At 38.2% G+C, this 257,651-nt stretch overlaps 3 protein-coding genes across 3 annotated transcripts; 2 read left to right on the top strand and 1 right to left on the bottom strand.

Annotated features, from left to right (window-relative positions):
* Positions 1–14,196: 14,196 nt before the first annotated feature.
* NR2E1 (nuclear receptor subfamily 2 group E member 1) lies at positions 14,197–117,925 on the bottom strand. The gene is made up of 12 exons (XM_072965932.1): positions 117,846–117,925; positions 117,655–117,763; positions 86,048–86,104; positions 55,549–55,666; positions 28,984–29,129; positions 25,662–25,749; positions 23,850–24,085; positions 22,212–22,358; positions 20,000–20,096; positions 19,462–19,611; positions 19,100–19,205; positions 14,197–15,697 (listed from the first exon to the last, which is right to left on the bottom strand). Exons 1-12 carry the CDS (start codon positions 117,923–117,925, stop codon positions 15,535–15,537), a joined length of 1,497 nt encoding a protein of 498 aa, XP_072822033.1. The 3' UTR covers positions 14,197–15,534.
* A 110-nt stretch (positions 117,926–118,035) lies between these two features.
* OSTM1 (osteoclastogenesis associated transmembrane protein 1) lies at positions 118,036–150,122 on the top strand. Its single transcript, XM_006205629.4, has 6 exons — positions 118,036–118,538; positions 123,181–123,295; positions 134,520–134,617; positions 142,037–142,204; positions 144,271–144,436; positions 147,910–150,122. The coding sequence occupies exons 1-6, from the start codon at positions 118,119–118,121 to the stop codon at positions 147,963–147,965; spliced, it is 1,023 nt and encodes a 340-aa protein (XP_006205691.1). The 5' UTR covers positions 118,036–118,118; the 3' UTR covers positions 147,966–150,122.
* A 42,792-nt stretch (positions 150,123–192,914) lies between these two features.
* Positions 192,915–251,673, top strand: SEC63 (SEC63 homolog, protein translocation regulator). The gene is made up of 21 exons (XM_015240419.3): positions 192,915–193,053; positions 214,854–214,953; positions 219,202–219,316; positions 220,729–220,841; positions 223,126–223,187; positions 223,759–223,817; positions 224,286–224,336; positions 225,474–225,582; positions 227,618–227,712; positions 227,814–227,946; positions 229,129–229,221; positions 229,957–230,111; positions 231,401–231,548; positions 232,806–232,888; positions 234,699–234,758; positions 234,959–235,132; positions 238,419–238,577; positions 240,304–240,405; positions 245,225–245,323; positions 249,501–249,605; positions 250,582–251,673. The coding sequence occupies exons 1-21, from the start codon at positions 192,930–192,932 to the stop codon at positions 250,723–250,725; spliced, it is 2,283 nt and encodes a 760-aa protein (XP_015095905.2). The 5' UTR covers positions 192,915–192,929; the 3' UTR covers positions 250,726–251,673.
* Positions 251,674–257,651: the final 5,978 nt, after the last annotated feature.

The following is a 257,651-nucleotide window of genomic DNA, read 5'->3' as shown; positions in this document are numbered from 1 at the left end:
ATGCCACCCACTTTACCACCACACCACCAGGGCTCCAGTATAATAGTGGATTACAGCTGAAAGCTGCAAGACAGACTCTGAGGAGGACAAACTAGGGAAACCCAGAGTTAAGAGACAAAAGCAGAGACACTAGAGAATTTGAAGCCTCTGGCACCTAAAATCATAGCAAACATTAAACAAGTCCACTCTCTAGCCAGATTACCATCAATCTTACACAGGTAAGGCCTGTTTACCTCAGTTTCTATTATCTAGCACAACATGTCTGGTTTTTGACAAAAAATTAACAAGGCAAGAAAAAACAGAAGAAAGCAAGCAGTCATCAGAACCAGAGTCAAATATGACAGGCATTGGAATTTTCAAACAGGGAATTTAAAATAACTGATTAATATGTTAGAAGTTTTAATGGAAAAAAACATGCAAGAACAGAAGGGTAATGTAAATAGAGAAATGAAAACTTTAAAAATAAAAAAAATGCTAGAAATCAAAATTACTGTCATAGAAATGAAGAATTCCTTCCATGGGCTTATCAGTAGACTGGACATAATTTAGGAAAGAATCAGTGCATCTGAAGATAGGTCAGTAGAAACTTCCCAAACTGAAATGCAAAGAGAAAACAACAGAAAAAAAGCAGCGCTTCTAAAAACTGAGATCATTGCATCAGAAAGAGAACAGAGCAAAAGAAGTATTTCAAGTGCTAATGGCTGAGAATTTTCCAAACTAAAGACAACAAACCACGGATCCAGGAAGCTGAGAGAACACCAGGATAAATTCAAAACAAAACAAAACAACACAGGTATATCATATTCTAACTGCAGAAAACCAAAGATCAACAGAAAATCCTGAAAGAAGCCACAGGGTAAGAGTAAAAATAAAGGAGTACTGGTCTGACAGTTTTTAAATACCTTTTATCAGTCATCTTGACGTCAGAGGTGGTGATATTTTGTAATACCTAAGTTCTTAACATGGTGTCTGTATTTGGATGGGGAAAATTGCATCTTTATACTTAGTATTCTTAAACTGAAATTTAGCATTTTTTCCATTATGAAAGCAGGAACAAACCACTGTAATAGTATAAGGAGAACTTGTGACTACCACTAATTTAAAAATACAAATGGGTTATATCAATTTATTGTTGCAGATCTTGAAGTATTTTGACTACCTGAAAATTACTGCAGTCCTTAGAACTGCCCCAAGATCTTGTTTAATGTGTTAAAGAAATGCACATATTTTTTACAAGTTAAAAAAATGTGTACTTGAAAAAATGTATTTCAACAAATTGGTTTCCTTTGTATTCCTATATGTTTTATGTTTTTATAAACATCTGAGTAGGGATCTTTCACACAAAAAGTGTTAGGAACCCCTGGTGTAAGACATTCAGAACCCTCCTGTCACAGAACATGATGTGGACGTGCCTGAGTCTACACGGCGTGGGGCAGGTTCACTCGGTGTTTGGTGTTGCCATATATGTGCACGAGAGGGAGACTGGGAAACAACTAACCCACCGTCAATTGAGGGCTTAGGTTTCAGCCTGAGCTTTTCACATCTATTAGCTCCTTTAATTCTCAGAACAGCTCTATTGGTTGGGTATTAACCTCATTTTACCAAGAGAAGAGCTGAGACAGAGTGTAAATAATTTTCTCAAAGGTCACAGAGCCAGTAAAAACAAACTGGGATACAAACCCAGGTCTTCCTGATTCTAAAGCCTGTGCCTGTGTGATGCTGCCTTCTGTATGGATTGAACAGGCTGTAAGCAGTCAGGTTCAAGGCCCAGGCTAGACCATCAACCCTGACAGCCAGGGACTCTGGCCTCCTGGCCATCATTGCCCCTCGTGCTCACACAGTTGCTTGATGCCAATGTTGTTATCAAAGAGGCCAATGTGAGTGGAGACTCATTATCTTGATCTAAAGGAAAGCTAAATATTTTTAAAAATTTGGTTATAAAACTGGAATGGCCATCCCTGCTTGGCATATGTTAACACTGCTGCATTGTCATGACTTAGCTTTCTTAGTACATTTCTTTTCCTTTCTAGCTAGATTATACCTTAATCCAGTTGTTTTCATGTTCAGTAAATCCAAACCATGTTTAACTGGTTTATTCATTGGAGAGCCTCTGAGGTGAAGAAAGTTTTGTCCTTTCAACTGCACTGGGGATTTGCTGTCTTCTTTCTGCAAAGGGATTTTCCTGGACCTGTAATCTGAACACTTTGGCCTGTGGGGGTTTTTCCCCCAACTATGAGCAAATTTGTGAGGCTTGACCCTTTGTCTGCTGTGGAGCAGAGACAATGGCCTTCTGTGAATGTCTTCTGAGGACAGTAGTGATTGAAGTTAGGAATGTTAATAATCTGCTATCACTTCCTCACAGCCTTGCTGCACCTGACTACCGCAGCTGCCCTGCTTGCCTCGGCTATGTGCTTCAGAACAGACCCACGTTCTGTGGCGGTATTCTAGACAAGTTTGTTCATGAGCATTTGGGGAGTTGACAGTCTGACTTAAATTGAAGTGAACTGGTCTCTTAGACAAATCTGTGTTGGTGAAATGACAAGTCCTCATACACAGTGTCTGGCGGGAGGATAAATTGGCACACCCTCCATGGAACACAATTTGGCTATAACTATCAGAACTATATGCCCAGGAATTCTACTTCTAGGAATTTATCTCACAGACTTTCTGTTTTGAGAAGTGATATTTGTACAATATAGATATTTCCTCTGATTATGAACTGAATATCTCTGAAAGATTATATAAAAAACAAATCACACTGGTTGCCTGGTTGGGGGTATGGGGTGGCCCAAGGATAGAGGTGGAGAGGAAAACATTTCACTGTATATGTACTCAAAAAAATCTTTTTATTTTGGTAGATTTACAGAAAAATTGTAAAGATAATACAAAGAGTTCCTAAATACCCCCCTCACCTAGTTTCCCCTCATGGTATTTTTATCAAAACTAAGAAACCAGCATTGGTACATTAGCCAACCTCTAAACTGACTTTCACCAGCTTTTCTATAATATCCTTTCTCTGCCCTAGGATCCCATCCAGGATTTCACATTGGATTTAGTCATCAAGTCTTTTCTGCTCTGTGACATTTATACATACTCTTTGGAATTTTCTGAATTTTATGTCTTGTGACTATTAACTATTCAAAAATAAGTAAATTCTGAAAATTAACTAGACTTATGGAATCAAAGGATGTTAGAACTGTAAGGAATCTTAGAAGCAATTCAATCCAGGCCAGTCATTTTTTAGCCATAGGAAGAGAATTGTCTGAAGGCCTTACCTAACAGCAGATCTAGAGCCCAGGCTAGAAACCAAGAGGCTGGGCCAGGGACTAGTAGAAGAGGCTAAGTTTTAAAGTAATCCGTCAATGGAACAAAATAGAGAGCCCAGAAATAAACCCATACACCTATAGTTAATTAACAACAAAGGAGGCAAGAATATACAATGGAGAAAAAACAGCCTCTTTGGCAAGTGGTGTTGGGAAAGCTGGACAGTCACTAGTAAACCAATGAAGGTAGAACACTCCCTCACACCATACACAAAAATGAACTCGAAATGGTTTAAAGACTTAAATATAAGACAAGACACTATAAACCTCCTAGGAGAAAACATGGGCAAAACATTCTCTGACATAAATCTTAGCAATGTTCCTCTAGGGCAGTCTACAAAGGCAACAGAAATGAAAGCAAAAATAAACAAATGGGACTTAATTAACCTTATAAACTTTTGCACAGGAAATGGAATGGAATGTAAGTATTTGCAAACAATGTAACTGACAATGGCTTAATTTCTAGAATATACAAACAGTTCATACAACTCAATAACAACAACAACAAGCCCAATCAAATAATGGGCAGGAGACTTAAACAAACATTCCTCCAATGAAGACATACAAATGGCCAATAGGCACATGAAAAAATGTTCAATATTGCTAATTATCAGAGATATGCAAATCAAAGCTATAATGAGGTATTGCCTCACACCATTCAGAATGGCCATAATTTAAAAGCCCACAAATGATAAATGCTGGAGAGAATGTGGAGAAAAGAGAACCCTCCTACACTGTTGGAGAATGTAGTTTGGTGCAGCCATTATGGAAAACAGTATGGCAATTCCTTAAAAAACTAAAAGCAGACTTACCCTGTGATCCAGCAATCCCACTCTTGGGCATATATCTGGAGGAATCTCTAATTCAAAAAGATACATGCACTCCAATGTTCATAGAAATATTATTTACAATAGCCAAAACATGGAAGCAACCTAAATGTCCATTGACAGATGATTGGATAAAGAGGTTATGGTATATGTATATGTCTATACACACAATGGAATACTATTCAGCCATAAAAAGAGAATAAAATAATGCCATTTGCAGCAACATGAATGGAACTGGAGATTGTCATACTAAGTGAAGTAAAACAGAAAGAGAAAGAAAAATACCATATGATATCATTTACATGTGAAATCTTAAAAAGTGAAACAAATGAACTTATTTTCAAAACAGAAAGAGACTCACAGACATAGGAAACAAACTTATGGTTACCGGGGGGAAAGCGGGAGATGGAGGGATAAATTGGGAGGACGAGATTTGCAGATACTAACTACTATATATAAAATAGATAAACAAAAAGTCCTATTGTAATAGCTTATAATGAAAAAGAATATGAAAAGGAATGTATATGTATATATACACATATATAGCAGTTATATATGTATGTATACATATATATAACTGAAACATTATGCTGTACACCAGAAATTAACACAACATTGTAAGTGGACTATACTTCAGTTAAAAAAAGTCACCCAGACTTGGGTTCAAATCCCCACTGCCATAGGTGCTCTTTTTTTGTCTGATTCTTTTGCTCAACATAACATTTTAAGATTCAACCATATTGTACGTAGGACAGTAATTTGCTTAAAAGGCCAAAGAAAAAAACAGTTCTTTAAGGGAGCAGTCATGATTTCTAACAATCTGTTGAAAAAAGAAAGTGCGTTTTCCAATCTTGATCTCTACTCCTTGTGCAGAAATGTGACTTCACTGGCCAGACTCTCTTCCCTTCTTTGAAATACTCAGGTGCATTAAGTCTTGGGGACCCAGTACTGCTGAGGGGGCAGCACTGGAGAGGAGCACTGGGAGATGAGAGCCCACAGAGATATCTTCCTTCCTCAGTGAGATGGAGTGAGGAGAAAAGTAAGCTCCTAATAAAGGCACTAACTCAGTAGACACATTCCATATTGAGAAGCAGGGGATTGGTTTTTTATGTAGACTGCAAACTTCAGTTGTGGAAGCTGGGCAAAGAGCCTGAGTTCTGGGTTCAAAGCAACTGTGTGACCTTGGAGATGTCACTTACCTGCCTGGGCCTCCAATGTAAAGTGATGGGAGGGGACAGCCCACCTCTATATTCTCTCCTGTTTCTCACTGTTGTTTCTCTCACTGTTCACACTCACACGGTTCACAGATGCCCTCTCTTCAGCTTCCATGCCCTTGTTCTTCCTGTAGGCATTAACAAGACACCAGGGGTAGGTAGAATTTACCTAAATTTACCTGTGAATTCTCAAGAAGGCAGCACCTCATTACCTTCCAGTCTGCATGTATCTTCACAGCCTCTCCAGCACCTGTAAATCCCCTATAGTCAAGACTAAATCAGCTGTTGCTCCAGCTTTGGAAATTTTAAATAAATTTTTAAACTATAAAAATAAATGTAAGTAATAAAACACTAACATAAATATAAATACATCAAGCTATTAAAAGTAATAAAACCACATGATAGTTTGGAAAATAGATGAAAACATAACTTTCCCATAGTCCCACTATTTTTTCTATATACATTTTCATGTACTAATATGTCTACATAATCTTGCAGATATAACAATGAATGTGGAGGGTAAATAAATGTATTTGTGCTACATTCTATTTTTGGACATTTTTGTTTTTTCTAATTTTTAAATATGGTAAGTAGCAGTATAGTGAGCATCTCCATGTAGAAAGCTCTTGCTACGTTTTAGGTTTTTCTTTGAGCCAGAGCTCCAGAATATCTTTGGCTTGGGCTACAAGATGCTAAATTGTTTTTTGCAAGAGTTGTGTACCAACTTACTGTCACAAGCATTTTGTGAAAAATGCCTAATTCACTGTGGAACCTTTTGCTTCAGGGAAGATGCCTCATTGTAGGTGTATTCTTTCAGGTGGGAGGTGAAGTTGGCATGCTAACTCCTCTGCTGCCTTGCTCTCTGGAAGAGAGATACTATTTCCAGCTATTTGGGCAAGGCAGCTGCTGACCTTATCCTCTTTAGTGTTGACTGCTTATGTTTCTAAACATGGAGGCAGTGTTATACAATGGACTGCTATAATTTTCTTTCTTCAGCAGTGTCTTGAGTTTCACTTGCAGGTGAGATAATTTTTTTTAGTAAGGTATGGTGCTTTGGGATAGTGCAGTGTAAAAGGAGATCCATGAACAAATGTCAGATATTGGGTTATGCTGAAGGGCTTTGTGTAAAACACAAGAGTCGGTAATTCCAAAAAGGATTCGAGGTGACCACAGAATTTACTGAGTATACTTGAGAAAGTCCCTAAGCTCCTCATTGCTTTGGTCTTGATCCTGTCAAAGGGATTAATAGAGCCTATCTGCTCAGCAAAACTGACCCCACATACTCTGCAGTAACACATCTTACTCCTTATTCAACAAATCCTCATTGACTGCCTTCTAAGTGCAGTGCACAGCCCTGGGTTCTGCAGTGTAGCAGGGAACTGAAGGTGTGTGTGCAAATAACATTCAAGTAGAAAGCAATGCATGAATAAAGATGTGATTTCCAGAATCCACCAAATGGTCTGGGGATAGAAAGGGCCTCCTTCCCTTGAAGTTATCCTCACTTCTCCAGGCCTCTCCCCCACCCCAGGTCAAAGATCTGGAAATGGGGACACACACATGAGCCTGGTTCACTCTGCTTCACTCTCACCCTGGTTTTCCTCCTTCCATTGTCCTCAGAAAGTAGAGCAGGAAGGAACTTGTCTTTTACTTCAACCATCAAGCAGCAGCATGCCTCATGGCCTCATTGTCTAGGCCAAAGCAGAGTGTTCTCAACACTACCCAACTCTGTGAACTTGCTTCTCCAGCTTCCACCTTTGAAAAAGGAGAGAATAAAGGATTTAGAAAATCCAGAATAACTGTAATGTTATTATATTGTTGTTTAAACCTATTTTTCAGACCAGAAGCAGAATCCTCCTCTTCCTCCTCCACCTCCCCCTCTTCCTTCTCCTCTTCTTCTTTCATTCCTTTTTAAATAAATCCCAATATTTCTCTTAGCCAAATGGTATCTCAGCCAGACAAGGGCAAGGGCGAAATGCTCAGAAAAGCATGCAAACACAAAAACTTACTCATATCAATCAGGGTTCCACTAGAAAACACTCATATTGTAGAATCTGAGAAAAGTTTAACAAAAGGACTATCTACAAAGATAAGGGAAAGTTGTGGAGAAACCACAAAAGCTAGTGCAGCTCCCTGAGGCTGGTACTAGGGGAACCATGGCCACCCCAAGGCTAGAAGAGGGTGTTCTGAGAGAGAGACCTGTGTGATGAGGACCACTTGACAGGTGTTGTGGCCTTTAAGTCAGTAAATGCAGCCAACCTGCAAAAACACTGTAAGAGCCAACACCACCCTCCCTTTCCCCTCCAGTCCCCTTCTGGTTTTCCTCATTCATCAAACTCCACCAAAAACTTTAAGGAACTTATTGACACTGTCCACAGAGCTCAGGCTCCAACAGACATAGCTAAACCCTACTAGTGGGTATTTACATTTTAAAAGAGAAATTTACTAATTCAAAGAAACCTCTCATTCACAAAATGTTGGAGTAGGGCAAATATGTGCAACCCTTCCTATTTAGCTTTTAGGTGGAGAGGAGAGGAGAGAGCTAGGTTGATTCTAGAGAGAATTTGAAGTGGCCAAACCTTGTGTTTCACTTTTGCTGACCTCCTGGATGCCACCAGGAGAGCCAGTGCCCAGAGAATACAATGAACAGCTAGGTGGGAAAGAAGCTCCAGTGTGACCCACACTCCGAAGAGCCATTAAATCCAGTCTTGGGCCTGACCTTGGTGGTAACTGGAAGAGCTCAAAATGAAAGCAAGTTCTCTTAGTGTTTCTGTGATAGAGCTGTGACCAAATCACCATCGTTGATGGCCCCTAAAGACATCAGAGCATCCCTCAAGGCTGCGTTCCGCATCCTTGATCTCTACTCCTTGTGCAGAAATGTGACTCCACTGGCCAGACTCTCCTCCCTTCTTTGAAACACTCAGGTACATTAAGTCTTGGGGACCCAGTACTGCTGAGGGGGCAGCACTGGAGAGGAGCACTGGGAGATGAGAGCCCACAGAGATATCTTCCTTCCTCAGTGAGATGGAGTGAGGAGAAAAGTAAGCTCCTAATAAAGGCACTAACTCAGTAGACACATTCCATATTGAGAAGCAGGGGATTGGTCTTTTATGTAGACTGCAAACTTCAGTTGTGGAAGCTGGGCAAAGAGCCTGAGCTCTGGGTTCAAAGCAACTGTGTGACTTTGGAGATGTCACTCACCAGCCTAAACCTATGGAGCCGGGACCACCTGCATCTGGATTGTAGAATGTAGATGAATGTAGATGCCCAGGCCACAATTCACACTTGCTGAATCCCAACCTCAGGAGGTGGGAACCTGCAAACTACATTTTAACATTCTCCATCAGTAGGTGTTATGCATGCCATTCCATATAACATGAATTTAGTCAAAATTTTTGTTAATGATTATCTAAAACAGTAAATGAGAGGGAAATTATGGCACACATCAAGTATCAGAATTATTATGCAAACACCAAATAGAATTCTGAGGCTTCATAGATGCTAATAAAAAATGCTAGTGATAGTAAGAGTAGCATAAGAATGGAAAATACATCCATTATGATTACAACTATGTTAAAATATATAGGTATATGTGTAAGAAGTAGAAAAAATAGGCAAACATAAAAATAGCTGTGTTAGGGAGGTGGAATTATAGATAATTTTTCACCTCCAGATTTTTCTATATTATTATCTAATAAAAGAAAGTCATTTTTAATGTTGTTATAATGTTTTATTTGAAATAAAAATAACTACCTCTTCACCTCTGGACCATAATCCACCTACCATGTATGTGTGATATTCCACTAGGCACTATATGTGTTAGAAACTGAATCAGCCAGCCCAACCCCCTCAGGAGGGAAAACAGCTGTAGTCCCAGGACCACTCAGCTTCCTGCATGCCAGAGAGGGCACAGACTGTGCATTACTGTAGGCTCAACTGCTGTTTATGGGGTTCCAAGGTCTCCTGAAACAAGCAGTTTAGGGAAGAATGTGTCACTCCCTTGGGCCTGACAGCCTTAACCTTACTTCTGATCTACAGATAATCTGGACCCCCTGCCCCCCCCCCACAAGACTCAAGTTGCCCAGTGTATAAAGAATCCACTGATCTTTCCTATTCCTCTCTTCAGCACCTAAAGAGACCTTCTTTCCACTGCAGAGCTTAGAGTGGGTAAGGGGTAGCCTGAAGCACTGCTGGCAAGAACTGGCTTCCTCCCCTTGGCATTCAGGGCCGATGACGCTGGATGTTGGCTGGCCCCTGTGGGAGCCAACCACAAAGAGCTGGAGGAGTCAGTTCAAGAGGGCACAGCCCTTCCCTGCACACCAGCTCTCCCCTCCTCCAGCCTCCCCACAGCCTCTGGATGCTTTGCTCCGAATCACAGGCTGCTGCCAATTACAAAAGCACTCTTAACTCTGTATCGCAGTCCCTTGATTGATAGCACTGGTGAGTGAAATTATAAGCCTTAATGATCACGTTAATTTCTGGGGAAAGGGAAGCGGTCAGAAGAGGTTCTCAATCATAAGCGCCACAATCAGTTGGGTGAGTTCAATGACAGGCCAGAGGAGGGAGAGAGGGGAAAGAATTAACTTTTTTAAAGGTCACCAGTGAGTAGGGGGAGAGCAACCAGGCACGAGGGATGAGAGGCCCAGATGACCCTGAAGCCTGAACATGACCCCTGTCCCAGGGCTCCCGACCAAAGGCCATGTCATTGTCTCTCATCCTCAGCTACACAGCCACACTGGAATAATCAGGGAGCTATCAAATACAGATGCCTGGGACCTGCCTCAGAGATTCTGATGTAATTGCTCTGGTGTGGATGCAGCTTGGGCACCGAGCATTTTGAAATCTCCCCAAGTAATTCTGTGTGCAGCCAAGATTGAGAACGACTTGTCTAATTGAAAGTATTTGGAGGGGCAAGTATTCCAAGTTGAGCATGTGTGGAAATTCGATCAATCTAATTAGCTCTTGCCACCAAGAAGAATTTCTTCTGGTGGTCTCCTGGCTCCACCTAAAGATAATGATGAGAATGATGGGAATGGTGAAAACAGAAAGGAAATTAGACACCACTAAGGCTCCTGCTCCTTTGCACAGATGAAAACATTGAGGTGCAGAAAGGTTAACTGACATTAATCATAACTAGAACCCCAGCCTCTTCACCTTGGCCAGCACTCCTTCCACTAGGTTGGTGGCTAGGCCAGCACAAAGAAGATGCCCTAGATGCCACTTGGTGGGACAGGAGCTGGGTGCTGTTCTCCAGCAGAGCCCAGGCCTCCACTGCCACTTGCTCAGTGTCCTGTCCACTGATGGACATTAGAGATACTAGGAACACAGACAGAATAAAGCCACCTGGCTTCCCTGAGGATCAAACCTATGATCTTGGCCTCCTCAGAACTTGACCCTACTCACAGTTTTCCAGCAGAGCACTGCAACATTTTGGTACTTCAGAAAGCTGCCCAGGCTATGTGGCAATGTCCTGGTTTCTTCATCAGAGAGACTGCTCTCTGCACATTGCTGATGAGCCCAGCTCAGCAGTGATTGAAAGCTCTGACAACCCTCTCTAATGGTCTGTATGCAGATCAGCAATATTTGGAGGGATAAAAAGCCACTTCATGTTCCAAAATGAGCTTCAAAAATCTAAAAACATAATTTAAAATATAGATTACATTAAAAATAAGCCATATGTCATTTGTGATAAAGGTACTGGGGCTCTCCTTCAGTTAGAGTGATTATTCTTCAGTTTCCATAAGCGACTATACAAAATGTGATTGTAAAATAAATGGCTTGAGATTCCTAGAGCAGCTTCTTAGCAGAGTGTCTGCTAAGCACCTTCTATATTTTCACTTATCCACCCATGTCATGATGGAGGTCTCTCAAAAGTTCACAGAAGTGGCCTGGATTGAAAAATTTGGGGAACCAAGTTCTAATCATGGGTGCAAAGTGCGACCTACTATACCAGTCCAGTAAGCACTGCAAGCAAAAGCATATTCATAATTGAAACATATGTATTCTCTGTATTTTTCTAACAGCTTCTGAAGTGTTCATCAAGCATGTGTCTGATTAAGCCCTTTTAAATTCTGAGCAATGAAATGGGCTCTCTCATACCCTCTTGGCAGGAGTGCAAATTGATACAACCCTTTTGGAGAGCCATTTGGTTGTATGTATCAAAATTAAAAATGCATATAATTTTTGACCCAGAAATGCCACTTCTAAGAATTTATCCTACAGAAACACCCCCACAAGTCCACAGAAGTGTAAATAGAAGGATGGTTCTTTGTTGTTTAATTTATTATAGTGAAAAACTGCAAGTAGCCCAAGTCCACCAATAAGGAATTTATTGGGTAAACTGTAGTCCACCCATAAAATGGAGTACTAGGTAGATGGTAAAGCAAATAAGGTAGAGTCACATGTACCACCAGGAGAGCCACGCATATACAAACAACTTGCCGAAAACTTGAGGGCTTCCTTTTCTTTCCTGTTCTCTATCTTATTTGTTTCCCTGCTAGTTTTATTGAGAAATAATTGACATACATCACTATATAAGTTGCACAACACAATACAATGGTTTGATTTACATATATTGTGAAATAATTACCACAATAGGTTTAGTTAACATCTATCAACTCATATAAATACAATAAAAAGAAAAAAAGCAATTCTAAAATTCATAAATATTATGAGGTGAAGATTTAGTACCTCCACCTCTCCTTCCTCATTCTCTCCCCCAAATTTTATCATGCTTTTAATTATACCAATAATTAGTGTTTGCATCACTATAGCAATGTAAATATTGTTCACTGAAGAATGTATTAGAGTACTGTGATTATATGTCCTGCTTTTGAAAACTGACCCATCCAGATTTAGAAAAAAACATTTGTCATAGGAGAATCACTGAAGACTGGTTTTCAACTGCAGTAATCACTTGGCTGGGTTCATCTTCTCTTGTTTGCATATTCAAATTGCATATATTGAAATTTTATATCTGGAATTTGTATATTCAAAGACTACTGTGGCACCTCCCCCACAACACCAGCCATAGAGGGTGTCTGCCTTAAAATCCACGCAAGCAAGGAGATTCTTAAAGTATCCAGGCTGTACAGAGCAGAGATCTCAAAATTCCAGAAGAGACTGCTATTGGGTTTTTAATTCTGGTTTTTTTCAAGTGTTAAAAGCCAGGTTTGATTCTTCTTTGTAATGGTAGATGCCCCCGACAATGGCAATTCAAGTAGGAGTCAGTATTTTGTGGCATGTTACAGGAAATTTACTCCCTTTTAACTTTACTGAGAATATTTTAAATAGATTAAAGTAGATTATGACTGTGATAGATTTTATTATAGGTCAGTGATTTCCCCCTCCTCCATGCAAAGAGTATGACTCTCCTTCTCCCTTGAGGTTGAGTTTGGCCATGTGTAGAAAGTGAATACATGTGAAGAGAGCTGCAGCTTTAAGTGTGTTTGCATGGTTTGGCTCAGCCCCTTGTACTTCTGTACTCTGCATGCAAAGTTGCTTTAGGGAAGCTGCTAGTCTGGAATTGGAGTCCGCTTAAACCCAAACTGCAATGAGGAGCCCAGACCAGGTGAGCCTCCTGGGACCGGCAGTGCAGTGAGCAAGAAATATAGTTTGTTGCTGGAACCTTGGGAGTTGTTATTCAGCATTATTGAAGCAAAGCTTGACTAATACATGGTTGCACAGCCTTGGATCCATTGCTCATCTTTACCAAATCTTGTCATAGATCTCATATTTGTTTCCAATTCTCTTTTGTCTTACAAACTAAATTATTTCAGAAATGTTTGAGGGTCTTCTTGGTACTCTTCACCAATCCCAGCCATTCCCAAAGGTAATCACTATCATACAGCTAGTGTTTACCATACTTTTATTTGTTTTAAACATTTGCTATACATTTATGTATCTATCAACATGATCAAGTATTGTTCTGCAGGTTACAAAACTTTATATAAATACCAAGCTGTATCTACGCTCTGGGATTCACTTCCTACCCTTGCCTAACACTGTATTTCAGATTCACCTATGTTGATACATCAGCCCTAGTCCATTCACTTTAACTATTGTAAGACTGTCTATACTTACCACAATGTATCTATTCTCCACTGGTGGACATTTTGGTTGTTAAATATGAACAGTGTTGCAAGGAACATTCTTGTACACATCTTCGAGTACCTTTTCCTTTAAGATGAACTTCTTGGTAGAATCAGCAGACAAGCAGTGGATGACATTGATTTTGCACACATGCTCTGTGCAAGGTCATTTTAGCCAAGAGCTGCTAGTGCCTCTGCCCTAGACTCCTGCTGGAGATGCTGCCCAGAAGGAGCCCATGGAGCCCATGGCCTTGGGCACCTCTGATTTCCATCACTAGCCTCTGGCTGTGGAACCAGTGCCCTGAGATTCTCTGAGAACATTTGAATGCACTTTCTACTGCTCCTTCCACATCTTACTCACCAAAATGGTTCTCCACACTTTATTTTTTTGATCATTAAATAATTTCAAGTTCCTGGTCAGGACTGAAATGTTGGCAAGAGAATTAGAAACAGAGGAGTGAGTGAATGAAGACTCTGTTAATCGGCCTCTTTCTTCCTCACACAGCAATTTTTCTAACAGATGCAATTACATTTGAGAGCTGCAGAGAATGGAATCTTATGTTTTATTTCTTTATTCATCACTTTACAAATGGGATTCACTGTAAAAAGGAAATTGCCTTTGTGGTTCAGTTCTTCAGGCTGCAGTGCTCCAAACTTCAGTTTTTACACCAGCTGCGGCCGCCACCTTGTATCTGGTGGATGAGAACCAGCCAGGGAGGGAGGCTAAGAAATTAGGCAGAGTTCATTTAAATTCAATATACTTTTTATTCTTTGTAAATACAATGAGTACAACATTTTAACTTCACAAATCAAGTTAATTCACTTTGTACAAGAAAAGTTTTACTCATCCTATGATAGTCCAAGTGTTGAATATTTTCCCTCAGTGCTAGTATCTAATAAATCAAAATGTGAAAAGTACAGCAGCTATTTTTAAATGTTTGTTTCTACATTTCCGTAAGTAGAAATTCATACCAAAGGAGCAGCTTATAGTGTAGGACGAAGTGTATGTGTGCACACATGCAGGCGTACAAAGCTTTACTAGAAACCAGTTTTCTGAAAGGTATTGAAGAGTCTCAGGCTGTTAGCAATGAATGAAGAAGCCTTTTGGCGTTCATCTCCTTGAAGTTCCTTCTGGCCTCACGTCTCTGTTCATTTACTGTCTGGTGTGACTTGCTGAAACACGAGTTTGCATCCCCATTGCCTTTGGTTTCAGCACTATGTTAATGGGACAGCAGTCTCCCTCACTCCATCATTCATCTCCACTTTATTTGGTTTTGCTGTTTTTATTCTTCCTCCCTCAACTTGTGTTCTTTTAGTAAAGCTTTTTTGTTTTTGAGATGTTATCCAACCTGAAGTCCTGGTGAGAATCTCATTTTCGTCCACCAATTCCTTTGACAAGGTTGCTTGGCCTATGGTATAAAGAAGAAGAAGGACAAGGGGAGGAGGAGGAAGAGAAGGAGGAGGAGGAGGAAAGAAAGAGAAAGGAAGAAGACAGAGAAAAAGAAAATCTCACAGCATAAACTACCTTTCATTTATTAACTCAGTTCTGAAGGCCACTTCATGATGTAGTACAATAGAAGGGGAAATTTTGATAAAACTTTTGATTTAAAACCTAACCATTATTTTTAAAATAAATTCTCCAACATAAGATAGTTGTTCTGAAGGCTGCTGTATGATGTTATACACTGAGCTATATTCAGTACCCAACTTTATATGCTAAAAGGGAAAAGAAAGTTCTACCTGCAATTCAACTTTTGATATTTCAGCCCAATCTTCCAGGTAAGAGGCAGAATGGCATGGCCTCTGGCAACCCCCAGTTCGGCCCTCTTCCCAGGGCATGGCAGCAGTGAGTTCCTGCTCAGGCCATCCTGTCACACTCCCTTCCCTCCTGGGCCACCCTATCCTGGGTGAGGCAGCAGGTCAAAGCTACTGGAACTGTTTTGTGTCCATTGACATTTTTTTCTTGAAGGCTACACATTTCCAGGTTTATGCTTCCTGAAGGGTTTGTTAGTTGAGACTTGTTCTCCAAGGGTAGAAGTTCATCAGATACTGTCCCATCTTGGAAAGTGGGGACTTGAAGAGCTTAGATATCACTGGATTTGTACATATCTGAAAGCAGTCTTGTAATTGGTACGTTGCCAATGGTTTTTTTGAAAAACACTTCTTCTATGGTTGATGGACTAATGGAACGTAAAGCTGGCAAAAGTAACAGGAGTTTTCCAAAGCGACAGGGTTGAGTGGGATATCTGGAACAGGAGAGGCCATGAAAGCAAGGTAAGATCCATTACTAACAGGCTTAATATCTCACTCTTGAACACACACCATCTTCAGCATGATTTCCTGATCAGGCCTGTTTAACAACATACTATCCCTGCAACAGAGTCCTAACCAGGCACTACTGTCCCTGTTTCACAGATGGAATAATCGAGGCATGGAGGCCATAACAATGCTGCCAAAAGCACGGTGACTCTCTCTACATAGCAAAGGGGTTGCATATTGTTTGGAGAAAAAATAATTTTAAGAAGCATGGTACTAAGTTTAAGCCAAATAATAAACTTAAGGTTGCCAGTGTAGAAACCAGCCAATGGTATCGATGATAAAACTAGTAACAATATCCACATTTTCTGATTCTCACCAGACTATTTCTCTCAAATAAAATGGATTCTTTTTCTAAGCAATTCTCCAAATTATTATTCAACCACTATACTTAGTCACTCTCAGGAATAATTCCACCCTTATTACGCTGCAAATTAAAGATTAAGTTCTGTTGGGTGGCAGTGCCACCCAACTTTCATGTCAATGAAATTGGCATATAATTAAAGATGTGAGAAATTGCTGAACAATTTCCCCTCTTAATGTCCAACATACATCTGTGCTCAGATGTGCAAGCTCAATTTTCTGCTGCCTTTCAATGCATATAAGTGACGTCCTCACTGCAGCCCTGATGCTTCTTCAATCAACAGCTTGGAACAGGTATCAATACAGTCCACCAGGAGGGCTCTTTCCAGTGACACAAACCACCCGAAACACTGAGCTTCGGGGACACTTGTCTGTAACTCAGCCAGGTTCAACCCATGGCCATAGGTTCTAGAAACTGACAGATATACAAATTCCTACACAGGAATTAAGAACACTGAGTTAGCCGAACATTGAGTTTAACTGCCCAATAGAGTCGAGGGGAGCAACTTTCATACTTGTCTCTTAGCTCTGGGCACAAGAGAGTCCATCTCTTCAACCTGATACTAAGTTGATAATTCATTCTGGGCCTCTGAAGACCTCATTTGGCTCTTTCACTACCCAGCTTCACGACCACCCATGGACAGGGACCACCAGGCCAAATTTAATAATGTGGTATGGACATGGTGGAGATCCTCTACACTTTAAAAAATACTTAAATCCCACCACTTGCTCTCCCTGCTGAAAGCATCTCCTATGTTTCTTGGAAAGCAATCCCATGGCTCATGTCTCCCTTTTGCCTTGGCTACCTACACTCTTCAATAGCTCTGTTTCCCTCCCAAGGCAGGCAGAGAAGCTCCCTGCAGTGGGTGGGAAGCAGTGGCACACAAGCCCCCACCATGTCTGCAGCACCCACCCAGCATGCTGAAATTTCTCACCGTGGGAAATAGTTACTTTCAGAAAGGGTGGATTTTGGAGACTTCATAGATAATTAACTCTTTATTTTCTGTGAGTAGATTATCTACTCCCCTACTCACCCAATTCTTTCATTCTCTAGTTAGGAAGGGGCTGGTTAGTCAGTCAATGCAAATTGTTTATTATATGTGGAGTATTGTACTACTCAGAAACATAACAGTGTGTGTGTGTGTGAGAGAGAGAGACAGAGACAGAGACAGAGAGACTCTCTGACTACTCAAAATTATTTTGTAGAATATCTATGCCCCTGACTCATCCATCAGCATATATAAGAAAATTTTCTCTTCAGGTGTAAGTGTTTTGTCACAGATTCGTGTATGTGCTCTTTGGTTATAAGATGTAGTTTGTGTGAAATGCCAATTTCTAGCCTTCTCCTGATGTCCTAGATAGAGAAATCACTTATAGCGCTGTAACAATTAGCTCGGTTTGCAGTTTTGAGAATTAATGCACAATTAGCTCAGTTTACAATGTTAACTTTTCATTTCAATTTCAGATATTATTTTTCTTGACAGTAAAGTGCTACAGAATAATGTTCATTAATTTGAAGGAGCTAAGAAGTAAGGCATAGTCAGTTTTGTCACATGTATGACTCTAGATATTAATACTAAATTACAGCTGTAACTGACATCATGAAATAAAAAGTTCATGTCAAAGCAAATGTATTCCTTCCATGAATAACCTCATGTTTTGAGGGTGAGGGAGAAGTAGTACATTTGTAGTTTCTTTAAAATAGACTTCTGTTAATTTGTGGTTTAACTCTCTCAGGTAGCCCTAGAAGTAGCTCCTGGGATGTTAAGCTCTCGCAGACTCTCCTTACTTTCCTCTCTGGCACCTCCCAAGGCACCTCTACCAGCCCCTCTTCTGGCTCCTTTTGGCCACCCCACCCTGCTGGAGCCCTACCATTCAAGGACCAGCTTACATATCTTCTTCTGTATCCACCAGACTTTCCAGATTTTTTTTCTCAGCCCTTCCAACTAGAATTTATCTCTCTCACTCCCCACTTTGCTTTTTCTTTCCCCTGGTCTGAGTTGGAGTAACACTTCTGCCTACTTTCTCAATGATAAGAGGCAGTGTCTTGTCCTTTCTCATGTCCCACAGTGCTCACCAGGAGCCCTGCACAAAGTGAGTACTCAGCAAAGTCTTGACTAAATCAACACCTGGTAGGTTCCACTGCTCTTTAAAAGCCTTGCTTTTTTCATCTGAAAATGGAAGCAGAAGGTCTACACCTCTTGGTGGATTTGTCCATTTGGTGGGTTACGAGGAGCACTGCTGGAACCCCAGTAACTGAGAGTTTCTATAAATAACCAAGAACAGTCTCTGTCAGTGAGCCATGCTTGACCAGAAGTAACCTGGTGGATGCTATGACCCAGAACAGCTCAAAAGATACCAGTCACCAAAGCCAGACAGCAGTTATGATGGGGTTAAAGGTAACGTCTTTAGGAAGTTCTCTGGTCCTTCTCTGTGGGATCGGCATCCAAAAAAAGGCACCTGTCTTTTTTAGAGGATCATGTGACCTCTCTCTAATATATCAGCCTATATAACACTTTAACCTTCATTTTTTACCTTGTCCATATCTGGGTCCATTCACCTAAATGTGTTCAATTATTTTGTGGGGCTTGTTCTGGTGGGGGAGGTAATTAGGTTTGTTTGTTTATTTAATGGAGGTACTGGGGATTAGAACTCAGGATCTTGTGCATGCTAAACGTGCACTCTACCACTGAGCTACACCCTCCCCCTGTTCAACTATTTTGATTGATCAACTTGTTTATCCAGGACAGCTGCTGGGTGGCTAGTAGCCCTTTCACTTTGATAATCTAATTTGATTTGCTCCTCTCACCCATCCTTCAAAATAGGTGAGGACATAGATTCTAACTAAATTAACTGGCTGTAGACAATATAATTAATCACAACGTTTCAACTTGCTCTTTACTGCCTGCTCACATATTCACAATGGAAGCAATTTTCTTAAGTACACTCTCAAGGCAAACAAGGGTCACCTGGTATGGATATAGCTGTTGAGAGTTAGCTGAGCCTCATCCTGAAGAGCTGCGATGGCGGCAGCATTCCGGAAACTTCTCAGTTCAGAACCACTGTGTGTAGGAACTAGAAATGAAGACCAGGAAACTATGATAGGCATCACAGGAAATGTAGATGGGGAAAGCACTCTCTGGAAGTGGATGGGCAGAAGGAGAACATGCAGGTGCCCATGGCTATCAAAAATGGAGCCAGACTAAGAGCATCAATTCCCTTGAAAACCATCATCTCTTTTTGCAAGAGTCATTCTGAACTTGGAGGTGGCTGAATTAGTGAGGTGGCAAAACGAGGGAAGGAGAAGCGACAGCGGTTTGTGTCTGCTTACCAGCTTTGAAAGTGACGATGCATTTTAGACAGGCAAATTCAGTAGCATCTAACCGTAGTTGTCTAAACCGAGCCACCACCTCTTGTAAAGCCTGTATTTCAGATATGATCTTGTTCAGCTTCTGGGAATCTGTGTTGTCACCATTCATGCCTAGAATAAAAATATGGAATAAATCCTCTAGTATGAAGGTATTTTTCATGATTTAATATTGATTTTTGACAAAATCTTGCATATCAATATCTGTTCAATTGTCACTCTAAGATATCTGATTCCATGTAAACTGGCTATATTGTATGAAAGTTAATATAAAATCTTCTCTTGGATGATAACAAACACAGTAATTTGCATTTAAATAACAATGCAAGCAGTCATGAATACAACAAAACAACATTATTTGCATTTAAATATAGATTTATAAATGACAGGTATACTCTATTGTTCAGCAGGAATTTGTTATTCTTTACATGTTGTTCTTTTTTCAGTAATGTATTTTTATGGTAATTTCTACAACAAAGTCATTAAATTGTGCAATTCTTACCAGATACAGCCAGTAGAGTGTTAGCATCAACCGGAATGGCCCATTGTGCTATTCCTAGAACAAACAGTTCTCTCCAAGCATCTTCCAAAAGCATCAGCTGTCATACAATAGATGTATAATATAATATAGCGTGTAATTTATAAATTTATAAACAATTTCAATATGTAAATTTTCATTATTTAAAAAAGTGCTTTAAATGTCTGTCTTGGTAGTTTTTCCTTTGAATATTCTAGTTTTTCTTAATTTTCCCATATTTTCCTTTTTGAAAAGGTGCCTATACTTAAGCACATGCATTTGAGAGTCAGCCATTCCAATTCCCCAAATTTTGCTTCCCTTGGAAAAGGATTTGCCCCTCTTATCTTTGCATTCATTTGTTCCTGACCACCTAGAAACATCTCCATAGACCCAGGCTCTATTAAATGCCACTGGCATCTCAGCAGGCAGATTCTCCTCATAGAAAATGTTGATATTATCAGGACTGGGGACTCCAGACTAAGCATGCAGGTCTGGGTCCCCACCTTTCTGGAGGGTGGAGGTGGCTGGGCTGGGAGAGAGAGCGATCACTAATTCCCAAGAGGCATATAGGGAAATCAGAGTGTAATTATGTTAATCAGGTTTTGCTGAGTTTATTTACCTCATCTCACTGTCTGATTTTTCTGAGACTCAAAACTGGACAGCATCAAGGTGCTTGTCATTTTCATTCTACTAAAATGTGCTACTGAATATTTAAAATGAAAATCTGGCTCCTTTTCCAAATTAATATACTGGATTCCACTTCAATGCAGTTTGCTTGTTGTTGAAGGCTTTCCACTGAAGGGCTAAGTGGCAGACAGTAAGTAAATTTTGTTTGGATTTTAGAGTCTACAAACAATTGTTTTGAGAAAAAATAGCCAACCTATACACACATACATGTGTGCACATACACGGAGCAATTGGTCAGAGTCAACTAGTAAACCTCATCAAAGATTAAAAAACTAACCATCTTGAAAAATCTGTTTTTGAAAAAATCTCAAAAAACCAGTTAGTCTGGGATGATTTATGTGAAAGGATTTCCTTTTGAGAGCTAAGGGTTGAATTGTGAAGGCTTGTAACCAAAATCACAATTAGACCAAAAGATTTCATTTTCAAAATGTTTATTTTTATTTTATTGCATTAAGTACAGAAAATAATACTTTTAAAATGCAAGGTAAACAGTATCTAATTCTGACCACGTCTGAAAGTCCAGGCCATGAAAAAAAGAACATCCCATGCTCGAAGATTAAATGTTTTGAGCACATTGAGACATTGAGTCTCTTTGTAGGAAATGTACTTCATATTAAGGGGCACTATTATGCTTTAATTAGGTATCAAATGAATTAAAGAAACAAATCCTTTGCTTTTGGAACTACTTATTGGCCTTTTGGGAAATTTGTCATTAATTTCCATGAATGCACTGTAACAGCCAATAGTTGTGAATACTTTATTTTCTTTCTTTCCCTTAAGGGTAGAAAAATTCTGACAGAGGCCATTTCTGATATTTCTAACAACAAAATTTCTGAGTTTTGGTATGAGCAATTTTAATGGCACATAATTTTTCTCTCTCCAAATGTCACTTACAACCACAGAATTATGTACCAGACTATTAGTTTACAAAATCTCTAAAAGCACTTAAAGAATCAAGGGAGGTGTGCAATGCACTCTTTAATTCTGCATGCTAATAAATTAGTGGCCAAAACTGTGAGCATCACAATGGAAAACACAAAGCTGAGAATATAAAATAATGAGACTAGTTCTAAAAATCTCACAAGGAATATTCTCATCACCTTCTATTCTGTTCTTCTAAACACTGGAACTTCTCACTTCCAGTGTTCTTAAGAAAACATTATTTTGTTAACATTTAAAAAAATCATTCAGATTTTTTAAATTTGTGATTAAATTTGATGTTTCAATTAAACTAAAAAAGAGATAATGAACTTGTATATTTATTTTTTGTAGACCACATCCTGAAATCCAACTCTCCTGAAATAACATTGTATTTCCTTTAGTAAGGATTCCACAGCTAGATATTTTGACCCCATAGCAAGCAGCTAAGAAAAGTGATTTCCTCATTTTTGTTAAGAACAGATGCCTGGCCTTAGTGATTTATCCTAGTTACCTCTAATTGCATAAGGCTGACTACTGTTGCTTCTTTCCCAACCCCATTCCCCCAAGAGGTGTGCCCGCTTGGTCATACCTGGTCTTGCAAAGATAGCGTGGAGAAAGCTGGCACACTCTTAGCCCACTTGATGCTCATAAACAGCAGTCTGGCAGCTGATTCACACACTGACTCTGTGGCCACCTCATAGAGATACATTGGGGTCCCATTCACTTCATGAGGGTACTGGGTGGGGAAGAAAGAGAAACACCAGGGAGTAAGGAAACCACAGCTTTGCAAGAAGAGCCGACTTAATATTTTTCTTATTAGACCAGGGAAGGAGATAGGAATATGGATGTTCTGCTTAGGCAGTTGCCATAGGGAGATAAAAACCAAATATCAATATCTATAAAGTTTGGGAAATAATAATTGTTGGGAGAGGCCCATTTCCATTTTTCAGATGCCTGTTCCTTCCAGAGGGGCATCTGGCTTTTCTATCTCCTTCAGCAAATTTTCCTCAGGCTATGCCAAGGGCCAGGACTGTCTCCCAATTTAGACAAGAGCTGCTTGCATTTGTGTAAATAAAAATAGATGTGAAAAAGTATAAATTAATAGGCATCCCAAACACAAATATGTATGTGAGTATTTTTAGAAGGGATTAGTATATTATGGAAATATTTCAATTAGACATCTTAATCATTCACTGAGCACTCCCATTCATAACTGACAACATATTCATAACACTACTTTCCCAAGCTTATTATACACATCAAGGGTAAGAAAGCAATATTAAGTACTGTGTGTGAGCATGTGCCCAGGTGTTTGGCTTCCCTGCAGTGTGGGGCTGCAGGTGGCCCTCCTCTGAGGGAGATCTGGAGCCCTTTCTGGCCTGGAGTGGGGCTTTGGGTAGGTACCAGCAGGAAGCCTGGAGGGTAGTCCCTAGGAGGTAGCCTTTGAGGTGGTTCTGGCTGTGGCCTTGCTAGTAGAGACTCAATCCTGGTGCATATCCACGTGATTCAGAAGAGAGTATGGGAAGAATGGGAAATGAAGCCAGGTTCTTCAACTGTCCTAACAGGGTGAGCACCACATTTCTCTCTTGCATAACTTTGTCCAAGAGATTAGATCCTTGCAATTTGCAACTGAAGGGCTATTCCACCAGCTGTAGGCAACTTCTTTCTTCTAAAAACGGATGTCTGCTCTTGTGACCCCCAGGAACACCTCAGCTGCCCTCTCAGTTCAGACAGGGCTTCATACCACAGGTGTTTTTAAAAATATTTTATTTTTTTATTGGTTCTGTTTGTTTGAGGGAGGAGGTAACTAGGTTTATCTATTTACTTATTTATGTATTTTAACGGAGGTACTGGGGATTAAACCCAGGACCTTATGCATGCTAGGCATGCACTCTACCGCTGAGCTATACCCTCCCCTCCAGAGGCATTTTTTAAAAATTCAGGTTCCTGGGCCCCACCTCAAACTTGCTGAAAGGGACTCTCCGGGAGATAGACCAGGGAGTCCACAATTGTAGTCAGATCAAAGAGTGACTTTACTGCGCACTAAAGTTTGAACACCCTTTGTTCAAAAGGGGGAGTGGCAGGCCTAGAGCTCCCTGCGGAGCTTGGCTTCGCACCCTGTGAGGTCTTCTCCATCTTTTGCCTGAGCCATCCCAGTTCAGAAGGAATGAGTGCGCTCCCTCCGCCCTCCACTTGCCGCGCTCTCGTACCCAGCAAGGCCACTGACCTTGGGCGTGGGCTGAGCCAGGCTCACTAGGGTCTGCCGTTCCGGGGTGGCGGACACCGCGGCCAGCTCCAGGCCGTGGGGCTCCAGCTGAGTGACCGCGGTGAAGAAGGCCGGCGTGGGCAGTGCGGCGGAGGGGAAGTGCGCGGCCGCTCCGTTCTCTTCCTTGTGTCCACGGAAGTAGAGGGCCACCTGCTTGCGGATGGTGGACGTCCGAGGCCCCCGCTCATGCTGCACGGCTGCGGAGACAGACCGGCGCAAGCCCGAGATCAGAGACTCCGCAGCCTTTAGACACTGCCGCGCTCCCAGGCTAAGGGCCACGTCTGGGTAGGTAAGGACACCCGGGAGATGAAGGGAGAGGGAGAGGGAGAGGGAATGTGATGGCGCAGGGCGCTCAGAGACCGTTTAACCATTACACTGTATGCAAAGGAAGCTGAAGAGCAGCCCGGCCCAAACTGTCACGATAATGCTCGAGCCTCAGTCAAAACTAGGCATGTTCCCTGTGGGTTCAGGGCTCCTCCCCACCCAGGGAAGGTCTCAGAGAAACCACAGACCCTCTGGGCATCAGTAGCTAGATCTCTTCGCAACGAAGGGGAAGGAGAGCATTGTGCACAGCCAGGCACAACATCTTTGCACAGGCTTTTCCCACTCAGCTAGACGACCACTCCCCCCACCTCCACCACCGCTCCCACCACGGAAATGCCGTTTGGCCTCCGAGGGCCCCAGGAGAAAAGGACCCGAGCCCAGGGCCTCTGGGGGATGGCACGAGGGAAAGCTGGTCTCGGAGTGTGCTGTAGGAAGGCAGGGAGATGTGACAATTACCACCAACAGTTTAAACAAACAAATTAATTCAGGGCAATCTTCCGCTCGCCGAGCTTGACAACTTGTCAATACACAAGTTCAACAGGTTGGATGCTCCCTCCTGCTTCCTGCGCCGCGGAGGAAGGAGCTCTCTCCAAGGGGCGCTGTGCCTCACGAAGCTGCCACCCAACCCTGGCCTCCCACCCTCCAAAGCCCACTCTGCATCCCGTCCTGAGGCCTCATTCCTTCCTCCCGGCCATGACCCCCGCCTCATCCGGGCCTGGGGCGCCCTCGCCAGGCCACCTGCGGGCACGCACTTGGACTGCACTCTTAAGTCCCAAAAGCAGCCTGACCACCTAGTTCTTGCTGTGCGCCTTTAAGAACCTTCTGGAAGTTGGGTGTCCGAGGCACCCACTGGCGTATCCCTGCCTCCCCAGCCCCTTTGTTTAGAACCGAGAGAAGGCCATGAAAAAGCCCAGATCTCCACCAGTGGCTGTCCTGATTTTGGAATCTTGGTGAATCTGCAAAAAAAAAAAAAAAAGACTCCACGTTCTGCGTGTTAGTGTCTCAGCCCTCCCTCCTTCAACTGGTCTCCTAGTGCCCAAGGTATCCTCTCCGGGAGACTATCGAGAATGCAAGATCCTGCTGGATCCTGCTTAGTTATGGCCACAAAAGGGCTGCAATGAGAAGTGAGAAGAGGAATTAAGATGTGAGGCAGCAAATGTCACACATGTGTCCCTAGCAGAGTGGGGCCCCCAGGAACGCTGTTTCCGTGGGGATGATTGTGGGGAAAATGTCCTTTTTGTGTGGGCATGGGCCTTGCCCTAGGGAGTTCAATGGTGGGGGGGGGGGGCTCGTGCAGGGAGATGATTAAAGCTGGAGGCCAATTCTGAGCATCTGGAAAGAAGTACTCGAAAGATGATTTGCATGCATAGGAGTGCCATTATTTTCTGTACATATAAAATTTACCTACTACTCAACCAACATTAGAAGGATAAAAAATGTACTAATTACCATCTTTGTTCATGTTGACTTCCAAACACTTCTTCAGCCGACACGCCCTGCACTGGTTTCTGTGAGTCTTGTCCACCGGACAGCCTCCCTAGAACAGAGCGCAGGTGATCAGCAGCACCAAGGGCCTTTAGACTAGGGACGCGAAACCAGGGCCTGGTGGGGGAAACGGTGTGGAGGCAGTAAGGACCCCTCCACAGACCTCGGAGCAGCAAGCCTGGGTCCGCGAAATGCGATGGCCCTGGGCACCAGCAGGGCCAGGAAGAGAAAGCGCTGGGATTCTCGGGGCTACTTCAAAAGGACCGTTCCTGACCCTTTGAAAGCGGAAGAGAAGGAAAGTCCTTCTCCAGGCAGATGAAAGGCTAGGCCGCCTGGTTTGCCAGACTCAGCTGTGACCGGAGAAGCTCAGGAGGACAACTTCCGCCCGGCGCAGAGGTGGTGGAGCAGGGGCGAGAGTTTTCAGGACCGAAGACAGCGACCGGCCCCAGAGGAGGAGGCCTCAGAGCTCAGAAGGAGCTGGTTTGCCTGCCGGGATTCCCCGACACGTCCCCCTCCCGCCAATTCTTCTCTCCGCTTTCAGGTTTTAAGTCCACCTCTTCCTGTCACATTCTGGCTGAGCTCATTTATCTGTCAGATAAACATCTCCCATTTATTCTCCACTCTCCTGTTTCCTCGCTCTTGCTTTTGTACGTGAAGCTATCCTTAAGACCAGCATGTTGAGAGTTGTCTTGAAGACTAGTCTCAGCCCAGATTCATGGAAACAGCCATTCCTGGAAGGTGAGGCTGAAGCCAGAGTGGTTAGGAGGGCAAAGACTACGGAGGTGAGGATGGCAAGGGAACTGCCCAAGGTCTGGGCAAACTCTAGAAATGCCCACCATTAAATATGACCAGGAAGATAATGTGATGCACTGTCTGACAAAATGATAAAATGGACTGAGAATATTAGCAAGATAACTGAAAAAAAAAGAGGTAACTGTAGCCTTAGAAATATTTATCTGAGATGCATGAGAAAATAAATGTTTTACTTAATGCAATTTTCTGGATAAATACTGGCCATTAAAAGAGGAAAATTATAGAGACGAATTCTAGTAGAACTCATTCAGTGTTAGGTATTATGACTGAGGAAACATATACATAAATACATAAAGAGTCATACCTATATATGTATTTTATACATAGGAAATACATAAGAAGTTTGGTGCTCTCCTGTGTTTTTATTATTTGTTACTGTTACATTTGCAGTGGGAAGTAAGAGAATAAAATAAATGCATTTTATCTTGCTTCATAATCTCAAAATTTCACATACTCTGGATTTGGAGTAAGCATATTTTCTGAAATATCCCTTAAGAAAAATTACACACTTCAACATACAGTTTTTTGAGATCTTGCTCCTCTGATTTAAAATATGTTGATTTGTTTAAAGGTAGGGCAGAGGTTCATAACAATTTCTAAACGTCCTCATTACTGTTAATAATACATTGGAATATTATTTACCCAATCTTAGAATAAAAGAGAGAAAGGAAATTATTTTTCTTTCCTAACTGAACTCTTCAGGGAATCTTTGCTGACCAATGTAATAGCTCAATGTAAAGAAGTTTAAATAATAACTTAATGTTAAATGCAATCATATGTCTATCCTCAAATGTTATCCTCCTTGTATTCTGATAAACATACTAAAGCAAAATGGAGGCCTTCATTAGTTCTTAAGAGTGTCTTCAAATCAGATCAAATGTATACAAGTATCTGGAGCCTGAGAGAAAGATGAGCACCTCAGCTCAGTTCATTTACTCTCTCTGTAAGAATAGGACCACCATGCCTGATGAATCTATTATTACTCCTTTACAAGTGCTGGGACTGACATCAATATATTTGAGTTGATAGCCAATCCCTTTGAAAATATCAAGCATAATATCTGAGATTTTGATCCCCTAATTCTGTGCCTTGCATAAAAGTAAAAGATACTTTAAGTAGAAGCCTGCTCAAATCTGATGACCCACAGTAATCCCGTCTTCCTGAGGAGCTCCTGGGATACACCCCTGTGTGTATATAATATGATGTATCTATATGGTGAAGCTAGAAACTGATACAGAGCTATGTACCCAATTAAACAGGTAACAGGACTTGAAAGTTCAAAATAATGTATGCAAATGCAACATCTTCTTTTTCTTGTTGATAACCCAAATCTATCAGAAACTGTTATGAGCAGATATAGCTTCAGAAAAAGATAAACAACTCACTAGCACCAGACAATATATATGTATCATATATATACATTTATTTAAAAGTTAATGAAAATATTTTACCATTTTGGATACCAAAGGATGGCTTCTGACTACTATACTCCTCAGGATCTTCTTGGGAGTGGAGATGGTCACTCTATGCTTAGGGTTTGTTTGTCTGGCTAAGGAGAAGTTCAAGTGTGGGACCAAAAGGCTGCTCTTCTAGGTTGAAATAAACCTATTACTGAGCTGGAAACTGAGTCTGAGGGAGGGGTATGTTCACTCTTTCTGGAAGCTCTGGCTCACAGTCAGTACATGCCACAACTCCTCTATCTCTTTGAGACAGTTCTATCTGCTCAAGACCAAAGCACAATCAACCAGGCACCTCTTCTAAGCAGATAAAGAGGAGATATGGGAACCTTGGAGAGGCTCCCCGTTACTCCTTCCTTGTGTGCCTTCTATTCTTGCACACTCTGAGCTTTTCTGACAAGGCCCAGCTAAAGTCACATGGATGCTGAAGCCCCACTGCTTACTTCCAAGAAGCTCTGCTTCTTTGAAGCTGAAAGGGCACAGCCACTCATACAGCATGTCCTCTCTGTTTCAACTGGCCAGCACTTAGTTTGGATCTCAGCTTTGACTGGGATGCCCTGTGCCCTTCACTCTTGCCCTGAAAGGCCCAGGTCAGGGCACCCAGCTTGGGTGCTGCTAGGAACAGGGGTGGGGTGACAGGCAACATAACATAGCCCTTTCACCTTTCTGTACTTAGGTCCCCTGGGCTATCTTTATAGCCATTGGGTGCAGGCCTTACTCAATGTCAAAATCCATCAGAGGATTTAAAAAAAAAAAAAGTAGGGGGAAGGGGAATGTGAGGAGGTGCTGGGATTTCAGCTTTCCTCCTTCAAACTCGGCTCTCTTCTTTCACCTCTTCCTGCCTTTCCCAAGCGAAAGGGCCATTGAGCGTTTAGGTAAGAAGGAGGGGAGAGGAAAGGAGAGGTCAGGGCCTGGTCTCTCCTCAGCAGCTTGGAAACTCAGAGGAGACTTTGGCACAAACAAAAGCAGGGGGAGGTGGCAGAGGGGAGCTGGGCAGTGCGGCCCTGCTAAGGTACCTGGTTTCCAGATTTGCAGACATACGTCCTATTCCTTCGGATACTTCGTTTGAAAAACCCCGAGCAGCCGTCGCAGGCGTAGACCCCGTAGTGTTTCCCCGAGCTGCGGTCGCCACACACTTTACAGGGGATATCTAAAATACGGCCTGAAATTGCAGGAAAGACAGGGAAGGGGGGAAGGGGTGAGAGGGAGAGGAGGGCGGAGAAGAAGGAGGAAAGGGGAGAGGGAGAGAGATGCTAAGCAATCTGACCTCTGAAGGGATTAGCACCGAAGCTGCGGTAAAAGCAAATAATGAAGTGATTTTATAGCCAAACTTTTTTTCCTTGAGCAAGTGTCAGTTTCCTACAATGAGCATTATTCATGCACCGCTACATGTATTTGGGTCTCCTCTAATCGCCGAGACCCATTTTGAAATAAAAGATTACAGCAGGCCGGGGCGGCAGCACAGCCCGCCGCTGCCTTTCTGCTCCGCGGAAAGTTTGGCCGCCTCCCTCTCCGGCCCTTGCATTTAACAGAGAAAGTTGTTAGTGAGTGCGCAAGGAGACAAACTTGAAATGTAAAAGGGAAAAGAAGAAAAACAAACACGGCTGGAACCAGGGATGGCAGCTGGAAGGCAATCGAGTTTTCTCTGAGCTGCTGGGTGGTTGTTATTATTAGGATTATTATTGTAATGCTAATACTAGGATTATTAATGATAATAAGGGTAGTGGTAATTGTCCAACTTTCACTTTACCTATTTTAAAAAATGCTTGGTGAATCGCTTTTGAGAAATGATTAAAGGAAAAAAAATTTTTTTCTCCCAAGGTAGCTAGAACCAGGCTAAGCAAGCAGGATGAGAGTGAAGTTAAGTGTGTTGATTCCCTGGCAGGTTAGAGTGGGACAGCACCCCTCCTCCCTCCACTCCTCAAAGTCTTCTTCTCTAAAGCCCTACCTCCTTACACTAGATCCTGAGTGGGTCCCTTCCTTTCCGTTTTTCTGCCGCTGTCCGAGGCTAATTTTTAAAAGGAACTGACTGGTTTCCCCTAGACTGCCCCTCACACCCACAGGCTTCCACAGTTGCCTGACTTAAGAGAAGTTTCCTTGGAATCCCCTCAAGCCCAAGGTAGCTGTGGATCTTGGAGGAATGTTAAGGAAAGGGTAATATTGGAAAATTCAGAAGGGAGGAAACAATTTTTCTCTAAGATTCAAGGGTCCAACAAGCCTGAAGTGGTTTATAGGGACTTAGAAACCCATCCTCGTGCAAACAAAGGGAGTATTAATATCAAATAAGGTGTTAATTAATACTTTGGTAATAATGATGATGATAGTTAACAATACTAGTTAATAATTAACTTCTTTACATTTAATTTCGCCTTTGCTACCGGTCCGAAGGCCCCTAGTCTGGGCCCCGGGCGGCCGCCTGCTTGGACTCGGTGAAGCTCGGCAGCTGCTCCCCCCAGCTCTCACGTTGGGGACCGCTTATTAGGCTGGGGTTAGGAGAGGCAAGGGTGAGGACGACTGGACTAGAGGAGTAGAGAAGACGAGGGCGCCGCGTTGGGGGGGAGGGCTGAGCCTCAGGAAGTGGAAACCTACTGGTTGATTCCGAGGCGTCTGGCGGGCGTGCACCCCGGACCACGGCCTTGGAAGAGCTGCAGGGGATGAAGGAGGGGAGAACGCGGGAGGCCGGGTTGGGGAGGGGGGTTCAGTAACCACCGGGCTTGGCCCGGGCAATTACAACTCCGCCGTAGCACCTGCCTATAGAGCCACCAGTGACCCGTCAAAAAGAGTAGCATGGGAATTCGGATGGCGACAAAGGCCCGCGGGGGAGGCGCGCGGCGCGGGGACCACCGCCTCGGCGCCCCCTCTCCCGCAGGGTGGGAGGAGAGGTTGTGCTGGGAGGAGGAGGAAGGGCCTGGAGAGAGGCAGGCGAGGCCACTTCGGGTCTTGTCCCTTCGGGCCTGTCAGTGAGCCCAAGGGAACTCAACGACCACCCAGCAACCGCCCTCACTCTGGAAAGCAGTAAACTTGTTTTCCAGATTTTGCAACCATCCTCCTCTGCATAACACACGTCCTCTGGCTGAGCTAGGGTCCGTGTTTGGGAGCCAGCCATCCTGTCGCCCATCTGTACTTCTCTTCCCGGTGGCACTTTTGGCATCAGATGATCGCGCGGGAGAAGCAGTAGTGGGGTTTCCCCTTCCCGCTTCCCATCCAAACCAGAGCACAGAGACACGCATCTCTGGAGAACGCCAATGGAATCGAGAGAGGACCTGTGCGGGGTGGGCGACCCTCATTGGGCTCCAGCGGTGGGGCTTCTCGACCGTCGCCCCCGGGGCCTCCAGGGCGGCGGGTAGGCCCTGCCCCTGCGCAGACCTCCGAGCACATTAGAGACAGACATACCCGCCTGGGGCGGGGCACAGGAGGGAGGACGCGAAAATTCGGGGGCAGAACGGGTCTGCGCCTCAAACTCCACCACCCAGCCACGTTAAGGTGACTTGGGGTCACGAGACAAGCTGGTTGACCCCGTTGCAAAGCTCTTCTCATTTAGTAACTCGAGCGAGTTCCGACGTGAGGCAGGCGGGAGTTTCCAGAGGCTGGAAAACCGTTCTTAACTTCCCTCACCAGGGGGTCCCCTCGGGGCTTTTTGTGTGTCATAATTGCCTAAAGATATATGGCAGCTTCGATTACTGTAATTACCATCAGAGGCTGTTGAAAGAAGTTAGTCTGGGCTTCAGGGGTGACTGGCCGGGGTCTTGTTACCACCCAGGCGGGGCACCCGGGTGACATCGCTCTGGTCTCCAGCTGTGCGAAACCGAGTGAGGCCCGGGTCGTAGACCTTGTGGCCAGGCTCCGGCCTGACCTCGCCTGCTGCGCGCGACCTCCTGGCTGCCCAGGCCGGAGGGCCGCAGGCTTGGGCCCGGCTGCCGCCACCAGTCTGGAAAAGCCATGGGAGCTGCAGTCTTGCGGGCCTGAGAAACCTCTGCGGCGGCCTCCGGATTTGCGTAGGGGCTCGAGGCTTACGAGGCCCAACTCAGGATCCTGGGGAACTAGAAAGCTCCAAAGTTTCCCCAGTGTCACTCTGCCTTTCCCCTCTAAAAGTCCGGAGGGTTTGCCTAACTCCTAGTCCATCCACAGTACCGGGAGCGGCTCCCAACAAACCCAGTTTGCGGGCGCACCTTCCCTCACCTCCGAGGCCTCACTTTTCAAGGCCTCTCAACCCCGGCGACTCCGCACCCCAAGTGGGGCAAAAAGGTCTGAGGCTCCTTACTTCCAGGGAAGAAGGTGAGGGCCTGTCACACGGTAAGAAAGCACCGAGGCCTGCTGAGGCCGGTTGGCTTCGGTTTTTGCAATGGAGGCTCGGAATGCACCAGGAAAGCTTTCCTTTTGTGCCTCCCGGGAAAGACCCTTACAGGCCAGAACATGGGCCACAAAATATATGCGAACTTGCCCCCTTGCCCAGAGATTCGAACAGTGAGGGCCAGGTAGGCCCGAGGCTAAATAGAAACGCCAGTCCTACTCCAGTGTCGGCTCTGATTTGGGCAGCGGCTAAGATTTCTTCTCTCTCTGCCCTAGCTCTAAACACTTTTCTCTTTTTGTTCACGTTCACTTTACTCCAATTTTTAAAACGGCAGCGCACAAAACCAAACCAAACGGACAAAGTGAGGACACAACTCTCTTCTTGGGAGGGCGGGGAGGAATTGTATCTCACTCAAGTGGGACTTCATTATCAGTCCTCAGAAGTATCTTGGACTCTCCTAACTTTCAAAGACTCGGGATAATGAGAGAGAGTGTGGGGAGGGGCTATTTGAGGAAAGCACAAGCGCCAAAACTGCTATAGGCGAAAACAACAAGGGCGGCGGGGGCACCCCGGGGTGTGGAGACTACCGGCAACGGCCACCCCCAGCCTTGGACCCTGGAAACCGCAGCCACGGGCCACCAGAAGGCGGGAACTGAAATGCCCCGCGGAGATCCAAGGTTTGTGACCGCGCCAGCCCAACGCCGGCTCTGGCCTGCACATTCTCGGTTCCCCAGGCACGGTGCACGCAAAAGCCCTCGCACATACACTCAGCCCTACACTCCGGCGTCTAGGGGCGGTTGGAGATGAGCCGCGGCTTGGCGTTCCAAGCAAGAGCCTCCAGCTAAACAAGTTTAGGGAACTGGAGAAGCGCGCGAAGGGAACAGGCCGCATTCTCCTGCCTCTGCCGAGCGCCCGCTCGAAAAGTCCTTGGGATTAGGGATTTGGTCTTCTCTTTGCTAGAGCGGTTCGCCATACTTTAAATTCCCCAGTTATGACCTACGCGGATTTAGGATTAAGGAAAATGTGACTTTTAAATTGTTTCTGCTTCCCAGTTTGCAGGATTATTTGAAATAACTAGAAACGGGGTGCAAAGCATTCCATTCAAAATCCGCTTTGCGCAGAGTTAGAGTTGCTTTTGCGCTCTGGGGATCGGAGTTTTGGGCGAGCGTGTTATTGTGCTGCCGCCTGGGTCTGCGGCCTAGTTCCCGCCCCTGTCGCCCCCAACCCCCACCCGCACCTGGCGGCTAAGTGGAGGCAACTAGCGGGACTGGTGGTCTGCCTGGGTCACAACCTTCCCACCACACCAGAGAGCAGGGGAGGGGTGGGGGGAATCAAGCAATCCAGAGGTAACGAAATTGTTCTTCCTTCACCACGGAATGCACTGACTCACGGTTTACAAGGAGCTGGGCGAAAGTGCACACACCGCTGGAGTCCCTCTCTCGGGCTCAGAGCTTCGGAGCTCGGGGAGGACTTCCACCGCAACCCAGCCCGCCCGCCCCAGGCTGCGCGCCTGAGCCCCGCGGCGGCCCGATAGGTACCCACTTGTTGATCCGGCTGGCTTGCTCATGCTGGCGGTCCCGGGGCGGAGCGGTTGGTGGGCGCTGCCCGAGTCCCGGCCGGCAGCGCCCGCCTCGCCGCCGGGCGCCGCCGCTCTCCAGCCGCCCTCCAGCCTGCGAGACTATGGGGCGGGACAGGTGGGTGTCGGTTGCGCGCTGCGCTGCTCCCCGGGCGCTCAGAATTCGTTCCACAGTGGAAATTTAAGCATCCTTAAGTTTCTTCCCGGCTCTTGCAAAACCGCAGCTGCTGGGAATGTCGCTTGGTATAGACACACGCATGGACAGACAAATGGACAGACAGATCGAGGAAGAAGGGAGGACAGGCAAGAGAAGGGTATTGAAGCACACAGATGGAGACACGAAAACGGTCTCCTACGGAGCAATAAGGGCAAAATCCCTCTCTCTCCCCATTCCTGTCTCTCAGTCTTCAATTTCTCCCTCTACATTAGGTATGCAGAGTGTGGGCAGATCTCTACAGACCGCTGCTCTTTTAAGGAAAGAAGGAAAAGACAACCGCAATCTCAGGCAAGATGGGCTCGGTGCTGCCCAAACCCGAGAGCGGAGTGGGAAAACTAGATTGCTGGGAAGTCTTCCGAGGGAACAGGCGGCGAGCTCCCGGTTTCCGGGGAGAGCCGAGCACGCAGCGGCAAAGGGTCTCCGAAGTTCATTACCCCGTGACTTTGTGCATGTCGCTGCAGGCTGGGTCCCCTGTAATATCTCCAGAAGCGCTCTGACAGGCAGCCGCGGGGAGGGGAATAGGGCGTCCCTGGCCCACTTAGCTTTTCCCCCAACTCCTGGCGGGGTCTGACGTCAGCCATGTGCGGGGAGGGGATGGAAAGAGGGAGGGGGTTAAATGCTAATGATATTAATGAACCTCCAAGCGGCTCCCAAAGAAAATGCAGGCGCTCTCGGAGCTGAGGAGTTGAGTGTAACTATGGGAGTGTGGCTCTGTGCGTGCGTAATGGTGAGGATGGTGCTGCTCTTGTAATAAAAATGAATTATTATATTTCATGGCAAGGGGGAAGGAGGGGGGAGCTAGAGCTTTCTCAAAACGCTTTCCCACTTCCCTCCAGAGCGCCAGACAGATTCATGGAAGAACTGGGTGGCTGAGTGTTTGTATGTGATTTTGCGCGCCGGATATGGCCATGTGAGTTGGTTCACTCTTGGTCTCGCGCCCCTTCTGTTGGGTAAAACTTGGATCCGCCCCGAGGTGAGTAATTATTCATTTTGCAACTATCTACGGAAAGTTATAGGCGAAGATGCTGTGTGAGGACTTGGGGCCTGGGATGGGGTTTGCTGGAGGCTCCTCGTTCTTCCGGCCTTCGCGTGGTCCGCTTAGGCACCAGCCGCCAGGAGCGTGCCACCAGCTTGCTGAAGTAAAGCCCATCTGGAGCAGGGCAAACTTGTTTCGCCACCATTATTTCTGCACTGGAGCGGCTGGAGGGCAGGGCTTTCCCTCCCGCTGCTCATGTCCTGCAGGTTTCGCTTGCCCCCTGTCTCAGGGTCCAGGGATTCTGGAGAGCTCCCTCGCCTCAGCCCCACCCCTCCCGCCCTCCTTCCCGCGATTCCTGTGATCTCTCGCTCCCTGGTCCCTGCACCGCGCTGGGAGAGCGCACGCCGAGGGAGTAGTGATCCCCGATCGTTAAGAGATTAATTCTTATTTAAGCTCTCCCAGCAGCTTGAACTTGTCGAACAAGAGCTTGCCAGCCTCTCCTCCAGGCTTGGGCCCTGCCAAAGGTCAGGGGTCACACCTCCTGCTCTCCCGCCCTCCGCGCACGCTCTGGAGGAGGTGAACCGATACTAGCGCTCTGCAATTCTGTCCGCCGCCCCCATCCCACTTTCTCCAGACTCGGTGTCAACCCGGGCTTTCGATCAGAGTCTGTGTTTGCAAGTAAGTGCTTGCGTCCCCGAGCCCTCGGAGGGCGCAGCAGCTCCTCGGCCCCGGAGGTTCAGGGGCGCCGGCTCTGCGCTCTTGTTGGCCGCCGCAGCACGTGACCGCAACTTTCCGCAGCAGCCTTGGCTGGGCCGGGAGCCCCCGCCCGCGCAAGCCACGCACCAGAGCCCAGGTCCTCCCTAGTGCTACGCAGCTACCAGGGCTCGGGGGTTGGGGGCACTCCGAAAGAGCAAGAAGGGAGACGACTACTTCTCAAGTTATCCCTCCCTGGTTTTTCGAAGTGGGACGAGATTAGAGTAATGTGGGACAAAGCTTAAACCTTCGGGTTTTTTAGGAGACAAGACAAAAAATCAAACATTTTGGACAACCAGGTTGGGAAGACGCGTGCGCAGCTAGCCCTGCGGGTGACGTAGTGCAAACTTGAACTCCGCGCCTAGAAAAGGAAATTATTACCCCACGGCATTTGAGAAACACAGTTACCGTGCCAGGCTCCATGCTGGAGCCTGGGATTCTGGCTCCCGCCAGAAATACACTTGTCACCACCACCACCACCACCACCACCGTCATGTAGACGCAAAGAGGGGCGCTTGGTTAAGGCCAAAGAACTTGAAGAGTCCAAGTAATTTACCTCGTGCAAAGATGAAGTCCGGCGTGGAAGACTAGACCCGGGCCTGTCTCCAAGGGAAAAGTTTAGGTATCTGTGGCAAGGAGACCTGGAAGCTGCTTTGCAGATTCCGGGGCTTGGAGGTAGGAGGACTATGGTTCTGGAGAGTGCAATCTATCACTTTCCCTACTCCAGAAATTTAAGCCCTATCAGCTCAGTTTGCAGGCACCAAAACTTTTGGGAAATATTCCCGTCTCAACAAATTGTCTCAAAATCAAAATGGGAATATACACTCTTTCTCCTGCCACTAGTCTCGAATCAAGCAGGGTGTCAAGAAGAATTCCACTGAATAGAAACACACACACACATACACACATCTAGCCCTGGCAAAAGGAACAGTATGCGCACACACACCCACAGCATGTTCGTCCTGCGTTCTGCACGCCCAGCTGTAATTATCTGCATGCTTTGCATAAATCACAATGCAGTTCTGAAATCATCATGATGACTTTCTGGCGTGATTGGTAGGGTGGCAGTGGCAGTGACAAGATACAGGGTGGATGGGAGGGGCTAGGGCCCAGCTGCCCACCATGTCCATGAGGATCCTGGTGCGTGAGTGCCCACTCAAAGCTGCTACAGGACACAGGGATGTTGGATCTAAGGCATAGAAACTTGGGACTCTGCGTGCAGATCAAAGAAGAAAGACTATGCAAAGCAGGGAACTGCTACTTTTCATCTTCCTATTCATGGGCTTGAGCACACTGCCTGATTCATAGTTGGTGGTGCATAAAATTTCAGCCAAAGTATGAAGGCAGAAAGTCGCCTGCAGATTTCCCAAGAAGCAGCTGGAAGCACAGCAAGGCTAATCACTAGAAGCCTAGGTGGGGTGGAGGTGGGGGTTCAGGCTGTGTCCCAACTAGCTGTGTAAATTTAGGCAAGTGACTAGACCTCTCTAGGCTCCAGATCATTATCTGGGAAATGATTTAAATCGTATTCAACCTTAACTTCCAAACATTTTTCCTGTGAGTCCACAGAGAGAAGTAGTTGATAAGGAGCAAGTGCCATGTGTCTCAGAAATACCTTTTTACAGAGAAGATATTAAGTTCAAGGATGAGTTTATAAATTTAGCCTAGAGAGGGAGTGGTTACACCCCAGATGTTCTGAAGCCCTTCTGACCAGGTCCAAACAGCCCCTAAGTTCCTATTTATCCTCTTGTGAATATGGAGCTCTCAACCAAAACCAAAACAAAAAACACAGGGAAGACATCTTTTATCACAGGATGTTTACATTTTGGTCCAGGAGATAAGAAATAAGACTTTGAGAAGGATGATGGGACCTAGGAATCTCTCTGTCTATCCAACAATTCACCCCATTCGTCAAATACTGAGCATCCACTGTGTGCCAGAGATTAATAACATGAGTCCCTTTTCAAGGAGGCTACAGGGAAGGCAAATACACAAAAGGTAGTAAGTGCTTTGGACTGCACTAAAACACAGGACATTCTGGAAAAGTATACACAGGCCCCTAAACTAGTGTGGAGTCAGGTATACTGGCAGGAAATGCCCTGGAAAGCTGGCCATGTGTTAGGGGAATCTACTGCCTCTGGAAGCTGTCTTGTATTATAGTTCACTTTTCTGCTATCTTCCTTCCTATCTATCCACTTAAAAAGGAAAGTATAGTCCTGTTAACTAGACTATATGAGAGAAGCAGGGGTGTAGAGCACCCTCCAGCATCAGATTATCTGTGTCAAACCCTAGCTCTCCACTTGCTAGCTTCCCTAAAAATAGTGCCATTTCCCCCATTAACTGCCCCCCTCCATTCTTCTAAATTAAAACAGCAAAGGAGAAAGGAAAAGCTTTTCCATTAGCTAGCAGAGCTAAAGTTGGTGTAGAGTAGAGACCCTCCTCCCCAACAGTGACCAACCCCCTCTCAGAGGCTATTCTTCCTCTAGAGATTCATTCCTTTAAAATTCCCCTCATCTCACATACAGAGCTGAGAAATACACAGACCAAGAAAATGTATGGTAAAAGCTATCAGTTAAGCTTGGCTGAGGTTTGACAGTCAGTTTCCAAAAGACATTCTGACACAACTTGTTTGTTTACATGAAGGAGAAAATTGATTTTCATTTGCTTTCAAGTCATAATTCAACCTATAGTTGGTTGTGGCTTCCCCAATGGATGGCAAGTGAGAGAGAAGATGGGTCGTGGAGCAGTGTCCAGCACAAAGTAGGTGCTCAGTGAGGGCTTGATAAATGATGTAAATGCAAGAAGTGGTCTCACCAGGCTTGCTCCCGAGTCTGCTGTGGATCTCTCTACAAGTTGTTTGGCTCCTATCTAACTCTACTCATAAAGAAATACTGAGAACAATACAGAAAAGAGACTCAGGTGCTTTAGAATCCAACTCGTGCAGAGTTGCAGAGTTTTTCCTTGAATTTTCTAGAACTCTGTTAGCTAAGAGTTGTCTTTTACTCCCTACTAACAACACCTCTGCACCCCTGCCTCTCTCATACAATCTAGTATTAGTGCCAACAGCAACAGCAATAGGACAATGCTCTATGTGATGGGCTCCTCCCGCCCTTTTTCCTTAACAAGTAACAAATCTTGTATCTCTGCATTTATTCACACACTCTCAGGGCCACATCAGTAGAAAATTTCAGGTCTGGGCAGGCTGAGGATTATAAGTTTCTAGAGTCTCACTAAACTTTTATATTCATCTTGCCCCAAGAACAATCAAATAGACACATCTTTCTCCCATCTCTTACTTTATTTCCTACATACAATATTTTAGTTATTTATATCCTGCCTCATTGCAGGAAGAATTTATCATGACTCTCATGTCAAATGGCTTTAATTTAAGACCTGGGCTCTCTCTTTATAAGATGACTAACCTGAGATGTATTCAAAACAAAAACAACCAGAGATGTTACAAGGAACAAAGGAATAAGAAATCCCCCAGGAAGATAGGTCAACAGAGATAAAGCTGCTTGGTTCTTATTTCCTAATGGCAAGACTAAAAGGTTTAGAGGAGACATAAGGGATATTTAGCTGTCCAGCTAGACAGGGAGCTCCATGAGGCAGACAGATTCATCTTTAGTCTTCAGCCCCTAGCACTCTGGCACATAGCAGTGCTTGAAAAATGTGGAACTTATGAGCGACCCTGCTTGATGGTACTCACAAGTGAAGTTGAGGCTTGAGGAGAGGGGTGAGGTGAGGGTTGAGGTAAGCCTTTGCTCTGCCCCAGCAATGAAGAGGATAGCGAGTAGGGACAGGTCCTCTAGATCCTCAAACCTTGGGAAGCAATGAAGTAATTTTTGGCTTTCTAAAACAAAAGAATAACTAGAGAAATAAGAAAGTAGACTATATCCAGGGAAAGATTGGCCCCTAAGCCTGATTGAACCCCTTAATTTCCTGTGAATTGCACAATCTGACTTGGCTTCTATTTAGCCCAGAATTATAGTACACACAAATCACAAGGGACCTTAAAAATAAGTACTCATCTAATTCCATCATTTTACAGATGAGGAAACTGAGACCATTAGAGACAAAGCTTGTCCTAGGTCACTCATCTAGAGACAGAGGCCAACCCCAGAACCCAGATCTCTTGATGCTGAGTCTAATGCTCTTTGAAATATTAATTTCACTGCATTGAGCCACCTCCCATTTCCCAGAAGGGTTTCTAGAAGCTCCTATTAAGGCAATTTCACTCACAAGTGAAATTGGAATAAGAATTCTTAATCAGAATTAAGAAGAGTGTTTTGTGCAACTTGAAGCAATAGTTCGGTATTTCTGGAACTTCAGACTTCCACTTGACAGATTTTTCTTCAAATTCCCTCTCTGCCAGCACTTAAAATTTGCTGTGTCCAAATCGATAGAAAATGTGTGAAGGTTTCTTCCTGTTTTGTTGAGGGGATGATGTAGACACTAATTGTGGTTGCTGAAAAAAAGCTCAATGATTAAATTGAACAATTAATCACTGAATTTGATCAGTGTGGATTGCCAATCTGGGCCTTTCAGATTTTAAAACCATCCCTCTATTCCCTCCACAGCAGGTTTAGAACCTGCCTTATCCAGATTACTGTTTCAACACTAATGAAACAATTGTTATGTAAAAAGGGATAGCCCGGTTTAAATGTGGCTAACATATTTGAGAATAAACTATGATTCTACATTCCGTCAATAAGTATATCAGGACCACAAATTTGATCTCTGCCAATGCAGTAAAAAGCATCATATATTCTAGTATGCTTTGTTTCTAAATGATCTAGTGCACACAGCTCTGTCGTCCTCCTATTCTAGTAAGTAATTTCAGAATTCACATCACTTACAAAGATGCCGAGTGGCTATTTAGGGAAGTCTGATTCAAAAAAAAAAAAGCCTCCAAAACAAAACAAACCTCCCCTTCTCTTCTCCCTCCCCCAAACCCCACATGTTTTGTGCAAGACGGAGTCAACCAGTGGGATTCACAGGAGGTCCCCAAGTCAAATGCTGCAGCTGCGTTTTTTAAAAGGGTTGGATAAACTACAGCCGTTAATAACATCTGTATCTATGCAAGCTAAGATGATGATAGGGGTAATCAGATCTCATGCTTCAGGGCATAAGATGATTGCCTGCTGGGAGGAGGTGAATTTGGCCTTTCAGGTATAGCAGTGTACAACTCAGGAAGTAGGTTGCTCCCAGTCTCTAAAATTTCAGGTGTAATTGACATGATTTTGGAATAGATGAAACTGATTTTAAATTTAGTGTTTCTTTCAGATGAGGACATTAAATAATGAGAGATTTGAAATGCCCACATACACCACATACAACATGTTTCTCTCTATAGATGATACAAATATTTAGATGCCTTTTTTTGAAGGCTGAGGTTCTTTGATATGTTTTGACTGTCTTTTAGTGCAAAGCAGATACTTAATAAATGCTAAACCACAATGAAAACAGTGGAGGTAACTCAACTTTAGTCTATGCATTTATGATTAATAAAATAATGTAATTACCCAAATATTCATAATAGCGCATATTTGGATCCCTGAATATATGTATTTCCAGTTACATTAGCTAAATAAGGATTGGAGTTGTGTGTCTGGAGTATAAAAAGAATGTATTCATTTTAATGTCCCGATCAATAAAATAATTTTTAAAAGTTAATATTTGCCTGGAAGTGAGAAAGGAATTATGCCAAATAATCTTAGCTTCTCTTTTGATTTCTTTTAATATTTTCAAACTCTAGGAGGGGTGCACTTTAGGACAGCCATACAACTTAATCACTTTTGAAAATACTGTGTAAGTGTGAGTAGGGTTAAAGAGCTTCATTTATTTAGACATGTAAAACCATGATGCAAGACATAGAGCATCAGACAGTGGTCCACATTTCAGAGAGATGTAGAATCTTTTGAAGGAGTTGATTTCTAACAGAGTAGAGTCCTTTTGGCATAAAAGACATTCCTGCTACTGGGTTTGTCGCTATTACTAAACTGCTCACTTCTGTTCCACACAGAGTGACTATTCTGAAGGATATGATTGTTAAATGTAATTTTTAAAATGATGCACATAAACAGTACTAAAGGAGGAAAAAATACTGCAGCTGTTTGGCTGCAGACAGGCATGGGGAATTAGTCAGAAGTCCAAAGCATCATAGTTAATAACCATTATTCTGTTGTCTGGGATGTTTGTTTAAATACTATTGACACTGTGTATGTATTGTCATCTTTTCTAAATTGTAGCTCTTAACCACTGAAATCTTGTTAAAGACCACCTAGGGTTTCCTCTGTATGATGCTGAAGTGTGTATTCACCTGACGGATAAACAAAAACTAGATTTTTTTTTGTTTCAATTTTTCTCTCATGTGCAACTGGCAGGACATTTTCTGGACTAAAGAAAGAGATTGCTTGAGTACAGTAGAAACAGAAGCTGTGGAGTCCCAACCTTTGTATTTCTCCTCTAGTGATAAAAAACGAACAAACCCATCAACTGATTAATACAATTCAGTTCTACTTAAAATTCATAGATCTGTTTGGTATGAGACTGTATTTTAAAAGACTCATACTTGCCATTAAGTGTGAAGAAATCAGTAACTATTCTTTTCATCAACAGCATGTTGGTTTTTTTTTTTTCTTCCCCATTTAGATTTTGCTTATTAAGTGAGGTCATTTGGGAGAAGAGCGGCTCTGGTGGGTGGGGAAAAAATCTAACAGCCCGACTCCCAAGTTGAGAGCTCCAGATCACGGGCCATTCAGTACAAAGCGTTTTATATCTTGACTTATGAGAGGACAATAGCCAGTCTTTCAAAGGCACCACCTGTGATTTAGCACGGTTGACATCTTTGTTAAAGAGGAGCCAGAGGGCAGAAGAGAAGCAACACGTGCACAGTCCGGAACTTGTTACCGTGACCCACCTTCAAGGCTGTTTCACGTCTTCCCTGAGGTCTCGCCAGGTTTTTTTGCTTACAGGCTTTTTAAAAGGTGGTGAGAGGAGAGAAAGGAAATGAACGTTGTACACATTAATTGACCCAAAGCTCTGGACTTACGGCTTGAAAGCGCCAAGCTGTCCCATTTTACAGATGGGTAAACGGAGATCAGGTCCGCGAAGTGTCTGGCTCAGCAGGTGCGGGGGATCGGGGACCCCTAAGGAGTTTCGGGGCTGCCGGACTGGGGGCACGGAGGGCGGCGCGGCCGCGGGTGGGATGTCGAGTCTCCCGCCCAACCTTCAGGCCGGTGGCTTTTTGCTTCCTTCCCGAAGGTCGCTTCTGACAAATCTATCTATTTGGGGCAAATTGTCAGTGAGAAACTTCCGCTCGAACTGCCGTGGACAAAACCGGCTGTTTGAAAAGGGTAAATCCCGCGGCCCCGAGAGGCCGAACAATGGGCCGCTGGTGCTGCTGCGGCGGGGGCGGCCCGGCGGGCCGCACAAAGGGCGGATTAATTGGGGCCGCGGCTGAGCGATTCGCGCTAGCTCCACTCAGCCCGCACCGCAGGGCGCCCCATTGACTGGGCCCCGAGCCCCACTTTTCACAAACTCCAAACAAAAGTCAATTTCTTTTTTATAAGGCGGGGGAGGGGGGCCGCGGCCAAGATTCTCCTCTTTCTCCCCCGCCTTGCAAGAATGGGGGGATAGTGGGTGAGGCTGGAGGGAGAGGGGCGTGCGGTAGCCCGGGAGTGGGAAGGGACGCGCGTGTGGCGTCCCTGTCCCTGTCTCCGCTGCCACCTCCGGCCACACCCACCTTCCAGGCAAGACCCTAGATCCCTGCAGGAGGCCTAGCAACTTCACAGAAAAGCAGATGGGGTGATGACAAGGACCCGGGTGAGGGTGGGAGGCACCGGGGATGTATAGGCAGGTGATTTAGAAGGAAGGGAAAGAGACATTCTTTAGTATTCTAGACCTGGCGGGGTGGGGGGTGACTATTCAACAGATATTTATTGAACAACTACTATGGTCCTGATAGGAGGGAGAAAAAAGTGAGTCTGCCTTCAATTTACACACAAGTTGTGAAGACAGATTTCTAAATCAATCAGCAGGTGAGGGAGACCAGGTGCCAGAATGAGGGTTCCAAAGAAAGGCATCACCATCCCTCTGTAAAGTTATGAGGTAGACTTGCCCATTTAATATATAGAAAAAGATATCTAATTACTTTGTAGATACACTGTGGTGGGAGAGGTGGCAGTAATTTAAAAAACCAACTCATAGGATTAATATTGTCACTGGTCTGAAAAGCACATCTGGAGGGACCAGATCATCACCTCTTTTTCTCTCCTTTCAAAATAGGAGAATGAGTGCAGAAGGCTCTTTAACTGACATTGTGGAAAGCTTGGTTGGCAGTGGTTGCATACAAGACATCCCAGTCCTTGTTAGTGCAAAGGCCATATTCTTCTTTGATGACCTGTTTCCCAAGTGAATCATCAGGGAGAAGGGACTAGGTGTTAGTGTAAGGGAAGTCACTTGTTGGGTAGAGGGCTTGAGCATGTGCTAACAAATGATATCCCAAGCTTTTTATTTTATGGGGTATGCTTCTGCTCTTGGATCTGCAGGCACTTGTGTGCTCTGCGGCTTGCTAACTGAAGTCTTCAATAGCTAGGCTTTAGTATAGACACACTCCAAAGGCATCAGCTCAGGGTGTAAGTACAGTGAGAGGGGAGCTCTGATGGTAGATACTGAATCTGTGGCAGGCTCAGTAAGAGGGATGAAGAAAGCCTTCAAGGACAGGCTGAAACATGGTTGGAGACAGAAAGACCTAGACACTGACATCAAAAAGCAACAGCAGCAGACAGACCTGCTGGCAGAATCCAACCTGGGCTCCTTTTCAACACCAGTTTAAAACTGTAGATTTAAAACTATCTTCTCTGGGCCAGACTGTAAACCCTTCCAGATTTCTGTTGAATCAGAGGCTGTGAAAATCAAGGGCAAATATTTACCTAAAGATGTCACAACTTTGAATTTCAATAATAACTTATCTGCTAATCTCTGATGGAAATCTAGAACAGCTGTCATTTCATTGTGTATTTTAAATTCCCAAAAGATAAATTTGGGAATCAACATTGTTCCCCACCAATTCTCAGTATGCTTTCTTTTAGTTTATTCATGCCTTTGCAAATTCAAATAATTTTTCTTTTGCTTATTAATATTATGAAAGTTATTAAAGCCTACCAAAAAATATTTGACCCTTATTGGCAAGTGTGACCATGCTGAGTGTGTCCAAGCCAGCAAACACTGAGTGAGGGTGTAAAGACTGTGATATCGCATTATTAAGAAGAAAAAAGAAAATACGAGTCAGAGTGATAAAACTTCCACATTGAAGGAATCATAAAACAGCAATGTGTAGGTTTAGACAGAATTGATAATAGACTCTGTTAATAGAAAGCTTATGACCACAGCTTTTAAGAACACCCAGCACAATTGTTTGTCATTTCTATTTTACAGATGAAGGTCTTCTGAAAGGAAGACAGACATTAGGTGATTTTGATAAGGTCTGCCTATGAAAGAGGTGACATACTGGCATCAGGCCTTTCCATCACTCACTCTGGTTAGTTTTCAAGACCTTGAATTACTCTCTTGAATTATTTTGGAGTCATTTGATATGAACATCACTAGAGGAAAGAAGCTCAAGGAAATCTGATTATAATTAAACTCCATTTTTTTCTTTTACACTTGCTGGCTGAGCAAACACTGCTGGAAAGGGAGGATTATGATCTTGGTATCCTCAGGCTTAGGTTACCAGAAAAGTATAGAAATTTGACTTCTGATAATGGTAGAGCAGGGACAAGGACAGCTCCAGATCTAGAATACAGTAGTCATAAGCCAAAAAGAAGGAGCACTCAATCCAGAGATGGACTAAATTTAAATCAATAAGTGAATGGCGTTAGCCAAGGTCCTAGAAATAACATCTAACATTTGATTGTGAATTGTATCATATATATAAGATACTGTACAAATATATCTATACTATTTAAAGAATGAAATAAAATGACTGCTCATATCCTAGCAGCTACATTTTGAAAAAAATAAAAAAGAATCTCAGTAGTATCTGTAAGGGGACTACTTTGTGCCCTCTTGGATTGCATTTCTCCAACACACACCAGAAATAATGATCATCCTGAATTGTATTTTATTCATTTGCTTGCTTTCTTCATACTTTTACTACTTACATATCACTAAATAATATAGGGCATATTATATTGTATAATATATATAACAATGTAGTCTCCAGTGATTTTTTTTTCTCCCAACACCATGTTTAATGTTGGTATTAAATTAATTGTGGTACATTCATACAATGTGGTTCCTTCATTCTTATTGTCATATAGTAATCCACTGTGTAATTAATTTTATGGTAGAATTTATCAATATCTCCCTTCAGTAGCTGATATTTTTGTTTCCTATTTTAGAAACCTTTCCCTATTGTGAGGTTGTAACGGTGTTCTCCTAAATTGTTTTCCAAAACTTTTATAATTTTGCCTTTCCACATCTAAGTCTTTAATATCCAACTGAAATTCATTTTTGTGTATGGTGTGAGGTAGGGATCTGATTAAGGTTTTTGTTTAATAAATTTTCTTAGTACCATTGATTGAATCTTCTCTCTGTTTATCTCTAGTGCCAACTATATTATAAAAGCAAGTCTCTATATGTGCCTTGATTTATTTCCAGGTTCGCTATCATATTCCTTTGGTCCGTTTGTCTAGCCCTCTGCCAGTATCCCATTGTCTTACTTACTGCAGCTTATTGCTAAGTCTTGATAACTCAGAGGGCAATTCTCCTTACCTTGTACTTTTTCTTACGGAGACTTGGCTATATGTGATCTTAAAATGTTGTTGGAATTTTCATCAGAACTGGAGTTAATCAATATAATGAGAACTGACATCATCATACTGTTAAAGCTTCCTACTAACAACTTGATATTTCTTCATTTATTTAAATCTTATCTTTTTTTAATGGAGGTACTGGGGATTTAACCCAGGATCTTGTGCATGCTAAGCATGTGCTCTGCCACTGAGCTATACCCACCCCTCTAAGTCTTCTTTAATGTTTTTTTGATAAGGTATAATTTTTCTCTCTAAATGAGGTGCACAACTTTGTTAGATTTATACCTAGATTTATTATATTTTTGCTATTATATAATGGTATTCCTTTACAATTATATTATCTTATTGATAATTTTGCTGTATGGAAATGTATATTGATTGAAAACCTCTCTTATTAATTCTAATAATTTACCTACAGGTTTTTTTTTTGAGTTCTCTATGTGGCCAATAATATTATGTAAAATATGACAGTTTTTAATCTTTCTTTTTTAACCCTTAAAATTTTCATTTATTTTCTGTTATTATCATACAGGTTAGGACTTTGAATAAAATACTGAACAGCAATGGTAATGGCAGTAACTTTGATTTTCTCTGATATAAAAAGGAAGTATATGATTTGTGGGTACATATAGATATAGACTTGGCATATATTCTTGGTGAATTAGTTAGCAATTCTTTTCATTTCTAGTAATGCTTTGGCCCTAGTCTATTTTTTCTGATAATAATTTAGCCACATTAGCTTTCTTCTGTTAATATTTGGTTTTCCATCCTTTGACTTTCAACCTTTCTATGACTTTATGTTTTAAGAATGTCTTGTAAACCAGTATGTAACTTTTAAAATTCATTCTGACAATCATCATTTAACTGGCTTCTTTAGTACATTTATATTATAAAAAATACTGGTAAGTGTACTTGGATTTATTACTACCATCTTTTTGTCCTTTATATTTCTACTTTTTTCTCCTTTCTTTTTTTTTGATCCTTTTGTATTGATTGAAAATTTTCTGTTTGGAAGTTATATTCTTTGTATCTCTTTTCTTTTTTTTTAACTTTTTTTTTATTGAGTTATAGTCAGTTTACAATGTTGTGTCAGTTTCCAGTGTAGAGCACAATTTTTCAGTTATACATGAACATACATATATTCATTGTCACATTCTTTTTCACTGTGAGCTACCACAAGATCTTGTATATATTTCCCTTTGCTATACAGTATAATCTTTATCTAGTCTACATATGCCTGTCAGTATCTACAAATTTTGAACTCCCAGTCTATCCCTTCCCACCCCTCTCCACCTTGGCAACCACCAGTTTGTATTCTATGTTTATGAGTCTGTTTCTGTCTTGTATTTATGTTCTTTTTTTAGATTCCACATATGAGCAATCTCATATGGTATTTTTTTTTCTCTTTCTGGCTTACTTCACTTAGAATGACATTCTCCAGGGACATCCATGTTGCTGTGAATGGCGTTATGTTGTCAGTTTTTATGGCTGAATAGTATTCCATTGTATAAATATACCACTTCTTCTTTATCCAGTCATCTGTTGATGGACATTTAGGCTGTTTCCATGACTTGGCTATTGTAAATAGTGCTGCTATGAACATTGGGGTGCAGGTGTCTTTTTGAAGTAGGGTTCCTTCTGGATATATGCCCAGGAGCAGGATTCCTGGGTCATATGGTAAGTCTATTCCTAGTCTTTTGTGGAATCTCCATACTGTTTTCCACAGTGGCTGCACCAAACTGCATTCCCACCAGCAGTGTAGGAGGGTTCCCTTTTCTCCACAGCCTCTCCAACATTTGTGATTTGTGGACTTTTGAATGATGGCCATTCTGGCTGGTGTGAGGTGATACTTCATCATAGTTTTGATTTGCATTTCTCTGATAATTAGTGATATTGAACATTTTTTCATGTGCCTATTGATCATTTGTATGTCTTCCTTGGAGAATTGCTTGTTTAGGTCTTCTGCCCATTTTTGGATTGGGTTGTTTGTTTTTTTCTTATTAAGTTGTAAGGTGCTTATATATTCTGGAGATCAAGCCTTCGTCAGTTTCATCTTTTGCAAAAATTTTCTCCCATTCCGTAGGTTGTCATTTTGTTTTGTTTATGGTCATATCTCTTTTCTTTTAGTGTTTGCCTGGCTATTTTAATGTTTTCACTTAAACAAAGTTAATCAATATCTTTCTTTCTCCTAAACAACATGAGGACCTTAGAATTCTTTTAATATTATCCTTTTCTAGTTCTGGAATCCAATTCTAGCTTAATCCCTTTCCCCCCACAGTTTATATATTATTGTTAATATAATTACATTTATTTAGATTTATCTGTATATCTGCTTATTAGTTCCTTCTTTCTGAAGTACATCAGTTATATTTTTCTTTGGTGAGGATCTGCCAAATGTTAAAGTCTCTTAATTTTGGTTGATTGAAAATATATTTTACACTCTTTTTTTTTTTTTACTTTTCTTTTTACTGTTTTTAAACTTTTCTTTTTTCTTTTTCTTTCCTTTTTTCTTTTTTGGCTGGGAGGTAATTCGATTTATTTATTTTTAGAAAAGGTACTGGGGATTGAACTCAGGACCTAATGCATGCTAAGCATCCACTCTACCACTTGAGCTATACCCTCCTCCTATTTTACACTCTTTCATGTAAGACATTCCACTGGGGATATAATGCTTGATTCATAGTCATTTTCTCTCAGCTCATTGATGATATGATTCTGCTGTGTGTGTGTGTGTGTGTGTGCTGCTGTGTTGAAAGGTCAATATTCAGTCTAAGGCTGCTCATATACAGGTGATCTGTCTTTCCTCTCTGTTTACTTTTAAAGTTTTCCCTCCCTTTTTGAGTTCTGCATTCTTACAACCATAGTTCTAATGTGAATTTCTTTTATTTATCATGCTTGGGATGAACTTGGCTTCCTGGATCTGAGCACTGTTGTCTTTAACAATATTAGAAAATTCTCATCTATTATCTCTTTATCTCATTGGAAACTGCCTTCTCCACACTCTATTAACTCCTTCATGTACTCTGATTAGGAGTTATAAAACTCTTAACATCTCTTTTATATTTTTTTGTCTCTTTGTTTTCTGGACTGTATTCTGGAAATGTCTTGAAACCTATTTTCCACTTCACTGATTCTCTTTTTTGTTGGGTCTAAACAGCTGTTTAAACCCCTTCTTCCATTTAAAAAATTGTTTTACTTTTCACTTCACAGAGTACTGTTTGGTTCCATATCAGATCTGCTTGGATGTTCCTGTTTCTTGTTCCTTGCTAATATTTTCAAGCTCCCCTTTTATTTCATTAAGCATATAAAATTTGTATTTGGTCACTAATAATGTCAGTATGATGTCTTTGCAGGACTTCTTTTGAGGTCTGTTGCTTGCTTCTTTTGCTCTTCACTTCATAGTACCATGTTTCTTCCTAGGCTTTAAGATATTTTTCTTCTGGGAGCTTCTCATTTGTCTTGGCACTTTATCTCTGGGGATTCTTAGAAGCCAAAGTTGAAGATGAATTTATGCAGGAAAGATCTGCATTTGCTCCTTCTGGTCAAGTTACTCTAGGGTTCTTTTATATTGAAATATTCTATTTTAGCATTTAAAATTTGGGGGAGCCACATAGGTGGTATGAATTCAGATAGAAAGGTCTCCTGTGAGAGACCTAGTTGTGCTTCCAAATTCTTAGGGAAGTTTCTTTCCTTCCTTCCTTCCTTCCTTCCTTCCTTCCTTCCTTCCTTCCTTCCTTCCTTTCTTTCTTCCCTTCTTTCCTTCTTCCTTCCTTCTTTCTTTCCTTCTATTCTTTCTTTTCCTTCCTTCCTTCTTCCTTCCTTCTTTCCTTCTATTCTTTCTTTTCCTTCCTTCCTTCTTTCTTTCTTCCCTTTTTCCTTCTTTCCTTTCATTTTTTCTCTTCATTTCTTCCTTCCTTCCTTTCTTCCTTTTTTCCTTCCTTCCTTCCTTCTTTCCTTCCTTCCTTCCTTCCTTCCTTTCTTTCTTTCTTTCTTTCTTTCTTTCTTTCTTTCTTTCTCTTTCTCTCGTTCGTTCTTTCTTCTTTCTTTCTTTCTTTCTTTCTTTCTTTCTTTCTTTCTTTCTTTCTTTCTTTCTTTTTCTTCCTTTCTTCCTTTCTTTCCTTCCTTCCTTCCTTCTTTCTTTCTTTTTCCTTCCTTTCTTTCTTTCTCTTTCCTTCCTTCCCTCTCTCACTCTCTCTCTCTCTCTTTCTTTCTTTCCTTCCAGCATCAACATTAGGATAGGCAAATATCCTTGCTATGGCATCCCTCTTTCGGACAGGGTGCATTTTTAAAAATTTATCTTTACTCTAATGATGTAGCCCTTTGTGTTTTCATCTTTATACAGAGATTCTCCTAGCAGGTTCCCCACCATGGGCAATCCCTGACTATCATCCCAGAGTTGAGATTCAGGGTCTCCAGAGTCTGATGGAAACTGTTAGAGTGAAAGCTAGCTTTGGAACATGCTTACTTATCAGTGTTCCTGTTTTCACTTACTTTTTGGGATCTGAAAATCCCTCTCTTTTGTGTGAGCTCAGTGACGCATTTAAAAAATATTTTACCAAGCATTTTAGTTATCTTAGTTGAGACTGTCATTCAGGGTATCTTTATTAGTCAGAGTTCTCCAGAGAAAGAGATTATATTATGTTACATTATAAATTATGTGTATGTCTATGTTTATAGAGATATTTTAGGGAATTGGCCCAAGAGACTGTGGAGGCAGGCAAGACCAAAATCCACAGGACAGGCTAGCAGCCTGGAAATTCCAGCAAGAGTTGATGTTACAGTTTTGAGTTCCCAAAGCAGGTCTGGATGCAGAATTCCTTCCTCTTCAGGGGACCTCTGTCTTTTCTCTTAAGGCCTTCAAGTGAGTGGATGAGGCTCACTCACATCATGATGGTAATCTGGTTTACTCAAAATCTACTTTAACCACATCTAAGAAATACCTTCATAGCAACATCTAGACTAATGTTTGACCAAATGCTGGGCACCACAGCCTAGCCTGCTGCCACATAAAATTAACCATAGCAGCATCTAATCCACCAAAGTGCTGGAAATGGGAAAATGTAGATACATATAGTCAGCGCTATAATTTATGGTGATGAAGTGATAGCACAATCACAGGGCACAATGATGTCATTTTTGGAGACTTCAATGAAAGTAGGTCTAAGGAGACACTGAGCATCCTCTTAAGAGGCTGACAGACTGTGCTGTTTTCACAGTCTAGTGCTTACTATAGGCCTGTAGTGCTACTATAGGTACTATAGGTTGTAGCAAATGTGTTCTCCCATATGAAATTACAGGAAAGGAAAAATACACTTAATTGCCTTAAGAATGATGCAATTTATCCTGGAAAACTGTATTATTTACTCAAACTTACCAAAATTCAGTAAGTGTCTTAAACTGAAAATATAAAGTGAGCCAAACTGAGGAAAATAACTATTACATTGCGAGGGGATCTGAATACTGGTCATATGCATTTTAGACTTTAAAGGGTGTTTTCAGGTGATTTAAAAGATTTTTTTTCTTCTTTTTAAAAAAGCTATTCATGATTTCTTAGATGATGATGATAGAAATGCAAAAATCCACAAATTGCCTAGGTATCCACATATATAGAATGTTGACTTTTCTTCATAGTGAATAGCAGTAGGCTCACTTATAATGCTTTTCAGATTTGGGAGTTTTTTTTGTTCTATTTGAGGATTTTAGGGAATGCCTCTAAGGGAGGAAGGCATAGGGGAGTAGTATCAGCAGTCAGTAGGAAAGGAAGCAAGAGATTTCTGCAACCTCCATGTTCCTCTTTCTTGGTTTTTCTGTTTTTCCTCCCTATAGCTAAAAATCAAGTCATGCCTCAGCATGCAGCATTATTGCTTAAAACAGAACAGTGAAAGTCTAAACAAGGAATTTCAAAATATATGCATGGTCAAGAGACTGGATGAAAATATCAACAGTGGTGGTATGGATAGTAGAATTATCAATTACTTTCTTCTTTATATTCTTTTGTATTTTTTCAAAGTTTCTATAATAAATACAAACAACTTTATACTTAGAACATAAATTATCTTTAAATTCATTGTACAGAGCAAGAACCTAAAATATCTTGAGAAATTTTTATTTTAAACACAAATGGGTTTTCCTTATGCACAGTATGTAAGACTGAGCTTTTATACTCTATAAAACTATGTTTAAATAAGATATTCCAGTGTCAAAAAACTTGTTTTCATGTTAGCAAAATTAAAACTCACCAAATAGTAACAAATTAAGATTATCTGATGCATTTGGGTGGAAAATATCAATATTTTAGATTAATTCCTCCAGAATTTATGAATTTTTTATTAGCAGACTTAAAAAATCTGCTTTGCTAAAACTAAAATATTTTTCCAGCTTCTAATTTAAGCTGGCATTTTGTTTGTGAAATACATAGCTTGAAAAGCTACAGTCTCTAACATTTGTTATCCTTCCAAATCCCTATAGTTTATATACAGGTTAATTATAGTTAGAGCTCTTAGAATTCTAAATCAGGAGGGAAGTTCATTTGTAAAAGCTGTGATTCTTTAAACTGCAAAATCATGAGAAGGCCAAAAAGATCAGTTTAGGCAGAGGCTCAAGGTAGTTTCCTCTGGGGAATAATCATATAAAACAGGAAATGTGTAAATCTGTGAACACAGATACATTGATAAGTTTCTCCGTAGCGGGTAAATACTAACTGAGCTAGAGAGAAATTAGTATTCATGGTAAGACCTCCTAGGACTTGACTGGATTTTCTTGAAAAGAAAAAAAGAATACTAAAGGGTTAGGTAATAATAATTAAAAAAACGTTCTGCTCTGGCATTCCATTGTTCTTCTCTGGAGGGTTATAAGGATGGTGCTCAGTGACCTCTCTGTAATGTCACGAAGAGCAGTGGCATCTGGATTAGTAGAGAAATTAACATTTAGAAGAGACTTCAAAGACCCTTACACAGATCCAGAAGATTCTTTAATGTGTATGTATACATAAATTGCATGTATACTAAATTAAGACCTACAAAATATCTCTAGATAGATATATAGCCTTCTTTTTTGGTGAATGGGTATGAGAAGGGATGCTAGACCATTTGAAGTTCTTAACTGTAAACCTATCTTTTGTTTAGCAAAGTAAATTTAGTATCAAGGCTTTAGAATTTCAGAATCAAAGCTTCGTCAATTTGGTGAGAAACATTAAATATACTACTAAAGACTGATGTGATAAAAGAGAAGGGAAAGAGTTGACAGGAATAAAATGGAAGTGTAAAATAGAAAGAGAGAACAGAGAAGGAAGACAGGAGTCAGAAATGGTAAAGGGGGTACTGAATGAGGGGATTAAATTGAGGAGAATGAGGAATAATTCATCTTCACAGGGCCCCTCTCCTCATGAAGTTTTAAAACAGAGAATTCTATCTATACATGAGATCTAACCTTTCAGAAAAGAAAACATCCAACTTAGTTGTTGGGAAGTTTCTTCACAATGGGAGAAAATCTTCTCACTTGTAGGTGGGTATTACTCGTAATGAGAATAAAGGAAAAGGAACTGATACTAGGGATGGTGTGCAACGGTGAGGCTACCATCCATTATTTCTGGCCCAGCTGGGTGATAACTAACTCTACATTTGCCTGGTATTAGAAGACTGTCTTATTTCTTTGCTACTGTCTGTTCTCTCTGTTTTTGTTGGGTAAAGTGATGGATAGTTAGGGGTTGGTGTGAATACAAAGAGTTGATTCTAACAGGGATTTTCTAATCTTTCCGGCAAATCATTTACTTGCTCATCTCTTTCCCACTTTTCCCTGACCATTAGATTTTTCTCACAAGAGCAAGCAGGAAGATTAATGAAGCATATTGACCTAATGGAAACTTGTAAACATATAAATGATCAAAATCTGGATTGAAACCTGGAAGAATGCACTTAAAAATCATGCACTTTCCATTTTCCTTATGTTTATTCTTTCTTATAATAGATGATGTCATGGCTAGGGGAAATGTTTTGCTGCTTGTCCATTGTTTGTTCATGTGTTATATGATGGAGGGACCTCATGTAGCAGCAGTCAAAAAAAGCACCTTGTCCTGGATTTTCCTTTCAAAGTGCCATTAACAGGTTATGTGATGCTGGATAAATCACTTACCTAAACTTTTCCCTGTGTAAGATGGGAGGACTAGAGTTTGGCCTCCAGCACACTCCTACCTACCCCAAAACAATTGTTGACTCAATCTGTATCCTATCAACGTATGTTAAACTTCACACTAAGTGAAAAACATTGCACTCAAATAAGGTGCATGTTTTAAATGGATAAGTGGGGAGGGTGGGAGATGAAGGAGAAAATTTAAAAACTCATAACAGAAGCTGAAAGCTGACCTAAAGTTAATTTAAGACCTCTGGTATTTTAAGCTTAATAGATTAACTTAAAAAAATTGTAGAAGTTTAATAAAATGATGTTTCAGACTAGATCATTTATAGAAATTTAAATCTATTATGCTTTTGTGGATTTTTTTCATGTACCCATAGACTGTTATAAAATCTTATGATTGCTAAATCTGAATTTCCAATCATTTTTGTTGCAGAATCTGAAAATTGCTAGTCCCTTCTTTGATTTTATAATAAGAACAAATACATAGTTTAAAAATAATCACTAAGAATTGCTCATGCCAGCTGGTGAGAAATTTCTGTGTCTTGTGATGAGTGGACTTAAGGTCCCAAAATACAATAATAGTAATAATACTAATAACAATAACAAAACAAAACAGCAATGACTGCTTCTTGTTGACTCATAATATGTCCCAGAACTTTGCAAAGTTTTAATGAGCTCCTTTATCTCATTTAATCCTCACATCCATTCTATAAGGTAGTTACTACTCTAGCCCCATTTTACAGACAATTAAACAGAAACCTATTTTAGGAAGCAAGCCCAGAGTCCCAGAATTGTTCATAAGAAAATGCACCACTCACATATTCTGTAATGTGTGTAGTCCAGCTGGATATGCTGGTACCAAGACACAGGTGGGGATACTGCTCTTATGAAGTCCTCCTGGGAGTTAGACTCTTCACTTACGTTTTGCTTAAATGACTGCCAAAAAAAAAAATGGAGCTCTAATTAGATTAAGAATAGTCTTTCTTTCAACAAATTGGTCATATATATTTTTGAAGGTAGGCTCTTAGTTATATAGTAACTCTGGGATCTTTTAAAACAATTATAATTATGGGAGGCATTTGTTTTTTGAATTTTTCATAACTGCTTTATTGAGATATAATTGACATACCATAAAGTTCACCCTTAAAAAATGTACAATTCAGTATTTTTAGTATGTTCACAGAGTTGTGCATTCATCAACACTCTCAAATTGTAGAATATTTTTATCACTCCCAAAAAGAAACTCCATTTCCATTAGCAGTAACTTCCCATTTCCCCCTCCCAACCCTTAGAAATCACTAATTCACTTTCTGTCTCTATGGATTTGCCTATTCTGGATGTTTTATATAAGTGCCCTTTTATGCCTGTCTTCTTTCACTTAGCATAATTTTTTCAAGGTTGCAGCATGCATCAGTACTTCAGTACTACTGTAGCATGCATCAGTACTTCATTTCTTTTTATTGCCAAATAATATTACATTGTATGAATATACCACATTTTAATTATCCATTCATCAGTTGATAGACATTTGTGTTGCTTCTACTTTTTGTCTTATGAATAATGCTGCTATGAACATTCCTATATAAGTTTTTACGTGGATGTTACGTTTTCAACTCTCTTGAATCTATATTTAAGAGTAGAATTGTTGGGTTATATGGTAACTGTATGTTTAACTTTTAGGGGGAATTGCCAAGCTGTTTTCCAAAGTGACTGCACCATTTTATATTTTTACAGCAATGTACATCATTGCCAACACTCGTTTTCATCCATCTTTTTGATTATAGCCATTCTAGTGGGTGTGAAGTGGTATCTCATTGTTGTCTGCATTTCCCTAATGACTAAAGATATTGAGGAGGCATTTATTTTTATGATTTAAAGTGATTTTGATTAGAGGAGTGCAACAGAACTACTTGAGGAACCTTTACAAGATACTACCTGGGCTTCACACCATTTAAAGTGCAGAAAATATTTGCCAGGATGGTCTACTTATATTTGGAATGTAACAGAAAATCAATTCAAAATGGCTTAAGCAATAAAGAAAATTATCATTTCATATAACAAGAGGTACAAGGTCAGCGGATTACACAGTTGTTTAATACAACCACTCAGTACTACCATGGAGATTCAATTTCTTTCCTTTTTTCTATTGTGTCACCCTAGCATGACCATTTATCTGCACGCTTTGTAGTAGCAAAATGGATGCTGGAATTCTGGACAATCCATCTGGGCCTGAGAATGTTCAGTGGAAGAGAAATCTTTCTCAGAAACTTCTAATTGTCTTTACTTAATCTCATTGGCCTAGAACTGTATCATATGCTCAAATCTTAACCAATTACAGGCAAAAGAAACAGGAATTTCATGTATATAGTTAGTTGAATAGAGATTTACTACTTTCCTAAATGGGAATTAAATGGGAGTTCTGCTAACAAGGAAGAAGGGAGAAATGGATGTTGAACAGACAACTATGACAATGTTTCTGTTATGTAGCTACAGGCTACAACATTATGGTGATGAACAATATTAAATTGAATATTTAAATTGCTGCTATAGGACCACTGATACACTAATTTCATATGGTTCAGCCTAATAATTTCCAATGCCATTTTGACAGATTGGTCTGAGGAGTGGGGAGAGGATAACATTGGCTCCAGGTTTTAGTTCAATCACTTAAAATAGCTCATAAAGTATGAGTCACTTAAATTGATTGATACAAGTAAATCAGACTCTTGTGAGCAAGAAGAATTCGTGTAGTATATGGTTTTATTTGATTTCTTTATCTCTTTCTTGGCACATCTCAAGCATTAGGAAATATTTCCACAATTCTGAGGCCCAAAGCATTTGTCCCAATGCACATGCTGATGAAGCCTGTGAATGTTTTATTTATACAGACTTAATGGTTGAATTTTAATTTTGAACAATTAAATCACAGAATGCATTATTATATTTTCATTAAAAAACATTTAAAGATTTTAAAGACTGTGTACCTTCCATTTTAGGGGTCTTTTGATGTAGGAAGACTTTGAGAAGTCTAAAATAAGATATTTAGTATCCAGAAATGACTAGGACGCTTTTACAACTGGGCTAGCCTTGAATTGTACAGAGCTGTGCATAGAGCAGACTGGAAAATGGCAACCTTTCTATTTTTTAATCTTAAATTTATGTACTTTTGAATAAGTAGTATATTCACACAGTACAAATTCAAAAGGTACAAAAGTTATAGTGAAGTCTCCCCTCACATAGCTGTTCTCAACTACTCAGGTCTCTTTTCCCAAGACAATTGCTACTAGAAGAAAATGTTTATGGCTATTCAAACCACACCTTTCCCTACAAATGGTAGCATACTTTACACCACTGTTCTGCTCCATTTTGTTATTGTTATTTGTTTGTTTTTTACCTAACAGGCTATTTTAGAGACCATTCCAAATTGGCATATAATGAGCATCCTCATCTATTTTTACGGCTACATAATATTCCATTGGATGGATGTACCATATTTCTTTAACTAGTTCGCTGTTGATGGACATTTAGATAGCTTTCACTCTATTATGAACAGTGCTGCAAAGAATAATTTTATACGTATGTCATTTTGCACTTGTGCAAGTATATCTTTAGAGAAGTTTCCTAAAGAGGAATTGCTGCATCAAAGTATGTATGTTTTTGTAATTTTCATAAATAATGCCAAATTGCTCTCTATTCCAGAGAGGTTGTGGCAATTTAAACTCCCACCGCAATGCATGAGAGCACTTGTTTTCCTACAGGTGGCAGACTTCTAGAAGAGAGATGTCATAGAGTTGCCCCCTGTACCTTCAATCTGGGTATGCAGGCAGAACCCCCAAAGGATCTTGTTCCCATTTTTAATAACACAGAGAAAAATCTAATGCTATGGTACTAAAGGAACAAAAATAAGAGTACAAATATCAACTGTGTAAAAATTTGGGGATGTACAGAAGAAAAAATGGAACTACATAATTGAAATATTGAGAGTATTTTAAGTCTATACTTTTCTACAATTAGCTCTGGTTCTGTTTATAATCAGAAAACAATACTAAAGTCACACTACTGTAATCCCTGGGTTAGGAATCTCATTCCCTTTCAGCAAAGCCCTCCTTTAAAGGAGCCTTGGTCTTGGTGCCATTTTAGGCTGAGCACCTGCTCTTCCCTCAGTGTCACTTCTGCTTGGTCAGAGGTGCTGTGGAGCTGGGACAGAAACCACAACACATCTGCATAGCCTATCAAATCTACCAAAATGAAAATTCCAACAGGAACATGTCTTACATTTTAAAAAATTGTTCTGTTTTATCAATTTCACTGCTCACGGTGGGTTTCACCTTGCTTTCTGGCTTTTCCACCATGGTGGTTTCTGTTTTCACTAAGACCATTAAAATATTTCTGAACCCTCAAAACCACTCTGGCCAGAAAAAGACCTGCTTACTTGTTAATAGTCTTTGGGTCCTCCTGGCAGTTCATCCCTGGCCTGGGCAAGGGCAGTAAATGTGAAGCATTTCCTCCAGGAGGTGACTCAGATATCTAAGCCCAGCACAGTCCTGCACTCAGCCTGCATAAAGGCTGATAGCTGTTGCAACTGCAATGTTCTCTCTAAACCCCCGCTCCTTTTGTTGACTTGTAGAGGCTTACATTCCAAAAAAGGTAATTTGAAAGTGCCGCTGAATTTAGATGCATTTTGCTAATTTGTTTTTATTATGCATAGAAATATTAGTATAAAAGGTGTTTCAATTATTTTCTAAGGGAAGGACCTATGCATTATCTGTGGCCACAAAGCTTTTAAATGGAGTTATTTTTCTCGGCCTATAATCGTTCTCCCTTTTAAGTACCCTAGCAGAAAAAGTAAGTTTACTGCTCCTCGCACAATGGGCCTCTTCACTTTTTAGGTTTGGGAGACCTGGGTGACCTACGAAAGTTAATTAGAAGGTTAACAAAGACGAAGACAGAGTCGAATCCATCGCCTCTCCTTCAGCCAAAGATGTCATCCATTAATTAGGGAAATCGTTAAGGTGGCCTTTATAGAATCCATAGAAAATCTGCCGTTGGCGGCCGACAGTTTTGATCAGATTTTCCTCTCCCCAATAATGCTATCCTTAATAGTACGAAAAGCAGAGGGCTGGGGTGGGGAGAGGGGCGAGAGGAGGGGGTGGGAAGGATGTGTTTCAGCAACAGTACAGTTAACCAGCCGCTGATTGTGACGGCTTTGATTCTCAGGCTGCCCCGCATACTTGCTCCATGATGTAATCCTTATTGAACCTGGAAGCGGAGAGACCGCGAGGCTGGCGGGAGAAGCTGCTGCTCCCGCCTCGCAGCCACAGGAGGCCCTGGGAGTTAGGAGCTCGCCCCCCGGGTGGGCCGCGCGGCCAGACGCTCTGTCCGCAGCGCTGGCTTTGCAGCGGCACCGTGGCTCCAGCCGCTCCCAAGGGCTAGGGCAGCTCCGGTTGGCGGCGGCTGTCGGCCCGGCAGAGCCCAGCCCTTTTTGGTTGTTTTGAGGAGGAAGATTTCTCCCTCTCTCTCTCCCTTCCTGTTGATTCTCTGCAACCCAAACAGCAGCTCAACTAAGGAAAAACTTGAGACTGACTAGCTCTTTGCCACCTTGAGAACCACAGGGCGAATGTAAAGTCTAGGTATTTGTTGGTGGTTGCAGAGAGGCGACCTCTCTGCCATCCCCTTTCTTGTCTCCTCTCATGCGTATCTGAACCTAGAATTACTGATTTAGAGCTTTCAGGGTTTCCATTTTGGTATTGTGTATTTAAAGATGGTGTTAATTCTGTGTATGAAATGCCTTTATATTTTTAATCGGAGCTTTTTTTTTTTAACACCATTTCAACCATTTTAAAGTGTATAGTTCAGTGGCATTAAGTACATTCACATTGTTGTGCAACCATCACCACTATTCATCTTCCCAAACTGAAACTGCATTGTGGGGCTTATTTTTGAAACTACATTGCAGGGTTGGTTCTATGGTTTTTCAAGTTATCAGTAAATTCCTCTCAAGGAATTAGCATCTTTTAAGATGTTGGGGTGGGTTTGCTTAGTCCTCCTTCATGGCAAAAGCTCGAACCATATGTGGCTCTTGTTTACCATGCAAAACACTTCTATGTATCTTTGTCCTCGATGGATTGATATTGAGTAAATACTTTACAAAACCTCACGCAGACAGTACGTTGCCATTTTGGTTTGCCTTTCTTATCCCACGGTAGAGTGGGTAGAAGTTGCTCAGAGAAGAGGGAAGTGTCATTCTCAGCTCTTAGCATCACTGTGAAAAGGACCAGTACTGTTCTAAACATACAAAGTCACCCACACCCAGGCCCTTGTCTCTTCCTCAGCCAGGGTGAAGAGGAATTTCTCTCCTCTCATTCTGCCAGCTCTTCACTCCTCCCCACCCACAGGGGCCAAACCAGGAGGAGGTAGCAGTTCTGGGCTGAGTCACACACGTAAAGTGCTCCCATGTGGCTTCTCTGCTCCACCACATTTTCTTGCTTTTGTACTTCATCTGGCCACCTTGACTGAATATTAGAGTCACCAGAGGAGCTTTTAAAACTTCTAAGATGCACCTCAGACCAATTATATGGTTTTCTGAAGGTGGGACTACAGTATGGTATGTTTTTAAAGATCCCCAAGGGGATTCCAATGTGCACTTATAAATCTAAGGTGATTTATGAGGTTGAGAACTGTGATCGTTAATTTTATGTGTCCACTTGACTGGGCCACAGAGTGCCCAGACATTTGGTCAAACATTCTGGACATGTCTGTGAGAGTGTTTTGGAATGAAGTGAACATTTGAATCAGTAGACTGAGTAAAGCAGATTGCCCTCCCTAATGTGGGTGGGGCTCATCCATTAGTTGAAGACCTGAATAGAACAAAAAGGCTGAATAAGAGGGAATACGTCCTGCCTCACTGTCTTTGAGCAGGAATATCAGTTTTTTCCTGTCTTTGGACTTGAACTGAAACATTGGTTCTTCTTGGATCCCGAGCCCACCAGTTTTTGGACTGGAACTACAGTTGACTCTTGAACAGTGTGGTTGGGGCACTGACTCTCAATGCAGTAAAAAACCCATAACTTCATAGTCAGCTCTCCATATCTGCAGTCCTGCATCTGCTGATTCAACCAACCTCAGATGGTGTAATACTAAAGTAAGTATTTAGTGAAAAAAATATGAATATAAGTGGACCCATGTAGTTCACACCGATGTTGTTCAAGAGTCAACTGTACATCATTGGCTCTCCTAGTTCTCAGGCCTTTGAACTAGGAGTGTAACTACACCACTGACTCTTCTGGGTCCAGCTTGCTGACTGCAGATCTTGGAACCTGTCAGCCCCTGTAATTGTGTGGGACAATTCCTTATAACAAATCTCCTTCTATATAGATATACATCCTGTTGGTTCTGATTCTCTGGAGAACCCTGAAAAATACAAATACAGATTTTGGTACTATGAAGTGGGGTGCTGCTGTAACAAATACCTAAAAATGTGGAAGCAGCTTTGGAACTGAAAAATAGGTGGAGGCTGGAGCAGTTTTGAGGTACATGGTAGAAAAAGTCTATTACCATGAAGGGACTGCTAGTAGAAATGGATGTTAACAGTGATTCTGCTGAGAACTCAAAGGAAAAAGGAGAACTAGAGAGAAAGCCTCCGTCTTCTGAGAGAACACAAAAATGATCATGAACACAATGTTCATAGAAATGTGAATGTTAAAGACTGTTCTGTGAGATCACAAGTAGAAATGAGGAACAGTTTATTAGAAATTGGAGGAAAGATGATCTTGATTATAAACTTGCTAAGAACTTGGCTGAACTGTGCTCTAGTGTTTTGTGAAAGATCAAACTTACTAGCAATGAAATTGGATATTTAGCAAAGGAGATTTCTAAGCAAAGTATTGAATGTGTGGCTTTTGTCCTCCTTACTGATTTTAGCAAAATACAAGAGGAGAGAGATGAATTGAAGAAGGAATCTTTAAGCATTAAAGGAACTAGAACTTAAAGATTTGGAAAATTCTCAGCCTATCGATATTGCAAAAAATGAGGAAGATGTTCTAAAGAGAACATTAAAGGTATGGGTGGCTGAATAATGCTTTGATAAAGAGATTAAGATGAGTGTGAACCATGGATCTAATCAGGTATCTCAGCAGAAGCAAGAAATAGAGATTATACCACCGAAAACACTGCCAGCTTCAAGAAAATGGGACAGAATGAAGGCTACTAACATGGGTTATCCTTTAATAAAAGAGAATGACCAGAAGGTAATTCAGAGGTCTGCCCACCACAGGCCCAGGAGGCAAGGCTGTTTCCTCCCTAGTTTCAGAGTGGAGGCCCTTGAAGAAAGCCATGGTGGGGGCCCTCAGCAGAGAGCTGAAGGGCTGGGGCTACCCACAGGGACTTGAGGGTGATACTGCCACCTCAGTGGCCTTACAGGGCAGTGCATCAAACCAAAGAGGATTATTCTCAAGCCTTAAGATCTAACGGAATTTGCCGTGTTAGGTTTTAGACTTGCTTGAGACCTGTCACCCTTTCCTTCTTTCCTTTCTCTTCATTTTGGAATGAGAATGTCTGTTCTGTATCTGCCTTACCACTGTATTTTGAAAGCACTTAACTTGTCTGGTTTCAGAGGTTTACATCTGGAGAGCAATTTTGCCTTAGGATGAGTCTCACCTATATCTCATTTAGATGCTACTTAGATGAGACACTGGACTTCAGGCTTTAGAGTTGACACTGGAATAAGGTAAAACTTTGGGGGTTGTTGGGATGGAGTGCATGTTTTTGCATGTAAGAAGGACATGAATTTTGGAGGCCCAGAGGTGGAATGTTATAGATTGTCTGTACCCCCCCAAACTCATATATTTTGAAGCCCTAACCACCCCCCTTCCCCATCCTATGTGACTATATTTGTATATAGGGCTTCTGGGGATGTGCTAAGGGTTTAATGAGGTCATAAGGATGGAGCCCCAATCGAATATGGCTGGCACCCTTATTAGAAGAGGAAGAGACACCAGAGCTCTCTACTCCTCATGTGATGACACAGAGAAGGTAGCCATCTATAATCTAGGAGAGAGCTCTCACCAGAAACCAAACTGACCAGCATCTTGATCTTGGGCCTCCCAGCACCCAGAACTATGAGAAAATAAAAACCTGTTGTTCAAACTACACAGTTTATAGAATTTTGTTATAGCAGCTTGAGCAGACTAATACAAAAACCATATAAAGGAGATACCAATAACTGCTCCCACCCATATCTCCTTTTAAAATAATCAACCCTGGCATGCCCCCTGGGGCTCATGCTCCTGTGTCCTCAGCTTATTGGCTAGGCTGAACACCTGACTCAGGAGACTCCATTCATGGGTCCCTGAAACATTTCTGGCATAAAATCCACAGATTAGAGTTTTATTAAAGTTTATGAGAGCTTTTGAATTGTTAATTCTCTAGGGATAACTCATGTTAGTGTGAGTTAGTTTGGTCAGATCCTAATACCTACCTGAAAAGCTTGTTGTAACAGTAATTTTAAAGCTTGAGACACTTTCCAAAAAGTACAAGCCTATAAGGGTAGTGGTCAGGACTTTTCAGAAGCAAAGGTCAATGTGTAAGTGTGGGAGACCTATGGGTGGAGTGGCTAAGAAGTAGGTGAGGGTGAGGAGACTGAAGGACATGGTTTGCATTGCTGTTTTCCCTGGGACTTCTTATCATACAGATTCTTCACCCTTCCCCTCCAATTCATCTTGAGGGTAGCCTTTGTTATAATTGTGCTAATCAAAGCAAACTTGATTGTAAGGATAAAAGACCCATTCAAATTTACCTATATATTGGGTGGGGGGGGTGGGTATTGGAAGGATACAGCAGAAGAATAGCTGGACTTCTTGGGAAACTTGGGAAACTACAGCTATTTCCTACTCTTTCTCTCTCCCGCCTGCCACAACCCCCGCCACCATCCCACCCAGACCCTGTGACTTCTTGTGCTAGTTCATTCTAGGCATTTCTGTCCATCCTCTCTGTACCATAGCTGTCTCTGCCACCTCAAGGTGCTGTAAGTCATCAAGCATCTACTGAGGAAATGCATGCTGAAAATTTCCATTCAGATTGTTAGAAATATCCAAAAATACCTTACTTTTTTCTGTTTTAAAATCTAAACAATTAGATTTAAATTTGGATTAATGGGTATACTGGGGAGTGAAGTATTCTGACTCATTTTCTGATAAAATTTTGTGTTAATCATAAAATGCTTTTATCAAAAAAAAAACCAAACTTCACCAGAAAGTGTTTCTAAAATGTTTGCTTTCTTCTGTTTTCAAGATAGTGACAATATTTGCTCCCTCTTGGTGACATGTGAATCATAAGTTTTAACAGCAGTTCCCATGGAAGAGATCTGTAGATCATTACCATTGGTTGGGGTAGGGGAGAAGTTTTTTTTTCACTGAGGCTGAAACACATTCAGTAACTGTATATAACAGTATCCAAATGCCATGTCTTAGCTTTACTCCAATCTGCCAATAGCTAAGAGTTTTTGAGAGGCTATCAAGAGTCAGGCACTATGCTAGACACTTCCCATGTTTTGTCTTTAGTCATCATACCAACCTTGCAAGGTAGATACTATCATCATGCTCAGTTTGCTTATGAGGAGACTGCAGCTGTAGAGGACATGGCCAAGATCACAGTAGATGGTTACAACAGATGTAAACCTATTCTATCCTACTTGAGTACCTTCCCTCTTCCTGCCAAACCGTGCAGGACCTTTACTATTTTCTAAATAGAACAGTGGGAACCCTGTGTTTCTATCTCTTACCACAATGGGGTAAAAGTACATGTCTCTTGACATAACAAATGATGATAACAATAACTAGTATTAATCAAGCAATTGCTATGTGCCAGATACTATTCTAAGCTATTAATATGTATGAATTCATTTAATCCCCACAAACCTATGAAGTGGTTACTGTTTTTATTTAACACTATTTATTTATTATTTTATCAATGAGGAATTGAGACACAGAGAGCTTAAGCAATTTGTCCAAGGCGACTTAGCTCGTATATGGTAGAGACAGAGTTCAGACCCAAGTTGCCTGGGTCAAGAGCTTAAAATCTGTCACTTCATCCAAAAGTATATTATACTTTTCATTATACATCTATCACAGTTTCCTTAGTTGGTGAGATAAGGATCACTAGCATGAGAGGGACCCATCTATCCTCACCCCTCATCTGCATGAGCAGAACCCCAATTCCATTCATAGTCTGATTGAACATTTCCCTCCATCATTGCACAATGTGCAACCTACAACTGAATACAACATCTCTGAATTCCATCCACCATAAAATGGCACATGACCAAAAAAAAGCATCACATATTCTAAATCTGTACTTTCTGCCTATTTCTTTTTGTTCCCAAATGCATAACATCTCCCATAGATGACAGTTCTCTCAACACTCCTTGAGAAGAGAAATTGGAGAAACCTAGGAGCATTTTCTAACATTAATTTAAAAAAAATCAGGTTTTGGATCCTCACTCCCACTGACTGGCTATTTGGGTAAATTGGGCGATGGCATCACTGACTGGGCAGCAACCTCAGTGGCTCAGCTAGGGGCAAGGCAGAGGTAGAAGACAGCAGAAAAGTACTCGGGCATTGGGCTGGTGGATTCTAACCTCAGTCCACTAAAACACTCTTCATCTTTCTGCATCACAGAGACATACATGAGAGACCTCTGAAGCAGTCTGAGGTCCTCAGATATAAACCTAGTCTGTGGCTATGAACCATTAAGGATGCTTGATAACTACTAATTAAATAAATTGGAGCACAATATATAATTACTAATGTCCTATGTTCCCCCTATCTTTGCTGCATTACCGGAAAAAGTTTTCACGGCAATTGGTTTGTATAAGCAAAAACCAAAATTAAATTAACAGGTCACATGCCAGTAGCAAAGACAAAATCAGGAAAACATTTTCTAATCAGAAACTGCAAATAAATCGGGGCATTTATATAATAGTGAAATTAGGATTTGGAGAGTAGTGGTATATTTTCGACCAACTTTTCACAAATATTTCCTGGAACAGGACCAAGAACTGAATCCTCATTTAGCCTATTCTTTTTTTCAAATGTAATTGAATTCACTTGTTTCAGTTTCAGCCTTCCCCCCTCCTATCTGGTGGCAAGGGCATCACTGCTCTGCTCTCTCGTGCACCGGTGTAGTCTGTACACCATGTTTGGGTGTTTCTTCTTCAGGGATCAGAGGCTCTTAGTCCTTTCTTCCACAGCTCCTATCTTCCCCAACCCCGGGGAAATTTCTCTATACCCTCAGCTCCCTTGGTGACACTAACCTGCCCCCTCCACTGCCCAGCATCCCCCCAGCCCCCAAAGTTATCCTCCTATGAAAACAAACAACTCCATCAGCTGGGGAGATGATCCGAAAAATATCCTCTGAGAGGAATCTGATGCAGGAAAATATGAAAAATAGCCTAGACTATTTGACTGAAATCACTTATGATTGCAAGAGCTGACACTGAGCTGCATGAAGCAAAATGCATTTCTTGTGGCTGAGAGATGTATGCCTCAGTAGAAGGAGGCAAGATAGCTTTTGTTGTTTGGGGACAGGGAGAGGATTTAGCAGCGCACACATCAGGTTGCAGTGAAAAGTCTCTAAGGACATATTCATCCCCACATGAGCCTCGACCACAGCAGTTCTCTGGTTTGGCATCTACTTAGCCGGCAGAAAAGAAAGCCATCTCCACAGGGAGGACGTGACTAGCCAAACGATTGCCACTACCCTCCTGGATGCCCCCTCATGCTCCTGGAGTTCTCCCTGGTAGGTTGGCTGGTGGACTTGGCTTCAGAGTTTTACAAATAGCTTTTACTCCTGCTCCTTGAGATTAAAAAAAAAATGTTCAGATGAAGGCACAGTAGGGAAAGGTAAGAAGCCCATGTATCTATCTGTCCTTTCTGTTCTTGAATGGAAGTTGACGTAGTTTTTTTTAAAAAAGGAATTTGATTTGAATGTAGAAACAAAACAAAAAGAAAGACTTCCCCTTCCTCTCTGGGGATTCTTTTCCCACTATGTTTGTCAGAGGCTAAGGTGGAACACACACACACACACACACACACACACACACACACACACACACACAAAAGTATGCTCATCCCAGCACACCACAGTCTCTGCTCTCTTACTCACATTTCATCCCCGAGGACGTGCAGGCCTCCAGGACAAGAACCACAGTCACTGGGCAGTAGAGTTTGGTGAACAGCCAGGGGGCTGGTGGGCCCTGTTTGCTCTTGTCATGAGTGGTTCTTTAGCCTGGTTTAGCAGGAATCAGAGTCTGTGTGGTTTCTGCATGGCGTCCCAGGATCTAGTTGTCCCGTCTCCAAGTACAGCCTTCTACGTGCAACAGGGGAATGCAGGCTTCTTTGAAACAGGCTTCTTAGAGCCAGAGCAGAGGGAGCCAAGTGTGAAGGGTGTCAGCAGCGGTGACACGCCCTGGGGGAAGATGTGGAACCAGCTGGGCTCTGAGCCAACAGCAGGAGAAGGGAAGGCTGCTGTGAGTCAGAGCAGTTCTTCCAGGATCCTGCTTGTTCCTTGGACCATCTTTTGTCATTTTAAAGTCGTGCCTTCACCACTGGTCTTGCCCTGGCCCCGAGTGATTTATTAATTTTCATTCATTAATGTATTACTTTGCATTCAAGTTATTCTCATACAAATGGTGCACACTCATCATAACCTATGAATTAAATGGCATTGTCCTCATTTTACTAATGAAGAAACCAAGGCTTCAGAGTGGTTTAAGTCATGTGTTCCCTAAGGTAAAGCTGTTGGTACTGGAAAAGACAAGAAATCTCAGACCTCCTGATTTTAAGTTCTTTCCCTTGCATACCTTTAGTCAATGGACAAGTGTGTACTATATTCTAGCATGGAACTAGTGTCTATAAGGTTCTGTTAAGGACACAAAGACACTGCGACTTGGTTCCTGTCATCCTGGCATCCACAACCTGGTTAGCCAGAATTAAGAGATAAGGAAGGGCTGGATGGTAAGTGTTTGAGGAGTTATTCATTCATTTATGCACTAAGCAAATGATTCTTGAACATTATGTTCCAGACACTGGGACAAGAGTAGAGGGACACAAAGATGAAAAGGACCCAGTCTCTAATCTCAAGAAGTTCAGTCTAGACAAAGGAATTTCACTGCTCAAAGCTGTTCAATGGCTTCCCATTGCTTCCAAGGTAAAATCCCAAATCCTTGACGTAGCCCACAGGGCTGTTAGGAGATCTGACCTTTGCCCCTCCCTCCAGCCTCACTCTGCTCCACCTACACTGGGCTTCACTGAGTTCCTTGGTTAAACCTCCTTCCTTCCTTGAGGTCTTTGCACCCTGGGGTGGTTTCACAAAAGTGTCTTTTGAGCAGGGTCTTGAAGAATAGATAGGAGATTTCCAGAAAGAAAGTGATGGGGAAGGGATGGAATTCCATTTAGAGGAGTTTGAGTGGGGAGGGGACTTAGTGAATAAGAGCGGCGGGGGAAAGTTCCAAAGAAAAGGCAAAATGTTCTTTGTATGTAATTTCTATTCAATAACTATCTGTTGAATGGAGCTGGGCTGGAAAAGCCAGGGATGGGCAGAGTGTGGCAGGACGGGAGAGCAGGGATATGAAAGCAGGACTGCAGAAGCAAAGACTCAGGAGCCAAGATCACCTGAGCTTGATGAGGGGCAAGGAGCCATCTAAGAGGCAGGTTGGGGACTTGGGGCAGTGAAGTGTGGGAGTGTGGGTGCTTGATGGGATGAGAAATCTGAACTCTCTAGTCACAGCTCAGCCACCTTCTTTGTGAACTTGGACAAGTCACTCCTCTTGGCCCCAAAACTTGTGAGGAAGGTGGAATGAGTAGGTATTTCCAGATGAAATATGTGCTCTTTAAGGGGGGAGGTGAGTAGTGACACAGAGTTGCAGAAGCCAGGATAGATACAAGACATGGGAAAACAGGAAGAAATCCTGGCAGGATAGAGAAAGCCCAGGCAGAGTGCTGGCATCAGAGGCCTCCACAGCATGCAGGGCTGTGGAGAAGGAGTAGAGGCTGGAGGGGAAGCCAGGAGAAGCTGCAGCCTGTGACTCATTGGTGTCCCACTAGGACCAGATCAAAGGAATCAGTGGAATTTTCTGAGGCAACTTGATTGTTCCTCACTCTAACCCTGAGCTGATAGCTAATGTGGGAGGACCAGGTCCACTATTAGAGGAGAAAGCTGCTGTGGCCAGTAAAACTGAGGGCCAGGTTCAAAGAGTAAGGAAGGAAGGGAAAGAACTGAAGAGGCTTTTTGGACAGTCCAAATGACCAGACAAGCCCTCCACCCAGGGTTTTTTCTCTAGTGACCCCATTCTGCCCCACAGATGTCACTTGTTTCTCTCTCTCTCTCTCTTTTCTTTTTTTGGTGCTTTTGGGGAAGGGGAGCAAGGCGAGGGAGGTGGGAAGAGACTTTTTTTCACATGAGTCCTCAGAATTACAGTTCACAAACTATTCAGTAAACTGACCGGCCTCAACCTTCCCTTCAACGGCCTAATCTAAGGGGTGGATCTATGTGTTTTGTTGCTTGTCAGAAACAATCGCTGCGCGGCCCATTACATTTACAGCACGTCGCCCTTTAATTGGTGTAACACGCTGAGGCCTGAAAAGAGGAGAGGCCCACAAAAGCGCCCGTGAATGAGCCTTGACTCACACAAAAACACTCTGCAGAAGTTCAGAGCTGGCCACTAACAAGGAGGTAGGGAGTTAGTTTGAAAAGGGGGTGAAGTTCAGAAATGTGTCACCTTGAGGAGCCTCCCATCAAAGCAATGGTCGCATTGACAAGCTGCAAAGAAAAAAAGTTAAACCTTCAGGGCTCTGGACTTGCCTGCTGGATTTATTCTTTTTAAACTTGAGAAGGGGTGGGTAGGAGAGGGGAGAGTCTTTCTTTTTCTTCTCTTCCCCACCGTCCTCTCTCTGCTCCCCTTATTTACTTCAGAGAGCCTTTAAGAAGTCGGTGTGAAAAAACATACCTCCCACCCTCCTGCTAAGATATGCTATTAAAAAAATAAATGTATAAAAAGTCAGGATGAATGCCTTGGCCTCAGGCTGCTGCAGCTGATTTCAACCTCTTGTCCCCTACCTCCCATTTTCTAAAGTGACTCTCCAAGTCTGGGGTTAGGATCCCCATGGCCTGGGCTTGGGCGAGGTGCAGGTCTGGGTACTATGCACCCAGATTCTGTGAGGGTGAGGGCATGCATTCAGATTCCTCGGTGACAGATGGGACTGTTGTGAGCCGTATTAAAGTATGTGGGAGCAGAGATCAGAGCCAGTGCAGGTCCAGCTCAGTTGGGTATTGCTGGCTACTGTTCTGCCCCTGCCCAGGGCCCCAGTTTTCCCTCCTCCTGCCTGTAACACCTGGAAAAGGTCCTACCTAGACCCAGCGGGTTTCCACGCTTAGGTTCCAGTTTGCAAAAGTAGGCATCCCTAAAAGAAGAAACTAGCATACACAGGTCTGGGATGGAGGTGGGGGACCAGGTCGCACCTTCTGTTCCTCCGCCATTCACGGTCACCTGCTCCGTGCCTCTTGTACACCTTCCTCACTCCAGACGCCAGGAATTTACCCAGTGGCCATAGTGGGGTCAACCTCTCTAAGCACCCTCCTCTGCACCCTGCCTCTCGCCTTCCTCGGAAGGGGTGGATGACACTTCGTCCAGTTCCCGGGTGTTCACCCGAGCGCCTGGAGGCACCCTCCTCGGATCGCCCCCTCCCGGCCTTTGTCTGGCGACTGGACCCCCAACCCTCGCACTGTTCCTGCACTGAACCTGCAGCCCCGTGCGAAGGCGGGGGGCGCTTTTCAATGCATAGCTGCAGCTCCCTTCAGATTTGTAATCCGCCAAAAAGCCGCTGATTGCTGCAATCGTTACTTTTCATTAAAAAAACTTAGAAGCAATTTGGGAGAACCCTTCTCAATGAATACATTTACCCCCGAACGGTCTTTATTCTCCGCCTCCACTTGATGAGTTTCTCTGGCACGAATCCGTTCTTACAGGCACAGAATGGGCAATCCCTTGATCCCCGTCAATTGTCATCCCGAGTCGGGGCCACTTTGACCGCCAATAGTGGGGAAGTCAGAGCTAATCCTCAGAAGGAATCACGGGAAAAGAAAAGCAACAATAACCAAGTCAAGCGTAAAAAATGAAAGAGAAATCTCTATTATCACTCACTACATTTCCCAGCTATGTACTGAAAAAATCAGCTCGCTTGTCATTCGAGTCAGACACCCACACAAGAATATGAGGTCGTGGTGGGTTGGTAGACTCACACGACGTAAGGAGCGATATTTGAGAGCGAAAGGCCTCTCTTCTGCCTCTGCCAAATCCCCCTCACATCCGCCATAACCATTAAATACAGACTGACTTTATTCTGTATGGGGAGGCCCAGGGGTGGGCGGTGAGGGAGCCCCCAGCTGTGCATGGATACAAAAAGGTCCCTCAAGAGAGGGATAGGAGGGCGGGGTGTGGATGCTAAAGAAACGCGCCCCTTGCGGGCATCTCCAGCTCGGGCGGCTCAGCCTTGCCTGCCTGGGTCCAGCCACTGCCCTGGGCGCCCCCTTCGCCCTCCGCCTACGCCCTGGCAGCCTCGCGGGAGCAGGTCTCTGAATTTGGTCGTCCTCACGGGCGCAGGTGCATGGCGCACGCGTGCACAGATCTGTGGCCCGCCGGATCAGCGCAGCCTGCAGTCTCCTGCTAGGAAGCCGTGGCCCGGGAGTGGTGGTCCTGGGGTGGGTGTTAGAGGGCCAGGAACCGTGGGGAGCAGACATAGAGAGACTTGTTAAAGTGTGCAAACACCGCCACTTTCCATGCTGACACCCACAATTATCTGACATAGGCCTTGATTCCTTTATGCTACAACCACGTGAGAGGAAAGTTAGTTCTAAAGAGACCGACGTAAAGCACGACGCGGGGCCGGATTCCAAGCGAGGCTGCGGCGTCTCTGCGAGGGCTGGTCCCAGCAGCCGCGCGCCTCTCTCTCTCCCTCCGGAGAAGGAACTTCCAGGTTTGGGACTACTCGCACGTCGCGGGGTCGACAGCCAGCACCCGATTTGGAGGACCTTAATCCAAACTACCTCCGGCAGTAAAAGGGCCGGGGGCCCGGGTGTGAATGCGCAGTTCATTGGCCCTTCCTCATCCACTTCTCTTATTAGATTACAAAGCCAGTCTAGAGGTGCCTTTCGGCTACTTTCATTCTCCCCAGGTGTGTCGAGAGAACCTCCCTTGACGAAGAGGTGAGGCTGCTTCTCCTGGTGGCTCGCAGGGCGGTGAGAAAGGGCCATGTGCAGCAAGGCGGCATTTTCTTGCCACCGCCTCCCTCAGGCCTCAGAGGCGCCGCTGCAGCTCTTGGCTCCTGCTCCCGCCCCGACCTCGCGCTCCAGCCTCCCGCAGCTCCTGGTTCCCACCGCACCCGGAGCACCCAGCCTGTGAAGCCTGTTGTGCTGATCCCTCTTGGGAACTTCTCCAAGCTGGTAGTCTCCCCTGCGCACCACGCAAGTCACACACTACAAACACAGTATCACATGTGTACACATGACACACTGCACTCTTTACTCATACACTCTCACACTTGTGTACACACATGCAGGAAAAACGTTCACACAGCAACAAGCTTACGAAACAATCACATTTACACACCTGGACTCATCCGCATACACAGTCACACTGACATGCACACATTCCTGCACACCCAGGCAGACATCGCAAGTACATGCACTCCGAAGAGCTCTCCAAGTGCACAAGCACGCGTCCTTGGGCACCTACGGACTGGCTCCGTTCAGAATGTTAGGCCAGACAGGGAGGACTAGAAGGAGCCATCCAGGTGAGGGTCACGGACTTTGGCCCTGAGATCCATGCCTCTTTCGGGGATCTTCGCCCAGGCAGATGCTTGGCAGAGCTTCTGGGGAGGAAGGGACCTGTGCAGCGCTCACATCCTTCACCCCGCAGGCGCTGCACCAGAGCAGGTGGCCACACTGATCAGGCCAGAACCTGAGACAAAGACTGGACAGCGGGACTCGCTCTGGCACCAGACACACGCCCATGAGTCTCCTTAAGGGAGTGGGGGAACTGGCCACCGGTGACCGCGGAGTGTGAGAGCAGGGGAAGTGGAATGTGGGATGCGCAGGGAAGGAGGGGATCCGACCCGACTGATTCGCACCCACCCAGGTCTGGCATCTGGATGCCTGAGGATGGCGTAGGAGATGAGGGGCAGGTAGTGATAATTTCCATCTATAAAGGGAGCAAGAGAGTTCTGCCCAGCTCCAGATTTACATAAACGTGGATCTCCGCTTCCTCCGATCTGGAAAGGGTGCTTGCAGAGGGCGACATTCTGCAATCCTAATTAGTGATTTTTGTCCCCTTGTTACTGGGCTCAGCATCTCATGCAAATGAACTCTTCATTTCAGCCACATTACCCCAGCTCCAGAATTAACTGACTCTTATCTTTAATGATATGCTGCTGAAGTTCTCCGAGCGGGCTAGCTTTTTATCTTGATTACTCTAATCAATAAGAAATGATAGAGTAGAATTATAAACTCTATTGGCTTTTAAATGTTGCCGACAAGCCCTCTAGATGCCATTCCTTTTCATTGTTATTTATTAAAATGATCCTCAGCCTAACAGCGGATGCAAATAAGCCTTTGGATGTGTCCCAGTTAGTCCCTGACACCTTCTCAAGCCCAGGGAAGAGTTATTGCCATTTGGGCTTGAGAAGGTGGAAACATATTAAAAAAAAAAAAACTCTAAAAGAAAATTGCCCTTTTGGAGGTACAAAATAAACAAAAAAAATTAAGAAACTAGAACCCCCACCCTATCTAGACAGTCTTAAAGGCAGAGCTTTAAGAAACAGAGACTTGTACTCTGGGAATGAATCAAATCTGTACCTCTTTTGCTCCTCCTTTCCCCCACCTCACTGACCCACCTCCAGCTCACAGAGTTTTGCATACCAGTATCTATAGAGGTTTGTATATGTATGTATGTATAATTTTACGCAGAACTCGGAAATGCAATTTCCCCACTTAGTTCTTTCCCTTGGGAGAAAAATGGAGTTTGTCTCTCTTCCTGTCTGCAGAAGATACTATACTTTGAACTCCAGCTGAATGGTGGGTAGTGGTTGGCCAAGGCGTCAAAAGCACCTCAGATGGGAAGATTTTGGGTTCCTGGATGTCCAGCATCAGGTGGGCTGAGACTGAGAGGTCATGTCTCTGGCCTCCAGGGTCCAGGACCCGTAACTCTCCCGGTTGCACCTCCCCTACAGGCCCAATTTGCGCAGCATTGTTTCCCAGGAAGTCAAATAAAGAGTGCAGGGCATTTCTTCTTTCCCTTTGCTAAGAGTGAAAAGTATTTATGTTGTATGTGAGAAACAACCCTCTTCATCCTTGACCAGCATATGAACCCTCCCATCAACTCCCAACGTCTGCTCTAAGTTTGGTCCCGGATGAGGTGCCCTAGGAGAGCCAGGGGCTGCTGAGAACTTGAGCCGTCATCACTCATCAGAATCATGTACAAATTTACTAGTTTTCCTTTAGATCCAGTTTTACACACACACACACACACACACACACACACACACACACACACACACACACACAGCCTGCTCTGCACCAGGCACTTTTTCAGGAGCGCAACTCAGGTTCTGAGGCACGGGGAACCTTTCCCTGGCTCGCTTGACCCTCCGTCCCCTCGGTGCTTTAATTGGGTTCTGGGGATCCGTGGCATCCAAAGCTCCGAAAGCGCTCTAGCGGTAGGCTCCCCCACACAAGCGCCACAAACTCGGCCTGCCCCTGCGCAGCAACCCCGCAGGGCTCATCACGGCTGTCTAGACGCTTTTACGCACAGCCCTACTAGCCCGCCGCAGGGAGACGGGTCCTCAAGCAGCCGCGCGGCCCCTCCAGCCCCCGTAACTGCGAATTCTGTCCTCTCCCCAACCCTACTCCTAGCACAGCCTCGGGCGCTGCGCAGCGTCCCGGACCCGTTAGCAGGGTAAACTGCGCGCTTAGTGTCGCAAAGGCGCATCCGCCCGTTGAGTCGGGAACCAGCAACCAGCAACCCGGCGATGCTCCGACGAGGGGCGGCGCGAGGGGAGCGAAAGGGGCCGAAACACAAACTCAAGTCCTCCAAGGCCGTGGTCGATCCGTGAAATAAATTGGAAATCGCGGACAGGCTAAGCCTTTTTTTTTTTTTAAATTTTAATGACACGTGGGGGGAAGGGCTGAATGTATCAAAATCATGTAAAATTTCTGTTCTTAGCAGCATCCTTGTTATTAGGAATGATGACTAAACCGCCAGGATTATTCTGGACTGTAAGTTATCAAGAGCCCACTAATTTCACATTAAAGCCCATTGACTGCAACGGCGTGATTGAAGGGTTTTTAACAATTAACATAATCAGAAAATGAGCTGAGATAATTTTTATTCAACTCATTACTTTTTAATCATGTATTTCTTTTAATTAATATCTTCTCCGTGAACATAACACAAAGCGGAGCCCCAGTGCTGGCCCAAGCCAGCCTACGGGACTGAATTTGACACAGCCAAACATTTCACCAGCCGCATTCATTGCATCTCTATTGTGGTACGGGTGAAACAGAAAAATCTTGTACAAAAGTCACCATGTTGTTTTGAAACACAATTTAACGGCGGGGTGGGGGGGGTGCTATTGCTGGGAGCGCACAAGCCGAACGCTTTTTAAAATTCGACTTGACTTTTACATTTGGGCGCCTCTCTTGGTTTGCAGCCAGAGGCATAAAAATGAGAAGGAAGAAACAGGTTCAACACCAAGAAGAGGAAAAGGCTTTTGAAGACGAATGTCCCATCGTGGTTTCAAAGAGAAATGGGCTTTGGCTGCTCACGCTTGCTACCCGGGCCAGCTGGGGGAACCTTCGAGGGCACAGAGTTTGGCAGTGCCGTGCCTACCCTCGGCGCGTAGTTTCGGCTGGCACCTGGGCCTGGCGTAGGCTGTCAGGTCTTGAGCGTTCAGCTTCGGTTCTCCCAACCTACTCAACCTCGTGGGCTCTGACCCAGGCGGGGTTAAGTCCCTCTGTTTCCCCCACCCCCGCAAAAAGGAAAGTGGGCGGGACCTGCAGGCACTTCTTTTCCGTAGGATTTTGAGTCGCAGACATAGCCTGCAGCCGCTGTGCACACCGCCTAGGTATTTGTATTGCTGTCTCGATGTCTTGACCCGACTGGTCCTAACACTTCCTGGTACACCCAACCCAGGAGACTTGATCAAACTCCCGTGCCTCAAATGGGGCGGAGAACGGGCATTTTGGTGGCAGAGAGGACTCCAGCCTCCCCCTTGGTGGGCTCCCTCCTCATTCAGGTAACTGTGGCACAGGGGCCCATCTTGCTTGTGGCCTGGCTACCGAATCTCTGACACTTCCAAAAACAGGGATGTTTCTGGACTAAGATCTCTAGCCCTGTGGGAGCCGCATCAGCTCAGAAAAAAGAAACAAAGCCGACCCCTGGTGGAAGAGAATGAAAATTTAAGGATATAAAAAAGGCTTGGGAGAGTTTCACACCCAAACGTTTGTACACGGGAGAGGGAAGGGGAGAAGAAAGGAAAGAGAGAGTGTAATTAAGGAAAAGGAAAATTGAAGAGGCAGCAAATAGTAGAGATCACACCTCTCAGGTAGAGAGACTGTATCTCGCAGCAGGTGGAATTCAGGTGGAGAGAACTAAGAATGAGAGAGCAAATCCTTTTGAGTCCTTGGGTCAAATATGCATCCTCAATGCTTGTGGTCTGATTAATGTCACTGGTCAAGCAGGGAGGTCTGATTTCTTCTCTTTCTCTCCAGTGGAGTTCTGGAAGTTCTGTGATTACAGAGGGCAGATGGAGGTCTCTGTTGGACACTGGCAGTCACTGCCAGCCTGTCTCAGAGAGCAGCCAGGTTCCAGAAGCTTCCTCCTCTTTACTCTAAACAAAGCTCTGCCTCCCACCATCCTAATCTCTCAGTCTTAGCTAGGTGATAGTAACTAAGGCAAAAATCCAACCAACCAAGGGGAATAATGGCTTAGAGTACAAGCCCCATTCCTCTCTGGTATTTCTTTATTGTTGAACTTTAATGAGAAACATCTAGGGCACAAGGTTTTTGCCCAAGGGATGGTAGTATTTTAGACACTAGAGCAAAACAGTGAAGGGAGAACCTCTGTACTGAAGCCTCTGCCATGTCCAGGACCAAACAGGTAAAAGAAGAAAGAAAAGGTAACATCAAAGAGAAAGATCTCACTGATGAGCAAGTCACTGTTTGCTTGGAATGAACAGTTCGGTTAATTAAGGAGGTGCAAAGGTAGCATTTGTGTCCTTGAGCTCTTTTAAAAGCCTTTCTGGAATCCGCTATCAAGATATGCCTTTGTGTTGCTTCCTCCTTATCTTTCTGCTTCATCTTCCATACTCTTCTGTATGTCTTGGTATTAATACAGGGATTTTTTTTCCCACACACCCTATTTCTCCTGTATCTATGACATGCCAGACGCATTTTTTTCTGAAAATCCACCCTGCACCGCATCATCCATTTATCCAGAACTTTGCCTTGGGTGAGTTCTCAGGAAATATTCATTGAATTGTTGACTATTCTCTAAGATTGTGTTTGGGCTTATAAATCAGGCCTTGGAGCAGGGTGGTTCTGGGTTAGTCTTTCTGGAATCTCGCATGAACTATAGCCACTCTTTGGCAGCTGAGAATAACCTTTGCTAAGAGATATGATGAAGATGCTGTCAGAGGCTGTGTTTGCATGTATAATAAGAAGAAAAACCTACATGCTGTGCTTGTGATTCTCCAATGCAAGTGCCAAACATGGGGGAGAGGGAGATGGGAGCAGGCAGACATGCAGAGAACATAGTTGTTCTGAAATCTGCTTTGAGAGAAGCAGGTCAGAAGGATCAATTTGATTCCCTGGAATAGAGGGCAAATAGCCTCTCTTAACAAAACTAATGACATAGTTGTAGCACAAATTTGCCAAAGAAACTGGCTGTGGGAAATACTAATAAGTATGTGTTCCTGTGAGAGTAGGCAGCACTATATCCCACAGGTTTTTGTCAGTGACACTACATGGTTTTTTGGGTTGTTATTGTTTTTTTTTTTCCTTCCAATTTCTCGACCTTGCCTCCCATCACTGGCTTGAACCTTGACCCAGATCTAACCCAAATGATGACTTAGGCTTGAGATGAGGGATACCAAGTCAACAAAGAGAACTCTGGTAAGTGAATCATAATTCCTGTGGCCACCCTTGGAGCAAGAGGCAGAACTGTGATGACCTAACTTTGGCACAGGGCACTCTCCTCAGACCACCCCATCTCTTCTTTAAAGCTTTCATGAACTCTTGTCAACTGGATCCTCTTCAGTTTTTCCTGTTTATTAGAGCATCATGACACACTCAGTACATCCTAGTATAGCAGCCACTGTCCTGAAAACAGCCAGAATGTCTCATGGCTGCTCTGGCTAACATCAGAGATGATTTATTTTTTTCCTATTTGGACGGAGTCTAAACAATATAAAGAAAAGAGAAAAATGTACAATTACTAAAGCAGTTTAAGTTTTGAGACTGCCAAACTGCACAATTCAGGTTAGAATATACACTTAAAGACTGAATTGTCTGGATTGTAGTCCACACAGATGATTTTGCTTCATTTTGTGCACTGAAGACACAGGCCTGCTCTTTAGAAGAAGCTTCTTGGGCATTCTCAGGGTATGAGGAAGAGCTGAGTACCAAATGGTTTGTTTGGAACTTTATCATCCCTTATGTGAAAACTGAAAATCTGCTTATACTATATCCAGATTTTGAAAACCCACGAATTAATATTCAGTAGAAAATAGCAAACTTGAATAAAATGTCACATTATATAGCATGTTATAATTTTCTTTTTATAGATTTTATTGTGTAAATTTCCCACTGTACACAAAAGTAGAATATAATAATTCCCCATGAATCCATCATCGAATCCCGATAAGCATCACATTTGCCTTCTTGTTTCCTATCTCCCTCTTTTTAAAATATTTTATTTATTATTTTAAAAATTTCTAGGAGGGGAGGTAATTAGGTTTATTTGGTTTTAGAGGAGGTACTGGGGATTGAACCCAGGACCTCATTCATGCTAAGCATGTGCTCTACCACTTGAGCTATATCCTCCCCACCTATCTCCCTCTTGCTTTGGCTAGGATATTTTAAAGTGAATCCCAGATATCAAATGTCATTTCACCCTTAAACACTTCATTATACATCTCAAAAAAATGGCATTTCATAGTCACAATGGCAATATCACACCTAATGAAAAATAATAATTCTCTAGTATACAATATTCAGTCTATATTAAAATTTCTCTAATTGTCTAAAAAAATTTTTTACAGTTGGTTTGTCTGAATCAGGATACAAACAAGTCTTTGATTGTACTGCTCTTAAATTTTTTAAAAATGTTTTTTGGTTTGTTTTTATTATGGCTTTTGAGTCTTTTGAAATCTTTTACTATAGTCCCTCTTTTCTCCTCCCCTTTCTTTTCATATGACATTGACTTTTTTTAAAGAAACCAAGTCAGTTGTTCTGAGGAATGTTCCACATTCTGAATTTGCCTTCTTGCTTCCTCATGGCATCCTTTAGCAGAGCTTTCATATGTCAATGAAGCAGAGATTTAACTTGTTTTTCTTTCTTCTATATTTCCTGAAGATTAGAAGTTCTAAGATTTTTTTTTTTTTTACTAAATTCAGGTTTTTTTTTTCTTTTCATTTTTTGGGCAAGAGTATTTCAGAGATGAATTTCATACTGCACCAACCAGGAGACCCACAATGTCTCATTCTGTTTTGAGTGAAGCTCAGACTGATTAGTGGGTTCACATGATGTCAGTCCCTCATGGTAAAATTCCCATCACCCTCTTAAGCATTGTTTGAATTAGGCATTTCACTAGGAGATAGCATATCATCCTTTTCAAAGTATATCTTCAAGTACAGTATTTCTTTTTACCAGTGATACTTATTATTTCCCTTATTGTATACAGAAGTGACACATGGGGACCACAGGGTGACTTGGGGCACACACAGAACCAAAATTCAAGTCTGCTGATTCTTGACTCCAAATCCTTTTCTATGACAAGAAACATGGCAGGCAATAACACTTCCTGGTGTCTTGCCATTTGGAATCAAAGAAGTATTTAAAAACTGGGCTCAAAATTTCACTCTTTTGACTTAAAAATCTTAATCGAGAATTTTTCAGTTTGAGTCACTCTGGCCTGGGTTGCCAGATATAAGAAATCTGATTTGCTTTGTATGAACATTTGAAAGCCCAACCATTTTCATTGTTTGAATTAACTTTTTGTTTGCATTACTTTGGCCAGTTAAATCAAAGAGGATAGCCCTGTCATTCAGGAATATTCTGTCCCCCAGCACTGGGCTGTTTACAGTAAGACTTTGTGTTCAGCTAAAAGTATCAGAAACACCAATTCCAGGGCCTTAAACAAATAGGATTTTATTTTTCTCACACAAGAAGAAGGCCAGAAGTTAGCAACTGCTGGCTTTGTTTTAGTGGCTTAATGATGACAGGACAGATATTATCTCTCAGCCTTTTCTTCTCTTTGGTCTCAGGATGGCTGCTGCATGTCCAACCATCATTTCTATATTTGAGGCAGAAGAAGGGGGTTCAAGAAAGGACTATGCCAGCCACATCTATGCCTGTCAATAAGGAAAACATATGCTTTATCAGAAGCTCTCTAGCAGTATTCTTTTGGGTCAGAACTGGGTCATATGGCATCCTGAACAGTTAGAGAGCTGGGAAAGAAGTATTTGGCTTTCAAACCTCTAGTAGAGGTAGGAAGAGAGATGGGGGTTGGGCATAAATGAAATGCTGATCCACCTATACACCAAGCCCATCCTTCTTTGCTTTCTGACACACACCATCTCCTACATTTTCATGAAACCAAGTTCCTCAGCCATTCATTATGCAGAATAAATGGTAAGGAATAAAGATATCCCATTCCTGTCTTCTCTGACCACAAGGGATAGTAATCAAAGATTAGCTCCAACTTCCAAGAGGGAATGAGTACCTTGGGTGCTAATAAAGGTAGGGGAAGTTGAATTTTACTAGTCTGTGGATTCCATAGTTTTTTAAGGATATTAGAGGATGTTAAACTAGGGTTGGAGTTAGAGTGAGAAGCAGTAGAAGATCTGTAGAACACAAAATGTAAGCCAGGGTTTCATCAATAAGTCTTCAAACGAGAAGAGGCAAGATGGCGGAGTAGAAGGACGCTCGTAAGTCACCCTCTCCCACAAATACACCAAGACCCACATCTACAGACCCACTCAGCCAACCAGAGCACCTGCGGAACTCCGACAGAACATCGCCCTCTTCAAAAGATAAAGACGCCAAAAATCTGCTCACCCACGGAGCGCGACCAGGGCGGAGCGCGCAGCCGCACAGAGCAGCGGAGCTACCAGCGGCGCAGGCAGAGGGAGAGCGGCCCCCGCCTGTCGGGCCGGAACACAGCCCCTGACCGAGGTGCTGGGAGGGGGCACGACCCGCCCTCCTGCCTGGCCAGTCTGCAACATCTGACTGCGGCATCCGGAGGGGTAGTGACCCGCCCGCCCGCAGCAGAGGAGAGCTGCATCTGACCCCGTGTTAGGAGGAGGCGCGATCCGCTTGCCGACAGGTGCTGGGAGCAGCACAGAAGAGGGCGCCAACGGAGGGCCTATGAAAACAAGCTGAGCTTCCAAAACAGGACGAAGACAGAAGGACATCACATTAAAAGCACACAGACTCCAGGAGAACACCGACAACCCCTTTTTTGTTTTGTTTTGTTTTTTTGTTTTTGTTTTGTTTTTTTTTTTTAAATCTGTTTTTACCTGTTCTATTTTCAATTACTCTCTTAATTTTTACTTCTTAATTCATTTCTATTTCTCTTGGGTTTTGATGTCCTGTTATTGATTAGACACAGGCTTCAAATACATCTATTTGTCTCCCCACCCCTTTTTTTTCTTTTTTTTTAAAGGTTTTAAAAGGACGTCTCAACCCGATTAATACTCTGCTTCAACTCGCTCTTCCATTAATTATACACTGTTTTCAAACCCTCTTTCTCACTTCTTTTAAAAATCTTTCTCTCTCTCTCTTATTTTTTTCTTTTTTTTCTTTTTTCTTCTTTTTTCCTAAGTTCTATTCCTAAATAGGCATTAGATAGATAAAATCCTTAAGCTCCAAAATAGACAACTGATACTCCATAAACCACAGTGCCAGAGAGGTATGAGCAAGATGAAGAAGCAGAGAAACCTTTCCCAATTAAAAGAACAAGAGGAATCCCCTGAAAGAAAGATCAATGAAATAGACATCGATAGCCTACTAGATCAAGATTTCAAAAAAGGAGTGATCAAATTGCTGAAGGAATTAAAAGAGATAGTGCTTAGAGAAATAAAATATGTCAAAAATGAAATTGAAGCTATAAAGAAGAGCCAAGCAGAATGGGTAAACTCATTGACAGAGATGAGGAATGATCTAATAGCTGTGCAAAGCCGACTAGTTAATGCAGAGGAACGAATTAGTGATCTAGAAGACAGGGCAATAGAAAGCACCCATTCAGAAGAACTACAAGATAAGCAAATAAAAAATAATGATAATAGCATAAGGGACCTATGGGATAATATAAAGCGCCCCAATCTTCGCATAATAGGGGTCCCAGAAGGGGAAGAGGGACCAAAGGGGATTGAAAAGGTTTTTGAAGAAATCATGACTGAAAACTTCCCAAACTTACAGAAGGAATCAGATATCCAAGTACAGGAAGCTCAGAGGGTCCCAAACAGCGGAAGAATCCAAATAGACCCACAGCAAGACATATCATAATCAAGATGGCCAGAGTCAAGGATAAAGAAATGATTCTAAAGGCAGCAAGAAAAGCAAAGAGTGAATTACAAGGGAACCCCCATAAGGCTCTCAGCTGATTTCTCTACACAAACACTACAGGCCAGAAGGGAGTGGCAAGATATATTCAAAGCCCTGAATGAAAAAAAGATGCAGCCTAGGATACTTTATCCAGCAAGGCTATCCTTGAGGATAGAAGGAGAAATAAAGAGTTTCACAGACAAAAAAAAGCTGCAGGAGTTTAGCAACACTAAACCCATGCTAAAAGAAATATTGAAAGGGCTATTCAGCAGGATGCTACAGAAATGAGAAACTCACAACTGGAAAGGTGATAACTCATGAATTACAAATAAAGAAAACACGAAATTATAAAAGAAGACATACAAATCACTGAGAGTGGGAGAGGGAGGCAGGGAAATATAGAATTTTTTTTCTTTCTTTTTAAAATTTTTTTAACAGTAGGATGGGTTTGAGATCATGTTATTATCAGTTTATTAAAAACGGGTATAGGTTAATAGATTTACAAAAAAGGGTAACCACAAGTCAAAAATTTACAAGGGAGTCACAAAAATTAAATAAAATCCATGATAATACAAAGGAAAATTACCAAACCACAAAAGGAAGAAGAAAGGAACAAAGAGGGTATACCAATTCAACTGCAAAGATAAGTTCAAAATGGCAATAAACACACATCTATCATTAATTACTGTAAATGTTAATGGACTAAATGCTCCAGTCAAAAGACATAGGGTGGCAGACTGGATAATAAAGCAAGAACCTTCAATATGCTGCATACAAGAAACGTTCATAGCAGCACTATTTACAATAGCCAAAACATGGAAACAGCCTAAATGTCCATCAATAGGTGACTGGATAAAGAAGATGTGGTATATTTATACAATGGAATACTACTCAGCCATAAAAACCGACAACATAACGCCATTTGCAGCAACATGGATGCTCCTAGAGAATGTCATTCTAAGTGAAGTAAGCCAGAAAGAGAAAGAAAAATACCATATGAGATCGCTCATATGTGGAATCTAAAGACTCATGGACAGAGAATACAGACTTGTGGTTACCAGGGGGGTAGAGGGTGGGAAGGGATAGACTGGGATTTCAAATTGTAGAATAGATAAACAAGATTACACTGTATAGCACAGGGAAATATACACAAAGGGATAGACTGGGATTTCAAAATTGTAGAATAGATAAACAAGATTACACTGTATAGCACAGGGAAATATACACAAAATGTTATGATAAATCACAGAGAAAAAAATGTGACAATGAGTGTGTATATGTCCATGAATGACTGAAAAATTGTGCTGAACACTGGAATTTGATACAACATTGTAAAATGATTATAAATCAATAAAAAATGTTAAAAAAAAAGTCTTCAAACAACAAATGTTGGATACAATGTAGAGAAAAGGGAACCCTCATACACTGTTGGTGGGAATGTAAGTTGTTGTATCTATATAGAAAACAGTATAGATGTTTCTCAAAAAACTAAAAATGTAACGATCATATAACTGGGTAATTCCACTCCTGGGTATATATCTGGAAAAAATGAAAACACTAATTTGAAAGGATATATGCACCCCAATGTTCATAGCAGCACTATTTACAATATAGCCAAGACATGGAAGCAACTCAAGTGCCCATCAACAGATGACTGGATGAAGAAGATGTCATATACACACACACACACACACACACACACACACACACACACACACACACGAATATAACTGAGTGCTACTCAGCCATAAAAAAATCAAATACTGCCATTTGCAGCAATGTGGATGGACCTAGAGAATACTACGCCTAGTGAAAGAAATCAAAGACAAATACTGTATGATATCACGTATATGTGGAATCTAAAAAAAAATACAAATGAATGTATATGCAAAACAGAAACATACTCACAGATATAGAAAACAAACTTGTGGTTACCAAAGAGGAAAAGGTAGAGGGGAGGGACAAATTTGGTGTATGGGATTAACAGATACAAACTACCATATATAAAACAGATAAGCAATAAAGATATACTGTATAGCACAGAGAATTATACCCCTTACCTTGTAAAAACCTATAATGGAGTATAATCTGCAAAACTACTGAATCATTATGTATAATGCTGTACTAACAAAATATTGTAAGTCAACTATACTTAAAAAAAAAAGTAAGCCAGGGTACTATGAGTCAGAAAGCAGTCCTGAGATCAGGAGATTTCCACTGCAGAGGGATTTCTAGTTACCTCTGTCCAAAAATGTCTGCTGCATGTGATTTCTGAATGTTTGAAAATTCTTTTAACTGTGGGTAAAATATCTATTAGAATTAGAGAGAATGTTAAAATTCAAATAGTTCTGGAAAGGTAACATTAACTTACATATACATTTAAATATAAAAGGTTCAAGTAAAATAATGTCATTCTTATTCAATTTAAGTAAAGTTCAGATTCCTCACCCAAGAGACTAAGAGTGGGAAATCAGTCCTCTTGTTCCCAAGTAGCACAGCAGAGATCTGGTTAGAACATTAAAAAAAAAAAAAAAAAGATTTTACCCATGGCTAACTAGCAAAAGGGATGATAAAAGGGAAATAAACACTGTTTCTGAGACACAGCTTGCACCCATGTTTCAAGACTCATACCGTTAGTCAGAGAACCCAGGAAAAGAAATCTTTTGAACGTTATCCTCCCTCCACATGGTAGATGCCATTTTGAACTCTATCAGCCAAGCATGCACTTAGTGCTATTTAAAGTCCCAGGAATCTAAATTGAGAGAGAGAGGCTGAGTTTCGCTTCTTAGATTCTGAGCAGAGTTCTGGTTTTCTGTCTAAACTCACAACTCACTCAGATGACTAACCCCCAAAATGACCTCCCTCTTCAGGTGAGAAATATATTCATAAGATTGAGATCTGACCCTGACCCTTGCAAGCTCCAGCAGAATATTCAGATCAGAATAGAAGATATCAGCCCCTCAGCTCCAACATTCATACACAACTGGGAAACAGAGAATCATGGCTGGTTAGGGGTGGAGGGCTCAGTGGAAATGTAATGTCCATACAAGGGCCAATATTAGCTCCTCTTAGTGGGGAAGGATTGTCTGAAGGAGAAGTGAGGAGGAACTACAAAATATGGAAACGACTAGAAGGGTAACTATAGGGTCAAAAATTATAACTCATGTTTTCCAAACAGAAGCACATCAGTATTTCCTTGTGGGAACTCCAGGCCCTCTGCTTCTAAGAGCCCCTAGGGACTCTTTCATGTTGTCCTTGGAACTAGTCCTGGGGCCATCCTGGGGCATTGATCCTTTTCCTTTGATGCTTCTCTGGCAGTGTGTCCCATAGCTTCCTGACAAAGTCCCCATACTAGGCACTACTTGCCTCTGCACCAGCCTGGCTGTGCAAATCTCCTGATCAGGGTACACTTCTGGCCCATCTCCTATTATGGACAAGTCCCTGATGCTGCCTGCAGAGTCACTAATATTGATGCCTCAGGAGACTCATACTCTTAACTTCTCACAGACAGTGAGACAGTGTAATTTTAAAAACAAAATCACATCTTTTAGCTCTTGCTGGTTTAGTTATTTCATCCCTTTTGCTCAGAAGAGAAAATTCTAAGGGGCTGGAATTGGGAATTGAGTCCATGCCAGACTTCTTCATATGCTCAAAATCACCTCTTTCCTCTGCCCATCCTTTTGTCCTTGAAACAAATGTCAAGTCCCTGATCCTGGGAATCCATTATTTCCCAGTAAGCCCTTGGGTTTCTCAGGCTCCAGACTCTAGCAGGCTGCCTCTCCTCCATCTCCGTTATGCTCAGATGTGTGAATCCCAGAGCTCACCTCTGTTATGTATGCTTTGTCTGCCTCACTACTTTTCTATTTTTCTACCACCAGTAGGTACCCAGAACAAGTTAAAACCAAGCATGAAAAATATAGTGCCATTCATGTAAAAATACATCTAAAAACAAGAAAAAAAGAAAGGGTGAAATAGTATGAAAACACTCATCAAAACTGTGTGTAAGTTAACAGCATTCATTTAAATATTTTTTAAAATATCACTGCATTTAAAATTTATGGAGCCAATAGAATCTTATATTTTGAAATTGCCTCAAAGTCATTTGACACTCTTATTTGGGTAAATAAACTGAGGCTCAGAGAGATTAAATAGAGTCATACAGTTGATTAGTGAAAGGGCTAAATTAAGGAAAACTAGTCACAACGTGGAATATATATATGGGAATTTGCATATCTACATTTTATAGCATCAGTTCACATGTTCTATTTTGAAGAGGTGAAGAATGTCTCATTGTTAGCCATCTTGAGTTTTGGTTGTTAACTATCAATGAGAAACAACTGAATTCGAGTTTGAACATTTCCTTCTTATCCCTAAACCTTAAGAAGTTAGCACAATGTTCTCAGCTGGGTCAAAAAAAAATTCTTTAAAGCAAATGATAATCACAAAGAAATGGAGTGCTTCCGATTTTACTTTATTAGACTATGCATTTCAATTCACTAGCTTATATAGCTGACTGTACTTCATCAGATGTGTCTGGGATATGAGTGCTGGATGTGAGAATTTGGAACACAGAGATGGCTATTGCCAAATAATAATCAATGAAACAGAGATTTGCAATTACTTGGTTCATTTGAACTGTAGGATAGCACATCTGGGTAACTCAGAGCCCAGGACCTAGGTTTTTTTATGTTAATTTCTCTAGTTCTTAGCCTAGGTACACAGTGGATGCTTAATTAGTGCTTAATATCAACATTTGTAAAGCATGGTTCACTTCATCAAATCTTTTTTGCACACAAAATACTGATAATTATAAAAGCTTCACTGTAGTTGTGTAATCCCAGTCTGAAGAAAAATACTGTGAGACCACTATAAACACTATAGTGTCTTTTGGGTGAAAACTGACACATTATGCTATTTGACCTATGAAGAAAAGGATAGGAAAGTTTTGTGTCTTTTTAGGAGATACAAACATGTTGTGAACATTTTTCTTCTTGCAAATATTAGAATAAGCATCAAGAGGGAATGAATATATGCCCATGTAGGATCAATCTGGGATTTCCTGGGATTAGATTTCCTAATCTATGGCACTGAATGTGCACAGGCCTGGATATGTAGGTTTATTGACTCAGTGACAATGAATGCAAAGAGAACAAATGTCAGACACATGAAAAAATTAATACTGGCCTATAAGCCTAGGAACTGAAAGAAAGTGAACTCCCCCCTTTTTATTATCAAAAACTTAAAACATAACAAAGAGTAGAAAGAGTAATATAATGAACACCCATGTATCCATCACTTACATATAACAATTGTTAATATTTTGCCATATTTGCTTCTTACTTTTTGCTGAAGTATTTTAAAGGAAAAACATGCATTGTGCATCTCTAAGAATTAAGAACCATTTTTCTATATAACTTCAATGACTTTGTAACACCTAACAAAATTAGCAAGTATTTTCTAATATTATCTGATATCTACTTAATAAATTTCACATTATCATTTTCATGGGCAAATGAAATTATGAATATTAAGTGGAAAAACACCACTCTTTAGCTACTAATACTCATCTTCATTGTCCACAAAGGTGGCTTGGTGTGGTGAATAGCACTTTTGGGGCGAGAACAATTGGGTTCTGTTTTGGGGTATGCTACTAATTTATAGTGAGATCACACACAAACTGCTTAATTTCTCCTTGTCTTGGATTCCTTGTTTATAAACAAAGAGGACAGAATAGAGTATTTCCACTCTATTTGAAGTGGGGAATTTATTTAAAGAGCTGATAACTTGTAAGCCTAAAGATTATTTGGCTCTATTTTCACATATTGTTGGGATAGTTCAGAGATAATGCAGAAACAAGTTGTTTTACTGTCATAGTCCATTTGGGCTGCTATAACAAAATACTATAGACTGGGTGGCTGAAAAGCAATGGAAATTTATGTCTCAGTTCTGGAGGCTGGAAGACCCAGATTAGGGTATCAGCATGGTTGGGTGAGGGCCCTCTTCTGGGTCACAGAATTCTCGTATCCTCACATGGTAGAAAGACCTAGGGAGTTCTGTGGGATCTTTTTTATAAGAACACTAATCCCATTCATGAGGGCTCCACCTTCATGACCTAATCATCTCTCAAAGGCCTTATCTCCTAACACCATCACCTTGGGTATGAGGATTTTGACATGTGCATTTTGGGGGAACACAAACATTCAGACCACAGTCACAAACATTATTTCTATCTACGGTAGCCCTCTTTCTCTGTAAGAATATACTTGTATCACTAACTCCTTATTCTTTTTTCCTTAATGTTATTACCTATGTGGGTTAAAATGATGTCACTGTGGCTGCTCCTTTAAAAAATAAACTGAGCCAGACACGATATATTTAAAGTGATGAAAAGGAAAAACTTACAACTAAGAATACTCTATCCAGCAAGGCTCTCGTTCAGATTTGTTGGAGAAATCAAAAGCTTCACAGATGAACAAAAGCTAAAAGAATTCAGCACCACCAAACCAGTATTACAACAAATGTTAAAGGAACTTCTCTAGTCATCGAACCACAAGAAAAGAGAACAAAAAGAAGAGGAAAAAAAAAGACCTACAAAAGATTGCTTTGGCAGTTTGGGGTCTTTTATAGTTCCATATAAATTTTGGATGTGTTCTAGCTCTGTGAAGAATGTTGTGAGTATTTTGACAGAGGTTGCATTGGATCTGCAGATTGCTTTGGGTAGTATGGCCATTTTGATAATGTTGATTCTTCCAGTTCAAGAGCACAAGATATCTTTCCATTTCTTTGTATCATTTTCAATTTCTTTCATCAGTGTTTTACAGTTTTCAGAGTATAGGTAACCTCCTTGGTAAAGTTTATTTCTAGGTATTTTGTTGTTTTTGATGCAATGGAAATGTTTATGCCAGTTATAAAATTCTGGTTTTTGAAGTGCAAAAAAAAAAAAAGTGAATGAAGGGCAGCAAGTGGTAAAATATCCTTCTTTCTTATGGGTGGGTTGTATTCCATTATGTGTGTGTGTGTGTGTGTGTGTGTGTGTGTGTGTATGTGTATATATATGCGCTGCATTTTCTTTATCCAGTCATCTATTGATTTGCACTTAGGATGCTTCCATATCTTGGCAATTATAAATAATGTTGCTGGTAATAGTGGGGGTGTGTGTATCTTTTTAAATTAATTCTTATTTAGTGGTTGGCTTTATTCCTTTGATAACCATGTAAGTTTAAAAAGCTAAAACTCTAAATGTTCTTAGAAACAATGAACAGTACATACATGTAAATTTTAAAAACATGTGCAGTATATCATATATATGTATTTACATGCAATATATTGTATACGTGTAGTCAAATTATAACAATTCTACCTAATAAAACTGAAAAATGAAAAAAAAAAACCTGAGCCAGAAGATTTTCTGACTTTCCCAGGAAGGAAATGCATGTCCTTAGATTTTCATTTCATGACCTTTGTGATTGTTACTTTATGTGTCAATTTGGCTAGGCTACGTACCCAGATATCCAATCCAATCCTAATCCAAGTGTTGCTGTGAAGGTATTTTGTCAGGTGGGTTAACATCTACAGTCAGTTGAAGGAGATCACCCTTAATAATTTGGGTGGGTCTTATCCAATCAGTGAAGGCCTGATGGGCAAAAACAGGTTTCTAGACAAGAAATTTTGCCTCAAACTCCTGCCTGAGTTTCCAGCCTGCCTACCTGCCCTACAGACTTCAGACTTAGCTCCTACAACTGCTTGAGTCAGTTCTTTTATTTATTCCCATAAATGAACCTCTTCATATTTACAGTATATATCTTACTGGTTCTGTTTCTCTAGAGAACCCTAACTGACAACTTGCTTTATAGATCAGAATAATTTTAACTTTATAGATCAGAATTATATATGGTATATGTTGCAAATTAAATTGTATTCCCCTAATTCAGAATTTTATTATTGTAGAATTTTAATCATTTAGACAGATGTTACATTGAAGTCTAATTTTTAAATATTTATGAAGAAAAGGATTGTGCACAAATGACAGATCACGGGTGGCAATGGTTTATCCAAAAGGAGTTGCTGGAGAAGCATCTAATACACCCTGGAATCACTTCCTAAATAAACTAACTTAGTACAAGTCTTTAGCTCAGGCTCTGGTTTTTGGAGGCACCCAGTCTAAGACAGCGACAGAAATACTGTCAAAGAATGACCTCAAGAAGCTGATTAGAAAGAGTTCAAAATCAGTTATGTCAAAATCATTTGTGGACAATGGTTTTCAGATGTTAGTTTGGAACTCTTTGTTTTAAAGAAATTTTACTCAGAAATCTAACATACAAACAAAGAAAATTGGGCCTCCATTTCTAACCTTCCTCCAAAAGTGCCAGAAAGGGTATTCGTATTAGTTTGTTAGACTGCCATAACAAAGTTCCACGAACTGGGAGGGCTTCAGCAACAGAAATTTGTTATCTCACAGTTCTGGAGGCTGGAAGTCTAAGATCAAGGTGTTGGCAGGGTTGGTCCCTATGAAGGCTGTGAGGGAAGGATCTTTTCTAGGTCTCTCTCCATGGGTTGAAGATGGTCATATTCTCCCTATGTTTCTTCACACTATCTTCCCTCTATGCATATTTTTTGGGGGGGCAATTAGGTTTGTTTATTTACTTTTTAGAGGAAGTACTGGGGATTGAATCCAGGACCTCATGCATACTAAGCATGTGCTCTACCACTTGGAGCTATACCCTCCCCCCGTCCTGTATGCATGTATATATGCCCAAATATTCCCTTTATATAAGGACACCAGTCATACTGGTTTAGGACACACTCTAATGAACTCTTTTTTAACTTGATTATATCTGTAAAGACTATCTCCAAATAAGGTCACATTCTGAGGTACTAGAGACAGAATTCAAACATGTGAATTTTGGGGGGACACAAATTCAATTCATAACAGTATCTAAAGATTCTTAGATTCAGTTGGATAATTTGAAACAATTCTACTTATCAGATTAACATTTTCATTTAAGAGAAGACATTATGTAGGCCCTTAGAGTAACAGTCCTACTCAAAATTAAACATTCCATATGAACAATGTTAACTTTCTTTTATAGTAGATGCAGTTCATATGGAAACACCTGCCCTCAAAATTCAGTGGTTGTCTTGCGGCACAGATCTTTAACCATTTCAGCATATTTGAAACTGTTGTTTGGGAAAAGTTTTAGCCAAGACCACAAAGCCTTACACTTTCATACAGTTTCTACTGTGTCTGTCATTAGAATAGTTGGGTCTTCTATGAACTGGTAGTACAGAATACCTGAATTCTTCCCCTCTTAAAGTAACTGTATAGGTCTATTATTTGCCAAAATGAATCTCAACTTTATCAGTTTGAGACCTGATGAATAAAATTTTATCAAGAAGAAAAATTCAATGGCAATGTTAAAGGTTATTCTCAAATAAAAGAGTGAAGGAGGGAACTAGTCTAAGCAGTATTTTTTTTAATAATAGACTTTATTTTTTAGAACAGTTTTAGATTTGCAGAAAAATTAAGAAGATAGCACAGAGCATTCTTATATACCCCACACCCTATTTCCCCATTATTAACCTACACTAATTATCCTACATTAGTATGGTATGGTTGTTATAATTATTTTGTTGCTCAAATTGTTCTTTGACCACTGGGAGCTCTTTTAGTTGGCTCCTGTGTCCCTCTGACATACTTCCATCAATGTAGATTTTTCTTCCTTACTTGCTGGTGGTACAAGATGCTCCAGGCTCATCTTGTATATTTCCTAAAATCCCAATACTAGAATCAGCCATTTCTCCAAGGAGTCCTGACTCCTTTTACTAGAAATTAGTATTAGTAACCAAGCTCTGGGCAGTAGGTATGTCTGTTGCTACCGCAGTGTCATTGCTCCTTGGCTCTGTCAGCAGATAGTGCATGGAAATACAAGCATGTATACTGACCTTTTATATACACATATCTATAAATATTTTTATATGTAATCGTCTGTACCTAAATTAAGCTAAACACAGTTCATACTGATGTCTCCAACTCTAATTTAGTCTAGTATCTTGCTTATCTGTAAATTCCCATTCTGTGAGAAACCTTGCTCCCACCCTCCATTTACTTAACTGTTCAATCTCAGCATTCATGTACAACAGCATCAGAATAGTTAACATGTACACTTGTGGGAAACAATACCAATTAAGGTATAGTGCTTATGTGCAGTTCCCTTTGCCTTTACTCTTACAGGTTCTACTCATTACTTAGGTCAGAAACTTTCTGCTCACCCACTACTTAAGTGAAATTGTCTCATACATTGATAATACAATTCAATTTATTTGACACTGTCTGCATTCCTTCCAGGAATCCCCCAACATCCTAAATGATTTTCAAATTTTTTTCTATATTAAAATTCACCTTTTCTGCTGTAAAATTTTAAAGTTTTGACAAATGTAGATTATTGTGTATCCACAATTATAGTATCACACAGAATTGCTTGACTGACCCCCTAAATCTCTGTACTTCATTTATTTAACCCTCCTGTCTTGCTCGGAGTCCCTGGCAACCACTGATATTTTAACTCTATAGTTTTACCTTTTCCAGAATATTATACAATTGGAATCAGAGTATGCAGGTTTTCAGACTGGCTATTTCACTTAGAAATATGCATTTAAAGTTTATCCATGTTTATCCATGTCTTTTTGTAGCCTGACAGTTCTTAATCTTTTTTTTAAACATTAAAAAAATTGAAGTATAGTTAATTTACAATGTGTTAGTTTCAGGTGTACAGTAAAGTGATTCAGCTATATATATATATATATATTCTTTCTCAGTTCTTAATCTTTAAAAAATTTTTTAAACTGTGATATAGTTGACGTACAATATTGTATAAGGTACAGGTATACAACATAGTGATTCATAATTTTTAAAGCTTATATTCCATTTATAGTTATTATAGAATATTGGCTATATTCCCTGTGTTGTACAGTATATTTTTGTAGCTTATTTATGTTATAAATAATAGTTAGTGCCTCTTAATCCCTTACCTTAATCTTGTCACACCCCCTCCCCACTGGTAACCACTAGTTTGTTCTCTGTATCTGTGAGTATGTTTCCTTTTTTTTATATTCACTAGTTTGTTGTATTTTTTTAGATCCAACATATAAGTGGTATCATACAGTATTTGTCTTTCTCTGTCTGACTTATTTCATTCACCATAATACTCTCCAAGTCCACCCATGTAATTGCAAATGGCAATATTTCATTATTTTTAAGGCTAGTAATATTGTATAGGTATACATACACCACATCTTTATTCATTCATCTGTTGATGGACAGTTAGGTTGCTTTCATATCTTTGCAAATGTAAATAATACTGCAATGAACATTGGGGTGCATGTATCATTTTGATTAGCGTTTTCTTTTCTTTTTTTTTTTTTTTCAGATATATACCCAGGAGTGGAATTGCTGGGTTATATGGTAGTTCTATTTTTTTTAACATTTTTTTTATTCCGTTATAGTCAGTTTACAATGTTGTGTCTGTCAATTTCCAGTTGGTAGTTCTATTTTTAGGGTTTTTTTTTTAACATTTTTTATTGATTTATAATCATTTTACAATGTTGTGTCAAATTCCAGTGTAGAGCACAATTTTTCAGTTATACATGAACATGTATATATTCATTGTCACATTTTTTTTCTCTGTGAGCTACCATAAGATCTTGTATATATTTCCCTGTGCTATACAGTATAATCTTGTTTATCTATTCTACAATTTTGAAATCCCAGTCTATCTCTTCCCACCCCCTACCCCCTTGGCAACCACAAGTTTATATTCTATGTCTGTGAGTCTATTTCTGTTTTGTATTTATGCTTCATTTATTTTTTTATTTTTAGTTTTTTAAAGAAAACTCCATAGTGTTTTCCACAGTGGCAGCACCAATTTAAATTCCCACCAACAGAGTACAAGTGTTCCCTTTTCTCCATGTCTTCACCAATATTTTCTATTTGTGGACTTTTTGACGATAGCCATTTTGACTGGTGTGAAGTGATAGCTCATTGTGGTTTTGATTTTCATTTCTCTGGGTCAATGATCAGTGATGTTGAACATTTTTTCATATGCCTGTTGGCCCTTGGTATGTCTTCTTAGGAAAAATGTCTATTCAGGTCTTCTGCCTATTTTTCAATTGGGTTGTTTGATTTTTTTTTTTCACTGGTGAGTAGTATGAGCTACTTATGTATTTTGGATATTAATCTCTTATTGCTGATATCATTAGCAAATATTTTCTCCCATTAAGTAGGTTATCTTTTCATTTTGTAGATGGTTTCCTTTGCTGTGTAAAAGCTTTTAAGTCTAATTAGGTCCCATTTGTTTATTTTTGCTTTTATTTCCTTTGCTTTAGGAGACAGATCCAAAAAATATTACTGTGATTTATGTCAAAGAGTGTTCTGCCTATGCTTTTGTCTAGGAGTTTTATGGTTTCTGGTCTTATATTTAGGCCTTTGATCCATTTTGAATATTTTTTTTATATGGTGTGAGAAAGTGTTCTAATTTCATTCTTTTATATATAGCTGTCCAGTTTTCCCAGCACAACTTATCAAAGAGACTGTCTTTTCTCCATTGTATATTCTTGCCTCTTTTGTTGTAGATTAACAGACCATAGTGTGTGGGTTTATTTCTGGGCTCTCTATCCTGTTCCATGATCTATGTGTCTATTTTTGTGCCAGTATCATACTGTTTTGAATACTGTAGTTTTGTAGAACAGTCTGAAGTCAGGAAACATGATTCCTCCAGCTTTGTTCTTCTTTCTCAAAGATTGTTTTGGCCATTCAGGGTCTTTAATGTTTCCATACAGATTTGAAAATTATTTGTTCAAGTTCTGTGAAAAATGTCCTTGGTATTTGATAGGAACTGCATTGAATCTGCAGACTGTCTTGGACAGTAATGTCATTTTAACAATATTAATTCTTCCAATCCATAAACACAGTATATCTTTCCATCTGTTTGTGTCATCTTCAATTTTTTTCATCAGTTTCTTACAGTTTTCCAAGTACAGGTCTTTCATCTCCTTAGGTAGGTTTATTCCTAGGTATTTTACTGTTTCTGATGTAATGGTAAATGGAATTATTTACTTAATTTCTTTTTCTGATAGTTCATTTTTAGTGCAGAGAAATGCAAGATTTCTGTACATTAATTTTGTATCTTGCAAATTTACTGAATTCATTCATGAACTCTAATAGCTTTATGGTGGCATCCTTAGAAAATATATATTTTATATATATATATATATATATATATATATATATATATAATATGTCATCTGCCAACAGTGACAGTTTTACTTCTTCCTTTCCAATTTGGACCCTTTAATTTTTTTTTCTTGTCTGACTGCTGCGGCTAGGACTTCCAATACTATGTTGAATAAAAGTGGTGAAAGTGGGCATCCTTGTCTTGTTCCTCATCTTAGATGAAATGCTTTCAGCTTTTCACCATTGAGTATGATGTTAGCTGTGGATTTATCATACAAACCTTTATTATGTTGAAGTATGTTCCCTCTATGCCCACTTTCTGGAGAGCTTTAATTATAAACAGATGTCAAATTTTTTCAAAAGCTTTTTCTGCATCTACTGAAATGATCATACAATTTTTATTCTTCAGTTTGTTAATGTGGTATATCACATTAATTGATTTGCAGATTGAAAATTCCTTGCATTCCTGGCATAAATCCCACTTGTTCATGGCATATGATTTTTTTTAATGTATTGTTGGATTTGGTTTGCTAATATTTTGTTGATGATTTTTGGATCTATGTTCATCAATGCTAATGGCCCATTAATTTTCTTTTTTTGTGTGATACCTTTCTCTGGTTTTGGTACTAGGGTGATGTTGGCCTTGTAGAATGAGTTCAGAAACATTCCCTCCTCTATAATTTTTTGGAATAGTTTAAGAAAGCTTAGTGTTAATTTTCCTCTAAATATTTGGTAGAACTCACCTGGGAAGCCATCTGGTTCTGGATTTTTGTTTGTTGGGATATTTTAAATTACTGATTCAATTTCAGTACTGGTAATTGGTCCTTCCATATTTTCTATTTCTTTCTGGTTCAGTCTTGGGAGATTGCACCTTTCTAAGAATTTGTCCATTTCTTCTAGGTTGTCCATTTTATTGGCATTTGTTCATAGTAATCTCTTATGATCTTCTTTATTTCCATGCTGTCAGTTGTAACTTCTACTTTTTCATTTCTGATTTCATTAATTTGAGCTCTCTTTCTTTCTTCTTGATGAGTCTGGCTAAAGATTTATCAGTTTTGTTTATCTTTTCAAGGAACCAAAACTTAGTTTCACTGATCTTTTCTATTTTTTTAACCTCCATTTCATTTATTTCTTCTCTGATTTTTATTATTTCTTTCCTCTTGCTAGCTTTGATTTTGTTTGCTCTTATTTTTCTAATTCCTTTAGGTGCTAGGTTTGGTTGTTGAGATTTTCTTGAGGTAAGCTTGTATTGCTATAAGCTTTCTTCTTATAAGTGCTTTTTCTGTGTCCCATAGATTTTTGGATTGCTGTGCTTTCATTTTCATTTGTCTCAAGGTAATTTTTGATTTCCTCTTTGATTTCTTCAGTAATCCATTGTTTGTTTAATAGCATATTGTTTAGCCTCATCATATTTGTGTTTTTTATAGCTTTTTGCTTGTAGTTGATTTCTAGTCTCACAGCTTTGTGGTTGAAAAAATGCTTGATATGATTTCAATTTTCTTAAATTTCCCAAGGCTTATTTTGTGACCTAGCATGTGGTCTATCCTGGAGAATGTTCCATGTGCACTTGAAAAGAATGTGCATTCTGCTGCTTTCATATGAATGTTCTGTGTGTGTGTGTGTGTGTGTGTGTGTGTGTGTGTATACATGTATCTGTTAAGTCCATCTGGTATTATGTGTCATTTAAGGTCAGTTTCTCCTTATTGATTTGCTGTTTGGATGATCTGGCCATTGATGTAAATGAGATGTTAATGTCCTCTACTATTATTGTGTTACTGTCAATTTCTCCCTTTATGTCTGTTAATATTTGCGTTATGTATTTAGGTGTTCCTATGTTGGGTATATATAATTTACAATTGTTATATCTTCTTCTTTGATTGATCCCCAGATCATTACATAATGTCCTCTTTTGTCTCTTATAACAGTTTCTACTTTAAAGTCTTTGTCTGATATAAGTATTGCTACCCTGATGGTCTTTTGATTTCCATTTGCCTGGAATACCTTTTTCCATTCCCTCACTTTCAGTCTGTGTATGTCTTTAGACCTGAAGTGAGTCTCTTGGAGGCAGCATATACACAGATCTTGTTTTTGTATCCATTCAACCACTCTATGTCTTTTCATTGGAACATTTGGTCCATTTACATTTATGGAGTCTGGTTGCAGGACCCAGGAGTCCCAGAGCTGTGTCAGATTGCTGGGGGATTTGGGGGAGGTTCCTGACACAGTTCAGTTTGGGGCCTGGGGTGACCTGAAGCTTGTGTTGTCCTGCTAGTGGGCAGGAGCAGGGCCAAACTGGTCTCAGAGTAGGGTCTGGCCTGCTGAAGGGAAGGCTGCCAGATTGTGATTTTCTTGAGTCTGGTGTCCACCCCCTGATGAGTGAAGCTGGTCCAAAGGTTAGAACAAGCTCCCTCGAGGTCAGGGCCAGATCCAAGGGGATTCTGGGACTGGTGCCTGCCCACTGGCAGGTGGAGCTAGGTCCTGGGCCCTCTGGTAGGTAGCGCTGTGACGAAAGGTGGTTATAGGCTCAGGAGGTCTTAAGGCAGCCTGTCTCCTGATGGGTGAGACTGTGTCCCTACTCAGTGAGTTGCTTGGCCTGAGGTGCCCCAGCAGTAGCACCAACAGGCTGTTGGATAGAGCCAGGTCTTGGCTCTAATGAACCAGAGGGAGGATTCCACAATAGTGCTTGCTGGCACCAATGTCCACATGGTAGAAGGAGTTCCCAAAAATGTCTGCTGCCTATGTCTATGTTCCCAGGTTAAGCTGCAGTGGCCTCCTGCCTCTCCTGGAGACTCTAAGATCAGCAGGTAGATCTGATCCAGTCTCCTCTCAAATTACTGCTTCTGAGATTTTGTGTGCACTCCTTATGAATAATGTCTCTATTTCCCCCAGTCCTCTGAGACTCCTGAAATTAAACCCTGCTAGCCTTCAAAGTCAAATGCTCTGGGAGCTTATCTTCCCATGTACGGTTCTTGGGCTAAGGAGCCTAGTGTAGGGCTCAGATTCTCTCTCCTTTGGGAGAACCTCTGCAATGTAATTATTTCCAGTTTGTGGGTTGCCCACCTGGTAGTATGGGACTTGGCTATATTGCAAGCCCAACCCTCCTACCCATCTGGTTGTATGTATGTCTTTAGTTGTAGAAGATCATTTTTGACAGGTTCCAGTGTTTTTCATTGATGGCTCTTCTGTAGTTGTGATTTTGGTATGTCCGTGAGAGGAGGTGAGCTCAGGGTCTTTCTACTCTGCCATCTTGGTGAATCTCTCTTCATCTTTTTTTAAATCCCTAAGTAATATGCCACCAAATGGATATATTACAATTTGTTTATCTATTCACCTACTGAAAGACATTTTTTTGCTTTAAGTTTTCTGGTAATTATAAATAAGTCTAGTAATACTGGTTGAAACAGTGATATGGTGGTATAAAACCTACATAAATTTGGAATAGGTTAGATATAGATAATTACATAATATAGAATAAGGAGGTGTCACAAAAGAAGAGGGAAGGTTTATTGAATAAATGTTACGTAGATTACTAGTTGACAATTTGAAAATAGCAATCTGCTTAGGATTTCATTTCACATACCTGGCCTACTTAATAGTTCTCTCCCTGTCCATAAGCTATTTCATAAACAGATTCCTTCATTCACCAACATAGAAGGTAAATGAAGGGTCGTGAGTAGCAGTATTGATCCCTTTCCCAAGAAGAGCTACTGTTTTGAGGACAGTGTGCTACTCAAGTGGACAGGACCTGACCAACATGTTGCTATGGCAGAATAGGTAGGTCCATCATTAAGTAGGGGAACAGCACAAGTCAATTCTGTAGCTTCCTGATGCATCCATAGAAGTCCCTACAGTAGCATCTAGGACCAAAGAAGCTGTTATTTTCTTGTTTCAGTTAGGAGAGTTTAGGCTGTTTTAGTAACAACCTCAAATCTTAGTGGTTTATAAGAACAAAGGTTTATTTATTATTCATGCTACACAGTCAATGCAGTGAAGTTGGGGTCTTCTGCTCCTTGCTTCCTCACTATAGGACCCAGGCTAATGTAACAAGCTTCCTTCTTCAATGTTGCCAATTGCCACAGCCAATAGAAAGAAGGCTTTGAAACATCTTGTATTAACAATCAAATGCTCTAGCCCAGAAGATATCTGCTCAAAATTTATTAATCAGAGTTTGTCACATAGTTGCATCTAATCACATGCTTTACTAAGCCCACTCCAGCTCTCAGAAGAAAGAGGTGAACTCTATTTGTGGTATATGGTAGTTTTAAGAATTTGGTGCCAGGAAAGCTTAACCTTCTAAAACAGATAATTATCTTTCTCCTTTTCTGATAATGAGAGTTCTGTAACTACCAATAATAAAGCTACTTAGGTGCCATGAATTCTACATATATTATTTTAACTTCTTATAATAATTGTAAGGTTTCTACTAGATGAGAACACTGTGGCTTCACGAGGTTAAATAGGGAAATTAGAGATAAATAGTAAGTGGCAGATCAGGATCTGAACCTCAGGTTGACAGACTAACTTTAGGGTCAAATTTCACAATGGGTCATTTGCTAGCTCCTATGATTAGCATACTTGCTTCTTTCTTTTTTTCTCCCAGTCAGTTTTTCCCCTTAATTCTTGTACTAATCTTATGCTTGTAAATATATTTTTTATGTTATCTCAAGTATTCTTAAGAACTAGGGAAAATTATAGCAAGTATAACAAAAGCGTTAATGTCTTATATAAATAACTCATATATTTTGAAAAAGGAAGCATTAAAACTTCAAAAAATCAGCAAGAAAAACTATAAACAGATAGTCTTGAAAAAAAAGGAGGAAATCTGGTTTTATAAAAAGAAAAATATGTTCAAATGTACTAGTTAATAACAAAAAATTATATTCAATTAAAATTTCTTTTCAATTTTAGCAAGATTTTGGTATAACTGGGGTACTCATGTATTGGAGAAATCACTATGAACTAACATAGACATTTGGGATATAACTGGAACCCACATAAGATTAAAAAAATAATTTTCTTTGACTCAACAATTATAGATATTAATCCCACGGGAAATTTTAAAAGATAGGAAAATGTTAAATATGTGAAGATATTTATTATAGTGTTACTTTCACAAATGAAAAATGGAAAGTAACACGGTATGGTTACATTACAAAATGTCTACTCAATGAAATGTGCTTTCATTGAAAATTTGAAGTATGAAGACAATCTAGAAACATGAAGAAATATATATTCTAGATATGTTACATGATTACAAGTATGGAAAACGTATATACATCATGGCAAAAGAATATATAAAGAGAGGTGATTGTGGCTGCTCTATAATGCTGAATAATTATTAGTAAATTTTTCCCTCTTTCCAATATTCATGTAATACTTTTATGATTTTTACAGTAATTATAACTTGAAAGAATATTAAATATACTTCATTGCCACGGTCTCTACAATTTACAAACCCTAAGGAATATGCTTTCATTCAGTAAGACACAAGGGAAAGTAAGGAAAACAGTAATCTTAAGGGCATATGGAGCTTTGTGGAAAACCAGTGAAAAGTCAGGACTCATGATGGTGGGAATACAGGTCCAGAACTGAGAGTTTATATACAGGGACACTGGATGTGGGCAAGTTTCCCCACATGGGATCCTGCCTAAGTGAGACTTATACCATGGAATGGCAGAGAAAGACACATATTCTTTGCTTGTCATTCACTCTCAAGAGGAAGGGAAGAGTAGTTGAGCCAAATATTGTTAGTTCTTACAAGAATTTAGAATTGTCCTAAAATTTACCAATCAAATAAGTCTCTTTACTAGCTCTGTAGTGAAGTAAGTAAAGGGGTGGAAAGACGCCAGGAGTATTACACTGTGTTCTTCCAATGTGAAAAAAAAATTGGGAGTGGAGAACATATTTGAAAATAAGAAAAACTAAAAATAAATGAGCTGAGCATTCAATTCCAGAAGCTACTGTCACCACTACAGCATCAGTAAATCCCTGTTCCTCAGCTGCAAGGAAGGCTGAGAGAGAAGTTTGGAATATTCTAAGCTCCTATTGAGGAAGCAGTTTTTTATCTCATAACCAGATTAACAAAGCGGGAAATTCCTCTAACATAGAAAGGAGTTCAGATGCTGGGCGACCAAAACAAATGATAGGTGTCCACTCAGAAAGAAAAAATAAAAATTGTTGTTATTTGAAAATGCTACAGTAATTTGCATGGAAAATCTAAGGTGATTTATAGGCAAACATAAAATTAATGAGGTTTAATTTCCTAAACACAATTCTAACATAAAAATCAATGACATTTCTATAAATCAGCAATAAATAATTAAAAACCTAATAGAAAAAAAAGGTCATCATTCACTACAGTAAATATATAATAAGGTACTTGTGAATAAATCTAACAAAAGATTTATACATTTTTTAAAGAAGAAAACTATAACATATTATGAAGGATATAAGGAAGGCTTTTTAAAAAATGAAGATACATACTATGTTCTTATTTGGAAAGACTCAACTTCAGGACATGTTAATATCCCAAAATTAGATGTGTAAACTTAAAATAATTCCAATTAAAATCCCACCTGGATTTTTATGCAACTTGAGAAACTGATTAAAATGCAAATGGAAGAGTAAATATTTTTAAAAACCTCAAACAATTCTGAAAAAAAATGAACAATGAGGTGGGACTATCTCTTTAAAATATTTAGTCATTATAAAGCTTTAGCAATTAAAATAGTTTGGTATTGGTTCAAGAATGTTCAAAGAGATCAGCTGAGTAGAATAGAAAGTCCAGAAAGAGACTCATGCATTTAGGGGATCTTGATCTATAACAGAAGTGATATTTAAATCAGGGGTAAAAGTCTGGCTGAGCTAATAAATAATGTTGGAACAATTTACTTTCCATATAGAAAACTAAAATTAAGATTCCTACTTCACACAAAACACAAAAGCAAATTTCAAATAAATGCCAGGTGTAAAAAACCAAAACTTTAAAATTATTTGAAGAAAATACAGGAAACATTTTTAGAATGTTGGGTCACAGAAGGTTTCTTAAACTAGAAACAAAAAGCACAAATTATAAAGTCAAAGAACTGATATTTGGCTATGTTAAAAAATGTTTTTAGTATGACAAAAGACATACAACCAAAATGTAATGAAAAGCACAAACAACTCAATAGGAAGATGGCCACAGTATGTGAACAGAGACTGAAGAGACTAGGAAACCCAAATGATTTATCAATACGTGAAAAGATGCTTAACCTTACAGGTAATTAGGAAAAAACCAAGAAAAACAACAATGAGATATCATGTATCGCCAATTAAAGTTGGTATGCAAGCTGAGTAAAGGTAAATCTCTTAAACTACAGGCATAAGTATAAACAGGTATAATCATTTTAGAAGAACAATTTGGAAGCATGTAATAATATTTAAATAACTTCTAGGTTTTAGAAACTCTTGCTTATGTACTCAGAGAGACACGTGCAAAGATGCTCATTGTTACTTCATTAGTAACACCAAACACCGCACCCCCAAAATTCCTAAATAACCACATACACAAATGTCCATGTATCCACTAGTAATAAAATGAATGAGTAGAATTTTAAGTAAAATGAGGTAATCCATAGATTGAATATTGAATAGTAGTTAAAAGGAGCTCACTAGATCTAAATATATCAACATGAAAAGATGTCAAAAATATAACATTAAGTGGAAAAAAGCAAGATATATAATAATTCACACAAAATAAAACCATTTTTGTAAACTGAAAATATATGTAACATTGTTCATATATATGTACTGTTCACTTATAGATATTTATGAAAAAGTATATAATAATTAGCTGGTAAAATACACACGTTGGTAGCCAGCCCCTAACATGTTCTCCAATGAATCCTGCCTCCTAGATTTCATGCTCTGGTATAATTTCTCCCCCTTGAGTTTGGTCTGGGCTTAGTGACTTGCTTGTAATGAACAGAAGGACGAGGTGTCACTTCCAAGGTGAAGTATAAAAAACTGATTTCTTCCTTGTTGGTTCTGGCTCTTCTAATGTTAATAAAGCAATTTACATGTTGTGGCAAAGAACTAAGGCAGCCTCTAGCCAAGAGCTAGGAAGGAACTGAAGCCTTCAGCACAACAATCGTCAGGGAACTGAATCCTGCCAACAACCACTGAATGAACTTGGAAGCGGATTTTGCCCCAGTTGAACCTGGAGATAACAGCAGCTCAAGCCAACACCTTGACTGCGGTCTTGTGAGAGTTCCTAAGCCTGAGAATCCAACTAAACTACATAGATTCCTGACCCACAGAAACTGTAAGATAACAGATGTTGTTTTAAGCCACCAAATTTTGGGGTCATTTGTTATACAGCAATAGAGACTAATACACCAAATTATGAGGGTTACAGCCTTGATTGTGGGAGGAAGGAGTAGGGGAGCATGGGATTAGAGGAGAAATGAAGGTGAACTTTAAAAATTACTTTTATAAAAATGACTTTAAACAACAAATTTATACTGTATAGCACAGGGAACTATATTCAATATCTTATAATAACTTATGGTGAAAAATAATATGAAAATGAATATACGTATGTTCATGTATGACTGAAGCATTATGCTGTACATCAGAAATTGATACAACATTGTAAACTGACTATATTTCAATAAAAATATATATACAAAAATGACTTTAAACAAACATTACAAAATGTTAATTGTTAAATCTGGGTTGCAGATACATCTGCTTTTCTGTATTTTATTTCTCAAAAAAAGAATAAATTTCCAGTCTCAGACTATGAGAAAAACCTGGGCTGAGATGCTATCTTCCAGCTCTCTGGATATCAGAAATACATGTTTTGTTTCCAACTTCAGTTCCACAAAGTTGTTGGGAGCCTTTCTTGGTGTATTTTTTAAGTTATTATTTCCTTTATTCTTTAAAGAGCTGGTTGCAGGAGATAATGGAAAAGAGAGTAAATTCATTTAAATTTTAAGTTCAAAATCACCAGATTTCATGAATGATGACTCTATAGGCAGGAGGAATTAAAAATGGAAGGATCATTGATTTATTTTTGAAAACTATTTCATGCTATGTTGAAAATTCAAATTACCCAAGTATATGCCAAAGAGGTGTAATGAGACAAGTGTAGCAATTACCCTACAATTCAGACAAAAGTCCTGTCCCATGAGAAAGCAGCACTGGGCTACTTACATTTTTGGTCCTTTCTTTTTCTGATCTTAAGATAAACCCACTTAAAAAATGTTTATTTCACAAGTATATATTTTAAAATTGGTATATGATAAAGTAGCAACTTAAATTATTGTATACATCATTTTCATTACTTTTACTACCTGGTCATTGCTCCTCATGCATTCTAGTGATTTACTATAACAAATCATATATATTTAAATAATTTGGGTCTATAAAAAGATACTACTTGTGATAATTTAATAATCATACAACTTCAAATGTTAGGCTTTAGTTGTAAGGATTATTTCCACATTTTATTCCTTTTCTTTGGATTAACCAGCCATTTTATGAGGGCTATCTTGTATTCCTTTTGTGGAAAATCCAGTATATCAGTGTTTCTTTCAATTCATAATGAATGTACAATTAAGATTTAATTAGAAGCACACTAGTATAAGAATTGAAAGCTACTCTGAACCTGTAAATGAAATGTTACACTTTTAAATTGCTCACATGTTGCAACTGACCGTCTCTAAAAAGCTGCCATATGTAAACTTAATTTGAGGTGGAGGTTTTTAAAATACCATGATTGCTTGTTACACTGAACCTCTTCCTTGTCATGTGCTCACCAAAAAAGCTCATTTTATATAAAGAAAGACTCACAGATGCTTCAAGGAAGAAAAGGGGAATTTTCACTACACTTGTTTTACAAAGAACATCCTGTAGAAGTATTTAAGGGTGAGGAGAAAATCTTACACTCATTAGTGCATGTCCTACCTAATTCTCCTCTCCAGTTTTCATAGCTTTACAAAGAAGCACATTTGGGAAGTTATTTGTCCATCATACATGAATCAACTTTGAATAAATTCTGAATATGTAGCTGTATATTTAAAGTAATGCTTTAAAAAACTAATACATTCTATTAAAATTTGTGTCTTCAATACTGTTTCTAATCCCACTAACTATCCCACTAACTTCTTTTCAAACTTAGATATATAATTTCTAAGACTGAAGTATAGAGTACATTTAAAGATGATTACGGGCTTTCTCATTTGAATTGGGATTAATTACTTTTCTGAAAGGCAGAATGGAATAGCAACTTAGTGCAGAGGTTTGAGCCTTAGTGAGGTAAAAGAGAAGAGTTCAGGGCTGCTGAAAATGATCTACTGACATGTCTTGACTATAGGGAGAGAAATGGCTTTATTCCAAAGTGGATTTCAGGCAGTTATATGTACAACTGTCTAGGGCTTGAAGGGTTTCTGACCACTTGGACTACAAGCAGAGAATTAGTATCTTAGAAAACTAACCAATCGATTTTGTTCTTACATCTGGGTCCAGAGGGCTTAATCATGGGATGTAGCAGAGAAATAACCAAGTGCTTATGGTCATTGTGGAGATAAGGACCTATAGAAAATTCTAAACATTCAAGGTCTTGACATTCACAGGGAGATTCAGAATTCATGCTCTAAAGGCAGAGCATTTCTGGAAACAACCTATCACCCACAGGTCTCTTGTCATTAAGGCAATATATTATCATAATCAATATATTTCCTAATAATGGAGCAGATGACATTTTAATATATTTTAAGAGGAAAGTAAAAGGATTTTAAAGAGATCATTGTTTTAGGGAGATGGCTAACTAACCATGTATGTAGATCTCCAGGAAAGTTGACTTTATTAAACTTGAGCCTTAAATTTCTCTTTCTACAGTCTTTAGAATATAAACAGAATAATAGTGGCCATATATAAATTTATTAAAATCACATATTCCCAAGATGGAATTCATTTACTCAGAATTTATTTAAGCAATTGCTTGTGTATATATCGATACCAACATCTGTATCCGTATATTAAGCTCAGAGCATAGATCAGCATGGAAAAACAGAGTTGCTGCCCTGACTTAATATAATTCCACTCTAAAACAGAGAAATTTGATATTTTAGGTAGCTTTGTGTCAAGAAAGTATATGATTTCCTTTAGACTTTATGAAATATTGCAAAAAGCTTACAGATTTTCAATTCCCTTATGGACTCCTAGATGTCTAGGGAATCTCAGGCTGGAAACCATTGGTTTACAGGGTGAAAATAACTGAGTTACTGCTTGCTCATTATGGTCAGTTCAGGTACTATGATCATTGAACTAGATCTCTGCAAAGCTGATCTGGATAATAAATATACATTTGAATTTAAAGACAGCTCAAAATCCAGGAATAAACTTGCCACAGTCATTTAAATCTTTGTGTAAGAATGGCTCAAATGACCTATATTTAAAAAAAAAAACATACTTATGGGATGTATTAAAGGGATCCCCAAAAGGCCCAATTGCCTCAAAATTCCTCCTTTTACCCAACCTATCTTAATACCATCCACTTCCTTTTCCACTGCATGGACTCCAGTAGACTACTGTTTAAGATCAATTTTCCTTGAGGAGGGCCTTGCAGTAGAGACCTACTAAGTCTGCCATCCAGCCTCCCTTCTCTGCAAACATCCCCCTTTCCCTCCCATATATCTGCATGGTCACAGGATAGCCTCTGAGCAGTCACGGTTATAAATTATGATCCCTAACACTTCCCTTGGCTATAGTTTGGGCTGAACAGAGACTCAACCTTGGAAAATTTGGAATTGAGAATAAAAGATCTGGTCTTTGTCTAAGCTGAAATCTTTAACGCAAGAGATACAAAAAATGTAGCTCATGCCATATTTTCTACCATGAAGACTGGATAAAGAGATACACAAAGTGGAACAAAGACAGAGTGTATGGTGCATAGTTTCAGTCCCATCCTGAGACATGGCCTTGGTTTCATCCTTTATATTTTCTACTTTTTGCTTAAGTTAACTTGAGTTGGTTTCTGTTTCTTAAAATCAAAAGAGTTTCAACAGATAGACTGCCTTGATGGAAGCCTATAGGCAAGTCCCTCAGTCACATTATTGCCTCTATAAAATCATCCAGTAGTTATTCTCAAATGCACAGAGAATCCAGTCTCTGAAGATCTAGGAATACAGTCAAGGTACCCAGAGAGTCAAAATGAGATCTTAGTTGACATCGGACAAGTCCAAGGTAGATGGATTGATTGATTTGTTGTAAAACCAAGTAATTACTTTAAATAGTTGTCAGACTCTTTAAAATGTTAGCAGACTAACAAGAGGGAATGAATAGGCAACTGTCTCCTCCATAGTACTCAGAAAAGCAGAAGAGGTTTTTTTGGGGTGTGTAATTTCTTTCTCTAATTTTTGGGAGAAAAAAATGACCCAGTCCGCAGTTTTATCACTCAAATACATAAAGCATAGCTCTCCATTCTTCATACAAAGCTGGGGTGGACACAGCTGGAAAGAACTGAATAATTAAAATATCAATCAGAACAGGGAAGATTAAATAACTTTACTTGAATAGCGCAATTGGGCATAATTAGAATTGGAAGGAAAATAAAAGTTTACAAAAGAAGCAAAGCAAACAATTTAACATTGGCTGGGTCATCAAGTAAGCGATAATAACAAGTGGTACTTGCTCCAAATGTTGCCATAGGTAAACTGAAGAGCATCCACTTCTCTGAGACATGTACATTCATACACCTTACCTTGTGTATAACATTTTCCCTTCTGCTTCTGTTGTCATGTACACAATGAATATGACTAACTTAGAATATTTAAAACTTGGTATTTTAAAAAGCATACTGTATAGAAACAGCATCTTATTGATTTCTCTAGCAATCTATATATTTGAGGAAATTAAATGGATAACAAACAATAAACAATAAAACATATTTTGAGATACATAAAACTATAGTATATGGTTATTACTAAGCATTGAATAATTAACAAAGTTTTTTAAAAAAAGTACAATCACTTTTCTATTTACAATTAAAGTATCTGTATTAGTCAGGATTCTCCAGAGAAATAGAACCAAGAGGAGATACAACGCAGATATAGATATAGATATATATAGAGTGGTGGGGGATGGAGGGATATTTATTATGAGGAAATGCCTCAGATATTATGGAGGCTGAGAAGTCCTGAGATGTGCAGTAGGCAAGCTTAAGACCAGGAGAATTTATGTGTAGTTATAGTCTGAATCTGAAGGCCTGAGAACCAGGAGAGTTGATAGTGTAAGTTTCAGTATGAAAGCTGGCAGGCTCGAGACTCAAGAAGAGCTGATGTTTCAGTTTAAGTCCAAAGGCAGGAAAAACAGTCAGTGACCCAGCTTTAAGCAGTCAGGCAGGATTTCCCTCTTATTCAGCCTTTTTGTTCTATTAGGTCTTTGATTGATGGGATGAGACCAACCTACACTAGGGACAGCAATCTGCTTTACTTAGTGTACTAATTCAAATGTTAGCTTATCCACAAACACACTCACAGACACACCCAGAATAATATTTGACCAAATACTGGATACCCCATGGCCCAGTCAGGTTGACACATAAAATTAACCATCACAACTTGGCATCCATCCCCTTGTCAACTTGGCACCCATATGCATCTCCTTAAAACAAGCTTAATTGGAGCATCCATGTTGCTGCAAATGGCATTATGTTGTCGGTTTTTATGGCTGAGTAGTATTCCATCATATAAATATACCACATCTTCTTTATCCAGTCACCTGTTAATGGGCATTTAGGCTGTTTCCATGTTTTGGCTATTGTAAATAGTGCTGCTATGAACATTGGGGTGCAGGTGTCATTCTAAGTGAAGTAAGCCAAAAAGAGAAAGAAAAATACCATATGAGATCGCTCATATGCGGAATCTAAAAAACAAAAACAAAAACAAACAAGCAAACAAAAACAAAGCATAAATACAGGACAGAAATAGACTCACAGACAGAGAATACAGACTTGTGGTTACCAGGGGGGTGGAGGGTGGGAAGGAATAGACTGGGATTTTAAAATTGTAGAATAGATAAACAAGATTACACTGTATAGCACAGGGAAATATACACAAAATGTTATGATAACTCACAGAGAAAAAAATGTGACAATGAGTGTGTATATGTCCATGAATGACTGAAAAATTGTGCTGAATACTGGAATTTGACACAACATTGTAAAATGATTATAAATCAATAAAAAATGTTAATAAAAAAATCCGCGCATCCTCAATGGAAAAAATAAATAAATAAAACAAGCTTAATTGCTAAATAAAGACAATAACAAGGTCATGATTCTACCTACCATGATATAACTACCCTGCATACAAACAAAAAACACTAGCCCCTTCCACAAAAGAGGAGGCAGTGTCTTGGAGTGATGTTTACTCTTTTCCTTGTTGTCCCATAGCCTAAATTCTATGATGTAAAATTAATAATACTTAAACACTATGAATAAAGCCAATATATCTTATTTTATATGAAAAAGGAATGAGAGATGGAAGAAAACAAAGATATTTGAGATACATACACATACTCATAATGAAATAAGTAAGAATACTCCTAACAATTACATCTTCATTTCTATAATTAGTCACATGATCATAGATGGTGACTACCTTCTTCCACTCCCAATTCTGTATCCCTTTTGTCTTCAGCAAGTATCTCAGCTATCATGGTTCTCTACCTGGAGGAGTGACCCAAATCTTCATTCTTGAAAGGTCTGGAGCATTAGTAGTCTCGCCTGGATTGGGTTGTTGTAGCTTGCCATTGGCCTTAATCACAGGGCATGGTGATACTAAGGGATCTCCTATATTCCAGATATATTCTTCCATACCTCCACTGTGAAGCAGTGGTCCAATTTCCCCTTGGTAGTCAGGATCAGTCACAGCCAACACAGAAATTCCCTTCTTTGCTTATTGATTTAGATGCATGAGGAGCCCACTGTAGCTAGGCAGCAGTTTTACCTTCCAACTCAATGGAATCATTGCTGTGTCTCCTGGTGGAAGCATTCCACCCTTTGGAACTAAGATCTCAAGATCAGCAGAACATAAGGTTACATAGACAGGAAGCAAAATTTTTGCTAGTAGGTCACTAGGGATAACAGTAAGTGGCAACACTCCCAATTTCTACCCCTTGATTCCTGGACTCACAAATCCTGGCTATGGGAGACATAAAATCATATATTAGGTATCTAATTAATAACCAGATTTTCCTGTTATATTAGGAAATTAATTCAGTGATCAGAATTTGGTCACTGATAATATACAAATACTGAAGCACACGTATTCATGTATATTTCTATTTTTTCTTATTGAGCTAATATTTTAAAAATATATTGATACAAACATGAAGTTCTATTAAGGCTCATTTATTACAAATATATATTTACAATCAAATAGTCTGTCTAGTAAATGTGATTAAACTTCATTGTTTTAAAAATATCTTCTAATGCAGAGGCTATAAAGTACTCTATTTAGGGGTGGGAGATTTGGAAATGTGATTGACCACCAGAGTGAATACGAGATACTTTGCAAAATTGTCATGAATGAACAACATGACTTATGTGTTCAGGTCATTCTAGTCAGGCATGCAAAGTTCATGGACATTAGGAGTTAACTTACTACCTTTTTAAATATATTAAAGAATTGGGAAAGCAGAAGTATAAGTTTCCACTGATGTATCAATGGAAAAAGCATTTAAAGCAGATGTGTATTTGCATTATATAAATTCAATGTAACAAATGTACTGAGTAACTACTAAGGTCAAGTACTTCTGAGTATAGAAATACAATAAGACACAGTTCACATTCTCCATGAGGTTATCATCTCACAGGTGTGTGTTTGGGGGAGTATAAGAGATACATTCTAATTACTTTAATGAAAAGTGAGGTAAAACAGAGGAAAGTGCCATTTAAGATAGCAAGTCTAACACATGATTAGATCTGCTCCTTCCTGAAATCTCCACAAAATGACAGTAAAAAGATTTTTTAAAAGATACATGAAACATAAAGAACAGGAGGGAAGAAAACAGTAAGAATATTGAAAACTGGAAAGCAGATGGACTAATGATAACTGACTGGGCACAACCAGGAAAGCTGAATCCTAAGTCTGCAGTGGAGGGTAGGGGGGAGGTGGGGAAAGCAAATAAATTACGTTATAGAACTTTCAAATAACCCACAAAGTGGGGAACTTCAGGTACCTCTGAAAATGGAGGTGGAGGAGATTAAAAGAGAATAATTGTTTGAAAGTCTGTTTACAATATCCTCCCTACAACTCTGTCCTACTCTAACTCCAGCAGAATATCCCTGAAGTTCTGATCTCTGGAGAAAGTGAAATAGAGGGAGTCTGGGTCAAGAGGCACAAGCATATTTGAGGGCAGGAGTGTTTTACTGAAAATAGGGTAATTAAATAATGATTCACTAACTAAATGTGAAGACTGATAGTCTTTTTCCATTGCTAGAATCTCAGAATGTTGGCAGATTCTTCTCTGAAGAGTGTGATCTGCCCAAGAGAATAGAGCTAAAATATTAATGTTTTCAATTCTTTGTTTTGGGTGACCATTCTGTGCATTGTAAGATGTTTAGCATTCCTGGTCTCTACCCACTAGATGTCAGCAGCACTTCTTTCCTAGTTGTGACAACCAAAAATGTTTCCAGACATTGGCAATGTCCTCAGTGGAGGGGGATAAATTGCCCCCAGGTGATAATCATTGGCCTATAGTGATTCTCTACAGTCAAACAGCCCTATACATGAGTTTCCATACAGCTCTGTAGTACTGCTCTCTTAAATATAAGCAGAGTCAAAATTCACCAGACATCCAAGGAAAAATGAAGAAAAAAGCAACTTGGAGGAAACAGGCTAAGAGGAAAAAGAAAACTTAAAAAAAAAAAAGTAGCATCTACAAAACAAGAACTATTAGAAATGTAAAATACAGCAGCAGAAATGAAAAACCTAGTAGAAGCACTGGAGAACAAAGTTAATGAAATCTGAAAATAGGATAAAAAGACACAGAGATGAAAAAATAAGAGAGGACACAGAAGATTAGAAAATTAAAGTAACAGCCTAGGAGGACTATATTAGGAAAGAGCTTAAGCTGCTATAACAAAGAGACTCCAAAATATAGTGGCTTAAATAGCAAAGAAGTTTATTTCTCTATAGCCTAGGGTAGGTAGATGGTTCTGCTTTATGCCAGCTGGTTCTGTCACGCTAAACATGTTGTATCCATATCCATCCCTGTATCCAGGGCTGCTGTTTCAATTGTTAACATTTTCTAACTAGCAGGAAGGAGGTCAATAAAAGTCACAACTTAAAGATATGGCTCATAAGGTACATGCATCATTTCTGTTCACATCTAGCTGCAAGGGACACTGGGGGAATGCAGTCCTGTCCACGTGGTCATATGCTCAGCTGAAACTCAGGAGAGAGTTATTAAGATGAAGGAGAGAATGGATATTGAAGGATGCTGAACAATTTCCACAATAAGGTCTAACATCCAAATAAAAGGAGGTCCAGAGAGAACCAGAGAAAATAGTGAGGATGAAATCAGCAAATAAATATGCATTAGGGTGACTTAAGTTTTGCTGTGGCGACAATCCCTAAATCTAAATAGCTTATAAAAACAAAGGTTTATTTCTTGTTCAAGTTGCATGTCTGTCACAGGTCAGTCAGCTGGGGGTTCTGTTCCATGCATTCTCACTTAGGCCAACAAAACTTCCACCATCTAGAAAAGTGTTAGTCATTGTGGGGAGGGAGGAGGGGGTGGGACCCCCTGGTAAACCATACAATTACCTCTAAAGATTCCATCTGTCAATTCTGCTTATATTTTGCTGGCCAAATTAAGTCAAATGGCTAACCTAACCAAGTCAGGGCAAATTTCAAGGGCACAGCAAAGTGCAATCCTATTAAATGCACAGGAGAAAAACTGGAAATATTTAGGAAAAGATATTTATGACTACCACCTAAACCATTTAGGTCACAGACACCTAAATATTTGGTTCACTCTCCTTCCTGCAGGCAAAATATACCTACCTCCCCACCCTACATCGAGGAAGACAAACCCAAAGTCCCATCTTGTCGTTTTATAAAGCTCAAAGTCTAGACTCTTTGGGTGAGTCAGACTCCTCTGGGTAATATTTGGTAGTCTCAACAACAGGTTCAAATATGGCTCTTCTTGGTTCAGAGACCTATGAACTAAAAAGCTAAGTTATCTGTCCTCATATACCAATATATGATGGTGGAAGAGGGTCAGTATAAGCTCAAAAACAGGAAGAACAGAGACACATAGCAGACAGTAGCCCACTGCAAAAATGTAATAGAACAGTGGTTTCCAAACTACTTCTTTTCCCTAGTAGAATAAACCTTAATTTGATTTGTCTGATGCCGTCTCATGATTAGAATCAGGCTATGCATCTTTGGCAGGAATATAATAGAATTGGTGCTGTGTTCTTCTAACTGCATACTATCAGGTGGCATATAATTTCTATTTGTCCCATTATGATGATATTCATGTTGATTATTTGATTAACATGGTATTTGACAAACTTCTCGACTGTACGCATTTTTTTTCCATTTGCAGTTAATATGTATTTTTTTTGGTGGGGTGACTTTGAAAATATGTAAATATCTTAAGCCTCATGAAACATTCAACTTATTCATTTATTTAAATATATCACCATAGGCTTATGGCTCCGTTTTATTCAATGGGTTATGACCCATTAACCATCATTATTTATTTTGATGCTCAAATTGTCTCAGATTTGGCCAGTGGGAGCCTAGTCAAGTTGGCTTCTGTACTTTCTTGATATATCTCCATTATTCTTTAAGCACTTCCTTACTTTTTGGTATAAAAAAATGATCCAGGCTAAACTTGTGCTTTTCCTGCCCCAGTGGCAGAATCAGCTATTTCTCCAAGGATTCTTTGTTCTTCTCAGTGGAGAATGATATTTAGAAGCCACAATCTAGACACTATGTGTGCTCACTATTATTGGAGGGCTTCTGCTATTAGGCCTTCTCAGTGGATAGAGCTAGGGAAAATACACACACACATACACATACCTATGTGAATGCATACATGTATATACAAATATACATACATATGCAATTACATCTATATTTATTTCTATATCTATATGTATTTCTAGCCATTGATATTGCTAATTCTAACTGAACACTACAGAGTTCATTTTACTTTTCTCCCTTTTCATATTTGTAACTCCATTCTCTGATAGTGAGAAATCAGACTCCCATTATTCTTAATTTATTTATTTATTTGATCAATCTTTCTGAATTTAAGCAAACTCCCAGTTACTGCTGTCCTCTCCCTTTCATGGAAACCCTTCTTACCCACTCAGCATAAAACACTCTGCATCGGGATTCTCTACCACCACCACCATGTCCTCCTCTTCTTACCTGTACTCTGACACTCCTCTCTGGGCCTCTGACACCCCCACCCCCAAGCATAGATGTCTACCTTACTCTACTTGATCTAATGGCTTTAGGATGGAATTGTTCCAAGAAGGAAAGGGAAAAGAAGTTTGAGTGGTTTGTCCAGGATTTTCCAGGTTTTTGCACAGGATGCAGGTTTGTGCTGCACCCCAGGAATCCCTTCAGTCCCAAGCAAACCTGGACATTAGCCACCCTAGGAAAATAAGTTGTCTTAATTTCTTCAAATGCCATCATATAACTTTTAGGTCTTTCTAGGTAACCATTGTTAAGAGTTCTTTAGGCACCATTATGAGTAGATTGTTAAACCTCCATGGGAAGTATTGTAGCACAATCAACAACATCGCAAATGCACATTCTCTCATACCTAGTAAGTCCAACTTCTAGGAATTTATCTTAAACATATACCAACCTTGTAGAGATAAAATTATTACCTACAATATTGTTTGTAACAGTAAAAGTAAAATTAAAGGAGCATATTAAAGAGATTATGGGACCTTTTCCTCATCCCATTAAGAACACAAAACAATAACCAGATTGGCTAAAAGGAACTCAAAGAGATTGGCTAAAAAGTAACTCTAAGAATCCCTAGAAACATAAATTAGCACAATAAGATGAAAAGGAATTAGTACAGTAGCTCTGCAATTTACAAGGCAAAAATGAAAGCAGGATGACACAAAACAGCCAGGAAATAATTTTTTACCAAACTTGCTAGTCAGGTACTTGTCAGAAAACCGTTATCCAGGTCATTAGCTTAGTTTCTTTTTATAGCTCAGTAGTGGTATCAGAACGCTTTTCACAGAGTATCCCCAACGACTGCCTTGAGCATGTCAGAAACTGGATGGGACTTTGAAGTTAACCAGTTTGGCCAGGATTTTGCAGATTTTTGCATTGCATGCAGGTTTGTGATGCACCTCAGGGACCCCTTCAGTCCCAAGCAAACCTGGACATTAGCCACCCTAGGACCAGGCTACGGAGCGAGAGAATTTAGACTGGCGCTGTCCAACACAGCACTGCTACCCGATAGAGTTACGTACATTCAAATTAAATAAAATTAAAGATTCAGTTCCTCGATCTCAGTAGCCATATTACAAGTGTTCAACAGTCAAAGTGGTTAGCGGCTACCGTATTAGCTCAGATATAGAATCTTTCTATCACCTCAGGAAGTCTATGGACAGCGCTGACACAGTTTAGCGTTTAAAAAAAAAGCTTGTAAGCCACTAGGCTCCACTACTATAAATAATCAACAGACGTTATTATTCTTTCCAAATAGTCTGAGGGAGGAATTACACTAAGAAACACCAAGCAAAAATTATGCAAAGGCACCTGCTAGCAGGCTTTCTCAGGAAACTCACCCGTAATTCCCACGGTGGAGGCCGTCCGTCCTTCTGTGGTACAGAACTCCTCAGACTTCTAGAATTCAGCGAACTTCCAAGAGGTGGTCGACCGAGGACAAGACCACCGAGATTTCATTGTACAAAGCGGCGGTCGCCTGTATTCATATGGCGAGTGAGCCTCGGCCCAGTGTTCCCCAGCCGGACGCTACCCGGGTCTAGCGCTCCCCTCAGTCAGGCGCTCGGCACCGGCTGGGAGCGCGAAGCCGCCGGTGTGTGCGCGCTCCCGCATGCGCGCCTGCGCGCGGCGTGCGGCGCGAGAGAGCCCGGTAGCCAATGGGGCGGGGCGCCGCGCGCCGGGGGCGGGGTCGTGACGCGCGCGCCTCGTGATCAGGCTCGCGGCCTGCGCCTGAGGAAGCCGGAAGCGGCGGCTGTCCACAGCACAGACTGGGGTCAGAGAGGAGGCGGTCTGCGCCTTGGGGTTTATGAACCCCGCGATGGACCCGGACCTGACGGTCGCGCGACAGAGGTCATCGTTGCTGCTGCTGCGGCTGCTGCTGCTGGTGGCGCTGCTGTGGTCGGGGCTGGCTCTGGGCACCTTCTCCTTGGGCAGCAGTCCCCACCGAGTCCTCCACGACCTCCTGTCGGAGCAGCAGTTGCTGGAGGTGGAGGACTTGTCTCTGGCTTTACTGCAGGGCGAAAGGATGGGGCCACTGTCGTTACCCCCATACTTGCCGGATCTGGATCCCGAGTGCCGGGAGCTGCTGCTGGACTTCGCCAACAGCAGCGCAGAGCTGACCGGGTGTCTAGTGCGGGGCGCCCGGCCGGTGCGCCTCTGTCAGACCTGCTACCCGCTCTTCCAACAGGTCGCCAACAAGATGGACAACATCAGCCGAGCCGTGGGGGTGGGTAGAAGAGCACACTCGGGACCTCTGGCGTGGATGGTTGGGAAGGGAGGAGGATGTAACGATGGTTAACTCTGGGGGCCTCAGTTTCCAGATCTGTGAAAAGGGGGTTGAATTTGGACTGTAGAGTTAGGGGCATCAGAAAAATGGGTGTTACAGGGCTTGGGGTGCGGATTTTTACCTTCTTGGCTGCTGTTGGGCATCTTCTTTGTACATATTTGCAGATTGATATGACTAGCTTTCTTGGGGCTTCTGCACCGCTAACCCTACCTTTTCTTCTCTTCTTTTCCCCCTTTCCCCCAACTCTGCCACAGCTTCTTCCCATCTTCACTTGGAGTTCCCAAGAAAGACCTTTCCTGAAATCCCCAAGTGGAGTGGGGAAACAAGAGTATTGGCTAGGAGCTTGAGTTTGTAGCCAGACATTTTCAAGTCCACCACTTTCTAGCAGTTTGATCTTGGATTAATTATCTTGGAGTCATAGTTTCCTCCTCTGTGAAATGGAGAAAAATAGCTGCCTGATGTGGCTATTAAAAGAATTAAAATAGATAATGCATGAGAGTTCGTTTTAGTGATTAAAACAGTCTGGAGCCATTCTGCCAGGAGACCAGTTCTCTGCTTATTAGTGGTGTACTCTGGTCAGGTTACTTTTTATTCTCTGTGCCCGTTTTCTCATTTGTAAGATGGGAATAAAAGGAACTCATAGAAAACTGGCACATAATGATAGTTTTCAGTAAATAGGAGCTAACATTTTATGAAATGGTAAATCTGCCCTCCACTGTTGATAGATACTCTTAACAGCTCTTCTGGTCATGTGGTAGGTGCTGTGAGGGACTTAAAGAAGGAAGGAATGGAAGGAAGGCTGGAAAGCAGGAAGGCAGGAAGGAAGGAAGAGAGAAAGGGAGAAAGAAAGAAAAGCAAAGCAAGGCACAGAGACATGTGCCTGCTCCTAAGAGCTGTATAGGATCTGGAGTAGGAAAGGATTAGAGTGTCAGGGCTGGTGGGAGTCATGAGGTGTGGGCTGGATATGCCTTGTAAGGGAAAAACATGTGGAATGACATTGGGACTGTGGAGTGGAAAAGTTCCTCTTGCATTGGGGAAAAAGTCTCATGAAAATGTGGTTGGAATTATTTCATAAATCATGTTGATTTGGCAAAGTATAAACATATAGTTGCATCCTGCTTTAAGTCAGCCTCATACTATTTAACATAAATTATATTTTTTACATATGCAGGGAGTTTATTTGCATTAAATAAACTCTGTGGTCAGTCTTTCTGTAAAAGCTAGTTTTCAAGGTAGTTTAAGTAAATTTAGACTTACATGCAGTATTTTTCAGGCATACTTATATTGGGTATAGCAAGGGATGGAGATATATGTATATTCCCTTAAAGTAAAGCACCCAAAGCTTGTCCCTGTCAACAACAGCAGGGAATGATATGGCATCATATTCTGTTTTAAGCAATTAGATAAGTTGCCCTGTGGCCAGAATGACCATGAATCATTACACAAAGCTTGGATCTTTTGAGGGAGCGAATGTTTTCCTCATTTGTGTAGATACTGTGGAATTAAGAAGAGGTTAAAAAATGACTCCAAACTCTAGTGGTCCAGAATCATGGGCATCTGTGGGTCAATTATGGGCCAATACATATATGAATTTCCACATGAATTCTCTACTGCTCATGGGAGGCTTCCCAGTTGGGGTGGCAGAAACTTGCTTCTCCTTTGTGTCTCTCAGATTCTACCAGTGACCTAGACATCTGGTTTGCCTAACTGTTATGTGAAAGGAACAGGGTAAAGAGATAAAAAGAGGCAGAAGATCCCTTTACCTGATCTGTATTTCCTCTCCAACTCATCGTAGACCTTGGTTTTTCCCTCCTCCTTTCCTCAGTAGAGCTGGGTATGGTAACTCAAAAGCATGATTTCTACAGTTCTGAGGTACTTCATGAATTTAGTAGGCTTTTTCAGATTGGTTTGGGAATGGAACCATTATGTGTAATAATGAATCTGTGGAAAAATGTGTCTGAGTTTCTTTGGTGTGAACTTGAAGAAATCAGTGTGTTCTCTCTCTCTCTCTCTCTCTCTCTCTGTGTGTGTGTGTGTGTGTGTGTGTGTGTATCAGGGAGTTGGTTCTGGAGAGTATAATGTATTTTCTTTGATTCACATAGACTCAGTCTTTCATTTAAATCTATTTAGTTTAGTTAGCTAGCACATGCTATTCTTAAATATTGGGCTGGTAAAAGAATATAGAAGGAAAAGGAGGAAAAGTACAGGCCTCAAACTATCAGTGTAATTGGGGAAATAAAATAAATCTATATTGAGAAAAAGAAAAAATCATCAAAGTGAATGTTACAAATTGTACAATAGGATTTTAGAACAAAAGTGAAGGAGAAGCTGAATTAGAGGAGGGAATAGAGCAAGGTGGGAAAACCTACAAGCAGAATTGTGAACAAGAAATCGTTTCTCACCTCTTTACGGTGAATCCATATCCATAGATTGATTGAGAAAGGAGAGAAGTATAACACGGAGAAAAAGAATCAAACGTAGAAATTAACAAGCTATTTCTGTGATACAGCAAGCTAATTTATTTAAATATAATAGAATTATCTGATGAGAATTCTGTTTTCTTGTCACTTTCTCTTGGAATTACTGGGACAAGGACCCCATATAGTTTTATTATCTCAAGGTAAAGAATATAGTAATTAGTGAAACTTGAATAGTGGAATTAATGGATTCTCTCTTACTTACTAAGAGTCATACTTTCTTCTTTTAGTCTAAACTGATAAGGATATGGTTTCCTTGAGTTGTTCAGCATCACCAGAGCAGTTGTCAGCATGCTTTGGCAAACTCCCCCCACCCAATTCTGAATTGCTAATCTCTGTCTTATTCTACTTGGTTTGTTTAAAATTTAAATAGGTAGATAGATAGACATATAGATATGTATATAAATTTATGGAGGTGCTAGTGATTGGGGGTGTGTATCTGGAAAATTCAACATAATTTTAGTGTAGGTTAATAAATAAGTTGTTAGGAATATAGGGAGAAAATTGAAACATAGCATAACATAATCTGTCTTTCATTAGAGATCAGAAAATATAAATCTTGTTTATTCATTGAAAAATTATTGAATACCTATTATGTGCAGGGTAGTGGTAGTTACTAGCAATATAGCTGTACATGAGCAGAGCATGTAGTCTGGTAGGGAAAAAAGTTATTAAACACATCATCATATAAGTAAGTATTTAATTCAGGTATGCTAAATGTTGCAAAGAAAAAAAACCATAGGTGCTACCAAAGCATATAAAAGGGGTGCTGATCTTGACTAGGGCGAGGGATAGATAGAAGTGTCCAGCGATTAAAGCTGACATCTAAAATTTGAGAGAATGTGGGGATAGATAAAAGTGGTCAGTGATTAAAGCTGACACCTAACATTTGAGAGAATGTGTACATGTGAAGAAGTAGCAGGTATGAAGACTCTGAGGCAGGAGTCTGGCATGTTTGAGGACTAGAAAGAACTCAAAGCACTGTGAGCCAAGAGGAGACTAGTGATCTGAGCCTGAAGTGCCAGGTCGTCTGGGCCCTGTAGGGTGTGTTAAGGGTTTTAGACTTTGATTTTAAACCAGTGTGATGTTACTGAAAGGTTTAATTCTGTGGAATAACATCATCAGATTTGTACTTTATAGCTACATAGGAGAAAATGGAGGGGACAGGGACCAGGGAGGGTGGTGGAAAAGTATATGTGAGGAGATGAATTAAGAGAATCTTGCAGTGTTGTGAGAAATGGTAGTGGCTAGGCTATATGGGAGCCATTGTGATGGGGAGAAATAGATAGATTTCAGAGATATTTAGGAGGTAAAATTGACAAGATTTGGTAGTTAATTGAATATGTAGAATGGAGGAAAGGTATAGCAGAACTTATTTCCTTGCTTGGGGCAAAAGGGAAAGGAAATATATAAGAATCCAGTAATTTAGGGACTTGGATTTATTATTTGCATAGTGTGAGTTTCATTATTAAAGTGATCTATGGAAAGCATATTCTATATGGGTACAAACTATTTGGGTACAAACTGGATGTGTCACGTTTTCTTGTGGATTGTAAGATTTTGAGCCAAAAATTGTCCAGAAGATGAAACAATGTTTTGTGATCATTTACCCACCAGATTTTTATTAAATGTGTAAATAATATATATTAATTGCAGGAAAATTTAGACAGTGTAAAAGAGGCAAAAAAGAAAATAAAAATAACTGTATTTCCATTTTCCAGAGATAACTACTGCTACATTTCAGGGAATAGTTTTCCAGAATTTTTCCTGTGCTTAAAAAGGAAGAAATATGACATGTGGGCCTAAGTAGTTGAGATTGTACCACAGAAGCAAGAACTTACTTGTTTAAGAAGCAAAGATTTTCTTCCCTTGCAAGTGAACCTGGTGCCAATAAATGTTAGCTGTTATTTTTTTATTACAGTTATTATTATTAATGACATCATTGTCTGACTATGTCAAATAAAATGTTAAAATGCTTATAACAAATATTTTAAGTAGTTTTATAAGGTTTTGTTTTTTTTTTTTTGCCTCAAGTTGTTTGGGAAGTCTAAAAAAATACTCAGATTGTCTTTTTCTTTCCTCTTTTTTTTTTTTTTTTGTTACAGAATTCTTCAGAGAGTCTTAGTTGTGCCAGAAGTCTCTTAATGGCAGATAGAGTGCAAATCATTGTGATTCTGTCTGAGTTTTTCAATTCCACATGGCAGAAGGCAAATTGTGCAAGTAAGTAATTCCTTCATTTTCATGTTACTGTTATGGTTCAACAGTATAGGTGTCAGTTTTTATTTTATGAATTTTCACATCTTTGCACATTTTGAATACTTTTTATTATTAAGTTTAAATGAACTGTGATTAGCATCATGGTTTATTAGTGAGAACTATTTGGGCAAATACTGAAACCCAGAAATACGTAGCAGTTAACAGTGAGCTTTGCAGTCAGACAAATCTGGGTTTTATTCTAAGCTCTGCCACGCATTAGCCCTAACCTACTCCTGTCAGACCTTTGGCATATAATTTTGCCTCTTGGAGCTTCAGTTTCCTCATCTGTAAATTGGTGGTAATAATGGAATCTACCTTATATGATTGTCTTGAGGATTAAATGAAATAAATTCTGTAAAGCACTTAGCTCAGTACCTGGCATACAGTTAATGTTTAAGGAATGTTAACTTCTTAATATAATAATAAATATGTTTATAATAACTAATCAGATGGTGGTAGGAGGAGGTGATAACATCTGTTCTACCAGTTTTATAGGTTTGTAAATATTTATATAATAAAATGAGGTCGATTTTCAGGCATTCTTTGGAAAAATTAAAATCACCATTTCAATTCATAAGTATTTTGAATACTAACCATGTACTCGGAAGTTTTTGTTTTCCAAACCTTATAATTTAGCAAGTTATAGTTATAATATAACCCAAGGCAGGCAAATAAATGCTATAATAAATTTATAGAGTCTTTGGGAAAGTAGAAAATAAACCAAATTCAAGAGAATTTGAAATGACTTCCTGGAGGAGGTACCCTTTGATCCTACACCTTTATGGTTGGGCATGATTTCAGTAAGTAAAGATGAGAGGAAGGACACTGCAGATAGAGAGACATCATGGACAGAGGCACAGAGGTACCTCATAAAAGAGTAGTAGACATTACAGAATCCTGGCAGCCCAATGGAAGATAAAATTAGGAAGGGAAAGTAGGACCTTGACCTATGTAGTAGTTTATCACTTATGCCAACATTCTTCATACTGCTTAGAATACCAGCATATTATTAAGAAAAGGTTATATACTATAGTATTTTGGGAATTTACAATGCACTTGGAATATTAAAGGCAGTGAGAAGAAAAACTTTTTAACCATCATTTAACCTAGCACTTTCTGAGCTTTTTTTTTTTTGAACTGCAGAAACCCCCTTTTTTTCATGGAACCCCATTGAAAGAGGAAGAGGGAGGCCAGCGAGGAAATTATTACAATAGTTTAGGCAAGAAGCAAAGAAAACCTGAAGTAGGGTATGGGCAATGGAAATAGAAAGGACAGAGAGAATAAAAATTTGTGTACCTGTAAGTCATTAAGGAGCTTAACTTTTCTAAGGACTTGTCTTTTTGTTTAGTTCATATGAAGAGAAGATGTAAATGGGAAAAAGACTCCCTGCTAAGTTTCTTTTCCTTTGTAATATATCATGGATATTGAATATTGGGTCTTTTAAATATGTCTCTATTGATTCAAATTTTCTTGTAATTTGAACAGAGGCTTGGCTGACAGCTAACTTTTTTAAAAGCAAAATCTTTACTTTTTTGAATAAAACTTTTTAGTATAAATATGATTGAGCAGAATTTGCTTAACTTAAACAGGAGAGCTGTTTTTAAGTATTCTTAAGTCCTTTAGAAAAATCCATTGATATAGAAAAAAATGTTAATTACAAATAACTTAAAATTAATTAATTAGAGTAAATATGTTATATATGGGGGTTCACTTCTTTTGACTGATGTGACTTAATTTATATACTTGAGAGGTAAGGCATCTTTTCTTTAAAAGGTATTTTGTAATGAATTTCTTGATGCAAAGTATCTTTCTTCTCCAGTTAGTTTTTTAAAAAAAAGGAAAAAAATAAAAAGGAAAGGAAATATTTTGCTGCATATTTACTCAGTGTGGTAGGTATAAAACTCTTTAGAATAAATTCTTGAGGTACCTTTGTTTTTCTGTGAGGCATCCAATCTTGAAAATATTTCTTGATTGCACTTCTGAACAACAAATGAAATGCTTACTTCCTAGTTAAAATTAATTAGGCCAAAACATATGGCCAAGCAAGGTACAGAAAAGTATGACATCTTTTGGGGAATTAGACAGCTGAGTGGGCAGGAAAGAAAGGCTCAGTTTTCATTCTACTTACATTTGTACCCTTTGGATTGTATATCATATACCTTTAGTACCTATTTAAAAATACATAAAATTTTTAAAAATTTAACAGAATGTTCATATCTGTGGTATTTATATGTTAGATATAATCAGGGAGATTGACTATTTTCTTTTCCCAGATTATATGTTAAAAAAAATTATCTTCCATTCACTGTTTCATTCACATTTAAAATTCATCATAATGTATATTCTCTATTTTACATGGAAATAAAATAGTTTTATAAATCTGTACTCCTCAGCAGTTTTCCCTTGTGCATTCTAAAATAATCATCTTGCCTAGAATTGAATAATCTTTACCAAGTTACCTGGAAATACTTCTTTTTTTAAAAAAAATGTTTTATTGAAGTGTAGTTGATTTACAATATTGGTTTCAGGTGTACAGCAAAGTGATTCAGTTATACATATACATGCATATATATATATATTTTTTTCAGATTCTTTTCCATTATATGTTATTGCAAGAAATTGAGTATAGTTCCCTGTGCTATACAGTAGGTTCTTGGAAATAAGTTCTAATTATGTTCTCTGCAAATCTATTTAATACAGATAGTATGAACATTTTCTGAAAAGTTTAAAGAATTGTTCAAAAACTTAACAATTTCTACCCAAATTTAATAAAGCATTCTTACTTGAGCAACATTGTCTTCTCTTACAAAGTAGTGAGAAATGAAATTTGAAGGAAGGGAAAATGAGCTAAAGAAGATGAGTAACAAGTCAGCAGTTAAATTAAATAGTATTTCTCAATTCCATGGCCTGTGCCTCATTGAATTTCACAGTAAGCCCTGTGAGGTAAAATGAGGACTCACAGAAGGTAAATGAACTGTAGATCAAGAATCTAGAACTAAATTCAAAAGGCTTTAAGACTGTTCATTTGAAAATACAGTGTTCATGAATTAAGGCCTAATTTTATTTCTAAAATGCTATTTGAAGGGGGGAGTGTATATAGGTCAGTGGTAGAGTGCATGCTTAGCATGCACGAGGTCCTGAGTTCAGTCCCCAGTACCTCTATTTTAAAAAACAAATAAAAAAACCAAAATCTAATTACCTCCTCCCAAAAAGAAACAAACAAACAAACAAAAAATTTTAAAAATTAAATGCTGTTTGACAAATCCATTGCACAGTCTCCATTTTAAGAAATACAAATAAACTTTAATTAGCCCTAATACAAAATTTAATATGTATGCTATATACATGTTTGACGTTATGGAAAACCTAGTCTTTTACTAAAAATATAAATATAAAATATTCCTTTTTTCTAGAGACCTATCAATACTACATAAAATTAAAACTAGATAATGTGAAAAAGAGGTTTTTAATACAGATGCACATTTTCTAATGTTAATCTCAGCCATGATCAGGAATCAGGCATCAGGTTCTGAGACAGTCTCTAGCAACCAGATCTTTTAAACCATTTATTTCATGGGATCCTCACTCTTTTATTTTCTTAATAAATGATGCTGAAGTTGTCTCTTTACCTTGTACTTGAAAGAAAATCCATTTCCTACCCATCCAGTCATAGTTTTTAAAAAATCCTTGGCCTTTGGAAATAGGTAAAAGAGTGAATACAAAGGATTAATTAATAAACTGGAAAATGACAACCATATCACACTGTTATTTTAAATGAATTTGTGCCTGATCACAAATTTGCCTAGAATGTTGTCATTTTGTATTGTAGGAGACCAGAATATGCTATCCCAAAATAGTCCTCTTTGGCGTAAGGATTATTTTGAGCTGATTATTTTGAGAAACAGGAGACACAGGAGAAGCTCTGAAATAACCAGAGTAGAAATAACCATTTTGTAAGGGAAATTTATATTTATAAAGGAAATCTCCATTTGTAAGTCTCCTTTGTGCCAGAAAGAAAAGAATGGGTCTAAATCACAAGAGAATCCTGTAAATGGAGAAGGCAGGGACATAAATCTGCATCACCTTATACTTATTTACTATGCTTTTCCTAGTCACTTCCCCATAACTGGCCTCCCCGACACCCTTCTTTCTTTGTTTTTAGTTGAAGATGGAACTTAAGCCTGAATTCTAAGCCACCTCTTTGAGTTACTCAATTTCCGTTTGTATCTCGGATGTATTCCATGTATACAAGTTAATAAACTTCTGTTTGTTTTTCTCATATTGATCTGTCTTTTGTTCAGTGGCCGCAGCTAAAAACTTAGAAGGGTAGAGGGAAAATTATTTTTCCTCCCCTACAGTATATGCATGAAAATCACAATATAAATATTTTTTAAAATCTGGATTATTTGCCTTTACATAAACATAAAAAAAGACTTTTTTTTTAAACATAAAAAAAGACTGGTCAGTTTTCTCAGAACTTGTGAAAACTTGTTAAATACAAACCATAACGCTTTTGTCTCAGTTAACTTTTTGTGTTGATCTAGGTATTAAATTTGCAAATACAGAGCTAAGTGATTACAGCAATAGAGATCTTTAATGGTAAATAAAATGGAACCTATTCATTCTGGCACCTAAAAGATAAAATGAGAAGGAAAATAATCACAAAGGAAGAACAAAAACTACTGATGTGTTTTAAAAATTTGTTTTTTAACTGATACTTAAACCAATATGTGATCCATTTTTAGGAGGATATCTTTCAATATAAAATAACTTTTCCTTTTTCATCCTCTGGTCTAGAAAATGCAAAACTATAATTATATAGTTTTTAAATCTTTTAAAGTGAATTTAAGGGGCTATTAGAATTTTTAATATTATTAAAAATATAAACGCTAAAACATTGCTTAAAAGAATATTATTAAAATTAATACATTGCCAGAAATCACCTTTCCTTTCTACTTGATCCAGCTGTGAACTAGCACCCAGGCTTTGCAGTTATTAGTTGATGAGAGGAAGGCTAGAAACTCAATAAAAGAGAGTGCCATCCATTACTACTACTATCTATTTTATCTTTAGAATTTCTGTGTCTTTGAATCATATTAGTCTTGGTAGGAAGTGGGTTTTTGGAAACTGATAGAAACTGAAAAGGAATATTAAGAGCAAAACTCTTCCAATTCACATTACAGATAACATAGAAACTAATTCTTGTGGAGAATGACTGCTAAGAAGTAAAGAAAATGTATCAAGGATTTTTTCTGTACACAATTTAAAAGCTGGTATCAGAAGTGTATTGTTGAGGGAGTGAGGGTGTAGCTCAGTGGAGCACATGCTGAGCATGCTGGAAGTACTTGGTTTGATTCCCAGTACCTCCATTTGAAAAAGAAAAAAGAAAGAAATGAAAATGAAAGAAGTGTATTATTCACATAGGGATAGCCCATTTATTGAGATGCTGCTTGGTTATCTTATGTACATGACAGCTGAATAATTTGTAGAGTGACCAGATTTGATGTGACTCTGAATTGTTTTATAGTAAAGCATTTGGTTCTTTGTTTTTGAGATATCTCAATATTGACATATAACTGTGTAAATTTAAAGTGTGCAATGCATTGATTTGATACACTTATAAATTGCAAAATGATTACCACCATAGTATTAGGTAACACCACCATCATATCATATAATTACCATTTTGTGTATATGTGTGATGAGAACATTTAAAATTTATTCTCTTAGCAACTTTCAAGTATATAATACACTAACTAACTAACTAACTAACTAACTAACTAACTAACTAAAATGACCATACTGTACATTAGATCCTCAGAACTTAACTCATCTTGCAACTGGATGTTTGTACCCTTTGACCAACATCTTCCCATTTCTGCCCCCTACCTCCCACCCCACCCCAGCCTTTGGCAGTCACCATTCTACTGTTTCTATGAGTTCAGCTCATAGCTCACTATACATGCAGGGATTTACTTCTAGACTCTTCGTTTTGTTCTGTTGGTCTCCTTTCCTCTGATAGAAGATCCTCTGTAGTTGATGAAACTCCTGGAGAAGGGATTTATGACAATTGTGTTTATTTTGTCTTCAGGCAGTTAAGGGGAATTCACAGAAAACCTCTCTGCATTTTTTGTTTCCCAAGTGCCTTCAAATTCAAAATAATTCTTATGGCAAAGAAGTGTATTTTAAAAAGGCATATTCTGCCACTCTTTACTTTTTATGCCCTGATTCTTTAAAAACCAATAATAAAACTTAATAGTTAACTAGAAGATCAGTTAATCAGAATCTTTTTGATATTTTATCTAAGTGGTAACATACTAAGTGTTAGACTCACTTATTTGTATCTTATAATTTAAAATGTTCTAGTTTTCATATTTGCTAAATTAATTTTGTTGAGATGTTGAGTTCCCATCATTTATATGTGTCTTCTGAAGCTTGCTCTATTTTTCAGAAATTGGTGATTATCTCTGTTGTTTCCTATAAAACTAGTTTTGATGCTGGAGAGGGTGTGGAGAAAAAGGAACCCTCCTACACTGTTGGTGGGAATGTAAATTGGGACAGTCACTATGGAAGACAGTATGGAGGTTCCTTAAAAAAGTAAAAATAGACTTACCATATGATCCAGCAATCACAATCCTGGGCAGATATCCAGAGAAAGCTATAATTCAAAAAGACACATGCACCCCAATATTCATGACAGCACTATTTACAATAGCCAAGACAAGGAAACAACCTAAATGCCCATCAACAGATGACTGGATAAAGAAGTTGTAGAATATATATATGGTGGATTATTACTTAGCCATAAAAAGAATGAAATAATACCATTTACAGCAACATGGATGGACCTGGAGATTATCATATTAAGTGAACTAAGATAGACAAAGAAAGGCAAATATTATATCACTTATATGTAGAATCTAAAAAAAAATGATACAAATCTTATTTACAAACCAAAAATAGACTCATAGAGGTGGAAAGCAAACTATGGTTACCAAAGGGGAAAGGGTGGGAGAGGGATAAATCAGGAGTTTGGAATTAACAGATACACATTACTATATATAAAATAGACAAACAACAAGGACCTACTGTATAGCACAAGGAGCTACAATCAATTTCTTATAATAACATATAATAGATAAGAATCTGAAAAAAAGTATGTATATGTATAACTGAATTGTGTTATTATACACCTGGAATGAACACTGTAAATCAACTACACTTCAATAAAAAACAAAATTAAAAAAAAACCTATTTTTTAAAAACAGCAGAGATCCTTATATAAACTCCTAGTAGATGCCAAATACTTATTCTAAAGATTCATAATTCCTGTTATGATAATCTAGTAGTTTTCTACATAAGGTCTTAACTTGAATCCTTAACACCTTTAAGAATGCCTCTTGAGCGGATGCTTGAACCCTTACTGAGAAAAGCTATGCTAATCTGTCCTTGATGAGGCTACATTGATTATATGAGATGAGGAAAATTCATAATGACCACTTCACTTAGTGCTTATAGGAAGCTGTATTATTACTAATATTTCTTAACTTACTAATTTCTAAAATATATAGCTTCTCACTGCCTATAACCTTATGCTCCCAATTCCTGCAAAAGCATAAAAGAGGAATTTTACTAGAGTTCCTTTGTTTTAAATCAGAAAGTCAGGGCTCTTTAATAATGCAGACATTTAAAATCCCATTAAAGAAGTGAACTCCTTTGTGCTTTATAATATCACTGTCTAATGATCACTGAAAAAAATGTTGATGGTGTTGCATTAATGCAGTACTTAATAAGATGACCAGTCTATATTAGCTTTTAGTTTAATATTCTAATTATTTCAAGTGAAAAAGAATGGCTGTTAGTAAAATAGAAGAGATTAAGTTCTTTGTTGTTCAAAGAAACTTCCTTTATAAATTACTTTTTTCTTTTTCTTTTTCATTATTTTGTATATTACTTTTTTATAAAGAACTTATTTCATACTTTGCATAGAAGAAATTATCATTGCTCTCTCATATTCATGCTTTATACTATTTCTGTAGACAGTACAGGGAGACACGCATACCCATATTGTGTATGTCAGTAGCCATGACGTGGGTCATTATAACACAGACATACAGTTGCTGTGGATGAAATTGTATTCCCTCTGATTCCTTGCAAAATGTCAACTACAAAAACTGAAAATCTATGTAATCTCATTAGCCCAATATGCTAATATCATGCATATTTGTAACTGTGTTTGTTTTTATTTATATATACTCTACCTCATGTATAAAAGGATTTGAAGCTACTTTGTGATGATGTTAACCCAGGATTAAGAGAGGCTTATTTTTTTTCTTAAGAATTTAATATGTGAACTTTTCGAAAGCCAAGATAGTTAGTAACATTTTTAAATAGTAAAGAACAAATTATGTAATTAAGAGAATACTAAACTGAGAGCCTGGAAAGTATATTTCTTATTTCAGTGCCTTACTAACTGGGTGTGTGATCCTCATTATGTCACTGTATTTCTCTGGTTGTTTCCTAATTTGTGAAGTGATCCCTCAGATTTTTAAATGATAAGGTGAAACAGTCAGAACAGGACTTACATTCTTGAGAAGACAAAGCCGCAGAGAATGTAGAGTATATGAGTTAGAGAGAGAGAAAGACTCTTAGAATAAGCTCATCAGCAGGGCCCCAGATATACCAGGTGCTGGCAAGTTCTACGCTAGGGGGCCCATGTAAGAGGGTGAATGGGGCTGAATTCCAGCTCAGCTTCTGAAGGTCAGAATGCCTTTTTGTAATTAATCTACCCAGATGGGAAGTCTTTTTCTAATTTGCACAAAGGAGTCTTAATGTGCTGGTTGCTTCCCTGTTCGCCAGTTTTAATCTTCATCTCAGTTGCCAGCACCAATCAGTTGGTAGTGACTACCTGAATCCTTGCGTGGTATAAGAAATCAATGGGTAGTGGAGGGAGGAGTAGTAGCATATATTTGTTGACTCCCAGTATTGAACTTTAATTGTTTAGAGTATAGATGTGAATATTTTATTTAATTTGCAGTGTTTGAAAGTGCAGACTCAGGAATCGGTTTGAGTAGAAATTTCAGGTTTTCACTTACCAGTTTTGTGATCTTGGGCAACTTCCTTAGTTCCTCTAAGCTGAGTCTCTTCCTTATTTAGAAGATGGAAATAATGACAGTTTTTGCCTCATAGGATTGTTGTGAGAATTGAGCAAATGAATTTAAAGTACAAGCATAGTGTTTGGAACATAGCAAGTACCCAGTTAATGTTAGTTTTCACTGTAGTGATTGTTGTTTATCATAGCACATGCATATCTCATAATGTGTCATATCCTGGTGTCTATGCTAGGGGAGGGAAAAAATCTTTTTCCTCTACTAATTTTACTTTCCCTGGATGGGACTCTCTAATCAGACTGGCCAAAGACAGTAACAAGAGAAAACAAACAAGTTTATTAACATGTGTATTGCACATGTTTACATGGGCACACCCAATGATGAGTATCCTGAAAAGACGGTTAGAATTTGGGTTTATATGCCATCTTAGGCTAATTAGAGGAAAAGGAGTTTTGGTCTTCTGGATGGAGGAGGCAAGTTATGGGTAAGTGACCAGGAAAAGTTTGCTAAACATGATTGTTATATAGATTTAAGTTAGAACCTTCTCCATTGCCAGGGGTTAGTTGTCAAGAGTCCTCTTTTTTCTTTACCTGAGAGGGAGACATCTTTACAAATGGAAGTTTTCTTTACAAAATAAAAACTTGTGCCCTGTTTTTAGAGCTTTTCCTGAATCTGCTGTTCTTAAAGGCCTTTAATTCAAAATAACCCCTATGCCAAAGAGGCATATTTTGAGTTGGCATGTTCTGGTATCCTTCACTACCTCTTTAGCCAATCTCTTCTCCATTGATTTTTTTCTTTTTGGATTGCTGCCTTTCTCCTGGTTAATTGCCTTAGCCTTCTATCCTGTCTCTCCACTCCCAGTTGAGAGAGATCATATTAGATGGTCCTGAGTGGATATAATATATAGCTATCAATTGAAATTAAGAGGGACAAGAGTATGGTTGAGTACTGGCAAATAGAAAGTATTTGGAACATCCCTTGTGGAGTAATTGGTAGGGCATGTACAAGGATTGTTTTGTGTCCTAAAGTTGATTTTAATTGAGTCCCTTCATTATAACTTAAGAATTTTCTGTAATAGTGTCTACAAGGAACTTCTCTACTTGGGAGCAAAGAAAGTTAAGGCTGTCCAGGATTGAAAATATCTGTGAGTATGTGGAATGTAAAGAGGGCAAGGATTCTAGGAGCATGAGATTGAAATGGCTGACCACAAGTTCCAGGCTATGAAGCCAGGTGCTTGAACCTAGATCCCAGAGAGTAAGCTGACAGCACAGGGAGAGGTAAAAGCAAAGTAAGGAGGATAGAGAATAGGTTCATCCAAGAAGGGAGAACAGATAAATAAATTGTGCTGTATTCATATATAGAAAGCAATGAAAAGGAATGAACTTGAACTAATACTATGCAAGAGTAACAAGTTGCAAAAGAGTATCATTTATGTAAGATTTTTAGAAAGATGTAAAACAGTTCTTATTTATATCCAGATTTTACTTAAAGCCCCTTTATCAATATTTTAGGCAAAATTCTTACCAGCTTGTTTCCCTGGTCTCCCAACTCACAATAGATTAGAAAGAGCAGATTTTAAGAGATTACCCTCTTAGATGCAATAAATGACCCAGTGGTGAAGATGGAAGAGACACAGAACTACTAAATTTGACACAGAAAAGGATCAAAAAGCATATGAATTTAACGAAAATTAATGCAGCTTAAACAGTCTTATGCCTAGACAGCACTAAGTGTACCCCTAATAAGGCACCATTGGATAATTGATGTTTGTGATTAAGACTTTGTACCATCAAAATCAATTTAAATTTTATTTGGTATATTGTTTTCACAAAGAAAGGAGAGTATGTAATCATTTTAAGACTTTCATGAAAATGGTTATGATGGAAAACAAAATCTTTTGGAAACTAAAAGGGATAAGCTTCATGTATTTGGGAAATTCTTTTAATGTGGAACCCTTCATGCTTATTTTAATAAAGAATTACAGTAGTATGAAACAGAATATGATAGCTTGAGAGATAAATGACAATGTATAATTTGTCTCTTGAACTATATTAATATACTTTTTGGTTTCTTGACAGATTGTTTAACGAACAAAAGTGAAGAATTATCAAATAACACATTGTATTTCCTCAGTCTATTTAATCACACCTTGACCTGCTTTGAGAATAACCTTCAGGTATTTTATATGATATTTGAAATTAAAATGCTGCCTTGTACAAATGAATAATAATAATTCCAATTTTTATAGCATTAATTATTGCTAAAATTAAATATCTGCATGCACAATGTAAAGGAGTTAGTGGACCTGGAGTTCTGCTGAGTTCTTCTGTTACTAACCCTTATGCAGATCATTAAAACTTCAGTTTTCTTATTTGTAAGGTGGGGCTGGTAACATTCACCTGCCTACCTTCTAGTATTTTGTAGTCAGGATCCAATGAGTTAATGAGTATGAACATATTAACCTTTTAATTAAAACACAGTATTGTTCTATATGACAGTAATTTATCTTGACTTTGTTTATGTGGTATATTTTGCAGTGCAGTATGAGTCTCTCTGCCTCTAGGAAGCTTATTTTTTGCTCAATATTTCTTAAATATATTTTACCTACTTTAAAAGCCAGTTTAGTACGGTAACGTTGAGTATGGAATTATACTGTAAAAGATAGTCTTTAAGAAACCTACCTTATTGGTTTTTTGTTTTCTCCACCTCTGACCCTTGAATGTTAGTATTGGAACTTTCCTGGTGGTGGTGAGGGGTGAAATTGGAATTCTGGTAAAATCCTACTTTTAAAACTTGTGTAACAAGTAAATAATCCTCACAAATAGATATAAACATGTTTAGGATATAGGTATATATGATTTCTTCTTTAGTAAGTGTGATAACACAGGATTATGAGTTTCCCTGAGAAAAATAAAAACTATTAGATAAGCATTTCCCAAATATGTTCTGCAAGATTTTAATAAATACCCAATTAAAAAAAGTTTAATGTTCTTAATAAGAGTGGGAAATGCTTTACTGCACGACTTCAGAACCTTAGTGGACTAATGTACATTGTAAAACTCCAAATGGTAATTTTTGTGTACAGCATCTACCAAACCTATTTGACTAAGAATGCTTTGGTTTAAGAGACTAGTTAGTGTTCTGATGAATGTACCATAGGGAAATTAGCATGTTTCCTGGAATGTTAGTTGCAAATATTTTTTCGTAGTTTCTGTTTGTCTTTTTATTGTGCTTCTCTTTTTGTTATGAAGTTTTAATTTTTATGTTGTTAGATTTATCAAAATTTATTTAATAGCCTGTGGATTTTTTGTCACACTAGGCCTTTCGCCTCTTTGAGATTATTTTAAAATGTTCTCCTGTGATTCTTTTAGTACTTTTGTGGTTTCTTTTTCTGTATTTAAACATTCTTTACCTATCTGAAATTTGTTGTCGTGTAAATTGTGAGGCATAACTCCAACCTATTTTCCCTAATGGCTTCTTGACTGTCACAACATGATTTACTAAATAAACCATAAAATGAATTTTAGAAACAAGTTCAAACAAGTCAGTCATTTTGAGATTTTATTAGAATTGCTTTATATTTTAGATTCATCATTTGGGAAGAATTGACATGTTATGATATTGAGCTTTCCTATCTGGGAGTATGATATATTCACTTTTTAAAAATATTTAAAAAAGAATATAAAATTTACCATGTTACAATTTTTAAATGTACCCTTCAGTGCATTAAGTATACTCACACTGTTGTACAACTCTACCACCATCCATCTCTAGAATTTTTTCATCGTCTTAAGTTGAAACTCTGTACACATTAAGCAGTAACTTTCCATTTCTCCCTCCTCTAGTCCCTGGAAACTGCCATTATTCTTAATTTTTTTCTTTCTTTCTTTCTTCTTTATTTTTTAATGTTCTCTAGCACAGTTTTACTTATTTATTTAAATTTCATATAGGTCTTATACAATTCTTAAGTTTATTTCAAGGTATTATATAGTTTTTGGTGCCCTTGTGAATGATATCTTTTCTTCTCCCACTACAGATTTTAACTGGCTACTTTCTTTTAAAATGTTTTATTTTGCAACAATTTTAGATTTATGAAAAGTTGCAAAGATAATACAGAGAATTCTTGTATGTTCCTGACTTACTTTCCCCTAATGTTCACCTTATGTTACCATGGTGCATTTCTCAAAAATAAGAAATCAACATTGGTACATAACTATTAACTAAATGCCAGACTTTATTCTGACTTCACCAGCTTTTCTACTAATGTCCTTTCTGTATTTCAGGATCTAGTCCAAGATAATAATGCATTGCATTTAGTAACTGGTTACTCCTCAAAATTTGTCATAAATATAGCTACATTTCCTTCCTTATTCCAAATGCTGTATTTGTGAGTCCTTTTTTCCCTTGAGTTTTCTTTAGGCTTGTTAAAGGTACATTAGTTTTGTTTTTCCGGTTTTTTTGGGTTTTTTTTTATCTTTTTGAAAACCTTCATTTGGCTTTGTTGTGCTGATCAGAGAAGGAAAGAGAAGAATCAGGATGATCTTAGGCTCTTGGCCTTAGTAGCTTGAGAGGATGATGGGGCCACGAGGAAGACTGGATATAGTGGGGATTAAGAATTCTGTTTTGAACACGTTAAGTATGAAATTAAACATCCAAGTTGAGATGTCAGATGGTCAGTGTTACAGATGAGCTCAGAGAAGTGTGAGCTGGAGCTATAGATTTGAGAGTCATCAGATACGGTGGTATGAAGTCTAGAAACTTGGATGTAAGTGAGTGTAGATAGAGATGATAAAGAGGTCCCAAGGACTGAGTCCTGGGGAACTCCACTGTTTTGTAAATGTGTGTGTGGGTGTGGGTGTGTTTGAGAGGGGAAGGGAGCCAGCTAAAGAGATAGGTGGTAGCAGTGAATTTGGTGGTCTTGGCTGTGGTAGTGGCTTCCAGCTCAGTGATGGAGCAGAGATGTAGATTTAAGTCCCAGACCAAATTCACCTTGGCTAGTAAGTGTTTGCAGGTGGTTTCTCTGGGAACCTGGACTGTCTTGGTGGCTGTGGAGACTGCTTTTTGTGGGTGGCCCAGCAGGCAGGGTGGGGCTGTTATCCCAGCCCCTTTCATCTTTAGAGGATAGTGGGTGGCTGCAGGGGATAGAAGTTCACCAGAGACTGTGGTTCTGACTAGTTTCTCTAGGAGTGGTGCGATAGCTGTAATACAACCTTCCTGTGATGAAATGTGCATGTCACACCTTTATAATTTACAGTGCTTTTCAAGGGCCTGGGTGCCTGGGTTTTCCCTTCTGTTCTTAAATCTCTTCAGAAATGAAATCAGGACATAGGCATATGCTGATGTCATCATCTTCCCAGAATCATACTTCCTCATTTGTTTTAAACGCCACAGGGCTTTTTATTGTTTGGCTATGCCACCATTTAGTCAGCCAGTCTCTATATTGTTGGAGATTTTTGTTTGGTTCAGTATTATTACAAACATGGACAGTCTTTTTAGGGTATTTATGTGAGTTTATCTGTCTGGTAGATTCCTAGAAGTGAAATTTTTTTTAACATTTTTTATTGATTTATATTCATTTTACAATGTTGTGTCAAATTCCAGTGTTCAGCACAATTTTTCAGTTATTCATGGACATATACACACTCATTGTCACATTTTTTTTCTCTGTGATTTATCATAACATTTTGTGTATATTTCCCTGTGCTATACAGTGTAATCTTGTTTATCTATTCTACAATTTTGAAATCCCAGTCTATCCCTTCCCACCCTCTACCCCCCTGGTAACCACAAGTCTGTATTCTCTGTCCATGAGTCTTTAGATTCCACATATGAGCGATCTCATATGGTATTTTTCTTTCTCTTTCTGGCTTACTTCACTTAGAATGACATTCTCTAGGAGCATCCATGTTGCTGCAAATGGCGTTATGTTGTCGGTTTTTATGACTGAGTAGTATTCCATTGTATAAATATATCACATCTTCTTTATCCAGTCACCTGTTGATGGACATTTAGGCTGTTTCCATGTTTTGGCTATTGTAAATAGTGCTGCTATGAACATTGGAGTGCAGGTGTCATCCTGAAGTAGATTTCCTTCTGGATACAAGCCCAGGAGTGGGATTCCTGGGTCATATGGCAAGTCTATTCCTAGTCTTTTGAGGAATCTCCACACTGTTTTCCATAGTGGCTGCACCAAACTGCATTCCCACCAGCAGTGTAGGAGGGTTCCCCTTTCTCCACAGCCTCTCCAGCATTTGTCATTTGTGGATTTTTGAATGACGGCCATTCTGACTGGTGTGAGGTGATACCTCATTGTAGTTTTGATTTGCATTTCTCTGATAATTAGTGATATTGAACATTTTTTCATGTGCTTTTTGATCATTTGTATGTCTTCCTTGGAGAATTGCTTGTTTAGGTCTTCTGCCCATTTTTGGATTGGGTTGTTTATTTTTTTCTTATTGAGTCGTATGAGCTGCTTATATATTTTGGAGATCAAGCCTTTGTCGGTTTCACTTGCAAAAATTTTCTCCCATTCCGTAGGTTTTCTTCTTGTTTTATTTCTGGTTTCCTTTGCTCTGCGGAAGCTTGTAAGTTTCATTAGGTCCCATTTGTTTATTCTTGCTTTTATTTCTTCTAGGAGAAAATTTTTGAAATGTATGTCAGATAATGTTTTGCCTATGTTTTCCTCTAGGAGGTTTATTGTATCTTGTCTTATGTTTAAGTCTTTAATCCATTTTGAGTTGATTTTTGTATATGGTGTAAGGGTGTGTTCTAGCTTCATTGTTTTACATGCTGCTGTCCAGTTTTCCCAACACCATTTGCTGAAGAGACTGTCTTTATTCATTGTATATTCTTGCCTCCTTTGTCGAAGATTAGTTGACCAAAGGTTTGTGGGTTCATTTCTGGGCTCTCTATTCTGTTCCATTGGTCCATATGTCTGTTTTGGTACCAATACCATGCTGTCTTGATGACTGTAGCTCTATAGTATTGTCTGAAGTCTGGGAGAGTTATTCCTCCAGCCTCTTTCTTTCTCTTCAGTAATGCTTTAGCAATTCTAGGTCTTTGATGGTTCCATATAAATTTTATTATGATTTGTTGTAGTTCTGTGAAATATGTCCTGGGTAATTGGATAGGGATTGCATTAAATCTGTAGATTGCCTTGGGCAGTGTGACCATTTTAACAATATTGATTCTTCCAATCCAAGAGCATGGAATATCTTTCCATTTTTTAAAGTCTTCTTTAATTTCCTTCATCAATGGTTTATAGTTTTCTGTGTATAATTCTTTCACCTCCTTGGTTAGATTTATTCCCAGATATTTTATTACTTTGGGTGCTATTTTAAAGGGGATTGTTTCTTTACTTTCTTTTTCTGTTGACTTATCGTTAGTGTAAAGAAAGGCAACTGATTTTTGAACATTAATTTTGTAACCTGCTACCTTGCTGAATTCTTCGATCAGCTCTAGTAGCTTTTGTGTGGACCTTTTAGGGTTTTCTATATATAGTAACATGTCATCAGCATATAGTGACACTTTTACCTCTTCTTTTCCAATTTGGATCCCTTTTATTTCTTTCTCTTGCCTGATTGCTGTGGCTAGGACTTCCAGGACTATGTTGAATAGGAGTGGTGATAGTGGGCGTCCTTGTCTTGTCCCAGATTTTAGTGGGAAGCTTTTGAGTTTTTCACTGTTGAGAACTATGCTGGCTGTAGGTTTGTCATATATAGCTTTTATTATGTTGAGATATGTCCCTCTATACCCACTTTGGCGAGAGTTTTTATCATAAATGGGTGTTGAATTTTATCAAATGCTTTTTCTGCATCGATTGAGATGATCATGTGGTTTTTGTCCTTTCTCTTGTTGATGTGATGTATTACATTGATTGATTTGCGTATGTTGAACCAGCCTTGTGTCCCTGGGATGAACCCCACTTGGTCATGATGTATAATCTTTTTTATGTGTTGTTGGATTCTATTTGCTAAAATTTTGGTGAGGATTTTGGCGTCTATGTTCATCAGTGATATTGGCCTATAATTCTCTTTTTTTGTAGTGTCTTTGCCTGGTTTTGGTATCAAGGTGATGGTGGCTTCATAGAATGAGTTTGGGAGTATTCCCTCCTTTTCAATCGTCTGGAAGAGTTTGAGAAGGACTGGTATGAGTTCTTTGTATGTTTGGTAGAATTCCCCGGTGAAGCCATCCGGTCCTGGACTTTTATTTGTAGGGAGGTTTTTAATTGCTATTTCTATTTCCTTTCTAGTGATCGGGTTGTTCAAGTGTTCAGTTTCTTCTTGATTCAGTTTTGGTGGACAGTATGTTTCCAGAAACTTGTCCATCTCTTCTAGGTTATCCAGTTTGGTTCCATATAGTTTTTCATAATATTCTCATATGATATTCTGTATTTCTATTTTGTTTGTTGTAATTTCTCCATATTCCTTTCTTATTTTGCTAATTTATGCTCTCTCTTTTTTCTTCTTTGTGAGTTTGGCCAGAGGTTTGTCGATTTTATTTATTTTTTCAAAAAACCAGCTTTTGGTTTGGTTGATTTTTTCCTAGAAGTGAAATTGAAGTGTCAAAATATATGTGCACTTTCAGTTTTAATATAAGTGACTAAATTACCCCCCCCAACTAGGTGTTGTGCTCAACTTTTAATTGAACACATTTAGCTAAATGCACAATTGTTCTGTGAAAAACAGGCAATGGGCTATTTCTTGTGGCAGAACTAAAGGGGGATTGAGTTTCTCTATCAAATAGATAGTGAGGGTAACACTTTAGGGGCTACATCAGGTTAATTCCTTTAATTTTTCCTTTTCTTTTTCATTGTGGTATTCAATTAATATCATTTCTCTAGGCATCAAGGTAAAGAATGAAGGAAATAGAAAACAAAGGTGTGAACTGACTGTTCAGCAAACTTGTTCTTGAAGTACAAGTGTTAGTCCAGGAAGTGGAAAAGATTGAAATTCACTAAACATAATGTCTTGTGTGTTATACCCGCTACTTTCATTTTAGGTTATACAGTTCTTTGGTGTTAGTCCCTTTTTGTTGACTAGAAAGGCCTGGATTATAAGCCTTGGGGTGAGAGGGTTGAGAAGAGATGTAGTTTTGGTGACTTTTCCTTTTCTGTCAATAAAGTCCTCCCTCTCTCAGGAAGGCAGACTTCATTGTTGAAGTCAGCACAGGCAAGGGCATATTTTATTTATTCCTTGGAAGTAGAATAGATAAGAGCAGATGTATAAATGATAAGGTAACTTGGGAAATATTTATATTTAGATATCAATAATTTGGCCTATGAGCTAGTGTTATCCACAGTTAACAGTGGCTAGTGCAGTGGTTTTCAAAATTTAAGAGCAACTAGAAAAATGCCAAGTATTTTGCTGTGTTTTACATACCAGTCTCTAATCCTTGGGACCTATGATAGAGATAAGCGTATTCCTGTTTTATAGATGATAAAACTGAGTCTCAGAATGATTTAGCAACCTGTCTAACGTCACAGCTCAGCACTTTAACATGCTCTACTGTTTTCTGTCCTGTAGGAGGGCAAATAGCTTAAGTTAAAGAGATGTTATATTTTTTGTGTGTGTTACATGTACCTTTGACATTTTAGGGGAGCACACATAGTCATCTACAGCTGAGAAATTATTCAGAAGTATGCAAAAACTGTGGCGAAGCATACAAAGCTCTGAGTAATCTATACAGTGAAATGCAAAAAATGAATGAACTTGAAAATAAGGCTGAATCTGGAACACATCTATGCATTGATGTGGAAGATGCAGTAAGTACTTTGCTTCTGATATGATACATATTTTGCAGTGTTGTTAAATATGCCTTTAGAATTATTATCCCTCTTAGAAGTATATTGGAATGTGCATATGCTGTCTTCAGCCAGAAATAACTAGTTATAAAGTAGTTAAGTCTTAGAATATCCTGATCTGTCAAACAACAATGGAAATTAATCAGGTACTTCTTAAACAAGTTGATAATTTGGTACATTTGGGTTTTTTAAATTAAAGTGTTGTTGATTTACAATGTTATATTAGTTTCAGGCATACAACATAGAAATTTAATATTTTTATAGATTCTACTCCATTTAAAAAATTGTTTTTTAAGTTTGATAATGTGTATTATTTTCAGAGGTGTGGATGTGGTTAAATGTTTGCATTTCATTTTCTTGTGCACTTGTTGCTAATACAAGAAGTTTCTAGGTTTCACTACCATGTTTCTGAAACTGTTTCACAATTACTTCCTGTCCCATTGCTTTATTTCTTTGTCTATTACCATCTGAAAAGGGATGTTTACTTATTTATAGTCTGTCTACCCTCACTAAACTATAAGCCACATGAGGACAAGGACTTCATGTCCTTTTTGTTCACTGTTCAATATCTAGAACAGTGCCTGGCAAATAGGAGGCTCTTAGTAACATGTATTGATTGAATGATCAACCAAAAACCTTTTTTTCTCCATTGAATAGCCTGCCTTTACATAGGGCACCACTAGATGGCGATCATGCCTTTTTATGGGAATAGGATACCTGAGTATTGAGGCATTAGAGGAAATTGAGAAATTATTGACTATAAGCAGAGAACTTGTGGTCAAAATTGGTAAACTTAATGGTTGAGAATGAAGAGTGTGAATTATAGCAGCTCAGAGTGAACCATAGTGGATCAGTAATATTCACGATGGTAAAATGCACTTAAAACAGATGCTCCATGGGGATTTTTATTTGTTACTGTTCTGTTCCTAATGTCTAGAATAGTACCTGGCTTCTGATAGGTTCTCAATAAATAATAACTATATTTTAAAAAATAAAGAGTCTATTTTATTGTTTTTAAAATAAAGAAGAAAAATGAATATTGATTCTATGACATAAGTTGGATTATACAGGAAATCAACATGACCACGTATTTTAGAACATCCATCTTGCAGTAAGCAAAACTTAAAACATACAATGCACCGTTTGTAAACCATATCTAAATTAAACAAAATTCAGGCAAGAACAGTTTTCTACATTAAATTTGATAATTTCCTTACATCACTTACCTGTTTGGCAGAAGCCTTGACCTAAGTGAAACTGAGGTACTGCTGCCCCTAAATGTATCTAACATATGCTACTAAATAAGATATTGATATTGTCTAATAAAGTTTCCATGGCTCATTAGCTGTTAAGTACTTAGAAATAACTTGCCATGAGTATGAATCTTTCATAATATCTTAGGTAAGATATTAAGCATTTCATACAATCATCTCTTGAAGAGAAGCCCTATGAAGTTGATATTTTTATTTCCATCTAAAAATATTGCAACAACCTCAGTGATATTATATAGGTAACATATGAAAAAATATTTTGTTTTTGTGAGCCTTCCCCTCCCCCTAGTTTAATTGACGTGTGATTGACAAAATTGTAATATATTTAAAGTGTACCATGTTATGATTTGATGTACATAAACATTGTGAAAGGATTCCCACAATTGAGTTAATTAACATCCATTATCTGTCATAGTTACCCCTTTAAATCTTTAAATTTTTAATGAATGAAGCATGGTCTAACTATATTCCTATGATGTAAGTTCTCTGAACTCTGTGAAAAGTTGACATTTTTTGGACAGTATTATGAATTTAAAATATGGAATTTCTATATGGATGTAAATTTATACAATGACTAATTGTGAACCAACTTATTTCCCTGGTAGAAGAAATTGTCCTCAACTATTAATATAATTTTTTAGGGATGTATGTTTAGTCTAAATTCTGGGTTCTTGTTGTTAATAAAATAATTTTATGAAATTGAAGACAAGACAAATTAAATTTAAAATAGAGTAACATTATTTGTTATTGTTCCAGATGAATATTACTCGAAAACTGTGGAGTCGAACTTTCAACTGTTCAGTCCTTTGCAGTGACACAGTGCCTGTAATTGCTGTTTCTGTGTTCATTCTCTTTCTACCTGTTGTATTCTACCTTAGTAGCTTTCTTCACTCAGAGCAAAAGAAACGCAAACTCATTCTACGTAAGTTTATTTTTACAATTGTTCATTTATTTAGATAAAAACCTGTATTTTAAAAAATCTACTCCTGTTTTAGAAATGATATATACTCTGAGAACTCAAACTATATTACCCTAAAACAGCTCTTTTCTTCAAATTTTACAGTTTTGCTCACTAATGGCAGAGATGTGTAAGTTTATAAGGTCAACATGCAGTATCTTTGATGCTTTAACTGAGAAAGCTAGATTCCCTGGAATAAGGTTGACATCAACAAAGGAATAGCTGCAAAGGCTGTGCAGACCTGAAATGGCCATAGTAGGGAGATACATAGTAGGGAGTTCTTTGGCCCATTAGAGCCATGGCAGAGCCACCTAACAGAGCGGCAGGCAGAGAGAAACTGTAGCTTACACACAGACAGTTTGTTTAGGAACAAATTGAAATTGTAGTTGCAAGAAAGTTACTTGATGTTTAGCACATGCTCAATACCTATTGATTCCTTTCCTTTCTGTTAATTTCTTTCCAGCACTTCATGATTTATCTAACTTCATTTCTAATGTATCTGACTTTAAAAACAAAAAAACAGGTTATTTGTAGATCAGTTTGAACTAAATTTGTAATGCTTGTCACCTCAAAAAGCTAGCTACTAGAGGAGAGGGTCTTTATCATGGGTATATTTAGTAAAGCATTTTGAAGATTGCCAGCATTCTGTAAATATGTAATAACTCAGTCCTAAAAGCACTTTTTAGAATAATAACAAAACATTGCAGGGACCTCACTGTTGTGAAAATTTACTTTTCAGGGCTTGGTGTACTTTTAAAGTTTAGCATTTTATTTGCTTTGCAAGTGTATTTATCTCTGCAGGAGATATATACTACTTCTGATCAGTGTTTTGTTTCTTTGATTGATTGATTGTTTTCACAGGAAAAGTCACTACCACTCGTCTGCTTGTACAAGCTACAAATCTTGTTGTCTTTTAACTTCTTAATTCTTCTTCTTTTCTTTTATTTCCTCATTCCCATATTCCCGTCTGCACCCCTTTTCAATTCATCAGCTAGTATTGCCAGCTCTATTTCCAAAGATGTATCTTAAGTTATCTCTTCTCTACCTCCACCAGTGACACCTTAGAGCTCAAGGCATCATCGTCTCTTATCTGCACTAATGCAGGGGTCCCTTAACCAGTGTACCTGCTTCCATTTCTTGACCCACCATAATCCATTCTCCATATAGTGGCTAGAGTAAACTTTTAAACACAAATTTTACCATGCTCCTCTCCCATTTGAAATTCTTCCTGTGTCCCTGTTGCACCTAGAATAAAAACTAAACTTATTCCAGGGTCTGCTCTCTGAGCTGCAGGTGACCTGGTCCCCAATCCACCTTCCTAAACATCTTGCATCCACCCCTTCTTAGCCAGTGATACTGTACATAAGCAGTGGAGCCTTTTTTCTGCTCCTCTCAAACACCAAGATAATTCTCATTCCCCTCTTTCCAAGGCTCTTATACTTGTCCTCCCCACTTTCCTTGAGTGGTTCCTTGTCACCCAGGCCTTAGGTCAGAGGTTACTACACAAGGAGACCTTTTATGACCCCCCCACCTAAGAATACACCCTTCTTTTAATTTTTATACATCCTTCTTTAATAGCACTTAATCACTACTTAAACTACCTTTTCCACTTATTTTCTACCTTACTTGTTTGTCTACCCTGACTTGACTATAAACTCAATCAGAAAAAAGATTTTGTTTATCTTGCTCATTAATATATCACCAGCATCCAGAAAATACCTGGCCCATAGTATGTGCTCAAAAATATTTGTTGAATAAAAGAACATTATATTTTATATTTAAAGGTAGCATTTCCTGGAGTGTTTTCCTCCAAATACTAGTCCTGTGAAAATCATTTTCATGAGCTTCATAATGTACCTGAAGATAAACTAAGGCCTCTGAGATTACATTCCCCAAACTTGACAATAGAACCTTTGCATAATACCTATTAATGTTTCACAGAAACATTGTTTATGAGTTAAATGATGAACTTAAAGAAATGCTGGTATAGGCAAACAGTTCTTGTGCTGTTACCTCATGGACATTTTAATTTACTTTTCTTTATGCCACCATTTTATATGATCCCATTCATCAAGTCCTATAGTAGGAATTAAGGATTTAAAAAAGGAACAAGGCACAGTGGATACCCTCAAAGAACATACTGACCATAATCCAATTATTACAACAAATGTAGTAGAGGTATATACAGTGTGATTGGACCACAGAGGAGGATAAGATGAACTCTGCATTAGGGGTGTTGGAATTCACCACTAGATTATCCCTGGGGTAGAATTTTGAAGGATGTAGGGAATAATCAGATAGAGAATAAGGAAGCAAGGAAGTTGTAGGTATATGTACTAATTGGTATTGCTACCTGGTTAGTTTAATAAACTTGGTAATTAGTGAGAAACTGCATTACTTTTAATAATTTTAAACAACCTAATTTAAGACAAAAACTTTTCATTTAGTTTACCTTCTAAATCCACTGAAGACTTAAAGAGTATACTTTTAGTTTAAGCTGTTTTTGAGTTAAAGTTGTTTTTAAGGTTAGGCTGCAGCAATATACTGGTCCAAGAAGTTATGTTGTCATCTTGCACTTACACTGGTTGTCAGAGGGGACCCTGATAGAAACTAGAACAGTGGTTCTCATCCTTGACCAGATATCAGAATTGTCTGCAGAGCTTTAAAAAAAAAATTAAACAAAAAACAAATGCCTGGGGCCCACTGTAGGCCTTTTACATCATAACCTCTACACTAGTGTTGAGAACCTCTGAAGTAGAGAGATTCCTATTTATCTAGTGTAAGATACTTTCACTACGGTATGGTTGTTTTCGATTTCTGGAACATGAGAAACATTTATCTTTAACTATAACTACAAAACATATTACAAAGCCAAATAACCATGACTTTATTAACTCTAATGACCGAGTCCCATTAGCATCATGATCAAAATTGATTGTATATATTTTATTAGCAGCTATATATGTTTGCACATGTGTGTAATGTACAACTCAGTTTTCTCTGTAAGCCATTTAAATGTTTTGTTTTGTTTAACATTACAGAGTTCTTTCACTGAATTAAGAGAAATTTAGATTTGGATTTCTAACTTAGACTTTTAAATATATAATTTTATTACTTTACCTTATGGCACTTTCATTTTTTAAATAGAGTACTTTCACTTATATTACATATTTAAGATTGTGGTGTTCAAGTTTATATAAATTATGTCTATTTTATTTGGTACTGCTTCTAACAAAGTCATGTGCAGCTTCTAGCAAAGTTAAGTTTTTTGAGGTTGATAGGAAAAAATAGACTTAGGTTTTAATTCTTATAATATTGAATCTATTCAGATTCAAACAGAGTTAATAGATGAATACTATAGTTTACATAAAAATGATAAATAATCATATTTAGAGAATTAAAATTAAATTAAAATATAATACTTTTGATTTATTTAGCCAAACGTCTCAAGTCTAGTGCAAGCTTTGCAAATGTTCAAGAAAATTCAAACTGAAACCTACGAAGTGGAGATTTACATCGTATCCCATGGATGAATGGTGGAAGATACAGCTTGGTACAAAGGAAGATAAACTATGATTTGACAAATCAAGTTCTTAAGAAATGCAAGGACTTCAGATTTATTTTAAATAAGAATTTTCAATTTTTCTTTTCTTTTCCAGTCCCTTTTTAAGAGTTTGGGTATTCTTAATTTCCAGGCATAGCAATGTTGTCTATTTTGAAGTGTATTTGTTACAATAACAAAAGATGCAAGAAGAATCTTTATTTTGTTTTGTAGGCATATTTACTATTTGAGACTTCTGGTATCTCCCTATTATCATGGTATCTCAAGTAGCAAAGTTTTTGGAAACTTAACATTTCAAAATTAATCAGTCATAGCAAAGATTTTGGAAAAAAATTCAAATGCCAAAAAGTAGCAGATCCAAAGATTAAATCACTCACCATTGCAGTATTATTGTCACATATATATTTAATATGTCATACATTACAAATAATGTGTAATTCAATCTCTAGTTTCCTTAAAGTCAGTTTTGAAACCACTAATTATACTCCCCCCTTACAATTTTTAGAAGTATGAAGGCACATTTCATTTATCTTTGTAGAAAGATTTATGGTAACTGGTTTCTTACTTGACTTTTATAAATAGTATTTTACACCTTATTTTTGCCTTTATTTCATAAGTAATTTGAAATCACTGGACTGCTTTATTACATTCAGGGCAAGATGGATTCTTTTTATACTAGGGATTTGCATTGTGAATTACATTAAGTTATTTGGCAATTTATAATTTATTACTACTTTAAATCAAATGTAGCATTATCACACTGTATTTAAATTGTAATTTTTTAATATAAATTTTCTCTTGGGATATATGGGGAGTTTTTGTGGGGAGAGAAAGGAGTTGTAAAAAAAGCTTAAGCTTCAGAAAATAGACTCGGACCTGAAAGGATGCTCACTATAAAACTGTTGAATGGCTCATACTGGGGGCATGAGTCAGAATGAGAATCTGATACAGAAAGCAGGTCAGTTAAGATGATGCTTATTTTTTCTAAATTATTTAAATCAGATAAAAGTGATATATGGTTGAAATTAAGTCAGATATATCATACACAGAAAACAAATTCTATTTTGGAATGTTTATATCAACCTTTCCAAAAAAGTCATCATTTCAGAATTATTCACATTTTTTCCCCTCAGGTTTTCAGTGTTAGGTGTTTTATTTGTTAATTCCTTCTCACTGTCTTGGTGGAAATAGGCTTTGTTTTAAATGCTGGAGAATTTCAAGGCTGCTCTATATAGAAACGAGTTTGATTTATTGGTACAAGAGTTTGAATCCCTTCATACACTGTACAATGCTATTATAGAGACAAGAAAGTGTTTTTATTATTTTTTAAATGTCTACTATATATGCAGAGTGAAAGAGAAGGCTTATCCTTACATATGTAACATATCCAAAAGCTGTTAGTTATAGTTTTTCTAGTCTGCTGTGATCCATTTAAAATGTGCTGAGTTTTGTTCTGCTGTTACTGTTCACACTGCTGATGCTAATAGCACTATCTTGATTTGAAGTATATAGTTGAGGACCATTGAAAGCAATCTTTCATTAATGCAGATAAAATCAGTTTACATGTGCAAAGTTACAAAATGGAATATTCAGTTCTGTAAGTAGTGACTCTTTGAGCACCTTTTAATATTACATATTTCTAAAAACCATTGCCTTTGGATATGGTTGCTAATAAGCACTTTACAAAAGAAAAAAGGCAGCCTTTACTATTTTTCTGGTTGAGTCATTGCCATTTAAAAGTAGCATCAGCAATAGATTTCAAAATCAGTATTAAGCATTACACTGTAAAGTGTGTAAATATTTCATTTTTTAAGTTGTGTTGAAAAATTCTTTGCATAGTTCTGAATTCCTAGACTCGTAGCATATGTATGTGCACAAGAACATCTTTACTTTTTGACACTTGGAAATAAAGAAAGTAGCTTAAGGAAATTGTAGTGCTGTATTTGATTTTTAAGTACATTTTAAAAACTTCATATATAATTAAACATCACATTTTAGTTTTTCTGGTATTGAATTTAAATGCCTACTTTAAAAGTACCATCTATCTTATAATTTTGCTGCAAATAAAAATGTACTTTTGGATTATTATTATTGTTGTTGTTGTTGTTGTCGGACTTAAGAGGTAGAAATAGCATCAGCTATCTTAAAGTGTAACTCTAAATCAATAAATAACACCAGAGTTTAGTTGGTAAATGTTACTTTTGTGGGACAGTATTTTCTAATGTTTCATGGATGGGCTCTACTTTTTACTGCAATGTACTCCTTATAAAGTGAAATGTTTTCCCAGAATGACATTGCAGTTGGGGTTGGATTTCTGACTAAAGACTTGACATCAGATAAATAATAGACATCACCAGCAATGAATTGTGAAAGCAAAAATATACTAGTAACCTATGTAACACTTTAAAATGGGAAAAATTATGTTCTAAGTACGTATGTTTTCTGAGCTAGAAGAAACTGTAGAGGTCATTTGGTCATAAAATCCTAGAGCTGGGTGGATCCCTGAAGACCACTTAATCCAGCCTTCTATCCGCTGTATGGATTCACTCTAATAATTCACTCATTTCCTATCTTCTTAACTAAGGAAGCAGATCATAGAAATCTTTATTTATAACTTAGTCATTATTTGACAATTAACTCTAAAACTGAGACTTGAGATGCCTAATCAAATGTTTTGCTACTGTTCCACTCTGCTTATCTTGTAAAAATCCCATAAAATGATCATATTGATCATAAAAAGGGCTTTAGCCAGTGCTGAATTATATATGTGGCACATAAAAGTTGCAACTCTACCAAGTTTTCTTGCTCTATACTATTACACTGAATATAATAAATATTAGTCATAAGTATAACACATTTAATGACCAGTGATTTTCTTTGTCTCCTTGAAACTAAAGAGAGATTTTAAAAGTTACTGTGACTGATTCATGTTTCTTAAAGTATGGAGGTTTTCAATACTGATTTTAAAACCTGTTTTTTCTGAGATAAACAGAGGTATTTTTAAAAAATTTATTCCTGTACTGAAATGCAATCAAAATATTTCAAACCTTTAAAAGAAATGATAAACTCATTTTAGGTGGCTATTGTAGAAATTCCTTCATTTTCTTACTTAAATATCAGAATTTTATCCAAAAGATTTGTCCAGTAACATTGGAAGTGAAAAACAATTCAACAGTTATAATTTCTGGAATTATTGTAGACAATTAGAGTGTAGATAGGCAGGAAAGGAAATTATTAGCGTATCCTGTCTGCCTTCTGAAACAGAAGAGTATTCAGGAGAACTTAAGGGAAGGTTTCTCGTCACCGTATTGTGTATCTTTAGAGGCTGGGGCCCACAACAGAAAGCCGTGCAGCCATTTCTGTTTCCAGAGTAGACCAGTTATTTCTTCCCTTTTCTCATTTTCTACATTGATGTTTAGTACTATCGCCAGTGATATAATAAGAGTTGAGATACAAAGGGCTTGACCTTGGTGTTTAAAAATCCTCTGTATATCTTGCCTGTTCACTAAAGAAGGCACACTATTTATTTGTACAACTCAGTGACTCTTACCAGTCAAAATCCAACATTCCCCACAGGACTTGCATACCTGCTATCTCTAATTGCTTGTCTCCTATGGGCTTGGAGAATTAATTATTATTGTGTGGGCAAACAGCTAGCATAAGGATATAAAGAGGGTGAGTGAGCAAGTAGAATCTCCAGATTGAATCTCCTCTTCCCTAACACCTCCACCCTGTGATTCCCAAATGTTTGTATAGGAGCAACCTAGGGATAACAATCTATATGGTAAAGGGGATTTGGGGGTCACTCATCTTGAAGTTGTATGTGCATGGCAAATTCACTGTGTATTAGAAGATTGTATGTTTACTGGGGGAGGCTTTTGGGAAATGACAGCTATTACGTAAAGGCTAAAGCTCTGCTTCACATTACACTGTTTGGCACACTTTGCCGCTATCCACTCAGGACTTACTCCTTGCTCTAACCCAACATCTCAGGAGCAGCATGAAGTGGTGTTTAGCTGCTTTGGCTCCCTTTCTACATTTATGTCCTCTGTATCAAGGGATTCTTTGTTCACTTTTTCTCCCTGTCTCCTAATACCACAATAGATGGAGTCATAGGAAGTGTCCTCTGTAATTTGGCTATTGTCACCAAATCTGTACCACTCATTCCATATCTTTGAAGCACCAGGGATAGTTGTTTGGATGGACACTGCAATTTTGCTTGTAGCCCTCCCCACATGCTAAAAGTGATTTAGAGAATGCAGTCTCTGACCTAGTTAGGCTCTGGAAAACCTTCTTTTGGGCTTAGGGTCCTAGATTATTGATAGTCTGATTTCAAGAGGCATATCTACATCACTTTGGCTTTCAAGTCCATCCTAGCTCCTTGCATTTGTCTAAGCCAAGTCGTTTATTCCTGTTTCCATAGTGCCACCATTTTTTTTCTTAGCCTTGATTTAACTTCACCAACACGAAAAATGAGATTGTGGTGAAGTCTAAATTTTCCAGTACAGTTAACCCTTGAACAACATGGGGGCTAGGGTCACTGACTCCTTATGCAGTCGAATATCCACGTATAACATTAGACCTTCCCAGAACTTAACTGCTAATAGCTTACTGTTGACTGGAAGCCTTACTGATAATATAAACAGTCGATTAACACGTATTTTGTAAGTTATATGTATTATACACTGTGTTCTTACAATCAAATAAGCTGGAGAAAAGAAAATGTTAAGAAAACCATAAGGAAGAGAAAATATGTTTACAGTACTGTACTGTATTTATTGATTCTGTAAGTTCGTCATCTATTTACAAGATGAATTGTCTGTCAGTACCTACATCAATATTGTCTTTTATGATACAAAACATTGCAGATGTTATATGTGTTACTAACACTAGACATCAAAAGTGAAAAGAAAGTGAAAAAGAGATTTATACTTATTTACAGGTATAACAATTCATGCATTGATAATAAAGGAACAGCTATATGATTGCTTTACAGTAGCCTAGTATAATCGATACAATTGCTTCATGGTAGCCTCGCCTAGACACTAATAAGTGGTTATAAAGTTTTACAGTATTACAGTATTACAGTCATATTTATAACACAGTATTGGAAACATAATTGTGTATTTTTAAAAAAACACTGCCCAGGGGAGGGTATAGCACGTACCAGGTCCTGGGTTCAATCCCCAGTACCTCCATTAAAAAAGTAATTAAATAAGCCTAATAAACCCCCCTGCCAAAATGCATGAGAACAGTGCCTTAAAAAAAGAAAGATGTTACTAAAAAAAAAAACACTTCCCTGTGATGATAGACTGATACACAGGGTCTCCAATTATGAAAGAGAGCAGCATACTGTACAGTTATGTAATTCTTTGAAGGCAGTTATAAAACAGTAAGAAAATTAATATTATTAATTGTATATATCATTCACCTTATGCCTATGTAAAGATAACCTATCCACTTCAGTACAAGTCTTGCACAAAATTTTCTACACATGTATTTTTGTATATTTATTGAAAAAAAATCCATGTATAAGTGGATCTCCCCCAGAGGTAGGTGATTGTCATCTTCATGCTTGTGTCGCCAAAAGGAGGCCATTCAGTTCTCCTGATCTACCCCCAGTCTTTCTTGAACACCCGGTGGAGGCCTATGGAAAAGAGCTCTGAACCAAGGGCAGAATTTCCTCTTGTCTGTGGCTCCCAGGGATTCTAAGCTGTCACACCAGCCCATACATGGTGTTTTAAGCATTTGTTAAAATTTCAGTTTTTTTTCCTTTTACCATTTTGACTGCTACTCTTCCTCCTGTACTGTGCTCAAAGCAAAAGAGTTTGTAGGAGCAGTGCTTCTTGGCTTTCTATATCCTAAGTGGGATTGGGACTCACTGATTGCTTCTTTGCTGTCAGCTCTAGGTTTTTACTTGACAGCAAATTGCTCTGCACTTCATTTAATAGGTAAAGACATAAAACAAAAAAATCGAGATTGATAATTATGGAAACTATAAAAAGTAACCAAATCTCAAAACAAAAAAAATTTAGTAGCTGAAATTAACTCAATGGAAGTTTTACAGTCAATAAGATATAGTTGAAGAGATGATTAAGAGTATATTTGAATAATATTTCCAGAAGGAAATATGGAGAGAAAGTTTTGGGAAACACAGATGAGGGGTAAGAGATAGAGGGGATGCCATGAGAAGATTTAATCTAAATGTATTTAGAGTCCTTGAAATAAAGGAGGGAGAAAATAGGACTGAAACAATTTTTGAAAAGATAAACAGGTGAAAAACATTTTCACAAATTAAGAAGCCCAAACAGAATTTAAAACAAACCGAAAAACCTGGTCACATTCATAGTAAATGAAAACCAAGGAGAAATACATATATACAACTAGAGAAAAAAAAGACATTACGTTTAAAAGAGTAATAATTAAACATAATTTGGTTTTTCAAAAGAAATATGGAAAGCTAGAAGACAAATGGAGTATTTTCAAAGTGCTGAAAGAAAGTAACTGACAATCCGTAATTCTATGCCCAGTGGAAAAAAAAATGTTCTCCAACATAAAAAGGGAAATAAGGCATCTCTGGGCATAAAGACTGAGAGAATTATCACAAGCAGTCCTGTATTAAAGGTAATGTTAAAGACAGTTCTTCAGACAGAAGTGAGATGAACCTCGGTGGAAACCCAGGGGTGCAAGAAGAAAAGATGAATGAAAAGGATAAAATAGATGAATAAAGCTAAATAATCATTGACTGTATACAATAATTATGCCCTGGAGGGTTAAAATATACTTATATTTAATGAAAACACGTAACAATGGCATAAAAGTCAAGAGAGGATTCTTCAAGTTAAAATGTCTTAAGGTCATTAAATTATCTAGAAAGAAGATTATTTCTTTAGGCTGTTCCTGGAGGTAAAATTGACTGCCAATCTTTACTGGTAAAGATTTTGCTGTTTTTAAGTTGGATTGAAGGTACATTCTGAATCAGATCCAATTCCTTTTATGACATCTTTTAGGATTTTCTTCTGTTCTTGACTCTTTCATATTTCTTAAGGAAGCAGCTTGCCGTAAAGGAAAAAGCAAGGACTTTAGAAGCAGGCCTGGGTTTAAACTCCTGCTTTTCCCCTTCCTTGGACAAGCAATTTACTTCCTCTTCCTTGGACAAATAAGAGGTAATAATATTGGCCTCACAAAATCACTGTGCAAATTAAACGAGACTAGGTTTATGAGGAACCTACCGTGCAATGCCCAGTACCTGGTACTTCATACTGCTCACACTGCTCAGAAAATACTAGGCATTTTCCTTCAGAACCGTACTAAACACAGATGCACTATGCAGTTTGGCACTTGATTAGACACCCTCTCACATTGTTTCCTAGGTTCCTTATGTTTAGGATTATGATCCCTCTTTCCCCAACTGGATTGTAATCATCTCCAGTTCAGAGACCATATCTCCTTTCCCTCTTTTACCCAAAGTTCAGTGAATGGTTTTTAGAGTCAGAGTAACACTTGTTTGAAGAAAGCACATGTAAATGAGAGAGAATCTATTCCTGAACTACACACCGTTTTGGAAGGTATCTTTGTAGCAGATTCACTCAGAAGGATGTTTGAGACCTTAAGGAAAAGTCCTTCAGCTGCCGTTGAAAAGTATAAATGGTGAAAACATAACTGTTTAATAGAACAGAGATGTACTCTCTTACCATTCAGGAACCCTCCAGTTTAAGAATGGACGATTCCAGGCTTAAGCAGTTCTGACTATCATGGACTGCTGCCTTTAAAATGAGCATCTAAAATTATACATCAGACCTTTTCTGGGCAAGAGTCCCATCTGCTTAATCTCTGCTAAGTGAGTGTACATTAGATCTGACTGTTGAAAAATACCAAGTTAAATCGGACAGTTAAAATCAACATGATGCCTATAACTGGTTTAATTTATCTTTCCTTTCAGTAATCCCACACATTAGCTTCTTATTTGCTGTAATGAACATGTCATTCAGCTAAAATAAGATTAACTGCTTAAACTGTGGCATTACAGGCAGAGAACATTAATGCTGCTTTGTTTCATTGTAAGGTTCAGCAGTTAAACAATACGGTGTTGTCGTCTCTTCCTTTGTAATCAAGATGGTTTCATTTGCAGCAACATGGTGTCGTCTCTTCCTTTGTAATCAGGATGGTTTCATTTGCAGCAACATGGTGTCGTCTCTTCCTTTGTAATCAAGATGGTTTCATTTGCAGCAACATGGATGCTCCTGGAGAATGTCATTCTAAGTGAAGTAACCCAGAAAGAGAAAGAGAAATACCATATGAGATCGCTCATATGTGGAATCTAAAAAACAAAAACAAAAACAAACAAACAAACAAACAAAAACAAAGTGTAAATACAGGACAGAAATAGACTCATAGACAGAGAATACAGACTTGTGGTTGCCAGGGGGGTGGAGGGTGGGAAGGGATAGACTGGGATTTCAAAACTGTAGAATAGATAAACAAGATTATACTGTGTAGCACAGGGAAATATACACAAAATGTTATGATATAACTCACAGAGAAAAAAATGTGACAGTGAGTGTGTATATGTCCATGAACGACTGAAAAATTGTGCTGAACACTGGAATTTGACACAACATTGTAAAATGATTATAAATCAATAAAAAATGTTAAAAAAAAAAAGATGGTTTCACTTAGGATTAACGCTCCCCAGCTGATTCTCCTGATGGAACATTTGAAGCAGCACATTTATATGTCTAGGTTACAGCCTGGCAGCAATAACAGCCTTCAGAATCAAACCTGTTGGCCTCATCAGCACTCAAATTGCAATGCTTTTTGTGAAGACCCCCTCTGTTCTAATGGTGATGAAAATCTCACCGGCCACGCAGACTACGGAAGGAAGATTGGAAGGGGACTTGACCACGCATCTGGAAAATAGCACTATGATGACCCAGTTGGGATCAGAGTTCAGATAATTAACCCAGGTTTCTCCCAAGTGAATGCACATTTGCCTGTTCTCAAGTCAAGGTCAAATCTCACTTCAGTGGAGCTTCTGATACTGTTCCAACCCCATTCATCTCTCTTTTCTTTGAACTCTAATTGTAATTATAGTTCTCCCTACATTACTTAAAGCTGATTATTTATTGATTTATATGATATATATGATTGTTCTATATGGGCTAAGACACTGTCTCTTCAGTTAGACTGCAAGCTCTCAGAAGTCAGGGAGTATCATGTACATGGTCCTGGGCCCCAAAGAAGGGCCCAGAAATTGCTCCTTGACTGAAGGAAGTACCTGTTGTGTGTGGTGTGACTCATTATGACTCTGCCTGGATAGTCCGCAGGGGGGACCATCAGCCTCAGCTGAGTCTGCAAGGATCCCCATTCTTACCAGGCCTTCTCTTCTGTGGAGCACATTCCATTTCTGTGATTCATCAAAGGCAAAAAGAGTCAACCTGGTGACCAACAGATTTGCCCATTCATAAACTGGTTTATTCATTCGATAAGTATTTATTATGTACCTTCCATGTATCAAATCTTACTTCTCAGAACTCTAAGAACTGAGAAACTTCTTGCCGACTATTTTGTCACAAATGGGGAAAACAGTTTAAAGGAGCTAGAAGAAAACTCCTTTCTTCTCAGACATGCCCCTTTAACCCCAACTTTTGAGCAGGAGCACACTTCTGTAAAGCTTCCCTTCCTGGAGTTTATTTTCCTCTTACTCTCTTTCTCATCTCTCCTCCTGCTTAAATCACTATAATGGGTGGGACTGCACCTCCCCTGCCTCCCTGGCTGTGATAATAGTAGGCTATTGAATTTCCCTGTGTGAAACTGGTTTGCTCAGGTCTCTGCAGGGCAGGCTACACTTGCTATGTTGGATGAGTTTCAGGTATGCTCCTCTGACAGGATTTAGCATGGGCCAGGGAAGGCAAGAAGAAGGAGATTAGGTGGGTTTTGCCCTCTCTTCCCAGGGACTCTAATGAATATTCAATGAATTATAAACCATGAGCCTATCGTGGGTCTACTTCTACCTCCAGCCCTGTAATTGTTGACCTTGTTTTGACCCTTCCAGGAAAACTCCAGAGCCTCAGTGATCCAGCTGGTTTGGGGGTTATTGGAGCAGCTGCCTTCTGAGCTAGGCTTCTTGGGAAACCTGAGGTCATTCTCTTAACAGCTGTGAATCCAATAGTGATGCACCCTACTCCCTTGCTTCCTTCATTTCCCTGCTAGAAGTAGGGATACACTGGAATAATTAATTGACTGTTAGAACCAAGAGGGACCTTAATCACCTTTATTTCAGGCCTCTTTATTTCTCAGGTGTATAAATTACAACTAATCGAAGGGGTTCACCCAAGCAGATGGAGTAGTCATGGCAGAGCAAAGGCTGTGACCCAGGTCCCCTGACTCCCAGGATGGAGCTCCCTGATACGCCATGCCATCTCTCACCACTTCCTTCTACGTCGCTCTATTCCCATACCTCCTTTTACTGCCTCTCTAGTCCTTCTCTCTTGACTGTTTTCCCCTGTTTTTCTTCCTCCTTACAATTTCAAAAGCAAAAACTACCAACATAAGAAGGAAAACAACAGAAATACGCACGACTGGTTTCCTTGACACGCCCCTAAACACCTTTGATTTGTCCAGTTTGCTAACAAATATTTCTTAGATACCAATCTGCTTAAATATTCATTCCATTGAATTTACTGTGGACTTTTAGTAGTTAAGTGTATTAATAGAAAGAACATGTTATTTAGCTGCTTTCTTTTTTCTTTTTACGTCAGTCTTGTACAAGTGACAGAAACTCAACTCAGACTAGCATAAAGGGAGATTTATTGGATTACATAACTGGAAAGTCCAGGAATTGGTCTAGCTTCAAGTTTGACTGAACTGAGGAACTCAAAGTAGGTTGCCACATACACCCTCTATCCATTTGTCTACGTTGTCTTCATTCTTTGCTACTGCAGACAGGTGTTCTTCATGTAGTGGAAAAAAAAATGGCTGCTGACAGTCCCCATTCACCTACTTCTCAAAAGATCCAAACTGAAGTCTCAGAAAAGGGCTCTAATTGGCCCACACTGGAGCACATGCCCTTCCCTGGACCAATCACTGTGCCCAAGAGAACGAGGTGCTATGATTATGATTGGCTGGGCCTAAGGTTCTGAGCTTGGCTGCTCCTACCACTACTCCTGCTCTGTGTTCAGAGTCCTGTAACACGGCAGCCTCGCCAAACATGGAGTGAGAGGAGCAAATCCCTAAAAAAAGAAACTCCTTTGAAAAGACAAAATTGGTAGATTCCTACTTAAACCCCTTCCCACTGTCTCCACTGAAAACAATCTACTTCTGAGTCCTTTGGAGAAGATCTCTACCTGTAACCTTCTTTCCCTTCCCATTGTGTACCCCACTTGTCAGTACCACTGACAGGGACCATTGTAGTATCTCCTCACTGGTGTCAACTCCATTTTCTCTCTTTCCAGACCACTTAACACCTCACCAGGTTAATATCCTTAGATTGTGATTCCCATCTTGTTTGCTCATCTACTCAAAAATCTTTATTACACTCCAGAACTATGAATTACGCAGATCGCCACAGGGCAACAGAATGGACTTGCCAGGCAATTACCATGGCTACTAGCTGAATCCACGCCTCAGTGGTTAAAGGTAAACTTCAGATCTTTTGTGTACCATGCTGTCTCCACCTCTCAGATATGAAATGTATTCGGTAATTCCAGTTACCGTCAATGTTATTTTTATCCAGATTTGTGCTCTGACTGCTTAGTGTGCTTGGGCAGCGGCAACAGTCTAAGACAAGTTCTACTGATTGTTCATGTTTGGAAATCATGCCCTGAGTAGGGTTTGAGATGGGGCAGAATGAGACAGTACAGCTTTGTGGTTTTCTTATAATTTCACACCATATCACTTCTTTTTTTAAAAATTTTTTTATTGAGTTATAGTCATTTTACAATGTTCTGTCAAATTCCAGTGTAGAGCACAATTTTTCAGTTATACGTGAACATACGTATATTCATTGTCACTTTTTTTTGCTGTGAGCTACCACAATATTTTGTATGTATTTCCCTGTGCGATCCAGTATAATCATGTTTATCTACTCTACTTATGCCTGTCAGTATCTACAAATTTTGAACTCCCAGTCTATCTCTTCCCACCCACCTTCCCCTTGGCAACCACAAGTTTGTATTCTATGTCTATGAGTCTGTTTCTGTTTTGTATTTATGTGTTTTTTGTTTTGTTTTGTTTTGTTTTAGATTCCACATATGAGCAATCTCATATGGTATTTTTCTTTCTCTTTCTGGCTTACTTCACTTAGAATTACGTTCTCCAGGGACATCCATGTTGCTGCGAATGGTGTTATGTTGTTCTTTATAGCTGAATAGTATTCCATTGTATAAATATACCACTTCTTCTTTATCCAGTCATCTGTTGATGGACATTTAGGCTATTTCCATGTCTTGGCTATTGTAAATAGTGCTGCTATGAACATTGGGGTGCAGGTGTCTTTTTGAAGTAGGGTTCCTTCTGGATATATGCCCAGGAGCAGGATTCCTGGGTCCTATGGTAGATCTATTCCTAGTCTTTTGAGGAATCTCCATACTGTTTTCCACAGTGGCTGCACCAAACTGCATTCGTATCAGCAGTATAGAAGGGTTCCCTTTTCTCTATAGCCTCTCCAGCATTTGTCATTTGTGGACTTTTGAATAATGGCCATTCTGACTGCACACCGTACCACTTCTGAGAGACTGAAAACCACTTCAGAATGCCCTCTCCTACTGTTGAGATGGCAATGGTTTTTAAGCAAATCTCTTTGCCTCTATTTTCCTATTGACTGTGGTGAGGAAGGAGAGCAATGGAGATGTCTGTGGCAGAGGAATTAGAGCAAGCACAGTCCATCTCTGAGCTACAACAGCTCTGTAATCCAGCCATCATTCAGACTTTTTTAGAAAATGGGCTGTTTGGGCAATTTTTTGAGGGAAAAGTCACACAGGACTGAGGACAGCTCTCAAGGTTCAGGATCGAGTCACTTTCTCAGTCTGCTTTACAAGGATAACCCTGCTGAAGGGAATCTGCAAAACAGCATAGGCAGTTCCATCCTGCAGTCCCGGGATTCTCTTTTCTTCCATGCCACCTCCCCAGCCATCCTTTAGGAGAGTCTCTGCCTTTATTGCTGAATTCCTTCATGCCACAAGGAGGAGAAGCAGCTGTCAAAGTGAAGAAGCGAGTACATGATGATTGAACAAAAACCTGTTTCCATGATTAAGTTGTATTTCTTACTTGGACCCAGTTTAGTATTTATTTTCTGAAAATCCAGGGATATTTTATCAGAAGGAACCAAAAATTTGTTTCAAATTGCAGTAAACACCTCTTAATTGACAAGCAATGGTGAGCCAACGCCCATTCCACTATCAATCGTGTTTATCTAATATCACTCACAAATTTTCTGTTAAAAGGAAGTAAGAGAGGTGCAGAGAATTTGTAAGAAAATACTTGGTGAAATGAAGGATAAATAAATGGAAAATCTACTGTCTTTTGATTTCTTAAGAAGGAAAAATTCTAAATTTTGTGGCTTTTTCTCTGAGAATATTTTATACTCATTAACTATGGAAAAAATTTGGTATTGCAAAGAAAGAGAAAATGTAAGTTCTGTTCATATAAACCTCTGGAAAGTACAAGTAAATGACATTGCCAGCCTTCCATGCAATCTTTTGCAATAAGAAAAAGTCTGAAAAAACTTCAGTAGCCCACACAGTCCAAATCATGGCTTTTATGAACAGATATCACCACCTTTGGGGCCACTAGAAAATCACATCAAATCCTTGGGCAGGTTATAAAATGGTACACTTAGGAGTTGTGAAAATAAGGAGTCATTCTACTTTTCAAATACATGATGATAAAACCATATTATAGCGCTGTTTTTATAGTTAAGCTTTATTTTTAAAGTATTTTAAAAGTTATATTTTGGTAAATTGTTTTTCTAATTTTGTGTCCTTTCACAAAGCAGTTTCATCGTATTTTTCTGTTTGTGATGATCACTAAAGGGCTGTTATATATACATATTACATATATATATATGTATATATATATGTATATACATATATATATATATATACACACACATGCACATATATATGTAACAATACCAGTTCTGGCTTCAATAGACAAAAAAAAACCCCAAAAACTTAGGAGTAAAGAATATTTATTTCTCACTGAAAAAATATATATTTCCAGTCCTTACATTTTCATCTGGGCTTTTGCCATGCCATAAAAAAAAAAAAAAAAAGGAAGGAAGCAAAGAAAGAGAAAATGCCTTCTGAAGAGAAAAGTGTTGACATAGATAAGGAATTTCTTTTAGCAGAGTGCTTAAGAGGAAGGTGGAATTATTCACTAAGCCAGTATTTTCCCAAAAATTGCTCTGCAGAATTCTAGTCTTAAGAAATGCTTCTCTCAGTCTCTGTCTGTCTCTGTCTCTCTCTGAGATTCATAATGTACATTAACATGTCAAAGGCTCTGAGAATTACTGCAAGAAACATATCTGCTTAACATTTGTTTTACTCACCATTCTTTTTCTTTCCACAAAACCCTATTAATTCCCCATTGGAGTTATTAAGAAAAAATAAAATATGTACTTTGGAGAATGTGGCCTTGAGCTGATGTCTCCGTAACTACAGTATAATTCATTATAAAGATTTTTGTTGTCAAGTTGTTTTGAAATATTTAAGCCATCCCAGGAAGAGTCTGATTTCAAGAACATTTCTATGGGGACCATGTCTAAATCTTTAAGCAGAAAAACTGGCCCATGTGTCACATGCCCAGCACCAGTAAGAATGATATCCAAGCCCCTTGTGTTCCTCACCCCGTTCACACCAGAGTTCCTGAGAAGTTCCTGACGTCCTCTGCCTGAATTTTCCTCTTATCTCTTATTTTTGGCCTCATAAAGACCCCTGGGGGCAGTGGTGGGGCGAGACCTAAAACACAAAGAGCATTTGATACTCCTCTGGTGTTGGCTCCCTTCCTCTGCTTTGATTCACATTTGCCCCTTAAATTCCATCTCCTTCCAACCACTCCAGAAATAATCCAACCAGATTCAGTTTATCCTAAAGCCTTGGTGCTGGACTGTGTCCACTCATTCAGTCATTGGAGAGATATTTTTAGTCTCCTAAGATGAGACAGGCAGTGTGCCAGGCCCTGAGGCTTCTGCAGGGATGAGGACAGATCTGGGCCTGACCTCACAGAGCTTTTGATCTAATGGCCATGCCGGTGAGGTGTGCCAGTGTGCAGGTCAGGAAACAGGCAGGTCCCAGGTGGCGAAACCAGGAATTACTAACTATTAAACATCAGGGAGACTGGAACTTAATGTCACACAGGCAATTATATTTTATTTAAAATTTAAAATTGTGTATCCTTTTTTAATAAAGTGGCTTTTGTTTCTCTGGCTGTTTTAATTTTATATGAAATTAAAAATTGGCTATAAAATCACAATGATTTCCCTCTAGACTAACTGATCTTACTGATAATATAACCAGAGCCAAGTTTACTTGGTGGCTGCATATTCTAATTTCAGTAGAGTAAGTGGAGACCAATAAAAAGTTTCTTCAGGGATGGTGTTGTACCTCAGACCTTTTTAATGCTAAGTGAATTGTAGATATTCATACATGTAGACACACAAAAAATTTATGAAGAACATTTTTAGGTACAAATTCTTTTGAACTGAGCAAGGATTGTGATTCAAAGTGCTCCTCAGGATGGATTTGGGAGGAACCACTGGACTTGGATATTTGAAAAACAAAAGTGAGGATTCTGAGACTCAGATTAGAAAACCTGGCTTCAGGCAGAGTAGTCTCTTTCTCTTCCTCGTTCTCTGTGACTATGAAATTCTACCTATTCCAACCTCTCCTTCTTCTCCCTGATTTTAAGATGAATTGAGCTCCTTTTCCAGAGACAGAGACTGGCAGCTTTTTGGAAATACCAGCTGTTCTCTGTCCCTCAAGAGGGCGGTGGGCTTAGGGATGGGAGATAGGGTGCCGCTTTGGGAAGAAAACGGTGATCAGCTCCATAAGCCATTGCGGGCGTGATAGATTTTATCCAGCCTTTTGGGTCAAGATGTAGTTAGGAGCAACTGAAGGAAAATTCTCCACCAAACCTCAGGTTCTTAGCACCAGTACATAATCTTTTTTTTTTTTAAAGGAAGTTATGTGTCTAGACTAGAGGAGATAGAGTAGGAAGTGCTCACCTCCATAAATATGGTCATTATGCCCCAACTAGCCTTACCCATAGGCATGTAGGTAATCCTTGATGCAAAAATAACAGCACATAAATAAATCTTGGGGCTAGTGTACAGCATGGTGACTATAGTTGATAATAACTCTATTGCATATTTGAAAGTTGCTAAGAGAGTAGATCTTAAAAGTGCTCACCACAGGGAAAAAAATTGTTATGGTGATGAATGTTAACTACACTTATTGTGGTGATCAATAGAGATAAACATCAAATCCTTATGTCATACATCTGAAAAACTAGTATAAGGTTATATGTCAATTATATCAAAATTAAAAAACAAATAGTACACCCCCCCAAAAAAACCAAACCAAACAATTTGTGCCCGCCAGTCTACCACTCTAGCTTCACCATTTTTGATTCTTGAGAGCTTTCTTTTTTAAATGCACATACCCCTTGGAGAAGTTATATCTTAATTTAGAACTTATAGTTTATCAGACAACATGTCTAACACTGAGATGATTCCCCATCTCAGGAAATGGGTACCAATGCCCACACAGTTGCTCTAACTAGAAACACAGCCTTTGCCTATATTCCTTATGCAGTCCATTGCCCTTTCTTGTCAGTTTTTCCTTCAGCATATCTTGAGTCTATCTACTTCTCTCCCTTTCCCCTGCACCATCTGAGCCCAAGCCACTCTCATAGGTCACTAGCATCATCCTCCTCTGAGCCCCCTCAACACCTGTACCACCCCCTTGCCATGAGCTGTAACTGCCATTTACTCACCTGCCTCCTCTCACAGGAGCTTAGGACCTGGTGTGTTGACTAGATGAGTGAATCTGAGCGACACTAATTTCTAAGCCACTTCTGGAGACAGGAGGTTGGGAATTCTATTTCATATGCTCAACAAGAATATTCTTTCCCTAGGTTGGTCCTCTGGACACGCACACACACACACACATACAAAACCTGCAGATATATTTCAAAGGATAACTTGACCTGAAATGAATCCTAATGAGTTGAGATAGCAAAATATAAGACTTGATTTAGGATCAAGAAACTTTTCTAAGTTCACCTATCAAAATGTCTTCAGGGCTTTTTCATCATGTTGTTGAAGACCTTGATGAAGCGCACTGCAAAGGGCTTAAGAGACTATTCTGGATAAATTAAGCAACTGGCATACTTTTGAATTAAGGTTATTGGGAGAAGCCCACACAGAGTAAAGATCCCTTTAACCTTTTGGACTTCAGGGTCAAGGTGAGGAGGGAAATCTACCTTTGCTTTGCTTTTCTTACATTCTGTCTCTTCTTGCCTCCCTCATCTTTTATTATATTTTTTCATCCCTCCTCAGAAACATCTCCTTGCTTTCTAAAATCACAGACTCTTCGAGCTAGAAAGGACTCAAGAGACTCTCCAGTTATCTGCTTTAATATCCCCTGAAGGGAAAACTGAGGCTCAGAGAGCTGAAATGATTTGTCCACAGCAGTTGGAGACCAATTTTTGACTGAAGACCCCTAATTCTTCCTATTATGTAATGCTGCCCTGCTTCTCTAAGAGAATAGTAAGAAGAAAGAAGGCTCCAGTGCTTGCAAAGAAAATGTTTTTCTCTTTTATTTGAAAAAAATAATGTTACATGCATCTGTGCTTTCAAAATATTAATTTCCTGAGTTAAAGGAACTCATGTAATAGAATAATAGAGAAATCCCAATTAGATTAGAAAATAGAACTACTGTGAGTATAAATTTATCATTAGCATTCTGATGTGTTTCTCCAGTCCACTAGTCAGCTGCCCAGTATTTCTTAAGTACAAAGCTCTAATAATGTCCTTCTAATCACACACCATTGAGCAATGGGGATCCTTAGCCTGAGACTAATTCAAGAGGCTTAGAACTCTCTCACATGCCTTGTTTCTTTACTTTCTTTTCATGGATTTTGTTGACTACTTTCCTTCTTCTACATTCTCAGATGTTGGACAGGTACCCATTCAAGTGTCTCTTTATTCAGGTACACGATAAAAAATTAAAGTTGAAATAAAAATAAAATATCAAATAGATTACCCTTGATAAAAATGTCCTTGGGAATATATGTATAAGACTATAACACTATGCTGTACACCAGAAATTGACACATTGTAAACTGACTATACTTCAATTAAAAAATGGGGGAAGAAATGTTCCTGGGGAAGGCTGCTTCCAATTCAGTTAGTTTCTGTGGCTCATAGGGGTAGACAAAGACTGACTTAAGAGTAATCTCTCATGGTATAATGGGGTGTGTAGAGATCTGCCCTCTTAGTACCCTGCAGAAGAGCCAATGTACACAAATGGAAAGTATCCATCAAACATTCTATGAAAGAATCCTAAGAACCACGTGGTCAGCCCAAACCCCTCACATTGCCCTCATGAACTGACCCCACTTGCTTTTCCCAGGTTCATTGCTGACCACTCGTCCCTTATTTACCAAGCTCCAGCCCAGCTAGATTCCATTCTGTTACTCAAATTCCACCTGTTCCCCATTTCGGAGGCCCTGCCCCTGGCCTCATCTGCCCCCTTGACCTAGAATGCTCTCTCTCCTCAGGACTGGCTCCTTATCCCAAAGGAAGCCTTTCTGAGGCACTTTACCTGAAGAAAGTACCTCCTCTATCCACTTAGTCTCCAGCCCATCATCTATTTGTTTCCCTCATAGGCCTACCATGATTTGAAATTATTAAGTTCATTTTTTACTGTTTGTCTGTGCCTCTCCCCTCCCCCAAGAAGGTAAGTTCTGTCAGAATTTACTTGTCTTGCTCATGTACGAACCCCTAGCGTCACAGATAGCACCTGGTACAGTGTAGATGCTTGATATATATTTATTGAATATGTGAATTAACGAATAAACCAAGCTGGAGGATTGTGGATTATTGTTCAAACAGCAATGAGCTGTGCAATTATGATGTCAACTGGATTCAGAATTTCCTGCCAGGAATGATGTCTCCGAGAACATTGATGTGGGCAGTAAAACACATAGACTCATCAGCCCAGGGCAATTTCTTCTAATTGGAACGTTTCCTAAATCTGGACTGCACTCTGACAGTCCCTTGTAATGTTTCCCATCACATATCAGTCTACATTCCTCTATGAATGTCCAAGCACTATTGGGAGGTTTCGGGGACACAGAGATGAGGAAGCCTCCTTTCCTTTCCCGAGGGACCTTGTACTCTAATGGGGTGAAGAGATAAAGGGCTTTATGTTTTGTAAGTTGCCCAGACCATAGGATTTTCCTTAGCACGTGAAGTGGTCTCATGAGTGTTGTTCTGCAATATGAGATCTTGAAATGCTTCCTAAATTCTTCATCTTTTGATGCCTAGGATCCTCTGGACTCCACTAAAATGTCCAGTGTTTTGAAACCAATAATAATTTTTTTAAAAAAAACCTACCCATTACTGAGCTTCTATTACGTGCTAGACCCTACTCTGGACATTTTAAAAAAATTGTTTTTCTCCCAAGGTAGTTCTGATTATACCAAACTCGTTTTTACATATGATGAGACTGAGACTCAGGAAAATTCACCAAATGGTTGAAGGTCACACAACTAAAAAGTGAAAGCCATGAATTAAATCCGGGTGCGTCTAATGCCAGAGTCCATGTTCCTTGCACTACACCAGCAGGCTCTTGTATCAAATATTCCAGGATCCAGTTCCTCCATTTTTCACTTACAATGGCTCTCTTCCCAGCTTCCCTTCTCTACACATGTTGGAGAACATCTTTGCACACCAGGTAAAAGCCCTGTAGACCAGGCAGTCTTCTTTACAAAGAGGGTACAGTCCAGTGGCACACTGTACTGATAGAACTATTAAATAAGGCTGTAGGAGGATACCTAGGAGACACGGGGCAAAAATAACACTAAACTATCAATTACTGATGTGACTGACACAAGTCCCTTAATCAGCTCAGCTTCTGCTCCCACTTTGGTAACTACAGAGCCCTTCTGGGTGAGACCATTTTTCCCCTAGGTCTGTTCAGCTTCCTCTCATCTCTTGCCTTAGCATATATATTTTCAGTCCCTAACGGTCACCTAGAAAGAATTCACTGATGAAAAATGCTGTGTCTTCCAAGGGGTGTGTGACTTTCCCAACAAACGGCAATAGTGAATGCTGCTTTCCCACTGGAGCCAAGCTCTTCCTCCATTTCAGGGAAGCAGTTCTATTCCTCTTTATTGGTCTTTATGGTCTTTATTTTTTTTTCTTTCAGATATTACTACTTGAAAATTGTGGTTTTTATTCCAGCTCATTAAGTCTTATAAACATTATGATTTGACATTTCACATCCCCCAATCAATTTCCTGTTTGTAAACTCTGGGCTGTTTGGACAATTGCAGAAACTAGGCAGGGAGGGTGTAGTTGGCAGGAATGAAGATGATCACGCCCTCCCTTTCTGCACATACTCTCCAGCCAATGCCAGGGCACTGCTGGAAAAGTAGACTATGAGGAAGAAAAACTTTTAAGAGTAATGATTACTCTGCTGAGGGAATAAAATTGACTTTCCTTGAAACCACTTCTTTGGAGTATCAGGCAAATATCAAATATCGTTCAACCTCTAAAGTGTGAAATGGTTTTGTAGGTACCTGTGACAACTGACTTCAAAACAAAGGATTTTAGAGAAGACAGGTTTCTAACTAGCTGCTCTTCTCTCTAAATATAAGAAGGTGTATGCCCGTGGGAGAAGGAGTGGAATGAGGAACTAAGGAAATAATGGAAAAGAAAAAAGGAGAGAAGGGGGAAGGGTAGGAAAGAGGGAGAGTCAGAAACAAAGGACACATGGGTGGGAAGGGATAGACGGGATTTCAAAATTGTAGAATAGATAAACAAGATTATACTGTATAGCCCAGGGAAATATACAAAAGATCTTATGGTAGCTCACAGAGAAAAAAAAATGTGACAATGAATATACATATGTTCATGTATAACTGAAAAATTGTGCTTTACACTGGAATTTGACACAACATTGTAAAATGATTATAAATCAATAAAAAATGTTCAAACAACAAAAAAAAAGAAACAAAGGACACATGGGGTTTAAGTGTTCTGCTTCCTTTTCCCTTTCATTAGCACAAGTGATGGGGCTACCCGTGGATTTCAAATCCACTTAAGCTCTTCTTGGAAGCTGGTTGTGGCCTGAGGCGCAGGCTGACTCTCAGAGGCGAGCTTGGCGGGAACAGAGGCAGAAGTCAGACAGAAAGGCTCTAACATGCGAGCTGTCGGGTGATGTCAACAACATCATAAGACCTTAGGAAGAAAACCAATGGGAATCTTGTTCCAGAGCATCTAGTGCCCAGCCAGCTCCCTGCTAGGTGCTTGAAAACAGATTGACTAGCATAATGGAATGATTTTGTAATCTGTCATAATACCATAAGCCACAGATCCACAGACTTTGACCCCTCACAGGTATAATAAGCTCCTTTGAATAAAGCTGCACATGTTCTCCCTATGGGGAGGGTGGGAGGGGGCCTTTCTTCTAATTACATATCCAAAGCAGATGCTTTGCTTGAGAACAAAGCATTATATTCATTAGCAGCAATCTTATAAACCAGGTTCTTTTTACCAGCCAGTTAACTAATTGACAGTTTAGAATTTGTATTAATAATATACTGCAGCCAAGCATTGCTTAATCTGACAGTTTTATTAAAAATGTAGGCAAGCCCTGCCTGCAAGCCAGCATGGCTGCCAGTTTTTATGTAGGAATCCTGTTTCCCTGGGATCTTCATTTGCCTGTAAAGCAATATCACACTGCTGGAAAATTCCCAGGTCGAAGTCCAGGAGTCAGCAGAATTACTCACTTGGATGATTTTTGTTGTTGTTCCCTTTGTGACACATCTGAACAAGGAATTGATTTTGTCCATGTTTTCTTAAAATCTTATTGGCATGGTTCATTTGTTCTCGGCCAAATTATCCAAAAACTGACTTATCCTGACTCTTCCTTTCTGCTTTTCTGTGTCCCAGACCGTTTTTTTTTTTTAATTTTATTTTATGGGGTATAGAAAGAACTATTTCTTAAGCCATCAGCAACTACATCAAAAGTTGTGTAAGTGGTGATAGAGATGCTGAAACTGAAAATCTATCATACCACTGCCCTTTAGTCTTTGCTTTGAAATTCTACCCATTTTCTGAGACCCAGCTTAAAGACTACCTCCTCTACAACATCTTCTCTAACTTCCTCCACTGATGAAACTCAAATATTTTCCTCTTCCACTCTCCCTTTATAAATGCCTCTTCTGCACTTTGCTCACTTATTTGTTCACGTTTCATGCATCTGGGGCCTCCTGGAGAAAGCGTGCTCCCTGCGGGTGGGACTCATCACTCTTACCCTTCCACAATCAGTGGAACATGGCAGAGCTTCATTAAGTGTTTATTGAATGAACGGGGGTCATAGAGGGAAGTGTCCCTTTCTCTGAATCCCTCTTCCTCCTCCTCTCCTGTCCTTCCACAAAAAAGTTTTGATTCTTTTCCCCTCTGTCTGTAGTGACATATGCACTCATGCTACCTGGCAGCACATGTGATGAAGGGACTTGGATAAACACTGACTTGGCTTGGAAACTCAGAAATAAAATTTTATTTGCATCATAAACATGTTTAAAAATATCAAATGAATTTAAGACTCCTTTAACTACCCACCAAATCAGGCTGTGTCATAAGGAATTACAGCCTCCAAGTTTACTCCCAGGAAAGCTTTCTTAGAGGTCAGGGAATAGAAAGGCTCATGGGCCAAATTAAATTTCTTAAATACCATTATTTATTGAATATTTAAAACACAGAATGGGAAACAAGGGAACATAGATGGGATTGGTTAACACCTTTCAGATGGGGGCAAGCAGCATGGAAGGAAGATCACTTTTCTCTCTCTGTTTGTGCTGTAGACAGGAGGACCAGAGTTGAGGTTGGACAAGATAGGGTGGGGTCAATAGAGAGAAGGTGCCTGGAACTACTCCAAGCTTGCTTTATTGAAAAGACACAGGGCAGGTACCCGTGCACAGAGTCAAAGCTTGCCAATGAGATCGCTGGAAAGTGACTGATTAAGGAATGAGGTAACTACCAGCCTAGATGTAGCATAATCCACAATGTATCCCTTTTTGTCTATAAGTAACTTCTTGTTGTTCTGTCTTTTTGACATATAACATATTTTACATGTTACCAATTACTACCTAATACTTAGCATATCTTTAAACATTTATTTATTTACTTTTAATGGTGATACTGGGGATGGAACCCAGGACCTCATGCATGCTAATCTGGAACTGTACCATTGAGCTATATCCTCCTCCCAATACTTAGCATACCTTATGAATTCTGTGTTTCATAGGCTATTTACTCACTCATGTATACTTAACAGATCCTGAGTTTTATTTCTCATGAGCTACTCATTTACTTTCTATTTGTGTTGAAACCTTCTTATGAGTTTTACCCACCTTATGTATTTTTCTTTCTTCTATAGTAGAATTGGATGTTTTTAAATAATGCAGCAAACCCATACAGTGTAGGCTGGGAAAGAGAGATCCTAAAATGCCAGTTTAAGTGTATCTTTGTCCTAATGCAATGTCTCAGGAGGTAATTACACCCAGCAATTTATGCTTCTCACCACCTGCAGTGCATTCCCATGATTGGCTTATTGAAGAACATATTTAAAGGCAAAAGAAAAAATGAAAGTCATAAAAACCTTTGGGATCATTAATTATGTAAACCCATGCTGGCTGGTTAATAATCGTAGTAGTAAATTGGAAAATTTGGTTTCCAGTCAACTTAGTCTCTCAGAATCTTTTTCTTTTCCTGCTTATTCCCTAGAAGTCCTAAACTAGTTCCAAAATGGCATTGCTCAGCTGAAAGAAAAGAAGTCCAGCACAGTTATTTATTAATTTCCTTATTTATTTTAGATTCATTCTAATAGTTTTATTATGCAAATTGCTTTTTAAAAATAAACTTTTTTGCGGTATGCTTTGCATACAATAAAACACCCACTTTAAGTGTACAATTCGATGGGTTTTGACAAATGTTTGTGCCCATAAACACCACCACAATCACAACAAAGAGCATTTCCAGCATCCCCTCCAAATTTCTTCATTCCTCAGCAGCAGTTTGACACAAAAAGGAAGTCTCCAAAGTGCCCATTTTAAAAGGATTTCACTTTGCCTAAAGCCCATCTCTTGCCTCTATGGGCAAACTGAGAAAACTTTGTAAAACATCATTTATCAGTTTCTTTCCAACAGGCGCTGGGCAATGCTTATCCAACACATTGTTTTCAATTATTGGTGTCAATTAGGAGTATAGGCACTTAAAAAAAACTACTTATTAATATTACTTTTTGCTGGGAGAGGTAATTAGGTTTATTTATTTCTAGAGAAGGTACTGGGGATTGAACCCAGGACCTCATACATGCTAAGCATGTGCTCTACTGCTTGAGCTATACCCTTCTCCCTGTGCTTTTAATAATTGGTGTCAGACTTGCCTTCTGCTCCATCTTGAGAAATGGCCCAACCACCTATCCAGCGTTACTTCTTCCCACTTCTGGACCCTTAGCCACGGTCAGACAGGATGTGTAACTGCCCTTTAAATGCACCACATTCAACACGCAACACAGTACAACCTCTGTGCGTTTGCTCATGTGAAGTTCCAGCCAGGAAAGTCCTCCTCCAGGGATCAGCTCAAGTCCTGCCTCTCTGAGAAGCCTTTCCCAACCCACCCAAACTGTTGATCTCTTTCTCTTCAGCACACCCCTATTGTGTACACTCAACGTACATGATTAGCATCATCAATTTAGTATCTCATGTTTACCTGTCTCCTCCACAAATGGATAGTAGACTCCTCAAGGGCAGGCACCTCCCTTCATCCCAGTGGTGTCCAGTGCCCAGTGAATAGTCCCTGAATGGCTGAGCCCATGAGAGTTTCCCTGACAGAATATATTACATATAAATCGATCCTAAAACACTCCTTGATTGACAAAAATAGCTGGATGTTTATCCTATGCTCCAGGTAACAACCTCAGAGGGACACAATGGGAGTGTTGGGTCCTGCACTCTAATATAGAATTCATTCTGCCTTAAGGAAACCTGATATGTGATGATCCAATCTTACAGAATATACAAACCATGCATATTTTTTGGAGAGCAGGAAGAGGGTTGCACAAAGGGGAAGGAAGGGGAGGGGAAGAGAGAATGCCTGTAATTACTTTCCGTACAAATTATTGCTTCACTGTACAGAGAGCAGTCATCACAGTGCTCTGTGTGTGCTTGATTCCATCCTCCTTTGCTTTCCTGTGGGATGTTTTCCATCGTGCATCTTCTCTCTCTCCAGTTCCAAACTTCTCTTTTCTACTGGGTCCTTCCCCTCATGCCATGAACAACTCCAGTTTTCTTTAATTAAAAAGAAAAAAGAAAAAAATGTATTTATCCTTCTGAGGTCCTCGATCTCCTATAGCTAAAGATACATATTTTAAAAAGAACCAGAAATTTGGATATTGATGCTTGCACAAGCTGGCTGGATGATACTAGAGAATACCTCTCCCCTCTCTGGGCTAATGACATCTCTGCTAATACTCTTCCTCTCAATCTCTTTCCATCCTATACATTCTACATCCCAAGTATCTACATGTCTCCATCTCTGCTTCCCAATCATCTCTCCCCTAGACCACCACAAGCAATTCCCTTCTGCCACAGTAGCCAGAGATCTTTCTAAACTGGCCTTTCACTGCTCTTAGGATAAGTTCCACAGTCCTTATTGCAGATCCAAGGCCTTTCTTGATATGATCCCACCCTGCTTGCTCCCTTGAGCCTTTCTGGAAACATTTCTTCCCTTTACCTCATGGCTCCACTTCTACCCTTTCATCTTGAGCCTTTTTGCCTGAACATTTCCCTCAATGATTTTTCACTCAGCTAATTTATTTTTTTTAACATTTTTTATTGATTTATAATCATTTTACAATGTTGTGTCAAATTCCAGTGTTCAGCACAATTTTTCAGTCATTCATGGACATATACACACTCATTGTCACATTTTTTTCTCTGTGTCACTCAGCTAATTTCTGATTCTTTATTAAGTTGCCAGAGTAAACACCACTTCCTCTGAGAAGGCTTTCCTGATCACCTGTGTCCTTCCCCATGATTCAGTTAAATGCTGCTTCTGCCATGCACATTCATATACTTCTAATTCAAATGGTCACAGCACTTATCTCACCAATTGTTTAATTGTCCCTCCCCATCCCATCCTCTGTGCCTGTTACCCATTGTATTCCAGCACCTAATCCAGTGTCTGGTTCTAAAAAGAACAAATGAATGTTTATCCTCCATAATATATCCCAGTTCTGCTTCTTCCATCCCATGCCCAGAGTCCTTTTCTAGGCAGTGCCCCATAACCCTGGATTCCTGAAATAGCCTGAGATCAGCCTCCCAACCTGAGATCTCTTTCATCTAATCCACCCTGCTCACAGCAGCAAGTACCATTGTCCTCAAGCATCATTTTGATCATATCACTCCCCTTCTTAGAAACCTACAATAGCTCCAATTGCCTCTTGAATTAAATTAAAACTCCTAATCATGGGTTTCAAGGGTCTCTACCAATTAGCTGCCTCCCTCCCTTCCCCCACATGTAACCGCTGCCATCTTTTCACAGGTCCTCAAGCATGGCTTCTCCTGCTGCCCTGCAAATCTGCCTGTCCACCTCCCACCTAAGCCAGCCCTTCTGGCATCTCTCTTCCTTACTTAGCTTTCTTCTTTCCTCTTTCGTTCTCCCAAATCATATCCCTTCCCCCAATTGAAAAATATTACTCAGTAATCACTCTCTTGGCTATTTCATTAATCAACTGCAGGTGGCTTTGTCCTTGCTATCATAACCTGTTTACAAGTGTGTAGAATATTTGTGCTTATATGTATGTTGTTAGCATCCCATGCCCTGTGGCTTCTGCTAACTTATTCTTGGTACTGTCTGCCCTATTAGGGGCAGGCAACTCCAAGGACAGGGATGCTGTCTTCCTACCCTTGTGACTCCCTGTGATCCTCAGGCATGTTTTGTGCCTGAGATCCTTGCTTACCTTTGCAAAAGAGATGGAGGGGAGACTGGAAAGTGGGAATTTTCCAATTTCCTTCCTGTTTCCCAGACTTCCCCAAACTTCACTCAGTCTGATAGGTACAGCCCCAGCTGAGCAGTAGGTAGTTTGTGCTCAGCATCCCCATCATGAGGGGATCTTAGTCTGATAGAGAAGAAGAGGGACAAAGACAAACATTTCTGAGTGCTAGACACTGTGCTAGGAGCTTTACATATGTTATTTAATATCTGCCTCCTAATAACCTGATGAATTAGAAAGGATTTTATTTTTTTAAGGAAGTTTTCCCCAAAAGAAAAAGCCTTAAAAAATTGAAGTGTAGTTGATTTACAATATTGTGATAGTTTCAGGTGTACAGCAAAGTGAATCAGTTATACATATATATGTACATAATTTTTTCCAATCCTTTTCCATTATAGTTTATTATAAGATATTGAATATGGTTTTCTGTAGTATACATTAGGTCCTTGTTGTTTATCTGTTTTGCATATGGCAGTGTGTATTTGTTAATCCCATACTCCCAATTTATCCCTCTTCCCTCCAGTCCCCCTTTGGTAACCATGTTTGTTTCTACGTCTGTGAATTTGTTTCTGTTTTGTAAGTAAGTTCATTTGTACTATTTCTTAGATTCCACAAGTAAGTGATATCATATAATATTTGTCTTTCTCTGACTTACTTCACTAAATATAATAACCTCTAGGTCTATCCATGTTGCTGCAAATGGCATTATTTCATTCTTTATTATGGCAGAGTGATTTTCCATTGTATATATACCACATCTTCTTTATCCATTCATCTGTTGATGAGAAATGATTATCCTTGATTTACAAGTGTATTAGGAGTCAGAGAGTTACGTATAAACTGCATCATCACTAATCAAAGTCTTCCTGATCCAAAATACATGTTTCTGTTCTCACACCAAAGAAGGCATGTTTCTGGAGGGGTGGACATTCTAGTGGAGTTCCTCAAGTCTAAACTAAAAGCAGGACACATGCTCTGACATCATTGTGTCCACACGACACATACATAACATGCACAATGTTGTCTACCACTTTATGTCTGAAGATCTTATCAAGCCCACACCACATGGCTCTGTTGCCCTGTCTGCTTGTCTAGCCCTTGTGAGACAAGACTCTTTCTATAAGTGATTCCTTTTAAAATTTTAGTTAAAGATTCCTTTAAAAATTTCATAAAAGCCATGAACTCTTTCCCCAGAAAAAGATAATAAACATATGGCATTTGTGTACAAATCAGGGTGTTTGCAAACAGTGCCCCGCTTACTTTTAGCCATAGGTTTATCTAGACCCAAGGCCTACAGAGAGAACTACAGGTTCTCCTTATGCCTTTCCTATTTTACAGAATTCAGAACCTAACTGTACATTTTTGAGGACTCTGTGTCAGTATCATTTGTGTATATTGATATGCTGTGTCAAGTCTTTAGTTACTTAACAGTGGAAAGGCTAGCTTTAAAATGGAGACCTAGGAGAAAATCTAGGGATTGAAAAGAAGATAGAGAAGGGGCTTTTGGGAAAACAAGTTTCACGGTCCTTCATTCTGGTTGTGCACATAGGAACTGTGGTTTTAATCAAACCTTAATTTCCAGATCAGCTTTCATTGTGATTTTAGATTAGATTATCATTTGTTTCAGCCTAATTTTTGGAAGCACCACACCAGAGCCTGCTCTGTTTACAATGGGAGGCTCCTTTTTGAACAGTAAACTCATTTTCCTGGGAAACTTTCCCTTTGTAGTTGGGGAGAAAGGAAAAAAGAAAAATGCTGGTGTCTTTTGGGAGGCTCTTTAAGGCTGAAGAGTGACATCTCTCGGTGGAGAGATGGAAGAGGCTTCTTATTAGGCCACTTTAAACTGGGACATGCAGGAGACTAAGTGTCCATGGCTTTAGAGTGTCTGTGAACCCCCTAAAGATAGACACAAAGTTTTGGGTGTAAAATATGAATTTTTCCGAAAAAAAAATTGGTCCAGAACTTTCATCAGGTTCTCAGCAGGTTATTTGCTCATAACAGATCGATCCACTGAGTTGGGCCTGTGTTTTCTTAAAGTATTTGAGGTCAGAAGGTTACCTCCAGCAGAACCACTGGCAGGGAGCATGGTAAGCACTCAAATTTCTGGGCCCCACCTGCAATCTTTGACTTTCTATAGGAATGACCTGGGACTCTGAATCTTTAACAATTTACCCAGTTGATTTTGTTAAATTTCTGAATTGGTTAGGAGGTTTCAAATGTTTAACACCACCTGTTAGAATAAGCTCAACAATTAAGTGTTTACATTTACCTAAACAAGCCTGGCTTCAAATGCCAGCTCAGCTACTTACTAGCTGAGTTGTGTAATATGGCAAATTAAGAATCTCTTTGAACCTTAGTTCCCTCGTCTGTAAATATGAGGCTAAATAATTTATCTGTTGAGATAATATTGCCTAATACTTAGGAGTCCAAAAAATATTATTTACTGTTCATTGCTTCTCTTAAACACTGAATATTGCCCAAACTCTCCAGGTCTATTTTTTTTTCAAGTGCTTTGTGAAGATTTTTTCATAAAGATATTGTCATTAAACAAAACAGATTAATCATGTTCTACCATGATCCACATGCATGTATAAAGGGGTTTTGTTATGCAAATAGATATGCCTGAACTGTAAATCATAAACTGAAATTTTCTTTGTCTCAATAAATTAGCAATATTCATATTCTGTAGGCTCTACTATACTGCAACTCTCTCTGTGGACTCAGTGATTTTAGCAAATGGAAAGCATAAATAGCAGAATTTACCAACAAGGACAAAGTCTTCCATGCTTTATAGGCACATTATTGAGAATGTTTGATTTAATTGAGAATCTGCTCACTGGTACATCTCCAGAAGCAAACAGCAAAAAGGAGAAAGGAAGAAATTCCTATTTTTGTAAGATCAGTTGTAAAATCCTAAGTTTGGTAAGAACACCCACACCAATTCCTCCTTGCCCCCATTCCCGTGCACACACAATGGATTATTTTGAGCAAATTCCTTTCCTCTGGTGATTTGGTAGCTCTATTCTACTACAGCTGTATATTTTCTATCTTTGTGAAATGATTTACACAAATGTTCTTTTTTACATACCAAAGAACATTTACCCTGGGTCACGATGTAAGCAGAAAACCTTGCAAAGGAAATACTTAAATAAAAACAACAAACTCTTCTAATTCATTTTCACATAGAGTTCCTGTTTGATTAACTAAAAAGTCTAAAAATTTGTCCCTGGTGTCTCTTTTGAGGTGAGACATTGACTTCAGTTCCTGGTAGAAGATGACTTGTTTGGAGCATAAGAAATGGTGGCTTTTTGAAGAACTGGTATATATAAGGTAGAATGCAGTGGTCTGCTTACCTGAAATATATCATCTTATTTTTCAACCTATTTTTCAAAAGTCTTCTTGAAATGGATAAACTTGGCTTTTGTATTCTCTGATTGCCATCTGCTGGTGGTCCTCCATACTAGAAAAGAAAAATTTCCAGGAAGATTGCAACAACCTGGTTATTGTTTGATTTAAGTAGTTTTTGAAACCCCAAAGAGAACGACATTTTTAATGCCCACAGTAATACCAGAGAGTCATGCCAAAGTTCCAGAGAATGTGCCACTCAGAAATAAACCTTTTGTTGTTTTTCCCCTTGGAAACATGGTTCCACAACTATTAGGCATTGCTCTGCAGGGACAGTTGCTTATTTAAAAAAAAAAAACAGACTTTATTGTTTAGAACAGTTTTAGGTTCATAGCAAAATTGAGTGGAGAATACAGAGAGTTCCCATAGACTCCCTGCCCACCCACATGCACAGTGTCCCCTACTACCAACATTTGGCCTCACAGTGGTACATTTGTTACAATCAATGAACGTATATAGAGACATCTTTATCACCCGAAGAGATAAACAGTTTACATTAAGGTTCACTCTTTGTGTTGTACAGTCTATGGATTTTAATAAATGTATAAATGACATGGATCCACCATTATACTATCATACAGAATAGTTTTATGGTCCTAAAGATCCTTTGTGTTCCATCTGTTCATCAATCCCTAACCCCTGGCAACTACTGATCTTTCTACTGTCTCCATAGTTTTGCCTTTTCCAGGATGTCATTTAGTTGGATTCACACAGTTTGTAGTCTTTCCACATTGGCTCCTTTCACTTAGTAATATGCATTTGAGTTTCCTCCTTGTCTTTCCAAGGCTTGCTAGATTATTTCTTTTTGGCATTGGATAAATATTCCCTTGTGTGGATGTGTCACAGTTTGTTTATCCCTTCACCTACTGAAGGACATCTTGGTTGCTTCCAAGTTTTGACAGTTATGAATAAAGCTCTCTAAACATTAGTGTTCAGGTTTTTGTGTAGATATAAGTTTTCAACTTATTTGGGTAAATAGCAAGGAGTGTGATTGCTGGATGGTATGGTAAGAGTTGCTCATTTTTATTTTGTTTATTTTGGGGGGCAGAGGTCATTAGGTCTATTTATTTATTTATTATTAGTTTTTTTTTTTAATGGAAGTGCTGGAGGATTGAACCCAGGACCTCGTGCATGCTAAGCATGTGCTCTACCATTTGAGCTATACCCTCCTCAACAAGAGTTGCTCATTTTTAAGAGGAATAAGTGTGTAGCACTCGGCATAAGTACTTATTTTTGGGGAGGGTATAGCTCAGTGATAGAGTGCATGTCTAGCATGCATGAGGTCCTGGGTTCAATCCCCAGAACCTCCATTAAATAAATAAATAAGCCTGACTACCTCCTCCACCAAAAAAAAAAAAAAACTTATTTTTAAAAACTACTTAACCTTTAGTCCCTGGACCCATGATGAACTTCAGGTCTTCAGAAATCCCACCCCCCAAAAAAATCTATTGGGTAATGTGCATTTTCTGGTACTATGGTTCATTGTTTTCATCAGATGCTCAAAGATGGTACGGCTCAGTAAACAGCTCTCTGGAAACTTTTAAAGAAATGTAGTTGAGGTGCCCACACAGGAGATATGACAGGCCTGTAGTGGTTCTCTTTGCCACCAGACATCCATTATTGGAGTCGGAATTAGAAAATAAGAACACTAACATTTCTTGAGAACTTAACATGTGCTCGATACTGTTAGAAAGCTCCCACATTAAAAAATAAAAATGATAATACTAGAAACGATAGCTGGGATTTATTAAGAATCCACTAAGCTAAATAATTTAACTTTATTACTATATCTCTAATCTTACAATGACCCTGTGCTTAGAAATTATTTTCTAATTATTTTCTGACCAAGGATCAGAAATATTATATTGTCCGAGTTTGTACAGCTAATCAAGGGGCTGAAATTCAAATGCAGACCTGTTTAGACTCCACTCCCAAATAATGAAGAAAAAAACAAAATTCTTGCCTTTGATGACTTCCATGAGCGAAGACAGAGCTGCATACCATCTGTGGTGAGGAATGGGGCTTGGCTCCCTCTGCTGGGGGCAGACCTGAGGATCCACAAAGAGGAGGAGAAAATGTCTGAGCTTAGTCTTCAAGGGCAATGAGGACCTGGCTAGGCAGAGAAGATGGAGGCAGAGATGGAATTCCAAGTAACGAAGCAGCACATGCCACGGCACAGAACATATTCTAGCAGCTCCTGGGATAGTCATATGGATATTGGCATACTGACTACATCCTGGCAGTTTCTGGAATATAGTCTATAGTCATTCTTACTATATCCCAGCAGATCCTAGCAAGAATGACTTGCCAGCTCTTGGGACAATAGGATAAAGATTAATCATATCTGGTCTTAAAGAGAAGAAATTTCAAAAGTGAATTCAAAATAGATAAACCAGGCTTCATCAAAGTTATAAACATTTGTGTTTCAAAGGATACTAGCAAAAAAGTAAAAAGACAACCCACAGAATGGGAGAAACTATTTGTGAAGTTGTATATCTAATATGGGAGTTGTACCAGAGTATATAAAGAACTTTAACAACTTATCAATAGAAAGACAAAATAATCCCATTTTAAATAGGGCAAAAGATTTGAATAGACATGTCTCTAAAGAGAACATACAAATGGCCTATAAGCATATGACAATGATTGAAACCACTAGTCTACTGGGGACGTGCAAATCAAAACCACAATTAGATATCACTTCATGCCCACTAGAATGGCTAAAATTAAAAATCCAATGAGGGGTAACTGCTACTGGTACAAGGTTCCTTTTTTGGATGATACAGTTTTAATCCTCTCAACAACCTATGAGGTAGATACTCTTATTATCCCCATTTTACTGATGAGAAAATTGAAGTAGAGAGAGATGGAGCTGGTATTCAAACTCAGGTATTGTCCTTTCAAAACGCTTTATCACGTTTCAAAGCTTTTTCATGCAAATAGAATAATATATGCAGAAGTGCTTTGTGGATAATGAAGTACTATGCAAATGAAAGTAATTATAACTACTTTAATGTAATCTGATTTGACCTCCATGTTATCCCTGTGAAAGAGATAAGGTACGTAATATTGTATCATTCTGTAGGCAAAAGCAAACACCTGTCACTATGAAGTGCAAAGTAAAGAGACTTGCCCAAGGTCACAAAGTTAGTAAGAGCATATTCAGAACTAGTACCCACATTTTTAAAGTTTTGCACTTTTACCTCTTAGGATGATAAATTCTGCTAAGTATTTTTCTTGATAAGTGTATTTATAATTACATTAATTATTAGAGTTAAAAACAGTTTAGTGTTCATAAATAGATCTTTGAATTATCCCTTCTATATTTTCAATTCCACTCACTCCACAGGTGTCTTTCTTCTCCTCCCCATCTTTTTCCTATTCCCTGACTCTCCAGACACTGACACATCCTCACATACACACTCTAGGAATCAGGGAGAAGACATCCATGCTTCAGATTCCTCTTAGTTAACATAAAGAAAAGACATTCATCCCTTATTGAAATGAAACCAGATCATTAGCTCTTAAGACATAGTCAACCACAGGATCCAGCAATCCCACTCCTGGGCATATATCCAGAAAATATTTTAACTTAAAAATATACATACACCCCAATGTTCATAGCAGCACTATTTACAATAGCCAAGTCATGAAAGCAACCTAAATGTTCATGGACAGAAGAAGGAATAAAGAAGTGGTGGTATATATATATATATATATATTATATGTATATATATAAATATTTATAATGGAATACTACCCAGCCATAAAAAGAATGAAATAATGCCATTTGCAGCAACATGGATGGACCTAGAGATTATCATACTAAATGAAGTAAGTCAGACAAAGAAAGACAAATATCATATGATATCACTTACATGTGGAATCTAATAAACTGCTACAGATTAATGTACTTACAAAATATAAACAGACTCACAGACATAGAAAACAAACTTATGGTTACCAAAGGAGAAAGGCAGTTGGGGAGTGATCAATCTGGAATGTGGGATTAACAGATGTACACTACTATATATAAAACAAAAAAACAAGGACCTACTGTATAGCATAGGGAACTATATTCAATACCTTATAATAACCTATAATGGAAAAGAATCTTAAAAAGTATATATATATATATATAATTGAATCAGTTTGCTGTACACCTGAAACGTAAATCAACTATACCTCAATTTTTAAAAAAAGATAATCAGAGTGCAGTTTCTAGGAGAAAGATGAGTGTCAAGGTGACTACAGGGGTGAGGTTGAAAAATCACTCTTCAAGGTGATTCATGTGCTATAGGGAGAAAATGCCTGTGTGTGAATTGAAGGGGCTGTGAACCTTTGGCGCTCAAGAATCTTCTGTGGACCTCTCCGCTGGCTCCTCTATCCCCACCCCAACTTTGGAGAACACTCTGTTGTCATCACCATATCCTAGACAAACAACATAATACCAGGTGATATTGTTTTTGCAAAGGCAATGGCATGAATTTTAACAATCAGATGCAAAGGCTCTAGCATTTAGGCAGTGACAACAGTGGTGGTGAGGGTTTGGGCAAAAGTCTCTCTGGGTTCTGTTGCAGTCTGAGCCTACAGGGCTGTAACCTAATTAGCCATGGCAGAGAGAAATGAGCAAGTCCAAAATATGCACACAGGAGAGGTTCCTGGTTATTTGCACAGCTTTTGCATGAGGCTGCATTTCTTGCAGCCTGCCAAGTAGTGATGGTGAGCCATTCAGATTGGATGAATAGATATAAATCTGGTGAAGCCCTACACACTTGGGCTGCATCTGTACAGTAGTAGCAATCATTTATTGAAGACTTACTGTTGCCAGGCCTGGGGCTGGGCACTTTTCATTTACTAAACACACAGCAAAAATTTCTCCTTATCTCACAGATGAATTAAACCATTTTCCTAAGGCCACATATGTAGTAATTAGCAGAGCCAGGATTTAAATTTTAAGCTGATTTGGAAGCCCAAGCTCTTACCTTCTATGCTACCCTGCTTTTCTCTATCTACACTCTAGCCATACTTTTCAGTATTGGACACACTCTTTAGTTGAACTTGATGATTTCAAATCTATCTCATCAGATTTGGTCTACAGTTCTTTCCACCTGTGTTTCCTCAAATATTGTCTTTTCTGATGTTCACTAGGCTTATCGTGTCCTGACTACATGAGAGTCACCGTCACCCGTTCCTTCTATCTTAGCCTATTTGCCACAGCTATATACTCTTGCTGCTTTCATCTATTAACATTAGATTTGGGGGACAAACTACAGCTTTGTTACTCAAAGCTGTAATTTGTGGTCCAGTAGCATAAGCATTACCTGGAACTTGTTAGAAATCTAGGCTCAAAGATCACACCCTACACTTACTGATTTAGAACCTTCATTTTATTAAGATTCCTCAGGGGATTCATATGTACATTGAAGTCTGGGAGGCACTAGTCTAAGGTTTGAAACTAAAACTACTCCAAAGCTTGGTAACTGATCTAGTCCAGAGCTTTCAAAAGCAGAGAGGCTGCTGGCTTCTGCAGAACAAGAGCCCTCAAGATTACCTGATGAGATCTCATCTGCCCCAAAATGTGAGCCCCCAACATTTAAATAGTGGTAGTTTTTCATAGTAATGGAAGGCAACTACAATAGGAAGAGACTGTGTGCTTCCCTGTGAGGAGGGACTTAAATAAATGAGTGTACTGGTTCTAAAATCTCGCTGCCAATTGGACTCACAGTGGGAGATGGGGAGGAAAACTCTGATATAATTGGTACAGGGAATGATCCAGGCATTGGAAATTCCCCAAGTGATTCTTATATGCAGCGAAGTTTGAGGACCACTGAGCTATTGTGAATATCTTCTTTTTTCAGCTGATAGAATTCTGGGATCTATATTGGATTCAAGGGTAGTTTTAAAACAGTCTCCTACATGTCTTCAATTTTAAGACTCACCTGGAGTAATTGATAAGAACACAACAACCAGGCCACACCCCCAGCTCACTGCATCAGGATCACCAAGGACCTGGGAGCTGTCATTTTAATTAGCACCTGGGTGCTCTGCTCATCCTCAGAAAGGAGGTTTGGAGAATATTGCTTTCAAAGACCAGTGGAATATGAGCTCTAAAACCTGTAACAGTTGCCTGCTTTTGTCATCTTCCTATTTCTGGAAGAGAATCTGATCCCCACCCATCAGGAACTAAATGGTTTTAAAAGCACAGAAAAATGGTCGCAGCATCATTGTATAGCTTTCTGAAGGGAAATGTTTTCTTATAAAATGCTCAAGCTGATTGTAATCTAGAGACTAGTGCAGATCTTGGCACAGGGTCTCAAACACTTTTTAAATAAAAGAATGAGTGGTTAAATAACTCTGAAAAGGAGCACCAGGGCGCTGGAGCAAGGAACCAGGAAGCAGACTGTCTCCCTTAATTCCTGGCTTTTCACTTCCTGCTCAGACACAAATTACATACACACATACATCCAACCCGTACAATGTACTTTACTTCAGTAAACATGACATAGGACAAACAGATAAATTAGGAAGTGGTTACTCAATGCCCAAAAGGATGATTTGATTTATAAAAATGATTCACTAGAGCAGTATGGTTTCCAGACCAGCAGCATCAGAATCATCTGGACACTAGTGAGAAATGCAAAATTTCAGGCTGCCCTTTTCTGCCTGAATCAGAAACTCTGGGGGTGCGGCCCAGCAATCTGCATTTTAACAAGCCTTCCAGGTGATTCTCCTGCAACTAAAGTTTGAGAACTATTGCACCAAAGGAGTTCTTTAAATGAGAAGCTCTCCACCTGGTAATACAAAGAATGTTCAAGAACACACTTTCCTTCAAAGAGGACCTTATATGTATTCTATGATAAAGCATCCCTATTCATCTTCAGAAAGCTTCCAGATTGTAATTCAGTGTTTCTTTAATAAAGCATTTTATATGTAAACAAGTATAATTTATTTGTATTTAATAGGAATAAATGTCTAGTGTAAGATAGAAAAATATCACAACACATTGCACATAGTGAAGGTTAAGTACTCTTCTATGACATTTGTACTGAGCCATAACATAAAATATATTTCTAGCTTCAAAGAATGGTCAGAAACAGTTTTAAAAGTACAGCTGTATATGGCACAAAGTTTGACAGTTCTCATTCATCTGAGTGGTGAATGACATGTAAATAGGCATACAGAAGGGCTAAAAATAAGGATCAAATCAGTAATCTCAGCTAAGGAAGAGAGTTCTAAAGTTAAGTTCTAAAAAGGCTTTTTATTTTTGTGGTCCTGTCTCAGATCCAAGCAGTGAATCTGATTTCTTAGGCTGGTTGGTTGTTTTTTTCTCCCAGAGGGTCTGGGTTTTAGTGAGAGGAGATGTGGGCACTTGGCAAATCATTAAGACATCTATGCTAGACGTATGTGTGTAATACTATGTATATCTAACAACTGTTAAAAGCAATTCATTTAGTATTTACCTAATGTGGAAATAAATGAAGTTCATTCAAATAAGAACAAAGATTGTTTATTCAGAGCTTGCTATAGTGAGAGATTCTGCTATCACTTGGGTTTGGCAGAGATTCAAATGTAGGCAGGGGAGTGGGGAAACTTTAGAGTGAAAAAAGGGAAGGCTTCAGGTGTGCTCTGATTATATCGTTGGCGTGGAGAATCTAGAGGCCGCCTAACAAGGAGTGGAGAATCCTGTGTGATTGGTTAAGGCATTTGGCTGGTTGATATTGATTTGGAAATGGGGCGAAAAATTGGGAAGGAAGAAAAGAGGAAAGAGAATCAGTGAAACTTGTTTTAAATGGGAGATTTTTGTCAGGCTTTTGCTCAAGTTTAAGCAGAAAACCCTGTTTCTGAGATTAGCATGAATTTACCTAGCACCTGTGGTAAGGGGCTGGAACACATAGAATGTAACAGATTTAAAAACAATTATAAAATGATACATCAAAAAGTTCAATTTGATAGTGTAAATCGAACATTCATTGACTTAACAAATAGTGTGCACTTTCCATATGCCAGATACTATTCCAGGCACCTGGGATACTACAGTAAACAAAATAAGACTCTAATTTTGTGGAATTTACATCCTAGTGAGGGAAGAAATTCAATAAATAGGCAAATTAATATAAAATATATCACCCAGTGATAAATGGTCTGAAGGAAAATAAAAGCAAGTGGGGAGATAGAAAATGAAAGCGATCAGGAAAGGCTTATTTGAAGGCTCAGTAGTTGAGCAGAGACCTGAGTGAAGAGAGGAAGGGGACCACAGGGAGAGCTGGAGGAAGAATATTCCAGGCAGAGGGACTCACTATGTGCAAAGGCCTGGAGAACAACAAGGAGGCCAGTGTGGCTGTAGTGAAGTGCAGAGGCAGCAGTGGTCGCAATGGCCTCAGAGGGGTAGGGGGTCTGGCAGATGACTTATAACCTTGTAGACCCAAACCCTAGGCTTTTACTCTGAGTGAGACAGGAAGACTTCAGAGAATTTTGAATAAAGTTACATGATCTTACAGGCTTTAGAAGGATCACACACATACACACACACACATGAGTGTGTATGTAAAACTGGTGAAATCTGAATAAGATCTATAAATTGTATTAATGTCAATTTTCTGTTTTTGATATTGTACTATAGTTATATAAGATGTTATTATTGGAGGAGACCGACTGAAGGGTACATAGGTCTTCTCTGTACTATTTTTGCAACTTCTTGTGAATCTATAATGATTTCAAAATAGAAAGCTAAAGGAAGAAAATATCCCTCGCTGCTGTGAGAACAGATGTGAAGCAGGCCAGAGGTGGGAAAACAGGACTGGAAGTAGAGAGGGAACAGGATGTGACATGACATACAAGGGCCCGCAGAGTGAGGTCAAATAAGTACGTCAAATAAGTCTTTTTAGGGACATAACTTTTGTATTAGATCTTAAGAAGATTTGATTGATACCAAAGAGTAGAAACTATTCTGGGTAAAGGAGAAAGAAGAAAATAATAGAAATGGTGACCTAGCCCACCCTCTTGTTTTCTGCAGGACTGTACTTAAACCACACTAGTTAAAACAATTTCTTTTTTTTCTCCTCTTTTGTAAAGGCATCCAAAGGAGATTGCAATGTCTCCCACCTATGTACTCCTTTAACAAAGCTCATTTAAACTGCAGTGTTACTAACATGTTGCTTGTAACCTGGAAGCTGGACTTTATTTTTCCACCTCTGTGATTCCCATTCACAACCAGACTAGACTTCATTTGACTTTCCAAATGTTCTCTGAGTTACCTCCACTTGGATTTTTTTCCTTCACTTTTTAAGTTTCAAGGCCTAGCTCAACTGCCACCTCTTCCTTGAAGCCTTCTAATTCTCCCTGCCAAAAGAAAGGATCCTTTCCTATGAATTTGGAAATGACTTTATCTGTATATATCTTATAGCATTTATCAATTCCTTCCTTGGGTTTTTGTTACTTATTGTGAAAGTATGTCCTCTGCATTAGATCATAGGCGAGTCTCCGGAGGTCAGAGACCCTGTCTTAAATATTCTTGTGCTCCCCACACTGGTTGATATTATATGTGATCTCAGTGATTGTTAACTGTTGAATGAATGAATTTCTTCCTTATAGTAACCTGTATATTTGGAGGTAAGGGGGTACATTCATTTTGGAGTTAGGGTGATCTTTTTATGTAGTTTACTGTTACTTCTGTGTATAGTTGTTACCACTTCCAGGAATACTCCTTCCACCTCAGTCCCTGGGGGCAAACTTACCCAGCATTGCAACATGAAAAGTGATACATCTTAATTCACAAATATGAATATACTCCAGTAGGCCTGGCACCTGAAGTATATAGGTAATGGAGGATAAATATTGTTTGAAATGTACAGAGTCAGAAACTACTCTGTGGAAAACTCTCCTACTCATGAAATCTTAAAATTGTAAGCAGAGGATTTAGTTGTCATTGAGCCTTGTCAAAAAGGAAGTATCTCTCTTAGTAGAAATATACTCAATATGCAGTTTATACAATGATAAATGTGCTTTATTTTTCTTAATGGAAATCATGTAAAATATAATTTATCAGAATCTTTCTGTTTGTAGAACCCATACCTATATCAATTATAACTATTATAACGTTAGCTATTTTTAGTAGACTAATTTTTTTAGAGCAGATTTAGGTTCACAGCAAAATGAAGTGGAAAGTATAGAGATTTCTTATATATTCCCTGACCCTGCTCCCTTATGCAGAGCCTCCTCCATTTTCAACATCCTCATTAGAGTGGTACATTTGTTACAACTGATGAACCTACCTTGACACATCATTATAAACAAAGTCCATATTAAATATGAACTTTTGTATCTAATTTTATAATCATAATTTTATATTCTTTTTCTTTATTAGAGTCCTCCAATTTTATAAGCTTCAGGACCCACACTTATTTTCTTTTCAACAAGAGGAGTTATATTTTTTCCTAAAGTTTTAATCTCAAGTGAGAATTTTTTCTTCTTACTCAAATATATACCTTTGAAATTGCCCATTGTGATCTCTTCTGTTTATTTATGGTCACTCTTCCAAATTATATTTCAATCTGATTGAGAAATTTCATTAAGTGCTATTTTGTGGCTTACTGTGAAATTTCAATCATTTTTTCAATAAGCAATTTAAATATATTGGTAATCCATGAAATTAATTCATAAAGAAATAACCTACGTTTGTTGATACATTGTTGACAGCTGGCTTTAGTACAATAAATTCTCAGCTTTGGAATCACAAAAGTAGGATAGAATAACAACAATATTGACAAGTCCAACATACTCATGAAAAGGAGCCAAAATACAAAACTTCTCCCAACACTAAAGAAAACCACAGCCTTCAATTCCTCTTTCAACATTGTTTTCATGCTTTCAGAGTTGAGAATAATACATTTTAATGTCTTTCCAACTCACATCTCCCTTCACATTCTCTGCAGGTGTAAGACCGGGATTTCACTGGGTCCTAAGTGCCTTAGAAAGCTAGGGAATGGAGGGATTGCAATGGGTTGGTACCTTTTACCTGGTCAAAGTTCCAGTATGGGGGTCATGCTTTGAAATTTCAAATGGAATAATGTTGAGGAAACTTTTTGTAAATAATAAGTATTCGTACATATGTTTCTTTGTTGATGTTGCTGTTGTCATTATGATGGGGTAACTTTTCATCTCCTAAGACCAAATAAAAAAGAATTATTTCCATCAGAGCAGATTGAGCTCGTAATGGGGAAAATCCTGACACTGAAACAAAGTAATAAGAGGTATAACATTACAGATGATTTGCTAGGTTCTAGCAGTGAAAGTTATTGTTGAGTAGGGAGGGAGGGAAAAGACTGGAAATAACGGCATTTACTTGCTTATTAATTTGGTGCTTTCCAGTCTCTTTGAGGCTAATTCCATTAAGCAGAAAATTAAATACTGTTAATTATGGCTACACACAGGTATTTTAGTATGTATAAATATAAGTCAACATTTTAGTTATGAGAATGACTTGCTGTGAAGAAAAGATTCACTTTAAGGAAAAAGCAGATTATTAAGAGGAACCAAAAAATAGTCAGGCTTTCTACACTTGAGAGGAAATACTTACCTAGCAATTAATATGAAATTGATTAAAATACTCTTATATAGATGCATACAGACAAAATACAAAAATGCCTTTTAACATGTTTGATTAGACTAAGAACAAAAAGTGTTTGTAGCTCTGGTTCTACCATATTCACTCACTATTATTAAATATTTCATTAAAATGATACGTTGAAAGAAACAATTGCATTAGTTTAAAAACATCACCATGAGTCAGAAATTGTGATTAATTAAAGGTATGGTTCAGATTTACTTTGGAGAATATTTGGGTGATCTGAGTTTATCTACGACCAGTACTGTTTAGTTCTAAGACAAAATGTGTTTAAACTTTTTCACATCTTTAAGATACATTTTCAAATCTTTAATCTTTCAATCTGATTTTTAAAATTCATATTTTAGATTGGTCTGGAGTTTAGCAAATAAATGTGATTTGTTCAAAATTTTATTTCATGGTTCAGTTCTGTTCAAGCCACTCATATGCATAACCCAAAGCTGCAGTGAAAAGATTACTCCTGCAGAAAAAAAGTCAGAAGGGGAATATTTATCATGAATAATTTATATTGACACAAGGTTATAAAACTGATGTATTATCTTTATACAAATGCTGAGTAAAATGTATAATTAGAGTAATAAAAATAACCAATTCAGCATTATTAAAACCTGGGAAGACTTAATAACAAATTCACATAAACAAAAGGAACTTCATCATCCTAGCCACTTCAGTTGAGCCAGTTTTATGACTGATTTGTTTCTGAACCAAGGCTAATTGTTTTGGCCATATCAGCACTGGGTGATCAAAATGCTGTGCTGACTTCATAGTCCAATCCTCTTCCCCTCACTTCTCTGTTTTATTTTTCCTCTCTAATACAGTGTTTGAAAACTTTATACAGAAAAAAGTGAGGAGGAAAATGCAGTAAAATGGTTTTCTGAAATTTCCTTTCAAAATAGGTAGGTAAAATATTTGAAAGGGAAGAGGGAATACATGTGAACACACTCTGTTATGAAGGAAGTCATCACTGATTATGATAAAAACTATTTTTGAGGACATGAAAGAAAGGATGATCTGTGACGAGATTTCTCTTCTAACAGTAGTAGACATATTGAAAGGAACCGAGTAAAGAGACTATATAGTCTTAAAATGAGTTTTAAAAAATACAGTGTAATATGCAGTATTTGTTTATTACATAGTTCTCCCTTTGAAAACCATTTTCACCACAACTCCCTTTAATCTTCGCAACCACTCTATGAGGTGAGTCGGGTGGGCATTTCCTTTTGGTGCCCCAAGGGGAGATGGAGACATGGGGAATAGGGCTGACGCGGGGCCGTGGGGTCATTCTCAGAACAGGGCGCCAGCCCTCTCCACTCTCTGCTCAGCTGACACTGGCCTCTGGGATCTCACAGCCAGCGAAGGGAGAGGCCACCGAGAGCGACTGCTCCTCCAGCCGTCCTTCCCCGAAGGGCGGATTCCTGCCCACACACTGCGGGGAGAGTGCCAGACGCTCTCAGGGAAATGTTGAATTAAGGTCCATGTCCAGGCGGCGGTTAGGGGCACTGGCGTTGTGGCGTCAGCATGATCTGGATTTGAATCCCCAGATCTGCTCATACTGTGCTTGACTTCAGGCAATCTCTCTGAGCCTCATCCTCATCTGGAGAGCGGGCAAGCTTTGATTTATTCTAAAGGGTTCACGGACCATTTAATGATTTAAAGCAATAAAGGTCTTAGTCTACTGCCTGTGTCGAAGAAAACGCTATAAATATTATTCGCTCTGGGATAGGGAGGTCACCTTCTCCACCGGCTTGGGGAATCTCCATCTGCAAAATGGGCGCAAGGTAGATCGCAGTCTTTTAATAGCAAACATTTCTTTGCCAAAAAAAAAAAAAACCCCAAAACTACAGCAAAACTCTTCACCATCCCTCTCAACCCCACTAACCCTTCGCGCTGCCCTACTCTGACTGACTCTTGTTTCCGAACTGTGGAGGAGCAGATCCGGAACCTAAGGAAACATTCGTATCAAATAGGGAAACAGAAAAGCAAGAGGGCAGGACTGGGTAAGGTAGGGATGGGAAACATAGGAGGCAAGGAAGCCTCTGTTCTGCTTCGAACAGCGGCGACTCCAGCCGCAGTCAAGTAAATCGCCTGCGCCTACTGCTTGGTCGGGAAACCTTGGCTGGGACACGGTAAACCCACCATCGAATCGGGAGTGGGACCCTGGGAAAGGAAGCGGAGGAGGGAAGGGGAGGGACTCTAGGGGTAGGGGCGGAGCCTTAGGGAGGAACTACCAGGCTCGAGGGGCGGGGTTGAGGCTAAGGGGGCAGGGCTAAGGGCGGGACCTTTAGGAGTTCGGCTGCTGCGCGCGCCACGTCTCCCTCGGAGAGCATGTAGGGGAGAGGCGGGCGTGGGGGAGGGAAAAACCGAGCGGGGCGGGAGGTATCTCTTCTCGCGAGAGCTGGAGACGGCAGCGGCGGTGGCGGCGGCGTGTCCGTGAGAGTAGCGTGGGGGCGGGGAGGAGAGGCGGCGGCGGCGGCGGCGTAGGACCTACGCCACACGGGGCCGGGGCTCTGGGAGCCGGAGCGCAGAGCGGGGTCGTGGCGGCGGCGGTGAGAAGAGGGAGGCGGAGGAGGGGGTGCCATGGCAGGGCAGCAGTTCCAATACGATGACAGCGGGAACACCTTCTTCTACTTCCTCACCTCCTTCGTGGGGCTCATCGTGATCCCGGCCACATACTACCTCTGGCCCCGAGACCAGAATGCCGGTGAGTGCCGCCGGCGGCTGCCCGTGGACTTGCGCAGGCCCTGCCGGCCCCTCCGGCCGGCGCCTCTCCCGCCCGCTCCGGCCCGGCCCTCCCCGCCGGTCCGGGGGTAATACCGCCAGCGCGGCCGGGCCTCGCGTCCAGGCGTCCGCCGCTGGCGGGGCCCAGGCTCGGCGGTGTTTCTCTCGGTGCCTCCCGGGCTCCTTTCCATCCTCTTCATTGTCCGCCTCAGGAGTTTCGCTTTGCACCTTCTCCCCTGTTGTTCTGGACGCTCCTTGCAGCCACCTCCTGCCTCTTTTGTCTTCTCTGCCTCCGGTTTTATTGGGTATTTTTCTTTATGGAGGGAGCAGGATGGGAATTGGGAGGTGAGAGAAGAGTTGGTAGAGGAGGAAGCCAAGCGTGCAGGCTCAACTCCGAGCCCCCACACCACGGTCCTCGTCCCCCCACACCCCCGTCCCCCGGTTGCAGCTGTCGTTACAGATGTTTTGGGCACCGTTTGAGCTGGGAGTTATGTATAAGACTTCCCAACTGAGCTTGCCTGCCGCCCCTCCCCCCGTGCCTTTCCCCCATTGCTTTTTCATTTGTTCACTCACACTGTGGAGGTTGGAAGCAATGCGTTTATTCCCCTTAGCAAAAAAATAGGCTTTTCCCTATTTCCTTTTCTTTGGAGTTTCCTGTTTATGGCAGAAAAAGTGCAAGTATGAAGGAAGGATTAAGTCTTGTAGGTAGTTGATCTTGTGGGTAGTTGTGAGGTAGCTGGTCCATTTGCTTTTTTTAGTTCTAAATTTTCTGTTTTCACGTTAAACAACATCAGATTAGGACACAAAATTACATGGATTCTTTTTTAAGGCATTTTATGTTTGGGTAGTGTTTTGACTCCATTTGTTGCACATATAGCAGGTGATATTCTTAAAACTGATGGAACAGCAGAGCCCTAATAGCTTGTGTATGGTAGTATTAACAGAAACTAGCAGATTTTGAGTATAAAATTTAGGAAAAGCTTTGTTTCACAAGAGCTATGCTAACTTGAGTACATATATTGTCTCAAGTTGGGTGTGATGGGAGTCTAGGTTGTCCGGGTGACATAATGTACCTGGGGGAAGTTGTTAACAGTGAAGCATTGAATCAACTCAGAACTTGTTATGGTTTAAGAGTGATTCGGTGCTCTGTAAAATTCTTGAGATACATAATGGAACTAAGTTAAATTGAATTTAGGATAAATAATAACAAAAGATTCCATCTTTTTGTACGTTTGACAATAATTTTATCCATTAGATGCAAAAATCTGCCCAGAGTTCCAGTTTTCTTATTCAGTGGACAGTTTATGAAAATTGGATTTTGGGCTGTTGTGCCTTCTTTTCCTGAGTGTATTTAATTTATCTGGGTTCTTTGGACAGTGATCATATATAAGTGATATAGTCTTAATAACATCAATGGCTTTCCATATCTGCAAAACCTAGGTTACTCTGGTAATTTTATTTCTACTTAAAAGAGTGCACTTTTTAAATTTGTTTGTTTGTTTGTTTTGAGGGGAGGTAATTAGGTTTGTTTGTTTGTTTGTTTGTTTATATGGAGGTACTGGGGATTGAACCCAGGACCTCTATTACTGAGCTATACCGTCCCCCAACAGTGCACTTTTCACTATGGTAGTTTATTTTCACTAATCACTCATTTGAGTGTGCAAGTTGGTTGTGTGAAAGACAAAAGGGTATTGGGAGAGTAGGTAGGTATGGTTAGATTGTGGGGTTTTTTTTTATTTAGTTTTTTTAAAGTTTTTTAAAATTGAAGTATAGTTGATGTTAGATTGTGTTTTGAGAAGCTGCCCTGATTCCAGAAATTAGTCATTTTAATCCACACTGGATTTTTGAAATTTGAAAATCATATTTTCATGATGGATTTTGCATTATAAAGTTTGTCTGATGTCTTGTAGGCAAGTCATGCTTGAGCACCTTCAGCATTTGGTTAGTCTTTGGAAAAGTGGTAGCAAATTAATATTGACTATAAATCATCAACTTCAAGTGTTACTTTATTTAATCCTCTTAAAACTGTAAGATACTGTTATCACCTCCATCTTTACATGGAGAAACTGGAGTTTAGACAGCTTAGGTAACTTTGCAATGTGATAGAAACCGGTCTGCTTAGCTTCAAGGTCCTCTGTGGATTCCATATTGCTAGATATGAAGTTAGATGTTCATTTGCCCCTTCTTTACCTCTGGCTCTCTGCTTCAGGCTTACCTTACTCAGTAAATGTGCACATATTGATGTTTTTGGTCTTGCCCCATATTGCATTACGAAAATGAAGGTGGATACTTAAGTGCTATTCTAATTATCATGAAAATTGGTGGATACCACTTGGACTTCTTGTGTGTATCCACCATAATAACGAGTTGTTTCTTTATAATTACAGTGGTATTAAAAGGATTTTTTTAATCATATTGATTTTTCTGAAGTCCAGTTAAAATGTCTTGAATATCAAAGAGAAGTCTTGAATTACAGATTCATACAAAGTTCTGAAAAAGAAAGTTTTTTCAAATGTTTTCAGGAAAATAATTTGGTGACTTGTACTGACAGCAGGCTACTTACAGTCTTTATTCATCTCACTTAAAAAGTAGTCATAATTTGCTGTTGAGATACTAATTTGTTGAATTATTGGATCCTTAAGGGCTTGTTAGGTTAGAAACACTATACTATCTTTCTAAAATTTGAAAAATTTTGTAATATTTTTGAATAACACAACAGGGTGTTATTTGATCTTGAAGCTTATTTAGTTTCCTGTGAAACTGTAAGTAGCCAAAAGCAAAAATGTAGGCATATAATTTTGATTTTAAAAGTTCTTATGTCGATCTTGACTTCAAGGGTATCTTCTGTATGAAAGCATAAAACGATTTTATTTGCCAGAAATTATACAGTCTTAAAGTTCAATTTAAGTAGTCATCGTTTAGTTTTTTAAGTAATCTGTTTAGTTTTTTAAAAAGGTGACACATTTGGGGCTTCAAGATTGACAGTTTTTTCAGTGTTGCTCTTTTGGAATTGTTGGGCTCTTGAGTCCATCAGAAAGCATGGGGCCATTTCAGATTGTAGAATCTAGGATTTGAAAAATAGAAATAACTTGGTCATTGTCATATTTGACACGTTAATTGAAGTTACTCTGTTATCCAGAACATTATTATTGGAATCGTTTTGTCTTGATTTCTGTCTAATCTATTGGGCTAAGTGTGCTTATAATTAGTACCTCTTTTAGTAGTTGAAGGGTCCTGCTGCTTATTTTACTCTCTTGGTTGTTTGCAAGTTGGCTGAATAAGATGACTGAATACTTTTTAAGACCATTATGGAGAAAGGCTCTATTTGAAGTAATAATATGAAGGGTTTATACTTCCTTAGAATAGTGGTTCTAAACCCTGGCTTTTCATTAGAGTCACTTGGGGGAAGTTTTTAAAAAACACTTAGACCCATCACCAGATGTCCTAATTTAATTGGTGTGGAGTGTGTGCTGTGTATTGGTTTTTTTTAAAAGGTCCCTATGTGATTGTAAATAGTAGCTAGGTTTGAGAAGTGTTGCTAAGGTAGGTAGTGGTCTTTTGCTGGAGTTGTCATTTTGGGAGGTGGTATTTTTCTTTTAATATGTGCTCTTTGCTGCTTAGCCTTTCCGTTTTACAAAGCTAAGAAGCACTTACTATACAGTGGTGTTGTAAAGTTCTTGTAGTTGAAAGCTGAATATATTTGTTAAACCAACTTTAATATTAACAGGTTTACCATGATATTTGAGAAGAGAAAATAACTACTTGTAATTATTAGAAATTCAAATAAGCCAGAGAGAGCTTTTATTCTTTCCATAGGTTAAGGAATAAAGAGACTTTGAATTGAGATAAAATATATCATATTTTAACCCAGTTTTTGTTTGTTTGCTTTTTGACTCCTTAATCTTACTTTTCCAAACTGCCTGGTTTTGAAACCAAAATCTACTGATTTCTATGTTATCTTAGGCAAGTTATTTAACTTCTCTGTGTTTTAGTTTATTCATTTGTAAAATAGAGACAGTAGTTATCTGTTTCATAGAATTAAAGATTAATAAATTAGATTTATATAAAGCATTTAGACCAGTGTCTGGCACATGTTGGGGCTGTTAGCTCCTGCTGTTTTTGCTGGTTATTTAGACTTTCTGGAACAGTTTTATTTGGTACTTATCTCAGATTTTTTCCCCATTGTTTGAAAAGATTAATGAAACTTTAAAAAAAGTTACATTCCTTTATTCTTGTTTGCTTGCTCCCTCTCAAACAGTATACAAGTGGTTCAGCTCTCTAACTTGGGAATGTATGTGGAAGCCCACTTTTAGTGCTTAGTTGTAAAGTAAGAAAACTCTAAATTTGAAAAGTTAGAAGTTTTGGTTTAAAGTTCCAGCCTAGTCCCTACTCAGTTGTTTCTGAATTCTCAGCCTCATTTTCTAGGGATAATAATAATAATCTGCCCTATCTACCCAAGAAGTGATTATGAAAAGCAAAGAAATAAATGCATATAAACATGTTTGCTTATAAAACTAAATGCACTTTAGAAATTCCTTCTTTTTCAGATACTTATAGAGCATAATACTTTTTGCTAGATGCTGTTTCTAGGTGACAGGTCAGATTTTTAAGTGTGTATAGCTTTTTTTCTTAATAAGTTGCGTGTACTCAATGCAGAAAAGCACAAAGGAGCAGAATAAAAATTGCTTGTAGTTTTGTTTCCCAGATCACCCAAAAGTGATTAAACATTTTGGTGTGTGCATCCCCTTTTTCATCCTGTGGGGATGAGTTTAGACATGGTCCCTTCTCTTGTGGGAGGAGACCCAGTCTGAGACAGATAGTTGTGATCCTCATCTGAGCTCTGCTACTTTGTTGGATGTTTACTAGCCTCAAGGATGGCTAGTGCTGAATGCACTCACAGTAGCACTTTGAGGTAGACTCATGTGTTATACTAGTTTTATTAATGAGGAAGTTGAGCCCTGGAGGAGGTAACCAACTTACGTAAAGCCATATTGCTACTGGGTGGAAGATTGAGTGTTGGACCCAAATCTACCTTACGCTAAAGCTTCTCTTTTTAGCCACTACCTTGTATTGCCTCCTATAATTAATATAACATGTTGTAGTAAGTATTAAAATGACAGGTAGAAAGTGGTCTGGGAGAAAAGAGAGAATAATTCTGTTTTGGGATTTGGGTGTTTCATGTAGAGGAGGTCTTGAAAGGTAAGTGGGAGAAATGCATTCCAGATGTAGGGGAAACCATATGCAAAAGCATGGAGATGTCCAGTAAGTGTAAAGGTTTAAGGTGATTGGCATTTAGGAGCAAATCAGCCATTTTAGGTAGTTTATACTTTATCCTGTAAGTTACTTGGTAAACAGTGGAAGTTTTTAAGTAAGGTAATTTACATGGTCAGTTTTGCTTTTGTGGAGCATTGAGTGGAAAACAGTTTGGAAGGCTGTGCGGTGGGAGGTGGTGGGGACTGGGTGGGGAAAAACTGCATGGAGAAGGAGTTCATTTCAGAGGCTTATTGTTCTTTGAGATGTCAGGATATAGGGGAATGGGCAGGTTTGAAAGAGAGTTCTAAGATAGCATGGGTTATTCATGGAATCTAAGAACCATGGAGGGAATGAGAGAGTGGAGTTCAGATTTTGATTTTCACTCATTTCTTCTTTATTTATTTCTCTTCCTCTTCCAAAATCTGTTTGGTGATTGACCCAGTAATAACATATTAACTTTTATCAGTTTGGGGACTGAGTGCAGGGGAAGGATGGGGATGAATATTTTTATTTAAAATGAAATGTTTGCCTTTTCTGCTGATTTAATTTATCTAGATGATGTCTAATTACAGTAGAGTTGATTATCTCAACCTCTTGTTGAGTGGATTTTTTGACAGAATAAACTGGCTAATTACCAGCTTTGTGACCAAAGAAGTGTATTTCATGAATGTTCATGTTTAACTTAGAACATAGCATCTTCCTAAGATTTTAGATTTTGAGTAGTTTGAGTCACGTTAAAGTAAAGTCATTCCCTCTGTGTTTTTGTATGGACAGAAAGGGTATCAGACATGTAGCATATATACACTTAAGTCCCACCAGTAGAGGAAACCAGATGGGAACTTGGCAGTATGAATTATAGCACAACATTTAGGCTTTATAGATATGGTGGCAAACATTGGATTAGTAAATGCATTATGTAAAATTGTTCTTATTTTAAAGTCATCTTGCATTCTTGATTGATCCTGGAGAACCTGAAAAACAAAGATAGGTTTATTTTCATTTTCTCAGATGTTCATTCCCATAATCATCTGTTTTTATTCAGACATAAAGAAGGTCATAACAAATAAATCCATATTATACTTGGACTTCCTTTTATAAAAATGTTTCCTATTACTAGATTTTACTCATGAGAAATGTCGTTACAGTCTCACCATCACATTTGCTTGTTTGAAAGGCATTATTGTTCATTTTCTTAATAAGTGAAACCAAGTCCCCCTAAAACTCAAGTTTCTCTGCTGAGTTTGCGATTAACCTGTCTACCCAAAACTTTATTCCCTTTCTTGTCCCACACTTGTTCCCCTCAAGACTGAGGCATATCAAAGAAAACAAGGATTGAAACTGAGCAGGACCCTGCAGGACCCTCCTGGTTACAGAAGCCCTTCTGTGCCCTCCATTTCTTGTTTGTAGAAAAAGGCTTTAGTCTCCTAGGCCTTTCCTGAGTTCCAAAGAGCAGGCATAGGCAGTAGGGAAGTGAGGGAATGTAGAAACAAAGGAAAAGCAATTCAACGAGAAAACTAATGACAATAGTTCAGGGATAAAACCAGTCCTAGTTCCTGCTCAGGGGATATACAGAACGATCTGAAGGATCTCTTAAAAGAAAAAAATTTTTTTAATTGTATTGAAGTATAGTCAGTTACAATGTGTCAGTTTCTGGTGTACAGCATAATGTTCAGTTACATATGTGTGTGTGTGTGTGTGTATGTATATATATATATATAAAAACATATATATATTCATTTTCATGTTCTTTTTCCTTAAAGGTATTGAATATAGTTTCCTTTGCTATATATACAGTGAAGGGAACTAAGGGTCCCCCACTCCCCCCCAAGCAAGAGGATCCCAGACTGGTTGGAACCAGAAGGTTAATGATTGAGATTCTGGAAACACCACTCTGTTACCTCACTACCAACCGATCAGAAGAAAGTCATGCATCCTGTAGCTGTCACCACCAAGTGTTGCCTTTAAAAAAACGTTTCCCTGAAAACCATTGAGGAATTCCTGTCTTTTGAGCATGAGCTGCCTGTACTCCTTGCTTGGTGCCTGCAATGAACATTACTTTCCTTCACAACCCAGTGTCAGTAAATTGGCTTTGCTTTGTGGCAGGCAAGTGAACACAGAATTGGTCCAGTAGCATAAAATGTTCCTTTCATTTTGGAATTATGTTTTTATGGATGAAGGAATTTTCTCATGTAGATTGCAGGTCTTTTTGCTTTAGAGTTTTGCCTGTTAAATCTAGTAGTTATTTTCTGAGCATTCACTGTTTGTCTGTACTAGGAGCAGCAGACAATACAAAGATGAAGGCAGTGTAAATATAATGTAGTCTTTTTTGATAGAATTTATAATCTGGGAAATGTAAGAGAAGTGAAAACAAGTGCTGTGGAAGTTAGCTGGGTAAAAGTGTTTGCTAGATGGGGTGATACGGGGTTATCTGGAGATCTGGAAAGTTTCTTTAGAGTAGGTTGATTTTGACTGGACTGTTAAAGGATGAAAAAGATTTAATGGATGGAATGGGGCGGGGGAAGGTGCAAAGAAGAAATCACATGAGCAAAAGTAGAGATGGAAAGCATGAAACATGTCCAAAGTACAAGTGAAATCAGTTGCAGCAGAGTTCACAGAGTGATAAAGTGTAAGAAAAGGCCAGAAATTTTGATTTAAGTCATGTGAGGAGAAACTTGTCCAGCTGAAGAGTTCGTATGTGATTTGGTTATTAGTATGCCATTTTGAGTATTTTAGAATATATCTTTGTAACTGTGCTGTATACAAGTTAATGCAATAACATCTCATAGAATGAGAAAGTGCAGAGATTGAGAAGCAGACCAGAAATAATATGGGCCTGAGCAGTGGTGGTGGCAATACGAAGGTAAGGGACATACTTGAGATATTACTTGATATATTACTTTTCTTTTTAAATTTTTATTGTGGTTATATATATTTAAAACACTTGTAGTTTTAACCATTTTAAATGTACAGTTCATTAGCGTTAATTATGTTCACAATGTTGTGCAACCATCACCACTATTTCCCAAATTTTTCATCACCCCAAATAAACTCTATACCTATTAAGCAGTAACTCCTTATTCTCTCTTTCCTCCAGCCTCTGGTAAACTCTAAGCTACTTCTTGTCTCTGTAAATCTGCCTTTTCTAGATATTTCATGTAAGTGAGATCATACAATATTTTTCCTTTTGTGTTTAACTTATTTCATTTAGGATAATGTTTTCTGGATTTATCCGTGTTGTAGCATGTATCAGAACTTCATTCTTTTTATGGCTGAATAATATTTCCTTGTAAGGATATATCACATTTTTATCCACTCATCTGTTGATGAACATGTGGGTTATTTCTATACTTTATCTATTGTGAATAATGCTGCAGTGAAAATTGGCATACAGATGTCTTTTTGGATTCTTATTTTCAATTCTTTTGGGTGTATTCTTAGGGTGAAGTTCCTGGGTCATAGGGTAGTTCCACTTAGCTTTTTGAGGAGCTTGCCAAACTGTTTTCCACAGTGGCTGCACTATTTTACATTCTTACAGCAGTTTGTGTTTGTATGGGTTACAATTTTGTACATCCTCTTCAACTCTTAATTTCCATTAAAAAAAATTAAAGCCATCACAGTAGGTGTGAAGTGGTATTTCATTATGGTTTTGATTTGCGTTTCCTTAATGGCTAATGTGGTTGAACATATTTTTATGCACTTACTGGCCATTTGTATATCTTTTTTTGAGAAATGTCCATTCAAATCCTTTGCCCATTTTTTAAACTGAGTTCCTTATCTTTTTCTTGTTGAGTTGTAGGAGTTCATATATTCCAGATGAATTGCTAGTTAGATGTATGGTTTGCAGATATTTTCTCTGATTCTATAGATTGTCTTTTCACTTTCTTGGTTATATCCTTTGATGCACAAAAGTTTTTAATTTTGATGAAGTCCAGTTTATCTGTTTTTTCTTCTATGCTAATGTTTTTGTTGTCATGTCTGAGAATCCATTGGCTCATGTCTAAGAATCCACTGGCAAATCAAAGGTCGTGAAAATTTACCTCTTTGTTTTCTTGTAAGAGAATTATGGTTTTAGTTCTTACATTTTGGTCTTTGATTTGTTTTTGTATATGATGTGAGGTAGGGGTCCAGCTTCATTCTTTTCCACATGGAAATCCAATTGTCCGTATACTATTTGTTGAAGAGACTATTCATTTTCCATTGAATGGAAAGCCTTGTCAAAAATCAGTTGGCTGTAGATATATGCATAGTATCTATTTTTATGGGATAACTTATTGAACATAGTTTACTGGTGAGAACTTCTTAGTATTAGAATACCTCAGGGCCAAGTTTTTGACTTCTTTTCTATCCACACTTACTCCTTTGGTGTTCTCATCCAGTCTCATGGCTTTAAATATCATCTGTGTGACTCATCACACTTATATTTTCAGTCTAGAACTTTTTCCTTAAACTCCAGACCCGGGTATATATAAGTGCCAAGTCTACATTTCAGTATCTAATAGGCATCTTAATATGCACAAAACTGATGTGATTTCTGTCTCCCCTCTCTCAGTCTTCTTGACCCATAATCTTCTCCATCTCAGTTAATCACATCTGTTCTTCAGCTGTTCAGGCAAGAAGTCTTGGAGTTAGTTATTCTTGGCTCAACTCTGTCTCATAGGCCACTTTCAGACTGTTAGCATGTACTGTTGGCTTTACCTTCAAATAATATCTAGTCTAACCATTTGCACCACTACTGCTGTCCTGGCTTATTGCCTGGATTATCATTAGCTCCTAACTAGTCTCCTTGCTTTTACCCTTGTTCCTTGCAATATGTTCTCAAAATGGTAGCAGAGTGAACCTTTTAGAACTGAAGCCAGCCCTTGTTACTCTTCCACTCAGAACCCTTTAACGCACTCCCATCTCAATCACAATAGAAGCTAGAGTCATTAGAGTGGCCTGTGAAGTCCATGATCTTTTTGACTTCATTTTCCTTCTTGCTCTTTCCATTTAAGTCAGACTGTCCTCTCTGCTGTTCTTAGATCACATGAGGAATACTCTTTCTTTTGGACCTTTATAGTTTTTGTTTCCTATGCCTGGAATGATTTTCCTCTAGGGAGCTATGTTACTACCTCCCTCATCTCCTTTGTGTCCTTGCTCAAGTACCATCTTCTCAGTCATGCCTTCTTTGAGCACCTTATTTAAAATTAAGTTTTTTTCTACCTCCAAGGAAGCTCTTCCCTTTCTGTTTTATTTCTCTCCATAACACTTATCTTCTAATATGCTATGTAATTTACTTAATTTTTTTTGTTCTCTTCTGCTAGAACGTATGGTCTGTGAGAGCACGGGTTTTTGTTTTGTTTTCTGCTGTATCTTCAGTGTTCAGAAACATCTGGGCACATAGTAGGTACTTACCAATATTTGTTTTATAAAGGAGTTTTCTACATTCTATACAATTCTATACAAATATTTATATAGTGCCTACTGTATTCTTGGCAACTGAAAAGGGGAGGAATGATTATTTATATATAGGATAACAATCTCTGCCCCCAAGAGTCTGAGTACACATGAGTAAAAATTGACTTTCATACTGGCTGCTGAAGACCGGTGGTGCCAGTCATGCAAACTGCTGAAGAGAATGTGTAGTCCTACTTCCTTTATTAGAAGGGAGCTTTAAAAATGTTAAAAATTTTAAATTTAGCAGTTCCACTTCTGGGACACTTTTCTAAGGATATTGTTCGTTCGTTCTTTCTTTCTTTCTTTCTCTCTTTCTCTCTTCCTCTCTTCCTTCCTTCCTTCCTTTCTTCCTTCCTTCCTTCCTTCCTTTCTTCCTTCCTTCCTTCCTTCCTTCCTCCCTCCCTCCCTCCCTCCCTCTCTTCCACTTGCTTGCTTTCTTTTCTTTTCTTTTCTTTTCTTTTCGTTTCTTTTCTTTTCTTTTCTTTCTCTTTTCTTCCTTTCTTCCTTCCTTCTTTCCACCTTTATTATAGTATGATTCCTGTACAATAAACTACACATGAACAATTTCAGATGAACAATTTGATGAATTAGGATAAATGTCTACACCAATGAAACAACCACCACAATTGAGATAGCTAACATTTCCATCACTTGCTAAGAGGTGCAAATTTCAAATTTCCAATTTATCCCTTTCCACCCCTTTTACCCCTTGGAAACCATAAGTTTGTACTCTATGTGTATGAGTCTGTTTCTGTTTTGCAGATAAGTTCATTTGAGTGTCTCTCTTTTTTTTTTTTTAGATTTCATATATGAGCAATATCATGTGATATTTTTCTTTCTCTTTCTGACTTGCTTCACTTAGAATGACAATCTCCAGGGATATAGTTGTAAATACTTATAGGACCAAAGAAAGATACTGTGATATTGTGACTTACAAGAAATATATATTTGGTCATGATCAAATATGTATTTCTTATATATATTTGGTCTTTATCCATAGTTCCTGGTCACAGCTTTCAAAACCCTTGGAATTTCCCAAGTGCTGAGAGTGATGAAGATGTCTTTTGTTATATAAATGAGGTGACTTTTGGAAGCACCTAAAGAAAGATTCTGCTGGTCACCAGGAGAACCATCTGATTAGAAGATTGGAACTTTTCAGTCCTATCCCCTGACCTCTGAGGCTGGAGATTGAGCTCAAATGCCAATAACCAATGACTTAATCAACCCTGCCTATGATATGAAGCCTCTATAGAACCCCAAAAGGATGAGTTCATAGAGCGTCTGGGTTGTTGAACATGTGGAGATTTTGGGAGAGTGGTGCACCCAGAGAGGGCATGGAAGTTCCTCGCCCTTTCCCCATACCTTACTCTATGCATCTCTTCCATCTGGCTACTCCTGAGTTACATCCTTTTTTAATAAACTGGTGATCCAGTAAGTAAAATCTTTCTCTGAGTTTTTGTGAGCCACTTTAGCAAATTAATTGAACCAAAGGAAGAGGTCATTGGAACCCCCAGTCTGTAACCATGGCTTATGATTGGTGTCTAAAGTAGGGGGCCATGGGTATGTGGCCTTGTGAGACTGAGCCCTCAACCTGTGGAATCTGATGCTATCTCTAGGTAGATAGGGGTAGGAAGTGTTAGAATTGAGTTGAATTTTCTGACCGTTTAGCTGGTATTCCAAGAATTACTCATTAGAGGTGTGGGGAACTTCCCCATCCCCATGTTGGAAATTGAGTCTCAGAACACCCTATTTAGATGCCTATTATACCAAAAAATTAGAAACAGTTTATATATCTAATTGTAGGATGGTAGGTATATTATGGTGTCAGTTCATCTGGTTATTTGTAGTCATTAAATGATGTTTACAGTGAATTTCTAATTATGTGAGGTATTTAGAAATTAAAAAGTAAAAAATTACAGGTAATGTGATTTTAACACAAACTTCAGCTTTATGCGATTGTGTCTTTCAGTTTGTACACTGGTACATTATAGAGTGCTACACTTAAATTAGTTTTTGTGTGTCCTGTTTGTTCTCCTGTCTAAGAAACTATCTCTTGGGCATCTGCTGCATTGGGGAGAAGTAGTAGATGTCATCATAACTGCAGAAGTGTCCTTGAGGGCCTTGATTGAGGCAGTCCCACCGCCCTCTAATTGAGGGAAACACATCACCACTAGAAATTAGTTGCTGAAACTTACTTGTTCACAGAGATGTCTTTCCTGAGTATGTACCCTTAACCTTGCCAACTCTCCTTTCTTTCTTCCTTCCCAAATACTCTCCTAACGGGCCTACAAAGGAAACATATTAAAATGTTATTAGTGATTATTGTCTGGGTGTTGGAGTGGTGAATATTTTCTTCCTTCTGCTCTTATGTATATGCTGAGTATTCTGTATAAATTTGTTATTAACATCCAAAAGCTTATTTAAACAATCTCTGGCTAGATTGGCTGCGATCTTAAGGAAGACCTTCTCTGTACCTTGTGACTACAGGCTTTTTCAGCTCAGTGAATTGTCTTTACTTTAGGGTATGTGGTGTTTAAGGTCCCAGTGGGGCTTAACATCCTTTTAAGTATTTTAAGTTGCCTTCTTTTTTTAAAGCTAGTATTTCTTTATTTTAACAGTATTTGAGTTTCTCTATTTCTTTTTCTCTTGTTTTATCTTAAAAGTAATTAACCTTTGACTTGGGCTATGGCTTATCATGGTAGAGGATTGGATGAAGAGTAAAGTAGCTAACAGGGTAGATGTGTTGGCTGACGAGGTGGCAGGGTAGAGAGGACCCTTTGGTAGGATTTCAGGTCATGTTTGAGAGTATGCTAAGGAGACATAGCATCCTTCTCAGAGACGTATTGGAGCACACTCTTAATTTGTTTAGGATTCTCAACTGTCTTGGACTTCTAGTTTAGTCTGAGAAATGTAACTTGGAATGAATCATTTCTACAACTGAGACTCCCCTTCTTTCCTTACTGTTATCTTCTGGCTGAGAGACAATTGCTCATAAAAACCCCTGTGTTCTACAGATATGAAGGATGGATGTTTGCTTTTCTTTTGGATCTTGACACTTCTGTAGCAGATTGAGCTAAAACAAACAAACGAAAAACTGGTTTGTCATCTCTCCCCCCAAATTTATGTGTTCTATTGGCTTGCCTCATTCACATTCTTTAGTGCTGAAGTCCTTTCAGCAGTTTTATTTGTAATACTCTTTTTGTCTGTGAACTTCTATTTCACCAGACTTTTTTTTAGAGTTATTATCTAATCAGTTGTCTACTCCTTGTTCTTAAATTTTTTGACTTGAATTTCTTCATATAATGCTTTCTGCTTAGGAGATGTAGTGAATTCTGGTTAATAAGTTAATCAGAATAAGGGTACAATATATTTTAGCTACTTTTGTCAATTGTCACAGCGGTCTAGCTATTCTTTGATAGGAAAGGTGTTTAAAATAAAATGATGAAGTGCATGTGAATTTAAACCTGAGCACAAGTCCCATCTTTGTTTTTTAGTGGTTGTGATTTCTTTGGTAGCATCCGTAACTTTGAGCAAGTTACTTAACCTCTCTGAGCCTCAGTTTTTTTGTTTGTTTGGTTTGGTTTGGTTTTTTTGTTTTGTTTTTAAAGTATAATCATTCATACATACATAGATACATACCCCCAGGGTGGTTGGGAAGTCTAAATGAGATCATTCAAACATTCAATAAATATTTATTAATATCTACTATTGGCCAGGCATTGTGTTAGGCAGTGGAATATAGGAGTGAACAATATAGATAGGATCCCTCTCTTGAAGCTTATATTCCTAGTATAGGGGAGACAATTGACATACTACATATAAATAATAAAAAATATCAGATAGTGATAAATACCGTGTAGAAAAGTAGAGTATTCAGAGAAAGTCTTCCTGAGAACATTTTTTCAAGCTGAGTGACAAAAGAGAGCCAGCCATCCAAAGATCTGTGTGGAATGGAAAAGTTTATTTCAGACCGAGGAAACAGTTGTGTACAAAGTCTTTAAGGCAAGAAAGAGTTGGGCCTCTTTCAGGAAGAGAGAAGATCAGCATGGCAGGAGTGTGACAGGTGAGAAGAATCAGGGATAAAGTCATAGGGGGAGCCGGGGTGCAGATCATGTCTGTCAGCCAGGTACGAAGCTTGGACTTTATTTTAGGTGCAGTGGGAAGCTACTGAAAGTTTCTAAGCAGAAAAGTTGACAAAGTTCCCTATTTCTTAATGAGGTGAAAAAATTTTTTGCCAGCTCAAGTATATATCCTTTTAAGGATGAAGTCATACCTACTTAAAATGTTTAATTTATACATTTTAGTTGCATATTTAAAAATCATATAAAATAGAGTGCTTTATTTTTATTGAAGTATACTTGGTTTACAATGTTGTAGTAGTTTCTGGTGTACAGCATAGTGATTCAGTTATACATATGTATGTATACATACTCTTTTTCATTACAGGTTACTATAAGCCATTGAATATAGTTCCCTGTGCTGTGCAGTAGGACCTTGTTGTTTATCTATTCTATACATAGTAGTTTGTATCTACCAATCCCCAACTTCCAGTTTATCCCTCCCTCCCCCTTCCCCCTCTGGTAACCATAAGTTGTTTTCTATGTCTGTGAGTCTCTTTCTGTTTTGTAAAGAAGTTTGTTTGTGTCATTTTTTTACATTCCACGTGTAAGTGATACCATGTGATATTTGTCTTTCTCTGACTGACTGACTTCACTTAGTATGATGATCTCTAGGTCTAGGTTCATCCATGTTGTAGCCAATGACGTTATTTCATTCCTTTTTTAATTTTCCATTGTGTGTGTGTGTGTGTGTGTGTGTGTGTGTGTATACACACAGCACATTTTCTTTATCCATTTATCTGTTGAGGGACATTTAGTTTGCTTCCATGTCTTGGCTATAAAATATAACATTTAAAAAAATACAGTTTTAGCCCCTTACATTTCAGGAAACAGTTATTTTTAAACTCCTCATGTATTCAACCTCAGTGTCTTTATGATCACCAGAGCTATTTTTTAAGTCATCTTACAGGTTTTCAGAATTTGTTTCATCTTCATTTGGGACTTTCAGGTTCTGAACATGACCATCAATGGAAATTTTATTCCAAGTCACAAGTGCAACATTATATAACATTAGACGTTTTATCATCCTGTAGGTGTATATTTTTAATCTCCATCATGTAGCCACCTACTGTATTTTTAAAGTGGTCTTTACAAAGATTGCACACAATGGCAGCTAACACTTGTAATTTGAGATCAGGGATAATTATGAATATCTAAAATTTTAATTTTTGCCTTCAGGTGACCTCTATGCCAAACTACCATTAATTGAAATTGTTGTGGGCTGTCTTCCCCCAGCTTTTTTTGTTTCTTTGGCTTTTCGGTCTTTTAAAATAATCAAGCACCCGAACTGCCACCCGCCTCCACCCCCCCAGGTGTTTGTAAGTGCTCAAATATATAGTGATTTTTTTTTGCCTGAAGGTTGCTTGTAGGGGAATGGAAAAAGATAATTGTTGCCTTACTACCCCTGTTTATTCTCCCAACCTTCCCTTTCTTCTCCCTGTGTCCCTAATCTTCAGGCTGTATCGTTCAACTTGCTTTCCGTGACCCTTCTATAGCCATGTGATTTGGGGTGTGTATGTGTTTAATATTGTCTCTTGTGGGGAGGTGCTTTTGGCATCTAGTGGAAAGAGATCATAATACTGCCAAACATCCTCTAATGCACAGGACAGCTCTCCAGAATTACCTAGTCCAAAATGTCAATAGTGCTGAAGCTGAAAAACCGTACTCTATAGTGCTTGTTTCAGTACTATAAAGGGAAAATAAAATTTAGGTGGGTGAGCATGTGATACAGTTGTATGCTGCTGTCTAGTCAGGGGCCTGCTGAATAGTTCTTGATCAGTATGGTGGTTCTGCTCTGATCCAAACATTTTCAGTTGCCTTCTGGGTTTCCTTCTTCATTGCAAAAGTATGCATATGGGGTAGGTGGCAACTGAACCCAAGTTTCTGGAACCCTTCCAATTTCGGTAATCTGTGATTATGTGCAATGTGTGGTGGTGATGGTGAGTAGTGTTTAGTCAAGTTCCTATCTAATCCAAGCGGTTCTGACCTGGCCTTGACAATGACACATCATGGCCAAATATTTAGATTCAAGTTAAGAGCATAACAGAAGTCTTAGTTCCTCTTAGTCTGTTTTGAGATGGTTAGGTAAGCTGTAGTTTTGATGGTTTAGAGCAGTGATTCCCACCAGTTTTTCACTTGCAAATTATCATTCTCATACTTTTCCTTTTTTGAAGCATTTCGGGAACTACCTGCACTATTAAAGTAAAATGTATTTTCCTATTTTTTTCTAAAATTAATAAAACAAAATTGTCCTATCAGTGAGGGAGCCAGTATCACACTGAGGTGATAGTCTTGACTAGCTGCCTAGAGACTGGGTAGCTAGAAAACTGATGTATCTATATTGCAAGGTATGTTCTAAAATTTATTTCACAGTGATTTTTATAACCCTCAGAATATCAAAATATCAATATATTTATTTGAACTGCAAAATAAAATCAGACTTTTTGATCTAGTTTGATTTGCCTGATTTAACAATGAGAACTGCCTTTGTCAGTTACATTACATAGCATATTTTTTTCTATAAATTGAATGACTCGAGGTAATCTGCAAGTTTTGACAAAATATACTTAAAGTAAAAGATAAAGCTGTTTTACCTAACAATGTGCCATATTGGTAAAAGTGTAGTTTTTATTTATTTATTTAGGCTTTTTTTTTTTTTTTTTTTTAGTGGAGCTACTGGGGATTGAACCTGGGACCTTGAGCATGCTAAGCATGCACTCTACCACTGAGTGGTACCCACCCCTGTGTACTTTTTATTTTAAAAAGTAAGTTTTAGTATTTAGAGTTTTAAGTCTTTGAACATTCTTATTTTAGTAATGTGTCCATTTATAATATCTGTGTTGCCTTGATGACATACACACACACACAAAGTAGCATCAGCAATGTTAACACATACAACTGTATAGATATTAAACTTATCACTATGATAAACTTAGCTGATGTTCTTTGGCTATATGTGCCAAAGCATTTGATGCGAAGTCTCTTGATGTCTGCAGCTTTCCCTAAAATAAAGGGGAAAGGGAAGAAAAGAAGGAATGAGACATGAAGCAGAGAGTTGCAAAAAATGTTAATAGTTGGTGGAGTTAGATAGGATATTATTCATTGTAATACTCTTCCAACTTTTCTGAAGGCTTGACATTTTGAAGTATAAAAAGTCGGGAAAAAGTAGTCACAAGGAATAAAACAAATTAATTTTAAGAAGTATGTGTCAGTATTATAAGAAATGACTTACCAGGATAAAAATATATTACATTAGGATAAAATTATGTGGGGGAAGTGGAATGAAGAGCTTTTTCATGAATTTTTGCAAATGGATGATGGTGGGTATGAAATTGCTATGGTTTTTAGATTTCCTTGGTAAATTTAAAAGCAGTGGAACCCTTTTATTTTAAAATGTCAACATCAACATATGTCAGAGAATGACATCTTCTGCAACTCTTCAAACTTAACAATGAAAATTTTAGATGCCAAATTAAAACTCTACAAGAAGATACATGTATTTTTCGAGTTCTTTTGTGATAAGCAGGCACTAAGGTTTGAAGACTTCAGATCTGGCTAACATTCTTTCACTCTTCAGTTTCTAGGAAAACGGTGCTAAGAGTTTACTCAGCAGATCTGAGTGACTCTCAGACCGGCAGATCATTCTGGCATGACAGATGGATGTGACTGTTTTAGCAGAGGCACCATATAGCTTATGAAGCCCAACCATAATAACCTGCCTCCAAGCCTGGACTACTCCCACGGACATGTAAACTTCATGTTCAGCTGCTGAGAGTAATCATAATATGTTGTTATGTTGCTTTTAAAATCACAGAATTGTTTTATGACCTCGAAATTTCCCTTTTCTGTAAATGTGGGTAATTTCTTTAAAACTATGTCATAAGTTAATGATATTAATTAGGTAATCTTTGCTAGCCATGAGACTAGTAATTCTGTAAACTAGAAGCTTATAAATGAGTTTCTTTTTATTCTAAGTGTCTTAAAAATATATGGAAGAACTTCTGACAGTTACTTTGATTTGAGGTCATACATGTAGAATTTTGGAGTATGTACTACTTATGTTTAGTTGTGTTGGATATCACTGTTACTGTGTAAACTATACCCTGCTGTACTTACTGATTGACTTAAATATTTTCCTAAAAGGTTACAGTGTAAATTTTGGATTGGAAGAAAGAGGCATGCAAGGTACATGTACATATTGTACAACACTTTGAGGGGTAAAAACTATGTGTACTTTCTCATGGACAGAAATATTGGGAAAATACCATTCCTTTGGAAAGATCAAGCCATCTAGTTAATAAAGTAACTTCAGCATTGTTCTTATAACCTTATCAGATGTTTCCTTGGTTTTATACTTAAAATGGGAGATGGTGGAGGCTTAATTTAATGAAATACTGATTAAAAAATCACCAGTGGTATTTTCAAAAGTGTCCATAATTTAACTGTGAAAATCAGAAAATTAACATTACTACCATTTCATTTTTAGACCCATTCAAGTTTTGTCACTTGTCTCAATGATGTCCTTTATAGCAAAAGATCTATTTCAGAATTACATATAACATTTCGTTGACAGGTTTCTTTAGTATCCTTCAGTCTGAACCATCTTTAGTTTTACCTTGGCTTTAAAGATTACAGGCCAATTATTTTGTAGCATGGACCTGAATTTTTGTTGTCCAGTGTTTTCTCATAATTAGATTCAAGTTATGTGTCTTAGACAGCAATTTCACAAAACTGATTCTGTGTTCATCTCATTGCATTCTACCAGATGATACATGATTGCATTTTGTCTCTTTGCTGGTGATGTTCACTGATCACCTGATTAAGATGGTTTCTGCCAGATTTTCTGTATTAATTTCCTGTTGTTGCTGTAACAAACCATAACCTTAGTGGCTTAATATGACACAAATTTATTATCTTATAGTTCTGGAGGTCAGAAGTCCAAGATGGGTTTTAGTCATGGTGTTGGCAGGACAGATTCTTTCTGGAAGGTTTAGAATAGAATCCTTGCCTTTTCCAGCTTCTAGAGTCAGCCTATATTATTTGGCGTGTGGCCTTTCCATCCATCTTCAAATGATAATACTCCAGCCTCTGCCAATTGTCACATTATCTTCTCTGTCATTGACTTTCCTGCTTCCTTATAAAGACCCCTGTGATTATAGTGGGACCACCCAGATAATTCAGGATAATGTTCCCACCTCAGATCTTTAATCACACCTGTGAAGTCCCTTTTGCCATGTAAGATAATACATTCATTGGTTCTGGGTATTAGGATATGGTGGACATCTTGGAGAGGGGTTAGTTATTCAATCTAATGCACTTCCCCCGCTGTAAAATCATTCTTTCCTTTTTGTAATATTTTGTGGGAAAATAACTTGGATCTCTGGTTCCTGTTCGTGGAGAATGCTATATAGAAATTAAGATCTGGGTACTAGGTATGCTCACTGATATTGAGATGCCATTGCTCCTACACTTCATATAATTAGGGAATATGTATGTGTGTGTGTAGGTCTACATTTATATTTCTATAGTAAAAGCTATTAATTAGTTTATACTGATAACCTTCAACACCACAGGGTTCATTCATGTTTTCTAATTTTTCATGTATGTAACTTCCTTCTCTGACAGTAAAAAACTGATGCCAGTTACCCTTAATAAATTAATGTATTTAATCAGTCCCCCTGTATATTACCAGTCTCCTTTTCTGTCACTACCCCTTTCCCTGTATGGATCTTCTTCACCATACCTGGTTCTGATACCTCCTGCCACATAGCTCTCTCACGTGGATTCTTTCCTCAAAAAATGATAACAGGGTAGTTGGATTTCTTACATGGCAGCTTTGGAGTGTTCTATTATTTGCAAAGATCTTTCACTTATCGGACATCTATTTAAGGTCTTTGTTTTGTAGTTTTTTTTAATATCATGAAAACATTTTTACTTAGTATTAGTCAGCTGGACTAAATTTAGATGATCTCAGTTTTGTTGGCAACATCCCAAAGCATCATAGTTAGAAGCCAATCGAACATACAACTTCTTCTCTCCATCAGGCCTGATCAAGGTGTTGATCTTGGCCATGTCAGTATTGTAGATCTTCTTTACAGTCCTTTTGATCTGGTGCTTGTTGGCTTTGACATCAGTAGTGAACCCAAGTGTGTTGCTGTCTTCTGTCTTCTGTCTTCGTCATGGCCAACTCAGTGCTCAGGGAAACTGGGTAATGACATGGTCAAGCTTGTTGCTCTTCCAAGGATAATTGGGCTGCCTTTGGAGTGTCTTGGGCCACTAGAAGGTGGATAACATGCAAATCTTCTCTTCTTTTGTGGCTGTAGATCTTTTAGCACTGCCTTTTTGGCCTCCCCAGCTTTTGTTTTGGCTTTAGCTTTGAAAGTGGCAGGGGCTTCTTTCTTTGCTTTCTGCGTGCCATCTTCACAAAAAGGTAGGTTTTTATTTTCACACTTACTTAAAAATTTTTTAAACTTGGGAGAGTTATTCAAATCAAGTGATTGTGGTGAGTTTAATAAAGCAATACATGATATTTGGGCTCTAGTTTAATTCCTTTTTAACTGAATTGCAGATTTTTCCTGGGAACTAAAATACCTTTTGTTATAACTCTTAAATAAACCTGTTTTAACTTCTCGTGGGTTTGGGTGGCTTTTCTCGTTCAACATAATTATTTTTTTATGTTTGAAGACCACCATTTCTGCTTAGCTTCCTTAATAAACCGCATGTTCCAACTGTTTTATACTTTTTGTTACTTCTATAGCAAAAGGGAACGGAGGAGAGAATTTCTTAGAAATTACTGATTATGTAACTGAATATTTTGGGTTCAAGTCAGTATTTAAGTTTTTCAGTTATAAGTAGACAGTACTTTCATGTTCCAAAAAAACATTAGCATGATAATGAAGGTTAGTGTGGTATTAACTCTGGTTTTGCCTTCACTATGAAAATAGTTTAACTTATTACCTTATCTTCCTTTTTTTGACAGAGCAAAATCGATTAAAGAATATCAGAAAAGTATATGGAAGATGTATGTGGTATCGTTTACGGTTATTAAAACCCCAGCCAAATATTATTCCTACAGTAAAGTAAGTAATTGGTTTCAATAAAAAATACTTAGTGTTTACTCTTTGCTAGGCATCTCATACAATAGGTGTATAATGATGAATAAAATATGCCTGTAAAGAAATTGTAGCCTTAGGAGGGGTAGGATGTAATTAGTAAATTTGAGAGTAGTCTGAACAGAGTGGTTTAGAAGTTAGAAGAGTATACTCTGACTTGGGAGGAGGGGCGAAAGAGAAATCATAACTTGACCTTGTATATCTTGTGTCAGGAATTGAATTTCTCTTAAAGGCTAATGGAGGAATCTTTAAAAGATTATCAAAAGCATGGAGGTGACATGGTCAGTTTTGCATTTCATGGTAATTGAAGTTTATTGAGCACAAATTGTGTGCCAAGTGCTGTGCTAGGGTTTTATATGTTACTTCAGTTTTATATTAACTTCAAGGAAGACGTTTCTGCTTTTTCTCAGACAAGGAAACTGAGGCTAAGAAGATAAGGTCACTTGACCAATATCCTAAAGCAAGAAGTGGTGGAGTGGGGACCTAGTTACACTTTATTTTGGCAAGCCCAGCTGCTTAAAAAGGCCATTGGCATGTTTAATTGGAGTAGGCATCTTTGACTTTGCAGGGCTGTGAGGTATGCTGGTTAGAGCCCCCTAGGCTTTGAACCTTTACCCTAAGTCATCAATTTAGAGGTGATAGATGAAACTGATAGGGGGCAAAAAAGTTGCTGTTACTGGATGACTATATCTTGTGAACTATCTCCATCTGTCTATCTAGTAGATAGGAGAGCAAGACCTAGCAGAGGAAATTAGTAAAAGTAGAACTGGTTATTTTTAAATCTTGGTTTAAAAGAATATGATAGTTTTCAACATATGTGTATTACTTAATGAGGTTTAAATAGTTTTCTTTGCAAGGTTCTACTTTGCCTAGTTTAGTTCCTTTGTAGCTTTGGTGTTAAAAATTCTTTAGTGGTGTAAAACTAAAAGGCAAAATTAGTGGTTTCAAGAGTAGTTTCACGTTCACTATTTATTCTTTGCTATTGCTTCTCGTTTTAGATTAAACTTTTATGAGGCTGCAAGACAAATATTTTTGGCTTTCCAATCTTTTCTTTTTTGGGATTTGGTCAACATGTTGTAGTATCTGAAACCTCAGTTTTCAAGGAAAAAACCCAACTCTGTGAAGGTCTCTTCAGTGATTAGTAAAGTGATTTACTTAAGTGGAAGTACAGTGATTTACTTTAATGGATGTTTAAATAAGGAATATTTAGGTAGGTACTGGTAAAAATTTAGAAAAGGTCAGAAACCATCAAAACCTTTTTGCTACTTAACCTTGAAGTATTCTTTCAAAATTAAGCAGTCATTGTGTAATTCTCAAATTTCTGAAAGTTGCTTCCACAATGATTTTTAAAGTATTTGGAGAAAAAAACACAAGATTTCAAGTTAATTACTGAAACTATATGTAGGGAAAATGCTTATCTTTTCAGAGAAATCAACCATGCTTTTAAAAAATTGGGCCTAGAGCATGATGTAATCCATCATGTCTCTACCTTTGCTTTGGCTTTCAGGAAATGAGAATGGTTTTTATTGTTTATGGTAGTTTTCATCAGCCTGGAGATTCTGTCATGGACCTCTTTATTCTTTGGCTCAGAGAGCCATATGCTACACGTAGAACATCTAACATGGGGTGTAGTGTCTTAGGTGTTTTATTCCCTTTCTCTTCTACCCTTGTTTGCTTTAAAATTTTACTTTAGCAGTTTTCAATTTCACCTTAATCTTTGTTTTCTGATCTTTGGGAAAGTTGGCAAAACAAAATGTGGAGTTAACTAAATTTGTGTGAAAATAAAGTATATATTCAAGTATTCTTTAGCATATTGAGAGTATTAACAAACTTTGGATTTGAGTCAAAATTTGAGTCAAAATAACTAAGTTATTTTCATTATTCAATAAGTAGTTATTGTGTGCCTACTATATATGTGTCAGGTATTATGCTAGGCGCTGATATGCTGTACAAGTACTGGCAAGTAAACAAGTAACGATAATAGAGTTTAGTAAGGGTTGTAAGCAGGGAGGGTGATAGGGGGCGCCATGAAAGAGCAGAGGAAGGGCCCTTAATTCTGGCTTGAGACAGAGGCTTCCTTGAATAAGTGAAGTCCTAGCTGAGAGCTGAGACTTGAGTAAGAGTTACTAATAACAGCCAATAGCTAAGGTGAATTTGATTACTATCTGTGAGGCACCTTCTAGATGCTTTACATACCTAACCTCATTTAATTGTCAAACCCACCCTAACAGTTGTAAATTGAGTTGTAAGAGGCTAAGCTAAATGGTAAGGCTGGGTTTTGGCTTCAGGTAGTTTTGTTCCAGAGCCTATGTTCTTAACTACCTCTCCCTAATAGCCAGGTGAAAGTGGGAGTATTCCAGGTAGGGCTCCCCCTTTGTCTTTGGGCATACAGATAGTGTGGAGAGCAGCTTGCAGTATTATGCCCTTAATAAGGTTTAGAGCATTAGTTTGGCCAGATGGAAAGAACTTTGCATCTGAGTGCAATTTATGTTTAAGTTGCTCTGAGGTTAGTCAAGACTGAATAAGGTCCTGTCTACGTGCTCAAGGAGTTTGCAACGAGTCAGAGGAGGAAAGTCCCGGTTTGTGCTTCTTTGTGACTGTAACCATGGTCTCGCCATTGATCATCTTGATGGTTAAGGATTGCTTCTTGGAGGGTAAACAATTTGAGTTGTCTTGAAGGATGAGTATGCTTTACATATGTAGAGATGGGGAATGGGAATTCTAGGTAGAAAAATCCAAGACAGCAAAAAGCATGATGGTGGGAACAACTTAGGAAACTTTGGGAGACGGGGATTTATTTTGTTTGAAAAACCAGAGTGATAAAGGTAAGGAGGTAGGTTGGAACTGGATCCTAGGAGCTCATTCCAAATAAACATGTTTAACTAGGTTCCTACCAAGAGAACTTAAACATGTTTTTTTCTGTATTTGAAAACAAGTCACTTCAGTGTTGTTTGATTAGGCCTTCTGTGATTCATTTAAGTCTTTGCTTAATAATTCCTATTTGATGTAACATTGTGATACAAAAGGTATAAAAAATAAAAATTATTCAATTTCATTACTTAAAGATAGCCATTATTAAGATGATTTACCTTCTATATTTTTATTTATAATAAACTTTTATTTATAAAAATATGATTATATTATACATACAGCTTTGAAAGCCATTTTTCTTTTTTAAACTGAACAATACAACGTAGATAATCTTCCACAGGAAATATATTTAGTGGCTAAATAATACTTCTCTATGAATGTACTGTTACTTTATCTGTTCAGTACTCTATTGGTGGACATTTATGTGTGTGTGTGTGCATGTTTTCTGCTATTATTTATAACTGTTACCAGCCTTTTACACTTTATATACTTAATTTTAGTTCATTTCCTTCTAAATTTTTTAAAGTGGAGTAGATTGATTGTTGAAAAGTTACATACTTTGGGGCTTTTGATCCCTTATTGCCAGATATTCCTTCAAAGTGTAGAGTATATGAGAGTTCCTTTTTTCCTTAGCCTCTCCAGTACTGGTAATATCAATCTTTTAAGTATTTTTACTAAATAGAACATATTGAAGAGAAAGGAAATTAGTTTTCTTTCAAACTATATGTTCTTTTATGTCATAATCTGTTACGCACATTTTTCTACATCTTTGTTGGCTAAAAATATTCCATTGTCTGGCTGTATTTTGGTTTATTTAATTATTTAATTAGTCTCCTATAAATGGTTTCATTAATTCCCTATAAATGGACATTAAGATTTTTTCCAAATTTTTACTCTTATAAACAAGGCTATTTCTTTATCTTTACACAATTGACCCATTATTTTTTGTAGCTTTATCTTACTAAAAATATAATTACAAGGTCAAGAGCAATTCTTTTTTACATTAAATGATTAACTGAATACTTGTATTAATATATTTTGATCTAATGTAATGGGTCTAATAGGTTAATAAATTGAATTAACTTCTTAAAATTCTGCAAATAGTAACTGAGGGAATATTACATGCCAGGCACTGCTAGAATCCAGAGAATTCAAACGTGAAAGACACTGTCCTTGCTATAACAGCTTACAATTCAGTGATTATAAATTTGAGTCAATAGCACAGTGATATGAGACTACTTTGGATTGTTTTATGCCTTTATCATGCAATAATGTGTTTAGAATCTTAAAGGAAAATCATAAAGTTGTATTTACTTATACTTCACTTATCTTTTTCCTGAACAGGAAAATAGTTCTGCTTGCAGGATGGGCTTTGTTCTTATTCCTTGCATACAAAGTTTCCAAAACAGACCGAGAATATCAAGAATACAATCCTTATGAAGTATTAAATTTGGATCCTGTAAGTAGTATTTTTATATAATACACATTAGTTTAATGATCCCGTGAAAATACTGTGGGTCCACATCCTAAAAGAAATTGAGCTGTGCTTAAAGAAATCAGACTTTGGTCAGTTAAAATGAGATACCTAATCCATTATTATTCTAGTGCGTGTAGGTTTTTTTAAGCTACAGATGTTGATTGCCATCCTTTAAGGTTGGTTTGTAATTGCTAAAATGTAAAAATATTTGAAGATGAGATGAGAAGTTAGTACATTTTTAAAGGACATTTACAAGATTGGTTTAATGCAAAGTTAAAACCAGGAGGTTCATTTATATTGGTTGAGTGATAGAAGTCTTAGGACCCTGTGTTAGTTGACACTAAGGCAAGGCATTAAGTCTTTATGTCTTATAAAGAACTGGTGTCCTTGTCATAGAAATTCGAGTTAACCTTAAGTGTACTTGTTAGGTGACTTTCTTGATTGAACTGGATTAATGGATCCTAGTAGAAAATTAGTCTTAAGTTTATCAGTGGAAAGTTAGAACTGAACTGTATGCTAGAGATCATCCAGCCTTTTTTTTTTTCTGATGGAGAAAATGAGGCCTGGAAAATTTGTGCCTTGTCTGGGGTCGTATAACTTCTTAGCAGCCAAGCTGAATCTAGTGTCCATTTTTCCCCCTAAACTACTTTCTTTTACTTCTAGTCTCTGCTCAGTAAATGGCTTGATCCAGAGATTCATAAAATACAAAAGAGTGTGTTTATCTTCTCATTTTCTGCTTTATAGAAGTGAAGTTTGCATGTCAGCTAAATTTTCTTACTGTGATGATCATGGTTATCAGGAGAGACTTTTAAGAGCAAAAGGTTTAGGGCAATTTAATACCATAAAAATCAGTATGAAAAATTTATTAATAGAAATTGAATCTAATTAAGAACAACTAAGGTAGACTTATGAAATATTTACTTAATATTAAAATGCTGACAGGCTGATAAAACCAGGTATTCTTTAGATAATTTCTTAGAAAGGAAGTTGACCTTTGATTTGAGGTTTTTTTCAGCCAGACTTAATTTACTGTGATCACTCTTTGATATTTAAATATCACTATCATTTTATTTTTTAAATTCTATATGTTTAAGAAGATAGATGTTCAATACCATTTTTATTTAAATAGCATTATATAACATCACTCTCAAATTATCAGTGCCTAGGGTACTGCTTGGCACATAATAGGTGCTTAATAAAATAAATATATTGGACAGAGTATTTTTATTTAAAAAATATGTGAGTGAAATATGGGACAAGATACATATAGGATGAAAACTTTATTTTCTCTTTCTGAAAATATTGAGTAGTTAATATTTTAAGTTCAAAGTGAGATAGATTATGTTTTTACAGCATCATACTTATTTTTACTAAAACACAACCTTTTCTTTTAGGGGGCAACAGTAGCAGAAATTAAGAAACAGTATCGTTTGCTGTCACTTAAATATCATCCAGATAAAGGAGGTGATGAAGTTATGTTCATGAGGATAGCAAAAGCTTATGCAGCGTAAGTATTATAGGACCCATTACATATTTTTAAGAGTGGTAAAGATAGTTCTCTGTCTGAATAAAAGAGTAAATAAAATGGTTGTCATACACTTTTACTAAATGCTGACCTCATGTATTGTCTGTCATTTATGGAACTATCTGGCAACCCTGAAATGGTAATTTAGCTAAATCTTAATTTTAGTAATTTATAGTAGTGCTTTTGTCCTGTGAGTTGACCAAATTAAATATTAAGTCATATGTTAATTGAGCTATTTTCTAAGCATCGTGATTAGAAGAGGGATATACTTACATCTTATTTTCATTTCTAGGCTTTTTATTAGGCTATATCTATTTTCTTTTGTTTTGACATTGTAGCTTGTCTCATTTAAACTATTTAAAGATGAGTTTAATTTGGGGCGGTAATTAGGTTTGTTTATAAGATGAATTTAATTTTGGGGAACAGGATAAAGTATATAAAATTAGAAGTAGTTTTTCCTTGAGTATTAATATTACAAGCGATAAAAAAGTTAGCTGGACTCTTCAGGAATCATGGTAGGTATATCCCACATAGCTCTTACGTTGAATTTAAAAAGTAAAATACAGACAAGAGTAAAATACAGATGTTATCTGATTTTTGAGGATTCAGTGGTGTTATAATTTTTTAAGCTAATTTAAAAACTATAAGTAAATAATAGGCTATGCAGATATAATAGACTGTGAAAGTGGAATGAGAATTCCAGAAGATTGGAAAATATTATTGTCTTACACATTTTTGTGCTTAATAAAAGTATATTGACTGTGCTTCCTCTCTGCCTTCCCCCACTCCCACTTATGGATTTCTTATCTATGTGAATGCGATTCTATAATAAAGCAGCACCTTCAGGAGCTTTTGAAGTGTGCACTACATTTTGTTTTCTACACAGCAGATGTCCTCAAGATTACTGTCTTTCAGTTGGTGTCTCCTTTTCCCCCTTTTCCAGTGTGTCTCCTTCAAGCATTTACCCTTGTTGCACAGGTATTGCAGTGCCTTAGTTGCTGTCTTCAGGTAATTTAAAAAGAACTGAAGATGTCCAGAGGAAGACAGATAGCCAAGATTAATTAGTAGTTTTAATTTTAGTGCTTTTGGTGTAGTTACCCCCCCACCCCCTAGTTTTGGGTATTATAACATTTTCAAGTTCATGATTTTGTTCTCAGGTTCCTGGAAATCTATTATGTGTGGTCACTGTTCTAGAGAGTACAGAAGAATAATATGTGGCCTTTGGTTTTAACTCAGTTACATGATCAAGATGTAGAATGTTTTGTATTTAAAATGTCTTAAATATTTGATCTATCAGACAAATGAAGTAAAATGATTATGGGACCCAGAACTTTGAATTATTGTAACTTGTACCAGTATAACTAGATTAGTTAAAAGGGTGCATTTTACTAAATATAAGTTATCAGTGATTGAAATGAAGCTGCTATCTTATGTATAACTATCTAGTTCATTCCTCTTGTTATAGTTGAGATTTTGCTTTTGGGTGTAAAACCTATGCTTGCTTAAGCTACTTTTATAACGAGTGGGCAGCATGGATAAACATTGTTAAAGCTATTTTAACTTTTAAAAACATGTGCCTTCATGTGTTCTTACATATGAATATGTAACTTAGCTCTATATAGCCAACTCAGGTCACTCACATATAATTTAGTGAAAGCATTCTCTGGATCGGGAATTATAACCTGAGGTCTCTGAAATTGCGTACAGAATTTATGTGTATTTGTAAATGTGCGTTTTTTTTGCCCATAGCAGTTGAGTCTTATAGGTGTTGTTCATTTTTTTCTTGAAGAATGTGATGGCATTTTTGGAGAGATTACTATTAATCATGTATTATTACTCATGTATTGTATTTTAAAAATAGATATATATCATTATTAAAGTATAATCATATTCATTGAAGAAATTTTGGAAAAGATACGAGCATATAAGATTTTAAAAGTTGCCTGTAATCCTACTTGCCTTCTTAGAAGATGAGGTATAGCCTTTAAAGTGTCATCTTCTGGCTTAAACTGGCTAAACTTGAGAACTTATGGGCCAACTAGGAATTTGTGTCAGGGCTCAGTGGTTAGCATTTTCTGTTAATGCTGAGTTCCTTACTCTCCTCCCCTCCTCCTTTTTTTGGGTAATTTCAGAGAGGTTTTTGTTGATTCTCTGAAATTGGTATCTTTAGGATATGAGTTGGTGGGTTAATGGAATTTGTGTATATGAGTATTTATTTTTCAGATGTGGCTTCCTAATTTTGTACCTTTGTTTTTTTGTATGCTAGTTTAACTGATGAAGAGTCCCGGAAAAATTGGGAAGAGTTTGGAAATCCAGATGGGCCTCAAGGTGTGGTAAATTATGATTAAAAAATACTGAGGTTATGGTGTATATTAGGAAAATATTAACTAGATTGAAAAGAATGATTTTCTTAGTTTGTGAATAAGAAAATTACAACCACAAGGAGATAAACAGTTATGTAAATTGAGTTCCCTTTAATTAATTTTTACTTAATTTTTCTTTCTAGAGACTACTTGGAAAGATAGAACTTAGACTGATTTGTTGAGAAGAGTAGTCAGTCATTATTCATCATTTCCAGTGTAGTTGATGAAAATTAGATGAAAAAATCTTTTTTTTTAACTGACTAAACATTTTCTCATATATTCGTAGTGTTTATATAAACTCAAGACATATGAAAGAATTTTGATGTTCTGGGAAGAAGAAATTCACGTACTTGGTTTTTTTTTTCTTTTGAAAAAATTTGAAGTTTCAGATATAAACCCTATCCATCAACTCGTGTAACGAGAACACATAATAAGATCATCTTAAAGCTCTTTTGAGGGGCACAGGGTAGAATTTGGGGATATAAATAAATAAAACTGGAAGTGGAGACTCTTCAGAAATATTCTTCCTATTTTAGCCACAAGTTTTGGAATTGCCCTGCCAGCATGGATAGTTGATCAGAAAAATTCAATTTTGGTAAGTATACTTAAATAAGACATTATAATGCGTTTGACATATTTTGTTAATATAAAGAGAGCATTACAAAGAAAATACTGATATGCTGTTTTTAATTTAACTGTGTATTGTGAAAACTGTTTTGGTATAATGGGGAAAAGAATTGGTTCCTGTTATTAGGTTGCTCGTTTGGTGTGTTCTAAGGTAGTTTTAGAACTTTAAAGTTGTGATTCCTTTTGGAGGTAGTTTCAAGATTGGAACCAGTTCCCCAGGGATACTGAGGGATGACTGTATATGCTGCAGGTTCCCTGTCAGCAAAAGGAATGTAATAATGGTACCTTCCTCACAGAGTTTGAAAATAAGGATTAAATGAAATACTACATGAGGAGTGCTTTAAATTGTGTCTCCCCTATGTAAGCCTCAAAATGAGTTGGATGTTGTAATTTACCTGATGAAGGCTGTAATTTTTTCTCTCCTTTTCAATCCCAGGTTTTACTTGTGTATGGGTTGGCATTCATGGTTATCCTTCCAGTTGTTGTGGTAAGTTCCAGCTGTTTTCATTAAAATTTTTTTGAGGAAGGGAATTGGTGGCATGTTTTGCAGTCTCCCTATAAGATTGTTATTTGTATTAGAATATAATCCATTAATCTTTGATTTTTTTTTTAAAGCAGAGAAAGGTTTATTACAGGGCCAAGCAAAGAGAATGGGTGGCTTGTGCTCAAAGACCCAAACTCTGAATTTTAAGAATCTTATATTCAGCTATACATTAAGTTTTCTGAAGGTGGCATCACTTTAGTATGTTAAAATTTATCTCCTTCTGATCCAGAAGTTACATACAAATGAGATAATACAGATGTATTTAGAGCTTAAAATGAAAGTCTTCCTTTACCACTTCCCCCAAGTCCATTTCTCTGTCAGATAATATCACTGCTAAGTTTGGTGTTTTCCTTTTCAGGTATTTTTTGTGCGTTATGTATACATTCATATGCACATTTTAAAAAAAGGTGATCTTGCTATATATATTGTTGTGTAACTTTTTTTGCTTCATATATTAAGAGTACAACATATAGAACAACATATAGAACAACCTCATTTTTTAAAGCAACTGCATAGTACCTCAATATGGAGAAACCATAAAGTTTATGGTTTTATTTATTATTTTTTTATGACCGGTGGTGTTCTTTCTGATCTTATGGTTCCTCTGAGTCCCATAGTGAGGCTAACAATTAATCTGTCTTGCCTTCTTCATAGGATTGTTGTGTGAGGATCCAATTGTATGGAATAATGTGAATGAAAGTAGTATATCAACTATAAAATTGCTCCTACACTTACTTATCAAATATCTGTTGAATATACGCTATCTGTCAGGAACCAGCTTGTTGCTTCTATCAATGGGTTGTTTCATTCCTATTTTTTCTTTAAACAATTTCTAACTAAAACTTAAATGTTTTCATTATATATATGTAGTGAGGTAGGCTGGCGTTTAGTCATCAGGCAGTGTAAGTATTTGCCAAATAAATCACTTAAAATATGTAACAAATGTATTTGTTCTAAAGAACGGGTCTTTTTCTTGATTTGTAGGCATTTAGAAAATTTGACCATAAAATATTCTGCATCAAATTTAACATTTATTGTGGTTTTCATGCTATTTCTTGTTTAATTTTGCTTACATTTTAGGGCTCTTGGTGGTATCGCTCAATACGCTATAGTGGAGACCAGATTCTAATACGCACAACACAGATTTATACATATTTTGTTTATAAAACTCGAAATATGGATATGAAACGTAAGTAAATTTATGTAACTGTGATATTATATTATTTTCTGAGTCATTTATGTGGAATTGATATATATTCAACTGGAAAAATTCCATAGTTCAGCTTCAGGGATATTCAATTTATGTAACTAAAGCTGGAGGAAAATGCTAACACCCTTTATTACATTTCTTGATCTTGTAGTTCTTTTACTCCCATTTACTCAGCTATCTTTTTCATATACATGTATCTTTTTCCCCCTAGAAATTGTATGGTAAAGCTTCTTGTGGGCTAATTTTGTAATAATACCAGCTAACATTTCTTGAGTATTTGTTGTTGCCAGGCATTGCTAGGCACTGTACATGTATTAAATAATTTAATCTTTGTATGCCCCCATAAGTAAGTGCTGGTTTTAATAGATGAGGAAACTGAGCCCAAGGAATTATAGTAAATGACAGAGCCAGGATCGAACCCAGGTAATGTGGTTTCCAAGTCCTAAACCAGTACGTTATACTGTGTTATTTGTGTCAAATAAGTAGAGGTCTTGGATGTGTTGAAAGAAAGCTGCCAGAATATTTCATTCCCAGAGTCTTTTTTCAAAATTTATTATGAAGAAAAAGTACCATCCTAAATACTTTCTTTGACCCCATAAAGCTAATAATGTAAATTTTATCCCTGAAATATATAGTGTTGCTTTTCAGAATCACTGCTCTGTGGAAATAAATCATAGACATTTCCCTTCCTGTCCTTTAAAAAAAAAGAAAGATGTAAATTTTAAATTTTGCCTCACTGGAGAATGCGTTTTTATTCCAAAATCTGAGTGGACTTTTTTGTATTTTCCACTTTTACTAATTTTCTTGGTAATGAGAGTCTCCTTAGAATCACTTGACTATGTGAGCTGATCTTATATTTCTGAAGAATGAGCATATCTTTTAATTCTGAGGAATGAGTGAATGTTACCCTCCTTCATGCACACATACCACTCTTATGCTGGATTGAAATAGTGATATATAAATTTACTCCCTTATGAAAATGTTTTATGTTTATAATCTGTTTTAATGGGTTTTTTTTTGGTTTGATTCAGTGATCTTGATGTCTGTTTTGTTTCTGAGGGTGGTACTTAGCCTTACACAATTAATTCTATCAGAAAAGCTTTGTTTAGCAGGTGGGTTTGGTTATATATATCCTTGATTTTACCATTGGCGCCATTTATATGGCTGTCTTAGGAACAGTTGTTTTTCATGCAAACATTGGAGGTAGTAATACTAATAGCTCACACATATTACTATGCTGACTGTGTGTCAGGCACATTTGAAGAAACTGAGGCCCATAGAGAGGTGAAGAATATTGTCCTAGGCCACTCAACTAGAAAGTGAAAGCACCAGGCTCTACACACTTAACCTCTGTACTGAGGACATTGCATGTATTTTCTGCTGTAAATTGAGATTGATGACTATAATTCCAGTCATTAAAGAGCTTGTGCAGGCTAAAGAGAGTAATGCTAATATATGTGACTGCAAATCATGTGTATTTCAAGGAGCAGTATTCCTACAAAACCCTCTAGGGTTCCATAATAAAAATTTCTGTAAATTGCAGTGTATTTTAGTTTACTCAAGGCTCTGAGGAGTCATGAAGTGAAGAAACCTGGAACTCTTTGTAACTCTTATTTTTCAGCTTTATTTAACCATAGAGAGCCCCCCTTTTCCACAAAGCATTTAGTAATGTCACATCGAATACTTAGTGCTATGTACAAAGTTTCTGTGGAACACATGCTTAGGTCTAGAAATAGATGCTATTTGTAGTGGTTTTAATGCATCTACTTGCTTCAGGGCCCTTAATTTGATGTATATTTCTTTTCACTTGTGGTAGGTAATGTTGCATACATTTTAAAAAGTGAGATGTTTCTTTTGTTATGGGAGAAATTAATACTTGTTAGTAGTAGAGTTAGGTGATTTTAGCATTGTGAGTGATTAGAAAACTTCCCCACTCTAGGATTAATCAAGTTTTATGTGGAGAATTAATAGATGAGTGAATTTATTTATCTTCGTATTTCTTTTGTTTTCTTAGGTCTTATCATGGTTTTGGCTGGAGCCTCTGAATTTGATCCTCAGTATAATAAAGATGCCACAAGCAGACCAACAGATAACATTCTAATACCTCAGGTTAGGCTTGTCTCCTGAGTTCCTTAAAAGGCATTTAAGTATTAAAAGTTAATGCTTTTATAAGTATACATTTTTTTGAGTAATTATTTTATTTACTCTAGCTAATCAGAGAAATTGGCAGCATTAACTTAAAGAAGAATGAGCCTCCACTTACCTGCCCATATAGCCTGAAGGCCAGAGTTCTATTACTGTCTCATCTTGCTAGAATGAAAATTCCTGAGACCCTTGAAGAAGGTATTTGTGACTCTGATATCTGTAGGGTTTTAGTGGTATAAATGTAGCAGACTTAATTAGACCTCATGGTGCAGTGTTTTTGTTGCTGTTCTTTTTACTCAGTCAAGTAATTACTCAAGGACCTTTAAAAAAGGAACCTATATGCTACATACATAATTACTTCACAAATACTTTGAAGGTCTAAGAAATTCACAAATTTGGGCAAATGTCAAATGTAGTATTTCAAGGTGAGAGAATACTTTGTATAAAAAAGGTTTAGTCAATTGTAGATTATACAATAATTCTGAATGACTTTTTAAAATAGGATTTTGTAAGCTTTTTGGGGGGAGAAAAAAATGAATTTCATAACAGTTATCTCAGCACCACCACTACCACAACCACACTTAAGCAGTAATTACCAATAAAGTGTCTAATCTTTATTTAAAGCTTCATAAGTACTTGTAGATTTACTTCTACTTAAAAGAAAAGCAGTGGGTTGCAACAGTGGTGTTTCCAGGCATGTCATGAATTTGAGTGTCATCTCTTTTCATTTGCATTATTTCAATTGAAAGTTTTAGAAGAAAGCTATCCTTAGGGAATAAATTTTCTTTCTGAATGAAACAAACCACCTCCCTTCCCTTTTAAGCCAATAATACAGTCAAATGCCTTTGAAAACAAGGTCAGTTGATGCTGTGATTAATGACTGTATGGGCTATTTACGATGAAATGAAGGAGCACTGTTTAGGCATTGTGTAAATGAAAGAACCTGTCTCCTTCCTCCTCCTAGTCTTTTCTCTGCACTTAGTTGACATTTCTTCTCAGTCTTAGTCTTCAGATTTATCCTTAATTATAGAGGCTTAGTTTTGCAAAAGGAAAAATTTTAAAGTTCTTAAGTTAGTAAGGTTAGGATTAAATTTAAGATTCAGACTTTCAAAAAAAAGGGGGAGTCACTTATAAAGCCTGACACTATAATATTCAAAGTTTCTCTTGAAACATCTAATCTGAGCTAAGGTTTTCTCACTGATTTTTGACGTAGTGCTACTGAGGAGAAACTGTTGTGTTCAACCTGTAAAATTCTGAGGTCATATGAAAAATTTGTGGGACAACTTAAATTTAGCGTTAGTCTTGGACTATAGGTGTTAAAGATGTTTTAACTATAAAAGAAGAATGGTTTGTTTCAGATTTTTTTTAATTGTTTTGCAGATCAGCAATTTATGCTGAAAAAATGCCCTGCTCTACTTCAAGAAATGGTTAATGTAATCTGCCAGCTAATTATAATGGCCCGGAGCCGTGAAGGTGAGGAGAAAACATAATTATGTTGTACTTCTTCTTGCAAGCATATACAGATTACACGTCATAGTTTTAAGATTTATGGGTACTTAGTATAGTTCTGTAAGTTGAATCTGCTTTCCCAGTTTTGTTCATGGTTTTTCTTATTTCTTTCCTGGATTTTCCATTATGTAAGGTGTCATAACTTATTATGCTTTTGAATTTACTTTTTCACTGTTTTATTGTTTATTGTTATTTATTTTTTGCAGAGATTTAAGATATCCTTTCCCTTCTTCTGAATATTTTTAGAATAGCTTAACAATGAATTTGAAATAACTCTTTGATGTAATGTTGATTCATCTGACATGTAATGTGTTTTGCATGAAGAGGAAAAAGAATGAATGAGTTTGTGGTCAGTAATGGAAATAGACCCTTAAAAAAGGAGATAGTGATTGTGGTTTGTTGTTATGGATGATGTCAGTTTTTCGCATGGTGTCAGTATGTTCTTGATACCAATGTCTGATTGATGCAAATAATTTTTCTATTCAGTCAATGGTGGTTGCTGAATAATGTGCATTTGACCAAGTTTGTATATTTTCTGTGTCTTATCCAGTTAACTTTCAAAGGAAAATCAATACTGTGATCATAAAATTTGAGGTATTAAGGATGTTCATGTAAATCTTGTTTCTGTGATGAATTATGTACTCCTGAACATATAAGAAGTCCAGCCCTGTTTTTGCTTTTTCCCCTGTTCTTTCTAAGAAAGGGAGTTTCGTGCTCCAACTTTAGCATCCCTGGAAAACTGCATGAAGCTTTCCCAGATGGCTGTGCAAGGCCTTCAGCAGTTTAAGTCTCCTCTTCTACAGCTCCCTCACATTGAAGAGGACAATCTTAGAAGGGTTTCCAATCATAAAAAGGTAATTCTTTGCTACTTTCAAATTAGTTTTAAGTGGTTTTTGTGTCACTTAAAGGTAGCATGAATGAAACATTTTGTAGAAATGGTTACTCTGAACTTTGATTTATAATATTTTAAATATTATAAAAGTATTCCTCATGTGGCTCTGTTAAGATTTTCTTGACTGGGTAGCTATTTTATAGTATTTACTACTGTAGTGATTTTATTACTTTGCAGGGGTCAGTGCATTTTAGTAGTTAACACTTTGTTCTTTATGTTGCCAAAAATAAAAGTACTGAGCAAAAATTCCATTCATTTTATTTGTGGCTTAAAGGTTGGGCAATTGTTTATTGGTTGAGTATGAACAAGAAAAAATTAAGCATTCAAAAAATAAGTAGATCAAATAAAAAGATAATTCTTTTTAGAAAATACAATCTATATATAGATTATAATGAATCTTAGGGTACAGCAAAAATGTGTATAAATGAAAAACCTGAGGAAATATAAGAAACTGAATGAAATTGTAATTTGAAAGATTTTAAACGTTACTTTGTATATGGACAAAGTAGGCAAAAGATAGACATTGGATTTGATAGTGCTACGGTAGAACTAATGAATGTATATTAGAAATTTGCATCAAGGTTTTTTCCTTTCAAGTAAGTGTGTTACCCTTATAAATTTGATCACATTTTAAGTAATAATTGAAAACTTCTGTATTCAAAAGCAGGCATTTCATATACCTCATGATCTAATCTCTGTCTGAGAAAATAAAAGTTAATAACTAGCACCAAATACTCAGAAATTTAAAAACCCTCTCTTGAGTATCCATTTAGCCAGGATAGGTATTACTGCAGTAACAAACAGCTATATTTAGAAAATAACACAAATGAGAATATTGCATAGTAAAACCTTAAGGGTGCATGCAGCTGTACTTGGGTGATTAATTCATACTCTTAAAGGTTTATACCATTAAAATTAAAAATAAAGGTGTGCAAACTGAGCAAATAAATGACAGTAGTTCTTACTTGGGTCAAGAGTCTCTAAGAATGTTATATTTTTCCCTCTAACTTTATTTTTTTCTAATTAAAAAAATTGTGTTAACTTTTTAATTAAAAAAAAAATCACAAATTTAAATTTCCTTGGAGAAAAAGGCCATGAAATACAGTAAGTATTTCCTCCTTTGAAATTTATATAATGTTAACAATTTTCTAAAAGTTGTTGGACTTTGTTTTAGTAAACATGCCAAGAATTTTCCTTTTATGAAAAGTTTTATGACTTTTGGATTTATTTTCTCTCTTTTTTTAAATTTAGTACAAAATTAAGACTATCCAGGACTTAGTGAGTTTAAAAGAATCAGATCGTCACAATTTATTGCACTTCCTTGAAGATGAAAAATATGAAGAGGTTATGGCTGTTCTTGGGAGTTTCCCATATGTGACTATGGACATAAAATCACAGGGTAAGCGGGAAGTTTCCTGTTGCTTCCCTTTTGATAGATTGGCTCTTGTTTATTTGGCTCAAGGTTCTCAAAATACTTCATTTAATAGCATAACTTGTAATTAGACTTTGCAGAACTGTAGTTTACCCGTCAGATTTGCTGTAGTGGAAAATGATGTAGTTTTGAAAACCCCACTCTTACTATTCTCATAGCAAGATTAGGTTTGCGGACTCTTCTGTAGTTCAACTTTCAGGAAGATGTTAACTTTTCAATGAAAGAGATATCCAAATGGAATGAAAGATATTTGAAATATACCTATTGTTAGTGTAAAAACCCTGCTTAGTTCTAAAATTAATTTTTAAAAACCTATTTATATTAAGCCTTGAAAATGATCATGCTCTGTGCCACATTTTGTGTGTTTTTCTCTATCTTTATGTGTGCTTGGAGTTATTATAGCTAAATATAATATCTTAGAATAGTGACAGAATTAGAGATTATCTGCTCCATTTCTTCACTGTGACATTGTTCTGAGCTTTGACATTTACTAAATTGCTGTTGTGAGAACATTCTTGTGGGACCAGGAATACAAGGATGTATTCGGAATGGTTTCTGTCTTTAAAGGGGCTGTAGTTAAGTTTGTTTTATTACTAGACTTTTGGGGATGTGTGTGGCAAATGTGGTTTTTTACAAAAAATATTTTTAAGGTGCTTTTTAATAGAAACAGTATTTTGAAGTTCTTACCTTAAAAAATAAATATCTTTAATGTTGCTTAGAATACTAGTTTTAATTATTTTTTTCTGATAGGCAGGCATTTATCATACAGGAAAAATCTTTTGCATATAAGGTTTACACAATTTAAGTGTCAGAACCCTATTTTTGTATCACTGTGAGAGAAAGCTGTGGTATGGTAGTCCTCACTTTATACTGTTTTAAAAGACCTGGGTTTGAAACTTGGCAGTGCCAGTATAGCCATATATGACCTTGGGCATTTTACTTTTTTTCTGAACCCCAGTTTCTTCTTTAAGGTGGAAATAATAATAATAATGCTTCATAGAGCTAATTTAAGGATTAAATGAGTGCATTTTTAAAGACATCTACTGGAGAGCTTTATACCTAGCAGATAGTCAGTAAATTATTTTTTACTCAGTAGGTTTAAAATTCTGTATGTTTCAGATACTGAAGTACCCAACTGGTTTGGGTAAGTTAAGTTTTGCTGTTTGCCTTAACATAGAGCTTGATTTTTATATTCTACTCTTACTGTTTTCTTTTATCCTATAGTTTTGGATGATGAAGATAGCAACAACATCACAGTAGGATCCTTAGTTACAGTGTTGGTTAAATTGACAAGACAAACAATGGCAGTAAGTAGTCTTGTTTGTATTTTTATGCTTGAAGAAGTAATGTGTTAAGGTTTTTATATTTTCTCATTTTAAATTAAACAGTCTTAAAGTCAAAACTATTGTTGCAAAATCTAATTTTGCAAGTTCTGCTTGCTATTTTGAAATTTTAAATTGATTTTTATTGTTTGCACACACAAAGTTGGAAAAATAGATTAATTCTTCATGTGGTGATTTGTTAATTTCCTATAAAACATAATAACAAGGTAATGTGAGTGTCATTCTTAAACTGTAAAGTGCTATACAGAGGTTAATTATTGATTATTGTTGAGAATTTCTCTTACCTTCCAAGCCAACTGTACTTCCCAGTTTACAACTGTAGTTGTAACTCATTTTTAATAAACTGTAGTATTTCAACTCAGCTTTATTTAGCTAGTGATAGATTTTAGCCTGTGCTACTCTGGGATCTGTGGGCATCTGCAGGAAACATTGCTGCATTTAAAACCCGTTTCTAAAACCTCTGGTAAGAAAAGCATATTTTTGTAATAGGATATATCAAATTAAAGATGTTGATTTTATGGTAGCAAGTGGTAAGGAAGCATTTGTATCATGGACTCTGGATAGGAGATGCCTCCTGGGAGAAGAGTAGACTCTAAGCCAGTGGCCAGGGTTGGGTTTAGAATCCAAATTTACACTACTTACATTCTTTGAAAGTCCCACCCTGAGAAATGAGCCCAAAATTGGCCTTGTGCTGTTGACACTTCTAGGGTAATTGGTAGAAGAAAAAGCAAAAATGCCTTGAAGGAAGGGAAAGAATCAGTTATTTATCTTTCAATTCTTGTATCAGTTGTATCTCAGTATAATTAAGTATTAGAATTCAATTAATAAATGAAGAAATTAAGCGGAGATGATAGAATTAGATTAGGAGTCAGCAGATGTTTTCTGTATAAAGGCCCAGTTAGTAAATATTTTCGGGTTTATAGGCCATACAGTCTCTGCAGCAACTGCAGAATTCACAGATGGATATGACAGTTTTCTCATAAAACTTTGTTTAAAAAGCAGGCAGTGGGCCATAGTTTGCTGGCCCCTGCATTAGGCCGGCAGTTTAGAGCCCAATAGTTACCCTTGCTTTTAGTTGGTAGCTTTAATAATTCTAGGGAGTTTATTAAACACAACCCACATTACCTGTTATCTTCTAGTACACATTCTTACTGAATTCTCACTGGATTTCAAATTCTAAATTTATAGCTTTTGTACTGATTCTAAATGGATTATTTGGTGGGTTGGGTATGTCTTTAGGATATATAGATTTCCTTGGTGTTCCACTTCTTGGTTATATTTAAGTTTATATCACTTCATTCTATCAGCAATATCACTTGCAATCATAAATAAACTAATATTGGTCTCGTGAAGTTTTAATGTTAGAGAATAATGTCATATATTCAAATTCTCATAAATAAAACAGTCATACCTGATTATTATTAGAGTAAGAGTAAGACTTTAAACTGAAATAAGACTATGACTTTATAATGAGTTTCCATATTTTAAGTCATTGCATTTATAATTTAGATAGACTGTACTTTTCAAAATATATTTAGGCAGATGTGAGATATTTCAGAAGGTAACTTCTAAAGATTTAGTGGTTGCTAAATTTGCACACATACATCATTTAGTAATTGCTAAAAGTCTCCTGTCTATCCATGTCATCCCCACTCCCTGCAGTTGTCAGCAGTCAGAAAACTCAATTGATAATATATATTGAAAGTTTACTTTGTTTATCTGAAAGATAAATATAGGTTGACAGACTTTATCTTCTTCTTCTTGCTACCTCTAGGAAGTATTTGAAAAGGAGCAGTCTATCTGTGCTGCAGAGGAACAACCAGCAGAAGATGGGGTAAAAACTTGAGCTTTCTTTCTATCTTTTCTGGTTAAAGAACTGTTTTGTTTAGTTCTCTGATTGATTTATATTGCTGTGGAAGAGTAATTCACTTTAGGAGAACATTTAATTTAGTTGTTTTCATCTTAAAATTACTGTGACTCCCAAATGAAACTTTTGCTAAACTTCTGAGTGTTTATGTGTGTTGTGGTTTATAGCAGAGTGATATTAACAAGAACAGGACAAAAGGAGGATGGCAACAGAAGAGTAAAGGACCCAAGAAAGCTGCTAAATCAAAAAAAAAGAAACCATTAAAAAAAAAACCTACACCTGTGCCCTTATCACAACCAAAGCAGCAGAAACAAAAGCAGGCAAATGGAGTCGTCGGGAGTGTAAGTTTATTATCTTATGTAAAGATTATTGTTATTATTTATCTTTATTGAGGTCTGACATACACTAAAGTGTTCAAATATTAAGTGTACAGCTCCTGGAGGTTTACAAATGTATGTACCCATGATACCCAGATCAAGATATAAAACCTTACCAGCACCCTAGAATGCTCCCTTGTGCCCTTCTCAGTCAGTGACCCCTCCATCCACCTCCAGAGCCTTTCCTATTATTCTGACTATTATTACCATAGGTTAGTTTTGCATATTCTTAAACTTCATTTAAGTGGAGTTATGTTCGGCTGCTTTCATTCAACATTATGCCCATAACATTATTCTGTGTTGTATATAGCAGCAGGTGTGTGTGGGGCGGGGTAGGGTAATCCACAGTTTATCTATCTGTTCTGTGATTGGTGGACATACGGGTTTTCTGCTTTTTGCCTATTATGAATAAAGGTGTTATACTTATTTTTGAACATGTCATTTTGTGGACATTCATTTTTTCTTGGGTATGTACTTAGCAGTGGAATTGCTGGGTCATAAAATAGGTATATGTTAACTTGTTGAAAGAGCCCATTTTCTAAAGTTGTACCATTTTATGCGCTGACCAGCAAAATATGAGTCATGTTGTTCCACGTCCCCACCAGTACTTGGTTTTATCAATCTTTTTTATTTTAGCCACTGTGATAGATCTATGGTGGTGTCTCTGTATATGGTTTTATTTGTGTCTACCTGGTGACTAATGATATTGAGCACCTTTTCATATGCATACTGGCCATTTGGATTTCCGCTTTTATTTTTGTCTGTCTTACAGATTTGTAGCATTCCTTTATATATTCTGGATTTGAGTCCCTTTTTACTCTCTTAATGGAACATTTGATGATTCTTAATTTTAATAAAGTCTAGTTCATCAGTCTTTTATGGTTAGTGCTTTCATGTCCTATTTGAGATTTCTGCTTATCACAAGGACACAGATATTTCTGTTTTCTTCTGTAAGTTTTATTAGTTTGCTGGTTATATTTAGCTCTGTGATACATCTTAAATTTTTGTGAAAAGTGTGAGATGATATTATGGACCACTTATTTTAGCACCGTTTATTGAAAAGATCATTTTTTCCTCTCTGAACTGCAATAGCGATTTGTTGTAAGACAAATTACCATAACTGTGCATGTGCAGATCTGTTTATGGACTCTCTGGTCCATTCCAGTGATTATTTGTCTCTTCTTGTGCCAATACCACACTTTCTTAGTTATTGAGGCTTGAAGTCTTAAAATATGGTAGTGTTAAGTCCTCAAACTCTTTATTTAACATCTTGAAAATTGTCTTGACTATTTTAGGTCCTTTGCATTTCCAGCTAAAATTTTAGAATAAGCTTGACAATTTCCACTCAAAAACTGATGGAATTTAGATTGGTATTGTGTTTAATCTATGATTCAATATGGGAGGAATTCACTTGTTAACAGTACTGACTCTTTTTATTCATGATTATGATTTATCTTTATTAATTTGGATCTTTCTTACTTCTTCTCAGCAGTGTTTTGTGATTTCCATTGGCAGAGGATATGACACATCTTCCATTAGATTTAGTCCTGTGTATTTGATGCTTTCTGGTGCTATTGTAAATAACATTTAAAGAAAAATTTGTTCTTCAGTGTTTATTGCTGGTGTATAGAAATATAGTTGCCTTCTAAATACTGACCTTGCATCAGGAAGCCTTGATGAATTGACAGTAATTCTAACCATTTGTAGATATTAAAAAAAAAAAGATTCTCTGCATAAATAATCATGCCATCTGGGAATAAAGGCAGCTTTACTTTTTTATTTTTAATCTTTGTGCTCTTTCTTCCTTTCTACCTTACTGTACTGTCTAGAACTTTCAGTGTAAAGTTGATTAGAAGATGGCATTCACCCTTGTCTTCTTGCTGATCTCATGGATATAGCAAACATTATGTCACCACTAAGTGTGATGTTAGTTTTTGTAAATGTTCTTTATCTGGTTAAGGACTTGTTTCCTCTATTCCCAGTTTGGATTTTTATCATTAGCAGATGCCTAATTTTATTAAATACTTTTTCTCCATCTATTGAGATGATTGTGTGATTTTTCTCCTTTTGTTAATGTGGTTAATTATACTGATGAGTTAAATTTTAAACTATTCTTGTATTCCTGGAACAAACCTCATTTGGTCATAACAGTATTTTAAAAATAGTTATCTGGATTTTATATTTTGGTTTAGGATTCCTGCATCTATTTATATGAGAGAATATTGGTTTGTCATTCTCCTTTCTTGTAATAGCCTTTCTAGGTTTTGGATCAGGTTTCTGCTGGCCTCGTTATACAAGTTAGGAATTATTCTTTCTTCTTCCTGAAAGAGTGTATAAGATTGGATTTGTTTCTTATTTGGAAGAATTATCTAGAGAAGCCATCTGGGCTTGGAGTTTTAAAAAAGGATTTAGAGTCCATTTCTTTAACATGTTCAACTTTTTTCTTGTGTTAGTTTTAGTAAATTGTGTTTCTCACAATTTATCTATTTCCCTTAAGTTATCCAATTTATTGCCATTTTTCATAATCTTTATTTTTAATGTCTCTCAGATCTGTAGTTATGTCTCTTTTATTCTTAATGTTGGTAATTTGTATTGTCTCTTTTTTCTTTGATTAGTCTTGCCTAATAAAATTTATCAATTTTATTACTCTTTAAAAAGAGCAAAAAGAACCAATGTTTGGTTTTATTGAGGTTTCCTTTTTGCATATCTGCTTTCTTTTTAATTGATTTCTGGTCTGTATTATTTACTTCTGCTTTCTTTGCATTTAATTTGCTGTTCTTTTTCTTGCTTTTTGAAATGGACTAGTAAGTGTTTTGCTGAGACATTGGCTTTCCTTACTGCATTATGCTCCTGTCAGTTATCAAAGATAATATTAAACTCCCAAAGCAGTACTTTTCTATAAACTTCTCGTTTTTCATCTTCAAATAAAATATGTGTAATTGATGTTTTAAAGATGAGCCATCTCCGTTGTTATAGTATATTTTCCAAGTAGAAATAAAATATTTTAGTCTTACCAGCTATGAAGAATGAATAAAGTAACTGACTGTAGACAAATAAACCAAATGTTAAACATCTTTAGCCTGACTCCCACATATTTATACATAAGAATGTTTATAATTCTCTTAAGATTCTATATGAATAGTGAAATTGTAATCTTGAGCCAGCTTAATTATAATGACAGTTTCAGAGACTCAGAATGATACAGTCATTGAGATGTTCAGAACTTTTTGTGGTTACTTTTTCTTTTTAGGAAGCTGCTGTAAAGGAAGATGAAGAAGAAGTTTCTGACAAAGGCAGTGACTCTGAGGAAGAAGAAGCCAATAGAGACTCTCAAAGTGAAAAAGATGATGGTAGTGACAGAGACTCTGATAGAGAGCAAGATGAAAAACAGAACAAAGATGATGAAGCAGTAAGACTTATAGGTTTAAATAACTGGAATTATACTTCTGATGAGAGTTTGGTTTTGGTTGTTGTTTCTCATTTGCTTGCTTTCCCTTTTTTTTGCTTGTCTTAACACCAGTATATTTTATAATCTTGTATTACTTAGCAAGAATATTTTTCAGAGATGGTGGCCGTAATTATAAAGAAAAAGTATTTCTGACAAGAATTGGAAATCCTAATTTTCTTAAATTGCTAGATAGAATAGGACCCAGGTCTGAGATGAAGTCAGTTTGGTCTCTTAAGGCAGTTCTCAGTATTGGAGATGACTCTGGAAATATGAATAAGGGAATATGGGTTATGAAATAGGTTGCAATGTAGGAGGACCTCAGAAGTCCCAGGACATTTTTAGGGTAAAGAAACATTACTGTGGGCTCTAATGTCAAGAGGTTGGTTAAGCGAAAAGCTAACATTTACAGAATGCCACCTTGTTTCAAGAGGTATATATAAGACATTAAGGAAAGTAGGCATCTCTAAGGTATTAAGGATGAGGATATAGAGAATAGAAAATAATCTCATGGCATGGCATTAAGTTGTACATGATTTATGAGAGGGCTATAGAAAAGAATATTTGGTAGACAAATAACTTGGTCCTTAGAGGCTCACTGCAAATAAACTAAACTTATCAGCCATTTCCTTTATGTTTACGATGTTCTTCTTGTCTGGGCCATTGATCTAAAAGTAACTCTTACGGTTTAGTAGTCTAAAATAGATTCCCTGAATAGCCTCTGAAGTAAAAGCACAGGACAAAAAAAAAGGAAAAGGTGAAGGGCAAAGAATAAAAATGTAAGTAAATAATGTATTTGCCTTTGGGAATAGTGGGCAAAAGATAAGAATGACTGTTTTTAACAGTTGCTAGCCCTTGAGTGTTTTTTCATTTGGGAATTCAGTTGATTGCTAGGAAATTAAAACCTATCAAAGAAATTACTTCCCTACCCTTGCTTTGAGGAAGAGTTGACTTACTTCTTTCCAAATATGTTAAGGTTAGTAGAGGTGACTCTTAGGGTTTTGATTAACTAGTTTCTTCACGTGACCCAAAATACATTGATTCGTTTGAGAAATAATTACATGAATAATTACTCATCATCTGTCCCATTGCAAACGCTGTGTTAGATGATAGGAATGCAAAGCCAAATGTGGAATAGTTTCTGCCCTTGGATGATAGCAGCCTTGTAAATAAGCATTATGAGCACATTTTGTGCAAGGTGCAGGGTGGCACAAAGGAAGGAGTGATCAACTCAGCCCTGGGGTAGTGGATGATTTGTGGGACTCAGGAACTCATACTTTAGACTTTAGCTACTCTCGAAAGAATAATGAGTAGGAATTTGCCAGATAGAGAAAGAAGAAGACAAAAATCCAGACAGGGTTTAAGAGGAGTGAAATAGCTGGTGAGGTCAGAGAAGTCAAGGGAGTTTGTAATAACTAGAATAAAAAGTGCAAGGAGGAAAGCAGCGACAGGAAACTGGAGAGACAGGCCCAGGTCAGATCATGCTTGGCTGTGTAGTTCATGCTAGAGGAGTTAGATTTGATTTATGAAAAGGGGCATTGTAAGTTTTGAGCAGGGAAATGATCAGATTTGTTGAACTGAACTTAGTAGTAATTAGTATTGTCAGGAATAATATGTGAAAGAAGATGGACACCCCTCAAAATGATCAAAAACATGCTTGATTTCAAATATTTAATTTTCACTTTACTAGGAGTGGCAAGAGTTACAACAAAGTATACAGCGAAAGGAGAGAGCCCTACTGGAAACCAAATCAAAGATAACACATCCTGTTTATAGTCTTTACTTTCCGGAGGTGAGTTATACACAGCCTAGTGTTTTCTCATTCTATTCAGGTATTTCTCAGTTGCCTTTTATCTTTCTGTAGTGTCTATTGGCTCAAATGTGCTGAATGTGGTCTATTCTTGACAGGCCATATCTTTGAAACATGTATTTAAATATAAATCAGTTTTAGTGAGTATGTTGTTTAAAAGGAGAGTTGTTAACTTCTTAAGTACTTCTATGTTTTCCTGGGCTTCTATCTTTTCTGTGCCCAGATTACTGAGTGTTGTGCTTAATGATGATTTCTCATTAGCAGTTCAGGCAGTCTTAATCAGACAAATGCATATTTTACCTATGAATACTTGGGAATACATGGCTTTTGTGAATCTCTCACTTTCATCATGCTTTAAGTAAAATGAAAAATGTTCTTAAATTTTCCCCATAGGTTTTCTCTGAGGGTCTTACACTGGCCACCTGGAGCCACTAGACTTGCATTCATAATTGCCCTCATCCATGGGACTAAGCAAGGCCATGGCTGAGGGACCAGCTAAGTTCAGTAAGAGCCAAGCGTGGCTGAGCCCCACGCTCCGGACAGATCATTGCAATGCTGTTCTCTTGTGCTTGTTTACTTTGTGGTTATGGCCTGCTCAACTTTTGATCTCTTTGATAGGCTATGTTGTTTGTCTTTCAAATGAACTTGAAATCCGCTTGACATTTTGCTTTTGCAGATGATTTTGTCTGTGGCTAGAGGTCAGGGATTGGTTGCCTTAGTTCAGGGAACCTGTTCCACAGACTGCCTCACAGCTTTGCCACAGAACCTTTTGCTCACCACTCAAGTTCGGCAGGTGATTTCATGTATAAATCTGCTTTCTGCTCTGAATGTCAGTTCTTAGTTGCTGGGAGCTGCTGAAGGCAAATTCCTAAGTAATTTGGCTCTCCTAATAGTAAATGAGTGGCTCTGCACAGACTTTTTGTTTTGACTTGGAGAGAAATCAGCCCAGAATTCCATCTTACTGTGCACACTGATCTTCTGGCATGTCCTGAGCCGTAGCCCATCTGTTAGGGGCATTTTGCCCATTGCAATGTAGTCTGCCAACACCAAGGCTCCTGAAATCAAGCGAATAAATTCCACTCATTGATTGGTTTTAAAAGTACCATGGAATGCTGTAATCTGCATAATTTGTACCCTTATAACAGACAGCTTCATTTTAGACCATGCTTACTAAATAGGCAAAACATTCATTCACTCCCTTTGAACATTTTAGCAGTGAAAATGGCTTTTAAAATTTCATCTGCAGGGTAAATATCTCAAAGTGCCATTTATCAGATAAAATTTATTCAGGATTTTCCCAACATCTTCCTGTCTACTTCCCATGTACCTACCTAACTACACAGTACACACTTAAATTACTTGAAGTTTTTTGTTAATAATTGACTTACATGTTATTGAACCATTTAATATATTTAATACATTAAGAACGGTTGGCAATCTTACACAATAGAAAAACAATTTTGTTTAAAGTGCAAATAACTCATGGCAAAATATCTTTTCCACTAGGCAGAGGTGCTGTGCCGTAGATTGATACTCACTATCTTCTTACTAAATAATATTCCTGAATGAATCTCATTTTAATCAAATAGTGTGCAACAGGGGAGGGAAAGGCATTCTCTAGTGGAGAGATGAAGAAGAAATGCATATTCTTGAACATATCCCTGTGCTGCTTACATTACATGCATGTTCTGGTAATGGTATTTCTGATGATGAAATGTCAGACTACTTAAATAATAGAGATGTTTACCTCATTTCATTAATAATCATAACTTTAAAAATTATCATTGAAATATAGTTGACATAACAACATTATGTTAGTTTCAGGTGTACCATATAGTGATTTGACATTTGTATACTTTATGAAATGATCACCACGATAAGTCTAGTAACGAACTGTACCCATACAAAGTTATTACAATATTATTGACCATTTTCCTTATGCTGTGTATTATATCCCTGTGGCTTATTTATTTTAAAACTGGAGGTTTGTACCTGTTAATGTCTTTCACTTACTCCTCCCACCCCCACCCCTCTGGCAACTACCTGTTTATTCTCTGTATCTGTGAGTCTGTTTCACTTTGTTTCATTTTTTAGCTAACACAGATAAGTGAGATCATATGGTATTTGGCTTTCTCTAACTTCATTTAGCATGATATCCTCTGTGTCCATCCATGTTGTTTCAAATGGCATTATTCATTCTTTTTTATGACTGAGTAATATTCCATTATATAAATGTATCACATCTTCTTTATCCACTTATCCATCAATGGACACTTCAGTTACTTACATAACTTGACTATTGTAAATAATTCTGCAGTGAATTGATGTACATGTATTTTTTCAAATTAGTGTCTGTTTTCTTTGGACAAATGGCGAGAAGTGAAATTGCTGAATCATATGGTTGTATTTTTAATTTTTTGAGAAAACTTTATGCTGTTTTCTGTAGTGGTTGCATCAACATAACTGTAATTTTATTGCATGCAATGTCCTAGGCATTCTAACGATATTTTAATTATATTATCTCAGTTTATCTTCACAACACAGCTTGAGGTAGGCAGTTATCATTTAACAGAGGGAAAAAAGTGAGGTTTAGAGAAGTGAAATAATCAAGTCTAGGTGGCTTTAAAACAAGCATTGGTAAACTTCAGCCTGCAGACAGATCTGCCTCCTTGCCTGTTTTTGTAAAGTAAGGATTATTGTAAATGAAGTTTTATTGGAACACAGTCACACTCATTCTTTTTGCAATACAGTGGCAAAGTTGAAGACTTGTCACAAACTCTCTGGCCTGCAAAGCCCAGGTATCTGTATAGTTGGCTCTCTGTAACTGTGGGTTCTGCATCTGCGAATATGGAGGACCAGCTGTACCACGACATTTTATATAAGGGACTTGAGCATCCACAAATTTTGGTATCCTGGAGGTAGGGGGCGTCCTGGAACCAGTCCCCTGTGGATACTGAGGTACAACTGTACTCCACTTTGACTCTGTTACATTTTTACTCACTTTGTGTGTGCAAAACACACATAGACAAACATTTATATACACATACATCTGTTGTGGTAGTCCTAACCCTTCGGTTAAGCAGAAGTTGGATTAATCATGTACTTGTGATTTATTTATTCTGCTTATTAATGTTGCAGTACTTTGTTGTTTTGTAGTTTAAGACATTTAAACAGAAGCTCTTAGTTAAACTTAGTGTAGCATTATTAGAAACATAATAAACCAAATTTTAACTTCTTATGATTAAAATAAAATGGAAAGTACAAGTGATTGTGCCTTAAAATCACAAACATTTTTCCTATGAAACTATTTTCAGTAAAAAGTTATTTTTTTAACCTTGTTTTGGATAATTGAGACTTTTGAATGGTGTAGTGTTGTAGGGATTATTTTATTTTTAGCTCCAGAACATTTTTCTTTAAGCCATTTTGGAAAGATATCTTCCTTCCCTACCCAATCCTTAAACAGTGAATGCTAAGCAGATGACTAAACAGTTACTGACCTGTGATGTAATGCAGTGATGGTTGCTGAGCGCACTGAAATTTGATGCTTCTAGACTGCTTGGTATTAAAAAAAATTTTTTTAATAGTTTTTTGTCTCCTGTCATTGCTTCCTGCCATCATTGTGCTTTCTGGTGGAAGTTTCTTACCCAGCTCTTTTTCTATTCCTAATCTTTTGTGAAGTTCAACTAAAAATACTGAGCATATTAAAATCATGTACAGTGGGGAAGGTATAGCTCAGTGGTAGAGTACAAACCTAGCATGCACGAGGTCCTGGGTTCAATCCCCAGTGCTTCCATTAAAATAAGTAAGTAAATAAACCTAATTAACCCCCCCAAAACAAACAAAAACAAAAAACTACCACAAACAAAATAAGTAAAACATTTTTTAAAAATTGTGTGCAATGAAAGGTATAAATAGACTCTTAGAATCTGAAATGTTCTCTTTTGTGAGTAATGTGTTTTTAATGTATTGATTTCTGATTTTGTTGCCCAAGTCCCTTTCACTCCTACTTTCTGGCTTTTGCTTATTACTAGGTAAAATTACTATGGTTTATTTGCTAGATGATATTTTAATAGTTTATATTGTTTTCTTTTTTAGCATGTTTGTGATTTAAGGTTAATCGTGGGTTTTCAATATAGAGGCTCATCAGTAGGGTTCAAAGAGCCATTTGAAACCCCAGAATTACATACAAAATTCTTTTGGAGAATGGATCTACAAATGGTTAAGAACAATTTATTCATTCAGTAAATATTTATTGACATCTGTTTTGTACCAGACACTGTGTCTCTACTGGGGATACAGCAATGAACAAAACAAGGACAGTACAGTGGGCCTTCTGCATTTGTGGGTTTTGCATCCATGAATTTGACCAACTGTGGATTGAAAATGTTAGGGGGAAAAGTTTCAGAAAGTTCCAAAGGAAAAACTTGAATTTGTGCAGCACTGGCAACTATTACAAGTAACCTAGAGATGATATTAAGTATACAGGAGATGTGCATAGGTTATAAGCAAATACAACACCATTTTATATAAGGGACTTGAGCATCCCATGAATTTTGGTGTCCACATCACAGGGTGTGGGGGGGTGTCTGGAGCTAATCCCCCTCAGGTGCCTCAGGGGATAACTGTACCCCTAAAATTAGACAAGGCAAAACTGTATTTCTCTAATTCTTTTTCTTTTTTTTAATTGAAGTACAGTCATTTACAATTTGTTAATTTCTGGTGTACAACACAACGTCTCAGTCAGTGCATATACATATATACTTGTTCTTTCTGATCATTTATACTCTTTTCTTCTGTGCAGGAAAAACAAGAATGGTGGTGGCTCTATATCGCAGATAGGAAGGAACAGACATTAATATCTATGCCATATCATGTGTGTACACTAAAAGATACGGAAGAGGTAATTATCCAACAGCATTACTTTAGTGTTTACAAATGGACAGCATCTCATCATCATACTGCTATTTCATAAAATCTTTTTAGAAATCAGTTAATCACGTTTGGCTTACTGCATTTTATTTAAGACACAACTGTTTCCTGATGTCTTTTGAGGGGAGTTCATTGGAAGTTTACAAAGTACTGAATTGTTAAAGGTAGACAACTTGATCAGTTTTTTAAAACCTTGTTCTCAACTTATTTGGGGGGAATTTTCACTGTTACTAAGAACGTATGCATTTCCTACTCTCCAGAATTTAATTGTGTTTTTACAGATATTTATGATATTTATCCTCATTGGATTAGTGCTCAGATATACTCCTTTTGTCTTAAAAAAAATGTAAAAACTGGCGATTTGGTTTTTGGGGTTTTTTGGGGGGGGTGGAATTTTTTATTACTTGCATTTGTCCACTGTCAGTGACATCACTAACATAGCATTGTGATGAACGTACTTTACCCTTGGGTTTTACTGTTTTTCTTCTTGATTTTTTATGTCACTTTTCTAGGAAGAAGGTTCTGTCTACCTGGACTTGGTGGACAAGAGCAAGACTTGTGAATTTCAAGATAGTTCTGTGATGTTGATTTTTAATTCAAAAAGCTTTTTCCTCCCTTTCTAACCAAGTAATAAATGTATGAAATAGTTTATTATTTGACACTTAGGGTTAGTGCCAACTTAAGGGTATTTCTTTGACAGTAATTTTAAACATTTATTTAAATTTAAATTTTATTTATTTTTAAATAGATACTACATTCACCTAGTCAATATTTCAGAAGATATACGAAAGTGCACATTGAAACATTTTGCATTCTTATCTCTCAGTCACCCATTCCCCTTCCTGGAGACCATCAGTGTCACATTTTTATGTATTTTTCATGTGATATTCGATGTAAATCAGGCAAATACATAGGTGTATTTTCCCCAGTTTTGTGCAAAAATAAGCATACACCATGTTATGCACCTTACCTTTTTCTCTCAGTGATGTAACTTGGAATTTGCACCGTGTTAATACAGAAAAGCTTCCTCATTTGTTTTTATACCTGCATGATATTCTTTTGTATGGAAGATCATTTATTCAGCACTCAGCCATTTCATGGACTGACAGGTTGATTCATGTCTTTTGCGGCAGTGAATAATGTCATATATCATTTTGCACATGTGCAAACATATCTATAGAATAAATTCAGAGAAGTAGAATTAATGAATCAGAGGTCTGCACATTTGTAATTTTGATAGATACTGCTAGATATTTATTTCTCTATAGGGAGAATGAAGGTTTAAGTATGCCCATTGCCTCTCCGTGTGTGAGACATTTTGAATGTCATTGCTAATCAGAAACGTAAAAAATGATGTCTCAGAGTAATTTTTTCCTCCTCTGATCTATTATTTTTAAAAGCTTCAAACCTATAAAAGTGTGGCAAGCACAGTATCATTGAGCCCCCATAGACCCTTCATCTACATTGACCAGTTGTTAACATTTTGTCATATATATTTTATAGCTCTGTGTGTATACACAAAAAAAACTGTCTTTCCCTTCCTTACCTTCCTGAAGTACTTGCAGACATGACAGTATACCCCCTAAATACTTGAACGTGTGTCTTCTTAGAACAGCGATCTGTTCCTACATAAGCACAGCATACTTATTCTTCTATTTGGGAAATTTAACATTGATATGGTGTTATCATCTAACATGTGGTCTATATTCAGATTTCCTTGAATAGTCCACTAATGTTTGTTAAATTTTTTGTTTTGTTTCTAAATTCAGTGTCCAGTCAAGGATCATGAATTGTGTTTGGATGTCATTCCTCTTTAGAGCAGAACATTTCCCTGGCCTTTTCCACTTTTTCATGCTGTTGACATTTTTGAAGAGTCTGGGCTAGGTATTTTGTAAAATGTCCCTTAATTTTAGTTTGTCTCATTGTTTACTCCTGATTGTATTCATCTTTAATATTTTGGGCAAACATCAGGGGCACATTTATATCAGTTTGTCCAACTTTGGTGATATGTTATGATTCATCATTTAGTTAAGGCTTTTCTATATTGTGAAAAGTATTTCTTCCTCTAATCTGTGGGGTGATATTTGGACACTATGTGGCTATTCTGCTCTCCAGCAGTCTCTTGCCCACTCATTTTAGCATACATTGATTATTCTTGCCTGATGCTGATTTTAATTTTGTATTTCCCTGAAGAGTGAAACTAAACATCTTTCACTGTGTTAGAATTCTATTTCTTTGTGTGTCTATTTGTGACCATTGCCCATTTTTGTTGGGTTATTGGTCTTTTAAATTGGTTTGGGGACTTTTTTTTTTAATATTATGAAATTAGCCTTTTGTGATGTGTGTTGCAAACATTTTCCCCCAGTTTGTTTTACCATCGTTGTTTTTACCAAAGCAAAAATAGAAATATTTGTTTATCCATTGATTTATTTGGGGGTAATGGATAGTATGATTTAGTAATTTTTTTCTGTATGATTTCTCAATTTGGTGTTACAGTTAGAAAGGCCAAACTTTGATATTAACTTAAAAAAAAACATTTTCCCATGATGTTTTCTAGCTTGTTTGTTTTAATGGCATATTTTAATATATAATCTTGCCTACAAAATCTGGATTTTGGAAGTTGGAGGTGGATTACCAAAACATCTAAATGTCAAAAGCTTATTCTTCCTTTGTCCAAGTGGACTAGAAACTTCTAAGAGTTTATAACTCTTTGTATTTGAAGAGAGTTCAAAATAATCATCATTTATTATTATATGATAGGAAATAAAATATCTTTTTGACCTTTTAAAGCATTGGGCATCTGTAAAGGAAAAATGTATTTCTCCTGTTTGTCCCTCCTTTACTCTAACACTACTGCCACAGTCACAACACTCTTACACCAGTTTGTGGGTTTTCCCCACAGCAAGCAATTCTTTGTGATGCCAGCTGAGTGTCAGGCGTTTAACACAGTGCTGTCACTGTCTACCTGGCTATCTACCTCAGCTTAAGGGTTCCACAAGACTGCCATGCCCCCGCTCTTCACCTTTAGATGCCAGTCACAGATCCCAAGTTGTCACCTATACTTCTGATCAGCTTAGTATAAATCGTGGTTCCCGTGATCCTCTCCTTGGGTTCAATAATTTGCTAGAATGGCTCACAGAACCCAGGGAAACATATTTACCAGTTTATTATAAAAATAATACGATAAAAAATAAAATAACATGATTAAAGGAAACAAATGAACATCCAGATGGAAGAAATACATAGGGCAGGATATGTGGGAAGGGGCATGGAGCTCCCAAGTTTTCTGAGTATACTCCTCTCCCAGCACCCCACATGTTCACCAACTCAGAAGTTCACTGAACCCCTTACTTTGGGGATTTTTATGGAGGTTTTATCATAAGACATAACTGATCATTAACTCAGTTTCTAACTCCTCTTCAGAGAATGGAGGTTGGGACTAAAAGTTCCAAACTTCTGATCACAGCCTGGTCTTTCCAGTGACCGGTCCTCGTGTAGCAGCACATCAGGAATCACACTTCATTAGAAGAGAACACATTCCTATCATCCAGGAAATTCCAAGGGATTTACAAGCTTAGTTTCAGGAACTAGAGTCAAAGACCAAATATTAGAACAAAAGATGCTCCTTGTGTTCTTATCATTTAGGAAATTACAGGGTTTTGAGGAGCTCTGTGCCCAGATCTGAGGGTAGAGACCAATGTGTATATTTTCTGTTATCTCACAGCATTTGTCTTAGAAATAAGAAAATGTGGCAAGAACTATTTCTTGTATGGTGAAGTCTATTTTATTTCCACATTTCACTTATTTTACTTTTATACCCTACTTCATTTCTTCAGGTTGTCAAGGTGTGATGGTCAACATAGAACTGGATTGCTTTAAATATACTTCTTACATTGTGGAGATAGAAATTAAACCCATCAATTCTGCCAATTTGGTTTCCTTTTTGTGTAGTATGTATAATGTATGACGTAAATGTCACATATATATATATGTTTTTGTTAGAACCTTTGTAACATCTTTTTAGGATATCCTGTGTCACCTGAGTAAACTCTCACTATTAAATACTCTGGTCTAAGAGTTTCAGGAGTGAGCTGTTGTTTCTTCCACTCTTCAAAATACAGATTTTTAGTGCTGATTTTATCTTCTAGGTAGAACTGAAGTTTCCTGCACCAGGCAAACCTGGAAATTACCAGTATACAGTATTTCTAAGGTCAGATTCCTATATGGGTTTGGATCAGATTAAACCACTGAAGGTAAGAGTAATGACTATTCAGTAAATATGGTTGTCTATTTGAATGAGTGTTTAGTATACTAGGGAAGCATTTCTGGTTTTGAAATGTAGAGTAGTAGAGGGAAAAAGAGGTCATCTCATACTTTTTATATAATACACTTGACGGACTACTCTTTCAGTAATAAACTTAAGTTGTGTTAAGGAAGTAGAACGATTTAGAACATTGAGTATAAATTACTTAAGTGATACATTTTAGTGCTGTAATATGCTGTAACTTTATAGGGCCTCACCAAATGGGTTCTGTTTTCTTCAGAAAAGTACATGTGTTTTCCCACGGATTCTATTGGGGTGTTCATTAATTTCTGAAAATAATTTATTTTTTATCATTTTAGCGTATATACTTTGTGTGAGTATCGTTTGAAGGACAGTCCTATCAGTGTTTACCTTTTCACTTGAGGTTTTTATAGAAGGCATTCTGTTGCATTAGGAGATGACGCTGAAGAAGTATTGTTGCACTGTGTACTGGAGACCCAAGTGAAGGGAGCCGGTAAAGGCCTGCCTCTTGTTTCCCATGAGGGTACCATATTTCTTTCCATGGCTGTAGAATGGTACTTCATGAGTCTGGAGTCTGCAAAATTCTTCCTTGGAAGTCACATTTGAGTTTTTCTTCCCTCAGCAGAAGCCTTACTAAGATTTTACTCAGTGTTCTTGCTCAAGAATCACAATTATTCATCTTTCATGACACAGAATAAATAGTATAGCTTCTGTAAAATCAAAATATCAGACTGTGTTAGAAATTTAGCTGCATTTATGTTTGAAGATTTACCTTTTTATTTCTGGGATGAATCTCTATTCCAAATGTGTTAAATTTAGAGTTTAAAAACATAAAACCTATTTCTTTGTAATTGCTGTGGTCAAAGAAAACTTTTTCTTTACCAGATATTTCTTCCATTATTCCTCCCCAAATTTCTAATGTCTACATTTAATTCTTTTTATAGTTGGAAGTTCATGAGGCTAAACCTGTGCCAGAAAATCACCCACAGTGGGATACAGCAATAGAGGGGGATGAAGACCAGGAGGACAGCGAGGGCTTTGAAGATAGCTTTGAGGAAGAAGAAGAAGAAGAGGAAGATGATGACTAAGCAGTACTACAAATGGACCACAATATTTGCACATATTTGCAAATTTTTGCTGTTTTGGAAGTGTGTAATAAACCAGAAACAGTACTGAACTGATGTTGAGGGAGGTGTTAGTTCTTTACTAGAAATGGGTGCATAATATAACTAGGCAGTGGTGGTGCCTTGGTACACTTTGGAAAATGGCTAAGGCTTGTTAAAGCCTTTAAAGTATGGGATGGTGCATTTATTTCATCTGCAAATGATAATAAACCCTTTGTTATAACTGTCCAGAAGTGTGGGCTGTATTATCTGATCAATTTATGGTCCCAGTAAAAGTAAAGGTACATGAAAAACAATCTATAAATGAGCGACTTTTCTTTGTTTAGCTTTAGTTTTAGCAAACATTAAAATATGATAAACACCACAAAATATGTTTTAAGTAATATCTGTTCAAGTTTTAATCTCTTAATAAGCTCTATTATTCATTTACTGACATTTTGCAGTGATATAAGACTATTTATAACAGCTCCATTCATTGCTTTAAACATTTTATTTTTGCCTATCTTGGTCATAATTTGGCGTTCTGTCACATTCCACATAATACAGAGGGCTACATTTTGGGATTTCTTTTTCTTAATTGCCCAGAGTTATCAGATAGATTATAAAAATGGCTTTTAATGGCTTAAGACATTTTTAAGCCTCTATTTTAGCAGATCAGTGCAGGATCTAATTCTTTTTATAAGCTATAGACCTAAAAATGATTGTGGGACCATATGTTCTCTGATGTTGGTGACTTACGTTATTAAACCTTTTTTAAAAGGTTCATTATAAAAGCTGAAATACATTCTTAGCTTTTAATCTACCTGACTCTATCAGAAGCCTTTTAAGGAAAAAATATATATAAACATGCAAAGGAGGCATTTTTTTGTATTCATTTTGGACTCCTGTCAATAAAATAGAAGTTTGACTCATTTTACGTTTGTAATGGTGTGTGTCTTTTTACTCCCAGAAAGGGATATAATAGGATAACTCATTCTTTTATTTTTCAACTAAAAATTAAGTAATACTGTACATGACTGCTGAAGTGACTGCTATTTCTGTAACTGTAGAAAAACCTATGCTCAGGAGGAATTTCCCCCTCACACATTCACAGAGTATAACCTGGAAGGATAGTGCTTATAAAGAGCAGAAATGTGTACATGATGAATTACTGAGATAAGATGAATATTTTTATTACTAGTATGGAGGAAGCATAAGTCTGTAATATTACAGGACTGATTGTAATAATCCTCTCCTATCAAAATCTCCATAGACCAAAGTACTGTTGGAATACTAATTTGTGACCTTGTTTACTTAAAAGGTTGCCTCTTTCCATACAGATTTACCACGAGTATTTTGTTACTGCAGTAGTTGGAAATAAAATTTGAAAATTACCAAAAACATGAATGGGTTTTTTTTGGTTCTGAATTTAGGATGTAATATTTCCTATAACATGGGCAGAGCAATTTTTTCACTGACACTTCCGTCACCTGTTTTTCTTTTTAAAGGTGTTAGTGAGACTCTTCCTTGGCAAGCAGAAGTGCCACTGAGGATTTATTTCATTTTATAAGTAGAGGGTGGGTTTAATTTTCGAGTCGGGCTTTGCTGGGAAGCTGCTGGTTACCTAAGTGAGGTGGAAGGGATTGAGCCAGCCTGTAGCATCCAGTGGAAAGAGAAGTTAGAGGAAAAGGCAGGTTGGTGTGAAGGCAAGGAAAGTGAGCAAATGAAACAATGTGTGTGTGGTATGTGGCAGTCCTGGCTTTCTTGAAGGATACTTTTCTAGAAAAGTATTTCTATTCTAGTGGCTCTTTCGTCTTAAAGAGGCTTTGTAAGTTCATTCAAACAACTGGCTTCTTCTGATTTTAAGACTAGACAATGATTTCACAACCCAGTAACTCACCACAGTGCTTAAAAAAACCAGCATCACCTCATTAGAAAGTTCCGCTAGTCTTTTCCTTTGCCATTTGTGTGGTACGTGTGTTCCTCCCAACCGAATAACGCAGTTTCCTCTAGTGAGTACTGTAGGTAAGCTCTTTCCACATGGCAACAGTGAAAGAACTGAGCCCTCAGTTACAGTTCTCATCTTTCTTTCTCTTAATTGAGATTTAACAACTAACTTAGCTTAGTTTGTATTTAATTGAATGGAAACTTACTGAGTGCAGTTCCAGTTTTGTTCCATCAAGAAAGAGTGATACTTTGTCAACATAATAGATGAACATAATAGGTGAAAACATTCAGTGTGTGTATACAAAGTTAAATTGATTATTTATGAAACTAAGCTACTTAAACTGTATAATGCTTTTATCTCTACATTGGTGTAGTACCTGTTAAAAGATACTCTTCCATGAGGAGGCCACAATTGAAGCTGTAACTTTTTGTTACACAACTTGATGGAGGCCCCATGGTGTTTTCCATGTGCATGTCTCAATCTCGAAGTCAAATGTTCCTGTCCTTTAAATTTTTAAAAAAATTTTTGCAAATACTTTTTTAAAATTAAAGAGTCCATTGAATAAGTTTCTCTGCGTAGGACAGACACACTGTTCTATTTCTCCCAGCACTGGAGTAGAGAAGGATGAGCCTGTCTGGCTGCAGGGCTCTCCTGCTCAGTGGGAAGCTCAGGCCCTGGCTGGAAGCAGAGCGGGTGGATGGACGGCAGAGGACTGCTATGGAAAAGGGGAGCAAGGGTGTTGAGGAATGTGATGAGACTGAACATATTCTTGACCATGACATTTATCCAGTTATTTACTTGAGCCAATCAAAACCATATACAGAGTGTTTCTAGCAACAATTGTTATTTCAAATGTAATTCAGCACTTTTCATGCTTTCCGAGGGGTTGTTCATCAATCCACATATTTACTGAGTTTCAACGTGGCAGGGTCTGTGATTGGACCCTGGGGCTATACAAAACAAAGAATTGGTGTTCTTAAGGTCTCACAGGCTTTAGGGCAGACAGGTGTGTGGCAAACCATTTGCACTGGCTAATGGTCATTTTTTGGAAAGTCTTTATTTATTTTTTAAGTCCACTGTAGGCAGAGGAATTTTTTTTAGGTGCTAGCTACTTTTTGGCTTTAAAAAAAATTAGGTAAATCCTATCCTTTATTATTAAGTGTTTCTTCAAAGCATTTTCCTCCCCAAATACTCTTATTCAACTTCATAAAGTCCCCTATTTAATCTGCCTTATGATAACTGAAACAGCTATCAGTGAATCATAATGTGACATTTTACCAGCTGTGCAGTGGTTAGTCCAGATATGTCTTAAAATGTTAGCATCAAGCATCTTTGCACACTTAAACTTGATGCTAGGGCTATTTTGCAAAACTAAAAAAAAGGAAAAAAGCTATGATCTTGTACATTTTTCTGTAACTTCAGCTAAAAATTCAAATCTAGCAATCATGGGCATGATTTAGGGCTGTGCTTTCAGGTGGGAGGGTGTACAGTTCATTGGGAAAATGTTAAAATGCTTATTTGTATTTAATCTCATCCTTTTAAATTTCTATTTTTGTGTGTTTTATAATGTACATAATATGTTGTACAGTTGTACACTTTATAATTTGTAAATAAATAATACATTTACTGGTGCATTATACAATTTTTTTCTGATTTCAGTGATCAAATTATTTGGATATGCTGCTTTGAAGTATCGATATAGTGCCATTTAAGCTAAAACCGCAGTTCAGACCTTTGGTATTCACCATTTGAGTTCACAAGGTGATGCTACTCTGCTGGAGTCGAAGGGTTGGCATTCACCATGTAGCAAAGTGATATTTTTTGAGGTGGAACCAAGTAGGTTTGGTGATGGGGTTAATAGACAAGGGGAGGATTCCAAGCATCTATTGTCCACTGAATGAAAGTGGAACAGGTGAGGGTAGAAGTGCCAAGTGCAGCTTCCTGGGGCTTCCAGCAAAGTCTACAGCTCTGTTAGTGGTCCCTGCGATCAGTGGCTGCTACAGACACAGGTGAGTGTGAGAAGGGCTGTCTACTCTGTTTTTGGCACTAGCTGGCTCAGCATTCACCTGTCAGGCTGGCTATGCTAAGGGTACTGTGTTCCTTTACCTTTCTGAACACCTGAAGTTTACACTTTAAGTTCTGTATAACTGCAGCAGTGGACACCACATAGGTACGAGCAGATTCTAGAAAGAGCAACTTCCAACTATTTCCCTGCAGTTTCTAGCCTGGCTCCGGTAGAGGGCGACAGGGCTATAATTTTCTTTAGCAAAGAATGGTTTACTTTGTGGGACTAAAAGAGCCAAAATTAAATCTCTATGATCTCTATCTCCACCTTCTAGGATTACCTCCTTCCCTTTAATGTTTTGTATTTCTATCTAACCTTAGTCTGTCTTACATGTGTCTTTTCATAAGTTAAATTTACTTCTCAGTTTTCTGGCTGGAAATATTAAGCCCCCTTGCAACAAACTCCAGAAGACAGTCCATATTTACTAATTTTGCTAGAATTGTATTAGACTGTTTGCTTGAGGGGGGGGGTCAGGTAGGACAAGGAAATCCTTTTATTCTACAAAATTAATTTTTGGATGGTAGGTGTCAAGAACTGTGACAAGTCTGAGGTTTTTCCTCTATGTGCAAGCTCACAAGTTAACCTGCCACAGTGTCACGGATGCAGAAGACAGAAGACTCCCAGTAAGAGGAACCCCAGACTGAGCTTCCTGTTCCCCGTCTGCTCCTCTGTCCCCAGGTTCCACAGCGGTGATGAGGAGTAGCTCGGGTGGATGCGTCACATGGAGTGTACTGTGCCCCAGCTGAGGAATTTCGACCTCAGGAAACCTATTCTTTTAAAGGGTATACAAACAAAGCTGTCTAAGAGGGAGCTACTCGTTCTTCCTAGGCTGTTCCCTACACAAACATAAAAAGATAATCTGGAGCAAAATTGTATGACTCTGCTCACAAGGTTTGCAGAAATATGAGATACCCAGAGAAAGCCATCTCTCAAAAGTTGAACTTCAAAATATATAATAGTACATCTATTTACGAAGAAGTATAGAGTACTTTAAAGTGACAATTAGGACAAGCAAGGCCATCTTCCTTAAGAATAATGTGCTCTTAGACCTTCTGCAAATGTTTTATTGTCAAAGATAGTTTTATGTTACAACTGAAGACAGTTTACTTACCATATGCACGAACTAAAACATACCCAGAATTTTCCAAGTTGAATCGAGTCCAATGTGGCAGTGGAAAGGGGGTGTCTAAAAATGAACACTCTCTCTGTTATATATTGTAAATGTAAAAGATTTTGATTATGGCTTTGGCACCTTTCCTCAAAACCTCAATCTAAAATATGTCCTGACCCCACTCCCCTCCAAAAATCCTGCTCTTCCCAACAAACTGAACGTGTTCCTCCAAGTGAGTCTGAATCCTTGTAGAACAGCTGACATTCCTTTTTCCTAAGATGCTGCCCAAGTCCAGGGAGTCTTTGGAGCTTCTTTGGTTGAAATAATTGAGGAACCTCTGAAATATTCTTCTGAACAGTTGTGCTGGCATCTGATCATCCTTTGAGAGATTATTTATTTTTGTTTTTGACTGTGAAAAGGCATTTAGAGATGATGCAGATGAATTAGGAGGGTAATCAAATTTGCTGATATTTCAATTAAAAAAATCATATGACTAAAATTCAATGAGTGACTTTTTAAAAATCATTATTTCTATTTAAACTGCCTCTGATTCAAGGAGACACTCAGTAATACTGGGATAACAATAACCTCCCTCATTTACATGAATCAGTCTGCATCTATATCTTTAAAAAAATTAGTAAATTTACTTAAAATTAGTCTATTTACTTTATAATCACACCCAAAGTTTTTCCAGCTTTTTAATTTCTTGATTCTCTGCCACATTCTTGGGACTCTGGTCACTGGGTATGTATGCTCTATGTCAACTTTCCAAAATTTTCCAAAAGCCTACAATTCCTGTTCTTTTTGTTTTGTTTTGTTTTTGTTCTTGACATGACAACACATATGAGAGAGAGAGGACGGAGAGCACTAGGGAGGTGCCTCAAGTCAAAGGGAAGCAAGGCACCCCTTCCACGTGTCTTGGAGTTACAGCTTTCCCCACAACCAGCTCCTTCACAACTCTGCAATTACTCTTCCCCATCTACCCCATCCCTACTCACAAAACACAATCTGGGCCTATTGTCATGGAAATTATAAGGATTAGTGTGACTTTCAGCAAAGTGCTTTCGAGAATTGGAGATGACACTGGAGTGTTATGACTCATGGAATTATTTCTTTATACACTGAACCCCCACATCTTTCAAGCCTGCTGACATAATGACAGGGTATCTCTCTGTATGTCAGGAGTGACACCTCAGGAGCAGCGCATCTCAGACGAGTTTAGGTTTGATGATACTAAAACTGAGTTTTGAGTAGAATTGTGAACGTTTCAATGTGTTGAATAGTTTTTAGAGCAAGAAAAAAATCTAAAAAAAAAAAAACCCATCCTCCATCTCCAACAGTATGATTTGTAAAGTTTTCTTTGCATTTAGTACTAGGTACTTATAATCTGACTGAACCAAGTGCCTGCCCCCCAGCCTTCCACAGCTTAATATAAGCAGAACTGGAATGTCGGTATGAAAAGAAACCCCGTGGATTTCAGTCTTGGAGCTACCTCCATGGGGTGGTGTTATCGTGAGGAGCTATGAAGGCACGTATGCAAGTGCTGAAAACCTGGGAGGCCCCCTCTCAGCAGCTGTGATTTGAAGTTAATTGCACGTCCAGTTGCACCCACAGAGGGCCAGGCACTGACGTGAGGGACAGACCTGGAAACGTAGACCCAGAGAAGAGTAGTGACTTGTCACACTTGGTGACAGAACAGGAACTGGGACCCATGCACCTTCCCCCACAGGGGGCTGTGCTGCATCACACAACACCCCTGCCTTGCACCCCTGCTTCCAACAGCAGGG

This window comes from Vicugna pacos, chromosome 8 (assembly GCF_048564905.1).
Source record: "Vicugna pacos chromosome 8, VicPac4, whole genome shotgun sequence".
In the NCBI taxonomy this organism is placed as follows: domain Eukaryota; kingdom Metazoa; phylum Chordata; class Mammalia; order Artiodactyla; family Camelidae; genus Vicugna; species Vicugna pacos.
Note: the sequence above shows the minus strand (reverse complement) of the source record. Positions and strands in the feature narration are given on the sequence as shown.

Coding starts and splice junctions, on each gene's coding strand:
- NR2E1 (XM_072965932.1), bottom strand. CDS start 117,925: ATGCGGGAGCGCGCACACACCGGCGGCTTCGCGCTCCCAGCCGGTGCC. Junction 29,130..55,548: donor CTACACACATTACAGAATAT/GTGAGTGGTGCA, acceptor CTGCAATTTCAG/GCCGTATTTTAGATATCCCC. Junction 25,750..28,983: donor TCTGCAAATCTGGAAACCAG/GTACCTTAGCAG, acceptor GCTCTGTTCTAG/GGAGGCTGTCCGGTGGACAA.
- OSTM1 (XM_006205629.4), top strand. CDS start 118,119: ATGAACCCCGCGATGGACCCGGACCTGACGGTCGCGCGACAGAGGTCA. Junction 118,539..123,180: donor ACATCAGCCGAGCCGTGGGG/GTGGGTAGAAGA, acceptor TTTTTGTTACAG/AATTCTTCAGAGAGTCTTAG. Junction 134,618..142,036: donor GCTTTGAGAATAACCTTCAG/GTATTTTATATG, acceptor TTGACATTTTAG/GGGAGCACACATAGTCATCT.
- SEC63 (XM_015240419.3), top strand. CDS start 192,930: ATGGCAGGGCAGCAGTTCCAATACGATGACAGCGGGAACACCTTCTTC. Junction 225,583..227,617: donor TCGAAATATGGATATGAAAC/GTAAGTAAATTT, acceptor TTGTTTTCTTAG/GTCTTATCATGGTTTTGGCT. Junction 235,133..238,418: donor CAAATGGAGTCGTCGGGAGT/GTAAGTTTATTA, acceptor TTTTCTTTTTAG/GAAGCTGCTGTAAAGGAAGA.